This window comes from Canis lupus, chromosome 10 (assembly GCF_048164855.1).
Source record: "Canis lupus baileyi chromosome 10, mCanLup2.hap1, whole genome shotgun sequence".
Lineage (NCBI taxonomy): Eukaryota > Metazoa > Chordata > Mammalia > Carnivora > Canidae > Canis > Canis lupus.
In genome coordinates, this window is record NC_132847.1 from 68,010,757 (window position 1) to 68,294,992 (window position 284,236).

At 39.1% G+C, this 284,236-nt stretch overlaps 5 protein-coding genes and 1 long non-coding RNA gene across 13 annotated transcripts; 4 read left to right on the forward strand and 2 right to left on the reverse strand.

Moving 5' to 3' along the window:
* The first annotated feature begins 15,295 nt into the window (after positions 1-15,295).
* ZNF483 (zinc finger protein 483) lies at positions 15,296-36,248 on the forward strand. Of its 4 annotated transcripts, none has more exons than XM_072842335.1 (6): positions 15,296-15,429; positions 17,050-17,594; positions 19,307-19,395; positions 20,494-20,620; positions 20,993-21,088; positions 24,190-36,248. In XM_072842335.1, exons 2-6 carry the CDS (start codon positions 17,207-17,209, stop codon positions 25,740-25,742), a joined length of 2,253 nt encoding a protein of 750 aa, XP_072698436.1. In that variant the 5' UTR covers positions 15,296-15,429; positions 17,050-17,206; the 3' UTR covers positions 25,743-36,248. The 4 variants fall into 4 exon arrangements, with proteins under 4 accessions (XP_072698436.1, XP_072698438.1, XP_072698437.1 ...); XM_072842337.1 differs by having other exon boundaries at positions 15,359-15,417; XM_072842336.1 differs by lacking the exon at positions 15,296-15,429 and adding an exon at positions 15,583-15,921.
* Positions 36,249-40,678: 4,430 nt separating this feature from the next.
* Positions 40,679-61,706, reverse strand: PTGR1 (prostaglandin reductase 1). Of its 2 annotated transcripts, XM_072842340.1 has the most exons (11): positions 61,377-61,706; positions 59,943-60,022; positions 58,564-58,679; positions 56,986-57,031; positions 55,894-55,950; positions 55,148-55,315; positions 52,302-52,419; positions 51,436-51,591; positions 48,598-48,706; positions 45,245-45,363; positions 40,679-40,876 (listed from the first exon to the last, which is right to left on the reverse strand). In XM_072842340.1, exons 3-11 carry the CDS (start codon positions 58,667-58,669, stop codon positions 40,766-40,768), a joined length of 990 nt encoding a protein of 329 aa, XP_072698441.1. In that variant the 5' UTR covers positions 58,670-58,679; positions 59,943-60,022; positions 61,377-61,706; the 3' UTR covers positions 40,679-40,765. The 2 variants fall into 2 exon arrangements, with proteins under 2 accessions (XP_072698441.1, XP_072698442.1); XM_072842341.1 differs by lacking the exons at positions 59,943-60,022; positions 61,377-61,706 and adding an exon at positions 60,052-60,291.
* Positions 61,707-84,151: 22,445 nt separating this feature from the next.
* On the forward strand, positions 84,152-110,862 carry DNAJC25 (DnaJ heat shock protein family (Hsp40) member C25). The gene is made up of 4 exons (XM_072842342.1): positions 84,152-84,490; positions 104,861-105,013; positions 107,314-107,784; positions 109,644-110,862. The coding sequence occupies exons 1-4, from the start codon at positions 84,158-84,160 to the stop codon at positions 109,764-109,766; spliced, it is 1,080 nt and encodes a 359-aa protein (XP_072698443.1). The 5' UTR covers positions 84,152-84,157; the 3' UTR covers positions 109,767-110,862.
* A 9,129-nt stretch (positions 110,863-119,991) lies between these two features.
* On the forward strand, positions 119,992-126,760 carry GNG10 (G protein subunit gamma 10). Its single transcript, XM_072842343.1, has 3 exons — positions 119,992-120,160; positions 124,729-124,860; positions 125,776-126,760. Exons 1-2 carry the CDS (start codon positions 120,080-120,082, stop codon positions 124,852-124,854), a joined length of 207 nt encoding a protein of 68 aa, XP_072698444.1. The 5' UTR covers positions 119,992-120,079; the 3' UTR covers positions 124,855-124,860; positions 125,776-126,760.
* A 5,441-nt stretch (positions 126,761-132,201) lies between these two features.
* SHOC1 (shortage in chiasmata 1) lies at positions 132,202-213,511 on the reverse strand. 3 transcript variants are annotated; one of them, XM_072842344.1, is made up of 28 exons: positions 212,904-213,510; positions 209,135-209,215; positions 206,500-206,623; positions 201,114-201,201; positions 193,064-193,248; positions 186,220-186,382; positions 185,886-185,982; positions 184,368-184,515; positions 183,284-183,385; positions 181,295-181,403; positions 177,272-177,366; positions 176,116-176,358; positions 171,805-172,221; positions 169,644-169,772; positions 168,508-168,684; positions 165,362-165,466; positions 162,317-162,495; positions 161,200-161,272; positions 156,363-156,432; positions 154,752-154,930; positions 153,154-153,271; positions 152,227-152,338; positions 150,367-150,488; positions 145,917-146,010; positions 140,715-140,846; positions 138,916-139,065; positions 137,252-138,215; positions 132,202-133,041 (listed from the first exon to the last, which is right to left on the reverse strand). In XM_072842344.1, exons 2-28 carry the CDS (start codon positions 209,177-209,179, stop codon positions 132,941-132,943), a joined length of 4,521 nt encoding a protein of 1,506 aa, XP_072698445.1. In that variant the 5' UTR covers positions 209,180-209,215; positions 212,904-213,510; the 3' UTR covers positions 132,202-132,940. The 3 variants fall into 3 exon arrangements, with proteins under 3 accessions (XP_072698445.1, XP_072698446.1, XP_072698447.1); XM_072842345.1 differs by lacking the exon at positions 176,116-176,358 and having other exon boundaries at positions 212,904-213,511; XM_072842346.1 differs by lacking the exons at positions 193,064-193,248; positions 206,500-206,623; positions 209,135-209,215; positions 212,904-213,510.
* LOC140641874 (uncharacterized) lies at positions 135,355-156,711 on the forward strand. Of its 2 annotated transcripts, XR_012038481.1 has the most exons (4): positions 135,355-139,507; positions 147,241-147,409; positions 153,165-153,264; positions 154,683-156,711. It is a non-coding gene; the product is annotated as an uncharacterized lncRNA (long non-coding RNA). The 2 variants fall into 2 exon arrangements; XR_012038480.1 differs by lacking the exon at positions 135,355-139,507 and having other exon boundaries at positions 145,634-147,409.
* Positions 213,512-284,236: the final 70,725 nt, after the last annotated feature.

Genomic DNA, 284,236 nt, shown 5'->3' on the forward strand with positions numbered 1-284,236 from the left:
CCCGGAGGCCCGGCCTCGCTGGCGGCCGCGGCCCAGCCTGGTCCCCGCGCTCGCCCGAGCGGGCCTGCCGGGCGCCCAGAGCCCCGAAGCCCTCCCGAAGAGTTGCAGGAACCCAGAGACCCAAAGTTCAAATTCAAGTATTTATGCACATCTATGTGTATGTCCTCGAATTTCAATATATTTGAATATATACACACATATGTGTATGCTTACGTGGGCTTTTTTATTATTTTTATTGTAATACCCACGTTCTTTTCGGTCATACCGATTTTAACTTTACGGCTTAAGTTTGTCCATGAGGTCGCGTCCCTGAGAAGCCCTTGCAAAATGGGATTCAAATTAAGGGGTTGCATCATGCTGTACTTCTAAGGGATGGCACCGTCACAGCAAATTAGATAGATCAGATGCCTTTTTTGTTTTTTCTGTTTTTTGTTTTTTGTTTTTGTTTTTTGGGGGTTTTGTTTTGTTTTTGTTGTTGTTTTTGTTTTTTGTTTTTTTGGTATAAGCAAGAAATCAAGGCCCTACCTATATGGATTGAAACTGCATTTATTCCTAAAAGAGCTCGGTAAAGCCCTGGTTAATGTCTCACAAAATGAATATATTGTTATTCCAGATGTAACTTAGACGGACGCGGTACTTGCATTTTCCTCTTATTGCTTTAATATGGAAATTATACGTGATTTTTGGGAAATTTTTCGAATGATTCAGGATATCGCAGAATTAAAAGCGAAAGGCCTTCCACTCTCACCACCCCACTCCCCAGAGACAAATGTGGTGCACAGGTACTGCTGAGTGTGTATTCTCTGAGGCCTTGTCCATACACACCTACACCCACCCACCCACCCCCAGAAGTGACTAGGATGGAGAGAGGCTCCTACAATAAAGTTCTGTATCCCTGTTTTCCCCTACAAACATTCTCCCGCATTAATTCAAAAAGGTCTACACCGCCAGTCTTTTTATTAATGACCTTGTACCACATTAGGTCAACCAATTCCTATTTTGAGGATATTTTGACTCTAGTTTGATATTGACATAAACTCCGTGCATGACAAACTATTGGCAAAGACTACAGTACGGAAGTGTATAAAAGTAAAGGTTGTCCCCCTCCTCCCTGCCCACCATCCCCTCATCTTCTTACTCCCTGGAAATAATCCTGTTAACAATTTGGTGCATCCACCCTTTCCTGACTGTGAATTTATAAGGTAGCTGCACCAAGGATTGGTTTGAGGAAGCCTTGACTTCCCACAACCTCAAATAGATCCTTCTAAAGCTACCCAAAAAAAAATGTAGAGAGAATATAGTTTATAAAAAAAAAAAAAGTTTGTTAGGCAATATTAACTTCCAGACAAGACTAGTTAGCATCTCTTAAATTCATCCTACTAGAAATTTCAGAGTCCATGCATATGCAAATCATGGATATATGGGTATGCACAGATTTGTGTTTGCTTTAACAAAAATGGAATCCTACTACACATATTATTATGTAACTATCTTTTCACCAAACAATATATCAGAGGTGTTTTTCCATACCAGTAATGATAGTAACAACTAATACTAATTGTGCCAGGCTGCGTTTAAAGTGTCCTATATGGGCAGCCCGGGTGGCTCAGCGGTTAAGCGCCGCCTTCAGCCCAGGGTGTGATCCTGGGGACCCGGGATCGAGTCCCACGTCGGGCTCCCTGCATGGAGCCTGCTTCTCCCTCTACCTGTGTCTCTGCCTCTCTCTCTCTCTCTCTGTGTCTCTCATGAATAAATAAATAAAAATCTTTAAAAAATAAAAATAAAAAAAATAAAGTGCCCTATATGGAGGAATTCATTTAGTCCTCACAACAATCTTATAAAGTAGGGATTTCCTTTTTTTAAAAGATTTTATTTATTTATTCATGAGAGACACAGAAAGGCAGAGACATAGGCAGAGGAAGAAACAGGCTCCCTACAGGGAGCCCAATCCATGACTCTATGCCAGGACCCCGACACCTTGACCTGAGCCAAAGGCAGATGCTCAATCACTGAGCCACCCAGGCTCCCCAAAGAAGGGATTTCTATGACACCAGAGCATGGAGGGAAAAATATCTAAAATGCCACAAACTAGAAAGCAGTGGAGCGGGGATTTAAACCAAAACAGTGTGGATCATTCTTCACCACTATGATCTATATGTACAAAACTACCTCATTCTTTCAAATGGCTGCATGATAAGCACATGACGAAGTTTATTTAATCATTGCCCTACTAATGAACATTTAGGTTATCAACAATTTTTTCTACTAGCAGAAGCAAATGCTACTGTAAACTCATATCAACCGAGTTACATACTGCATATACAGAGAGAAATAGGTAGAGGTGGTATTGTTAGGTTAAAAAAAAAGAAGCCTTTAGGGGTACCTGGGTGGTGCGGTCAGTTAAGGGCCCAATCTTGGTTTTGGCTCAGTTCCTGATTTCAAGGTCCTGGGATCAAGCCCCACATCGTGGGCTTGCTGAGGCTCTGCACTCAGCAGGGAGTCTGCTTGAGATTCTCTCTCTCTCTCCCTCTGCCCCTCCTGCATATGCTCTCTCTCTCAAATAAATAAATAAATTTTTAAGATTTTATTTATTCATGAGAGACACAGAGATACAGGCAGAGGAAGAAGCAGGCTCCATGCAGGAAGCCCTATGCAGGACTCGATCCCAGGACTCCAGGATCACACCCTGAGTCAAAGGCAGATGCTCAACCGCTGAGCCACCCAGGTGTCCCAATAAAGGCTTTTTTTTTTTAAAGATGTCTTTAACATCTCATCATATACAGCAGCTCATAGCAGTTTCCAGTGCTGCTTCTAATCACTAATGTTTAAAGCTCTAATGTTTTTTATACTTGCTTCTTCCTTCAAACTACTTGTAGTTTATTTTCCCACTAAATAGCTTTATAGTCTTACTAGACAATTTGGTTTTTAATAGTGGCCTGGAGATACTTTCTTTTTTTTTAATATGTTATTTATTTATTTATGAGAGACAGAGAGAGAGAGAGAGAGAGAGAGAGAGGCAGAGACACAGGCAGAGGGAGAAGCAGGCTCCATGCAGGGAACCTGATGCGGGACTTGATCCCGGGTCTCCAGGATCCCACCCCGGGCTGAAGGCAGGCGGCGCTAAACTCCTGAGCCACTGGGGCTGCCCCTGGAGATACTTTCTATCTAGAATTTACTTCGATTTCCGAAAACAGACAAGAAGAAATTGTGGGCAGGGATGAACAGGGGACAAAAAAGAGGCCACCGAGAAGCCAAAATAATGTATCACAAAATCTAAAAACTTACATCTTTTACTCTTTCAAAGTCCCCTCTCCCATCTCATAGGCCCTAATCACACTAACTGTATGTACAGTTCTGACAAAGTAGTCTTGTTTCCACAGTAAAAGCAAATTAGAAGCAAATATTAGAGAGCACTCTCCTGGGCAGGTGCTTGGATGACAGAGGAGCTAATGGACACCCTAAAAATGAAGGAAGAAGCAGAAACACTAGGATAAGAAGCTGTAAGAACTCAAACAGCAAAACATTCTAGGGTTATTTATAAAGTACAAAAAGCACTACCCAACCAAGAGTCCCTGAAGTCATTTCATTTGAATGACTGATGTCCATGGTGATAATCCTGACATCAAGAAATAGCACAAGGATGCCTGGGTGGCTCAGTCAGTTAAGCATTTGCCTTTAGCTCAGGTCATGATCCTGGGGTCCTGAGATCGAGCCCCACATTGGGCTCCCTACTTAGAGGGGAGTCCACTTCTCCCCCTCCCTCTGTTCTTCCCCCTGTTAGTGCTCTTTGTCTCTCAAATAAATAGATTTTTTAAATCTTTTAAGAGAAAAAGAAAACACAGTATGATGATGTTTACTATATCAGCATCAAAAATCAAGGAAACAAAATATTTTATCAAGCTTTTAACTCAAAATGATAACTATTTTATTTTATTTATTTATTTTATTTTATTTTTAGAGAGAGAGAGCAGCAGGGGAGGGTCAGAGGGAGAGAGAACGAATCTTAAGCTGGCTCCACATCCAGCATGGAACCTGTCAGGGGGCTAGACCCCACAACACTGGGACCAGAACTCTGAGATCACAACCTGAGCCAAAATCAAGAATCTGGCTCTTAACTGACCAAGCCACCCAGGCATCCCTCTAATAGGCAATGTTAGATGCCTAAAAGGACTCATTCTAAACTATCTAGAAAATCCAACTATCCCAAATGATTCAATTATCCATTCCCAAGGAGCTCCAGACAAGCCAAATTCTATAGAAATAAGTCTCATACAGTACTTATTGTGGTTGCTGAAGAAGTCAGAACTGGATCCCGGGTGCCAACAGAGTCCACAGCACTCATGGTCTTCATCTCTGCTCTTTTCACTAAGTTATTAATTAAAAACATGTTTCACTACACATAAAACCATGTCATGACTCAAAACATTCCACTTCTAGAAATGAAACCCAGAAACATCAGTCAGTCTCTAACCACCATATACAATCCTTCCACTCTTACTCCCTAATTCCTGTAGACTTAGAGTACATTTGGATTGTCCTCATCCCCTGGAACATGTCCACTGCCTTCTGGTCTGTGTTTCCTCTAAGTACCACGTGCTCTGTTCTTAGCAAAACCAAATGGCAATGAAGTCAAGCCTTTCCTTCCTCGGTTTCTATCTTAAGACAGTGCCAATCAATTCCCAACTTTTGGCAAAACCTATCAGTCACTTTATTTTTCCCTCCCAAATATCATTGGGAAAAGGCAGAAAGCTGACCTGGTCCAATACAATACACTGGCCTGCATCTTAGAGGATAAGGCAAGATTTCCTCTATGGATGAAATCTACCTCTATACCAGAAGAGATATCTCCTCTGATTTCCTTTAGACAGTGGCTTCAGAGTTCTTGGTTTACATTCTTCCCACCACCACCACCCAAATTTTTGAAAACCAATGTAATCCATTCACACATTTTTAGATTGGCATCTAAAATTTTCCCTTATAAATAATTGAAAGAGGGGGACCCCTGGGTGGCTCAGCGTTTGAGCATCTGCCTTCAGCTCAGGGCGTGATCCCAGTCCAGGGATCGAGTCCCGCATCAGGCTCCTTGCGAGGAGCCTGCTTCTCCCTCTGCCTATGTCTCTGCCTCTCTCTCTCTCTCTCTCTGTGTCTCTCGTGAATAAGTAAATAAATAAAATCCTTTAAAAAAATAAATAAATACATAAATAAATAAATGATTGAAAGAGGGAAATTTTGACAATAAATTCTATCATAAACATTAGCATTTTAAAATAAAAACGGAGAAACCTGGGTGGCGCAGTTAAGGATCCAACTCTTGGTTTTGCTCAGATTGTGTTTTCAGGGTCTTGAGATCAAGCCCCCAAGTCAGGCTCCCTGCTCAGGGTGGAGTCGGCCTAAGATTCTCTGTCCTTCCCCCTCCACCCACCCCTCCAGCTCATGCTCTCTCTCTCTAAAATAAATAAATAAATAAATTTGTAAAAAAATATATAATAATAATAAAATAAAATGAAAACCCTTCTGTTATTTCTTTATATATATAGCACTAAATTCTATCCCTGAAACTAATAATACAGTATATGTTAACAAAATTGAATTTAAGTAAAAAATTTGGGACACTTGGGTGACTCAGTGGTTGAGGTCTGCCTTTGACTCAGGTCCTGATCCCTGAGTCCAGGGATAAAGTCCCACATCGGGTTGCCTGTGGGGAGACTGCTTCTCCCTCTGCTTTTATGTCTCTGTCTCATTCTCTGTGTGTTTCATGAATAAACAAAATCTTTAAAAAAAAAAAAGAATTTAAGTAAAAATTTTAAAAACATGTGTATATATCTAAGTAAGATTTTTTTTAAGAGTTAATTTATTTATTCATGAGAGATACAGAAAGAGAGAGGCAGAGACACAGGCAGAGGGAAAAGCAGGCTCCATGTAGGGAGCCCGATGTGGGACTCAATCCTGGGTCTCAAGGATCACACTCTGGGCTGAAGGCGGTGCTGCACCGCTGAGCCACCAGGGCTGCCCCTAAGTAAGAGATTTTTTTTAAGTTTGTTTTTTTTTTAATAAATTTATTTTTTATTGGTGTTCAATTTACCAACATACAGAATAACACCCAGTGCTCATCCCGTCAAGTGCCCCCCTCAGTGCCGGTCACCCACCCCCATCCCCCGCCCTCCTCCCCTTCCCCCACCCCTAGTTCATTTCCCAGAGTTAGGAGTCTCTATGTTCTGTCTCCCTTTCTGATATTTCCCACACATTTCTTCTCCCTTCCCTTATATTCCCTTTCTTTTTTTTTTTTTTTTTTTCTCTTTTTTTTTTTTTTTATTGGTGTTCAATTAACTAACATACAGAATAATACCCAGTGCCCGTCACCCATTCACTCCCACCCCCCGCCCTCCTCCCCTTCTACCACCCCTAGTTCGTTTCCCAGAGTTCCCTTTCACTATTATTTATATTCCCCAAATGAATGAGAACATATTAAATGAGATACTGATTTGATGCCTACTATCATCTATTTAAAAATAGAGGCAGCCCAGGTGGCTCAGCTGTTTAGCTCTGCCTTCCGCCCAGGGCCTGATCCTGGAGACCTGGGATCAAGTCCCAGGTCAGGCTCCCTGTATGGAGCCTGCTTCTCCCTCTGCCTGTGTCTCTGCCTCTTTCTCTGTGTGTCTTTCATGAATAAATAAATAAAATCTTAAAAAAAAATACATGAACAATTTCTTTAAAAATCAGAAATTTCATATAATTGCATTTTCTCCTCAAACTCGTATGTCAATTTTACTTCCCCCTCAATAATTTATAATAATGCAATATAGTTTTAAACTTGAAAGCCTTATTGTTCACTTTATCAATCTTTTCTTCAACAAAAAAATATATATAAATTAAAATATTTAAAAGTTTTCTGTGGCCTTTTAAAAAATTATTGTGATGAATCATAATTAGCAGTAGTGCCAACTTATCAGAACAACATAAGTATATTACAACTTTTTTAAAGGTTTCAATTATTAGTTATTAGCATATTTTTGTTACAACTTTTGAGAGAGTTGAAATAAATATATCTCTTAATGAATTAGACAGGGGCTTTATGGGGAAAAAAAAGAGAGAGAGAGAGATCCAGGTGTTGTTATTCACTTCCTCTCGTTATCTAATTTGGTATATCACATTGTCCCTTCAAAGTCACTTGAAGTTCTCCCCTGAGGGTAATCAACCATAGTTAGACTTGAGGTGGCTAAGAGGTGTGGCTTGCTTATGTAAGGTGAGAGAAGGGCCATTGTGAGATAGGACACCTTGACTTTATTTCTTTTTTTAAGGTTTTATTTTTAAGTAACCTCTATACCCAACGTGAGGCTCAAACTCACAACCCGGAGATCAAGAGTCGCATGCTCTACTGACTGAGCCAGCCAGGCGTTCCATGGACACCTTGAACCTAGAGTGTTCTTAGGCAAAGCAATTTAAAGGAAGAAGGGGGGCACCTGGGTGGCTTAGTCCATTAAGCATGGACTCTTGGGGCACCTGGGCAGCTCACTGGTTGAGTGTCTGCCTTCAGCTTAAGTCATGATCCCAGGGTTCTGGAATTGAGTCCCATATCAGGCCCCCTGCAGGGAGCCTGCTTCTCCCTTTGCCTATATCTCTGCCTCTGTGTGTGTCTCTCATGAGTAAATAAATAAAATCTTTAAAAAAAGAAATAGACTCTTGAATTTGACTGAGGTTGTGATCTCAGGGTCTTAAGATCAAGCCCCACATTGTCAGGCTTTGTGCTGAGCATGCAACCTCCTTAAGATTTTCTCTCTCAAAAAAAAAAAAAAAAAAAAGTCTCTCTCTCAAAAATAAATAAACAAATAAGTAAATAAAATAAAGGAAGAATGTATATGACCTAGGGATTGGTTCTCTTAACACTACCTAAGAGTTCTTTAGTTTCTTTGTATCCTAAGAAATCCTTCACTACTCCCAGAGGTCCCTAGCTTCAGGATAGGGCATCTTGAGTGTTTTGTTCTTATCCTATTCTATCCCTAGTCTCTCTTAAAAAAAAAAAAAAATATATATATATATATATATATGTGTATATATATATATATATATGTGTATATATATATATAGAACCTACCCTATCCTTCTCTTTCCATTCTCATATTCAAGCCACACCTTTACTCTTTCCTCAACCCACTGGACCCCCCTGAAACCAATCACATGAAGATTAATCAACAGCACACTCTGATGGACGCTTTCCTCTTGATCTCATTTGAACTACGGACTCCATTCTCCCTTTCAAAACTCCTCTACCAGGTCTTCCCTACACAATTTTCTCCTGATTCTTTTCTACTTATCAGTTACCTTTACTGTCTTCTCATTCTCTGCCAACCCTTTGAAGTCAGCGCTTCATTGGCTTTTAGTCCCAGACCACTTGTCACTCTACGTGCTCTTTCTTTGCATTCCCCACTCATTCATCTTCAATTACTAAATAACTAATTTCTCTCTCTGGTTAAGTTCTCTTGGACATTTCCACCTAAATGTCCTACATGTACTTCATAGTTGATACACCTCCAACTGAATGTATTTTCCCTCTCAAACTACCTCCCATACCCCTCAGAGTGTGTGGAACCAGCATCCAGTTGACCAAAACAGAGAATGGTAGCCCACCATTCTCAGTTTTACTCACTATCTGCAGATTGTCACTGAGTAGTATCAGTTATGGGTTTTCTGGTTCCCAGCGGAGAAACCACTCGTCTAAATACAACAATATTTGAAGAAGAGGACTGCAGTAGTTCACAGAAACAAAGAAAAATGAAAGAACTAGACTTCAAAAGGATAAGAAGTAGGTACAACTAGGATCTCTGCGACAGGAACTGGAAGATCGTCCCTGAGGGGATTACAACCAGATGACCCAGCAACAACACAGCCTTTCGTTTCTAGATGTTGTGGAATAAGAATTATAAGCCCCAAACCTTTAAGTGAACTTTTTTTTTTTAAGATTTTATTTATGTATTCATGAGACACACACACACACACACAGAGGCAGAGACACAGGCAGAGGGAGAAGCAGGCTCCATGCAGGAAGCTCGATGTGGGACTCGATCCCGGGTCTCAAGGATCAGGGCTGGGCTGAAGGCGGCGCTAAACCACTGAGCCACCCAGGCTGCCCCCTTTAAGTGAACTTGATTAAAAATAAAAGAAACCATAGGTGCAAATGCTAATAGATGAAAGGTAGACAACCCTTGACTCTAATTCTTCGGGAACCCAAAGTATTCTGTTGGTCTAACATTTCTCAACAAGAAAAAGAGTTGTTTTTTTAAAAATTTGCATTCTGATGACAAAAGGAGTACGATAAATAAGAGACCAACTCATAAATGGCAAAGGTCACGTTTAAATTTCAAATCTAGGGGAGCCTGGCTATTCTCAGTTGGTAGAACCTGGGACTTTTGATCTCGGGGTCGTAGGTTTGAGCCCCATGTTGGGTGTAGAGATTACTTAAAAATAAGATATTTTTTAAAAATTCAAATTTAAATGTGTTTTACATCTTGTTATTATGGTTATAGCTTCTTTAATGTTTAATAAGGAACAAGACACTATGCTTACGTAATTGAATTATCTCATTCATGCTATAAATGAATTCACTGGTCTTAGGTGTACTACACACACTGCGTGGGTCCTTCTGTCAAATCAGGAGTATTTTGAATGACTTTCTCCCAGACCCATAAGAATTAAAGTCACCTCTCAAATAACTGATCCAAATACAAACGAAGTCTGATTTCTCCAACAGTGTCAAGTTTAAAATCCTGGGATGGGAAAGTTGATTGATCTGGTTTGGATCACTTGTCCACGTTGGTGGGGATTTGGGACTATTAATAGAAGGGGAATGGGAACGTTGAATAGTTAGACAAACAAGAGCAAGCACTTCCCACTAGTCTAAATAGCAAATATTCATTCTCCTTAAAATGGCTCCACTCTGCCACTTCCTCTCTATACCTTGGCTTAATCCACTTTCTTGGGATGCCCAGGTGACTCACTGGTTTAATATTTTTAATATTTTCTTTTTTTTTTTAATTTATTTATTCATGATAGTCACACGGAGAGAGAGAGAGAGGCAGAGACACAGGCAGAGGGAGAAGCAGGCTCCAAGCACCGGGAGCCCGATGTGGGATTCGATCCCGAGTCTCCAGGATCACACCCCGGGCCAAAGGCAGGCGCCAAACCGCTGTGCCACCCAGGGATCCCAACTGGTTTAGCACCTGCCTGCGGCCCAGGGTGTAATCCTGGAGCTCCCAGTTCGAGTCCTGCATTCAGGCTCCTCGCATGGAGCCTGCTTCTCCCTCTGCCTGTGCCTGTGCCTGTGCCTCTCTCTGTGTCTCTCATGAATAAATAAATAAATCTTTTTTTTAATCTTCTTTCTTTTTCAAAGATTTTATTATTTATTTATTCATGAGAGACACAGAAGAGAGGCAGAGACATAGCTGGAGGGAGAAGCAGGCTCCCCCCAGGGAGCCTGATGCAGGACTTGATCCCAGGACCCCAGGATCACACCTTGAGCCAAAGGCAAATGCTCAACCACTGAGCCAAGTGCCCCAATCTACTTTCTTTAAGCCATCTTTTGGTAAAAAGAAGTACTCCATCTTTAATCCTTTGCATTCTAGCTTCTAGCTTCTTCACTTTACCTTGATAAAGATCATCACTGTTACTCTGAAAGTGTACCATGATTTCTCTATTTTTTTTTTAAGATTTTACTTATTTATTCATGAGAGTCATAGAGAGAGAGAGAGAGGCAGAGACACAGGTAGAAGGAGAAGCAGGCTTCATGCAGGGAGCCTGTTGTGGGACTCGATCCCGGGACTCCAGGATCACGCCCTGGGCTGAAGGTGGCACTAAACCGCTGAGCCACCCAGGGATCCCGATTTCTCTATGTTTTAATGTAATTTTAAAGATATATACATATATGCTTTACGCATATGTTTTTATATCTTGTATATTTTATTATAAACAAAAAATGTAATTTATAAAACAAAACATACATATGTATTTTTAAAATTTAAAAATTAACTACAATTGACATATGACATTGTATTCTTTCTAGGTGTACAACGCAATTTACCATATGTATGTATTATTAAATGATCACTACAATAAATGTAGTTAATATCCATCACCACACATAGTTTAAGAGTTTTCTTGTGATGAGAATTTTTAAGATCATCTCTCTTAGCAACTTCTAAACCGTAAGATTTTGTTAACTAGAGTCACCGTGCTGTACATTATATCCCTAGGACTTTATTATCTTGTCACTGGAAGTTTGTACCTTTTCCCCATCTTCACTCATTTTGCACACCCCCATATTATATTATATTTAGTGGTTTTTCAAGACAGCTTAGGCTCCCTGACATCTCTCAAACATCAAACATTTCTTGTAACTCCATCCTCTCTTGTCACCCTTGACTCATTTTTCTTCTACCTTTTTTTTAAAAAAAAGAATTTATTTATTTATTTGAGAGAGTGCACATGAGCATGAAGGGGAAGGGCAGAGGGAAGGGCAGAGGAAGGACAGACCCTCTGCCCAGTGTGGAGCCTAAGAAAGAGCCTGAGGGTGGGCTCTATCTCAGGACACCCTCCCCACCCCAATCACAACTCCGGACCCAGTCAGATGCTCACTTAACTGTTAGGCACCCAGGCACCCTCTTCCACCTTTCTAAAGTTCCCCTGATTGTATTATCATCTCCCCTCCCTTCTCCTTTATGTATCTCATCAGCAAACCTTTTCTATAAGGGCTAGCTAGTATACAGTTTAGGCTTTGTGGGCCACACAGTTTCTGTCACAACTACTTAACTCTGTCATTGTAACAGGAGAGCAGTCATGAATACTACAGAAACAAAGGAGCATGATCATGTTCCAATAAAACTTTATTTACAAAAACAGTGGGCTGATTTGGACTAAGGACCATGGTCTGCTGATCTCTCATCTAGGAGCTTCCTGAGAGATGAATGTTGGGGACTTGTATGTCTCAAAATGTCTCCAATCTCCACCTGAAATACCCAGGATGCCTGGGATAGAATTCTAGGTTGGAAATAAGGACTCCTCAGAATTTTGAAGGTACTGTCAATTTCTTCTACCCTCCCCAAGGCCTTGTTTGCTTTAGCTCAGTTAGCTCCACTAGCCTGCAGAGGTAGAGCTCTGCCTTAAGATTTTACTCAGGCTCACTGAGCTATCTTACGTCATTAATAACTTTTTTTTTACATTTCTAAAAAATAAAATCAATTTGAAGAAGTTACTATGTTTTCCAGTTTCCTGTATCCAAGGAATAGCTTTTCCTAGAAATTTGGTACTAGGGAAATGTTTGAATTTCACGGAAACTTCTATGCTGTCTTTTATGAGACAATAGGCATTAAGTAATCCATTGTGAGTCACTTTTTGTCTTGATTGTTAGTGTCCAATTGCATTAAACTCCCATACCATATTCAATTCATTTGTATCCTCAGATGTTTAATAAAAGTGAATAAATGTGAAAGAACAGACAATGGGAAGGCAGTTATCTTGTCAGCTGTTTCAGTACTCGGGACTGAAGGGAAAGAAACAGTTATCTCCTTTCATTGGAAGGATATCAATAATATATATCTAGATGGGATATCTACCAGTACAGCCATCTTTACAAAATATAATCTGCCATAGAGTGCATAATTTTGATCATTTCTTTGTTCTCACCCATCAGTATTTACAATAAGTCACCAAATCCTACTACTACTATATCTTGAATCTTTTTTAGCTCATCATCATTTAGACCACCCTCATCGTCCCACCTGGATTATTGCACAACTTCCTATCAAGACTAGTCTTTTTGCCTCCTACCTTATCTTTCTAATCTCTTCTCCATCCTGAAGCCAAAACAGCTAAAAAACAAACAAAAAGCCCACTTATTTGATTAAGTATTCCTTAGCGTGCTTATCCTGACTAGAAATCCCACCAGATTGCTTACAAGTGAAACTAATTTGTGGTTTTCTCTTTCTTTACTGCTGTATAATAACCCACCACTCTTTTTACCATGATGGTTGCATTTAATCAAAAGTTACGGTTTGGTTACCAGTTACAAGAAGGAGTCATTTTTTCCTCTGGAGATTTATTCGTATGTAGCATACCGCTCACGGAATATTTCAACTAGTGTATTTTTTTAAATAATAAATTTATTTTTTATTGGTGTTCAATTTGCCAACATATAGAGTAACACCCATTACTCATTCCGTTGAGTGCCCCCCTCAGTGCCCGTCACCCATTCACCCCCACCCCTCCCCTCCTCCCCTTCCACCACCCCTAGTTCATTTCCCAGAGTTAGGAGTCAACTAGTGTTAATGTTTCTCAAAGTGTAGTCCAAGGATCACCCACCATGGGCTTTGGAGGGGAAAGTCCCACGTTCGTATTCAAATGAAGAATGCCAAAAAAAACCCAAAAAAAACAAAAACAAAAAAAACAAACAAACAAAAACAAATGAAGAATGCCATGTGATTCCAAGGCACATACAGTTTGAGAGTCACTACTTAAAGTTTCTCTGACTTGCCCTGTTAAACCTATGAGTCAATTTTATTTCATGTCTCTCTGTTTTATCCAGCTTCTCCTTGATGTCTAATTTTCAGCCTGACAAGGAGAGGTGGGTAGAGGAGAAGCATATGTACTCAGACCTGGGACTGGGATAGCTTCTTCTTGACTGTGGGCAGTTTCTTCAGCCTACCTCCTGCCTGTGAAATGAACCCAGTGGTTCATCTGGTTGAGCTTGCTCTGTCCTTTTAAACTCTCAGGGCCTTGGGATGCCTGGGTGGCTCAGCAGTTGAGCGTCTGTCTGCCTTTGGCTCAGGGTGTGATCCCAGATTCCTGGGATTGAGTCCCACATCAGGCTCCCTGCATGGAGCCTGCTTCTCCCTCTACCTGTGTCTCTGCCTCTCTTTCTGTGTCTCTCATGAAATAATAAATAAAATATTTTCAAAAAAATTTTTTTAAGTCTCAGGGCCTTGACTCACTGTGGTCTTTCCGTCTAGAATGTTTTTCTTTTTTCTTTTTAAGATTTTATTTATTTATTCATGAGAGACATAGAGACAGAGGCAGAGGGAGAAGCAGGCTCCATGCGGGGAACCTGATGCGGGATTCAATTCCAGGACCCCAGGATCACGACCTGAGCCAAAGGCAGACACTTCACCACTTAGCCACCCAGGTGCCCCTAGAATGTTTTTCTCTCCCAACACCAACTCTCCAAAAGCCATCTAGTTATTAGTACCCTCCAAACAATCCTTCTGGAGTTTCTCAGCCCTTTTTGCTATGCCCCCAGGAATCCAGGCAAGCGTCCATTCATAAATTCAACAAATATACTGAGCTCTACTATGCACCAGGTACTGTTCTAAGGCCTGGAGATTGTGTGTCATGGAACAAACCAGATAAAGATCCTTACTCTTATGGAATCAGTATTCTAGTGATCAAGACAGACAAAAAAAAAAAAAAAACCCAAAACAAGATAGACAGTAAGTAGTAAACAAGAAAATTGTGTGTTAGAAAGGGAAACAGGAGTAGAGAGGGGTGCAGTTCCAATTTAAGCAGTGTGGTGGGAGAGCTTCATGGAGAAGATCCGGAAGGCAGGGAGAGGGAGCCATATGGCTATCCCGGGAGGAGCATGTAGCCAGAAATGCCGGGAGGTCGGAAGGAGAGGGAGAGCAAACAGACCATTGTGACTGAATCAGTTAGGTCCAGGAAGATGCGAGGCAGGTTGCGGATGACCAGATTCTATCAAGCTTTGCCACTGCTTAAATTCGGGTTTTTCTCTGAGGGGAATGGGAAGCCTTTGCAGGGTTTTAAGCAAAAGACGGACATAATTTGTTTTTACGTTTTTAACTGTCTCTCCAGTTGGCAGTGTAAAAAAATAAAAGAAAAAAGTACACTCAATAGGCTATTGCAATATTGCATCCAGGGGAGGCAGGATGGGGTCTTGGACCATGGTGGCAGGTGTAAAAGTTACAAAATTAGTATGTGTTCAAATTCAAAGTGGCGGCATTCGTTATGGCTTGCATAGAATGCATCCCTGGTCTTCTGCAGTGGGGTTTTCCAGGCTGGATTCCAGGAAAGGGCAGGGAGAGGAGGGAGGGGGATGGTTTGAGGTTACCAAGGAAACCCAGCATCGCACATCTGAGAACCTGAGCCGGCTCCGGGCCTCTAGGCCTCTGGCGCAGCAAGAATTCTGCGGCCGAGCCCACCACCCTTCCCCACTGACCATGCGCAGCCGGCCAGGTGGGAGCCTATGGAAAACCCAGGACTCTCGCCGAGCGGGACGAACGCATTCCGGGAGTCGTAGTTCTGCGCCCTTGCGCAGGCGCAGTGCCCCCTCCCCGCCCCCCCCGCCGCCGGCTTGCGCGCGCAGCTCCTGCAGGACCAGTTTCTAGAAGCTCATTGCGGTGGCGTTGGTCCTGACTGCGGGTGCGGATGCAGGTAGCGGTCGTCCGGGGCCCCTGGTGTGGGGGCCTCGGCCAGGTCGCGCGGCCCCGGGGCGCACCCGGGGGGCGGGCGGGGGGGCGCGCAGGAAGCCGGGCGAGCTCACCGTGCACCCGGGGCCGCAGCCTCCGCGGGGAGGTGGGCAGGGTCCTGAATGACGGAGCTTTTCTCCATCCCCTCCCTGCGCCTACGGTCCGGCGAGTTGGGTCCGCGGACGTTTTGGGCGGGAAAATGCCTTGATGTGGGTGCAGGTGGGGGAGCCCCGCGGTGAGTGCAGGGTGTTGAGCAGCATCCCCGGCTGCCCCCACTGGGTAGGTACAGTCGCCCCCTCCTCTCCCGGCGTGATAACCGAAACGTCTTCGGCGCCCCCCTCCCTTGAGAACTCTCCACCTGCGTCACATTTTCCGCGGAGCCTCCCTGGTAGGCTCCCTGGAGACCGGGAGCAGGTCTCAGCTCTCGCGCAGCCCCAGGTGCTCAGCGCGGCGCCAGGTACGTGGTGGGCGCCTAACGTTTGGCGAAGGAATAAGTGACGTCATGCATGCTTGTGTGCCGGGCTGTGTGCTGCTGGGAGGTGGGCAGTTACGGGTATAATAGTCGCAGGAGGTGGAGAGTGTGCTTTCACCTGCCGCACTGTAGCACATCTCAGGTTGTACGGTCCCTTCCTGCGTGCCCTCTGCGGGTGGGGACCCTGCCTCATCGGCCCCCGCGTGTGCCCACAGTGTCCTGATGTTCAGTTATTTGCAGAGTGGAAGAACGCGTGTAACACAGCCTAGGCTCTGTGCAGAAGAGCACTGGGGGATCAGAGGAAGCTTTGTACAAGAGGTGACGGTTGAAAGGAGTCAAGTTCTGAAAGATGAGGGAGAGTTTGGTAGGAGAGGGGAAGAAGGCAGGTTCCAAGGAGAGGGAACCGCTCAGTGCAGAGGATGGAAGGGGTGGAGGGTGTGTGGGATTGGAGAGAGACTTCTTTATGACTGTGGCATCCCTCAGAGGCAGCTAGAGCTCAAGGGGTGAGGTTCCTCTGAGCAGGGTCTCTAGATCATCAAGCATGGCCTTTGCATTTGAATTTTACCTTGGGACTGATGGGGAGTGATAGGACCCAGTTTTGCATGTTAGAAAGAATCCTTAGGCTGCAGTGTGAGACTGGATTGAAGAAACCTGTGCTTAGGTGGATGAAGTGAATGGACAGGTTCTTAGGAAATAAAACTGCCAGAACTTGGTTATTGATTATGTGAGAAATTTGAGGGGCAAATATGAAATCAGGCTTCTGAGTTGGGCACCTGGGTGGGAAATGTGTGGCTCTTCACTGTGGTATGTCAGGAGCAGTTGAATAAATTTGGGACTGGATTCTCTTGGAGCAGTGACCCTTTTCTCATGCCTTTTGCTTATGAGGAGTATTTAGTCTGGAGAAATTTTTCTTGGAGGGTATCTTTAGTTACCCATAAATAACTCCTCAGCTTTTCACCTACAAAAGAAAATTATTCCTTTTAATGTAGAGGTTGGGCAGGGTTGTTCTAGGCCTCTGGGTATGTTGATACATATCTGAACCAAACCAACAACAATGTTTTTAGGAGTAATAATTTGTTTTACTTACCTAACATCTCCTATTTTTTTTGACAGTTTCTGCAAAACCAGAAGCTGAATGAATGCTTGGAGCCTTTGATATTTTGCTGTCTCTAGTGCCTGTTGGTGGACTGTCCTGGTATTCAACTAGAGTCTACGGGGATTGGATTCCTGCTGCTGATACACACTGCAAGCTGTAGTACCCTTGAATAAGATGACCACCATCTCTCCAGATCCTCAGACTCTGGTCTCAAGTGAACCAAATAAGGTCCTAGGGATGGAAACTCCTGGGGATCAAGAAGCTATTCCGAGAGGAGACAGTGCTGACCCAGAGACTTTCAGACAGAGATTCAGGTGGTTCTGTTACTCAGAAGTGGCTGGACCCAGAAAAGCCCTAAATCAGCTCTGGGATCTCTGCATTCAGTGGCTGAGACCAGACATCCACACGAAAGAACAGATTCTAGAGCTTTTGGTGTTTGAGCAGTTCCTGACCATTTTGCCTGGGGAGATCAGGATTTGGGTAAAGTCACAACATCCTGAGAATAGTGAGAAGGTGGTGACCCTAATAGAGGATTTGACCCAAATGCTTGAAGAGAAGGAAGGTGAGATTTATAGATGGCAGGACTAAGGGAGAGATCGCCTCAAGGTGTGAAAGGAAACTCCCCCAAAGAAAGCAGTTGATTGCTGAAAATGAGTCTGAGTTTGGGGTTGGGAATGGCATAGGATAAGCCCCGCCTCTTACTGTGTAATCTAGGGCAAGCTATGTAACTTTTCAGAACCTTTATTTTTTTTTTTAACCTGGTGAAATGGGGTTCCAATCTGCTTAGTTTCTTGTGAGGGTTAAACATGATAAGGTATAATCCTAATTTCTTTCCTTTCTGTCTTGAGTAAGAGGGATTCTTAGAACACAGGAGAGAAGGAGATCATCTGAAATTATTTGGAGTCACAAGCATATCAACCACTCCAGGCCTCAACTTCTGCCTCCAGTGGGCAGGAGCAAGTTTCTAGATTGGGGTGCCCATATTTGTGATGATGGAAATGGTTCTGCACTATTTTGCACTTTGTGACTAGGGCAAATAAGAAATTGAATCTTAAATAGCCATATGTGGTGATCGGCTACCCTATTGAATAGTGCAGTTCCACAGCATTAGAGGAGGAATAGTTCACTTGAATTTTTTTCACTTGTATTTTTTAGATTACATTATTATACATATACAAATGTATAGGATATAAACTGAGTTGTAACATATCATTGAAAAATATTGATAAAAAGACTTGTAGGGTTGATAGCCCTTTAGGGGCATGTGGTCAACTTTGTTAAACTCCCTCTAATATGCTATAGATGTTCCAAATGTGTGTAGCGAGTTACCATAAAGTTCTCAATACATATGTGGGATAGTTTGTATTCTGCAAAAAGTTCCAAGGTGGGGAAATGCATTTACCTCCACAGAGTTAAATTGTGGTCACATAGCTAATCGGTATGTTCAACATTTGGGTTTCCTGACTTCTCTGACTTGTCTGTCCTTGCAACATGGTGCTTCTCCAAAATTAGAGCCTCTCTGTGGAAGGCTTTGCAATAAAGAAGTTCGTGAATTGATTGCTTTAGCATTCGGTAAGAACAATTTCCTTAAGAGTCCCTTCTTTCTCTCTGATTACATAATTTTGCTTCTTAATTTCTGTTGGTTGTCTAATAAGCTTGCCTAGAATTCTTTTCATAAGACAGTAAAGGATGATTTAAAAAGTACTTTATCATTATTGGAAGAAGAGCTGTTGACATCTCAGGGTATGTCATTTATTGGTATGTTCAGATTCCTCATTTTTGTCTTTAGGCAACTGCTGGTGACCTCAGAAGAGAAGTCTGTTCCTGAGACCAGCTTGGTGCTTCCATTCAATAAGCAGTTCTCTGCAAGGCATTATGCTAGGCCTAGGAAGAAAACAAATGAACTCATAAAGCAAATATGCTGTTTTACCTTAGTACATCCTTTGAATATTTTAAAAACCATCCTGTAAATTAAACACATTAAAACTGTAGGTGTGTGGATTGAATGAAATCACTTATGGTGAGCTTAGGAATTGAAAGGGTATTTTATAGAGTAGGGGAGAAGCTTGGATTTTTAAAAAAGTGTATCTGTGGCTTTTATCTCAGTTTTATTTTATTTATTTATTTATTTATTTTTTAAATCTATCTCAGTTTTAGAAAGAGTGGGAACAAATTTTTGTTTCTTCTGTACTTTTTCTCCAGAGAGACATGTATAAGAATTTCTAGTCTGAGGAATGCATTTGAAAGACTAGAGTGTTCTTTTCCCCTTCCCAGATCCAGTGTCTCAAGAGTCTGTTATTTCCCAAGAGGAGAACCCTGAAGAAAATAAAATGGTTTCTGTCCTTCGGAGAACTGAGTCCCCGGTAAGCTTCCTTTCACTGGTTTTCATTCTTAAGCGAATACTTAACTGAGCTCCTACTGAGCTCCTACGGAGTGGTATAAAGATACTAGAATAATGAAGACAGTTTCCTTCACATTCTTCACATTCTTTGAGCTCATTCTTCAGATGGTGTTTTACTTCACTTCCCAGAATTTGTCATACGTCTGATTCTAAGAAAAACAAAAAATTTATTAAAATTCTACAGTTATTCTTGATAAAATTAGTCAAGTGAGAATAGAATTTTATTTCCTTAATATAATAAAAAAATCCCTAGCTGAACGGTATTGGAAAAATAAAAAGCAGCTCTCACAATGCCTGTAAAGATAAAGATGTCTAATCATGCTGCAGTTGATGAGCTTTTGAAAGCCGATGCAGTAAGATGAGAAGGAAATGAGGTAAGTATTGGTATGTAAGAGACAAATGTGTGTTATTTGCAGATAAATGGTCTGTTTGGAAAACCTCTGAGAATCAACTGAACAACTACTAAAACTCACGGTAGTTGAGAAAAGGGGCTGGTTACAAATCAATTAGAATAATTTGTAATCGATGAATTACAAATCAGAAAAAAGTATTTTTATTTTCTTTAAAGATTTTATTTATTTATTCATGAGATACACAGAAGCAGAGACACAGGCAGAGGGAGAAACAGGCTCCCCACAGGGAGCCCGATGTGGGACTCTCTCCAGGGACCCTGGGATCACACCCCAGGCCAAAGGCAGGTGCTCAACCACTGAGCCACCCAGGCGTCCCCCAAAATTCTTTTTTTTTAAGATTTTATTTATTAGTGTGCATATGCATGCATGAGTGGCAAAGGAGAAGGAGAAGCAGGCACCCCACTGAGCAGGGAGCCCAACCCAGAGCTCAGTTCCAGAACCCTGGGATCATGACCTGAGCCAAAAACAGACGCTTTTAACGGACTGAGCCACCTAGGTGCCCCGAAAAAGAAAATCTTGTTCGCGATAGAAATTCATACCTCCCTAGTAGACTGATAATGGCTTCCCAAAATATGTCCAGTTCCTAATCCCTGGAACCTGCGGATGTTCATCCAGTGCTGAAAGACTGTATTTCTTGTGACTGTTAGGAATCTGTGACATTCAAGGATGTGGCAGTGAACTTTTCCAGAGGAGAGTGGAGGAGGCTGGAGCCTTTTCAGAAGGAGCTCTATAAGGAAGTGCTACTGGAGAACTTGAAGAACCTAGAGTTTCTGGGTAAAGCTGTCTCTTAATGATCTAATGTATAAACTGTGTATCTTTTCATCCACTATTACTGAAAGATGAGTGCTATTAACTGTATTGACTAGGTATGCAGGGATAATATGACTAATCCTAAAAGTGGGTTCTGAAAATGTACTTTTCTGCAGTGTTTTCTCCAAAAAAGAGTTTCTGCTTCATTAAGCTGGAAGTGTTGAGTATCGCTGTGCTGTCATGCAGGGCACACCTTCCCCAGTTCCTCCTCATATACCAGGATTGATGTCTATATTTGATAGCATCTTCTCTTGGGGAGCCGGAGGCTGTGTGTGAATGCTGGACCACCTTTGCCCTGTGCAGAAACAGTTATTTTTTATTCTTTTCTCTGAGCAGGCTTTCCAGTTTCCAAATTAGATTTGATTTCCCAGTTTAAGTGGGTTGAACTGCCGTGGCTGCTGGAAAAAGAAGTTTCAAAAGGCCCCAGATCAGGTGAGTTGGTGAAAAGCAGACAAATTAAAATAGTTGCTTCACCAAAATTGTTTATGAGAAGCTTTTGAAATGCCGGGTGGGCTAGATGCTAAAACAGGAAGGTGATTAGGATATACCCCCTTGCTTCCTGGAATATTCATTTTAGTGGAGAGACCATTAGTTTAGTCCTCTGAGAAGTAGATGCCAAGGCATGATTAGCTCTACCAGGGACTTCTGGGGGAGACTTGCCATGAATGAAATGGGGAGGGCTCTCAGAATATAATGTGGGTATAACACACCTGTGAATGAGATAGGAAAGGAAGGAAGGTTGGGGAGGAAGCATCTTAGACTGATGCGCGGTTTAAGAAAATTTTGGCAAGGCCAAAGAAAAGTTCCCCAGCCGGAGTGGCCCATGAGGAGTGGCCCATCAGGAGTTCTGTGTCTCACAGAAATGGGCCTGCCCAAGGGTTCCTACTCTACTTGCCATTGACTGGGAGCAGCCTGTGGGAAAGTGGCCTTGGCGTGAATCCTGGGGTGGGCATCAGAGAGCAGCTCCTGGGGCCGTTATGTGAGCACCCCAGAGTTGGAGACCTGAGAAGCGTGTTTCTGTGGATGCCAGCATACAGATACTAAAACACAAGGTGTTCGTGGGATGTGTGCTATACTAACACCTGTATGTGGGGCAGTGGGAAATGCAGGAGCGATGGCTTAATTAACACATAAGTTGAATCTTGAAGGATAAGTGGCAATTTGTCCAGCAGACAGCATGGAGAGTGTGATCTCATTTTTGTTAAAAGGAAAACAATTTATATATGCATGTATATATCTCAATATACATAGAGATTGTTTTTTTAATGTCTCAACATTAATGTTAACCCTGGTTATCTTTGAAGGATTATATTTTTTCTTCATCTTTTATCTTAAAATTTAACAATAAGCATATTAAAATTTATGTTTAAAAAATAAATTATTGCTTATATATCAATACCTTACTATTTTTTTTAATTTTAAAGAAAAAAATCAGTAATTTCACTTCACTCTATTCCATCTTAACCAAAGTCAACCTGTTGGCTGTTTTCAGTATAAATATGTGCCCCTCTTTCCTAGAAGCATCATGTAGATGTACAACTTGTTTAAAAAATTATTTACAGGGACATCTGGGTGGCTCAGCAGTTGAGCACCTGCCTTCGTTAGGCTCAGGTTGTGACCCAGGGTCCTGGTATCAAGTCCCACATCGGGCTCCCTACAAGGAGCCTACTTCTCCTTCTGCCTGTGTCTCTGCCTCTCTCTCCGTGTCTCTCATGAATAAATAAATAAAATCTTAAAAAATAAGTAAATCTTTAAAATAAATAAATAAATACAGAATTATTTACAGCAGACTGGAGAAGAAGCTCTTGACAGACAAAGCAGAATCGGTAGCTATAATTTATAAAATACTTAAGCAAAACGGTAAGGAGCGCAGTCTATTAAAAAAATGGGTGAAGACCTTGAGCAGATAGCTGACAAAAATAACTGACAAAACTAAAATTGCTGTAATCTTGAAATAAAAGTTCTAAGTCACTGGTCAACAACGAAATACACATTTAAAGCAACTGTACTGAGGTCATGATCTCGAGGTCAGGAGATTGAGCCCTTTATTGGGCTCCACACTCAAAGTCTGCTTGAGGACTTCTCTGTCTGCCCCTCCCCTCTGCTCATGCATGCGCATGTTCTTTCTCAAATAAATAAATCTTTTAAAAATGCACCGAATTTTTAATAATGGTTAATTTCTGGGGAATTGAATTTTGGGTTTCATAGTTAACTCTTTAAAAAATAGTTTTGTGACAGTGATGGTGTGATCTCATGATGAAGAGCCAAGATGAATGATGTGGTTGTTAAGTGAGTTCAGAGTTCTGAGAAGAGTGTAAATAGAGTATGGTAGTAGAGAAGGTTAGGATTTGAACCTGAGGCCCTAGGTGTTTGTGTTTGTGAAGGTGCTATGGGATTGCATTTGAGGTAGAGCAGACACTGAAAGAATAGGATTAAAAACACTGTAGTGTGGTAGGGACAGTGAATGGATGCTTGAATAGAGTGTATCCATAAGGTTGATAGGGCCAGACCGTGGTAACCTTTGAAAGTCTAGTGTATGCAATGCTATATGTCTGTGAGGTGAGGAACATCTTCTGTAAACTTGGTGCTGTTAGGCTGCTTTGAAAAGCAGTGTGGTATAGCGATCAAAAGTAGGGGCTTTGTTGTCAGACTAGATTAAAAATCTGGCTCTGTCGCTTACAATACATGTGACTTTGGACAAGCTATTTACACTCTGTGTGCCTGGTTGTCACATCCACAAAACAGGGATGATATCAGGACCTACTTTATAGGGTTGTTAGGAAGATTTTTTTTTTTTTAATTTTTATTTAGATAGTTACAGAGAGAGAGAGAGAGGCAGAGACACAGGCAGAGGGAGAAGCAGGCTCCATGCACCGGGAGCCCGATGTGGGACTCGATCCCGGGTCTCCAGGATCACGCCCTGGGCCAAAGGCAGGCGCCAAACCGCTGCGCCACCCAAGGATCCCCTGTTAGGAAGATTAAGGGAAAATACAAATACAGTGGTTGATATGGGGCCTGGATTCAATAAACATTTGCACTGTCATTTTTATTTGGAAAGAGAATAGATTGGATCTAGAGAGAGCAAGAATGAACCTATTGCAGAAATTTGAAAGGAAGGTGAGAACTTGCATTTTAATCTAACTGTAAGGCATTAACTTTTCGTTTTCCCCAATATTTTTCTTTTAAGATTATTATTAATGAGAGAGACAGAGGCAGAGACATAGGCAGAGAGAGAGAAGCAGGCTTCCCACAAGAAGCCTAATGTGGGATTTGACCCCAGGATTAAAACCTGAGCCAAAGGCAGACACTCAACCACTGAACCACCCAGGCGCCTCTCCCCAATATTTTTCTTAACCACTATACCTCGTTTCTCTGTATTACTTTTTCTTTCTCTGTTTCATAAGATTCTGAAAACCACCCAAGCCATATTCATATAATTCATAGTCCTTGCTATCTCTCTTCCTGTCTGAGTCCCAAATAGGACAGCTTCCTTTATTGCAAACAGAACACATTCTATTTGTTATTTCTTTTAGAGTGTGAACCTACAGGTGAATTGAAGGAATCCTTTCGAAATCAAGATGTTCTTCTGGATGAATCGACTTTAGATAAAATAATAGAAAGATGCTTAATGAGTGGTAATTATGGCTCCATGGGAGAGTCCCGGAAGCATGGTAGTAAGGAATATTCACAACTCGCAGTCACACAAAAGAAATCTCATGGGAGAGGCAGTAAGGGTGAGGAATTTGACCCAGAAAAGAGCCCCTTTGGAAGTAATTTCAGGCAAACCTCGGACATAATTAAACATCTGAGAGTCTACTTAAGGAAGAAATCTCGGAGGTATAATGAAGGCAAGAAGCCCTTTAGTTTTCACTCAGACCTTATTCTGAACCGCAAAGAACACACTGGAGAAAAGCCACGGAAATGTAATGAAGGCAGGAAAGTCTTAGGTCACTCTTCATCCCTCACCGAACATCAGAAACATCAGAAACATCAGAAAGTACATTTTGCAGGGAAGGCCCGGAAGTGCACTAACTGTGGGATAGCCTTTACACACAGCTCATCCTTTAAGAAAAAAAAGTCCTCTATGTGTGAAAAATGTTGGAAAATTTTAAATCGAGAAACAACCTCAGATAAAGATGAGGGAGCTGAGATGGGAGAGAAAACCCATAAATGCAGTAAATGCGGAAAAGCCTTCGGCTATAGTGCCTCACTGACCAAACACCGGAGAATTCACACAGGGGAGAAACCCTACATGTGCAATGAGTGTGGAAAAGCTTTCAGTGACAGTTCATCCCTCACGCCACATCACAGAACTCATAGTGGAGAGAAACCCTACAAATGTGATGACTGTGGAAAAGCTTTCACCCTGAGTGCCCACCTCATCAAACACCAGAGAGTTCATACTGGAGAAAAACCCTATAAATGTAAAGAATGTGGGAGACCCTTCAGTGACAGTTCATCTCTTATCCAACATCAGCGAATTCATACTGGAGAAAAACCCTACACGTGTAACAACTGTGGGAAATCCTTCAGTCACAGCTCGTCCCTTTCCAAACACCAGAGGATTCATACTGGAGAGAAACCCTATAAATGTGGGGAGTGTGGAAAAGCCTTCAGACAGAATTCTTGCCTTACTCGACATCAGAGGATCCACACTGGAGAAAAACCCTACTTGTGTAACGACTGCGGGATGACCTTTAGCCATTTTACATCCGTCATTTATCACCAGAGACTTCATTCGGGAGAAAAGCCCTACAAGTGTAACCAGTGTGAGAAAGCCTTCCCTACGCACTCACTCCTCAGTCGGCATCAGAGAATTCATACTGGCGTAAAACCTTACAAATGTAAAGAATGTGGGAAATCCTTCAGTCAGAGTTCATCGCTTAATGAGCACCACCGTATTCACACCGGAGAGAAGCCCTATGAATGTAGCTACTGTGGAGCAAGCTTCAGCCGGAGCTCGATCCTTGTAGAACACCTCAAAATCCACACTGGGAGGAGAGAGTATGAATGTAATGAATGTGAAAAGACATTTAAGAGTAACTCAGGCCTCATCAGACATCGGGGATTTCATTCTGGAGAGTAATTCTAGAAATACAGGAAAGTGGGGGGTGGGGTGGGGGTGGAATCTCATCAAATGGTCCCTTATTAAAACCCTGGGGTGCAAACTACCACAGCGTCGATTAGTAGCTACAACTTTGATGGGTTGGCAGCTGGTGAAAAACACTTTCTGCCATTCACCACTCTTCAGCAGATCATAATTAAGGTTGGTAAAGTCATGTGGAAAATGAAGAAAGCAGGATGAGATGTGCAATGATTCTGAAAGGCCAAATGCAAATTTAAAAAGCAAGAGGAGGCTCACAGGACCCACCCAAGAACCTCTACTTCTGGAGAAGGGGTCTTCTTCATATAATCCTTGCTTCTAGCAAGAACTGGGCCCGAGTCCTAACCTGGGTTCTGGGTTCTGTCCCCAGTCTGCCAGCCAACTCACTATATAACCTTGGGCACATCATTTGACGTTTCTAAGTTTGAGTTTCTTTACTGGTGGAATGAAGGGGGTGGGGCTCACGATTTCTAAGTTTACCTCTGATCCCCTATGAAGCTGTGGGAATAAGCTAAACACGTTTGGTTCATTGGAAGTTTCAAGTTTCTCTAGTAGGAAAGTACTCATTTAAGATTCTGGACTTCTAGCTTAGTGAGAATGCAGTATACTCTGAATGCCTGATGCTGGAATCCCAGAATATCAACAGGAAGGAGTCGGAGGAGCTCACACGGGTGTGTCTTCAGGGAATGTTCTCACTGGACAAAGTCCCCCAACCTGTTTTTCCCTCTGGGCTGTGACTGAGGGGATTAGGAATCTAGAGGACACATATTGGAGCCATCTCAGCCATGAGGGTACCAGTCCTGGGAAAGTAGGTTGGGGGCTGGGGAGGGGGGCGGGTGGGAGGAAACGGGTGCTGAAAACAGAGCTATTCTGGATGGATTATCTTTTACAAAATAGAATTCTATTTTTTTAAGAGTTTGCGTATCCCAAGCACAGCCCCCCCGTAATCGGAGTGGAAACGTGTATGGTGACAAAGCTCACAAGTTAAGACTGGGCCGTTGGATATGTGTTGGTTGGTCTGCATGGTAAGGGGTGTGTGTGTGTGCGTAACTAGTTGTCACTACTTAAAAATTAGGAGATTTCATACCAAAAAAAAAAGGCTTGCCTTGAAAAATTATAAGGGCTGACACCCCTGGCCCATATTTTTAGTGGAGTAGTCAGCTGGTTTGGGGTAGCAGCTGCTACCTTTACACAGGGAATCTAATCCACTCTTCTACTGGCCTAGTTCTCTAATTTATAGGACCTGACTTGCCCCATTTCGGAAACCTGATACTATGATCTCCTGCCATCTGGAGAGTATGCAGTCTAAGGTCTAAGGAGACTCCATTGATAGTAAAAATCAGAAGACTGTACAAATCCCACAAAATTACTTTGTCAGTTAAATGTTTTGTTGTGAAAGTAGACCTGAAAAAGAGAGTGAGCAGATATTTGTGGATTATTTCTTCTGAATCCCATTGGTCGGGTGTGAATACTTTTTCTGACTGAAAAAGGAATGAAAACCCTGAGTCAGGTTTAGATCTCAAGTCTTTGGGTTCTGGAGGCACCATACAATATGGTACCAAAAAGTTCCTAAAGTTGAAACTTGAGGGCGCTCCTAGATAAATGAGAAGGAAAACAGAGAACTTGGGGCTTATGGAAGGGAAGAGATCCTTAATGCTGATCGGAGACTCAGCAATATTTGCTGTGATTTAATAGGTTTGTGATGCTACCTCTGGATAATGCTTTTGGTTTCTTCCCAATACCCCAACTCCCCAACCCTCACCCCCCATCCAAAAGCTTGTGGTTCAGACACTGCTGTGTGGTAAACAGATCTGCGTAGTTACTGCTAAACGGACCAACCAGAGACATTCTAGCCATGAAAGGAATGTGGCTTATGAGAATCCTTCATCCTGGTCTATGTTTTTTTCTGAGCGTATATAAACCCTGGTGGGTTTTTTCCCAAAAAGATACAATTTATAGAGAGAAATGTGTAAAATTCTTGAGGCATGTTCCATGATGTTTACTGATTACATCCTCCAGCATTCATAAGAGGATGTTTTATACCAGTATCAGTTGGGTATCTGGAACATAGGGGTTTTCCTTAACAAGTTTATCTGGGTGTAAATTACCTATAAAAGTCATTTCAAGTGTACAATTCAGTGACTGTTGGCAGATCCACTGAGTTATACAGTCATCACCATAATCCATTTTCGGAACATTTTACCACCTCAGTAAGATCCCCATTCCCACACCTAGTCTCAGGCAACCACTCACCAGTTTACACTCTTGTCTCTGTAGAGTTGCCTTTTCTGGACATTTTATACAAATGGGATCGTATGTGGTCTTTTGTTTTTCGTTTATGTATTTTCTAAATGTGTGTTGTAGCAAATCAGTCCTTTATTTTTATTATTAAATGATACCCTATTTTAGGGGTACACCATATCTTGTCCATTCACCAGTTGAAGGACATTTGGGTTGTTTACAGTTTTTGGCTGTTAAAAATAATGCTGCTTTGAACATTGACGTGTAAGTCTTTCTGTAGACACATCTTCATTTTTCTTAGGTAGACGCCTGAGTGGCTGGCTCTTATGGTAAGTTTTTGTTTAACTTTTTAAGAAATTGCCAAATTGTTTTCCAAGTGAGTACATCGTTTTTCATTCTGAACAGCGCTGTATGATCCCCTATAATCTGGGAAATACATATCTTGAAATCTAAAGAGACTCCGTTGATAATAAGTAAAATTCAGGAGAAGAACGTTAAAAAATCCTACAGAGTGACTTTTCAGTTAAGTTTTCTTTGTGAAATTAGACCTCAGAGGAATACAGTGTGCAGACATTAGAGGATTATTTCTTGAGAATTTCATTGGCAGAGTCTGAATGATTTCTAAATGAAAAGGGTACTAAAGCCCTGAGTCCAGTTTCTCTGCATCCTTACCAGCCCTTGTTATATTGTCTTTCTCATTAGTGTCCCAAGGGTTGAAATGGTATCTCTTTCTGGTTTTAATTTGCATTTCCCTGATGGCTAATAATGTGGAGAATCTTTTCGTGTCGTATTTTTTTTATTCTATGTAAAAGTCCTTTCTCCAGTAAACTCTCTAAGTACTAGCCACAGGAGAGCATCCTCAAACCCGGCTTCACGATATTTATCAAAAGCTCAATAACTGCTTATGTATGCTTGCCAAAAGGATATTTGATGTGGGCCATCACCTAAGTACTTAAATTCATTTTTTATATCCTATCAGATCATCAAGAGATTCTAAACTTCTTTTGATCCCTTACAGAATTGTTTGTATTAACCAGTATTTGACTTAATACCGTGTATGTACATTGACAGATGTTAAAATCAGCCCTTTAGCACATTCTACTTTAAAATGAAGACCTTGCTTTTAAAAATGTTTCTTCTTAATGAGTTTCTACTGAAGAAACTTCTTTCAGGTCACAGGACAAGATAAAGCTTCTCCTGTCAGTGAATCTACTTTTATTTTACTTATTTATGAATTCATTTTTAATGTGGTAAAACATACATAAAATGTACATTTTAACTCTTTTGGGATTCCAACTCTGTGGCCTGAAGTATATTCATGTTGTGTGATCATCCCTACTGTGTATCTCCAGAACTTTCTGTCATCCCAAACTAAAACTCATTAAACACTAAGCCCTCATGCTGTCCTGCCCCCCACCCCTGGAGACGACTATTCTTTCTCTTTCTCTGAACTTGAATATTCTAGGTACCTCATATGAATGGAATCATTGAATATATTTGTCCTTTTTGCGTCTGGCTTCTTTCACTTAAAGTCAGAATTTCATTCCCTTTTTAAGGCTGAATAGTATTCATTGTATGCATATACCATCATTCATTCATTCATCCATCAGCAGACATTTGGGTTATTTCCACCATCTCGGCTACTCTTAGTGGTATAAAATAGCAAGAGTCCCTGTTTTCACTTCTTCACAGATGTTACTGGCATCTAAAATGGAGACTCTTTTCCAGAAGGTTTTCCGCTTACTTCCCCTAGATCCCGTAGACGAATCACTGTCTATGGCAGCTATAGCCTTACAAAATGTATTTCTTAGACGACGTAGAAGTTGAAATCAGTCCTTGATGCAGGGGCTGCAGAGTTGGATACCAGTGACGAAAACCAGTCTCGTTCATCTTCATCAGAGCCCTTGGGTGACCAGGTAAATTACTGTGAGCAGTAATATTTTGAAAGGAATTTTTTTTTTTTTTTTTGAGCAGTAGGTCTCAATAGCGGGCTCATGAAATTTAGTAAAAACCATGTTGTAAACAGATGTGTTGTCATCCAGGTTTTGCTCCAAGTGTAGAGCACAAGCAGAGAAGATTTGGCACAAGCCTTGAGGGCCCGGGGGTTTTCAGAGTGGTAAGTTAGCTTTGGTTGCAACTTCAAAGTCACCAAGCGCATTAGTCCCCAGCAAGAGCCTTTCCTTTGAGGCCAGGCGCTGGCGTCTCTCTGGTTAGGAAAGTCCTAGATGACGTTTTCTTATAAGGCTCTTCTGTCTACACTGAAAATCTGTTGTTTGGTGCAGCCACCTTCGCTAAGTAACTAGATCTGCTGGGTAATTTGCAGCTTCTACATCAGCACTGGTTGCTTTAGTGTTTTACGTTACGAAGGTGCCTTCTTTCCTTAAATTTCAACGAACCAACCCCTGCAATCTTCGAATTTTTCTTCACAGCTTCCTCACATCTCTCCGCCTTCACAGAATTCAGGAGAGTTAGGGCCTCACTCTGGATGAGGCTTTGGCATAAAGGGACTGTAATGATCGGTTTGATCTTCTCTCCAGACTTTCTCCCTATCACCAGCAGGGGTGTCTTGCTTTCTTAGCATTCGTGTGTTCATTGGAGCAGCACTTTTAATTTTCTTCGGAAACGTTTCGTTTTGCGTTCACGACTTGGCTGGCTGACTCGAGAAGCCTAGCCTTTGGCCCGTCAGCTTTTGACCTGCCTTCCTTCCGAAGACGGATCGATTTGGGTTTTGGATTTAAAGTGAGACATGTGTGACTCTTCCTTTCACTTGAACTTGAACACTGGGGGGGCCATTGTCGGGTTAGGAACTGGCCTCCTTTCAGTATTGTTGTTTCTCCGGGAATAAGGACGCCCGAGGGGCGGGAGCGAGACCTGGAGGCGGGGTGGGGGTGTCGGTGGAGAGTCAGAACGTGCACATTTATCAGTTAAGCTCACTGTCTTCCACGAGTGTGCTTGGTGGTGCCCCAAAGCGCTAGTCGTAGCGTCAAGGCTCCCAGATCACAGGACACCGTGGCAGGTGGAGTGGTGGCTGAAAAGCTTGAAATACTGTGAGAATTCCCAAAACGTGACCCATAAAGGGAGCAGATGCTGTTGGGGAAAATGATGCCAACGGACTTGCCCAACACAAGGTTGCCACAAACCTTCAACTTGTGCGTTTGAAAAAAAAAAAACAAAACACCACACGCACAGTAGCTGAAGCACAATGACGCCAGATCTGCCTCGCTCCGTTTTTGCAAATGCCCCCCCCCGCCGCATTAACGCTTGGTGGTGCAGGACGGCGGGCCACGCTGTAGACGCGCAGGCTGGGCGTGAGGCCGGCGTGTGGAGCGCGGGCGGGCTGCGAGTCCCGGGGGGGTGGCAGCTAGTCCCCCCCCCACACCCCCCGGACCTGGTCGGTGCTGCCGGGAGGGGAAACCTCGTGGAGCGCCCGGGCACAGCCTGAAGCCTGGGGGTAGGGGTCCGCTGCCCGCCTTCCCGCCGCTGGTCGGGTCCCCCGGGCCGGCCCTTCTGACGAGTGTGTGTGTGTGATTCCCCGGGCGGCGGAGAGCCGCTGGAGGTTGTGTGTGCACGCGCTACCTGAGAGGGACGCTGCCTGTGAGCACGCGTGCGTGTGTGCATGTGCTGCCAGAGAGGGACGCTACCTGTGAGCGCGTGCGCGAGCATATGTGTACGCGGTACCTGAGAGGGACGCTGAGACACGACCTGTGAGCGCGCATGCGTGGGTGCGTGTGTGCACACGCTACCTGAGAGGGACGCTACCTGAGACGCTACCCGTGAGCGCGTGTGCGAGCATATGTGTACGCGCTACCTGAGAGGGACGCTATCTGTGAGGGACGCTACCTGTGAGGGACGCTACCTGTGAGGGACGCTACCTGAGAGACCTCTGCTTTCGTTGTTTTTGTTCCGTGTCTTCCTCCGAGCTGTTCCTCTGACGTGGAGGAGCCGCTTGATGAAACATTTGAAGGTCTTGAAAATTCGCCGTCAGAAACCTGTGGTCCGCCGTGCGGCGCGCTGAGGGGTCTCCTTCAGGTGGCGGCGTGGACGTCCCCAAAGGCCTGCCCCAAGGAAGCTTCCCCCAAACCCGGGCCCTCGCGGGGCGCCCCCGCCCCGCCCCCCCCTCCCCGAGTCGGTCTGCCGCGCAGGAAGTCGGGAACCCCTAGCGAAGTATTTTCCACGCTGAGAAGGTGCGTGGGATCTGCCTGCCGGACTCGCTCGGTCCTAGGGTCGGCGCTGCGGGTTGGAGAGCGCCGGTGCCTCTCCTCGGGGCCTGCGGCCGGCGGTGCCCGAGACGTGCTAGTCTGTGAGGCCCGCCAAGAAGAGCCGCCGCTCTGCAGCCGCGATGAGCGGGCGCGTGGCCCCTGGTTTCTTCTGCTTCCAAGTATCTTCATTTTCTCACTTGATCCGCCCGCCTCACCAGAAGCTTCCTTTCGCTCTCGAAGCCTCTCCAAGACCCTTGGTTTGAAGGTTTTGTTGAGCACGTGTGACCCCTGGGCTTCCCCAGCTGCATTCTCGCTTGGTTGGCTTTATTCCTTTGGCTGGGCCTTAACTTTTCTGTTTCTTCGTACGCCTTGTGATTCTCTTCATTGAAAACTTGACATTTGAATCTTCTAGTTTGGTAGCTCTGGAGATGAGGCTTTCCCTCTATTCAGAGTTTATGGTCTTTTTGATTTCTAGGGTGCCTCTGTGCTGGGGAGCAGTCTGTGGCGAATGCTTAAATTTTTCCAGCTCGATTTCCCTGGGCAGAGGCTGTGGTTTTCTAAATTCTCCCATACGTGATTTTTTTTTTTTTTTTTTATCATTGTCCAAAAAACCAGGTGCTGTCCCTTAAATCCTCTGGAAGCTATTTCAGCGGGTGGGGGTGGGAAGAGTGGCGGCTGCCTTCTGTGTCTGCTCTTCCTTCATGATCCGAAGCAGCCACCCCCAGTCAGAACCCAGAACTCCAGCGCTTAGAGGCAAACGTTTTATTTTATTTTATTTTATTTTATTTTATTTTATTTTATTTTATTTTATTTTATTTATGAAAGACACAGAGAGAGAGGCAGAGACACAGGCAGAGGGAGAAGCAGGCTCCATGCAGGGATCCCGACGTGGGACTCGATCCCGGGTTTCCAGGATCAAGCCCTGGGCTGAAGGTGGCGCTAAACCACTGAGCCACCCAGGGATCCCGAGGCAAAGGCTTTAAATCCTACCCTAAGCTCCAGCAAGTAAACTAGGGCCGTGGGCTTCATCTGGGCGCCAGTAGAGGCTGGGTGGCTCCTGGCGTCCTGGAGGCTGACCTCTACCGCTGATCAGTCAGGGTCTCCGCTGGGATCTAGAACTCTGACTCCAGAGTAATCACTAGATAGACACCTGCTTCCAGTACAACTGTTGTCTAGCTGGAGAGATGGATTCCTGGCGCTACTTACTCCCCCATCTTCCCCGACATCACTTCCTCCATGTCTTTGGAATTTATCTTGCTTTCTGGAAAATCTTTTCAGTTTTATCCCCTGACTCTACTACTAAATGTTTTATTGTTGTTGTCACAGTAATTCTAAGTGTATTTTCTGATTCTCTGTTCTCTTTTTATAATCTCTTTTATTTCATGGGTGATTTTTTTTTTCCTCTTCATGGGTGATTTTTTTTTCCCTCTGTGGATGCTAATATAGTGTCTTTCCATGTTTTTCTGCTCCCTGCATTATCTGTCTTTCCTTTGAGTTGTTTTTCACCTGTTTTCTCTCTTTCACATTGGAGGCTTTCCTCAAATTTCTGGCAATCTTCGTTCTCTTTTAAGAAGACGGCTCTAAAAAGCTGACTGGAAGGTGTTTAGGTGTTTTCATTACTGCAGCACTATCCAAGGAGCATACTGTGAGCCACATACGTAATTTCAGATTTTCTAGTAGCTACTTTTAAAAAGCAAAGCAGATGAAGTTAACAATACATTTTATTTTACCCAAGAGAGACAAAATATTATTTCAACATATTTTAACCAGTGTAAAAATTATTGTGAAATAATTATCATTATTATTTCATGAGGCATTTTATGTTATGTTTTGCATTGTCTTCAAAACCCAGTGTGTTTTATAAAAGTTGTAGCAGTTCATACACTGAATTACTTGATCCATATTTAGATTTATAAAACTTAGTGTTTAAAAGTAGGTTCACATGGTTCTTCCAAACATATCTTGTTATTCTAAATATGCTTAAAGTTTTCCAGTAACTGGACCAAATTACCAAAGTAATTCAAAGGAATTACTTTACTCTGATACTTGCATCCACATTGACAAAACAGTTCATCTTTCTTATTAGAAGAATTGATTTTGAAGCAAAAGCATATCATTTAGAAAACTGTTTGTTCAAGTAAATTCACTAACTCTTATATCATCTCAGTATTATTAACAGCAAATTTAGCATAAAGTAGTGCATAAAATGGAAACAAAACTAAATTTATCCATATCAACAAACCAGTACTTTCATTTGTCTTATTTTATTTTTTGTAGCTAACTTATGTAAGATGCTGCTGATTACATTTAAAATTTGTATATTGACCCAATGTTAGAAAAATATGTACAATTGTCATTTTTTATTTGTATCATGAAATATTTGTTTTAACTAAAGTATTTCACCTAAGTAGGTACAAGTTTTTCCTGTTCTAAGGAGCTTCAAAATTAGCATATTCATATGCAGTGTTATGTTAAGGAGAATTCTTGCTCTGCCACTTTTTGTCTTTGGTTTTTGAATATATGGCAGGCATTCCTTTGTTTTAAGAAAACCTTGAATTGGAATTTTTTTTTTTTGAATTGGAATTTCTAGTACAGGGAATCTTTGTAAAAATTCTTTTATAACTCAACCAAGGAACATTAGTAAAAACACAAGATCACTAAAAAATATTCTCTTCACCAGTTCCCTAACCTGGCAATGAATATTTTATAGCATTTGCACATACATACTGAAGAATTTTAACATCTGTATTCATGACTCTTTCTAGAGTCTGCTTTAGAAAACCGAACACAAATATTTTCAATAGTTACCAGACAGTGAAACAAAAGAATGAGGGAAACATCATTCTCTTGCTTTAAAATTCCAGTACTTTTGGTCTTTTGACAACATAGTTGGAGTCTCATCATAGAAACTAATTTTTCTATGTCTAGCTGAAATTCTTCCAACAGATGAGAAAATGTCAAAAACACCTGTCATGAGTTTGAGTTTTTAGGCAATGAATTGACATTTCTTCATAAATTTGGATGTTCTTTGAGACAGAATGTACCAAAATTTTCAATGGGAACTGTCTTATGTGACTCATCTAAAAGTAAATACTTGCAACTTTTCAATTTGTGAGTCAATTAATCTTTATTAGTATTAGAAATTTCTTGTATTCTGTGAACAACATTGTTTAGAGGGTTAATTGAAAAGTTCGATTTTTGTAAATGTCTTCAAGTCTTATAATTTTCTAACGAAATTACCATAACTAAAATGATAATTTCATCATCTCTCCGCCTAAGATTCTTTGTATGTGTGTGTTCAAGAATTCAAGTATTGTAGAGTTGGCCAAATTTACAAGCTCAGCAATGCTGTTAAACTTTTTTTTTTTATGGAAATTACTCATTTCATGTGACCGTTTTGTGGGTTTTTTTGACTGTTAGAATACTTATCGAACTAACTAGATCGTTGCTGAAAATGACAAATACTAGCTGTTGTCTTAAATATTGTCTACAGTATTGAACACTTTTGTATACAACAAACAGCTTTTTCATTTTGCTGTGCCTGCAGTAAGTTGCAATCGCCATTCATCATCGAATGTGCACTCTACCCCCACCCCCTTTTCTCTTGATTGTACTAGTTGTAGTACTGGCTTCTGTAGTGAACTGAATTCTGCCTCAGTAATATGCCTTCGTTTAAAATTTAAATATTTTCCCGTATTTTTTTAATCTAGAAAATAATTATAATTAAAATAGCATCTCAGTTGATGATTATGATTTGCATAGGTATCACTGTAACTTGTGCTGTCTACCTTGGTATACTTGAACTTGTGCTAACCACATAAAATATCCAAGTAAACACATCGTGATGTTATCTCAGTGCATAGAAGAAAATCATCTGAACCAAATCAATCTGTTGATAGTGCCTAGATTGGTGAAGTGTTTATCTGTAATACTAGAACTAATGCACGTTCCTGTACAAGCATTACAGTACAGCAACATCCTATGCGATGCAACAGTTAAAGTGAATTGTAGTTCTATGAAAACAATAAAGTTGTGTTGAATGGGAAAATGTTGACTCTGCTTCTGTTTTTTATATCTCAAAATGCGGCACCCTTCATGCCTGCGGTTCTCAGCAGCCTTATGTAGCTGCCACATTGGACAACACAGAGTCAGAGTAAGCTGTGCTGCTAGCCAGGGAGCCCAACAGATCAAAGGGGGCTTAACTGAGTAACAGTTAATTTCCCAGACAGGCTTCCTGCATTTTGTTGCATTCCTGCATTTTGTTGCATTCCAACATTTTTGTAGGTATGCCATCTGGAGGCCTCAGAGGCAAAGAAAGAAGAACGATAGCATTTTACAATGTAAATTTTACTTAAACACTAACCTGGAAACAGCTTAGAACCGTGGGTCCCCACTGGGTGCCAACGTGTCCCAGGTTACTGTAGAGAGTTTTCCTAGGACATTTTAAATTTTAGGAAAACACAGCTATCGCTAATGGGCAAAGCCCCAACTCCTATCGTTTGGGCCTATTTAGCAAATGGGACAATTAGGTATTTCTTAGCTAACTGTGCCTAGAGGCACTGTGAAAAGATGATTATGGTGCTAAGAATGCTCTAACCAAGAAACTGGGAACGTGGCTTAGAAATCCCTTTTCTCTTCTTCCACTGGCCAGAATTGGGTTCCCCCTCATTGTGAGCATGGATTGCTCCAGCCACAACTTCTAATCACTCTGTCCTTTCCTTCCACCACCCCCTCCCCTCCACCCCACATACCTTCTATTCCTAAGGGAGGCAATCCAAAGTCTGTTGATCAGTGTTTCCACCTGGAAGTCCAGGGTCTCTGGGTTAGAAGCCTGAGAACATGGGAGCAGCAGGTTAACTTGTGGGCTTCACAGGATGATTGGGTGTTCACTGAGTTCACTTTGAGGACCCCAAAGGTCAGTGTCTGTCATTTATCCTTGGAGCAGTGTAATTTCTCCAGAAGGATCTGTAGTTTTCCAGAGAGGGAGCTCATCTGCCAGGGCCTATATACGTGGCTGTCGTGGATGAGGTGGAAGAAAGCGTCATGGCAGGATGGGAGTTGGAGTTCACCCCACCTTATACAGACTTCCACTTAACCTGTTTTCAACCTGACACCTCATTTCCGCCTTCCTCCAGGCCAAGGGGACCCAAGTTAACCTCTCAGGTTCCACTTGGTGAAAGACTATTTCAGTTTTCTGTGGGGGGTAATGGAGGGAAGGGTAGGAGTGCCATTGTGAGCCAAACTGTTTTTTACACATATTTTCAAGCGCTGTCTTTTTAGCTCCGCAATTTTTTCCCCACTTGCAGAGTATCTGATGCCTCCACCTCCCAAATCTTTGTAGGTGTCCTTGGTACCCTTTGAAGGAAAGCAGTTGTGCTTTTTTCCCCCTGTGCTGTCAATAAAAGTTCCTTTAAATGATAGGTGCCTTCATACAATGTTCTTTGCGGTTACATGTATTTCTTAATTTTTTTTTTTTATTCATGATAGTCACAGAGAGAGAGGGGCAGAGACACAGGCAGAGGGAGAAGCAGGCTCCATGCAGGGCGCCCGATGTGGGATTCGATCCCGGGTCTCCAGGATCGCGCCCTGGGCCAAAGGCAGGCGCCAAACCACTGCGCCACCCAGGGATCCCGTATTTCTTAATTTTTTATAACAGATTTACTGAGATATAGTTCACATCACAAAATTTCACCTCTTTTTTTTCAGCTTTATAGAGGTAAAATCGACAAAATTGTAAGACATTTAAAGCATACAAAGTGATGATTCGATATACATTGTGAAATGATCCCCCCTCCATAGAGTTAAGTCACACATCCTAAACTTTACATACTTACCTTTTTTTGATGGGAATACTTAAGTTCTACTAGCAAACTTTAATTATACAATACGGTGTTATCAACTATATTCATCATGTTATACACTGGGTCCTCAGAACTTTTTTTTTTAAGGATTTTATTTATTTATTCATGAGAGACACAGAGCGAGGCAGAGACATAGGTAGAGGGAGAAGCAGGCTCCCTGTGGGGGGCCCAATGATGCAGGACTCGATCCCAGGACCCCGGGATCACCACCTGAGCCAAAGGCAGATGCTCAATCACTGAGCCCCCTCAACTTACTCATCTTATAACTGAGTTTGTATCCTTTTACCAACCTCTCCCTATTTTCCCCACCCCCAAGCCCTGGCAACTAGTTTTCTACTCTCTGTTTCTATGAATTTGACTTTTTTCTTTCTTTTTAGATTCCACATATAAATGATACCACACCACACAGTATTTGTCTTTTTCTAACTGACTTAGTTCACTTAGCATAATGTCCTTGTTTCATCCATGTTGCAAATGGCAATTTCCTTTCCTAAGGCTGAAAGATATTTGTGTGTGTTTTCTTTATCCGTTCATCCACTGATGGATGCTTAGGTTGTTTTCATACCTTGACTATCCATGAATAATGCTGCAAAACTTCATTTATTTCAATTGTACAATTTAGTGGTTTTAGCATCGTCACAAAGATGTGCAACTATCACCACTATATTTCAAGAATATTTTTCTCTCCCCAAAATAAATTCCATACCTACTAGCCATCACTTCCTACTCCTCCCTGCCCCATCCATACAACCACTAATCTACTTTCTATGTCTAAATTTGCCAGTTTGTTCTGGACATTGCACATAAATAGAATCATACAGGGGCAGCTGGGTGGCTCAGTGGTTAAGCATCTGCCTTTGGCTCAGGTTGTGATCCCGGGGTGCTGGGATTGAGTCCCACATCAGGTTCGCTGCAGGGAGCCTGTGTCTCTGCCTCTCTGTGTGTCTCTCATGAATAAATAAATAAAATCTTAAAAACAAACAAAAACAGCAGAGGCACACATCTTGGGTGGGGGCACTCTCATACTTGCCTGAGTTTTATCTCACACGTTTTACTTTCCCCATATGGAATGGGGATTCAGGAGGGCAGGAGCTTTTATTTTTTTAATTGTATTTTTTAATAGCAGATAAATAATTTGTAAGATTTAGAATTCAAAAGGTACAAAAGGTTATATAGTATAAAGTGTCTTTCTTATCCTTGCCCTTCAGGCATTTCCCAGTTCTTCGCCCTGGAGACAAATCATATTATCAGTAGTTTATTACATCCTTCCAGAGGGTTCTCTCTCTCTCTCTCACACACACACACACACACACACACACTCACATACTCACATACTTCTCCCATTTTTTCACTGTAGTCTGATTTAACCCCTACTCTATTTGGAGGCAGAAATGATCAACGGAATTGACAGCTAAAATTCTGAATCTTCCTGTCCAAAAGCATGGTACCCTCCCAAATGTGCCAAGTCTTTTGTGTTCCTCAGTAATGTTTTAGTGTTTGTGGGAGAGGCTCCTGAGTGGCTCAGTGGTTGAGCTTCTGCCTTAGGCTCAGGGCATGATCCCGGGGTCCTGGGATCGAGTCCCACATTGGGCTCCCCAAGGGAGCCTGCTTCTCTCTCTGCCTGTGTCTCTGCCTCTCTCAAGAATAAATAATAAGTCTCACACATTTTTATAGGCTTATAATCCCATGTGCTACCTTTTTGTAGCTTTTGTGTCCCTTCCTTGGTCTGTCATGTTAGACTCCACTGCGGAGGAGCAATGTGGGCTGCCCTGAGACCCCCACACATTAGCAATGTTTATTTCTTCTCCTGTAATAAGCAATTGGGTGGTAACCTGATGGCTTCAAATTCAGTGATTTCTGCAGGGAGGTGGCTAATACTGTGTACCTAATACAGGCCAGGCATTATGCTGGTGTTTTGTTTTGTCTTGAAGATTTATTATTTATTTTATTATTTATTATTTTTTTATTTTTTAAAACCTATTTTTAAATTTTATTTATTTATTCATGACAGAGAGAGAAAGAGAGAGAGGCAGAGGGAGAAGCAGGCTCCATGCAGGGAGCCCAACGTGGGACTCGATCCCGGGTCTCCAGGATCACACCCGGGGCTAAAGGCAGCGCCAAACCACTGGGCCACCAGGGCTGCCCATTTTTTTTATTTTTTATTTTTTTGAGAGCTTGTGCAGTGAGGTGGAAAGGGCAGAGGGAGAGAGAATCCTCAAGCAGACTCCCTGCTGAGCGTGGACCCTGACATGGGGCTCCTACAACCCTGAGATCATGACCTCAGTGGGAGTCAAGAGTTGGACACTTAATGTCAGTCCCCCAGGCACACCCATGCTGGTATTTGAAGTAAATTATAATACGTATATAGAGCAGATGTTACTATCCTCACTTTACAGATCAGAAAAAGAAAAAAAAATCAGAACTCTAAAGTCACAGAAGCAGTTAACTTTTTACGCTAAACCATTATTTTGTACCATAACCCACAAGGAGCATAGCAGGGAGTGAGGTGACTGGCTGTTGCTCACTACGTAATTTTCACCCCTGTTCTAATTACATTCCACTTAAATGTGTTTCATAAGGTAGATCAAACTCATTACAATGACTATTTCTTAGATAATGAAGGTAGTATACATTTTTTATTAAATGGTTAAAAAGAAATTAAGTCATCATCCAAATGATTTCTAGATTCCATGTGTCATTTTTTTCATGCTTTCACTATTGTTTTTCCCAAATTATCTCCTTTCAGCATTCCCATAAATGCAGCCGGCATGTTTTCAAATCCTTCAATGATGTATTCGTGGTACTGGATTTTACCCTGTATCAAAACAACAACAAATATCACAGATTAATTTCATATTCTAACTGATACACTCTTCCCATCATAGCAACACACTTACTGGTTTACACCGCAGGCAGGTTGGAAATCTAAGATGGAGGCCCTGTCCTCCGTGACCTTAGAGTCAGTCTGGGGGCGTGATCCACAGAGTACACCGAACAATTTAATAATAGGCGTTAGGTCACAGTATAATAAGAATGTCCCAGGAAATGATTAAGCAATTTCTAAGTAAATTACATGGAAAATTTTAATAATGCAGTGATCTCAGAAGATGTGGAAGATGGAGAAAGGGGCCCCCATTCCAGGGGATTATCTGCTTTAATTCTTCCAGTAGCTTCAGGACATAGCATCCTTACCTCTTTGACCCCTGAAGAGGAAGAGCCTGTTCAGCAAATGTAAATACCATGGCAGTCTAATAATCTGTCCTCCCGTCAAGCCCAGATTCTTTCAATATATGTTGAACATTCACTTTGGAGTGTGGGAGGGAAGGGTTCATTTAGTGACGGTTTTTCATTTTCCTTTCTACTACAAGACAGTCTACTAAGTGGGACTAATTTATGTTTTCAAGGGTTTTTGTTTTGTTTTTTAAGGGATCTTATGTGGAGACTGGAGTTAGCCGATATCACTTACTTTCCTAATGTATTCCAGTGATGGCCTACCCCTCGTGATGGATTTATGGAGGTGCTATTGGCCTGGGGTCACTCCACTAATTAATATGTATGGAGGGCAGGGATTTGAACTCTTGACTAGAAAGCGCCAGCTCATTCCTGTTCTAAAGAGGCAAAGAGGGGCCTTGGGTGGCTCAGTGGTTGAGCATCTGCCTTTGCCTCAGGTCATGATCCTTGGGTCCCGGGACAGAGTCCCACATGGGGCTCCCTGCATGGAGCCTGCTTCTCCCTCTGCCTGTGTCTCTGCCTCTCTCTCTGTGCCTCTCATGAATATATAAATAAAATCTTAAAAAAAGTAAAATAAAGGAGGCAAAGAACCTGGAAAGGAGTTAAAAGCTATAACTGAAAGTTTAAAAGTTAAAAGTAGAGCGTTAATAATACAGTAGATTAAGGTACAGAACACAGGGCATGTGGAAAGTCTTTGTACTAATTTTGTTATTTTTTTCCTTAAAACTGTTCTAAAAGAAAAGTATATTTTTCAGAAGGGGAGGAGATGAGAAAAAAAAATAAGTAGATGGGAGAGAAATTAGGCCAAGTCACTAGTTACTGAAAACAAAACTACCATTGGCCCACTCTGTTAGGAGGCATTAGGAACACCAGCACGGTGGCTTCTTGTCATCAGCTGTGATCATGGGAGGGCTAGATCAGATTTCACCAAGAGGGACAAAGAGGCTCCACACTGGGGACTTAAAAATCATTCAGCTCTTCTCAGCTTCCTGGAAAGAGCCCAGCTCAGCACTCCAAGCATTAGCCTGGGAAAAACACCAATCTCCAGTGGCTGCCGGGGGAGCAATCTATTTCTGTGAATTGGGAAACGATGACACAGCCAGGAGTTTAGAGGTGTAATACCACCTTTCCCCTCTAAAACTAGAGTAATGCCCCTTGGTTATTCAGAGTTCTGGGAGAGTATATCACAGCACAGGACAAGGGGATGGGCGTCTTCCTGTGGCTCTGAAGCCATGGCTACAAGAAGACACCGATCTTGGACCTGGAAGAGCTGCGGCACAAAGATGCTCCTCCAACATTTATTCAACAATACTCGTCTAGTGTTTTTTTTTTTTTTAATTTTTATTTATTTATGATAGTCACAGAGAGAGAGAGAGAGAGGCAGAGACATAGGCAGAGGGAGAAGCAGGCTCCATGCACCGGGAGCCCGATGTGGGATTCGATCCCGGGTCTCCAGGATCGCGCCCTGGGCCAAAGGCAGGCGCCAAACCGCTGCGCCACCCAGGGATCCCTCGTCTAGTGTTGACACCTGAACCAGACACTATTCTGGATGCTGCGGTACGTCAGAAAACAAAATGCACGAGGGAGATCCCTGGGTGGCTCAGCGGTTTAGCACCTGCCTTTGGCCCAGGGTGTGATCCTGGAGTCCTGGGATCGAGTCCCACTTCAGGCTCCCTGCGTGGAGCCTGCTTCTCCCTCTGCCTGTGTCTCTGCCTCTCTCTCTGTGTCTCTCATGAGTAAATGAATAAAATCTTAAAAAAAAAAAGAAAAAAAAGAAAACAAAATGCACGAGTGTTACTGCCTTCGTGGAGGTTACATTCTCACAAGAGGGAGATGGGCAATAAATATAAGTGAATTATAGTATGTGTCATGCTAAAAGACGATAATTGCTAAGGGTAAAAGTAAGCTAAGGAGGATCAAGAATGAAGGGAGATTGCAGGGATGCCCGGGGGGCGCAGCTGGTTAAGCATCTGACTCTTGGTTTCCACTCAGGTCATGATCTTGGGGTTGTGATCTTAGGATCCTGGGATCCTGTCCCTCAATGGGCTCCTGCCTGAGCGGGAGTCTGCTTGTCCCTCCCCCTCTGCCTCTCCCGGCTCGCATGCACGCACACTCACACGCACACACACTCATGTGCGCGTGCTCTCAAAAAAATAAAATTTTAAATCTTAAAAAAAAAAATGAGAGAGGATTTCAATTTAAAATAGGGCCATAAATAAATAAATAAATAAATAAATAAATAAATAAATAAATAAATAAATGCCATTTTTCAGCACGGGTGGTTCAGTGCTTAGTGCCTGCCTTCAGCCCAGGGCCTGATCCTGGGGACCCAGGATCGAGTCCCACGTCAGGCTCTCTGCATGGAGCCTGCTTCTCCCTCTGCCTGTGTCTCTGCCTCTCTCTCTCTCTCTCTGTGTCTCTCATGAATAAATAGGTAAAATCTTTTAAAAAACAAATAAATAAAATAAAATCGGACCATTTTAAAAGTTGCCTCATTAAGAAGGTAGTTTTTAGCAAAGACCTGAGGGAAATGATCAAATTAAGGAAGCAGTTAGAGGGACAGAGGGCAGTGGGGAGGGGTTGGGCAGAGCGAGCGAGGGGATGAACACTAAGAAATGAAATCAGAGAGGTAACAGAGGTCACATCCTGTACAGCCCTGTAGGTTTGATTCTAAGTGAAATGGAGCACTTTTCAGGGTTTGGAGCCTAAGAATGACAGGGCTTGATTTATGCTTTAAAAGATCACCCTGGCAGCTGCTGGGGCAGAGTCGGGAGGTCAGACAGAGGCTCTTGTAACATCCAGGCCAGAGCAGATGGCGGCCTGGGCCAGGGCAGCAGCAGGGGACGTGGGAGAGCTGGTCAAATCCTGCGGGTAGCTTGAAGGTTGAGCCACCCAGAATTTCCCAACAGATGAGATGTGGGCATGAGAGAAAGAAAAGAATCAAAGATGATTTCAAGGTTTTTGGATTGAGCAACTAGGAGGATAGAATTGCCGTAACTGAGATGGTGAGGTCTGTATATGGAATGGCTCTGGCAGGAAAGATCAAGACATATTTAGTTTTTGACGTATTGAGTGGAAGATGTGTCTTACACATTCAAGTGCAGCTGTTGAGCGGCTGATAGCCCAGGGGAGAGATCCAGGCTGGAGACAGACATTTAGAAGCTGTCAGCACACTGATGATATTTAAAGCCAAGAGCCTGGCTGAGCTAAGTGAGGGATGGGCAGACTGTGGGTAGAGAAGAAAAGAAGCCCAGTCCCAGCCCTTGGGACACTCTACTATTAATTTGGAGAGAAGAAAAGAAGCTAACAGAGGAGGAGGTCCTCTGGGGAGGACGAATCTATGAGGAAAACCAAGAGCCAGGGGAAGAAAGTGCCCAAGGAGAGCGGGATCACCTCTGTCAAGCAGTCCCCACAGCCAAGTGATGCTAAGAACTGACCGCTGCAGTTCACAGTGTGAGGACACCGTCAATGTTGACAAAAGCAATTTTGGTGGAATGGCAAGAGTGTAAAAGCCTGATTATGTGGGTTTAAGAAAGAATGGAAAGAGAGGAACTGCAGACAGTGAGTGTGAACAACACTCTGGGATTTTGTTCTAAAGGGGGAAACCAGGAAGCCCGGGTGGCTCAGTGGTTTAGCGCTGCCTTCAGCCCAGGGCGTGATCCTGGAGACCTGGGATCGAGTCCCACGTCGGGCTCCCTGCATGGAGCCTGCTTCTCCCTCTGCCTGTGTCTCTGCCTCTCTCTCTCTGAGCATGTCTCTCATGAATAAATAAATAAAATCTTTTAAAAAAAATAATCTTAGAAAAAAAAATAAAGGGGGAAACCGAGAGACTTGTGTCCGCGGTGGAGATGGAACCTATTGTGTAGAAAGGGAATGAGAGAGAAAAAAAAAAAAAAAAGAAAGGGAATGAGATCTAGTGTACAACCAAGACAGTGGCTCTGGAGCCCGTTACCTCTATGACCCATGTCAGCAAGTCTTTCAGAGCCTTCTGGCGGACATCTCCTTGCCAGCGATTAACGATGAACCCTTCCATGCGGAGCTGCTGATAGATAATATTCTCCGGGGGTGGGCCTGTGAACAGGAGGACACATTTAGATGACAGGGTCCAGGAAGGTGGCCCTGGTGAAAACACAAGCAGTACAAATCACGTCACTGTTCTCCTAGATTTCTCCACTCTTTTCTGATCCCTGTGGATCAGACACAGGGGCCTCTGTGGTAGGCAAAGTAATGGTCCCCAAAGACGGCCGTATCCTCGCTCCAGAACCTGTGAATGCCTTTCCTTACATGGCAAAAGGGACTTTGCAGGTATGATCAAGTCAAGAGCCTGTAGATGAAGAGACGATTTTGTATTATCCAGAGGAGCACAATATAATCACAAGGGTCCTTGTAAGGGATGCAGAAAAGTCAGAAGTAGGAAAAAATACGGATGATGGAAACACAGATCAGAGTGAAAGAGAGAGAGACACTGGAAGATTCTGTGTTGCTGGTTTTGAAGATGGAGGAAGGGACCATGACCCAGGAAATAAAGGCAACCTCTGGAAGCTGGAAAAAGCAAGGAAACAGCTTCTCCTCTGAGCCTTCAGAAAGAATTCAGCCCTGCTGACCATTTTAGACTTTTGATCTCCAGAACTATAGGACAATAAATCTGTGTTGTTGTAGAGCCGTAAAGCTGAGCTAACTTGTGACTGACACACACTCAGAGTCCTTACACGGGGAACGTCCAGCCTTCACATGCCAGGAGCAAGGCCCACCGAAAACTTCCCAAACAGTTCTGCAGGACAGAAGGAGGCCCCAAAGGAGAACCTGTGAAAATGTGTGACTCAAGCCTAAATACCCTGATATTCCCGATGCTCAGTGTGTTCTTCTTTTATGGCTTACTGTTGTCCTATGGCATAGACCTATCTCCTGTTCTCTTCTCAAAGCAGATATAAAAAAAATCTAGTGTCCACTGTGGCCTAAGAGCCAAGAAAGAAGAGGTGAAGGGGCTCAGCAATTCTAACCACCCGTGCCCTAGCCGTTCTGAGATACCAAGAGTAGAGCAAACAGGAGGCTCACAACGTGGTGTGCATGGGAATCACACAGAGGGCTTCTGGAAAGAGGTCTCTGGCCCTCCCCTGAAATTTCTGATTGTGGATATGGAGTAGATCCCAAGAATCTGTATTTCTAACAAGTTTTCAGGAGATGGTGACGTTGCTGGTCCTGGGCCCACACTTTGGGAACCACCAGCCTGGAAGAAGCACCAGGCTACCCTGTGAGTGAGTCGTGAGGGCGACACAAGAGAGCGGCACGTCCAAATGCTAGGTTGCTCTTGCAGAAGGAGTGCTTCTTCAGAAGATCCACGCCAACCGTACTTCTTCTGGGGCTAAGGACTGGAAGCCTCATTTCCTCATCTTGGAAGAGGATGAAATACTATTTCTGGGCTTATCCATCCTGATGGGAATATGGTTTCTTTATTGGGAGCAACGAGAAAGTGACATTTTAGCAGAGAGGAAGGGAGGGAAAAAGTAAAACAAGACAAAATCAGAGAGAGAGAGACAAACCATGAGAGACTCTTAATCATAGGAAACACATTGAGGGGTGCTGGGGAGGAGGAGGCTGGGTGGATGGGCTGGGTGATGAGCTTTAGGGAGAGCACATGATGGAATGAGCCCTGGGTGTTATATAAGACCGATGAATCACTGAACTCCACCTCTGAAACTAATAATATACTATATGTTAATTAACTGAATTTAAATATTAAAAAAGGCTAAAACCCATCAATCAAAGAGAAAAAAAGAATGTGGCCTTTTAATGTGGCATTAAAGCCAGGGAAATAATTAATTACCCCCTGGGCTATCCTAACAATGTAATATGTTAGAATTTCTGGAGATCAGAGGCAGCGCAGGATCTCATCTAAAACGGATGGACAAGGCCAGCTGATGCCCCAAAGACCTATCTGAGCAGCTGAACTTCCAAACTCTAATTGCTAAAAAGACTAGATCAAGTTACTGGACCCAAAATATTTGGCTGTACCTAATTGGACTATGGTCAAGAAAATGCATCCTGGAGCTTTGCTCAAGTGGGCAGGCAGCAGATTTCCCATGATTCTAGCTTAGCATCAGTTAGAAAAATATAGGGGAAAAAAAAGTCCCTAACAATAAGACTGCCAACTGCACCTGGAGTCTTCTTCTTAGAGAAGTTAGTGTCTTTGATTTTTCACAACCAAGAGGGAATCCACAAGCTGTCCTTTCCCAGCTCCTTCCACTCTTGCTCACTTGTCTGAATGCAGTTGTGGGTCGTTAACTAGCAGGGCTGTAGGGTTTCATTCGCATGAGTGAAGCCTATCACAGAACGAATACCCAATTTATTTATGGTTATCATCCCAGATCCCGATGACACGCTCCAAAATTCCTTTTTGCTCTGTTTTCCTCCTTTTTTTGGACCACAGGTAAATCTGTATCTCATCAACAGCACAGAATTGTGGAGGGGTGCCTGGGTGCCTCAGTGGATTGAGTGACCCACTCTTGGTTGCCACTCAGGTCTTGATCTCAGGGTCGTGGGATTGGACCCCAAGCACTTGGCACTGAGTTTGCTGGAGATTCTCTAGCCTGGCCACTGCCCTCCCCCTTGCCACACCAGCTCCCTCCCTCCCTCTCTCTCTCTCAAATAAAATAAAATAAAAATCTTTTAAAAAATTGTAGTAATAGAGAAGGACTCAGTATGAAGAGTTCAGAAGACCTGACTTTGAGACTCTGGTGAATAGGACTTAAAGAGCCCCTGGTCCTCTTGGCCATTCATCTCCCATCCATATAATAAGAGACCTGTACAACATCTCTCAGAGAACTAGGACTCAAGGAATATAGCTCTTTAGCTGACACTGCTTTTGGACCTCTGTGGAGATGGGAGAGAGGAGAGGGCAGTCTGAAGGCAGCACTAAACCGCTGAGCCACCCGGGCTGCCCTGTCTTCAATATCTTAAAGAACCCTAATATTGCACCAGCCAGACCAAGGTGTTCTGTTTCTACATCAGATCATGACTGTCTTTTCACACCTTCACCCAAAACAACAGGTAAAAAATGAAAACTTTTAAAATTATCAACATTTGTCTGTTTTCAGATTGTTATTTTTATATATCAAAAAATGTAATATAAGCTATTTAGTACAAATATATGAAACTACATATTTTTAGTTTAATAAAGACGATTTCATCAAGAATTATCAGGAAGTCTTAACATTTTGATAGTCACTGGCCTATGCCATGTCTGTAAATCTTCTCCTTGTCTAGTCTTTCTACATCTGTGAAAGCTCATGTGCATGAGCTCATTACCTGGGGGAAGTGGGCGAGTACTATTATATGTCGAGATGGCCCCACAAATAGCAATTCTTCCAAACTTCTTCATCTGGGGAATAACAATGTTTGAAAACTCTCCACCTACCTAAACAGAGAGGAAGAAAAAAAAATCACTGACTTTAAGTAATCTAAGCACTAGAAGATTCAGAAGTATCAGTAAGTCACAACCATCATTTCATAAAATTTATTTTAGAAGTAAAAAAACACCTAATTGAATTAGCACAGCAGTGCAGAAAATTGCAGTTGGAAAAAGATAGGAGAGGCTGGGATTTCTCTTTGACGGTAGGAACATACTCTGATCAATTCAATAATCTCATTGCTCCTACCTAAAAGCATGGAATAAATACTCAAAAGCCACATCAAGAACAAAGTTGGAAGACTCACATTTTCCAATTTCAAAACTTACTACAAAGCTGTATTAAGAAAGTGTGGGAATAGAAATATAGATCCGTAGAACTGAGTTGAGAGTCCAGAAATAAACTGTTACTTTATGGTCAATTGATTTTTGACAAGAGTGCCAAAACAATGCAATAAGAGGAAAAAATAGTCTTTCAACAAATGGTGCAGAATAACTGAATATGGAAAAGAATGAAATTGGACCCCTTCGTACACAATACACAAAAATTAAAATAAATGCATCATGGGCCTACGTTTAAGAGTTAAAACCATACAACTCTTAGAAGAAAACATAGGAGTAAATCTTTGTGACCTTGGAGAAGGCAAGGCCTTCTTAGACAGGACACCAAAAGCCTAAGCAACAACAGGAGAAAAAAACTGGGCTTCATTAAAATTTAAAGCTTTTGTGCTTCAAAGGATACTTTTCTTTCACTATCTAGAAAATGAAAGAAAAAAAAAGAAAGTGAAAGGCAACTCACAAAAGAATTGCAAACCACATAGAGTCAATCCTCCTTATTAGTGTATTCCATATTTGAGAATGGGACTACTTACTTGCTAACATTTATTTATAACCCCAAAATCAACACAAGCTTGCCTGTCCATTTGGAGACATGCCTAGAGGCAGTGAAAGAGACACAAAGTTCCCAGCTAAGGTCAAAAAAAGGCCAATGCTCTGTTTTCTTTTTTCAGCTCTCGGGAGGGATTACCAGGGAGGGAAGGCAATAGGGGGCAGTGCAGAGTAGTTCAAAAAGCTCCAGCTCTGGGGCTGGTTGGATGGGGTGTGAATCCCAACTCTGGAAGAATGGGTTTCTGGGTAAGCCTCGGGCAAGCTTCTTTCCACTTCTGAACTCCTTTCTCTTTTGAAAAATGAAGAAAATAGAAGCTGTAGGAAGAGTTGTTTTTAGGATTTAAGATTGTAATCAAGGTGAAACATGTATGTATTTGTACATACTTTCCCTAGAAGCAATGGCTCCGGGTTTGTGGGACTTGATAAAAAACAAACAAACAAACAAACAAAACAAAACAAAACAAAAAAACAAAAAAAAACTACCAGGAATATTGAGAATTGAGTATATGTGATAAGGGACTTCTCAGAACCTTTACGAAGAACTCTTTTTTTTTTTTTAAGATTTTTTTTTAAATTTTTATTTATTTATGATAGTCACAGAGAGAGAGAGAGAGAGAGAGAGAGGCAGAGACATAGGCAGAGGGAGAAGCAGGCTCCATGCACCAGGAGCCCGACGTGGGATTCGATCCTGGGTCTCCAAGATTGCGCCCTGGGCCAAAGGCAGGCGCCAAACCGCTGCACCACCCAGGGATCCCACGAAGAACTCTTAAAACTCAATAAGCCAATTGAAAAAATGGGCAAAAGATTTGAAGACATTTCTCAAAAAATATACAAATGGCCATAAGTACACAAAAAGATGTCCAATATCTTGAACAATTAGGGAAATAAAGATCAAAACCACAGTGAAATACTACCTCAAACCTACGAGGATAGCCACAATAAAAATGAGAGATAGTAAGTGTTGGTGAGGATGTAGGGACATTGGAACCATCATATATTGCTGGTGAGAATGTAAAATAGTGCAACCATTTTGCAAAAATTTTTGTCAGTTCCTCAAAATGTTAAATATGGAGTTACCACGTGACCCAACAATTCCACTTACAGGTTTATACCTAAGAAAAATGAAAACATACGTTCACACAAAAACTTGATCGTGCATGCTCATCGTAACATTATGTATAAGAGCCAAAAAGTGAAAATTACTCAGATGCTCATCAATTCATGGGTGGATAAACAAAACGTAGTATATCCATACAATGGAATATATCCTGGCCACAAAAAGGAATGAAGCACTGATACACATTACCACACGGATGAACCTGAAAACATGTATAGTGTAAGAAGCCAGTCACAAAAGACCACTCTTTGGGGGAAATGAGGAGTCACTATAATGAGTACAGGATTTTTCAGGGGGGAATAATGAAAATATCCTAAAATTGATTGAGGTGATGGTTGTATAATTCTATGAATATACTAAAAAACCACTAAATTCAAACCTTTAAAAATGGGCGAGTTATATCTCAATAAAGCTGTTTTTTTTTAAAGACACCCATACTTTTGGGATCCCTGGGTGGCGCAGCGGTTTGGCGCCTGCCTTTGGCCCAGGGCGCGATCCTGGAGACCCGGGATCGAATCCCACGTCGGGCTCCTGGTGCATGGAGCCTGCTTCTCCCTCTGCCTGTGTCTCTGCCTCTCTCTCTCTCTGTATGTGACTATCATAAATAAATAAAAATTAAAAAAAAAAAGACACCCATACTTTCTTCATATATTTTAGGTGGAAACTCTAGAACCATATTCTCTTGTATAGTACTTTGTTAGTAAATAAGATATTAAGCCCAATTTGCACTCACATTATCAAAGTAACAATCATAACCATCAGGAGAGGCTTTTTTCAAAGTTTCTTCCAAAGACTTTATGGTTTTGTAGTTAAAGGCAACATCATATCCAAGCTTTTTAAGGTAGGCAACCTTTTCGTCAGACCCTGCTGCTCCAACAACTTTGCAGCCCTAAATGGGGAGGAAAAAATGGAAACCATTTATAAGCCAAAAGCATGGACCAACCTCCCCCCTTCCCAGTCTAGTATGGTCAGCTTCCCCAGGAACACCCTCTTACGTGCTGAGCCACATCTATGAAGATATCATAATGGGCCAATAGGCCCTTAGGTGAAATTAGTCCCTGAATCAGCTTATACCCAACTGTAGCTTCAGCTCGCCTCTGACCAACCAATAGATCCCAGTCTATGGTTATGTGCTTTGCTGTTCGTTTTAACTTGTTGGCTTGACAATCTATTTATTTGACTCTCTTGTTTATTTTGGGGCTTCTCTTGCAGTGACTTGCATGCTATCTTTTGGGACAGTGGTCCTTTAGACTATAATTTGGTCCCAGCTCTGGGAATCTCAGCCCTCTTGTCAGCTCTCCCGGTGACTGTCCCCTTATTATTCGATTTGGGCTAAAGTATTGGACTTGGTCCTGTCTAATCAGGAACTAGAGAGCATTCCGAAAATCACTTTCAGGATGAGACTAGAGACTGTATTGGTACAATGAGAGTGACTCTTCAGAAATCTCTCTTATATTGTCAATGTATCTTTGACTTCTAAACAAGACCCACCAAACTAAACTCCCTGACACTAGGGAAGGTCTGCTGTGCTCACTGTTGTATTCCCCGTGCACACCCTGGGTATTGAGTCAATGTTTGGTACCAGAAGAAGACACTTACCTTGAGCTTAGCAATCTGCCCCACCACAGAGCCCACTGCCCCTGCTGCTGCATTAACCATCACTGTTTCTCCACCCTTCACACCACAGATGTCAAGGAGGCCAAAGTAGGCTGTTAGTCTGAGGGAAGAGAATTGAAGATACGTGGATAGATTTGTTGCTTTCCCCTATAACTCATTAACTGAGGCTCTGTTTTACTACACAAGCCAAGGTGCAGCCTTGAGATAGGATGAGTAGTAGAAAAATGTTAAGTTATGTCTTTGCACCCCGAGTCTGAGTCAGTGAAATCTATATCCACTATGGCAATTGCCAAGCCGCTTGCAAAATTTCAGACAAGTTCATGTAAAATTATTTCTATATGAGACAGAAACTATACATCTGCTTTTGAGTATGTCTGGGGACCCATTAGAGTTGGACATTGAAGGTGAGGCAGCGAAAGGCACAGAAATGTGCACTTTTTTCTGAGGACCCCAAAGCTAATATTCCCACAGTGTTTTTCGAAAGTTGGATGGAGCACCACCTGCCTCAGAATCACTTGGAGTTTTATTAAAATTTAAATTCCCAGGCCCCACCTCAGACCCACTGATTCAGAAATTCTGGGACGTGAAGACCTGAACGTTATATGATGAGGTGATTCTTATGAATGTAAGCAACTGAGAACCATTGCCTTAATGAATGCTGAAGCCAGACGGTGCCAGGCAAGTTTGCATAACCTCAGACGAGAAGGAGAAGGCGGATTTCTGATTGTGACATTCCACCCATGACGGCCCTCCCAACCCCAATCTCTGTCCTAGAACATTCTAAAACCAGCCTTTAATTAGACATGTTGACCTAGGATACACAAGGCCTTTCCGAAATATCACATCCTTCTAAAAATGGAAAGGAGGTAAGGTGGAAAAGCCAACAGTAAAGAAATCTTAGAGGAAAAAGTAAAGGCACACTTTGGTCTGAGGGGGACTTATTATTATTATTATTATTATTATTATTATTATTGATTTTATTTATTTATTCATGAGAGACAGAGAGAGAGAGGCAGAGACACAAGCAGAGGGAGGAGCAGGCTCCCTGCCGGGAGCCCGATGTGGGATTCGATCCCGGGACTCCAGGATCACACCCTGGGCCAAAGGCAGGCGCTTAACTGCTGAGCCATCCAGGGATCCCTGAGGGGGGTTTAAATAACAAAATTGCTTTGTTGGAGAGCAAAACACATGAACCCCTCCAGCTTCACAGGGGTCCAATGAAGGAAATAATGTAACCTTCGGGGGGAATGTTAAATCTCTGGAACCCGGACAGCTATAAGACATCCTAGGTTTCAGAGTTCAATTTCTTTTATAGTCTACAGCAGAAGTTCCAGTGTTCTTGAGGCGTTGACTCATCCCACTGGTAAGTAGTCCATAATGGCAGGCATGCTCAAGAAATGGGCGGTGTGTCATAGGAGGTGAGAAACAAGGCATAACTCCTCCTCCCCCATCAGTGAGAACCGCCGGAATAAAGGTGATTGTTTGGAGTAAAAGTGCAGTCCTCAGGGGCTTGGAACAGGTGAATGAGACACACACGCAAAGGAATAAATTATGCTCTGTTTAGGATTCAAACCTCCTACTACTTTACAGATTACTCTCTCCCCAACGAAGTCATGGGAGACTGGCTTCAAGGTTTTCTCATGTCTCCCTTCACCCCTGCATTCCTCCACCTGGCCCACTTTATTTTTTTTATTTTATTTTTTATTTTATTTTTACTGGCCCACTTTAGAGAGAAAGACGGATGGGATAATACGGTGGGAGGAAGAGCTCACTAGTAGAGGGTACAAGGCAGGCAGGCAGGACCCAGAACCACTATAATTCTGTTGAAGACCCGCTTATTAAAGTAAGAAGTATTGAGCATCCTCCAATCTCACAATATTGTCTCTTGGCCACAGCAGTTCTGAGGAAATCATATTCTGAGTGCAATATGAATTTGGGGTGTCAGGGACTGGTTTGGCTAGAGGCTGATCGTTTGGGGTATGAATTTCCATTTCATTCTTTAGAAGTCCTCTGAAGGTTGAAAAAGGAAGGGAGGGAGGGAGGGAATGAGGGAAACAGTGAGAGAGGGAAGAAGGGAAGAAGGAAGGAAAAGATCATACAACTTAGAGAAAGAAAGGAAATTCATGAATTCCAGGCTAAAAACGTTTTTTTGGGGGGAAACTCCAACAAAAAGAATTCAATTGACCTTGCTTCTCCAGGCCATAAGAGGAAACTTGAGGTCCTAAGTGCAGCTGTGACAGGATGAACTGATCAGGAGTCTTCTTGAGGGATAAGGCCAAGGAACTCCTGAGTAGTTCAAGTCTGTGTCAAGCTAAGTGACTGTTCAAAACCATATTTATGACTCGTTTCAGTTATTTAAACTTCAGATCCCTTTATACCTCAGGAAATTCAGATGTGCGTAAGGAAATGTGGGGAATGAGACAGTATAGAAAAGCCAAGCCAGAATGAATTCCTTTCCCCTCTTTAAACTCTGAAATGGAGGCAGAGATGAGTGAAGAATGAAGCCAAGATGCTTCCAGGGACAGAAGGAGTTGGTTCCCCTGTGTTACCATTTGCCAGCTGCTAGAGAAGGATCATGCCCCTTGCTGCTCCTCACTGCTCCTCTCTGGACCAGAGGGTCTCTAGCCTCATTTTCCTTCTCTCTCCTTCAGTCCAAGGCTAACTCTAGCCCATCTTCTTCCCTTCTTGGTCCTATCATCTACTCTAACCAGTCCCTGAGCCTAGAATGACTCAAGTCTCTTCTTGTTGACCATATTCTGGACAAACTATTTTGGAAAACCAGAATGTCAGGTATTTAAACAAATGAAATATACACCCATGAAACTCACCCTGTCATGCCAATTGTTCCCAAAGCCAAAGACACTGGTACGGTGTCTGGCCACTCTGCAGGCAGCTTTTCCAGATCTTTCCCATCAGAAATAGAGTGCGATGTCCAGCCTGAAGAAGCCACTACCACAGTTCCTGCTGGGAAGGCTGAGTTTTTACTTTCCACAACTCTGAAAGATAAAGCACATTAAGACATGGGAAACCTCTTTCAAGGGATGTGATGCTACATGGTTGGTGTTCCTAAAAGGGACTGAAGTGAACCCCATGGGCTGAAGAAACTATAGGGGTCTGGGAAGCCTGAGTGGCTCAGTGGTTGAGCATCTGCCTTCAGTTCAGGGTGTGATCCCAGAGTCCTGGGATCGAGTCCCGTATCGGACTCCCCGCGGGAATCCTGCTTCTCCCTCTGCCTGTGTCTCTCTGTGTATCTCATGAATAAATAAATAAATAAATAAATTTAAAGATGTTATTTATTTATTCATGAGAGACACAGTGAGAGAGAGAGGCAGAGATACAGGCAGAGGGAGAAGCAGGCTCCATGCAGGGAGCCCGATGCAGGACTCCATCCTGGGTCTCCAGGATCATGCCCTGGGCTGAAGGGAAACACTCAACCGCTGAGCCACCCGGGCTGTCTAAATAAAATCTTTAAAAAAGAAAAAAAGAAAGAAAGAAACTGTAGGAGTCATAGACAGAGACCCCAGCAGGAGATAGAGGACAGACATATTTTTCAAGCACTGAGACACACAAATACCTGGCCACTTGCTGCCCCATCATCATGTCACCCTCCTTCAATCTTTTGGCTGCCACTCTGCAAAAAAAAAAAAAAAAATTCTTAATACATAGAGCATCTGGGGAGGGGCGACTGGGTGGTTCAGACGGTTGCGTGTCCCACTTGATTCTGGCTGGGGTCAGGATCTGGGGGTCGTGAGATCGAGCATGGCCTAGGGCTCCATGCTGACTGTGGAGCCTGCTTTGGATTCTCTCCTTCTCCCTCTGCTCCCTCCCCACCTCCCACTCTTGCGCGTGTTCTCTCTCTCTTTAAAAAAATAAAAGAGCATCTGGAGAAAACCATCTTGAGTTCAGGCCACATGAAAAATCAACAAGAAAGTGTGTGCTGAGACGTGAAGGCAATAAAACCTGGTGAAATGCAGGAGGAGAGCTGTTAGTGGTAGTTCTGCTCTGTCACCCCAAAGCGGCATTCTGAGAGCATTTTCCAGTGAAAGGAACATGAGAATCTTACCATCATGCTCCACTATGGATGAGTTTCTACCAATAACTTTTAAAACATAACCCAGGGCAGCCTGGGTGGCTCAGCGGTTTAGCGCCGCCTTCAGCCCAGGGCGTGATCCTGGAGATACTGTGATTTAGAATAAGAATTAATATAGTCTGTCTATATCTTATTTTTGGCAGAAAGCTCCTAAAACTCCTGGGATTTCCTAAGTGATGAGGTTGATAAAGTTATCTTTTTTTATGTTAACGAGGTGACTTTTGCGAAGCCCCTAAGGAGGGGGGCTGGTTGCCAGAAGCCAACTCGAACTCCGGATTAGAGGGGCTGTAATTCTCACTGCCCCCTCCCCAGACCTCCGGGAAGTAGGGAAGGGCTGGAGGCTTACTCAGTTGCCAATGGTCAATGATTTAACCAACCATGCCTATGTGATGAGCCTCCATAAAATCCCAAAAAGACATCTTTTTGCTGGCAAAGATGAGCATCCATGAATCTTATCGTTGAATCATACTGGGGCAACAGGGGGAAATGACAATCAGTTGGATATTTTAAAAGATGGACTATTTCAAAACAGGGTCCAAAACACAACACATGAATTTTTAGGAGGAAAAATCATACCTCATGTAAGGATCCACGGTAAGGAACAAAGCTTCCAGCAGGACCTCTATAAAATAAAGCATTCCACAGGCAATTAGCAACTCAAGGCTCAGGGCACCTGGGTGGCTCAGTGGTTGAGCGTCTGCCTTTGGCTCGGGTCGTGGTCCTGGGATCAAGTCCCACATGGGGCTCCTTGTGGGGAGCCTGCTTCTCCCTCTGCCTGTGTCTCTGTCTCTCTGTGTGTGTCTCTCATGAATAAATAAATAAAATCTTAAAAAAAAAAAGAGAGAGAGAGAGAGACTCAAGGCTTGATGCCTTCCTTGACTTTGGCATTCTAAATAAACACAGATCATCCTTCCGCTGCAGGGTTGCCCTTCTTCCATCTGTGCTTGCTGTTGAAGAGACGAGAGGGTGCCAGCCCAGATCATTATCATCATCCTATTATTTACTTAGCACTCACTCCATGCTTTACATGGGTTATTTTCCAGGAGATTCCCAGCTATTATAGTTTTGTTTTATTCAGGCTTAGGTTAAGGAACCTGCATGCTTACACAGTAAGCATGTAGTCAACTGCCATGACGTGACTGGATTATTATGACTTCCTAGCCTCGGCCTTGAAGCCAGATGGCAGGGTCTACTCATCATGAACTTCTCTTCATTATCATTTGCACTAGGTTGCAGCGCTCCTATGAGGTTTCACTGACAGCCCCCATTAGGATTAAAGAATATACATTTTGCTGGAGTGACCCTCATGCACATTCTCTGGAATTCTGAATCTGAGTCCTGGCCATCTATCCCAACTTAGATGGGACTGAACTTTGGCGTGCTATTTGATTGTGTGCGCCTTCCTCAAAGCCTGCCTACCTGCCTGCAAACACCCCTTGCTGTCTCTCTACAAGGCTAATCTCCAAACACGTTACAGAGTGTGCTGCTGTTTCTCTCCCCTTTGCCTTGTCCTTCCACTTCCCCCAATGGGATGGGAGACTCCTCAATGAAGGAGGAGAGTTTTTCTCTCCTGTCTGTGCATAGGATAAGTCTGAGCTCTGCACATGGCTGCTAGGCCCTGCTTACCCCACTCGCTCACCCAATCATCAGGCTTGCCAGGACCGAGAGGAAATCCTCCCCAAGGTCTGCTCAAAGTCATGAACAATGTACCTTTTCATTGATGAAGGAAATCAGAGGGATCCTCCCACATGACCTCAAGGCTTCACCCAGAAAACCTTGAAAAGTCTCTGTGATAGAGTGCAAAATTGCTCCAATCGCTGTGTGGGGCCTCCTCGCCACTCCTCCCATCAAGAAGTCTATGTGTCACTCCTTGAATCGGGACTTGGCTGTGCGACGTGCTTCGCGTATTAGCGAACATGGTATAAGGAGAGGCTTGAAAGGTACTTGCCAACACTGTGAAGACAAAGAGCTCACAGCCTACTAGAAACTAGCAGGACTGAGGCCCGCATCTCTACAGAAAGCTTGCTAAGCACCAGACAGAGAAGTGAGGTCCATCCTGAGATTAGATATCCTGATGTCACTAAATTTTGAGGTAGTTTGTTATGCAGCAAAGGCTAACTGAAAGTCTTTTCCAGCTCAAATCTTATGACTTACCTCCATTTTTTAAGGACGGGAGTTCAACCGTCTTTAACTCAAAGTTACTATGAGTAGGGCTGCCTTCAAAGTGCTTCTTCAGAGTCCAGCTCTTAGCATGAACCATCTTGAAGTTCCTGGAACACAGTAAGCATGTAGTCAACTGCCACGATGTGACTGCATTTTTTTTTAAGACTTTATTTATTTATTCATGAGAGACACAGAGGGTAGAGAGAGAGAGAGAGAGAGAGGCAAAGGGAGAAGCAGGCTCCATGCAGGGAGCCTGACATGGGACTCGATCCTGGGTCTCCAGGATCATGCCCTGGGCCGAAGGCGGTGCTAAACTGCTGAGTCACTTGGGCTGCCTGATGTGACTGGATTATTAGGACTTCCTAGCCACGGCCTTGAAGCCAGATGGCAGGGTCTACTCATCATCTACTTCTCTTCATTATCACTTAACACCAACCACATTTATTAAGTATTTATTGCATTTCTATTCCTGTGCTAAGCTTCACAGTCATCATCTCATTTTATCTTCATAAACTCCCTTTAAGATAGGCATTCTTATCATTGCCAGGGTACAAATGAGGAAACCGAGGCTTCCCCAGAAATTTCCAAGGAAAAATGTTAACCAACACAGAAATTCTTCCCAGCCAGGATGCCTGATGGCTCAGTGGTTGAGCCTCTGTCTTTGGCTCAGGTGGTGATCCCAGGGTCCTGGGGTCAGGTCCCACCCACATCAGGCTCTCCACAGGGAGCCTGCTTCTCCCTCTGCCTGTGTCTCTGCCTCTCTCTCTCTCTCTGTGTCTCTCATGAAGAAAGAAAGAAAAAGAAAGAAAGAAGAAAAGAAAAGAAAAGAAAAAAGAAAAGAAAAGAAAAGTTCTTCCCAGCCACCTCTTGGGTTTCACGAGGGCCCTGGACAACTACCTGGTGTGCAAATGTTCTGTTCCTCACCTCACATAAAACAAATCCTGAGACTCAAACACAAAGAACCTAAGAGAGGTCCATGCTCCCCCGTGAGATGGATGGAGCAAGTTTCTAAGGCCGCCAGACAGTCTGATCCTCCCGAACACCACCGCGGGGCGCTGCTGCTCCGCCCGGGGGCGAGTTTACTTTGGCACCAAAAAGGAAATCCAGGGTTTAAACTTGCCTCCGCAGGAAACCAAAAGATGATTCAGGCCGCCCTGAGCTGGGCGAGCAGGACACTTTGCTGGGACCCACCTGCCCCGCAGCACCTGCGCCTCCCCGCCCCCCCAGGCCTGCTCGCTGGCAGTGTAAGCAGCAAAGAGGGAGGGGGGTCCCCGGAAAAGGAAACCGGACACAGCTTTCCCGCCACAGGAGAGAAGTTCATTCTAGGCCTTCGGCTATGCTTGGCACCTTGCCCTGCTGCCTCTACTTACCCAGCCCTCCGCCGCAAGAGCTTCCTAGGAGGTGTTAGATTTACAAGGGAATGCAAGAAACCTCCGTCGTTCAGGATTTTCTGGAAAGAAAGGGAATGCAAGAACTCACGTCTTTGCCTGGCCTGGGCACAGCCCAAGCAAATCAGAGGCCACGAATCGGTGATCGGACTCCTTTGCTTCCCAACCTCGCTGTTTCAAAGCGAAGGCTGACCTCCGCCGCTCGCGGGCGGGCACCGGGGCCCTGGACCCCCGCAGACTGGTCACCCCGAGGCCTCCATCCCCCAGGACCCGGGCTCCGCCCACCTAGGGCGCCTTCGCCCCCGCCCCACACGGAACTTTCTTTCTTTCTTTTTTTTTTTTTTCTAAGATTTTATTTATTTATTCATGAGAAACAGAGAGAGAGCAAGAGGCGGAGACACAGGCCGAGGGAGGAGCAGGCCCCCTGCAGGGAGCCCGACGCGGGACTCGATGCCCAGACCCTGGGGTCACGCCCTGGGCCACCTGAGCCCCCCGGGCGTCCCCGGAACTTTCTTTTTCGCCCAGTCCCCGCATGAATACGCAGGCACCCTTGGCTTAGAACCTCCCCAACTTTGTTTTTCGGGGTGACACGACTTGGCGAAGTAGCCCTGCTGTTCTCCTTTACTCTTGCAAGTGAAACTTCCTTTTCCTATTCGTTGGCTTGGTTGTGTCTTTGGGTCCGACACGCACCGAGGCGCGACCCCCGTGGGGGCGGGGGCGGCGCCCGGGCCTTTGTGTTGCGGGGCGGTCGCGGGGGGGGGGCGCGGGGCCGCAGCCCGGCTCTTCCACTTGCCTCCTTTCCCGCAGAGGCAGCCCCCGCGGACGGGTGGCCTCGCTGCGGGTCTGGGAGCCCCCGGAGCGGACCAAGTTCGGGGAGAGCCCCACCCGCCAGCCCAGGGGGTCGGGGCGCAGGGCCCCCGGGACCACCCCCGCACCCGTCCGTGCCCGCCCCCGGGCCCCCCCCACCCCGCACCCACCCCTGCCCTCCCCCCGGGTACCCCCCGCCCCGCCCCCGTCCGTGCGCGCCCCCCGCCCCGCACCCACCCGTGCCCGTTCCCCGGGGTCCCCCCACCCCGCACCCACCCCTGCCCTCCCCCCGGGCACCCCCCGCCCCGCCCCCGTCCGTGCGCGCCCCCCGCCCCGCACCCATCCGTGCCCGTCCCCCGGGCCTCCCCACCCCGCACGCGTCCATGCCCCCCCGGGTCCCCTGCCTTGCACCCACCCGTGCCCTCCCCCCCGCCCCGCCCTGCCCCCATCGTGCCCGCTAACCGAATTCCGACCCCACCCTCCTCCTTCCTCGCGTCCCCGCTCCGCAGGCGCCGAGGTTCCCGGGCCGCCGCCGCCCCCGGCTCGCAGGCAGGCCCGTCGGTCCGTCCGTCCGTCCGTCCGTCCGTCCGTCGGTGCAGCGCGTCTCACCTCTCCGGGAACACGCAGGGCCTCGCTCCACTCTGCTCGCAGCGCAGGACTCGCCAGTCACTAGCGGAAGCAGCGGCGGAGCGACGCGCGAACCGTCCGCAGCTCTGGAAACGGCGAGAAAAATAGCGGGGCGGGGCCGTGTACCCCGGAGTCCGCAGCTCCGCGTCCGAGACCCGGCAGGAGGTCGGGGCTCTGCAGCCCGGCGCCCACCGCCTGGACTTGTGGCCGCCCCGGGGGTGGGGCCTCCCGGGGGCGGTGCTGCTCCTCCCGGGCGGGTAAATCGCTGTGTGTGTGTGTGTGTGTGTGTGTGTGTGTGTGTGTGTGTGTGTGGAGGGGGTGCGTCCCAGAGCACAGGCCTCCACCGGAGCCCCACCCGGTGGAGCTGTACCTGCACCAGCTTCCTAACTGGGACCCCGGGGCAAAGCTGCTGTGCGGGAGAACCAGCCACGACTTCCCTGCTCAGGCCGGGAGGAGAAAACACAGGGTCACAGTGCGGAGCTTTCTACTTTTTATTAATTTGTTAGAGAGAGAGAGAGAGAGAGAGAGAGAGATGAAGGGCAGAGGGAGGGAGAGAAAGAATCTCAAGGCGACTTTGCACTGAGCTCCATTCCAGCCTGGGGCTAATAAGCCTAGTATATTACCACATTGTTTTCCAAAAATATAGCAGCAATTTACATTCCTGCCATTAATCTCTGTGCGTTTCTGTTACCCAAAGCCAACATCAGAACTTGTTATTGTCGTATTCACTTTTTGCTCCTCTGATCAGTGCAAATGAATGTATGCCCCCCAAGGGATGAGATCCGACTTTATTCATATTTGCACCCTTGCACCTGCCTGAATTATTTAGAAAATTTGTTATTGTTGTTTTGCAAGTTACAGATGACTCCTATTGGCTTAAAAAATAAGAGACCTGCAAGTGGTCTGAGGTTGGTTTAGAGACATTTCAACCAATGAGAGGAAGAAGACTCTTGCTAGGAATTTTGTAACATGGTTATTTTTCTTTCCCTTAGGTTAGTAGAGCTTCTGCAGCCATTGCCTCACCAGGAGGGAAGCAAGCCTTAGGATTCTGCTGATACCACAGAAAGTAGTGTGTAAGGATGAAATATGCCAAATCATGATTCAGGCACACCCTGAAGCCCATCCTACTTCTGGACTTTCCAGTCACATGAGCCACTCACTTATCTCAAATGGAAGGTACAGGATAAGATGTGACCACTCCAGGGGCACCGGGGTGGCTCAGTAGGTTAAGTGTCTGCCTTCCACTCAGGTCATGATCTCAGGGTCCTGGGACTCCCTGCAAGGTGGGGAGCCTGCTTTTCTCTCCCCCTCTACCCCTCGCCTCTGCTCATGCTCTCTCTTTCTCTCTCTTCTCTGCCCATGCACTCTCTCTCTAATAAATAAACAAAACCTTAAAAAAAAAAAAAAGCTAACCACTCTGGGTCAACCAGGATCTCTTTCCCAGGCATCACTGTGACTCAGCTTAATGACTAAAATGAGCAGTCATGGTGATAAAGCTCAATCTTGACTATTGCATCATCACACAGAGTTGGTTAGAATATGAATTAAAGGATCAAGGAAGAAAGAAGATTTTCCTTTGCTTTGCTCTAAGACGAAATCTTACTCGATTCAGTGCTCCGACCTTAGGTTTCAAAGAGCTCTGGTCTAGCGAGCTAAGGGAACACTTCACTTGACGCAGTACAATCATGCAAGTAGTAAGGGAATGTATCTCGTCAAATATTCAGGTAATACAGATGTGTATGGTGTAAAAAGCAAAAGTCACTATTATCTGTTTGGTGGAAATTACCTCTGAAACTTTTGTATGGCAATGCACTTTATTATTTTTGTTTTGTTTTTTTTGGCAATGCACTTTAAAAGTAGACAGATCTGTCTTCCGTTTCTTTTCTACAGCTTCCATTGCATTGGTCTGGCGAGATAATGCTTGTGAAAGAATTATAAAACTGGATAGTAATATTACTCTCATAATTGAAAAAAATCCTTTCCTACCTGTAAGACACTACATTTGGAGAGAGAATGATTATGCCTCTTCCCACAGCGCAATGAAATGTGGCCGATACAGCACCAAGTAGGAGCCCTTGGTATCTAATTTCTAAGCCTCACAACAGTCCAGGGAAGAAAATATTATCATTATCTTCCTCAGAGCCTCAGGGGCCTGAAATTCAAGAGGTGAAATCCATTAGACAAGATCACAGAGTTAGTCAGAAGGAGGGTTGGGATTTGAATCCCAGTTAACCTGCTCCAAAGCCCTGCACTTTGCACTATTCCATTTGATCTCCTGGTATAGGTGAGATGGATTCCCCTTGTAGGGAAGGACAAATTTAGGAAAGGCTACACTTACGGGATTTCTGTAAACACCTATTAGTAATGCTATTTTGGACATACAAATATACTGAATGTCTTAGAATGTCACTCTCTCATCCTGGTTTCCCTCTTAGCCCCTCTTTCCACCCTCCCAGCCACGTGGTTGGTGTTTGACAGAATTCTGTGGCAGCACTTCTCTCTGTCTCGTGATGGCTGTGGCTGGGACTGGGGCAGAGAAAATATCAGATGAACCCGAAATAACTTTTTGTACCACCAGTAAGGAAGAAAACACATAAAATATAACGGGACAAAAAATGACAAGGGACATGTCCAAAGGACCCAGAAGCCATTTTAAATGAGCTTCCATTGGTCAAATCTAAGACAACTCCAGCAGAAAAATAAGTAATGAAATTAACAGATCAGTACCCATGTGAGTAACGATAGCAGCTAATACATTAACGGAATTAATATATTTTATCACCCATAAAGTAAGTTATCATGAGTTTATAAACATAAAGATAAAGATCTTCCTTATAGTAGAATGCCAATTAATCAATGTGGATGGAAGAACAGAATTAGAATGTCACCATTCTCTCACCATTGCATTAACAATCGGTTCAGGCAAAAATCATGGAAGCTAAAATAAATAGGGGAAAGTCTGATGCAGAACCGTATACATCTAAAAGCATCTTCACACGTTATTTATGAAATAATAGACGGAAAAACCTGGCAGACAAGTGACCAAAGGCCACATTACCAATAATGGGACAATCTGATGTTATCTTCTGCTTTCTGATATTATGCATGGAGGATGAGAAATGCATACTTGGATTTAATGATGAGGAAACATCAGAAAACTCAAATGGGAAGACTTTCTACAAAATAATTAGCTTGTAATCTTCAAAAGTGTCCAGGTCACGGAAGTCAAGGAAAGCCTAAGATTCCTTTTTTAGATTAAAGTAGATTAAGAGACAGGACCATTAAATGCAGTGCAGGAAATTGGGCAGGATTGGTGATGAGAGGACAGCCGTGTACTTGCATGACTGAAACAGCTGGTGAGATTGGATATGGACTGTAGGTTGGACCAGGAGTTGGCGAACTGTGTATGACCCTCTTGTCAAATCCAGCCTGCAATTTTACCTGGCAAGCTAAGAAGGGGTTTTACCTTTTTAAAAAATTGTGGTAAAAGCCACAAAACATAATAAACTTTATCATCTTAACCATTTTTTAAAAGATTCGGAGCCAGACGTGGGGCTCTATTCCAGGACCCTGGGATCACAACCTCAGCTGAAGGCAGACACAACCCACTGAGCCACCCAGGAAGCCCCTCGTCTTAACCACTTTTAAGTGTACTGTTCCACAGTATTAACTGTATTCACATTATCGTGCAACAGATCTCTGGAACATTTTTTGGAAAACCAAAACTCTATACCCATCAAACATCACCACCCCATTCGCATTTCCGCCTGGCCCCTGGTAATCACAATCCTATTTTTTTATTTCTATGAATTTGACTTCTTTCGATGTCTTATATAAGTGAATCATACAGGATTTGTCTTTTTGTGACTAGTTTATTTCACTTAGCATAATTTTCTCAAGGTTTTTCTGTGCTGTAGCGTGTAACAGAATTTCCTTCTTTTTAAAGGATGAATAATAAATCATTTATATGAATATACTACCTTTTCTTTATCCATTCATCTATCTATTGACTTCTGCTGTCCTTCCATCTGTTGGTTATTGTAAATAATGCTCCAGTGGACAGGAGTGTACAAATATCTCTTTGGGATCCTGCCTTCAATTCTTTTGGATACATACCTAAAAGTGGGATTACTGGATCATGTGGTAATTCTATTTTTAATTTTTTGAGGAAACTACACACTGATTTCCATAGTGGCTGCATCATTTTATACTCTCTTGGTGCACAAGGATTCCAATATCCCCGTGCCCTCACCAACACTTACTTATTTTATTTTATTTTATTTTATTTTATTTTATTTTATTTTATTTTATTTTATTTTATTTTATTTTATTTTTATAGAAGCCTTCCTAAAGGATGTGAGCTGATATCTCTTTGTAGTTTTGATTTGCATTTCCCCAGTGATAGAGATATTGAGCATTCATACATTTGATGGCCATTTGTATTTTTTTTTTTTTTTAGAGAAATGTCTATTCAAGTCCTTTGCCCATTTGTTAATTGGGTTTCTGTTTCTTTAAAATTTGTTATCGGAGTTCTTATATATTCTAGATATTAACCCTTTATCATATGTATGATTTGCAAGTGTTTCTCCCATCCCATAGGTTGCTTTGTCACTGTGTTGATTATTTCCTTTTTCGTGATTTTTATATTTGTAATGATTGAAAAAAAATCAAAAGAATAATGTTTCATGGGCAGCCCCGATGGCCCAGCGGTTTGGCACTGCCTTCAGCCCGGGGTATGATCCTGGAGACCTGGGATGGAGTCCCACATCAGGCTCCCTGCATGGAGCCTGCTTCTCCCTCTGCCTGGGTCTCTGCCTCTCTCTCCCTCTCTCTCTCTCTCCTCTCTCTCTCTGTCATGAATAAATAAATAAAATCTTTAAAAAAAGAATAATGTTTCATGACACATGATAATTGTACTAAATTCAAATTTCCATTAAGTTTAAGTTTAATTGAAATAGTTACATTTTTTCATCTACATCTTGTCTCTGCCTGCTTTAGAACTAAAATGGCAAAATTAAGTAGTTGAGCCAGAGACCACCTGGCAAAGCCTAAAATGTTTACTCTTTGATTCTTCAGAGAAACATTTGCTGACTCCTCAATCAGAAAATAGCATAAAAAAAAAAAGAAAATAGCATAATGTCTGTGTTAAACATTCTGATTCTGTTAATCGTGTCATGGTTATTAGAATATTAGTGGTTATTAGAGAGAATATTAGTAAATATTGAGGTATGGGGATGGGGTGATTGCAACTTACTTTTAAGTGACCCAGAGGTAAAAAAAAAAATGTCTGTATACATGCATACACGCACACACACACAAAGAAAGAAGAGAAACGATAAGCAAAGGATAAAATATTAATAACTGGGGAATCTAAGTAAAATGTGTATGAGTTCTTTGTACTATTCTTGTAACTTCTGAAAGTTCACGATTATATCACAGTTAAAAATTATAAAAAATAATGGCAAGTGTTAAAACCCATTTACAGAGGACTGATAATGAAATCTTCCAATCGATGGACTTTTATGGAGCTTTCATAAGATCTTAACTGAAAATGATGTCCTCCCAAGCGGTGCATTTTTTATTTGGCTCCATCAAAGTTTGTCTCTGCAAAGTTATCTGTTGTTCGTTTTTCTTTTAGGGGGGAGATGGGTGGATAAGAAAATGAAAAACAAAAACAAAAACAATATATATATGGTTACATATTTGCATATAAAACCTGGCAAAATTTCCTGCTTTATATTATAGCTGAGAAACTGAAAGATCGAAGTACTCAGCCCAACAAATGTCCAGTCACATTTTTTCTTCTTCCTATATGTCTCTTTCTCTCTTTTTAAACATTATCGATTGTTCACACTGTGTTTAGTTGATATGTTTCAAATCCTTTTTTTAGGGCAGCCCCTGTGGCGCAGTGGTTTAGCGCCGCCTGCAACCCAGGGCGTGATCCTGGAGACCCTGGATCGAGTCCCACGTCAGGCTCTCTGTATGATGCCTGCTTCTCCCTCTGCCTGTGTCTCTGCCTCTCTCTCTCTCTGTATCTATGAATAAATAAATAAAATTTAAAAAAAAATCCTTTTTTAGAACAGGTAGTACTTTGAGTTTGAAATTTTAAAAATTCTTCCTATAGGGACACCTGGGTGGCTCAGCGGTTTAGTGCTTGCTTTCGGCTCAGGGCGTGATCCTGGGGTCCTAGGATTGAGTCCCACATCCAGCTCCCTGCATGGAGCCTGCTTCTCCCTCTGCCTGTGTCTCTGCCTCTCTCTCTCTCTCTGTGTCTCTCTTGAGTAAATAAATAAAATCTTTTAAAAATATTATGAGAGCAGCAGGACAATAGCAAAACCAAGTTTCAAATTTTCATTCAAGTAGAAAATACATGTTCTAGATTATTACTACTATATAGATCACTATGGACACTTTTTAATGAGAACTTTCGAAGTATGCACCGGGCTTGTAGGAGAACTTGTGTCCCCCTCAGGGTTATTATAAAAAAAGAAGGAAGGAACTGAAGAAAGGGAGGAAGTCAAGAAGTCAAAAAAGAGGAAAGAAAAAAGAAAATAAATTACATTTTGGAAGGTAAGGAGGCAGGATTGAGACACATCTCTCTCTCTCTTTTTTTTTTATATATTTTATTTATTTATTTGAGGGAGAGAGAGACTACACATGAGCAGGGGGAGGGCCAGAAGGAGAGGGAGAAGCAGGCTCCTGGCTGGACCTAGGGCTCCATCCCAGGACCCCTGGATCATGACCTGAGCAGAAGGCAGAGACTTAACCGACCGAGCCACCCAGCCACCCCTGGGGGTGGAGTCAGAGACATTTCGAGTCTGTTTTAAGTTCTCATTATCCTAGAATAAAATCTGACTCCAAGCTTCTTCAGTTTGCTTTAAACCAAAAGAATGTTGGGCGAGGGCAAATCATTTTTTACAATGTTGTTGCTATTCAAGTCAAAGTTACTGGTGATATAGAACTCATGAGTTATGTGGGGACAATTTGGGTTTTTTTTCTTATCACAACACTGAAAATAATATGAACAGGTGCAGTATTTTTGTGACGAGGCGTTTGCAGAATGGAAGGAAGGTAGGTTCACCTTGGGAGGCACCTGCTGTTGCCTTCATGTTGGTGGGGGGGGGGGCCTGGTGCTCTCTGACACAGCCTCTCTGACTTGGCAATTTTCTGTGAAAGAAAAACTCATGTAGGAGAGTGAATCAGGAATTTGTTGGTTATTATTTGGTTAACCCCAACCAGAGGTTTTTTTTTTTTTTTTTTTTTTTTCAAACACCTCGCCTTCTTCATTTGCTTATGTTAAATTGCTCCATTTGTATCACAGGATGATGCATGTTTATGTGCCTGACATAGGGACCTTGAGAACAATCTCCAGCCTCAGATGACCCTACAGGTAAGGGTTACAATCACTACTACGGGGGCCAATGTGCTCTGTGATAGGAACAAGCAATTGAAAACACCAACTTCTAAAGAGAGACAGGAGCAACTCTCTTTGGGTTTTTTCCCCTTGCCTTCCAGACCCACTCTTCACTCTGCTTCTACAAATCCAGCCCCTTTCCTCAAATTTCTGCTTGGTTTCCGTGGGTCTGCTGTTGAGTCTCCCTGTTGGGTTACTTTGGATTGGCGATTTGATAAAAGAAGTGTCTTCCCAGGCACCACTGATTTCCTTTTCCCCTGCACACTGCCCTTTGGGTGGGTATGCCCTCTTGTCTCTTGCCAGGAGACTGCTCAGTCTAGTTAACCTATGTAATCACTGTTAAAAAAAAAAAAAAGATACAAAAGTAAACAACTTTGAAAGAGAAAATAAGTTTAAAAGGAATCTTAGACAAATGGATTAAATTAATAAAAATTAGAAAAAGGACACACACACTCCTTGTGTCATTGGGAGCAAATGATACCTTGCCCTGTCACCACTGCGGGTCACACATGCATATCAAACCTCTTAGTCATGTAGAGAAAGCTTTGCACTCTAAAATGTAAACAAAAAGAAAAAAAAAGAGAAAAAAAAGAACACGGCCATCACTCTACATACTTTTTTTTAACCCTGCATGCTTCTAGTCCCCCAAATGAATGAAACTTGAATTTTTTCCTGTAAGTCACTTACTTACCAACATAATTCCAACCCTAATATTTTCAATGCTGATCTTTTGTGAATTAGCAACATTTATGGCTATGGCAATCATGTGAGAAAATAGGCTTTTCCACTAAGAACTTGGAAATGTTGGCAATTTTGTGATTTTCTTTTCTTTTAAAATAGATGTTGTATTTTAAATTTATGAGCAAGTCTTTTTATTTTATTTTATTTTATTTTATTTATTTATTCATGGAAGAGAGAGACAGAGACACAGGCTCCATGCAGGGAGCCTGATGTGGGACTCGATCCCAGGACTCCAGGATCACGCCCTGAGCTGAAGGCAGACAGTAAACCGCTGAGCCACCCAGAGATCCCCTGAGCAAATCTTTTTAAAGTCTATGCTTTCTCTAAACATCTTCATTGGAAATTGGTTTCCTTTCTTTCAGACAGGTGTGATGCTTATGCTTTAAATTGGTGATTCTCTGGGGATCCCTGGGTGGCTCAGTGGTTTGGCGCCTGCTCTCGGCCCAGGGCATGATCCTGAGGTCCTGGGATCAAGTTCCGCATCAGGCTCCCCATGAAGGGCCTGCTTCTCCCTCTGCCTGTGTCTCTGCCCCTCTTTTTCTCTCTGTGTCTCTCATGAATAAATAAAATCTTAAAAAACAACAACAACAACAAAAAAAATGAAACATCATGTTGGGGCCACCTGGGTGGCTCAGTCTCTTGTTCTCAGCACATGTCCCAGTGTCAGGGCCATGAGTTCAAGCTCCACACTGGAGGGGGAGCCTACTTTATAAACTAAAAAATAGCCCTTTCAGACCTTAGGAGGTCAGAGTCTCCAGTGATCTAAATCATTATAGATACTCTATCATTCTGCATTATTATAAAATTCCATTTTCTCATTTGTGAAGTAAGGATAACCTCATAGAACTATTGTGAGGATTAAGTGGCATAATGTGTATAAAGCACCAAGGCACTTAGAACCATTCCTGATGCACAGTAAGCACTACATGAGTGAGGCTATATTTCTTTTGTCAGGAGATAATTCTGCTTGTTTCTTCATGCTTGTGAGCAAGAACACTGACCACTGGTGTCCTGGACTATTTTCTTCAGGGCATTTGCACAGCAAACAGCCTGGGAAGACATAGGGTCTCCCTCCAGAGCGGAGGGCGGGTTTGTTTTCTGTCTAGTGTAATAATGTAAAAATGCCCCCTTTGGTGTAAGTGTCTATTATAAAAGATTTGGGTTCCCTAAGCTCAGAGTTCCTCAGCTGTAATGTAAATCCACTTCATGCACAACATTCACCTGGGCTCCCCTATGTTGTCTCCTGTGGGCTGGGGGGTGTAGGTGGGGAGCCAAAGTGGACATGAACCTCATGCTGCTTGCTGTGCCATAAATAATAAACTCCTGCGTCTCTGACCCAGGAGTCTGTGTTTTCTGCTAGCATCTGTGAAACTGTGGCAGGCTAACTTGCTAGCTTGCAAAGGAAGGTAAAAACCTCTGCCCCTTCACAGTTCTTGACGATTATAAAGTACAAAAGCATGTAGTCATGGGGCACTTGGATGGCTCAGTGGTTGAGGGTCTCAAAGGCTCAGGGCGTGATCCCGGAGTCCTGGGATCGAGTCCTGCATCGGGCTCCCTGTGGGGAGCCTGCCTCTCCCTCGGCCTATGTCTCTGCCTCTATCTCTGTGTCTCTTATGAATACACAAATAAAATCTTAAAAAAAAAAAAAAAAAGAGGACTGACTTTCAAAACCCACCTCCTCATTTTATGAGGTTACTAATACTGATTCCAAAACCAGATAAGAGCAATACAAGAACATAATAACAGCGCATTGACCCCGACCGGGTATGTGAACAGTTTTGCATCTTGATCCAGCAGGGATGGATGTACTCCTAACTGCAGCTGCAGGGCTATGTCATTTATAATAGTCTCCTCATAATCCTTGCCCTCAGAGCAGAACTTCTTCCTTCCTGGTGTTCTTTCCCTAGGCTGTAAGAGAAGGAGTAGGTGGGAGCTTATCTATCATTCATTGGTTTATTTCATGCAGGAACCCAGGGGTGGGGGTTGAGGCTGTTACCACCTATGGCTCAACTGCTTAGGTCTGTCTATGTCTCTGCCCCTCTCTCTGTATCTCTCATGAATAAGTAAAAATAAAAATATTTATAAACAAAAACAAACAAAAAAGCATGCAGTCATGCATAAAGAAGCACAATTTGGTAACCAGAAGTGATTCAGAAACAATTTCATTTTTCACTTCTATCTTTAAATGAATATTTAAAGGATTCAATTCATCATTACCTTATTGCACAACCATGGCACCATCTAGGCCCTCTCACACAGTTATGGTCCCCATCTTATCTCCTGGTCTGAAGGATACTATTAATGACCTTTGGAATCTAAATCTATCTGGCCACTGTCCAAAACCACTGATCATTGGCCAAGAGGTAGAGCTGCAGTGGGTTGGCATTTCTGAATTCCCTCCAATATCTCAATTGACCCCTCCCTCCGCGTCCTAGCATGTGATGCACAGTTCCCAGCATTTTCTACCTAAACACCCAATTTCATAGCAACCACACAGCTTTGTCCCTGTCACTTCCTTAGTCCACTTAGTACCACTGACATCCTGATAGCTGACCCATTCCCAATAGAAATACAGGCCACCAAGAATGACATCCAGGAAACTCAATTTTTCTAACCTATAGACCTTTTATTGATGTGCTCTTCTTTCCCTGCTTTCATTTCATTATCATAGTGGGTATGAATTTTAGTCCAATTTAGTTTATATAAAATTCCAAAGAGCTTCATTGTAATTACTGCCTGGCAAATGCCTTCATCTTCCTTGCTTCTCTCTTCCTTTATCAGTCAACTTGGTGTAATACTAACCCCGAATAAAACCAACTATTTCCTTTTCCCTGCCTTCCTGTGAGCAGCTGAACATTACTGGAGAAAATCATGCAACCAGACTGACTGGTTTTACTTGAATGATCACAAACAGCACATTGGCATGCTCAACCCCACCCAGCAATCCCAGTCATTCTCCAACAAATTTGCTTTCTCACACAGTGTGATAACAATTTTGTACTTTTACTTCTGGTCTCAAACCTCAGCTCTTGGGCACGTGGGTGGCTCAGTGGTTGAACATCTGACTCTGGCTCAAGTCATGGTCCTGGGATCCTGGGACTGAGTCCCACATCGGGCTCCCTGCAGGGAGCCTGCTTCTCCCTCTGCCTGTGTCTCTGCCTCTCTCTGTGTCTCTCATGAACGAATATATAAATAAATAAATCTTTAAAAAATCCCAAAAAACAAAAAACCTCAGCTCTCAAGAGATAATCTTACCTTAGGCTTCATTGAGAAAATAGAAACCATTAGGTCAGAGACCTTGTCTTTTCATGGTGAAAGTTACAAACTTCTCTGCCTCTGTACCCATCTTCCCTTTTCTCCCCCTGATGATGGAGGGAAGGTCTCTCCTACTCAAGGTTAATGAACACAGAGTGTATCTCTTCTTTCTTAGGCTACTTGGGTTATTTCTTTTCTCCTGCATAATCAGCCTCTTCTGTATCAACTAGAATGCTTTCCATTACAAATAAAAAGACAAAAGCCACTTATAGACTAAAGGTTCTCAAATTTATATCCTCCACCCACACTCAGGAGCCAGACAGATCTGAGTGGGCATTATGCTAATTAGTAGATGCACATGTCCTTAAACTTCTCATGTAAAACCTTATCGTAGGGAATATTTCTGAAATGACTGTTTACCTAATTACACACATTATTTAGGCAAAAAAGATCTATGTTTGCATATTAGAGATTTTTCTTTGTAAATGTCTTTCCTCCCTTTATTTTTTAAAGATTTTATTTATTTATTTATTTGAGAGAGAGAGTGAGAGGGAGATCACAAGCAGGGGGAAGGGTAGAGGGAGAAGCAGGCTCCCCACAGAGCAGGGAGCCCAACACAGGACTCCATTCCAGGACCCCGGGATCATGACCTGAGCCGAAGGCAGACACTTGACCGACTGAGCCTCCCAGGTGCCCCTCTTCCTCCCTTTAAAAACAGAGCCAAATGCCACTGTTTAAATTACATGGCTGTTGAAAAATCCTTGTAACTACCATCCTGTTATGAGTGGGAGTGGGCATTGGAGCTATGTTTAGCTTTCCTCTTTTGTCTATGCAATCAATCAGGTTTATTTTCCCTTCTTAGATCCTTGGTTTTAAAAAGTGCTTCATTCAAGAATTCTGAGGGGAGGCTAAGAAAAAGTGAAGCCGTTGTAAATTGTGAAATTTAGCGGTCAGACATCTGTAACCGACTGTGCAGGAATGGGTATACCCTCTGGTGGACAATTTGGAACGGGCATAGTCTCTGGCCCGCCTGCTGGAACCAGTTAGAGGTACAGGGCCGGGATGGGTTGTCTCCAGAATTTCTGCTCAACAAGATTTTACCTGTGGCTTTTTAGTGGCCAGCAAGTAAACAACTGGTTTCTGTCTCCCTGACGACCTAATGGGTCCAGAATATAAACCCAGGAGGAAACCCAGGAGGAAGAGGGTATGTGAGTTGTGATTTTTCTTCTTGCCTTAAAAAAGAATGCCAGATGAGAAGAGAATTGCAAAATGAGTTTCTCGGGCAGAAGTGACTGAGTGGGCCAAACAGTTAAAAGGCAAATGGATGTGAAAAACAACAAGAACAAATATAGTCAGAAACTTCCTCTCCCCCATTCTTCAAATGGATGGCTGTTAGAAGAGATAGGCAAGAAACAGATATTACTTCCTCTAAAAAAGTAGACATATATGAAAAAGCAGAAGAGAAGTTACAATCTTAGAAGTCTAACAAAATTTAAAAATGAGTTTGGCAGGGGTGCCTGGGTGGCTTAGTTAAGTGTCTCACTCTTGATGTGGGCTCAGGTCAGGATCTCAGGGTTGTGAGATGGAGCCCCACATGTCAGGCTCTGCATAGGTATGGAGACTGCTTAAGATTCTCTCTCTCCCTCTTTCCTCCTAAAAAGAACCTGTTTGGCAATGACATTGGTGGTGTTCCAATTCCACAAACCATCTCATTCACACTAGGAGACCTCTGTGCTAGTAGATTTGACCAAAAGAAAGAACAAAAGCAATGCTGGTTTTGAATTAGCTTTTTTTTCCTTCCTAGTTGTATAATATCCTTCAATTAAAAAAAAATCTCATAGTACTGATTCCTTGCCTTATAAGTATAGAGAACTTTAAAATACCGTAATACCCCACGTTGTATATGGAATGTTGGTTTTTCAACCATTTTTCAAAAAAGATTTTTATTTATTTATTTATGAAAGACACACACACACACAGACACAGGCAGAGGGAGAAGCAGGTTCCCTGCGGGGAGCCTGATGTGGGACTCCATCCTGGGTCCTGGGATCACACCCTGAACTGAAGGCAGACGCTCAACCGCTGAGCCACCCAGGCCTCCCTCAACTATTTATTGATTTGTGGGTATGTAGGTGTAACTTTTGTTCACTTAATTCAAATCAACTTTCGAGCCCAGCAAGCCAATGTAAGTAGGAAAAAAGTATGTTCAATTTGAATAGAAACAACCTTTTGAAAGTCTTATACCCAGAGTGGGCGCCTGGGTGGTTCAGTCCACTAAGCGGCTGTCTATAGCTCAGGTCATGATCCCAGAGTTCTGGGATGAACCTGAGTTGGGCTCCCTGGTCAGTGGCAAGTCCACTTCTCCCTCTCCCTCTGTTCCTCTGCCACTGTGCTCTCTCTCTCTCTCTCTTAAATAAATAAAATAATGGGATGCCTGGGTGGCTCAGTGGTTGAGCATCTGCCTTTGGCTCAGGGCATGATTCCGGGGTCCTGGGATCAAGTCCCACATCAGGTTCCCCATGAGGAGCCTGCTTCTCCCTCTGCCTATGTCTCTGCCTCTCTCTCTCTCTCTCTGTGTGTGTCTCTCGTGAATAAATAAATAAAATCTTAAAATAAAATCTTTTTTTAAGCCTTATACTCAGAAATTATAATGAGGTTTTCTCTAGTTTCAGGTAAATGGAGATTGTAGGTACTTTCGGTCAGACTGATCAGTAGGCATCCAGCATTGTGGTATGAATGCCAGCCTTCTGGGAGTATGAAATTATGACACCCACTGCTCTAGTTGGACAGTGTAGATCCACTAGGCTAAAATCCACGGTTAGCATAGTTTCTTATCTTTACTGTTTCACCATCGCATATGTAGTAAAAGCCAACGAACTCCAAATTGTTTTACCCAGATTATTCATCTGGTAGATGAGTCAATTTGTTCATCAGTTGGAAAATACTGAATGCTAATTACATAAAGACACTCTAAGAAAACAAAGAGTTACAAAGTATGGCCTTAGTGTTTTGTTTTGTTGTTGTTTATATACAGACTTTTTCAAGAGCAGTTTTACGTTCACAGCAAGACTGAGGGGAAGGTACAGAGATTTCCCATATGCCCCTTGCCGCACACATGCACAACCTCCCCTATTATCAATATTATATCAATTCGCTACATTTGCTACAATTAATGAACCTACATTGACACATCATAATCACTCCAAATCCATAGTTTATATTAGTGTCATTCTTGGTGTTGTACATTGCATTCCTTTGGACAAAGGTATAGTGACATGTGTCATGTGTCACATGTCATACAGAGTATTTTTACCGCCCTAAAAATTCTCTGTTCTGTCTTTTCATCCCTTCCTCTAATCCCTGGCAACCGCTGCTATTTTTACTGTCTCCATAGTTTTGCCTTTTCCAGAACGTCATATAGTTGGAGTCATACAGTATGCAGCCTTTTCAGATTGGCTTTTTTCACTTAGTGACATGCATTTAAGCTTCCTCTAGTCTTTTAATGGCTTGATAGCTCATTTCTTTATAGTGCTGAGTGATACACCATCATCTGGACGTACCACAGTTTATCCATTCATCTGCTGAAGGACAGCTTGGTGCTTCCAGGTTTTGGCAAGTATGAATCAAGCTGCTATCCACATTTACGTGCAGATTTTTGTGTGGACATAAATTTCCAACTCCTTTGGGTAAATACCAAGGAGTTCAATTACTGGATCATATGGTAAGAGTTTTTTTCTTTTCCATATATTTTTTAAAGATTTTATTTATTTATTCATGAGAGAGAGAGAGAGAGAGAAAGAGAGGCAGAGACACAGGCAGAGGGAGAAGCAGGCTCCACGCAGGGAGCCCGACGTGGGACTCGATCCCGGGACTCCAGTCAGGCCCTGGGCTGAAGGTGGTGCTAAACCGCTGAGCCACCCGGGCTGCCCAGTTTTTTTCTTTTTTAAGTAATCTCTACACCCAATGTGGGGCTTGAACTCATGAGATCAAGGGTCGCACACCCTACCTACTACCAGCCAGACGCCCCAGAGTATGTTAAGTTTTATAAGAAAATGCAAAATGTCTTCCAAAGTGACTGTACCATTTTTTATTTCCAGCAACAATGATTGAGAGCTCCTGTTGCTCCATATCTCTGCTAACATTTGGTGTTGGCAGTGTTCCAGATTTTTGGTATTCTAATAGGTACGTGGTGATATTTCATTGTTGTTTTAATTTGCATTTCCCTGCTGACATACTGTGTGGAGCATCTTTTCATGTGCGAAGTTTCCATCTATACACCTTCTCTGGCAAAGTGTCAAGATCTTTGGCCCACCTTTTAATTAGGTTATCTGTTTTTTCACTGTTGAGTTTTAAGAGTTCTTTGTATATTTTGGATAATGTCCTTGATCAGATGTGTCTTGTGCAAATATTTTCTCTCAGTTTGTGTCTTGTCTGTCCATTCTCTTAATGTGGTTTTTCACAGAGCAGAAGGATTTAATATTTTTTTAAAGATTTTTAATTTTCTTTTTTTTTTTTTTTTTTTTTTTTTTATAAAGGTTTTTTTTTTTTTTTAATTTTTATTTATTTATGATAGTCACAGAGAGAGAGAGAGAGAGAGAGGCAGAGACATAGGCAGAGGGAGAAGCAGGCTCCATGCACCAGGAGCCCGACGTGGGATTCGATCCCGGGTCTCCAGGATCGCGCCCTGGGCCAAAGGCAGGCGCCAAACCGCTGCGCCACCCAGGGATCCCGATTTTTAATTTTCTTAATGTAATCTTTACATCCAACATGAAGCTCAAACTCACAAGTCCAAGACAAGGGTCACATGCTCTACTGACTGAGGCAGCCAAGTGTCCCAAGTTTTTTTTTTTTTTTTATTAATTTTAATTTTTTAATTAAAAAAAAAGATTTATTTATTCATGAGAGAGAGAGAGAGAGATTGAGAGAGGCAAAGACATTGGCAGAGGGAGAAACAGGATCTTCGCAGGAGCCCAATGTGGGACTCAATCCTGGATCCCGGGATCATGACCTGAGCTGAAGGCAGACGCTCAACCGCTGAGCCACCCAGGCGTCCCCCAAGTTTTTTTTTTTTTTTTTAATGAAGTCTACTTTATCAATTATGTCTTTCATGGATTGTGCCTTTGGTATTGTATCTTTAAAGTCACCACCATATTCCAGTTGAATTAACCTTTTAAACTGTAATTTCAGGGTGCCTGGATGGCTCAGTTGGTTAAACATCTATCTCTAGCTCAAGATTATCTAATCTTGAACTTCAGACTAAAAGAAATGGAATCAAGGGCAGCTGGGTGGCCCTCTCAGTTGAGTGTCTGACTCTTGGTTTTGGCTGCGGTGGTGATCTCGGGGTCATGGGATTGAATCCCACATCAGGCTCTGTGCTTAGTGCAGAGCCTGCCTGAGACTCTCTCCCTCTCCCTCTGCCCCTCCCCCACCTCAAATAGATAAATAAATCTTTAAAAACAGTAATAGAAGAAATAGAATCAAAGACCAGAGTTTAAGTAACAAGGATGTTTTGGCTTAAGATGTTATTACTCAAAAAAAAAAAAGATGTTATTACTCAGATAATTTATACTGGTCAACACAACCTACTCAGAAGATTGTTCTGATTTATTGAACATGTTTTTACCTAAGCCGTTGAGCCATAGGTGGCAACAGCCTCAAGGAGGGGGTTTCTAGCATGAGATAAACCAGTGAATGATAGATAAGCTCCCACCTACTCCTTCTCTTACAGCCTAGGGAAAGAGCACCAGGAAGGAAGAAGTTCTGCTCTGAGGGCAAGGATTATGAGGAGACTATTATAAATGACATAGCCCTGCAGCTGCAGTTAGGAGTACATCCATCCCTGCTGGATCAAGATGCAAAACTGTTCACATACCCGGTCGGGGTCAACGCGCTGTTATTATGTTCTTGTATTGCTCTTATCTGGTTTTGGAATCAGTATTAGTAACCTCATAAAATGAGGAGGTGGGTTTTGAAAGTCAGTTCTCTTTTTTTTTTTTTTTAAGATTTTATTTATGTATTCATAAGAGACACAGAGATAGAGGCAGAGACATAGGCCGAGGGAGAGGCAGGCTCCCCACAGGGAGCCCGATGCAGGACTCGATCCCAGGACCCCAGGATCACGCCCTGAGCTGAAGGCAGATGCTCAACTGCTGAGCCCCCCAGGTGTCCAAAAGTCAGTCTTCTATCATTTTGTAACAACTTGTTCTTTTCAGGAGAGACAGTCTGATGACTTTTTGCCTCCCTAATACTTACACAATCGCCAATATTGGCATTTTCTATATTTCTAGGATGTTTGCATCTCATCCAAATTTTCCAATTTACTATCCATAGAGTAGTTTTCCTAATATTTTATTCCAGATTCTGTTTCATGGAGTTGCCCACAATGAGAGAGGGGAAGTGGGTCCACACTGTTCAAGCACCTTGTCCACCTCCCTGAGCTGGGTAATTCTTCCCAGGATGCAGCGTCCTGTGACTAGTCTAGCACTGACCCTGGCCTGGCCTTTCGTGGTCCTCCGTGGCGGCCCTGTAGTTTGTCTTATCTTCCCTTGGAGTTCTACCCTTGGGTTAGGCATGCTCCTTCATGGTGCTGGCTACAGTTAGCGACTGAGAGGGGCAAAAGAGAGCTCTAAGGGGTACAGAGCAAAAAGGAGTAGTAAATGCCTGCTTAACCAATACAACAGTTCTTTTTAGGGTGATGAAAAGTTCTGGAACTAGATCGTGGAAATGGCTGCATGACATTTCAAACGTACTTAACACCATCGAACTCTACACTTTAAAAATGGTTTAGATGGTAAATTTTACATGTATTTTACCACAATAAAAAAAAATTAATCTTGGGACCCCTGGGTGGCTCGGCGGTTGAATGTCTGCCTTTGGCTCAGGACGCAATCCTCGGGTCCTAGGATCGAGTCCCACATTGGGCTCCCCGCAGGGAGCCTGCTTCTCCCTCTGCCTGTGTCTCTGCCTCTCTCTCTGTCTCTCATAAATAAATAAATAAAATCTTTAAAATAAATTAATCTGAGACTTAGGGCAAGAGCCTCCTCTGCGTTTCTAAGTTCCTTGTTTACTTTTCCCTCAGCCTTACGGGTAGTAGCTGCCCTTTGCATTTTTTTAAAATAAAATCAGGCATCTTAGCCATTTTGCACAACCACTACCATGATCTAGTTCCAGAATTTTTTATCGCCCCCAAATCCTGTACTCATACGCATGCCTTGACTGTATATTAATTCTTTTGCTCTGAGGAGAGAGTGTGGTCGTCACCGAAGCATGCTGCCTGCTGCTGTGAAGAAATTGGCTTCTGCTGAAAGCTAACACCTGGCACTCCTGTGGTGACAAAGGTCTTGACCGGAGATGTATGAGTTTCCTAGGGCTGGCTGGCTGAAAACCACATTTATTGTCTCACAGTTCTTGAAGTTGTAATTCTGAAAGCAAGATATTGGCAGGGTTGGTTCCTTCTGGGGCCCCTGAGAATCTATCCTTGTCTTTCTCTCAGCTTCTGGCAGTTGTTGGCAATCCTTGGCATTCTCTGGTCGTTAAGGGTGTTAAGTACCTTCACCGTGTCATGCAGTCATTTCCACGATCTAGTTCCAGAACTTTTTATCACCCCAAAAAGAAATGCTGTGGCACACCTTCAAGTTCTGCCTCTGCCTTTCCATGGTCATTTCCCCTGTGTGTATGGCTGTTTTCTCTTCTTAGAAGGGCATGAGTCATTGGATTAGAACTCATCTGTATCCTGTGCAATTTCATTTTTTAAAAATATTTTATTTATTTATTCATGAGAAACAGAGAGAGAGAGAGAGAGAGAGAGGCAGAGACACAGGCAGAGGGAGAAGCAGGCTCCATGCAGGGAGCCCGAAGTGGGACTCGATCCCAGGTCTCCAGGATCAGGCCCTGGGCTGAAGGCAGCGCTAAACCGCTGAGTCATCTGGGCTGCCCTGCAATTTCATTTTAACTAATTATATCTGTAAAGCCTTTAAAAAAAAAAAAAAAAAAAAAGCCACATTCACAGGTCCCAGAGGTTAGGACTTGAATGTGTCTTTTTGGGGAGGCACAATTCAACCGCAATAGGAGCCATCACCAATGTGGCGACATGGAAACCAGCACTGAACAGGGAACACTGTCTATTCATCTGTTTGAGAGGGAAAAACAAAACAAGAAACAAAACAAGCCCGTTTTCTTTTCCAGCCTTGCAGTGTGCCTCAAGCACCCTCTACAGGCAGAGTTTAAGTCAGCCAGCTGGCAATGGGGGACGTGCAGTCTGCAGAGTACTGCTCCCCAGGGCAAAGAATGCTAAGTGTGGAGCTCAGAGACAGTATATTAATAATGGCCACAGGTCAAGGTGCTGTCTGCTTCGAAGTGAGCCAAACTCACTTTGAACTCACTTCAAACTGCGCTAGTTCAATCTTGACCACCAAGCTCTAAACCAGCTGTGGGTCTATGACCTGACAAGGGAAGAGGCCAAATAGAAGAGAACTTAGGCCAAGTCCTGCAGGATATTGGGGGTTGCAGGGTATTGCAGTGGGCGAGGAACGATGTTTTAGGCAGAGAGACCAGTATGAGCAAAAGCAAAGCATATGAGACCCTGGACTGTCAGAATCCTGAAAGCCTGCTGAAGTATCTCAACTCTAATCTGAGGGTCAGGTTGGGGGAGAGTAACATGATCAGATTTGTAGTGTAGAAAATTTCCTTTAACTCAAGATAGCATGGGAACTTCTTCCACCGGGGAAGGAGAGCCCTGAACAGGTACCAGTGAGCTCCTCTAAGAAGAGCTTGCGTGGAGGAAGTGGATTGGGAAACCTGTATATCTGAAGAGCCCCATGGGAGGCAAGGTTCAATAAGAATCAGTAAATGTTTCAAATACGTACATGACATACGCTGACGTGGACATGGCCATGATTTCAAACACAACATGTCTCAAATGGATGCATCATCTTACACCATAAGCCGACTTTCCTTCTGTGATCCTTATTTTAGAGATGGCACCTGGTTGCCCAATCCAGAAACCTGGGTATTATCATGACGTATTCCTCTCCTTCACTCCTCCAGAACCAATGACCCCAAACTTCCCATTTTGCTTCATAAATGTGTCTCAGCTTTTCACTGGTCTTTTCTCCATTCTCAGTGCTACTGTCTTGAAATGGGTAATATCTCTTACTTGGACCCTTAAAACTGTCTCATAATGGTGGTCCTGACATCGCCCAACTCATTTTCTCAGCAGAGTAATTGTTCTGAAATGCAAAATTGAAGGTGTCACTTTACTACTTAAAATTCCACACTGGCTCTCCATTGCTCTTAGGGTAAAGAGCAACTTCTTCAACATGGCTTCCTCCAGTTTCATGGCCTCCACCCCTCATCCCCATTCCTAGGCATATGGCTGTCTTTTCTTTTCTTTTTTTTTTTTTTTTAAGATTTACTTATTTATTCATTATATATATAATATATATAATATATAGAATATATATATATATATATATAGAGAGAGAGAGAGAGAGAGAGAGAGGCAGAGACACAGGCAGAGGGAGAAGCAGGCTCCAAGCAGGGAGCCTGATGTGGGACTTGATCTGGGGACTGCAGGATCACATCCTGAGCCAAAGGCAGACACTCAACCGCTGAGCCACTCGGCGTCCCTCTTTTCCCTTCTCTTATCCCAAAACTCCTAACACTCATCCTTCAAGTCATCTTCTATTTGCCCTTCGAGTCCATTTAGATGTCCTGGAATGGACTCTAATGATTGTACCTGACTCTATTAACTTCAGCATGGGTGATTCTCCTATGTGTTTGCATTAATTCTCTCTCTCTCCCTCTCTCTCTCTATACATAGAAAGTATGCTCTATGTCATGTATATCTTTATCTTGTTTCCTTTTCTTAAGAGAATTTATTATATCTTGAAGTTTATTTGCTTGTTTATTGTCTGTCATCCACCAGAATATATGTCCCCTGAGGTCAAGAATCTTGTCTACCGGGATCCCTGGGTGGCGCAGCGGTTTGGCGCCTGCCTTTGGCCCAGGGCGGGATCCTGGAGACGCGGGATCGAATCCCACGTCAGGCTCCCGGTGCATGGAGCCTGCTTCTCCCTCTGCCTGTGTCTCTGCCTCTCTCTCTCTCTCTGTGACTATCATAAATAAATAAAATCTTTAAAAAAAAAAAAAAAAAAGAATCTTGTCTACCTTACTCACCACTATGTCCCCAGAGCCTACATCAGTGCCCAGCTCATATTAGCGACTTAATACATACTGAGTGAATGATAGAAACACATTTTTTTTTTAGAAACATATTTTTTTTTTTGAGGCAAGATCCTTCACGCTGTTGCAGAGTCCTATGCAATATCTGGGGCATAATTACATTAAGAAATAACTTATTGGTGCCAGAAATTCAAATTTAGGTGCGTGACCTGTGTTTGCCCCGGTGACCCTGCACCCGAACACCTTTAGCGCCATCTGGAGACGTCCTGCATGGTCAGGACTGGAGCGTGACCCAGTGCGCAGAGGCCTGAGACGCTGCTAACCACCCTACAATGCACAGGACAGTCCTTCCTTGGCAAATGATCACCGGGTCAGGATGTCAACAGTGCGGAGGTTGAGAATCGCTCAACTAGATGGCTGTGGACTTCCAGGGTCCCTTGCAGACAGACAGCTCCCGGAATCTCTAAATTCATCTTCCTTTTTTTTTTTTTTTTTTAATTCATCTTCCTTTTGGAAAGAAGGCATGGGGTCAGTGAAAGGAAGGCGTCCGGGGCGGGGGCCTCGGCTTTAAAATTCTGTGCACACATCTTCACGTGGATCATCCGACGGCAAGAGGGCCAGACTACGCATTGCCGCGGGCCAAGGAACCGCGTAGAAGAGAGCGCTCGGGGCGCCGGGGGCTCAGGGGTGGAGCGTCTGCCTGCAGCCCTGGGCGTGACCCCGGCGTCCCGGGATCGAGTCCCGCGTCGGGCTCCCTGCACGGAGCCTGCTGCTCCCTCTGCCTGTCTCTCTCTCTCTCTCTCTCTCTGTGTCTCTCATGCATAAATAAATGAAATCCTAAAAAAAAGAAAGAAAGGCAAGCCCGCTTGCGGAGGCCGCGGCGGACGGGACACGGCGGCCCGCGCGCCTGCGCCCTGAGCTCCCCTCCGGACCCGCGGGAGAACAGACCCCGGCCGCCGCGGCCGGAAGGCAGGCAGCCCCACGCCGGAAGCGGCCGGCGGCGGGGGCGTCCGCTCCCCTAGCAACGGTCGTGAAGGAAGTGGCTGCGGTGCGCCTGCGCGGAGGCGCCGCCTGCTGACGTGGAGCTGGGTCGGGGCGGCCGAGGCCGGCGCGCCGCGGACTGCGGGAGGGCGGCTGGGCCGGCGGAGCCGGAGCCGCGGCCGAGGCCGGGATGGCGGCGCCGCTCGCTCGGCGCGGGGCCGCCGGCGCTGCGGGCCGCTGCTGGTTGGCGCTGCTGCCGCCGCTGCTGCTGGCGCTGCTGCTGGCGCGGCCCGCGGGCGCCCTGGTGGAGGGGCTGTACTGCGGCCCGCGGGACTGCTACGAGGTGCTGGGCGTGAGCCGCGCGGCGGGCAAGGCGGAGATCGCGCGGGCCTACCGCCAGCTGGCCCGGCGCTACCACCCCGACCGCTACCGGCCTGAGCCCGGCGACCAGGGCCCCGGGCGGACGCCGCAGAGCGCCGAGGAGGCCTTCCTGCTGGTGGCGACCGCCTACGAGACTCTGAAGGTGAGGTCCGGGGACGCGGGAGGGCGGCGGGGACAGGTTCTCGGAGACCCGGCTCCGGGCGCGGCCGCCGCCGCCCCCGCCGCCGCCCCTGGGATGTTCGCGACGTCCCGCGTGGCTCTGCGAAGGAACCACGGTGGGAGCCCCCTCCGGGCGTGGAGGACCCCACCGCCCTCTCCTTTTTGCGGCACTTTTTGTTACGCAAAGCTTTGGGCATCGTACAATTTCGCGAAAACAGCGTAAGAAACGTGCAGCTCACACTTGGAAAGCAGGGTGATTGGAAAGGCCTCCGATCCCGAATGACGGCGGTGGCGCCAACCTGACATGACAAGAACTTGATTTCTGGGGATGGTATTAGATGTGACATTTAGGGGCGTCCGGGTGGCCCCGTGGGGGCGTGGGGGGCGTCGGACTCGTGATTTTGGCCTGGGGCTCAGTGTCAGTGTGGGGAGACCGGCTGGTGCTCAGCGGGGAGTCTACTTGGGATTCTCTCTCTCCCCTCACCCTGTTTCTCTCTCTCTCTAAATAAATAAGTTAAATCTTTTTAAAAAGTAAAAATAAATGTGGCATTTAGCTCGGGTTTAAGGACCTGGAAAAACACTAAGAAGAACAATGAACAAGCAGTCAGAAGACCGGATGTTTGACTCTTGGCTCCTACACCCCAGTGTGACCTTGGATAGTGACTTAATATGTCACAGTAGCGGTTTCTTCATATGCAGAATTAAAGCCCTGATACCTCCTCACAGGGTTATCATGAGAATTGAATACATGTGAGAAATCCCCCATATAAGACCTGGAAATAGGTGCTTAATGACTTGGGGTTCAAGGCTCAGACTTTCTGCCAGGAAGAAATGTTGTGAATATAGGTGTAGTCATTTGACAAAAGTTTTATCGAGCCCTTTGGGGATGGGGAGACGTAGCCTGTTCCGTTTTCTTGGGCTACTGCAAAAATCAAGCCGTATAAGTTGATGTGTTACTGCTTGAAGGGCCCCATCATGCTAATGTGACAGCGATTGTCACATTTTTTTTTTTTTCCAGGCAAAGTTTTCCATGTTGCTGTGTGATCTGTTTTTAAGGACTACCTTGAATGGGTATACTATAATTTAACCATGGATTGTTTGTCCAGATTAGTTTTCCAGAGCTGAAAATACTGAATTAAAAGAGTTAAAGGCTCTTCACCCATGCTTTCCAGAGCACTTTATATAACATGGAGTCCTATTAATGGATATGCCAAGTTCACTGTATTCTCCCTATTGTTGGTGAGACTGTATTTCTTCTTGGCAGCTGACTGAAGAATGGGTGGGGGCTGGGCTGCCAGAGGGTTTAGTTGCTTATTATTTAGGATACAGAGTGATTGAGGAAAGACTTCAGAAAAATGAGAAAGAACTCCATCCAGGGCAACTCAGCATTTAAAGTCCCAACCTTTGTTCTTCTGCAGTAGGGAAATGTAGTGGACCAGACAAGCAGCCAGAAGGCTCTGGTGGCACATAAGGAAGCCCTGGGAGGCTGGAGAACTTCCAGAAGAGAGGGCAGAAGAAACCTTGGCAACTGTTGCCTTCTCCTGGGGCTGGAGATGGGTAGGTTTGGCAGACAGTGGTGAGTGTGTTAGTAAGACATGAAACAAGAAATTCTCGGTGGGAGGAACCCTAAGACTCTATTCTTGCCATTTTCTTGAAGAGACCAATTTGGAGGCTGATTTGATGAATGGTTGCCTCTAAAAGTTTCTGCCCCTAAAGTTTTAGTGCTGATTTGTCAGCTAATAAAAGCTCGGTAAAATCATTTGTCCACTTTTGGGCAGTTAACAACTGGGACGCCTGGAGAAAGTAATTTTTTAATTTTGATTCCAGCAAGAGGTTTGTGGTACTACAAATGTCTCCAAACAGGAAACAAGAATTGGAGTTACACCGATGGAGGAGGGAGCAAGAGAATGTGCTTGTGGTTTCCTCACCCCATGCGGTGTAACTGTCAAAGCAAAGGAATGTCTGGGGATGGTTTGGACCCTTGAAAATCAGACCTAGCTGAGCTCCATGAAAGCTATTTAAAAGTTACAGAGATGGATTTCTAGGTGGTGGAACACTTCCAGAAACTCCTTTTTGGACTTCATTGCATTCTCCTGGAATAAGGAAAAGGACTTTGATTTGCTATATGTGGAAGTTATTAAAAACAAACAGGGTGGTCAGATTTTATTTCTGTCATAATGGAAAACTGGGAGTAAGCTTCCAGAGATTTCATTTCTGGGTAATGCAAAGATTTAATGAACTGGGGTCATCCAATTTGGACAGCCTCAGCCTTCCAAATTATCCCCTTGAGGCAATGAGAATGTAACCACTGCTTTACTTGAATTATATCTGCAGGCTGGAATGAGGGCAAGAGGCCCACATGGCCTTGGCTGAGAGCAGGTCACATAGAATAGTGGGAGAGGTTGATGAGCTCCAGTGGCTCTGGAATAAAGAGGAGATGCAGAAGCCTATATAGAATTCCACATACCGTCTCATGGAGGTAGCAGATGCCTACATAGGTCCACTTCATTTGTTTGCTATTTTTGTTACACACTATATTTTTCTCCATAAAGAATAGCAGTAAACCCTATGAAAGGTGTACTTCTCTCTCTCTCTCTCTCTTTTTTAAGGTTCCAGGTTTTATTTATTTATTCATGAGACACACAGAGAGAGAGAGAGAGGCAGAGACACAGGCAGAGGGAGAAGTAGGCTTCCTGCAAGGACCCCGACGTGGGACTCGATCCCAGATCCTGGGATCACGCCCTGGGCTGAAGGCAGACGCTCCACCGCTGAGCCACCCAGGCGTCCCAGAAAGGTGTACTTCTCTACAGAGCCTGCCGAAAAGGAGGGATGGACTTGGGAAGACTGTCTTCCTTATTCCTGGCATATGGAAGAAGCAGCTGATTTTCTGTTTGTTTCCTAAAATGCACAGGTTCCATCTCTGAAACAGTGTATCTAACAGAAATTGTTCCTGTTTTGAAATCTGAAATAATTGAGCTGTAAGTGCACCTGAGCTAGGAGTCTTTTTTTTCCTTCCCTCATTAATTTTTTAAAAAGATTTATTTATTTATTTTAGAGACGGAGATAACAGAGAGTGTGCCCGTGCCCACGTGTGGGGTAGGGAGGGACAGAGGGACAGGGAGAGAAAGAATCTCCAGCACTCTACCCTGAGCACAGATCCTGAGCCCCAACACGGGGCTCGATCTCACCACCCTGAGATCACAACCTGAGCCAAAACCAAGAGTAGAGGCTCTACCGACTGTGCCACCGAGGTCCCCCCTCCCCCCATAATTTTTTGATGACCTTTTAATTTCTCTTATTAGTTTAAGTCTCAATATTTTTAATGTATGTGATTAAGAATCTGTATTAACCTTATAGTGGTGTTCATGAAAACTTCTAATAACCAAGGAGCTCTGAATGTTGGTAATATGTACATCACCAAAATGGGAATTTATATTTGTAAAATATAGTAGATTTATGAGTCTGAGGTTGTCTTGGTCAAATAAATGCCTCTTTGGGGGGGGGGGGTTGATGGTGGTTGTTAAGAAATAAGTACCCTAATGACTTAAATACAGTTGGTAAGACTAGAAGATACTGTCACAGATCCTACCTGTCTACCTGCATCGAGAGATTGAGGAAAACTAGAGGAAGAAGGATGGGTAATAATGGAAGGCGAAGGCCATGGTCGGATGCTTTCATCAAGTCATGCTTAGTTTATATTCTCAACTTAAAATTACAGTTCTCAGCAGGACTTCAGACTATTATGATTTCACACACTTACATTGGCTTCATAATACAAGCAAAGTTAAGACAATGAAATAGTATTTACTATATTTGACTACTGGGGATTCAGGGAATTCATGGACTTTGGAAGTTAAATAAATGGACTCACTTGCTGTGTCAACATTGGATCTTTTTATGTGGATATAGCACTTATCACACTGCACTGTAAATACTGAGTGGCCTCCCCTCTCCACTAAACCATCTCCTTGCCTTCTTGTTTGTATATCCATGGCACCTAGCCCAGTGTCTGGCACATCAGATAATGAATGTTTGTTAAATGAAAACTGGTATCTGGAGATAGATTCAGTGGATTTCTGACATTTTGACATTGTTATGGGAAGCCTATTTGGGCATTTTACCCTACATTAGTTGTAGGTTTAAAGAGTGGCACAGATAAAGTAGATTGGATGGCTATCAATGAAAAATTCCCACATGAGAGAAAAGTTGCGCTTCTATTTTTTAAGGAGAAATTCTGTTTTTTAAGTGAGAACACTAATATAGATAAGAGTTGCATGAAGTAGATGAAATAAGGATGGCATAGAAATAAACAGATGAGGGAACAGATGCGGGAGCAGGTGGAAAGAATGCACTTTGAACATTTGAGCATGGGAAAATAGAATTTGACAGCATTTTGCAAAATCACAAAAGGAGAACACAAAAGGTCTTGCAGTATTACTGGCATCAAGGTTATCTGATAGGGTAAGAGATACGTGGCAAGAGCCTTTTACTACTCTAGCCTTGTCTTGGCAGGGGAAGTCAGCCACAAGAACACTTCAGTTTCTTTTTATCAGTCTGATTGATGTGTAGCAGGGCTTTAGGACTTAACGAAGAATTTGGCATAAGGGGGCATTCTGAATAACCTGCCCTTTTATGTTACTGTTCATTATTCTTTTCTAGTTTATTCTATTCAATTCAGTCCTTTTTGTAACTGGTACTGAGGTAGGTGCTGGGGAGGAAGCCGTAACAATGAAGAAGGCACAGTTCTTGCCTTTAACATAAACAAGGAGACAGATACTTACTGTTTGGTTATTATTTATTTAAGTTATACAATAAAGATATGTGTAGATTATATTACAGCACTGAGAGGATACAATTATTTCTTCTCTGGGGATTGGAGAAGAATATACTCTTTGATCTGGATTTAGAACAGTTGCCAAAATGTTGACAATGAAGGGACATTTCTGGTAGAGGGAAAAGTTGATCAACAAAAACATGGAGTCGTGAATAGGCACGACTTGTTCTGGGAACGAGATGTAGTTTTGTTAGGTATTATAATAGTGAGTGTTTTTTCCACCAGTGATCACTTTTATTATGTTTCTCTGAAGGACTCTTTGTCTTGGAGAAAAACAATTAACTGTGGCTTCTTAGTATTATTGTTTTTCTTTTTCAGCATCTATTCAGATTAATCAGTCGTTCATAATAATTGGGCATTTATAAAAAGAATAAAAAACGTAAATTTCTATTACAGATGGGATGCCAATAAACAGTGAAACTAAGTAAGCTTCATGGCAGATAGTTTTCATTTCACTGTCAACTCTGATTGTCATGACTCCCTGGAACACTTGTAAAGGTTTTGAGGTCTTGTCTGAGTTTAGTGGGAAAGATGAGGTGTTTGATAGTGATTTCTCCCACAGGCCCAGAATAAGGGTGTGGTACTTTATATACCACATTCACTATTTCTGCTGTGAATCCACAAGTGTTACTTATTTTTTTACCTTAATTTCAGCTGTTATTCCCCACTTAAGGCAAAGGTTGGCTGTACACCAAATGTGTTCAATTTTAATTCTGTGACGTCCTGACACATGATGTTATTAACAACCAATCAGAGCTTCTGATTAACATAGAAACTACTGAGTTGATATAATTCTGGCCAGAAACGGAGCACTTGAGATTTTAATTTAGCTTGTGTGGATTTATCACAGATAAAAGAAAATTTTGAGATATTCACAGCACAAACACCCTATTACATTCTTCACAGATATTAACCTAATCTACTACTAGGTTAGAAGCCTGTCAGATGCATGGTAGGGAGAATGTTTCAGGAGACTAGAACATAGTTTGGGATTTGATGATGAACAACCCTTTAATCTGTGTTCAGGAATTTGAACTTTATGTATTGAATAGTGACCAGATGTTTTTTTTTTTTTTTTTTTTGACCAGATGTTTTAAAATGGAGAAATAATGCAATCAGATGTTTCTTTCAGAAGGAAAATTCTGGGAACAATATTGAGAATGTTTTGGGGAAGGCAGGGAGGTTCTTGACTGAATTCATTTCCTTCTGCCATTTTTTGGAATCCCATCATTCCTCTTTGGTAACTTGAAAACCTCTTAGTTGGTATATTTTACAGTATAGTTCGCTTAATTTTGCTTCTTTTAAGGCTATAGTCAAAATTTTCTTCCTTTTTTTTTTTTTTTTTTTTTTTTTAACTGTTGGCTGTCTTCGCCTGATCTCCTTTTCTTTCAAGCTGTTGTAGTCTGACAGGTCAGATTTAATTGCTGCTCTTTATTTCTCCCTCCTGGCACTATTTGTGGCATTTGATGTTGTTGATCATGTAGCTGTTTAAGCTGCTCTCCCTTAACTCCCTCAGTGTTATTCTCTCCTTTTTCTCGAATCTTTCTACTCATTTCCTTTCAGTCTTTATAATCTTCTTTTCTTCTGCCTACACCTTAAACATTCCTTTTCCTTAGAGTTCTCTCCTTTGGGTGGGTACTCTTTTCTTTTTGTTTTTTAAGCTCTTCCTGATGAAATTCCTATCTGTGACAACTCTAAAATCTGTGTGGTTCCCTAGGTTCATATTTTCAGTTGTGTTTCATTTGTAGCACAGTTACCCTAAATTAAACATTTTGCAAATCAATCTTGCTATGTTTATTAAAGCATACTTTTTTTTTTAACGTTTATGTATTTACTTGAGAGAAAGTGTGCACCCATGGAGTGGGGAAGGGGCAGAGAGTGAGGAAGGAGAGAAGCAGATTCCATGTTGTGCACAGAGCATGGTGTGGGGCTGACCTCACCACTCTTAGGTCATGACCTGAGCCAAAATCAAGAGTAGGACGCTTAATGAACAGAGCCACCCAGGTACCCCAAAGCATATGTTTTGAAAAAGGATATAATGATGACTCTTACACAAACACAAAATGAACATCTGTTAGGTTTTATTTAATTAATTAATGAAGGAACCAGTAAGATATTAAAACCAATTCAAAAGAGAAAAAGTGTCACACATTCATAGTCCAACAGGGAACACTAACGTGCCTGTAAAACTGGCTAATATGATAAGGCAATAATCAGTTGTATTCCAACGGACACGATTTGTCTTTCTGTAAACAAGAATTATTTGTATTCTAGTTTTCTACAAATTACTTCAATCTCTAGAGAGGCACACCCCTCCTACAGGAATAGATAATCTTAGAGGCTCCAGGAATTAAGAAGATTCCAGTAATTTTGTTCACCCTATTTCAGAATTTTCCACCATGTTCCCAGCATCTTCTCAAAACTTGATGCCCTGTTCCTTAATTCTTTATGTCAGAGTACATGGTCCACACAGGGACTGTAATTAGAAACTTCACTGTTAATCCTCAACGTGATTGGTTCTTAAACTCCTAATTATTCTACTTCTTAGTCTCTAAAATCTTTCTCCGTCATTCCATTCTTTACAATATTATCAGAGTTAACTTTCAAAAATAAACACATTTACTCAGTGTTATTGTTCTCATACTTTAAAACATTTCGTTTTTGAGTAGCACAGACAATAACACTATCACTTTAGCAGGCTTATAAGATCCTCTCTATAGTTCTTATCCAAACCAGTCTTCCTGGCCACACTTACTACACCTTTCTTCTTAAATTTCCCTAGTGCTCAAGTTCCAATGAATCCATCCTATTCGTTGATGCTTCTGTATCTTAACACTTGCTGTTACCTTTGCTTGGAATAAGTTTTACTACATCGTACTTTTTAAGATCCAGTACTCCCGTCTTCTCTGCTCTGGATCCCATTACCTTGATCTCAGGCAGAGTTAGTCCTTTTTCCTCAGCACATCAAATTCCATTTTCTTGCTTGCTAGATTCATCTAGAAGGGAGAGTTCTTGAGACCAGAACATTATCTTATTCATCTTTTTATCCTCCTTTGAGTCCAGCAGAAGGCATTAATGCCCTGCATAATTATTCGCTGAATTGGAAATAACTAAGGTTTCTAAAAACTCAAGTAACCGAGTAGACGGTGATACTATACTATTAACTGAGATACAGACGGATAGATTTGGGTTTTGAGCATGTTTATTCTGGGATATTTATGTAACATTTAGGAAATGATTAGGAGATATTTGAAAATAGGAGGACACAGGAAAAGCAAATCTGTGTGTTTAGGTGACACTGCAAATCATGGAAGTTGTTGAGGCCACATGTAGACAGAAGACATATGAGAAGACAATTGTACTAGTGACTAGGGGGAAAGGAACAAGAAGAGAAATAAAACTGATAGTTAATTTTCTTCCTCTTTTAGTAGGATGTAGTGGCCTAGAAAAAAATTTAGGGAAACAGATGTTATTTTATGTTTTTTTTTTTTTTTTTTAATTTTTATTTATTTATGATAGTCACAGAGAGAGAGAGAGAGAGAGGCAGAGACATAGGCAGAGGGAGAAGCAGGCTCCATGCACCGGCAGCCCGACGTGGGATTCGATCCCGGGTCTCCAGGATCGCGCCCTGGGCCAAAGGCAGGCGCCAAACCACTGTGCCACCCAGGGATCCCCTTTTTTTTTTTTTTTTTTAATTTTTATTTATTTATGATAGTCACAGAGAGAGAGAGAGAGAGTATGTTTTTTTTTTTTAAGATTTTATTTATTTATTCATAGACACAGAGAGAGAGAGGCAGAGACACAGACAGAGGGATAAGCAGACTCCGCGCAGGGAGCCTGATGTGGGACTCGATCCCGGGTCTCCAGGATCATACCCCAGGCTGCAGGCAGCGCCAAACTGCTGCACCACCGGGGCTGCCCTACGTTTTTTTTTTTTTTTTAAAGGATTATTTGTATATGTATATTTCTTTTAAAATAGGATATATATAAAAAAGATAAAGATTTTTTTTTTTTTTGATGGAGAGAGGGAAAGAGAGTCCCAAGCAGACTCTGTACTGAGCCCGACATGGGACCTGATCCCACAATCCTAAGATCATGAACTGAGCCAAAACCACTCAACTGGCTGTGCCACCCAGGTGCCCCAATGGGATTAATACATATTTTTAAGAATGAACAAAATAGAATTAGAGCAGAGGATTAGGGGGCCCCAAGTTTGTCTACTCCCTCAAATATAGCTAGATATCAAATCATCCTGAACGTCTGCAAAATCAGTTGGGAGATCTGAGAAAAGAAATGCTGCAATTCTGCAAATAGAAAAGCAACCACTTTTTGGAAGGTAGGAGGTGAGGATACTTGAATCTGGGGTATATCACGGGATACAGTGGAGGGGAGGGAGCCTGCTTAAGGAGGTCACCACAAAGTATTATAAGCAGCAGAGCACAAAATCAGAACTTCTAGAAGTCTGCTACAGTGGGATACATCTCTGGCTTAAAGGTGCACAGGCGGCGAAGTGGGCCGGAATCCCAGATGGGACAGCTTGGTATCGGGATCCCTGGGATCATAAGAGGAACAGGGATGCCCAAGTGTGGCAGACTTCCCAGGCACAAGAGTGGAGAAGCTGGCTGAAAACAGTGAGTCTAGGCACCAGCTTTGTGCTCTGGGTTGCCATAAACTAGGAACTGCTGCAGAGTCACATGACTGCTCCTCTGGCAGGGTCTAGCAAAAGGCAGAAGCGTGGAGGGAGGAAAGCACAGGCCTATTCAGCAGGAGTCTGTAAAATTTGAGTTCTGAAACTCAGTGGTGTGCCTGAGATAAAAACGCTTGGTCACAGCCTGGGTGAACACAGAGTTTAGACAGAAGCAAGGGAGAAAAGAGTGATTAAACTGCTTTTCTGTGAGAGCTCACTGGTGTGAACTTTAAACTCCAGGGCTAGAGAGAGGGCACTGCCAGTTTCTTTCCACTGATTGGTGCTGAAATCCTTCAGGGAGCAAAACACCACCACATCGTGGGACGCAGAGTGAGCGTCCACTTTCCACTGAGCCCTTCCCCCGGCAACAGATGCATTTCCACTATGGAAGAGTACTTGAGAATCAGTGCAACAGGCCCCTCCCCCAGAAGACCAGCACGAGCAAGTGGCTTGCACCCAGTTTACTGATCATAGAGGGCTACAAAGCTTCAGCTCTTGGGGAAAACAGTATATAGCATTCATGGTTTTTTTCTTTTTTTTTTTTTTATTCTTTAGTCTTTTCCAGTATTATTTTTTCAGTTTTTTTTCTATTCTTTTTTAATTCATTTTTTATATGCATTATATATATATTTCTTTTCATTGTATTTTTTTGTATGTGTGTGTGTGTGTGTGTATATGTTTTCTTTCTCTCTTATATCGGGATCTAGTTTCTTTTAACAAGCAGACCAAAACACACCTAGGATCTAGTGTTTTGTTTCTTGTTTTGTTTTTGTTTTTTTTTCTGGTGTACTTTTTTTTTTTTTTCCTGTTGTTATTGTTTTTTCTCTTTCTTTTCTTTTCTGGACAAAAATGATAAAATGGAGAAATTCACCCCAAAAGAAAGGACAGGAGGTAGTACTCACTGCTAGGGATTTAATCAATATGGATATAAGTAAGATGTCTGAACTAGAATTTAAAACAACGATTATAAAGATACTAGTGGGCTTGGAAAAAGCATAGAAGACACTAGAGAATCCCTTACTATAGAAATAAAAGAACTAAAGTCTAGTCAGGCTGCAATGAAAAATGCTATTACTGAGATGCAGTCCCAAATGGAGGCTATAAAAAGGATGAATGAAGCAGAAGAGAAAGTGAGTGATATAGAAGGTAAAATGATGGAAAATAAGGAAGCTAAAAAGAAAGACAACTACTGGATCATGAAGGGAGACTTAGAGAACTCACCGATTCTGTAAAGCAAAGCAATATCTGGATAATAGGGTCTCAGAATTTGAAGAGTGGAAGAGAAGGGCAAAGGTTTATTTGAACAAATTATAGCAGAGACTTCCCTAATCTGGGTAAGGAAACACACTTAAGTCCAGGAGGCACAGAGAACCTCCCCCCCCCCCAAGTCAATAAAAATAGGTCAACACCTCAACATAAAATAGTAAGTTTGCAAATTTCAAAGATAAAGAGAAAATTCTGAAAGTACCTCAGGACAAGAGGTTGTTACCCTGCAAGGATAGAAACATAAGGCTGGCAGCAGACCTGTCCACAGAGACATGGCAGGCCAGAAAGGACTGGCATGATCTGTTCAACAGGCTAAATGGGAAAAATGTGCAGCCAAGAATACTTTATCCAGCAAGGCTGTCATTCAGAATAGGAGAGATAAAGAGTTTCCAAGACAAAAACTTAAAGGAATTTGTGAACACTAAACCAGCCCCACAAGAAATATTAAAGGGGATCTTTTAAGTGAAGAGAGACCCCGAAAGTAACAAAGACCAGAAAGGAATGGAGACAGTATACAGGAACATCAACTTTACGGGGAATACAATGGCACTAAATTCATATCTTTCAATATTTATCTTGAAGGTAAATAGACTAAATGCTCCAATCAAAAGACATAGGGTATCAGAAGGGATTAAAAAACAAGACCCATTGATAAGCTGTTTACAAGAGACACATTTTATACCCTAAAGACACCTCCAGATTGAAAAAAAGTGAAGAAGTGAAGAACCATTTATCATGCCAGTGGACATCAAAAGAAAGCTGGAGTAATCATCATTATCTCAGACAAACTAGATTTTAAACCAAAGACTATAATGAGAGATGAAGAAGGGCACTGTATTAAAATAAAGGGGTCTACCAGACAAGAAGATTAACAGTTGTACATATGTATGCCCCTAACTTGGGAGCAGCCAAATATATAAACCAGTTAATAGCAAAATTAAAGGAACTTGTTGATAATAACAGGGTTTTGAATGACACACTGGACCAGATATATTCAGAATATCCCATCCTAAAGCAACAGAATACACATTCCTTTTAAGTACATATGGAACATTTTCTAGAATAGATCACATACTGGGCCATACATCAGGTCTCAACTAGTACAAAAAGATAGAGATTATACCATGCATATTTTCAGACCACAATGCTTTAAAACTAGAAGTCAACCACAAGAAAAAAATTTGAAAGGACTACAAATACATGGAGGTTAAGGAGCATCCTACTTAATGAATGGGTCAACCAGGAAATTAAGGAATTTAAAAAATACATGGAAGCAGATTAAAGTGAAAACACTTTCAGAAAACAGTTTAGAACCTTTGAGATGCAGCAAAAGTGGTCCAAGAAGGAAATATATAACAGTAAAGGCCTTTCTTAAGAAACAAGAAAAGTCTCAAATACACCACCTGAAAAAGGAGCTGAAAAAAGAACAGTAAATAGGGCAGTGGGTGGCTCAATCAGCTAAGCAGCTGATTCTTGATCTCAGCTTAGGTCATGATCTGGGTCCTGGGGTCAAACATCAGGCTTACCACTCAGGGATGAATCTGCTACTCTCCCCCTTCTTCTTTCTATGCCCCTCCCCCTGCTCACACGGTTGTTCTCTTTCTGTCTAAAATAAAAAACCTTAAAGGAAAAAGAACAGCAAATAAAGCCTAAATCCAACAGAAGAGAAATAATAAAGATTAGAGCAGAAATCAATAGAAATAGAAACCAAAAGAACAGTAGAACAGATCAACAAAACTAGGACCTGGTTCTCTGAAAGAATAAGATTGATAAACCGCTAGCCAGACTTACCAAAAAGAAAAGAAAAAGGGCCCAAATAAATAAAATCATAAATGAAAGAGGAGATATCATAACCAACACCTAAGAAATACAATTATCAGAGAATATTATGAGCAAGTTGGCATATAGTATGCTAACAAAGTAGGCAATCTGGAAAAAATGGATGCATTCCTAAGAAACATAAAAACTATCAAAACCGAATCAGGAAGAAATAGAAAATCTGAACATACCCATAACCAGCAAAGAAATTGAAGTAGTAATCAGAAATCTCCCAACAAGTAAGAGTCCAGGGCTGGATGGTCTTCCAGCAGAATTCTATCAAACATTTAAAGAAAAATTTAATAGCTGTTCTTCTGAAACTCTTTCAAAAAATAGAAATGGAATGAAAACCTCCAAACTCATTCTGTGAGGCCAGCATTATTTTAATCCCAAAACAACACAAGGACCCCACTGAAAAGGAGAATAACAGACCAATATCCCTGGTGAACATGGATGCAAAAATTCTCACCCTGGTATCAGCTAATAGGATCCAATAGTACATTATTATTATTATTATTTTCCAACAGTACATTAAAAGGATTATTTGGGATGCCTGGGTGGCTCAGTGTTTGAGTGTCTACCTGCAGCTCAGGTCATGATCCCAGGGTCCTGGGATTGAGTCCCATATCAAGCTTCTCCCAGGCAGCCTGTTTCTCCCTCTGCCTATCTCACTGCCTCTCTCTAAGTCTCTCTTATGAATAAATAAATAAAATCTTTAAGAAAAAAAAGGATTATTCAATATGACCAGGTGGGATTTATTCCTGAAGTGCAATGGTAGTTCAATGTTCACAAATCAATCAGTGTGATAACACCACATCACTAAAATAAAGAACAAGAACTGTATGATCTTCTCAATAGATGCAGAAGAAGCATTTGACAAAATACAGCATCCTTTCTTGTTAAAAACTCTCCACTGTGTAGGGATAGAGGGAACATATCTCAGTATCATAAAATCCGTATACAAAAAACTAACAGCAAATATCATCCTTAACAGAGAAAAACTGAGAGCTTCTCCCATAAGGTCACAGGAACATGACAAGGATGTCCGCTCTCGCCACTGGTGTTCAACATTGTACTGGAAATCTGTTTTTTTTGTACAGAAAACAAAAAGAAATAAAAGGCATCCAAATCAGCAAAGAGGAAGTCAAACAGTCACTCTTCATAGATGACATGGTATTCTATGTGGAAAACCCAAGACTCCACCCAAAAATTACTAGAACTCATACAGGAATTCATCAACATTGCAGGATATAAAATCAATGTACAGAAATCAGTTGCATTTCTATACACTGAGGCAGAAAAAAAAGAGAAATCAAGGAATCAGTCCCATTTACAATTGTACCAAAACGCATAAGATACCTAGGGATTAGCCTAACCAAAGAGGCAAAGGATCTATACTCAGAAAACTATAGAATACTCATGAAAGAGGGATCCCTGGGTGGCTCAGTGGTTTAGTGCCTGCCTTCAGCCCAGGGCGTGATCCTGGAGTCCCGGGATTGAGTCCCACATCAGGCTCCCTGCCTGGAGCCTGCTTCTTCTCCCTCTGCCTGTGTATCTGCCTCTCTCTCTCTCTGTGTCTCTCATGAATAAATGGATAAAGTCTTTAAAAAAAAATACTCATGAAAGAAATTGAAGAGAACACAGAGAAATGGAAAACCTTTCCACACTCATGGATTGGAAAGACAAATATTGTTAAAATGTCTATGCTACCTAGATCAGTCTATACATTCAGTGCAATCCCTATCAAAACACCATCAACATTTTTCACAACTGGAACAAACAATCCTAAAATTTGTAGGGAACCAGAAAAGACCCCAAATAGCCAAAGTAATACTGAAAAAGAAAAGAAAAGCAGGAGGCATCACATTCTGGACTTCAAGGTGTATTACAAAGCTGTAATCATCAAGACAGTATGGTACTGGCATAAAAACAGATACATAGATCAATAGCATAGAGAACCCTCAGCTCTATGGTCAACTAATCTTTGACAAAGCAGGAAAAAATATCCAATGGAAAAAAGTTTAACAAATGGTTTTGGGACAAATGGACCATTTTCTTAACACAAAAATAGACTCGAAATGGATGAAAGACCTAAATATGAGATAGGAATCCATTAGAATCCTAGAGGAGAATGCAGGCAGTGACCTCTTTGACCTTGGCCACAGCAGCTTATTACTAGACACATCTCCAAAGGCAAGAGAAACAAAAGGAAAATGAACTATTGAGACTTTATCAAGATAAAAAGCTTTTGTACAGCAAAGGAATTTGTCAACAGAACTAAAAGGCAACCTATGGAATGGGAGAAGATACTTGCAAATGTCTTATCCGATAAAGGGCTAGGATCCAAAATCTATAAAGAACTTGTCAAACTCAACACCCCAAAAAAACAAAAAAATCCAGTCAAGAAATGGGCAGAAGAGATGAGCAGACATTTTTCCAAAGGAAACATACAAATGGACTATAGACACATGAAAAACATGCTCAACATCACTCAGCATCTGAGAAATACAAATCAAAACCACAATGAGATACCACCTCATACCAGTCAGCATGGCTAAAATTAACAACTCAGGAAACAACAGATGTTGGTGAGGATGCAGACAAAGGGGTACAACCCTCATGCTATTGGTGGAAATGCAAACTGGTCTAACCACTTTGGAAAACAGTACATAGGTTCTTCAAAAAGTTCAATATAGAGCTACGTTACAGCCCAGCCATTGCACTACTAGGTATTTATCCAAAGGATACAGTGATTTGAAGGGGCACCTGCACCTCAATGTTTATAGCAGCAATTGTCCACAATAGCCAAAATATGGAAAAAGCCCAGATGTTCATCAACAAATGAATGGATAAAGAAAACGTATGTGTACACACACATACAAACACACATACACACACAATGGAATATTACTTAACCATCAAAAAGAATGAAATCTTGCCATTCGCAGTGATGGAACTCGAGGGTATTGTGCTAAGTGAAATAAGTCCGAGAAAGACAAATATGTGATTTCACTTGTATGTAGAATTAGAAAAACAAAACAGAGGAACATAGGGGAAGGGAAGGAAAAATAAAATAATATAAAAACAGAGAGGGAGGCAAACCATAAGAGACTCTTAAGTATAGGAAACAAACCCTCTAGGGTTGCTAAAGGAGAGGTGGGTGGGGGGGATGAGGTAATTGGATGATGGGCATTAAGGAAGGCACTAGATATAATGAGCACTGGGTGTTATATGCAACTGATGAATCACTAAATTCTACCCCTGAAACTAATAATACAGTATATGCTAACTAAATTGAATTTAAATAAAGAATTTAAAAAAGAAAATGAACAAAATATTATTACGTTTTCATATATTATTGATTCCTGGCTTTTAACATCCTAAAACCGTTGGTTTCTACTATCTGTGTAACTAAAAATTTTTAATGTAAAAGTGGCTGCAATATCAAATTATTGCAACTTATGTATATTGAGATCAAACAATTCATTATTTCTTTCAAGGGCAAGAACAGAATATATTTTTGCCTCTGGGGAGGGGGGAGAATGATCATTTTCATAAGAGAAGGAAGGATTCAGTGCTTTCTTTGCTTGTGGGTTTCCTCTTGTTCACTTTTGATCTAGATATTGGTGGTTATGTTCCAGTCCTCCTGCATGTGCCCAAGAGGATTGGGAATGGAATGGACACCAGCAGAAGCACCATTTTTTCCTGTAGAGATTAGAAACAAGGAGCTTATTGCCCTGCTTGTCGAGGCTCAGGACAGAGAGGAGGAAGAAACAAGTATAAAGGTTTTGGTTTTGGAAAGAAGTTGGAATCTCCTGACCCTGGGACCTTAAGATCCACAAAATTGCTGAAAGAAAAAGTACTACCTTATTGAAAGGTAAGACATTAAACTGTTTTAAGGTTTAAGCCGTTTTAGCCACAGTAGCATGTTTTCATAAGCCATGAAATCAAACAGTCATTTCTGCTAAACCAAAGGTTTTGTAAAATAATCACCCATCCAGCGTTCCTGATGAGATTAGAGACCCGTAGGGCACAAGGGATGTTTATATCGAGGGAGAACCGTTACAAAATTTTACTCATTTTTAAAATGACATTTACTGAATGCCAGGCACTGTGGTAGGCCTTGGATATACAGAGATTAATATGTCAGTTACCCTACCTACTTCCAGAAGTTCTCATTCAAGGAAATGAAAAAACATGATTACAATGTGATAAGTGCTATAATAAATAGGTACATGTGTAATAAGAGTGGTCTAACTCTGGAGCAGTAATATTTGTATCCTAAAGGATGAATTGTGGGTTTGGAAGAAAGGGATGGGTATTTGAGGTAGAGAAAATTAATTATATGTTCAGACATAGGTATGAAAGAGTGTGCTGTACCAGAAGAACACACCAAATTGCAAAAATTACTATCTGATGTTTGCTATGGGGCAAAAGAGGGGCAAGTAATGAGGTGTTGCTAGTTAAGAGTGGACTAGTTATGAAGGTCTTGTTTCATGCCAAAGAAATTTTAACTTTCTGTATTAGCCATGGGGAAGCATTGAAGATGAAGAAAAAATTCTGGGAGTACCTGAGTTCAAGATGGGTAGAAGAAAAAATAAGTATAATGGTTTTCAAATAAGTATATACCTGTAGCTCTCAATTGGGTCCAGTTCTCTGGTCTTTTCTTTTTTGCTAATATTCCTAGTATCCTTGTGTTCTTACTAGGTTAATTCTTAACTTTGTATGTTACCAGAGAGTAAGATTTTGATTTAGACTGTTGAGAACTAACTCTCCAATTTGTGCCAACCCTGAACACCTTCCAAAGAGTATTATGCATGCCTCAACTTAAAATAATTTTCTTCATTCTATAGAGAAAGCTGTATACCCGAGTAAAGATTAAATGCTATAACAGGAGGTGGCCATACTTTCTTGTCTTTCTTTTCTTTTCTTTTCTTTTCTTTTCTTTTCTTTTCTTTCTTTTCTTTTCTTTTCTTTTCTTTTCTTTTCTTTTCTTTTCTTTTCTTTTCTTTCCTCTCTCTCTCTCTCTCTTTCTTTCTTTCTTTCTTGATTTTTTATTTATTCATAGAGACACAGAGAGAGAATGAGAGGCAGAGACACAGGCAGAGGGAGAAGCAGGCTCCATGCAGAGAGCCTGACGTGGGACTTGATCCATGGTCTCCAGGATCACGCCCTGAGCTGCCGGCGGCGCTAAACCGCTGCGCCACCGGGGCTGCCCACTTTCTTGTCTTTAATCATGACAGGAACATAAATTTATTGTGACCCCAAGGAAAAGAAAACCACCCTAAGAGAAGTCAGACTTGATCCTGAAACCTTCTGTGAGAATTATTTAGTTTGAGGACTCCTTAGAGGACCCTGGTTGCAGTAGAGAGGCCAGACACAAGGTACAGATTTTGGAGTGGCTGGTTGCTGGAACATTAGTTGACCATCCTGTTAGAGGAGCTTAAGACTCAATGAAGTAAGTCACACGTGTAGGAACCAGTGAGAAGATGGTGACCCTGGTGGAAGATCTGGGTGAAATGTTTGAATAGGGATATCTGGATTCTATGGATTGTGACTTAGAGAAGAGAAAAAGAAGGAAGGATAATAGCTATTGGATCCATGACATTCACGTAGCAGATTTCAATGACACTCAAAATCTTGCTGTATACTTTAACCAGGAGTACAGTCAGGCTGGCACAGGGCTCTGTATAGATAATGATGCTGGAGGTTTTAGGAATCTGATCTCAGTATGGCAGTTAGCTTCAAAATTACCTGTAATCTAGTTGGAGCAAGGAGAAGAATCATATTTGAAGAAATACATTTCAAAGGGCATCTGCCAAGATTGGGAGGCCAAATTAAAAGTCAAAGATTTCAGGCCAAAGGCAGAACATTTCTATAAAATTAGTCCAGGGCAGCCGGTGGCTCAGTGGTTTAGCGCTGCCTTAGGTCCAGGGCGTGATCCTGGAGATCCAGGATCGAGTCCCACGTCAGGCTCCCTGCATCCCTGCATGGAGCCTGCTTCTCCCTCTGCCTGTGTCTCTGCCTCTCTCTCTGTGTGTGTCTCTCATGAATAAATAAATAAAATCTTAAAAAAATAAAATAAAATTAGTCCAAAAGGCAAAAACTGGAGGGGGAATAGAAAAAAAACTTAAAAGATGTCTTGAAGTACCCAAAATGAGATACAGCAAAAGATGGAGCTTTAGTCTTCAAGTCTTCAGAACTCTGTATGACCTATAAAGTTTTACCATCTTTAGGTTAGAGCTCTAAAATATGATAATGGCTTATAGAAAGAATAAGGGATTGGCAATTGAGGTGTGTGGCAATTGCCCCAAGAAAATTTTTTTTGACAGAAAAAGACATTCAGGGAGTAAATTTGAAAATGATGAGAGCCTGAACTCGGCCCTCCTTTATAACAGTTCTCATAGTGGCCCTCCATATAGTGCTATGGAATAGACTTTAAATATATTTACATCTAATTCTACTAGATACTAGTTTATCTAGTTTCAAATTCTAGTCAGAGTTTAAAAATATTTTGAATGTACTAAATCTAAGAGAATTGTCACTGAGAGTGTGCTCAGATTCAGAATTATTTTTTTTTAAGATTATTTATTTATGAGAGAGAGAGTGAGCACGCAGGGGAAGGAACAGAAAGAGAGGAACAAGCGGACTCCATGCTGAGTGCGGAGCTCCATATTAGGTCCCTGAGGGCTCCATATTAGGTCCCTGAGATCATGACTTGAGCCAAAACCAGGAGTCAGGTGCTTAACTGACTGCGCCACCCCACAAATTCAGATTTCTTAATAGAAAATATATGATTTAATGGGTACAGAGGAAATTTTGTCATTAACAAACCTATTTTAAATCTAAGAAACTGCATATTGGAGGACTCCAGGGGTCTCCTTGTGCAGTAGGAAAGCACTAGCTAAGATTTTGAAATGCTTTTAGTTAAGAATTTGCAACTTTAGACTCAGAGCAGCTTTTCAAAATGCCGAGATTTTTCTTCAACATGTTTGTATGCTTAAGAAAGATGTATGTTACGTTATTTATGAACTGGGCTGTAACAGTATGTTATAATAGTTTTATAATATGTATTATATATTTGTAATGTGTTTTTGTATAATGTCATTTGATAGTCAAAACACTGTAAAATTAGAGCAGATATTATCTCGTTTTACAAATGAGGAAGAATGAGGCTCAGAGAGGCTAAAAATATCACTTGAAGTCACAGAGTTAAACTTTCATCGTTATACTGCATCAGTAGTTTTTTGAGAGGAGCATAATTCTTTTTTATAGACACAGACTGGCTTCGTCTGCTTTTTATTGTCTTAATCATTGCTTTCAACAGAAAACTTTCTGCACAAGGCTGGAAAATGATTGTGAATATCTGTAATAGAGATAAACATTTGTTCTTTCAACAATTATCGAGAGTAGGTATAACATGTTCTGAAGTTACAAGAACACAGTATCCTCATTAGCACCATAACACTGGCTAAAATGGCCTGGTTGTTATTAAAATGTTTTTCTTTTTCCAGGAGGACTAACACACTTAAGAATTTGGGGAGATTACTTTTATTATGCTTATACCTTATATTAAAGTTCTAGAAACAAATTTATGTGTGCTTTTGAAGAGTGGTGGGGAATTTTTTGATTTTGATAGTTTCTTTTATTCACATTAATCTTACATGGTTATAAAATTGTTTGACTTAAGTTATAAACTAAGGCCATTTTATGAACTATCCTATGAAATTGGGTATCTTATTTTACAGGATGAAGAAACACGAAAAGATTATGACTACATGCTGGATCACCCAGAAGAGTACTATAGCCATTACTACCACTACTACAGCAGGCGCTTAGCCCCTAAAGTGGATGTTAGAATTGTGATTTTGGTCAGTGTATGTGCTATTTCAGTGTTTCAGGTGTGTATTGATGGAGGTGTGTGTCTGTCTACATGTGTGTGCTTAAGTGCACATTGCCTAGTGCTGGTCACTAAAACTGAATTAGAAGTACCTTTTTATAAAATTTTACCTGTAGTTGAGACTAATTTTTTTAGAGTAGAAAAATATTCAACCAACTTCATTAATAATGAATCTTAGTGGGAAATCCAAGAAATTGATGATAAATGTCATTATATAATAAGAAAACCCAACAACAGATATTTTTCTCATTGCTCCTATTAGAGTATTTCTCTTCTAACCTGATATTATCATTACTTTTGCAGGACTTTTCAATGATTTCCCATTAAATTTGGGGAAAACCTGAACTTTTTTTTTAAGATTTTATTTATTCATTAATGAGACACACACACACACACACACACACACACACACAGAGCGTGGCAGAGACACAGAGAGAGAGAGAGCGTGGCAGAGACACAGGCAAGGGAGAAGCAGGCTCCATGCAGGGAGCCCGATGTGGGACTCGATCCCGGGTCTCTAGGATCACACCCTGGGCTGACGGCAGCGCTAAACCGCTGAGCCACCGGGGCGGCCCTCATGTCTTTTTTTAGAGGAAAAGAACATGTCAAGTGACTAGAATGAAGCAATTTGCTAGAATGAAAAGTGCTTCTTCAGTTTAATTCCCAGAAATGACATTTACTTTATAAGGCCAAAAAAATTATTATTGAAAAGTAAGGTTGTGGACTTTAAAGGAATCTGCTTTTGCAGAAGTATTTTCCTTTCAAAGGGGAAAGCAAGGATAATTTTACCTTTCTATTTTATTTTATTTTATTTTATTTTATTTTATTTTAAATTTTATTTTATTTATTTATGATAGCCACACAGTGAGAGAGAGAATGAGAGAGGCAGAGACATAGGCAGAGGGAGAAGCAGGCTCCATGCACCAGGAGCCTGACGTGGGATTCGATCCTGGGTCTCCAGGATCGCGCCCTGGGCCAAAGGCAGGCACTAAACTGCTGAGCCACCCAGGGATCCCTACCTTTCTGTTTTAGATAATGTAATACCCTGGTAACATTCTCTCCCCTAGTTGTAATAGATTGCTACTATAATATTTCATAATATTATTGTGTAACTGCAATATTCATTCAGTAAAATAGCAAATGAAATGTGTGGAAATGTAAGGAATAGGACTTTTTTCTGACAACTAGCAAAACTGTATATTTGTGAAATAAGTTATGTGTTTTCTAGTCAAATAAGAGTCAAATATATTGGAATCTTTTACTTCAGAAGATGATTGAGCATTACTGTGATATATTGAGACTGTTTAAGAAAGAGATGGAATGAATATAATTGCCTGAGTCTGTATCTTGTGATTTTTTTTTTTTTAAGATTTTATTTATTTATTCATGAAAGACACAGAGAGAGAGAGAGAGAGGCAGAGACACAGGCAGAGGGAGAAGCAGGCCCCATGCAGGGAGCCTGATGTGGGACTCAATCCCGGGTCTCCAGGATCAGGCCCTGGGCCAAAGGCAGCGCTAAATGGCTGAGCCACCCAGGCTGCCCGATTTTTCTTTTTTCTTTTTTTTTTTTTTTAAGATTTTATTTATTTATTCATGAGAGACACACAGAGAGAGGCAGAGACACACACAGGCAGAGGGAGAAGCAGGCCCCATGCAGGGAGCCCTTTGTGGGACCCGATCCTGGGACTCCAAGATCACACCTGGGCTGAAGGCAGGCGCTAAACTGTTGAGCCACCCAGGGATCCCCAGATTTTTCTTTTTTTAAACAAGTTTCTCACTGGCTAGTTTTGCCATTTAGCTCTTCCCCCAGAATGTAGATCACAGTCTCACAGTCTTAAAAAAAAAAGAGAGAGGAAGAGATTTCTTAATAGTGATCTAGGGAAAGCCAAATGGTAGCTGTGAATTCACAGGTATGGTATGATTCCATTTATCCCCTAATCTTGGGTATCTCCTGTCTGAATTAATGGCTTTCTGAAGCAGCTCAGAGCTTACCTGATTTATCCATCCAGCCTTAGGTCCCATGTACATGTGGGCATTGTTTAATTTTATCTTTTATTTACAGAGAATTATTGAGGTACCTATTTTATTTATTTATTTTTTTAAGTAAGCTCTATGCTGAATATGGCACTTAAATTCATGACCCAAGATCAAGAGTTGCATGCTCTACTAACTGAGCCAGCCAGGTACCCCTGAGGTCCCTATTTTTAATCAGCATGATTTTGGGTGCGGTGGGGGGATGCTGTTCATCAAGATGCATTTTGATAGTAAAAATGATCTATTTTTCTTTGTTAAATATTTCAGTTTTTCAGCTGGTGGAACAGCTATGACAAGGCAATCAGCTACCTAGCCACAGTGCCCAAATACCGCATCCAAGCCATGGAGATTGCCAAGCAGCAGGGGTTACTCAGAAAAGCCAAAGAGAAGGGCAGAAACAAAAAGTCCAAAGAGGAAATTCGTGACGAGGAGGAGAACATCATAAAAAACATTATAAAAAGTAAAATAGATATAAAAGGAGGCTATCAGAAACCCCAGATATGTGATCTTCTCCTATTTCAAATTCTCTTAGCACCTTTTCACCTGTGCTCATATATAGTCTGGTATTGCCGGTGGATTTATAATTTTAACATCAAAGGCAAAGAATATGGGGAAGAAGAAAGACTATATATCATACGTAAATCCATGAAGATGTCGAAGTCTCAGTTTGATAGTCTAGAAGACCATCAAAAAGAAACTTTTCTTAAACGAGAGCTCTGGATAAAGGAGAATTATGAGGTGAGTAATTACTGGGATTTTTGTGTCATTTTACCCAAGAAGTTAAAATTTGGTGTATGAGAAGGGATCAGATCACAGAAGTGCACTCCAGTTTCTGAAATCCAAGATTTAAGTAATGAATAAAGATACTATTTTTAATGAAAGTGTGACTGTATTTGGTAGTGGGACAGTGGGTTTTTAACCTGCAATTTTTCTTAAAAGATAAACTTCAAATACGTTGACTCATGTTGAAAATCTTAAGATTGGTCTAATTTGTTGTGTTAAACTGCAGTGGGATAGTATGTATGTTTGCAGGGGTGTCAACAACTTTCTGTTAATTGCTTTAAGTAAAATTTGTTCTTCTCCAAATTTTCTTTCAGTCATGTAAACTTAGCTACAGAGATTAAAAAAACAAAAACAAAACAGGGAGGGAATAAGACATGGAAATTTTGTTGAAATAAGTTCATTTCAAAATATATGAGGATAGAATCTTCTGTATAATAACATATGTATGAAAAGTTACTTTTTTTTAATGTCTCTAAACTTTGGGCAATTTAATAAATGTTATATTCTATAATTGTCAGCTACACTAGTTACCTTGAGGTGATCAGCTGCTTAGCTAACTTAAAGGAACTATTAATCTCATCATAATAGTATTATTTCAGGTTTGAGGTAAAATTAATAGGCTAATATATTAAATATAAGAATAAAATACAGTGATGGGGTCGGTAGAGCATGTGACTCTCGGCTGGCTCAGTCGGTAGAGCATGTGACTCTTGATCTTGCGGGTCATGAGTTTGAGCCCCACGTCCGGGTAGAGTTTATTTTAAAGAAACAAAACAAAAAATATAGCACAGTAAAATCTTAAGGAATCTTAATATATTTATTTTTTTAGTTTCATAGACATTCCTTTTTATATATGGTGGTATATATAGGTTTATATATTTAGGATACCTAAATAGATTTTACTGAAAGTAGAGTTCCAGTCTGAATTATATTTAAGTAACTTACTATGAATTGCAAGAATATTTTTACAAGTAGATATAGTTAGCCTGCTTGTAAATAACATAAAAATTTAAGGTAACATACTATTTTGCTTCTAAATTACTTGAAAAGTTTTCTTTTTAAAGTAGGGTAAGCAGCCCAGCTCACAAAACTGTATCTTTCATGGGCTAACCTGGGCTGAATTGTCTGTTATTATATGAGGTGATCTTTGTCGTTACTTCCTAAAATTTGGAAGTAAGGTCATTTCTGCCTAAAACTTGATGAAACTGGTTATGAAAACTTGTCAATTTAGCTTCACCTGAAATTTTAAGATGTTACAGAGAGAATTTTCTTTGTCCTTCACCTACATTGTTTAACTCTCTTCAGGAACCTTGATGAAATATTTTGAAAAACCTATAATTATCTTTGAATTTGGAGACAGATTATATATAAGGTCATTTTGTTCCTTGGTTAGGATCAACAAATACTGCAAGTCATCAGTTAAATTTTCAGAGTACCATATTAAAGAAATGAAGTGTGATTCTTTAAGATTGGACATTAGTTGTAGAGAGAGAGAATGTTAAAACCCTTGAAACTTAGCTGATATATGATTTCAGTGAGGAAAAGAATGTATTCCCAAGTATAGAAATCAGTGACAAAAATTAACTAAATTCTTGTACATGATTTTTTGGTTTTTGTTTTTTTAATTTAACACCAAGTGTTAAAGTGCTTAACTGCTTAGTATCCTTAGATGTATGGTCTTCAGAGGACAAACCACTACATTCATAGGAAACTTTTACTAAAGTTATATTTGAAAAATGTAAATATGCCATAAAGGTAATAACAAATATTTCCTTTTGGGTGATAAAGTCATTTAATGTGATTTATACTTACAGGTTTATAAACAGGAACAAGAGGAAGAACTAAAGAAAAAATTGGCAAATGATCCCAGATGGAAGAGATACAGGAGATGGATGAAGAACGAAGGGCCTGGACGGTTAACATTTGTGGATGATTGAGGATTGCGGAATGCTACTATGCCAAACTTTAATTGTGATATTTTCATAACTGAATTATTTTAGAAATATATCAACTGCTTCTCAGCAGGACTTAAAATTCCTCAAATATTTGATTAAACAAAATAATGTAGAAATTTAAACTTTCCCTTAAAACTTTATACATAAGACATTTATGATTGTTCAATTTTTATAATCTATTTGTGGATTTTGTTAAATGATCTGACATGAAGATTTATTCATTGCCATTTAAAATTTTTATATGTTTAGTTAAAAGATTTGACATGAAAATTTATTAGATACCATTTAAAATTTTTACGTGTTAAGTGTTTATTCTTTATAAGTGTTTCCTTATTCTTTGTTATAGTACTACATTTTTCTGCTTCCATGGCCTCTAATATTTTCACAAAACATAAAAAATTATAACAGCATTTAATTACATTGTGTCTTCAGACACAAGCTTCTTTAGCAAAATGATTTCAATTGTCATGTCATCTTCATTACAGTCATTCTAGGATTGAAATATGTTCAAAATATCTCTCTAGGAGAGTCTGCTGCCAGGATGTGTTTATACTATTTTTTCCCCTTGTGATATTCTTAATAAGATCAGAAACTCTCCAGGAGAGTGAATCTACCTTCATGTCCTTGTAGGATGATCTTGATTACAGTCATTATAGGACTAAAATTGTATTCTCAAACATTTTTCCAGAAGAGACCTTGCAAAAAGGTCTTTTCTACCACAGTATGGCTTTCCCCACCCCGTTCAGTTAAAAAAAAAGAAAAAAAGAAATGACGGAGCAGAAATAGTGTACTGAAAAGTTGTTCATGTATTATGAAGTCCTTGAGCCATGAAAATTCCAACGTACATGAAGGTATTTACATGCATTTAAACCAGAAAGAGGAGGTGCATGGCTGTGTGCTGTTCTTTCAAACAGTGAAATATATGTTTTATACATGTGGAAGTGAAAGTAATTCACACATAATTTCAAGCAAGTCTGATACTGCATCAAAGTATCAATCCACAATCATGGTAGTCAATCAGTATTCCTGTTAAAGGATTTATCTCGTTGCTTCATATTAATAAAATGGTTGCAATATATCATAAGTTTGTTGGTATGACATTTTAAATCAAGGATTAACATAATTGTTTTTGTATTACACACTTTTAAAAGATTAGTGTAGATAATAGATATGCAGAGTCTTTTTCTAGCTAAAACAAATGAGTTCTTTCAGGAGCTCAGCCCAAATATGTGATATATACAAAGAGGCTTGAGGAAAGTTTTGTCCTTGTGAGTCATTTAGTCTGTGAGTGAAGGCCTCAGTTGCCTCATTAGATAGAAAACTGGGGAAGGACTTTAACTAGATTATCAGTAGGACCCCTCTGCTGTTCTAAAATTCTGAAATAGTTATATTTTTCTTTTTTTTTCTTTTTTTTTTTTAAATATTTTTTAAATATTTTATTTATTTATTTAGGATAGTCACAGAGAGAGAGAGAGAGAGGCAGAGACACAGGCAGAGGGAGAAGCAGGCTCGATGCACCGGGAGCCCGACGTGGGATTCGATCCGGGGTCTCCAGGATCGCGCCCTGGGCCAAAGGCAGGCGCCAAACTGCTGCGCCACCCAGGGATCCCTAGTTACACTTTTCTAAGGCACTTGCCCATCTGTTAAAATTTCAAACTTTTGGTATTCTAGGTTTTTTTTTAATCTAGTAATATGGAATAATAAAAGGACTGGGGTATGTTAGCATTCATGAAGATTGGCTGATAAAAACAAAGTAAAAGTAAAGTTGGATATTATTTTGCATATCTGCTAGATTGTTGTATATTTTCCTGGCTGTATAGAAACCTCATTTCTGGAATCACCCCCAGCAGCCTGCTCACTTGGTAAATGTTTGGTCATTCTTTTAGAATCAGGGTCATTGCATGGGTCAAGATAAATGGACTCTCCTTAACTGAATGACTATGATTCTTCTCTTTCCTTCCCTCAACAAAATATGCTTCAAAATCCTAGAATGAAGGAAGAGCAATTAGTTGTTACAAGTGTAATCTTTATTGTCTCCATACTCTGCCCATCCCCCACCAAAAAACCCAAAAGTTTCTCAATTTTAGAACCATCTGGAGAAGAATCTTGGCCAGAGGATCCGACAACCTCACTAGTTAGACATTTTTTCTTGTGCTTTTTTTTAAAAGGCTATCCTATCACCATTTCCTTTTGCTTGACATCTAAATGGTTTATGGTTTATGGTGCATAGCTGTTCATTGCTATCATCACTCCATATAATTATGTGCTAAAATTACTCTTAGGATCATATTCATGTCAAATGTCTTCAGAACAGATTCCACTACTAACCCTTTCCTCAGTCTTATTTCTTTACAAATTCTCCAAGTTCTACAAATCAGGTTGGTGTTTCATAGCACGTCTATTAGGTAGGAACCATGCGGATAATCTTTAAAACTACAATTAGTAGACAGGATTTAAATGTTAGGTGAAAAAATAGTTGAGATTAGAGAATTAAATATTTTAGTACTATTGAATTTGTTTAGAAAATCCTAGTTCGTTTTCTTTGAGGGTTTGTTTGTTTGTTTGTTTTTGTGGACTTTGACCAGGGCAATAAACTTTGACGCCAAACCTTGGAGATACTTTGAGTGAAGGCCATTGCTAAGCTAAGCTAACATTCAGCTAGTATTATGAATCAGTCTGCTGGCCCCAAACTGAAAGTTTTGTGGACAGTAAAGAGAAATGGCTTTTATTAGGCGTTATAAATATAAGTTACTTAAATATAAGTAGCTACTTTAAGACATTAAGTCAGACATGACCTCTGTTGAGTTCTAATTGTGCATTTGAGGGAGATAAATAGAACGGTAGGAAGATGGCGGAAGAGTAGGGGTCCTCGACTCCTCCGGTCCCACAAACTGACCCAGATAACTTTCAGAACATCATGGACACCTACGAATTTGACCTGAGATGTAAAGAGAGAACAGCTGGAATGTTACCGAGAGAGAAGCGTTCGCTTCTAACCAGGTAGGAAGGTGGAGAAAACAAGTGGGGGAGGGGAACTGCCACCAGCCGGGCGAAAGCGGAGCCAGGAAAGCCTCCCGGGCAGGAAAGCCGGGCCCTGGACAAGCGGGAACCTTAAAAATCCAAGCCGGAGTGTTCCCTGACGGGAAGCGCTTGGCAGGGAAATCGGGCAGAACCACAGGAGGGGCCGAGGAGCCTCAAGGTTCCCGCAGACACTGGGAGAGGAGCAGCGCCCCGGAGAAGGCTCGCGGCAAACCGCAGTCCCGCCTCCCGCCTCCCGCCTCCCGCCTCGGTGAAGGGCGGGAGCGCCGCCGCCCTCGGGGCATCTGGGAGAAGCCAGCGCCCAGGGCCGGGCGACAGGTGCAGGCGGCCGCCCTCCGTTCCCTCCGTTCCCTCCGGGAGAGGGGGTCCCCGGGAGCGCAGGCCCAGCGGTGCAGGGCCCCCATCCGGGGACACTGAGACGGACAAAACTGGCTGTCCTCCGCTCCCCCTGCGGCGGGCACAGGCGGGGAGGCACACGGCGGGGAGCCCCGGGCTGTGCGGATCAGCGCACCCCAGCCCACCCCCAGGGGCATCCGGGCCTGCGGACTGGGAGACTACTCCCTCTCGGGAGCCCGACTCCAGAGCTGGAAATCTGACCATTTTTTTCCCCTCTTCTTTTCATCTTGGACCTGGCAGAGGTGGGGCCACTAGGGAGCAAAGGCCTCACCCGATCAACAGCTCGAGCTGAGCCCCGCACCTGGCAAGGGGCGCGGCATCTCCGCCCAGGTACAGACACCTGAGAATCAGTGCAGCAGGCCCCCCCCCACCCCAACTGCTGGAAGAACAGGGGAAAAGCAAGTTTACTGAACAAGCAGCACTGGAAAGCTCCAGGATTGAGGGAAAATATGTAGAGCTAGAGGCCTTTTTTTTTTTTTTTCATTTCTTTCTTTTTTTCATTATGACTTGTTTTTATATAAAAATTTCCAATGTTTTCTTTTTTCCCGCCTTAACTACACTTTTACCAACTCATTTTTAAACTTTTTCCTTTTTGACTTTCATATTTCTGCAATTACATGTCTTAGATATATTTTTCACTTCTGGATTTCCTTCAATGTACTCAATTTAACTTTGGTAGATACATGAAATATGGGTTTTTGTTTTTTGTCTCATCTTGTTTTACAACGGTGAAAGTACCTTCTAACACACGAAGGTTGGTTCATTCTGTGAGACTATATTCTCTCTTCCCTCCCATTCTGCCCCCCTTTTATCTTGTTTATGTTTTTTTGTGGTTGATGTTGGGTCTTTATATAAGTATTGCTGGTTTATATAAATCTGGGATTGAGCATCTTCTAACATACAGAACAAAATATACTCAGAACTGAGAGGATCCCCCTCTATCAGGGAGACTATATTCTCTCTCCACCACCACTTCCACACTATCAGGATCCCCCTCCTTTTTCTTTCTTCTTGTTTTTGGTTTTTTATTTTTACTATTTTGTTTTAAAATTTGTTTTTCACTTTAGTGGTCCTTTTGTTTTCTTTTGTTCTGTTCTTTTTCTTTTATTTTCTAGTCTCCGATCTCTTCAGAATCATCTATGGTGTATTTTACTTAGGTCGTGGTTGATATTTTTGACTCAGCTCACTCATACAGCCACTGTGCACGGACAAAATGACTAGAAGGAAGAATTCACCACAAAAGAAAGAACCGGAAGCAATACACTGCCAGAATTACTGAATGTGGATTTAAACACGATGTCAGAAATTCAACTCAGAAATACAATTATAAAGTTCCTAGTGGCTCTGGAAGAAAGTATAGAGGACTCTAGAGGCTCTGTTACTGCAGAATTGAGATCTAATCAGGCCAAAATTAAAAATACTTTAACTGAGATGCAATCCAAACTGGATGCTCTAACTGCTAGGGTTAATGAGGTGGAAGAGAGAGTGAGTGACATAGAAGACAAGTTGGTGGAAAGGAAGGAAGCTGAGGAAAAAAAGAAAAAAGCCCACAAGGAAATGTTTAGGGAAATAAATAATAGCTTGAGAAGGAAGAATATATGTCTAATTGGGATTCCAGAAGAGGCTGAGAGAGGACCACGAAGTATATTTGAACAAATCATAGCGGAAAACTTCCCTCATCTGGGGAAGGAAACAGGCATTCAGATCCAAGAGATACAGAGAGGACCCCCCACCCCCTAAAAAAAAGGCCAATGAGGGAGATAAATATTGGTACTGACACACACGAGTGTATGGATGAAACATGATTAATCTTATTTGAAAAACATGATACTCTTCACATTTAAGTATGGGTTAAGGCCAAATCTAGAACCTAATAATGAAATCAAATTTGCTAAACAATAAGCAATTCCAGAGTGCATCAGTTTGCACTCCCACCAGCAGTGTAAGAGAGTCCCTCTTTCTCTGTATCCTCACCAACATCTGTTGTTTCCAGAGTTGTTAATTTTAGCCATTCTGACAGGTGTCAGGTGGTATCTCATTGTGGTTTGGATCTGTATTATAAGTTCTTATTTTAACCATGAAAAAATGTAACAAATTTCTAAGATAATATATTGGTAATCTGTACCTTTTAGCTGAGGTAAGGAGGAAAGGATTCTTTGTCCATGGGCCTCACCTACTTTTAGAGCTCTAGAAATAACTACATCTGTGGGAACAGACTGTACTCAAGATGAGCAGTGACATCTCTTGGAAGCTAAAATGAAAGTTCTTTTCCCTACTCCTACTTTGTGAGGTACTCTGTAAGTCACTTTCCTCAGTAGCTATTAGTTTCCTCATCTCTAAAACTGGGATGGACTACATTATATAAAGGTCTCCTCACTCTGAAGTTCCATGATGCAAAAACTTGATGAGAAGACATTTTGGTAAAGTATAAAGCAAAACACAGATGGTCAGTGGCACCAGGCTTGCTTGTCCATGGATCACTGTGGAAGGCTCTATGCAGAACCTTGCTGTTTCTTTCCAAGCCAGATGACTCCTCTCCAAGAGTAGCACAATCAGTTATACAGAGGTGGGCAGAAGTGGTGGGTGTATACAGCATGAAAGAGGAGATGGGAGACACCTCCAAGCATTTTCTGCTACTTATGGCCGACACACAAGTACATTATGTGTCTCCTCAGAGCCCCAAAGTGGCCTCTTCTAATTAGAGATAATCTCCGTTTCAGCTACCATTGTGCTGAGCAGAGGTCTCCCATATCAACATCTTGCCACTTAACATCTCCAACAGCTTAGAGGCACATAGCATTATAGCTGAAGACCTGGTTTCTCCTAAGCCAAACTCATCTTTGTCCTTTACTCCTCCCTTCAAACCTAGGCCTGTTTCCTAACATCTGTTACAGGTACCAGTTCTAGCCAGGTCTCTGCTCAGATCCTTTTGTCCCACCCCCCACCCCCTTCCTTTACATTTTATTTATTTTAAGATTTTATTTATTTATTCATCAGAGACAGAGTGAGTGAGAGAGGCAGAGACACAGGCAGAAGGAGAAGCAGACTCCACGCAAGGAGCCCAACGTGGGACTCGATCCCGGGACTCTGGGATCATACCGTGAGCCCAAGGCAGACGTTCAACTGCTGAGCCACACAGGCATCCCTTCCTTTACATTTTATAACCACCATGGAGTATGCCTGACTTAGTCCTTTGGATTTGTTCTCCATCCCATTTTCACAGTCCAATCTAGGGCCTCATTCAGCCACCCTCTCCACCAAGAAGACAAAAAGCTATCACTGAAGTCATTTTGTTTCCTCACTTTCAGTTCGTTTCGTATCCTCATCCCAGATTAATATTCCTAAAATGTGTTACCATGTGGCTACGCCATTACTTGCCACAAACTTTTCCTTTTCTTTTGAGGTTTTCTGTAACTTTTTGAGTCTTAACAACTTTGTATCTTTATTGCTCACTAGAGCCTTCTCCATCCATCCATTCATCCATCCATCCACTCCTGTGTGCATGGCCTGCTCTCTCCTCGTTGGAATGCTTTCGCCCTTCCTCTGTGCCATGTGCAGGACTCATATTTTCAAAATCTCAGATCTGCCATTTTTGAGGAGCTTTCCACAGCCCTTCCAGTCTGTACCGTTGCTTGGAGTTCTCTGCCACGCCTTTTTGACATGTGACCATTCTATTCTGTCTTCTCAGCAATCTAGTAATGTTTCCAACATGTATTTTCATCCTTTGACTAGGATATGATTGAAGTTCTTTGTGGTGAGGGAACTTGTTACTAGTGAGGGCTTTAACATTTGCAAATCTGCTCTTGTCATAAGAAAAACTTTAACACACCAAAGACTGAACACATAGCTCACAAAATAAAAAGGAAATGTTCAGTGTCAAGATACTTAAAAGATCTGAGATGCGATATTTCATCTATTAGGTTGATAAAGAACCCAATCTAGAATGGTGAGGGTGCAGAGAAATAAGTAGTCTTTTGGTAGGACTAGCAATTGCTACCACCTTCTGGAGGATAAAGTAGGGAAAAGTTCAAGAAATTTTATCTTTTTAGTGCATCAATTCCACTTTTAGGAATGCATGCATGCACCCACCCACCCACCCCCGCCCCAAGCTCAGACATGCACAAAGCTGTATGTTAAGGTGATCCTCCTAGTGTTAAGTAAGAGGGCAGCAGGTAGATTATGATCCGGTTGTACAATGGAGTATCATGCAGTCATTAAAAGTAACAGATGTAGGGTATATCTTTTCTGACTGCTCCTGGCCCCCTTCTGGTTTCAGCACCCCGGTTTCCCTTTGGGGAACCACTCTTCCCCTACCCTCCTCAGTCCATGTAGTTTGCATGTCTTAGCTTGGTTCCTCAGAGATAAAGACTGTAAGATAGAGATTTTCATGCAGAAAGTTTACTGGGGAGTGTCAAAATCAACACCTGTGGGAGAGTCTAGGGAGTGTGGATTGTGCAGAAGGACCTGAACTGTGAAATAGCTGCCATAAAGGCCTCAGATGATCCCAGCAAAGAACTGTGGAGCTGGGACCATCTTTCAGTGTTGTTCCAACCTGAGGCAAAGGGTTTGGGGTTCAGGTCTTACATATCCCACATCAATCTGGATAGGTGCTGACACTGGGAGGGATGGCTATCAGCTAAGGGCAGTTCCCAGAGAGGGACTTAGTTGAGACATCAGTTGTGGCTACTCCCATCAGCCGGGGGAATGAGTGCCTCAGTCCCAAAAAGGGGAAGCTGGTGTTGCATCCCTTCTCCTGCTGTCCAGGCACACCTAACCTGGACATTCCAATTCTACATACTCTATATACCGCTTGCTTTCAAATAATGATGGGTTCAAGGTGGGCACAGGACTGAATAAGGTTGGTGAGATCCAGTATGGGAGTTTTTGTTGGGACAATGAGAAAGGAAAGAAATACTAGGCTGGGACAGTGAAAGCATGGAATGAACATTCTTTCATAGCACCTCTTAGAGTCTATTTACCACTGAAGAAAATGAGGTCAACCTAGAAAAAGCAGAGCCAAAAGAGAGCCCTGAAGCTATTATTTGGGCAATGAAATCCATTACTCTAAAGTTCCTGGGCTTTTCAGTTATATAAGCCAATATGTTACCTTTTTGCATTACTCAAAACGAGTTCTGACAAATACAGTTGACCCTTGAACAACATGGGGGTTAGGGACACTGACCTCATGCAGTAAAAAATCCACATACTGACTCCCTCAAAACTTAACTACTAATAGTCTACCGTTGGCTGGAAGCATTACCAATAACAGTTGACTGACACTTATCTTGTATGCTGTATGTAATATCTACTGTATTCTTCCAATAAAGCTAGAGAATAGAAAATATTAAGAATATCAAAAGGAAGGGGCTCCTCAGTAGCTCAGTCAGTTGAGCTACTGATTCTTGGTTTTGGCTCTCATCATGATCTCAGGGTGCTGGGATCCAGCCCGGAGTCCAGCCCGGAGATGCGGGGACTCCATGTTCCATAGGGAGTCTGCTTCTCTCCTTCGCCTTCTCCCTCTGCCCCTCCACTCTCTCTCTCAAATCAATCAATCTTAAAAAAAAAGAAAAGAAAATCATAAGAGAAAATATTTTCAGTACTGTACTGAAAAAAAAAAAAAAACAACCCACATAAGTGGACCCACACAGTTCAAACCTGTGTTGCTCAAGGATCTACTACCTACAATGGTGACCAATACTAAAGGCAATATTTATGATACATAAGTGAAAAAAATTAACACAAAACATACATTTTACATACAGTAATAATGATGCCAGCTTTGTAAAACGAATGCACCCAATTAAAACAAATAATGCAGGGGCGCCTGTGTGGCTCAGTCGGTTGAGGCTCAGATACTTGGTTTCCACTGAGGTCATGATCTCAGGGATCCGGGATCCAACCTCTGTCCCAGGGAAGAGAATCTCCCCTTTGCCCCTCACCCTGCTCTGCCTCTTTCTACAGTAAAATAAATACAATCTTTTTTTTTTTTAATAACTTTTATTTATTTATTCATGAAAGACACAGAAAGACGTAGAGACACAGGCTCCATGCGGGGAGCCCGATGCGGGGACTCGATCCCGGGACCCGGGGTCAGGACCTGAGCCAAATGCAGACAGACGCTCAACCGCTGGGCCACCCAGACGCCCCCAAATAAATCTTTAAAAAAAAAAAAAAAAAGAATGCAGCATCACAGAAACAATGGTTAGAGTTAAACGGTGAGGTGGGAGGGGGCGGGGGAGGCTGAATGGAAGTTTCTTCTCTTGCCTGCGCCTTGGGCCCTGCTTACCTTACCTGCCGACTCACCTGGCGACCCCAGGAAGCAGCAACAGGGGACTCACAGCCCCGCCACGGATTCCCGGGGCTCCTGCCGTCCGTCCTTCCTCTCCCCAGACCCTGGCGAGGCACCCGAGCCCTCAGGAGCTCACGGCGACGCCTTCGCCCCCGGCTCGGGCCACACGGCGTCACGGTTCGGATCCCTCAGGAGGGCGTCTCCGCCCGCCCGGCCCCGGAGCCCCGGAGCCCCGGAGCCCCGGAGCCCCGGCCCCGCAGGTGGCGCCCGCTCCTCCTCAAGCCCCGCGGCGCTGAGGAGACGCGCGGCCCGCGTCCAGGCGCAGGGGCGGGCATCTCCGCGCTCGGGGAGCAGACACTTCCGGGCCCGGCCACTCGGGGCCCCGCGCGGTGGCTCACCTGCGGCTCGGGTGGCGCGAGGGGCGGCCGCGGTGGGGGCGGGGCGGGATTGGGGGCGGGGCGGGCGCAGAGGCGGGCGCAGAGGCCTCCCCGCCCCCGGGGCGGCGCTCCGGCTCCCGGCCTCGCGGCTCCCGCACGTCGCTCCGCCGCCCTCGGAGCCCTGCGCCGCCGCCATGTCTTCCGGCGCCAGCGTGAACGCCCTGCAGCGCCTGGTGGAGCAGCTCAAGCTGGAGGCCGGCGTGGAGAGGATCAAGGTGAGGCGGCCGGCGGCGCCCGGTCCTCGGGGCGCGGTGAGACGTGGGAGGCGAGGCCGGCTGCCCCGCGCCGCCGCTGGGTCTCTCGGTGGGCGGCGCTCGCCGGCCGGCCTCGGCGGGGACGCGGGCCCGTGTGGAGGAGGCCGGGCCCGGCGGGGCGGGGGAGGGCGAGACCCCCGGAGCGCGGCCCGGGCCGAGCGCCTGGGGGCGTGTCCGGGCCGGGGTGGGGGCGGGGCGGGGCGCACGCGCAGACCGGGGCCGCGGGGCCGCTGAGGATGCGCTGAGGATGCGCTGGGGGCGCGCGGCGGCGACGAGCACTCGCCTTGGCGAAGGGTCGGGGGCGCGAGCGGGACGGAGACGGGGCGCAGGGCGAGGAGGGAGCGCGGTGTGGGGGACGTGGGGGACGCGGGCCCCGCCGCCACACCCGGTGTCTGGCCGCGCGGCTGCAGGCTCAGGGAACAAGGCTGAGGGGGTCAGTGGGAGGGAAAAGTGTTGACGAAAGGACCAGAGTGTGGCCGCCGGGAGCAACCGAAAGATGGCTGAGGCGAGGAGAAGCGGGCGAAGGCGGGGGAGGAGCGGCTTTCGTTACGTGGGGCTTAGTCAGTGTCCGACGTGCAGTCGCTTGACTGAAAAGCGTGTTGTGTAGTGTGTTGAGCAGCTAGGGTAGCGTTCTGTGTAGACGGATGTTCGTGGTGTTCCAGGGCCTCCACGGCGCCTTCTCCCGCCGTTGGCGCCCGTCTAGGTGCTGAGACTACGGCGATGACGGTGGCGAAGGCCACCGGTAAGTAAAGTAACTTCACCCTCAGTGAGGATCGTAAGACAAGGGAGGGAGCGTCCGTGGGACGCAGAAGGGGTTCCAGTAAGGTATGTGGAAGTAGGAGCAGAATCTGGGCTGTGATAGGGTACGTAGGCTTTTTTATTTATTTTTATTTTTTAATTTAATTTTATTTTTATTTTTTTTTTAGAAAGCGAAAAGCCTTATTTCGAGGTTGAGGGAAAGGAACAAACTAGTTTTAGGTTGAGGGGGAACAAATAGAGGAGAATTGAAGGTAGAGGAGACACTGCATGGGGACGTGGGATTGGAGGGGCACCTTCTGAGATAGGAAGAAAGGAGAGCAGAAGGTGTGTGAAGATAGGTGTTTCGGGACGTATGGACTTAAGGACTTGTATGACGACAGTTTTCTTTGTGACAAAGAAGGCCAAGTTTTCTTTTTATTTATTTATTTTTTAAGATTTTATTTATTTATTCATGAGAGAGAGAGGGAGGCAGAGACAGGCAGAGGAAGAAGCAGGCTCCATGCAGGGAGCCAGATGCAGGACTCCATCCCTGGACTCCAGGATCACACCCTTAGCCAAAGCCAGATGCTCAACCACTGAGCCACCCGGGTGTCCCAGAAGGCCAGGTTTTCTTCTAGGGCAGAGGAAAGTCCCAAGAGTGAGGGTGGAGGACAGTGCTGTTGGGAATGGGAGAGGAGCCCCTAATCCATAGACACCTGTGACTCGGAAGACCCAGCTACTTTGAGATTGGAGACTGATTGTCCTACTTGTGGATTTTTTTTTTCTTCTCCAGTAGCATTTGGCCACCCAGAAATCTGAGTGTCCAAGGTGAATGGTGGTTGATCCAAGTAGTGGGTGAGCAGAGGAAATACAGGAGAAAGATGGAAGGAGGGGGCAAAGGGCAAGGCAATTGAGGGGTTAGCCAGAAGGGCTAAAACACTGGCTGGATAGAGAAGGAACTGCATCAGCCTCCTGGTGATAAGACGCGGCAAAAGGGGAGGAGGTGTTCTCCCAGAGGTCAAAGAACGGACATAGTGTGATAAGAAGCAGCGTTCGGAATGGGTGGGAGAGATTGTGATCAGAAAGTAGGAAGTTGAAGCGAAAAATTTCAGATGTGGAGCAGTTACAGGTGTTGGCTGTAACTGTTGCAATGGAGAAAGCTATTGGAGGAAAGAGGTCAGGGAACTGAAACTAGGGTTGTTGAAACTGTTTGGGATGATGTTGGCATCTGAGGGGGAAAGGAGAGCTGTGGGCCAGATGCCTGCCTACCCTGTGGAGTAGCTAGGCAAGATAGTTTCTACATTTAAGAATAAATTATGGGTGATGCGACAGACCCAGAGAATTCAAGTAAACTGCCCAAGGTCACACAGATAATACCTTGTTCTAACCGTAGTATGGTTTCAAGTGTTTGGTAGGCTTCTCTCAGGCAGCACCTTAGGGTGTCACGACTTTTCAGGGTCTAGTTTGCCTCATTTTGGGGCTCAGTGATGAATGGATGCTCTCAGCAGACTTGCTGACCAGTAAATACGCCAGGACACTGGTTTCCTAGCATTTAGTGAAGAGCATCCCTTCCCAGGGATTGTAGTGCTTGATATCCTTCCAAGGGCCCCTTCTCTGTTTTGGAGAAGTCTCTGCGAAGTTGCTGGGTGAGCATGGACTCAAACCAAGGCAATGGCAAATGTTCTATGTGTTTGGGCTTGTACACTACTCCACCCCTGGCCCCCAAAGTCTTTTTCCTGTAAAAGTGCTAGAGAAATGCTGACCACTTTTATTCTTCTCTTATTTTCTCAGCATATCCATTCAGCTTTTTTTTTTAAGTTTTTTTTTTTTTAAGATTTTATTTATTTATTCATGAGACACACACACACACACACACACACACACACACACAGAGACAGAAAGAGAGAGACAGGCAGAGGGAGAAGCAGGCTCCATGCAAGGAGCCCGATGTGGGACTCGATCCTGGATCTCCAGGATCACACCCCAGGCTGCAGGCGGCGCTAAACCGCTGCGCCACCGGGGCTGCCCCAGCTTAACTTTTTGACCATGTTCTTTAGGGTAGGGTCTAGTTAGTCCCATTTTTCCAGGGGCCCTAGAAGATAGTCTCCTTCTATCCATCATGTGTGGAATTCATCTGTTCCTCTGATGGAGAAATAGTAAGCATTAGTATAGTTGGTTCTAAAATTCCTTGTGAATTACTGTTGAATATAACCAGTAATTCCAATTATAATTAATATGAAAATGTCAGAACTACTTTTGAGGGAAAAGAAAGCTTAACCATTAGCTTGATAATATTATGTTTTTATATTTATATAATAAATACTGTTCTTACATGAATGAATAAATGAATGAATGAAACCAAAATCCCTAAAGCATTCTAGAAACTAGGTGGTAAACATAACGAGTTCACTTTGCAGTTATTTAGAAGCTTGGAAAAGTAACACAAACTAGTAGTAATACTTGAACAGCAATTGGAACCATTTTTGTACAATAGGAGTGAGATTTTATACAAAACACCTTCTCAGTGCACATAAAATGGAATGTGAGGAAAGCCTCGATGTATATAAAAAGGCATCAAATGGAGGCTAAGAAGAAAGGTAGAATAATATTTATCAGCGCTGCCTACTAAACTTTTCCAGAACTTTGTGATTTAAAGCAGCATTTGCTAACTTGCAATTCTTAGGTCAACAATTTGAGCTGAGCTCGCCTGTTTGATCAGTTCTCCTGATCTTTGCTGGGCTCTTCCATGCATCTGCAGTCAGATGGAGGGTGGGTTGGTAGCTGAATGATCTAGGATGGCTTCACTTACACGTCTGGAGGTTAGTAGGCAGGTAGTGGGAGCTGGATCACTGATTCTTCTCCACAAGACCTCCAGTAGGCTAGCCTGGGCTCATTGGGTGGTGGTCTTACAGTTCTAACCACAGCAAGAGAGGCAGCTGCAAAGGCTCTTGAGGCCTGGGCCTTAGAACTTGCCCATTATTTCTGCCACATTTTCCTGGTCAAAGCAAGTCACAAGGCCAACCCAGATTCAAGGGGTGGGTAAAGACTCTACTTCTTGGTGAGAGGAGCTGCAAAATATTGTGACTGTTTCTGCAGTCTGCCACAGATGTATTGCTGTTATGTCAGCACTATTCCAAGTGTTTTACATGCATGTAACTCATTTGATTGTCTCATCAACTCACCGAGTCAGGTACTATTGCAAAATACGTTTCACAGATGAGAAAACAAAAACTGAGAAATTAAGCTAACTTTACCCAAGATCATACAGGTAATGATGGAGCTGAACCTGAGTCTAGGCATCCTGGTTCCAGAAGCTGCACTCTTAACCAATAAGATATCCTGCCTTAAAAGCTTGGTAGAGAAAACTTGTCGCTTGTTTTGGGCAGATTGGTAAGGCTCCAGCCTCGTAAACATTAAAACAGTTTGTTCACATGGCAAACCTGACTGTATCAATGCACACTTTTTAAGTGAAAATGTGTAAAGGAAGCACTAGAATGTGCTATTTCTTTAGCAATTCAGTCTCAAGACCAGGATTCTAAATGGATCAAAGATACAGCTTTATTTTTCCTTTATTTAAGAAGCAACTAAATAAAAATATACCCTGAATCATGGAAATTGTAACATTTTTTCTTTGACTTCAGTTATTAGAACTTTCAGCAAAAAAGAGACTTTTGGCAATCACAAGATGTGGGACCTTTATCAGGCTGTAGCATCATTTTTCAGAGTATCAGATGGCTGCTGGGTGGCTCTGGCTGTGCGCAGCAGGTCAAGCTGTTGTCCCTTTGTTTCAGGTCTCGCAGGCAGCTGCAGAGCTTCAACAGTACTGCATGCAGAATGCCTGCAAGGATGCCCTGCTGGTAGGTGTTCCAGCTGGAAGCAACCCCTTCCGGGAGCCCAGATCCTGTGCTTTATTCTAAAGGCGGGTGAGTAATGATACACCATGCTAAACTGGGGCCATGCCATTATCACAGGTCTTCCCAAGGGGTTGGGCAACTGGGTTTTGAATATCTACTATTGTTCGGGAAATTAAGAAACAGCAAAATGTATCTGAAGAAACAGCAGAACGCATGCCTGTGGAATACATCTCATTGAGAGAATCTCAATCCTCTTGGGCACTAACTCATAAGATGTTAATATCCTTATGTACTTGAGCTCTTTAAATGAGTTGGCTAATAGTTATTTCATGACCTTAATCCCACCGTCTTCTGTCCTAACACCATCCCAGAGTTGTGATCTGCTGCTTGGCGCTATCAGCACGCTTGCTGTTCTTGGGACTACGGACTCTCCAGAGGACAGTTGTTCCTACCACCAGCTGTGATTTCTTTTCTTGGAGGCTTTCAGACTATATCTGTTTTAATAGATGAAGAAATGTAGCTATTAGGGGATAACGTGGATAATTAAAAGAGGTTTAAAAATTGATTACTGAAATGAAAATACCTTTTTAGCGGTATATTAAAAATTTCATGAGTCCTAATGTGTTTGATCCACATTCTCACTTTTTTCCTTTTCTGGGAAGAAATCAGGGCATAGATTACTGGAATCTTTTTCATAGATTTGCAAAAGAAAATTATTCATATTAGAAGGAAGTAATCATGCTGTCAGGTATTGTACCTTTTAATGGAAAATGTCTACATCTATGGTATTAAAATAATAGTCTTACGCTGGCATAGCATTTTCCTTTTTATGAAGCAGTTTAATGGGTACTCATTCAGTGATGTAGCTTGGATGTTTTTTATATTGTTACTTTCTACTTTGAGAACACTAAAGTGACCTGAAATGATGACTAATTTTATGTATAAATCTTACTAATGTGAAAATCTACCTAATTCTCTTTGCAGTAAGGAAGGAGCTCACTGAGGAATGCTTTCAGGCGCAAAGTGATGAATAACTAACTGCCTCCAAGTCTCAAGAAAACACTTTTCTCCAGCCAAACAACTTTTACATATTTCAGACCTTTCCTTACCTATTTCAGATCCTTCAGATCCTTTTCTTTCCCAGAATTTCAGCCAAAATTCTATAGAAATTGGTGAGTTTCTACTCAGATAAGGAAACGGAGTGAGGGGAAGACTTTAGATAATAATGGCCAGACTTTTGGTAAAATGCTTTTATATTTAAGACAAAAATGTTACCACCAAATACACCTCTTTCATAAGTGAATTACTGGTGTTTCTATACCTGGAATATTATGTTTGTTTTATTTACTGGATGTTTACATTTTGGGAAGGCAAACATTTTTGTTTGTTAAAAAATTATTTGTAATTTGTTGTTCCTAAGATTTTTATACCATAACAAAACTTGTTCTTTTCTCATGAATTTGCAGTTTCTAAATAAGACAAGCAAGTATAAAACTGGGGGAGAACAGACTTTATTAATTAAATTATGTCTTGATTTTTCTAAACGAGAGGACTATTTGTAACACTAAATATGGGAGCTATTTCTTAACAAACTTGTTTGGAAAGATTCATGTTATGTTGTGTATTAGATTGCTCCATCTTGTGTATGAAGCAGATTTGGTCTTTGTCTTAAGTTCCTCTACTTTATAGTTGTGGATGTACTTTGTTAAAAAAAACCAACAACACACACACAGAAACCTACATTTCATGTCTTTAAAAAATGTTTAAATGTTATCTTCGGAACATTGCAAATGATTAAAAACAAAATAATGTGAAAATACTACGGCCTAACTGAATTCTTAATGTCACAAGTATTTTACTTTGGTAATGTGCCTTTGATTTAATTTGGGATACTTTTAAAAGGATACTTTATTTGTGTTTGTAATAATCTTGGATGAGCTTGGAAATAAAATTTCTGCTTGATTCATCATTTTCTTTTTTTTTTTAAAGATTTTATTTATTTATTCATGAGAGACACACAGAGAGGGGCAGAGAAATACTTAGAGGGAGAAACAGGCTCCCTGCAGGGAGCCTGATGTGGGACTCAATCCCAGGACCCCGGGATCATGCCCTGAGCCGAAGGCAGACGCTCAACCACTGAGCCACCCAAGCATTCCAATTCATCATTTTCTAGGGAGCAACATTTTGTATCTGATTTTGTTGTAAGGCTTCATGAATTTTTGTTTCCTTGTGAAATTGAGTGTTGGAAGTGGGAAATGAAATTTTTGCTTATGAGTCCTCGTAGAACTTTGAAAAAAAAATATAATTTGCAGAAACAGCTCAATTTCTGGTGACATCTGCACTTTGAAATAGTTATGTATAAACCCATAAATAAATGAATATATCTTTTAGCATAATTAGTGTTACTATTTAGAAAAAATAAGCCATCATAGGGAAACTCCCTTAACTTCTGGCCACTAAACTTCCAAGTCTAAGGGATCTGAATCTCTTCCATTCAGTCAGAATTCAGGTGTCTCTTTTCTGCTATTTGTTCTCTGGATCTTTTTTATCTTCTCTGAAATTACACTATCAATTTTCCTTCCTCCTTTATCTTCAACTATTGGATCCCTTCTGTCAACATTGAAACATGTTCCATTCTCCATTTTGACCATAATAAGCATTTTTAAAAATCTCCATTAAAAAACACATTTTCACTTATACAAGTCCTAGAGATCTACTCCACAGCATAGTGGCCGTGGTTAGCATATTGTATTATATACTGAAAAATTTACTAAGAAGGTAGATTTTATGTTAGGTGTTCTTACCACAGAGAATAATAAGAGGATGGAAGGAAGATTTTGAACATGATGGATAAGTTTATGGCATAGATTGTTATAATGGTTTCAGAGGAATATTCTTCAAACTCATTAAGTTGTATACATTATTATGTACAGACTTGTATATAAAAAATCTTTTCTTGATTCTAATTTCTTCTTTGGCAAAAACTTGGTAAGACAGTACACAAAACTATAGATGTCTCACTTAAAATAGATATGTGTCCTAAATATAAACAAATTCACTAGTATATCAAGAGAACATACAACATGACCAAGCTAGTCTGATAAAAGGAAATCTGCCAGTGTAATTCATTACATGGATGGTTTAAAGAGAATCTATGCCAAGTCATTGACAAAATTGAACCGTTCTGAATAAGAACTAAGTGGCTAAGTGAAATTGGAAGAGAACGATAATTATCAAAAGCAACAGATTTCATACTACGTGGTGAAATGTGGACGCATTCAGCATGTTAGGAACAAAACAGGCATACTTTTTATCACTATTGTTCAGCATTGCTTCCTTTTTTTTTTAAATTTTTATTTATTTATGATAGTCACAAAGAGAGAGAGAGGCAGAGACATAGGCAGAGGGAGAAGCAGGCTCCATGCACCGGGAGCCCGACGTGGGATTCGATCCCAGGTCTCCAGGATCGCGCCCTGGGCCAAAGGCAGGCGCTAAACCGCTGTGCCACCCAGGGATCCCTGCTTCCTTTTTTTTAAAAAAAGATTTATTTTATTTATTTATTTATTTATTTATTTATTTATTTATTTATTTATTTATTTATTTTATATTGAATGTGAGCTGGGGGAGGGGAAGAAGGAGAGAAGCAAAAAAAAAAAAAACAAAAAAACAAAAAAAGAGAAGCAGACTCCCTGCTGAGTGCAGAACCTGACAAGGTGCTCAATCCCAGGACCCTGAGATCATGACCTGAACAGAAATCAAGTCAGATGTTTAGCCAACTGCACCACCCAGGCGCCCCAATACAGCATTGCTTTGGAGGTGCTAACTAATGCAGTAAGATGAAAAAAAATGAAAGGGGGCAAACATTTTAGAAGCAATGTCTATTTATAGATTATATAATTGTACACTTTGAAAACTGATGAAAAGAAATACTCAAAGTTGTAATAGATTTTGAGGGGCTCACTGGATACAAAGTATGTAGAAAAATGCTGGCAAGAGCTAATTAAAAATGGAAATGGAAATTATATGCCATTTTTACTTTAGTGACAATTAAAAAATTCTTAAGATATGTTTAGGTGCCCCTCCCCCCAAAAATAGTTTTTAAAACTCTGTGTGTGTGTGTATAAAACATGCAAGAGTGAAACATGCCTTACTGGATATTAAAACTTACTTTGAATATGGGGCACCTGGGTGGCTTAGTCAGTTAATGTCTGACTCTCGGTTTCAGTTTAGGCTGATCTCAGGGTCATAAGATCGAGCTCCATGGGCTCCATGCCCAGCACAGAGTCTCCTTGAGATTCCCTATCCCTCTCTTTCTGCCCCTCCCTGCCCTTCACATGCACTCTCTCTAAAATAAATAAATAAAATCTTAAAAAAAAAAACCACCTTACTTTGAAGATGCTGAATCAAAACTATGATTTAAAAAAAAATTAACAAAATTATTGTGATCTAGGAATAGACAAATGATTGGATCATAACAGTTCAGAAATAGACTTAACTTTTCCTATTCAGTAGGAAAATACAGTTTACTAACAAACGGTGCTGGCATTACTGGCCATCCATTTGAAAGGAAGTAAATTGGGCTTGAATTATGTAAAAAAAAAAAAAAAAAAAAAAAAATAGCATGGGTTGAAGAAAGGTAATACAAAAGCATTAGAAGAAAAACTAGGGGAACAGTTGTATAACTAAGTTAAAAAAATTAAAAGGTCTTCCTAAGCAAGGCAGGAAATCCAGAAATCAAAAAAGAAAAGATGTGTATACTGGACTATATAAAATCTAATTTAAATAATTCTATTTAAGTATTGTTAAAAACTTGTATGATTATGGGCAGCCCGGGTGGTTCAGCGGTTTAGTGCTGCCTTCAGCCCAGGGTGTGATCCTGGAGTCCCAGGATCCAGTCCCACATCTGGCTATCTGCATGGAGCCTGTTTCTCCCTCTGCCTGTATCTCCCTCTGCCTCTCTCTCTCTCTCTCTCTCTGTGTGTCTCTCATGAATAAATAAAATCTTTAAAAAAAACCAACAACCTTGTATGATTAAATCATAAACTAGATAAAAAGACAGGAAAATGTACTTTTTCAGTTCTCATTTTGGATTGCTCTTTGCATTCCCCACCTCCTCTAACCCAGGCTGCTCTATTTATTAAAATTATTGGATCCCTTGTTTCAGGGCAGGCTTATTATGTCGGGGAGCATAACCAAGCTATTAGTGTCGGAGGCAAGGAGTGGGACTCCTGGTGTTGATTCCCATTTGTGCCCTGAGTCTCAGTGGCAAGGGAAGGAGAATCTATGTCGATCCACAGTTGGAAGAGACTGCTGATGTTCTGGTGAGGCCTACAAACTTAGGGCTGGACCTAGAAACTTAGAGTAAGATCTCTAAAAAGGCCTCAAAGTGAGCAGCACTATCACCAACAATGGATCTAAAGGCAAGTAACTCTTTTTTTGTTTGTTTTTGTTTAAGATTTCATTTATTTGAGGGCGATCCCTGGGTGTCTCAGCAGTTTAGCACCTGCCTTCGGCCCAGGACATGATCCAGAAGTCCCGGGATCGAGTCCCACATCAGGCTCCCTGCATGGAGCCTGCTTCTCTCTCTGCCTCTCTCTCTCTCATGAATAAATAAATAAAATCTAAAAAAAACAAAAAAAAGATTTCATTTATTTGACAGAGGGCTAGCAAGAGCGCAAGCAGGTGGGAGGGGCAAAAGAAGAAGGAGAAGCAGACTCCCCACTGAGCAGGGTGCCCCATGCTGGACTCAATTCCAGGGCTCTGGGATCATGAGCTGAAGGAAGACACTAATCACCCAGGAGCCCCTACAAGTAACTCTTTGGAACATGAAAAACTTCACAGGGAAATGCTCTCGGGGGGTGGGGGGAGTGGGGGGAGGGGGGGAAGGTTGCATTGCAAGAGGCAACCTGAGAAGTTGGGGCTGTTTCAAACAATTCCTTGTGATTGGGTTGTGATGGGGTGTTTGGGAGAGGATCTTGGAGGCTAGATCCACCCTTTTGGACCCCTTTAACAAGGGCCCAACTAGGCCCTTCGGACTTCTATGGATCAACCAACCTCATGAGACAATGACTCCATGGGAGTGCTCTGTTAAAGCAGAACTCTTACTATACTCTTACTATAATCCACTGTTCCCAGACTCCTAACATAAGACTTGCTTCCCAATACCTCTGACAGAGACTGTTCCAGTTTCAGGCAGAATGTGTCCTTAAACAGCAGGTGCCATTGAGAGGACTCAGATACTTCTACTCCATTTGGTGAGGAAGCAGGGCCATGAGTGTTGATAGCCTAGCCTCAAGGCTTGCTGCAGTCTATGGTCTATGAAGAAACTCCTCTCCTCTGGAAGCTGATTAAAGGCAGGATAAAGGAGATCTGCAAGCTGAGAAGCCTTAGCCTTACCTTAGTTTAGAAGCAAGCCTGCCACAACTTTAAGAGACTAGAACAGAAATTGCAATTAGATTTCCAGAAATAGTTTCTCTTTAAAGTCTCCACCCCCAGGCAGCCCCGGTGGCTCAGCGGTTTAGCGCCGCCTGCAACCCAGGGCATGATCCTGGAGTCGTGGGATCGAGTCCCACGTCAGGCTCTCTGCATGGAGCCTGCTTCTCCCTCTGCCTGTGCCTCTGCCTCTCTCTCTCTCTCTGCATCTCTATGAATAAATAAAGTCTTAAAAAAATATATATATATATAAAAGTCTCCACCCCCTACATAATCAAGCAAAACCAAACATTCTATAAATAAAAGTATAATAGCAAGAAGACAGTAGGAGGAGGAAGGTAAGAGGTGGTGTTGAGCCCTTTTCAAAAAGGAGGACACGATTAACAGTATCAAACACCGAAGAGATGTCAATTAAGGTGATATCTGAGTGTCTCTAGGATCTAAGAAGGAAGAGGTCAATTTTGGTAGTAATAGGGTGATAATTTCAGAAGCCAGGAAAAAGAGTGTGCTTGTGATCTTTAAACATTTTTGGTGGTGTACCACCTATAATAATGTCAAAAACCCATTACCTACATTGTAGAGATGACATTATAAAAGTTTTGTTAATAACCAAATAGTTGCAAAGAATATAACTTTATTAAAAATTATGACATTTTAAAATAAAATTATTACATCTTTTTAAAAAATGTACTCAATGGAATATAAATACCATAGTAATAGAAACCTACAATCAGCCATTAAAAAAATATACAAACTATCCTCTAAAAATGTTGTACCAAGAGTATAGGAAACTGTTCTTTCTCCAATATGCGGACATTAAATACAATTAATTTTTAAAAATTTTGCCCATCTGATAGGTGATTTGTTTTCCTTTGCATTTGTCTGATAAGTAATGAAGGTACAGATAAATGTTTATTGGCTATTTTTGTTTCTTCAGTGTAATATCTATTCATATATTTTGTTCATTCTTCTATTAAGTTATCTTTTTCCTATCAATTTGTAGGATTCTTTGTATATTTGGAATATAAATCTTTTTTTATTACATAGGTTGCAAATATTTTTAGTGACTTGTTTTAAATTTTTATTTAGGAAGGCAACACTTTATTTTTTTAAGCATTTATTTGTTTATTTATGTAAGTAGTCTGTACACCCAATGTGGGGCTCCAGCTAATAATGTTCCAAAGATCAAGAGTTGCACAGTCCTCTGACTGAGCCAGTCAGGTGCACCCCTGGAGGGAACACTTTAAACAGGAAGTTCTCCAACTTTGCCTAGATTTTAACTTTCTTAGTAATGGAGGGTTGACTCTGGTGATCTTCACTTCTTGACTTAAAGGGTCAGACTGAGATGGAGGCTCATTTCTAAAAAGGCTTGCTGGAGGGAAGGTGGGAAGCAGTGAGCTCTTCAGAAGACAACTAGACAATATATATTGCTATTGCTCTAAATGTATATATCATATCAACTGCTCTAAAAAAAGGTTTACAATGTTCAGGTGAATCTGGAAGATATTTGGATCTTATGACATTTATGCCAATTTGAATATTTTACTTACAAAGATGCAACCTATAGGACAGAATGTAGATTCTGAAAATTTAATATAAAAACACTGAGAACATCTAACAACTGCATTTTCTTTAATGAATGAGCAAATCTAAATCATTTTGTTACTAGATTTTCATCAAAAACAAAGAAATGTGGCACAGGACACTATCCTTTCTTTCAAAAAAACCTCAGACGAGTTTGTCCATCAGCTCTACCAGGGACTTTTTCATACACTAGCCGCCGTTTTTTGAATTGTGGTAGTTGTGAGCACATGAAATCTGTCAAAAGGAGAAAAAGGAAAACCATTTTATTCCTGATGATAAAAAAGTGTAGCTATTTTTTCCAGCTATTCTGGTGCATCCTATTTCTTCATCTATCTACAAAGCGTTAAAATTTCCAAACTGAGATGACGATAATAATTACATTTTTAGCATAAATGCACCTGTACCTAATGGCCCAATACTAATTAATGTCATCTACACATATTTGCATGCTCATGCTTTGCACAAATAATTAAATCTCCCTGAATTTAAGACTCTTTAAGTTTTCCCTCATTAAACCTGTTCCTTATCTCCTATCTGTAAAGTTGTGGAATTTATCCTGAGCTCTGATATTTGATAGGTGGTAATGGATGGACTCACTTTCTATGACTGTATTATCTATGACACATTAGCCTGAAATGTCCTAGATTTGAATTCTTTTAGAGGTTGGTTAATTAAATCAGTAAAAAAGGAGGATAAAATATTTTAAATTGTTTTAGTAATTATTCCTGGGAATATAATCTCATAATTATAAAAGCTGGATGCCATTATAAACAAATTTAAAAATCAGTGCAGTAGGTAATTTCATCATAGAGATCACAAATACACATCTATAAGACAAATGGAAAATTATTTTGAGATTATGCCAATAATCTTTGGAATAAACTGTCTAGGGCTGCATTAATATGAATTTTAAAATTCTTGTATCTTAAGCAATGTATTTGAAGGTAATAAAGTGCTACAGGGAAACCACAGTAAAAAAGTAGAAAATTTCCATAGTGATAATGAATCTAGTATCAAAGATTCAAGTGAACTATTTGAATAAAATTATTTATTTATTTATTTATAAATATTTATTAATGAGAGGCACAGACTGAGACAGAGACACAGAGACAGGTTTGGCACCTGCCTTTGCCCCAGGGCGTGATCCTGGAGTCCTGGGATTGAGTCCCACATTGAGCTCTCTGCATGGAGCTTCCTTCTCCCTCTGCCTGTGTCTCTGCTCTGTCTCTCTTTCTCTGTGTCTCTCATAAATAAATACATTAATTAAATATTTAAAAAAATATTTATAACTAAGTTAATGATTAAATGTAAGTAGACATTTGAGTAATCCATCTATATCCCCAAAAGCTTAAATATTAAAATTTATTAGAAATAATTTCTGAGAACTTCTCATTGAGAAAATGGGAGGATTATCTTATATATTGGGATGTTCTGCTCAAGAACATACAGCAATTCATATGCTTGATTTGGTTCATGCTGGAGAAAAAAATGGAATTTTCATTCAGTTCATTTATGAAGCTGTGATAAACTTCATGACAAAATGTGACAAAGCACAAATAAAGGATACAATAGATTAATTGCATTATGAAAATAGATATCAAAATCATAAATAAATATTAGTTACCATATTCAACAGCATACTAAAAGAATCACTCTTCAAAAGCCAATTATTACAGAATGATAAGGATGATTTAAATATTAGTAAACCTGTTAATATAACCTTGACATTAATGAGTCAATGGAGAAAACATGTTTAATTTTCCCAACAGGTTGCAAAAAAAGTTTGGGTAAAATTCAGCATCTATTTTTTTTTAAAGATCTTATTTATTTATTCATGAGAGACACACAGAGAGAGGCAGAGACACAGGCAGAGGGAGAAGGAGGCTTCATTCAGGAAGCCCGATGTGGGACTCAATCCCAGAAGCCTGAGATCACACCCTGAACCAAAGGCAGATGCTCAGCTGAGCCACCCAGGCATCCCTTCAGTGTTTATTCCTCACAAAAGTTCCTACAAAACTAGGGATAGAATACTTCCCATTAAAATTATGAACAAAACAAATTGTGACTATTAAATTAAACAGGACAAATACAAGTTTTGTGAGTTCTGGGGGGTTTATACAGTTGATCCTTGAATAATGTGGGTGTTAGGAATGCTGACTCTCTATTCAAACATCTATGTATAACATACATACATACATATATATATATATATGTATGTATGTGTGTGTGTGTGTATATATATATATATATATATATATATATATATATATATCTTTTTAAAAAATAATCTCTGTGCCCAACATGGGGCTTAAACTCCTGACCCTGAGATTAAGAGTCACATGCTCAGGCAGCCCCGGTGGCTCAGTGGTTTAGCACCACCTTTGGCCTAGGGCGGGATCCTGGAGTCTCAGAATCAAGTCCCATGTAGGGCTCCCTGCATGGAGCCTGCTTCTCCTTCTGCCTGTGTCTCTGCCTCTCTCTCTATGTCTTTTGTGAATAAATAAATAAAATCTTAAAAAAAAAAGTCACATGCTCTACTGACTGAGCTAGCCAGGCACCCCAAAAATCTATATATAACTTTTGATTTCTCCAAAACTTAACAACTAAGAGCTTACTATTGACTGGAAGCCTTACTGATAACGTAAATAGTCAGCTAACACGTATTTTGTATGTTGTATGTGCTATATACTGTATTCTTACAAGGAAGTAAGCTAGAGGAAAGAAATGCTATTAAGAAATCATAAGGAAGAGAAAATAAATTTATAGTACAATATTGTATTTAGCAAAAAAAAAATCCATGTATAAGTGGACCCATGCAGTTCAAACCTCTGTTGTTCAAGGGTCAATTGTACAGGTTGGAGGCCGTATTTTATTATTTATTTTTATTATTATTTTTTAATCCCAGTATAGTTTACAGTGTTATATTAGTTTCAGGTGTACGATATAGTGATTCAACAAATCTATATATTACTTAGTGCTCATCACTACCAGTGAATTCTCTAATCCTTTTCCCTATTTAATCCATTCCTTGACCCATCATCCTTCTGTGATCATCAATTTGTTCTCTATAGTTGAGTCTGTTTTTTGGTTTGTCTCTTTTTTTCTTTGTTCATTTGTTTTGTTTCTTAAATTCCACTTATGGGTGAGATCATATGGTATTAGGGGAAGTCTTCTTTTAACAAAACAAAGAACACGAGATTTTCTGGGCCTCTCTTAATCCTCACAAAAGGGCCTATGCATAAAAGAAGCTTTGAAGCTTAAGCTTCTCTCTTTATTTATTATTATTATTATTTTTTTTCCCTATCATGGTAAGGCCACATCTGTAGGGCCATTAGAACTTAATATTTTATTCTAGATGTTTAGGCCAATGTAATAAGAAATGATACAGAAAATAAAGGTTTAAGAGGTATATCATTACAAGAAAGGAGAAAATAAAATTGTCCTTTTAAAAATTAGTATGATTAAATGTTCAGAAACATCAATTGTAAAGAAGAGCTAACTAATAGTGATATCTACTTAGTAGGATTGTCAGAATTCAATAATCCACATAAAAGGGCTGGAAGGGCACCTGGCCCATCATAAGCTCTCAATAAATGTTAGCCTATTAAATATTCCTGCCTGATAAAGAAGCTAATTTTCTAATTCACTGACTTCTCTGTTTAGCCTTCGGCTTTAGACTTGTTCTGTTTAGTCTTCGGCTTTAGACTTGTTCTGATTTTTTTTTTAAAGATTTTATTTATTTATTCATGACAGAGAGAGAGAGAGGCAGAGACACAGGCAGAGGGAGAGGGAGAGAAGCAGGCTCCATGCAGGGTGCCCGATGTGGGACACGATCCCCGGTCTCCAGGATCACACCCCGGGGCTGAAGGCGGTGCCAAACCGCTGGGTCATCGGGCTGCCCTGTTCTGAGTTATATTTAACTTAAGTTGAACACTTAGTTCATCTAAAGCTACAAGAATTTTTTTTAAAGATTTTATTTATTTATTCATGAGAGACACACAGAGAGAGGCAGAGACCTAGGCAGAGTGAGAAGCAGGCTTCCTGCAGGGAGCCCGATGTGGGACTTGATCCCAGAACCTTGGGATGACAACCTGATCTGAAGGCAGACGCTCAACCACTGAGCCACCCAGGTGCCCCCAAAGCTACAAGAATTTGACATATTTTGTTTGCATTTATTTTCTTAGATGTCTATAATTAGAATTTTGATTTTTTGACCCCACAGCTATTGAAAATTCTTTAAGTATAGTAATGAATGCAAACAATTTTTTAAAATTTAGAAATGGTTCTTTTAAAATTACATATCTGCAAGAGGTGGCTGGCTCATGTTGGAAGGGCATGTGACTTGATCTTGGGGTCGTGAGTCTGAGCCCCACACAAGATGTAGAGACTACTAAAATAATAAAAAAAATTACATCTGTGAGTAGTTTTAATAAGATAGTGTTACCTGGTAATGATTTCTTGTCTCCTGAGTTAGATGAGGATTCAGAGTGCCTTTTCTGTCCTAAACATTTTCCAGCTCCTTGGTGGAAATAAAGACTGCTGAATTCTTTTTGATTTACATTAGGATCAGCAGCACAAAAGAAATCCAAACTAGGGACAGATGGTAATTCTTTCCAGAAAGTCTTTTTAGTCTCATCATTTGAACTTTCATATATGAGGCCTTCTAACTCATCCGATGGATATTTTTGCTGATTAGTGAATAAATTATCTTTCTGAGAGAACCATTTGTCACATGTAGTCTGATCTGCACCATACTCTAAGTTGAATGAGTGATTCTGTTGTTTCCATACATTTTTCTTAAAGTTCCAGGGAAGAGGAGATTGAGCGCCTTCTAGAGAAAAGTTAGAGGCATATGCTCCTTTTTTTATAGGCCCTTTTGCATCATGTGTTCCCTTTTCCTGATAACTTATAAAATTAGGGGCAACTCTCTTCTGAGTGTCAATTGGTGATGTTATGTTTTCACAGCTCATTTGTGTTAGATCCAAATAAAAGACATCTGACTCTGAATCATTCTGGTTTTGAAAGGAGTTACCAGTCACAGTTCTTGATTCTGTATTAATCAGGAAAGGATTATGTACTATGTTAGCATTACAACTGGAATCTTTCCAGTAACTGGCTTGACTGTAAGAAGTCATAGGTGGTAAAACGCATGGCATTTCTCTTAGTTCCATAAGTGAAGACTTAGAGTTTGAAGTACTGTTTGTATCTTCGTACACTGTCTCTCCTATGTCTGAATAGTGGTAAAATTCATTATGTTCTTGAAAGACAGAGTTTGAAGAGCCAGAAGCTGAACTCTGGGAGGTAAAGGTATTAGTCTGATTCCCATTTTCCTGAGGTGATGGACTTTGAGGTGAGTTTGTTATGGATGAAGAACTAATCTTGAATAAGGAAGTGATGCTGCAAAAATGCTAAAAATTTTTAAAAGTTAATTAATATAATACACATATAATATAAACATCAGTCAAGTAATATAAACAGATACAATATAAACATCACTCAAGTAAATATAAATAACAATGCTTATCTATATGTAAAGAAAGCAAAATATAAATAAGTAGGGTATTATAGAGCTCCATGTCATAGGAACATAACATAATTGGCTCCATTACAAAAAAAAACTTATTATAATTAGAAAATACATTTTCTAATCACTTGTAATAGAATTTTTAGTTGCAGGTTATACATGATTACCATCTGCTTGATAAAAATTTAAAATTTTAACAGTAAGGCTAAAGTTCTCTTTACTACTATAATGAAGGGCTCCAGGATTGTAAGCACATATGTATAGTGTGTGTGATCACATACTTGTAGGTGTAATAACATTTCAAAATAATCTAAAGTGATAAACTGGCTGTACTGAATTATTTATATAAGATAGCTTTAAAATGTATAATGAGAATTCAATATGAATTTAATTGAATTCAATATGAAATTGAGCCAATGAGAATTCAATATGAAATTTAGTTCAAGTAAATTATTTCTTTGTTACGTGAAGTCCAAAACAATTAAACTTGGATACCTTCATTTTGAAAACTGTTATGGTAAAAATCAGTACCCAAATGGAAAGGAAACAAACTCATATAAGGCTATGGAATTCAAGTAGCTAACCTTTAACACTTTTTCTGGAACTTCAGGTAAAAGCTCCTGAAGTTGACCCAGAGTTGCTAATAATATCCAGTGCAGTGAAGGTCCTTTATTTAACATGAGCTGAGCCACCAGTGGGTTAATAGATGGAAAATCAAGTAAATACATTTCCTCCTAGAAAAGAGTTTAAAGGAATAATCAGCCAATACTCGCTCAACCTAGCAGATTAAAATTGTTGTCATTGCACTTATTGCTCAATTTGAGATGCCTGGAAAAAAGTATGGCTAGTAGGGAAAGAAACTTTGGCAGTTAAGATTCATATGCTCTCAGAATTGAGAAAAATCTTAAAGTTCATTCATTTTAATCACTTATCCAAAAAAATTTGTTACAGTTCATCTCCTTCAAACAACAATTGTTTTACCTAATGGTAGATTCTCTAATGAGAAAATCTAGGGGACTTTTATACCTCAAGATTTCTTTAGCTCTCCCTTTGTAGGCCATGTACTACTATCATTGTTTAACATGAACCATGTTTATGATACTTTCAGGAAAGCCTTGCTGTGAAGAGGAGAGGAAGAACTTCTATCAACCAGAACTGACCTTGATGGTCTAAAATGTGTGTTTTCAGAGATATCTCATAACAGTCTAGAAATACAGCAACCATGTTTTACTATTACCATATTCCCTTTTCTTTCTGGATTGTGCTGGTTTTTTGCACCCTCTTTGATTTATTAAATGACAGACATGTGAGTAGATTAGACATGCCTTGGTAAGAGGGAAACTGCACAGACATACATACATCCCATAATTAATTATCCCCATACTTGCCAATAGTACTATGTTCTGTTTAGGCACATATAAAATCTGTGATTAAATATATACAAATATATGAATGTTTGATCAATGTATATGAATACATTAATATTTTATTTATTTGTTGTATAATTTTATTTTTTGAATAGGTAAAATAGTCACATGGTTCAAAATTCAAAAAGGTACTAAAAGGTGTGCAGTAAAAACTCTTATCCTTACCCCATTATCCCAGTTCTCCCCTCTGCAGATAACTAATGTTATTATTTCTTGGTATCCTTCCAGAGATATTTTCTTCATTTACAAACACATATAAACATTAATTTCCCCTTGTTTTACACAAGTGGTAGTATACAATCTCTATACTGCAACTTCATTTTTCATGTAATATATCTTAAGTATCATTCCATGTTAGTATATAAAAAGCTTCATTATTCTTTTTTTATGGTTTCATGATTTGAATATATTAAAAAAATAAAGGTAACAGATACTAGGTTGGTATGAGAACTTGAAAATATGCTTAAACAAAAGAAATTTCTAAAATTTAACTACTCAAACTTATATTTTACAACTCTAACTCTATTTCAGTCTTAATTATGTAACCGAATTACTGACAAATGGAATGCTAGAATTTTGCTATTCCTATACTTACTACTCTTAAATATTTAAATTTAGGAATTAGAAAAAGTTACATTTTATTTTATTTTATTTTATTTTATTTATTTTATTTTTTTTTACATTTTAAAAATATTAGGCATTGAAGTCATTAGATCACCCTATAATATGCTTGTTTTGGAAGTTTATTATAAAAGATCACATTAAAATACTTCTGTGAAGTTGAAAAATACCCATGATTCTGGAAAATTATCTAAGTAAATGCTGTATATTATGGTTACTGCTAAATATGCTCATGCAAACATTATAGGACAAAAATATGCTACCAAAAAGAGAATTCAAATACATGTATTTATATTTGCTTTGCAAATATCTAATTTACATATTGGGAGATGAACCTTTGATGGTGAGACTTCAACCCAGGATTTATCCAACCATTCTTGAGGATCTCTCTTCGAGGTCATTAAATTGTGATCAGCAATTTGTCGAATTATCAGTGCAGCCTCTTCCACTCCTGGGGCAATTATAAGCTAAAATATATTTTTTATATATTAGGTTATGGGAAACATTAAGGAAGCAAAATATATGATTCAAAAATTGTTTGTAATTAGAAGAAAAAAAGATATGATTATTTAGGGCAGTGTTCCCTAACCATATTAACCTGCTAACCCATGGACTGGGTTACCTGGGTGGCACAGTTGGTTGAGCCACTGATTCTTGGTTTTGGCTCAGTCCTGATCTCAGGGAATTGAGACTGAGCCCCCTGTCGGGATCCTCACTTAGCACAGAGTCTGCTTAGGACTCTCTCTCCATCTCCCCTTTTCCTACCCCTTTCTCTCTCTAAAATCAATCAATCAATCAATCAATCAATCTTTAAAAAAACCACAACTCTGCTAACCCATGGACCATATTTCCTTCAAATGAATCTAAAAGATGAAGAAGATAAAAACAGAACTGAAAGCAGAAGAAAAAGCCTGGCATTTCAAAAGAGCCAGAAGAGCATGGAGGAAAACACAAGTGACAGGAAGTAAGAGATATTAAGAAACATTTTTTTTTAAGAAACATTTTTTGGAGTTAAGTTTAATACATACACATACAGAACTTAGCATCAAATAAGCCAGTATTGGATTAACAATTCCCAAAATACTCTAAATCAAAACTTTTCTTCTGGGCAGCCCGGGTGGCTCAGCCGTTCAGCGCCGCCTTCAGCCCAGGGTGTGATCCTGGAGACCCGGGATCAAGTACCACGTTGGGCTCCCTGCAGGGAGCCTGCCTCTCCCTCTGCCTATGTCTCTGCCTCTCTCTTTCTCTCTCTCTCTCTGTGTATCTCATGAATAAATAAAATCTTAAAACAAAACAAAACAAAAAACAAAACTTTTCTTCTTTTTGAATATAGCATCAAATTCATCTGTAAAAATTCTTTATCTTTTAATGTCATTTTGAAAAATCTTGCACTATATTTTTAAAATTCTTATTTTTGAAAATTATTAGATTTAACTTGAAAAAGCAAAATATTAAATATTATTGACATCTAAATTGCAAATAAATTTATTAATAAATGCAGAATGGAAGTGAAGAAATTTAGTTCTAAAAATTGGAAAACTATAAGGATATCATATTATTTTTTTTAAAGATTTTATTTACTTATTCATGAGAGACATTGAGAGAGAGAGAGAGAGGCAGAGACACAGGCAGAGGGAGAAGCAGGCTCCATGCAGGGAGCCCGATGCGGGACTTGATCCCAGGACTCTAGGATCATGCCCTGAGCTGAAGGCAGGTGCTAAACCGCTAAGCTACCCAGGTATAAGGATATCTTATTAAAAGAAGGAAAGAAAATTGCTTATCCTTATAAAATAGCTAGATTTCACATAGACATTTTAATAAATTATATCTAAAATATATTTTATTTAATATTTATTTAATATTTTATTTAATATTAATATTAAGTTTAAAATATTTTAATATTTTATAAATATTAATAATTCAATATAAAATATTTTATTTTATTTAAATTTAATAAAATTAAATTTGATTTTAATACAAATCAAATATTATACTCAAATATTAAAATCTGCCGCCCCAAGATCATGACTGGAGCCAAAACCAAGAGTCAGTGGTTCAACCCAGCTGTACACTCAGGCACCCCAGTCCATGGGTTAGCAGTTTAATATGTATAGGGAACACTGCCCGAAATAATCATATCTTAGAAATATAAATGTCCTGTCCTGTAGTGAAAATTCAGGAAACAAAGATTGTACAAACCTCATAAAATAAATATGGCAATTTTTTTCTTTCATAAGATAACAAATACAAAACTGTTAGCACATATCTGGGGAGTACATGTATCCTAAAGAAGGACTTTCTTTAAATTATATTAAATATGTATAGATATTTTTTTGAGAGAACAAGCATGTGAGCAGTGTGGGGAGCGGCAAAGTGAGAGGGAGAGAGAGAAAGAATCTTAAGCAGACTCCACCCCCAGTGGAGTGGAAAGCCTGGCTGGGGCTCAACTCAGGCTCAATCTCATGACCCTGAGATCATGATCTGAGACAAAATCAAGAGTCGGTCACGTAACTGGCTGAGTCACCCAAGCACCCCAAATATGTATGGAGAGCACAGAAGTAACACTGATTTCTAATTAATTTTATTGCAGTTTTGGATGTTTTGAGAAGATTTGACACTTTTATTTAAATATAAAAAGGCACAATTTTATGGTGATGGTAATGAATATTACCTTAATTTATTAGGGCAAGGATTCTGGAGCTCATGGCTAGACTTTGGGAGATTCAGGACCCCCCTAACATTGTTTTCAAAATTTTGCATATATGTTTATCTGAATTCTGCAAAAAGAGTTCATAACAATTTATAGGACTTTTTTTGACATTAGAATAAAATATAGCATAACACTACAAGCGGTATTTTCTTTTAGTTTAAGAAAATGTACTTAAGCTTCCTAATGCTTCCTTGATGACTAGACACTTCAGATGCCTGAAAAAAATTTTTTTACATCCATACTGATGTGCTCTAAAAGGCCAAAAGCCATATTACTAAATACAGTAAAGTAAAGCAACAATATATGCTAAAATAATGAGGGGCAGCCCCGGTGGCTCGGCAGTTTAGTGCCACCATCAGTCTAGGGCGTGATCCTGGAGACCCAGGATCGAGTCCCACGTCAGGCTCCCTGCATGGAGCCTGCTTCTCCCTCTGCCTCTGTCTCTGCCTCTCTCTCTCTCTCTCTCTCTGTGTCTCTCATGAATAATTAACTAAAATCTTTAAAAATAAAATAAAATAATGAGTCTAGGGAACTCCCTTTAATGTGGTAGTGTCATCAAGTCAGAAGAATAGGAGGCTTGAGTATTGGTATATTGATAATAGAGAAAGTTGATAGTTGTTTCTCAAATTCAATGAAAAACTGACCTCCTTTAAGATTATTATGTAAAACTTGAAAAGCTTTTGGAATAGTTTGATCGAGGTGGGAAGCCGACTTTTGTTTGGAATGAATTGTGCCTCGGCAGTACTTCCTGTTCCATCCCAGAATGCCTTCCTTGGAACATGTCCTCTATGGGCCATGTCACTGTACCTGAATATAGTATCACTCACTGTATCATATAAGCCAGGGATAAAGGAGTAAAATGATTCTCTGAAGTATATTTTGCATCAAACAGCTTACCATTAGCTGAAAAGAAGCTGTTTAAGAGGTGAAACCACACTTGAATGGATAAATGAGACAAACTTACATTTGTCATTCAGTGATAACTTTTCTTTTTTTTTTCTTTTTTTTTCTTTTTTATTTTTTTTACAGTGATAACTTTTCTAAGAATTTTCTTTCAATATTTAATATGCATCATATGATCAAAATGATTGGGATTCTATTTCAAATAAATCATTTGCTAATTTTCCTAACAGATTGTGCTCTGATTTAATTCTATTCAGTAGATATTTGTTGAACATTTTCATTGTGTACAAAGCACCATGTTGGATGCTATACATTTTACAAAAAAGGGTCTGGTTCTTACCCTCCGGGGTGGATGGTATAAGAGTGAATATCTCATGCTATAATAAAGGTATAAAGTGCTTTTGGGAGACTGGGAGGAGAGATTTATCCTGAGAGGATATACCTGGGGAACATTTCTTAGAGATAGTATTTGAGCTGGGCAACAAAAGACAACTCTGAAGGCTGGCAGTAAGGGGAAGTGGGAGACAGGCTGGGATGACATGTTTGTCCATTAGCTGTTTGGTGATAGTGTGGACATATTCAGGAAATGGTGAGTAGAATTATGCTAAAGGAAGGATAACTAGGGGCCAAATCATGAAGTGTGAATCCAGCTGAGTTTGATCTCTATTTTGAATGAAGTAGGAAGCTATGGAAGATCTTTTGAGCAAGAAAATTCAATTTAACAACATATTTATGAAGAGTCTACTACATATTAGACACTGTGCTGGGTGCGAGGGACCGGGAAAACAAATACACATTTTCCTTTCCTTTAGGAGCTTACAGTTGAGGAAGTGAAATGTTCGCAGCTGTATTTCAGAAATGTAATTGGTGTCAATCTATATGATGTACCAGAGGAGAATAACTAGAAATAAAGAGATTAGTCAGGAAGTTGCTTTGAAACTCCAAGTGAGAGGCGAAGGTCTGAACTTGAGAAAAAGCAGGGAGAGTAGGATGAAGAGACATACTCTAGACACACTGCAGCTACTGATTAGATTACAGTAGTAATGTCATTAATTAAGTTTGAGGAGGATGAGAAGTTGTGTTTTGCACAAGTAGGGTTTGCGGCACCTGTGGGATAATCATGTGGAGACTTCCAGTAGAATGCTAGAATATAGGTGTAGATCTTAAGAAAAGTCAAGAAAATTTTAAGGATTATACTCAGAAATGAAAGCTAAGTTTGTGGGAATGTCTGAATTTATTAAGGAAAGGGTATAAGGTGATAACAGAAGAGGACTGAGCCTTGCATTTGGGGGAGTGTCTAAATTTCAGTGGGACATTGAAAAAAGAACCAAGAAAGGATACTGGTTAGAGATCACTACAGCAGATACAAAGAGTATGTTTCACAAGTCAACATTTTTAATCAATGCATATTTATTTATTCATATCCTGCCAAGTAATAATTAAGAGATAAAATATGACTTTAAATTCATTAAAAGCTTTTAATTTTTCTTAAATTTTATTTATTTTTGAAAGAGCACAAGCAGGGGGAGCAGCAAAGGGAGAGTGAGAAGCAGTCTCCCTACTGAGCAGCAAGCCCGACATGGGGCTCAGTCCCAGGACTCTGGGATTTTTTTTTTTTTTTGAAAATGCATAATCTTTTAATTTTTTTGAAGGTTCTGCTCTGGAAAAAATGACTCTGGGATCTTAACCTGAACCAAAGGCAGATGCTTAACTGACTGAGCCACCCAACCCCCTCATTAAAAGCTTTTAGACCAGAAGTTTAAGTGGAAAGAATATTTATTAACTTGAAAACTATTCTTTAAAGAGCTTTAAGGCATTTTTTTTAGTTTACTAATTTAATGTTTCTTTGCACTGGGCACTTGAGTTTGAGTATAGTTTTGGTTTATGAAAAATACTTATAAACAAACATTTAAGAAAAGAATACCTTTACATCCAGTTCTTCTGATTTTAGCCCATATGATACCAAAGCTGCATAAATCAGTGCTAGATGATGAAGTGTTTTTTCTGTTAGATGGTACCTAAAAAAAATTTAATACTATACTTATACTCATTCGATGTGTGATTGTACCTATTAGTTCATTTCATTTCCACATTTCAGGTTATGAGAATAATCTGGCTAAGATAATGCTGTGTGGCAGATTCAGCACTCTGTTGAGAAGATGGTTCCACCTCCATTCTTTAAGAATCCAGTTAAGGGGATCCCTGGGTGGCGCAGCGGTTTGGCGCCTGCCTTTGGCCCAGGACGCGATCCTGGAGACCCGGGATCGAATCCCACATCAGGCTCCCGGTGCATGGAGCCTGCTTCTCCCTCTGCCTGTGTCTCTGCCTCTCTCTCTCTCTCTCTGTGACTATCATAAATAAATAAAAAAAAATTAAAAAAAAGAATCCAGTTAAATCTAGGGGATACTGAGAATATATATTTGAGGGGAGAAGTTTAACTCATACCTTTAGTGGCTCCAGGGATGGCTATCTGACTGGTGCCAACTAAAATACTCTATCCCCCTGGCCAAAGTAACAGGTTCAGATATGAACAAACACATGACCAAAGTCAGGATAACTAGAATCCTCCCTGGGTCTTTTTCTTGAGCTGTTAGAAAAAACACTTTTAAAAATAATCGTTATGTAATGTGATGGAGGTGTTAGCTAACCCTACAGTGGTAATCATATTGCGATATACAAACAATCAGCATGTTGTAGACCTTAAACATACACTATCTGGTATGCCAATTATATTTCAATTAAAAGAACATTCTTTTTTCTTCTATGGTTATTAAGCAGTTCAGATGTGAGTCTTGAGCTATCACCAGATATTTCTATTATCTTTATCCACTTTAAGCACCAAAAAGGAAATTTATTGCTTTATATTACTAAGAAGTCCAGGATAAGGCATCATTGGGTTCAGGTACTGAAGCCATTTCATTGAGACAAGGGCTCTCTCAATTTCTTGGTTTTTCTTTCTTGGCCTTGCTAGTTTTTTTCTCAGGCAAACTCTTTCCATAAAAGTGGCTGAAAAGAGTGGCTTGCTGTGCCTAAATTGTACAAACAAGGTGGTTTCTGCTGAACCCTGCTTTTCTTCTTGAGAGTGTAGAATTTTGATATGTGCTAGGTAGAGGGGCCTACACGACCAATCTTTAGTGAGAGCCTTGGGCACTGAGTCTCTAGTGAGTTTTCCTGGTACACAACATTTTACAAGTGTTGTCACAACTCTTTCCTGTGGAAATTAAACACATTCTGTGTGATTCTATTAGGAGAAGACTCCTGCCATCGAAAGATGAATGGATAAAGCCATCGAAAGAAGAATGGATAAAGAAGATGTGGTTTATGTATACAATGGAATATTACTCAGCCATTAGAAACGACAAATACCCACCATTTGCTACAACGTGGATGGAACTGGAAGGTATTATGCTGAGTGAAGTAAGTCAATCGGAGAAGGACAGTGTATGTTCTCATTCATTTGGGGAATATAAATAATAGTGAAAGGGAATAAAGGGGAAAGGGAGAGACAATGAGTGGGAAATATCAGAGAGGGAGACAGAACATGAGAGACTCTTAACTCTGGGAAATGAACAAGGGGTGGTGGAAAGGGAGGTAGGCGGGGGGATAGTTTTTCTTTTCATGAAAATCTGGGTGATAAATGTGAGTCTCCTCTTTTCTTTTGCTGTACATCGATTACACCTCTGAAACATAGGCGAATAGCAATCTAAAAAACAACTTAAATTTTTTTCCAAAACAGTTTTATCTATAGGATACTTCCAAGATCTTAAAGCTTAAATGCTTTACAAGCAAGTTCCAAGCTTAAAATGCTGTACAGCCTTTACTAATACTCAAAATGAAGATTTTAGACCTAAATTATGATTTTTATTGCTCAATTTTGGAAGAAAGGAAAAACAAGGTTAAATGACTTGCTGGAGTTTAATGGAAAAAGAAACAAGAGCCAAGGTGTTTGGACTCTTACATTTTAACTTATACTTATCCTCACATAATAACAATTGTATACAAAGAACTTAGTATAGTACATAAACAAAAATGGAATCAAACAGGGAAGTCAGTAAAGAAAAAAAATCACATATGCAATGTCAAGTATGGAAAGACCTCTATACCTTCTCTAATAACTAACTAAATAATATATTTCTAAGGTTTTTATTTGTTTATTTGAGAGAGAGAGACAGCCCATGAGTGGGAGGAGGGGCAGAGGGAGAGGGACAAGGAGACTCCGAGCTGAGCAGGGAGCCTGACACAGTTCAAAGGATGGAGAGGTCACAATTAACTATATGTGTGCATGAGTTAAAGGATATTAAGGAAAGATTGAAAAGAAAAAGTGATATTTGGGGATAGGATTTGAAAAATGGGCACAATTTCACCAGATCAAATAGTTGGAGGAAGTAGGGAATATTGTAGGAAGAGAGAAATGTATCAGCAAAAGTAGTAGTGGGAAAGTAAGGACCATGTTTTGCCAACCAATAAGCAATCCTTCTGGCTAAAATGGAAGGCAGTGAAAATTAAGCCTGAAAATATAGGTTGGGATTATATCCTGAAGACTTTAAGTATTAGGGTGAATAGTATGAATGTATTCAGTAGATAATAGGGAAGTCAGTGAAGGCTTTTTATCAGAGAGAAACAGTAAGAGACTGGTTTTTGGTTTACTAATTGAATGTATGATAGATGATAGAAAGTACCATGGAGACCATCTGGAGGTGGGAAAACAGTTGGTAGTCTATTTTAGCAGTCCACATAAAATAGTAAGATCTGAACTAAAATGCTGGTAATATAAATGGAGACAGGCGATAGATAAAAAAGAGACTAGTGGTTAAATCCATAAGATTTGTTTTCTAATTTCAGTGACTAAAAGAAAGGCAGTGGTCATAAATAGCTAAATGGCAGAAGAGAGGAGATACTTTTGGAGGGGATAGAGAATATAGTGAATTCACCCTGGAACATGTTAAATTTGAGACACTATAAAATATCAGGGTGGAAAAATTTAACACAACATTAGAGATGCATGTCAGGAATTTCAAAGTGACTGCACTTGTGGATATAAATAAAATAATTATATACCAGAAAGATGATGATTGATGCTATGGCAGGGGGTAAGGTTTCTAATGGAAACAGAAGAAAGTAGAGAATTCAGATGTATCTGGAGACTGGGACAAGACAGAAGAAGAGGTAAAGACAGAGAAAGAGCAGTTAGAGAGACAGAAGATCAGAACTATGAAGTGTCATGGGACTGAAGAGCTTCCAGTAAGGAAGCACTGGCAACGGTTTCAAAACTTTAGAGCAATCGGAGAAGGACAAACATTATATGTTCTCATTCATTTGGGGAATATAAATAATAGTGAAAGGGAATAGAAGGGAAGGGAGAAGAAATGGGTAGGAAATATCAGAAAGGGAGACAGAACATAAAGACTCCTAACTCTGGGAAATGAACTAGGGGTGGTGGAAGGGGAGGAGGGGGGGTGGGGAGGACTGGGTGGGGGGCACTTGACGGGATAAGCACTGGGTGTTATTCTGTATGTTGGCAAACTGAACACCAATAAAAAATAAATTTATTATTAAAAAAAAAACTTTAGAGCAGTGGGGATCCTTGGGTGGCTCAGCGGTTTAGCGCCTGCCTTTGGCCCAGGGCGCGATCCTGGAGTCCCGGGATCGAGTCCCACGTCAGGCTACCGGCATGGAGCCTGCTTCTCCCTCCTCCTGTGTCTCTGCCTCTCTCTCTCTCTATGTCTATCATAAATAAATAAATCTTTAAAAATAAATTAATTAATTAAAAAAAAAAACTTTAGAGCAGTGAAAGATAAAAATACTTTTGGAGGTTGGAAGTGATTCTGAGAGACAGGGATCAGTACAGATGTAGGAAGAGAAGCCAGACTGCAGAGAATAAAAAAAGGAGGTGGCAGCTTCCTTTTATGTGGGTTCATAAAATTTTGAGATGAAGGAAAGGAAGGACATATAATGATACCTTGAGCCGTAGCATGGATTTTTTATAATTTTTAAGTTAACCATATCAGTGGAACAAAGTAGAACAAGATGCTATTTAGTTGGTAAATTTAATAAGCTTTTAGAGAGAAGTGATTGAAAGATGGCATCTTTTAACAGACAAGTCCAGAAACTAAAAAGTAGTAAAAGTGAAGCATTTGAAGCAGCATTTCTTAGTGAAGTAGAGGATGATTTGCATAGAATATCCAGTGGAAATATAGCATCTCCCAAATTCAGACTTGTTTTCTTATGGGCATGCCTCCCCCTTGAGGATCCGTGGGCTCAAAGCAAACTAGATGAGCAAATGGAAAATTTGCATAGCTACTTTTACTCAAAGAAGAGGACCAAATAACTTAATAAATATAAACGTGACTTTGGATGAAGAAATGCTTACTTACTCTGAGTTTAATGTTTTTTTGGTATATAAGATTATCCAACAATAGCTGTACTGGAATGATAATGCCAACAGTCTCATAATGATATTGTCTGATGCCTTCTCACAATTCAATTCTTCTAGGTCCTACCAGAAAATAGATAAAATAAAATAAAAAGATTTACTAGGTTGAACAGTTGTTATGAAATTATTGTTATCATATGTCAAGAATCTATGACATATATAAATTATAATGTGAGAAGAGGCATAGGTATGGGCTTCCATTTTGTGGAAAATTTAAAATCTCACTGGAAGTAGTTGGGGAAAAACTATAGATGTCAACCAGCGAATGATAGCTTCAGCAAGGAGGGCTCATGAATCTCTTCAACTGTAGATATAAAGAAAGCAGCCTACAGAGTGCCCCTATTTGGGCAAAATCCTTTATCGATAGGGATCTGGCTCTCCTAAGGGCAATACAAAATATGTTCAAAAACCTATGGGATAATCTGCACTGAATGCTGATTTAAGGAAGATGACATAGAAGCCATCAATGGATTTCCAGGAATCGCTCTCAAATGGTCTAGAATTATATTTTTCCTCTAATGCAATTAATTTCTGATAGAGTGAATGATTCAGGAAGTGTTTCACTCTAAGTTATATAACTATGAATTAAGATTAAAACAGTTCCCTAAATGGTATTTCCCCCTAAAAAATGTTTTTAAACTTTAAATATGTAAGACATAGTAGCTCTTAAGAACCCCTCTAACAGAGCTTTGTGTTTTCATCACATAATTCTTACACTGCTAATATTTGCTCATCAGATTAGATTTCTACTTTACCATAATATCTGCCATTAATTTATACTACATATCAAACCTGGTTTCCCCTTCTTATTTCCACTCTCCCGAATTATTTTCTTTGTAATTTGTACTTCAACCAAGCAAACATATCAGGGAAATTCAGTCAAGAATTTGTACATCTTAAATTCCAAACTATAGGGATTTTTTTTAAGAGAAATTTTCTTTTTTTAAATTTTTTTTTTATTTATTTATGATAGGCACACAGTGAGAGAGAGAGAGGCAGAGACACAGGCAGAGGGAGAAGCAGGCTCCATGCACCGGGAGCCCGATGTGGGATTCGATCCCGGGTCTCCAGGATCGCGCCCTGGGCCAAAGGCAGGCGCCAAACCGCTGCGCCACCCAGGGATCCCCCTTCTTTTTTTTTAATATCGGCTTACTTAAAGGCAGTCCCCACTTACCTTAGAGGAAATCCATGTTACTAACCATGGATTAATATACTACCCCCTCTTTTTTTTTTTTTTTTAAGATTTTACCTATTTACCAGAGAGAGAGAGAGAGAGAGAGAGAGAGAGAGAGAGAGAAAGCACAAACAGCGGGGAGGAGGCAGAAAGAAAGGCAGACTCCCCCTGAGCAGGGAGCCCCATGCAGGGCTTGATTCCAGGACCCCAAAATCACAACCTGAGCAGAAGGCAGATGCTTAAGCAACTGAGCCACCCATGCACCCCTAATATACTACCACCTTTCGAGAAACATGGTGGCTACTATTTTATTTTTAAGGTTTTCAACAAAGTAATTATTCTGTAAATATATTTTGAAATAGGTCAATATATAACATTAGAGATTCCATATATGCTTTGTCTTCTTAAAGTATGTTAAAAGTTAGAAGGCATTGAAGAAGCTTGGTAATAGTCATTTTCCATAGTGGTAATTTTGATACTTATTGTCCATTTGCAAAGTTTCGGAAGATATCACTAACGGATTATAGTTAAGCTCTCTGAGGTAAAGCTAATAATAAATTACATGGTTATACATATATTTTAATATATTTGATTTATATGATTTATATTTTTACTATACAGTTTTACCTGCAACATTACGGCAGTGTGTTCATCAATTGTCACCACCACATAACACTCTGTACCTCCAAAGAGTTTCAATGACTCACTGCAGCATCTTTCCACTAGTGTGATATTATATCTGTAAAATATCATATTTTGGGGTGATGAAATGGCCAAGAAAAAAATTTTAAGAAAAGCTGTATTGTTCTCCTGCATATGAAATTATTTGAACTACCATGCTTTTTCTTTCATACATCAATTTATTTTACTTTATAAATTTGAGGAATGAAATTATGATTTATTCAGTATATATGACTAATTAGTTGAGATGTGCATTGCCTTAGGTATTTCTTTTTTAAAAAAAGATTTATTTATTTATTCACGAGAGACCCAGAGAGTCAGAGACATAAGCAGAGGGAGAAGCAGGCTCCCTGCAGAAATCCTGATGGCAGGACTTGATCTGGGAATCCCTGAGCTGAAGGCAGAGGCTCAACCACTGAGCCACCCAGATGTCTCATTTAGAACTTAGGTATTTCATTTAGAACTTCACAGTCCTGTTTTCCATGCTGTATTTAAAGCCCTCTAAGAACACTCATTCTCAATATTATCAATGACCCAAAGATATGACCATAAAATTCACAGTAAAAAAGATACATAAAGTGCTCATATTTCCAGATAACAAAAGAAATGAAAGTAAAATATAAATATAAACAATAATAAAATATGTTTTCTCCATAAGACTGATATGTCTTACCAAAAAAGATAGTATTCAGTAATTATTATGGTGTACTACAGGGAGAGACGTGTAACTTGACATAAACTCTCTGGAAAACTATTCCTATGTGATATAATTGCATGCTTGAATCAGAGAGAAATAGTGCCACATATATAGCATAATGTTTAGCCATTTAGGATATATATACCTCTGCTAAAGTTATGAAATCAATAACTTACTTGGATTCTAGCAACTGAAGTATTTCTGGAGTATTAAGAAGTCCTTCAGATGCAAAAAACACATATGGAACCTGAATTTCCAGAAGAAAACCACCAAAACTATCCAGCAAGGTACTTCCTAAATAAGAGAAAGTTTATAAATATTTCTCTTTTTTCTCATCCTTCAGTTCTTTCTCTTTTTTTTTTTACTAACTATGAGAATAGCAATTGTATGTTCAAAGAGTAGTATAAAAATAAAACATATCCATTATAAAAAATCAGAAGTCAGAAAAAGAAAGGTCTGAAGAATAAAATAAAAACTATGTTATCCTACTACCTAAAAATAAAACAGCATTAACAGAATTTACTAAAAGTACTATATGATACATTATTAGGAAAATAGTAAATACCTCAATAGATAAATGGACAAAGAACATTAATAGGCAATTTACGAAAGAATGGCTATACAAGATCAATTCACATCTGAAAAGATACATATAATCAAATATATTATCTGTAATTAATTAACTATAACTATAAAATATTTTCTGCCTGTAATTCTGCCAAATATTTAAGGGAATAATAACACCTACTACAGTAAAGATATTGGGGAAGGGATTCTCATACTTTCTGCACAAATATTGAGATAGCATTTCTGGAAGGATATTGGCAATATATAAATGTGTGTATACCTTTGACCCAGGAATTCATTTTAATTCTTAGAACAAGTATATAAAAATAAAAAAGATACATAAGGTACTAGAAATCTTATAGTACAATAGTGTAAAATTGAAGCATTGTAAATGCTCCAAATAAGGAATTGGCTCAGTCAATTAAGTTCATCTTCAAAAGAATGGAAGAAGACTCTACATATCAACTAGGATGCTTATCTTTTATGTTTTTTTTTTTGGGGGGGGGCCCATGTTTCAATTATTTAATCAATTTAACATTTAATTCTCTATATTAAAGATTCCAAAGTAATAGTTATGGTGACTGTATTTTTTAGAATTGAATTGGAATGTCTCAGAATTCAAACTTCCCACTCAGATTAGAGGTGGACAGAAAGTAACTTATAGCAAGTATTGAAAGGGATGCACTGGGACTAGAAATGTATGGGCTTTTTAATTTAATGGATGTGAGAATTCACAACTTGAGTCACATGCAGTGTTGCTGAGAAATACAAAGAAACCAAAATGATATACAAAGTGGTTTTATTAGACTCTTTCGGAAGGGTTTGTGTGTATTTTTTTGTTGCACATTAAGTTTTCTGAATCAGTTAATATACTACAATAGAATTTTCCCCTAAAATTCAATAAAAAATACTATTGCTGAAGTATCCGGTGAAGATTAGATATAATTATAATAAATTGTCCTATTATAAGTAAAAATTAGAAGGTAAAGGGATAAAGACAAATATAGCCAGTAAAGCTTACTTTACAAATGAGGAATATGAGATAAGGGATAAAGAATCTGCCCAAGGTCACCCAGAGCACTGAGGTTCAAGCTTGAATGCAAGTCCTCTAATGCCATTGCTCATTCTCTTTCCACAGATCAGATGCAGAAAACAGACAATTTCCATTCTACCACAACCACAGAAGGATTTTAGTTTATATTCTTACTCTTTAAAACTGTGTCTGGAAGAATCACTTTGAAGGCCCTGTGAGGAATATTCAATTTCTTGCAGTGTTCGGTCCAACAGGAGTTCTCTACAAAATTGTATTCCACCACAAATGAGAAGTTAGTCCATGGGAAATCTGCTCCAATATGTTGATTATGTACAATTATGCAGGAACTTGTACTGAAGACAAAAGAAAACCAAGAAAATGGAATTATATTTGTGTCATTATTTACTTGGAAGGCCAAAGTAAATCATGACTGTTTTTGGCTATTTTATTCTTCTCTAATTTGTGCCTGCTTATCTTGGAAACGCACTGTTGTATTTTCTGTTGACTTATTCTCCAATTGTGCTAATTCCTTTTTATCTTTCTTTTTGATGGTCATACATTTTTAAAAAATGTTTAAGATTTTTAAAAAAGATTTTATTTATTTGAGAGAGAGCGAGCCAGCACAAGTGAGGGGAGGGGCAGAGGGAGAAGCAGGCTCCCCAGTGAGCATGGAGCCTAGTGAACACTTGGGGCTGGATCCCAGGATCATGACCTGAGCCAAAGGCAGACATTTAACCTACTGAGCCACCCAAGTGCCCCTTAAATTTTTAAGTAATCTCTACACTCAATGTGGGGTTCAAACTCACGACCCTGAGAAGAGTACTGTGTTCTTTTGACTGAGCCAGCCAGGTGAGCTGATGGTCATACATTTTTCTAAAAAACAAAATCTAAAAAACTGGACTACTTCACATCCTCAAATGCAAGGGATCCTAATTTTATTAACTGAGTCCTATCAATAACAGACAAGTCACCATGAGAATTCAATCTCATTTTCTTACACATGTGAGGTTTTCATCTTTGAGGATCTACACAACAGATTATCTGACAACTTTGAAATGATTTTTCTTTTTCTCAATGAACTTCATAGATGATTTAGCAACAATAAAAATCAGGGATACTTAAATATCATAAATTTATCATTTCCATCTTCAAATTCCATATAATAGCACTTATTATACTGAAAATTCTCTACTGCTTTCTCTCTAGAGCAATCTAGATAGATAATAGACATAAGTTAAATGCTTTGTGGGATTCTATTTGATTTACAACTTTTTATTATTTGGATCTCAATATTAGAAATAAAAATTTCTACATAAAATAAGGCAAAATAAAAACATTTTTAGACAAGTCAACACCAATTTTATTATTAGCATGCTCTCATCAAAAGAATTTCTAAGGGATACTTCAGAAAGAATGAGAACTCAAAAGAAAGAAGATACAAGAAACAATAAAACCCCCAAAACTGGTATAAACAAGGATAAGTCTAAATGGGCACTTCCTCTGCTACAATAACAATGATCATGATAATTTGGGAATATTAAAAAGCAATATTGAATGAAAATTTTGGACAACAATTATATAGAATATATGACCTGAGTTAAGTATTCTTTTTTTTTTTTGAGTTAAGTATTCTAATGTAAAACACTTTTCAGAAAGAGGAGAGTGACATTGATTCATCTCAGTATTTACTAAACCTTTTTTAAAAATCAAATTCCAGGAGAAATTATGCTTTTCCTGTGAAACTAGTAGCTTATTCCTCCCAGGTGAAGAAATACATATTTTTACCCATTTAAAACACCTTCAGATTCCAGAACATCTTTCCTTTTGTTTGAATGTATGACAGTCAATGTTAAACCTGTTGGGAAAAAAAGAATAATACAAAAAAATGTTTCCAGTGTTTTCCTCATATATAATTTTTAGGTGTTCATATATTTCACTACCATAAAAATGAATTAAAGATCTGTGAACAAGGTAACTGTTTAAAATACAGTTTGCTGGATTATTTTTCTGTCTGTGGGTATCAGAAAGTTTGAAGCATGGGTAATATTTCTGGTGTGTGAGTATATATGTTTTGTATGTATAAGCATGGAAATTCTGAATTTATCTAAAATAATAAAATGGATCAAAATCTTAATTTTAAAAAAAGATTTTATTTATTTATTCATGAGGGATAGAGAGAGAGAGAGAGAGAGAGAGGCAGAGACACAGGCAGAGGGAGGGAGAAGCAGGCTCCATGCAGGGAGCCTGATGTGGGACTTGATCCCGGGACTCCAGGATCACGACCTGAGCCAAAGGCAGGCGCTAAACCGCTGAGTCACCCAGGGATCCCAAAATCTTAATTTGGAAGTAGCTAAATTAAACGCTCATCAATTCTGTGCATTTAGTTTTTTAAAAAAATATTTTTATTTATTTATTCATGAGAGACACAGAGAGAGAGGCAGAGACATAGGCAGAGGGAGAAGCAGGCTCCCTACGGGGAGCCCGATGTGGGACTCGATCCCAGGACCCCAGGATCATGACCTGAGCCAAAGGCAGACGCTCAACCACTGAGCCACTCAGGTGCCCCTGTGCATTTAATTTTGCTTTGCTAAAAATCATGGCTGATTTTACCTTTTTTCTTTAGTCAAAAACGTAAGTACATAACTAAATAACTAGAGACTACATTTTGATGTCGTTTTTTCCTTTCTATTGACTGTATACGAAGTGGACCTATTGGGTGCCATCTACTTCTTAATTCACTTCTGCTTCCTAATCATAATTTAAGTTTCTTATGTTACTGATATTTTAACAAAATAAAATAAATTTCAAAAATTCTGTAGCCACACATAGTTTATTTTTGGTAGGCACTATTGGTTTAAGAATAGCTATCTAGTCAAAATAAATTTTACACTTTATTAGTGTACTTTTGTCAGTTGTTAAGTTCACAAAGGCATGATGTGATAATGAGTAATGCTTAATAATTCAATGTTTACTTGGCTTGATATGACAATAGTTTGGGTACCAATAAGAAGAGAATAAGCAGTATTTCTCTTCTTATATAAATTTATAAGGTCATATTATTATTTTAAAAAGTTTTATTTTGGGCACCTGGGTGGCTCAGTGGTTGAGCCTTTGGCTCAGGTTGTGATCTCAGGGTCCTGGGATTTAGTCCTGCATCAGGTTCCTGCAGGGAGCCTGCTTCTCCCTCTGCCTGTGTCTCTTCCTCTCTGTGTGTCTCACATGAATAAATAAATAAAATATTTTTTAAAAAGGTTTTATTTTGAAGTAATCTCTACACCAAAAGTGGGACTCAACTCACAATGCTGAGATCAAGAGTCACATGATCTACTGACTGAGCCCACCAGGCACCCCAGGGTCATACTATTTAAAACCTAATCTCTTTAGCTGTTCTGCCTTAACTGTGGTTTCAAAGCAGATTACTTGCTAAGTGCATTACGAGGATCTTGCAAGCCCAGAGATGATGAAATCACAATTCCTACTTTCTAATACTAGACAGGAAAAAAAAAAAAAAGAGACTTCACTCCTAGACACAGAGGAGAGCTGCTAGTTAGAGAGGAAAAACATTTTCTCAACTTAGAGAGTCAAATATTTTGTGTCAGTAGATCTTATTGAAATGAAATAGAGTAATGATGATATAATCCCCAAAACTAAAAGAAACAGAATGTTCAGCATGAAGCCTAGAAAACAAGTGATATATACAATAATAATTTGCCTGTGTATCTTAAGTACATCAAAGGAAAAGTTGCCCCATTAAGTGGGTTTAAGTATTCTTCTCTGTGGCGCAGAAATATTTCCTAAACCTCTTCATAAAAGTATTACACCAGTTACCAAATCCTTTTGTTTCATAATATTACATTGCTCAGCACTTTCCTAATTTAAAAAAATGTTTTCAGTTACCCTAAATCCAGACAGATGTGGCAGTGGTTCAGGCTCACAATTGTTAACTACTGCTTTTACATTTTGGTACTAGTAATAGCTTGTGAATTTGGTGGATAAGACCTCATCTTCCCAAGACTGGAAAACTGGATGAAATAATAAGATCCAAGCTTGCAAATTTGGATTCTAAATACATGATAATGTCTAGAAATAGCACCTTATAAAGTTCTGCTTGAAAGAGTCTTCCATTCTCATATTACTATAATTTAACAGTTAATTTTGCTAACTGCACTGATACGCAGACATTTCCAATATTTGTACATAGTTCAATTTAATCTTTTTCACTAGTCTCAGTCCACTAGGTAAGTAGAGAGGCATCCACTAGTTCAGTTATTCAGTTCGTTTTTATTAAGTCCCTTCTATATTCCAGGCATTTTAGGGGGTGCTGGGAATACAAATTACGGCATGGTCCTTACCCTCCAGAAGGTGATATGCTAGTGACGAAAACAAACAAGAGAATCAGTTGTTACAGCCTAAGATGGTAAGTACTGCCTTAGAAGTATGCGCATAATACACTGAGAGTACAAGCGAAAGCCTTTAAATCAAAGCTTCCTGAACAAACGTTTTAACTGATTTTTAAAGGATGTATAGAAGTTAGCTGCTAAAGAAGGGGAGAAGAGTACCATGATAGCAGGAACAGGAGGTGTAAGGGCATGGAGATAGGACACAGCATGATAAATAACTGGGTAGGGTTACAGCAAAGAAATATATTTGGAGGTGGCCAAAGATGCAATTTATGGAAGGAAGAGAAATAGTAAACAAAGGGTAACATAGGTTGAGGGTGGTATTTTATTTTTTAAGACTGAAAGACTTAAAGATTAAGGGAGAGTCATTAGAGAGGAAGGTTGGGTGAGGAGATAACTGATGGGAACACACTGATGTAGGAAGAGATGGGATCCAAAGCAGAAGTGAAAAGTTGGTTTTTGAAGGGAAGAGGTTCACCTCCTTTATAAAGAAAGGATGAAAAGATAAAAGAATAGAAAAGTGAAGGTAAGTTTGCAGATGATAAGGTTGTAAGATGAAAGGTTGTGAAGAGGTATAGAGCCCATATAAGGTCAGAGAAGGTAAGTTTGTAGTGGTACCAAACTATCTGATTTTCTTTAATAATGCTCAGGAGCTCAGGTAGAGGAACAGAGGGATTAAATGTCTTGATGGATTTAGAGCTGGGGTTTAAATGTAAGGTACAGCAGAAGGACAAGACTGATTTTTTTATATCTTTTTTTAAAGATTTTATTCATTTATGCACGAGAGAGAGAGAGAGAGGCAGAGAGACACAGGCAGAGGGAGAAGCAGGCTCCATGCAGGGGGTCTCCAGGATCATGCCCTGGGCTGAAGGCGACGCTAAACCGCTGAGCCACCGGGGCTGCCTGACAAGACTGTTTAAAGTCATGGGCACATCACCAACTCTGGAAAGAGAAAAATGTGAAACAAATAAGGAGTTGACTGATTACAGACCTCTAAGATGCTGAACATCATGGAGGAGGTCAGATGGCTGTGGACAGAGAACAATGTAATAGAATTTAAAGTTCATAAGGAGCACAGTTATGCATTATTACAAGGTCAATGGCATATCCAAGAAGTGAATATCATTTCTGCTGTGGAAGCTAATGAGACTGTAGGATCCGGGTGTTGAATGAGTTGTTCACATTAATGACACCTAGGATAATTGCAGGACTAGGAGTGAAAAGAATACCATGAAGCAGGTGCACAAATATCCATGGATGATGGGGAATGCTTGGGGGGTTACTAAATGATGGCAATACAGAGTGGTAGAGAAGGGTGTGGCAATATGGCAAAGCCTCAGAGGATAGAGGAATAATGTTTTAGTAAGGATAATGGAAAGCAAGAAATGGCCCTTTCAACCCTATGAAATAAATATATCACATATATATATGAGAGAGAATTATCAGCTTCCCTATGAAAGGGATACAGGGGAGCTGTATCATCAGGGGAAAGCTGGGTTCACTTAACACCAGAAGATAAAAAAGGAGAAGAGTTTCCATATAAGCAACAGGTTCCATGGCACAAGGTGGAAAGGGTTGGCAGAGGGGGCAACAGTAGGTAGAAGAATTGAAGAATGACACTAGAACAAGACAGACCTTGGTTCAAATCCTGATTTCCTCATTTACTACCTGTGAGATATGGCATGTTATACCCTTATGAACCCTAGTTTACTTATTTGTAAAACTGATTTATAGAGTTATTGTAAGTATACAGAATCATTTAGCAACTAGTAGACAATAAAAGGTGTCAACTTAATACACACAAAGGTACATATAATGTACACATAAGTACCTTATAATATTTATATTGCAGACTTAGTCAAGATTTATTTAAAAACTGGCTAGATCCCACTGAGTTATGTACTTTTATTTATTTATTTTTTTAAAGATTTTATTTATTTATTCATGAGAGACACAGAGAGAGAGGCAGAGACACAGGCAGAGAAAGAAGCAGGCTCTTTGCAGGGAGCCCGATGTAGGACTCGATCCCCAGACTCCAGGACCACGCCCTGGGCTGAAGGCAGGCACTAAACCGCTGAGCCACCTAGGATCCCCAGTTATGTACTTTTAAAGAATGAATTTTATAGTATGTTATTATATCTTAATTTAAAAACTTAGATCGCTACATTTTTATATGTTCCAAATATTTGCTACCAAAAGAAGTGTAATTTAAAACTCCCTACCTTCCATTTTGTTAAGAATTTTGATGAGTAAATGCTTTTCACCATCTGAGTCCATTCTTATTATAATCAGCACCTGATCAAAAATAAGAATTTCATAGATCTCTGAATAATTATTTTTTCATAGTTTTGCTACTGTGACAAAATAACAAGCTTAATTGGTTACATGAAACTATTGACAAATAAGATTACCAACTAGATATTTGTGCTGTAAAAGATGTCAGTGCTTAAACACAAAGGAATAAATTCTGGTAAGATCAAACATCAATGAGGAAAATATTTTGGAGTAAAGCATTTTTAGCATCCATGTACTCTCATATAGGTAAGTGTATACATAAATTGCCTCTATCTGCACTGTTAGTGCTAAATTCAACCCAGATAAGTTTGAATTGGTTGGAGAAAACCAATATTTGTTGCTATATTTTCCTAGTTATTATTACAGCTTTTTCTTGTGATGGTGGGGGACAACAAATGAATTTCAATTTCTTACTGATTATTTTACTTTAATGACAAGTAAGTTATCTAAGTAACCAGAGTTGGAGATAGAGACAGGAGGGGCAAAGAAAAAAAGAAGAAGAAAAAGGCCACATTTGTATCCAGATTTAGCATAAAGCATTTGAAATGTTTTTCAGCTTGAAAACATTTAAGAAAGTATTTCCTCTTAAGTCTTTATCAATGCAACCTTCATATGCTTGAGGCAGGGGTGGGCAAAAATTTCCAATGTAATCCAATGTTAAATGCTTTTTTTTTTTTTTTATGGAATCATGTAAGATGAGATTCTGGCTCAAAATCTAAAAATAAATTATTCTGGTTCTGTTATTTGGTATATGTTCATGAACATAAAGTGCCAGACAATAATTCTGAGCTTTGGAAAGCCAATCCATAGAAAACTGTATATAATAAAAATTAAAGTTTTAAAAAATTCAATATATATGAACAATGGCGCAACTCACCCTTTCTCTCAGTCTGATTCTTTTTGTTAACTTACTCAAGAAGAAAACTATCAAGGAACCAAATAGTCTAGCCTATTTCAAAATTTCAGTGTTAAATGCAAAAATTGATCTTACATCCAATTCTTATTTAAACTGATTACCGTTATCTGCTTTATTCCAGCACTTACCTTAATCTGTTGTTCACTTTGCATCCAATTTAGTATCTGACATTGTAGTTCTTGTATCTTGTAGTTGGTTTCAGGATTTTTTTCCCTAATAAACTGTATGATCTCCAATTGTCTCCAAATGTCATCCAAATAGGAGCCTAAAATGTTTCTGTAGATATCTTTTGCAGTTGACAAATATCCTGTTAAAAACAAAAGTGGAGGGGTGGGGGAGGCATGCCTTTTTGTTCTTTGAGAAATTCCATGGGAAAAACTTGAAAGAAAACAAGAGTCATAAATTTCCTTTAATCCTTTTCTGATTTTGATCAAAGATATTGACTAATGAAAACCTCAAAACTGAATGAAGCTGAAAAATATGTATCAAATGTCTCCTTTTTCAGGAACGCCTGGCTCAGTGATTGAGCATCTGCCTTCCCCTCAGGTTGTGATCCCAGGGTCCTGGGATCGAGTCCCGCATTGGACTCCCCACAGGGAGCCGGCTTCTGCTTCTGCCTGTGTCTCTGCCTCTCTCTGTGTGTGTCTCTCATGAATAAATAAATAAATAAAAATCTTTTTTAAAAAAATGTCTCCTTTTAAGTTACATAACAACATAGTCTATATATCCTCTGAATATATCCCATCGTTTCCTGCCTCCTGCCTTGGTCTACACTTATAGCAAGTCCTATGGAAATACCACTTCATTGGAATTTTCTTGGCTTTTATACTTGATTTCTTATTCATGTATATAACAATCTCATTAGTCTATAAGCTCTTGGTAAATAATCCATGATATTTATGCATAATTTATTTGTATAGCTGCTAAAACAGCAGAGCCTAAATTCAGACTCACTAAAGCAGTTTCTAAACACAGAATCCTGAGACCCATCTTTGAAAGTTCATAGTAAATCCAGACTCTCCCAGGAATTTCTCTTAAAAGCTCTTCCTGATTCTCTAACCTTCTGAAAGAGAAGCCTAATCCAGTAGCATCCCTGTTTCAATGGGCTCCCTATCATCTACAGAAAAAGATCTGAACTCTTTTGTGCAGCTTAAAAGGCTATTCATGATTTGGTTGTTATGTCTTCAGGCTTAGTTCCTACTCCTTTCTACCTTATACTTCTTCAGTTTAGCTACATAGAACCATATGCAGCATACCCACTGGGTCATTCTTCTGGGCTCTTAATGCTGCCTATAATACCCTTTCATACTTTACTTACTTGGCAAGCTCCTACTTATTTTTAAACAAATGTTCAGCTTTAAGGGTAACAGTCTCCATCCTTTATGCCATTAGTACATATCACTGCCATAATACGCATTACACAATACTGAATTTATTTCTGGGTTAAAGCCCAGAAGTGAAACTCTATACTTTAATCTTGAAACTCATTAGCTTCCTAGCTTGGGAAAGGTAGCAAACTGGAAACTGGTAGAAAAATACAGAATTCTGGAAGGCACCAAAACAGACTGCCAGATCCCCATGGACCAAATTTCTTTCTCAGCCACTATGCAGAGAAAAAGAAAATTGAACAATCTAATTCACTCTTTGATTTTTAGAGGTTTAGAGGAGTGAGAGATCTCTCCACTAAAAATGTTGGTGGTTAAAAGCTTGGTACAGAGCTTAAGTTTGTTTTCCAATAAGTATTTTACTTTCATAGTATGCCTCAAGGTAACCAAATAGCAATGCCCAACTTTGATTTAGTAAAAGTATTTCTTCGAGGAGCAAAAATAATTCAGCCCAAGTATACAGTATATAGTTCTTCATGGTCACACTTAATCCTAGCGTAGATTTTAAGAGTACTTAAAGGTGAACATACCTCAAGCAATCCTCCATAAATATTTCTCTAAAACTATTAAGTATCGAGCAGCAGAGTCACAAGACTCTCTACAGCACTGGGGGCTCAGATATTCTAGATTCTGACATTCTGCCTTACGTTATGCTTTTGGTAGAACTGATGATCTTTTATGGAAAAAGCAAAGTATAATGAAGACAGATGACTAAATAGAAGAACATGTGATACTATATCCTTATACCAGTTTCAGGTACTGTAAACTAGGGCTAGAGCCCCCAGTCCATATTTGTTTGGGGATGGAAGGAAAACAACCCAATCCAGCATCAATACCCAAGTGGTTTAACTGGAGAGGAAAGGAAAAGGACCATGTTGGGCTTTCTAAATGTAGCTGTAACTTAGTTATAATACTTTGCCAGATAATACTAATATAGTACTTGGCAAATATTAACTCCCAGTGCTGTAGAGGGAGTATAGTTGTAATTCAATGCTGCTCAGTACTTATCAAACCTTGGATTAGAGAAATACTTGTCTGGGTCAGATAAAACAAAACCTTTGGGTCATAGAGCAGAGAAAAATTATTTTCATTTTATATTTTAAATGGGTTTCAGACATTCTAAATTATAAAACAATTCTATAAGCATACCATTACTAAACAAGTCTACATAACCTTGCAATAAGGAGCCTAGAACAGTAATGTATTGAGACAAATATTTTAATGAATTTGATAGTTTAGAAAAAATTTCTAAAATCTTTAAAATTTTCCAATGTATTCAAAATATCTTGATTTTTATTCCTCTAGTAATTCATACCCTAATTCACAGGCAAAACTAAAAAAGAAATTGTACAATATCCTACTACTATTAATTTGGTTATATTAATTATATATATTCAGCTAGCAAAGATTCAAAGCCACATTCAATGAAGACCTATAATGTACATGGCAAAATATCATCTTACATTAAAAAGTAGTGCATGACAATGATTATACAATCAAATCTGCCTAAGTCCATTATGACTCTGTAATTCAGGCCTAGATTAAAGAATCTTAAACCTAGTTTTCTAAGTGATGATATTTGTTACAAATGATTTCTTTTAAAGGATACAGGCAGATTAAAAATATATATTCTATTATAATTATGCCAAAATGTATATATCATTTAATGTGGAAGTAAAAGAGGTTACATAATTTCTCATAAGGTGCCTCTTTTTCAAAAAAGTAAGTTATTTCAGATAAAATATTTTAATAGGAACAAAAGGAGAAGTAAAAATTTCTCTCACTAACCCAATGCTGTGTCCAAGCCGCACGTTAAAAGGACATCTCTAATTGTTACCAGAAGATGTAAGAGAGCAGCATGTTTAAACGTCATTTCTTTTTCATGGTTTGTACCTAAGCAAGAAGAAACATATTTAAAAACATAAGATACACATAAGAATTTTGGAACATGTATCAGAATGCTTAACAACACTAGGTAACATTCATTATCAGGTGCTTACTATGTGCCAGGCTGTTTATAAGTTGGTTATTTCACTGAATCTATAATGATAACCCTGTCAGACAAGTTTATTATGATCCTCATTTTTTGGATGAGGAAACAGTCTGAATAAGGTTAAGTAACTGTCCAAGGTCAATTTGTGAATAAATGGTGGACCTGGCATTCAAACCCAGACAGCTATCCTTAGTGTTCCTACTCTTGAGTGATTCTCAGCTATAAAACAAGAAGAAAATTAAACTTATAGCTTGCTACCTGGTGAAGACAAAGATGAGTGATTATAAAATAAAGCAATACCTTGAAATGGAGGTAGAGACACCTGGGAATATTTGACCAAAGATATGACTCAAACCAGAGATATATTTACAAGGACAGACCAACTGTCTACTTAATGTTTTCCATGTAGTTCCAGAGCTTTTTGAAGATGATAGATTGGATTTTTGCACTGTGTGCAAAAATGATATCAAGAAGATAGGAATCTAGGGCTGCTGCCCCAATTCAACCAGAAAAGCTCTAATTTTCTCCATTTTATATAATGGGAGCCCATGAAATATTTATTTGTACCAAAAGTTCTGCTAAAAACTTTGAAAACTGCTCATCAAATCAATCAATAAAGATCAAGGCAAATATGAAGTCGTCACTGGAAAACAAGAAGCAACAGGAGAATCATTTATGGGTAGTATATCCAGCCCCTATAAGGACTTGTGGAAACAAGTCAGTCATGGCCTGGAAGGGATGAGAACAGGGCAGAGAAACTAGATTTGGTACCATTTTTCTTCTTTCTTTAGAGGAACATCTCTTAAAGTGCAGGTCTGCAGCTGACAAATTCTTTCAGCTTTTGTATGTATGAAAATATCTTTATTTCACCTTTGCTCTCATAGTATACTTTTGCCTAGTATAGAAAACTAGGATTTTTTTCAGTATTTCATTTTATTTTTAAAATATTTATTTGGGAGAGAGGGAGAGGAAGGGGGTTAAAGGGAGGGGAGTTTATTCTCAAGTAGACTCCCAGCTCAATCCCAGGACCCTGAGATTATGACCTGAGCCCAAATCAAGAGTCAGTCGCTCAACCTACTGAGCCACCCAGGCACCCCTTCTTTCAGTATTTTATTTATTTTATTATTTTTTAAAGATTTTATTTATTCATAGACACAGAGAGAGAGAGAGAGAGAGAGAGAGAGGCAGAGACACAGGCAGAGGGAGAAGCAGGCTCCATGCAGGGAGCCCGATGTGGGACTTGATCCAGGGTCTCCAGGATCACGCCCTGGGCTGCAGGCAGGGCCAAACTGCTGCGCCACCGGGGCTGCCCTTCTTTCAGTATTTTAAAGATTTTACTCCACTGTCTTTTTACTTGTACTACTTCTGATAAGAAATTATGTCATCTTTATCTTTGCTTTCCTTATGCAACTTTTTTTTTTTTAATTCTCTGGCTGCTCCTACAATTTTCTGTACTACTAGTTTTGAGCAATTTGATAATGATATGCCTTGATGTAGCTTCATTATGCTTCTTGTGCTTGGGGTTCACTGAGTTTCTTGGACCTCTGGGTTTGTAGTTCTTAACTAAGTTTGGAAAGCTTCCAGTCATTATCTCTTCAAATACTTTTTCTATTTACCCCCTTTGCCTCTCCTTTGAGGACTTCAGTTACTATTATGTCAGGCTATTTGAAATTATTTCACAGCACACTGATGCTCTTTTTTTTCTTTTTAAAGATTCTTTTATCTACCTGTGTTTTATTTTGTTAATAGTTTCCATTGCTATGTCTTCAAATTTACTAATCTTTTCTTCTGCAATATTTACCCTGCCATTAATCCAGTACATTTTTTCATTTCATACATTGTATTTTCATTTCTAGAAGCCTGATTTGTGTCCTTTTTACATCTCCAACTTATTAAACATATGGAACACAGTTATAAGAAGTTTCAGTGTCCTTCCCTAATAATGCTAACATCTTTGTCAGTTTTGAGCTTGCTTTGATGGATTATTCTCATTATGGATTGTGGTTTCCTATCTCTTGTTATGCCTGGTAATCTTTGATAGGATGCCAGACGTGAATTTTACCATGTTGGGTGCCCAACAAATTATGAGTTTTTCTCACCTAGCTGATGGGAGCAGGCATTACTCCCTGCCCTGCGTGAGTGCAGAGTACTACTTACTGTAATCCTTTCAGATGGTTTGTTTCCCCAAACTCAGGTGGTTTCCTCACATACACTCTTTGATCAGTATTCTGTTCAATCCTCTGTATGAAGCTCTCCACTCTCTCATATCCTATCTTCTGAACTCTAGCTGCCTTGGTCTCCCTGGACTCTCAGTTCTGTTTCCTCAACACGGATTCTCCACTGGGCTCTGCCTAGTATCTCTCCCTGTGGTGTGGCCTGGTGACTCTTTCAATGCAGTAAGCTAGGGCAATGATAGGGCTCACCTTACTTGTTTCTCATCTCTCGGGTATCACTGTGCTTCACTGCCTCATGTCTAGGGTCTTAAAAACTGGTTTCGTGTATTTTGTCTTTGTCTTTTCTTTTTCTTTTTTTCCTGAATGGAGGGTAAACTCATCCCTGTTACTCCATCTTGACCAGAAGAAAAGTCCCAGGATTGACTTTAATTAATCTATTTTTCAACCTCCCCCCATCTTGGGAGGCAATTAGGTGGTTCAGATGTTAACAATAATAGGGTTAACTTGATTTTTGCAATAGGAATCTGTCAAGTAATATATGTCAATTAGGAGCATCACTGAGAAGCAATGCCAGATGATATTTGTTACCTTTTTCTCCTTACTTAGCTCACCCTCCAGTATTAGCTTATGGGTGTCATATTCTGAATTAAAGTTATGCCTTCATTCATGACTCATTTCTATACCTTCTATATTCAATTTTTACTCATTTGATACCATAATACATAAATTGTTATCCTTTTAAATAATTGACTTTTATTTGTCTTCACCTTGCTGAATAGCATCACGTATTACTTTTTCTTGCTCCTTTAAGAAGAACCTTGTTTGGTCAAAAATGACAGTGGCAAATGTCCAATCAGCAGCAGGGAGAGTACAGAGGCATTCAAGCTTTTTAAAGATAGGAGTAGCTGCTGCTTCTAGGAGACAGAATGCTTGGCACTGGCTATCTGTGAAAATAAAAGCATTAAAGATAGTGTTTTATAAGGATGGTATGCTCTTTTTGACAAACCAATTAAATATGTCACTTCACGGAAAACTGAACTACATCCAAATTCTTTCCTGAGTTAAAAATCATGAGTTAATGTAGAGGTTCATTTTAGGATATTTGTTCTAAGTAAACTAATTAACAATGAAACAAACAAACAAAGACCCCTCTATGGAATTAGTATAATTTTATGGTATTTATTCAGTAACTAATTTGGCATGACAAGTGTGAAGAGCCATATAAAGAGAATCACATAATTATTTTCTTTTCCCTCCGCAATCAGCTTACAACCTTAAGCTGAACGAATTTACAACAATGACAAATTGTTTCTAGTTTTCACTTAGAGTATCAATACTTTAAGATGAGCGTTACCACCTTAAGGTCATAAATAATAACTGAACCAAAACAATGAAAAGATATTAAAAGCTAGTGTCATACTTCCTTATTGATTCTAATAATGAGCATGATGTTCTTAAGCAGGCTATTCTTTAGGAGTCAAACAGTATTCTTCATAGCAGAAGCAAAAATTTTAGTCAGTATTGGAAACAATAATAGCTTTTTAAAATATCACCCTGACAGTGGGTAAGAGAACACAGGGAATAAGCTTCAGATTTTTCATTTTTCCTGATTGGGCAGAAGAGCCTGAGCAGCTGCAGTGTGCTGTTGTCTAATGAATGTAGGGAAGCAGCTGTTTAAATGAAGGAAGACATAATACTGAGTGCCCTGGAGTAGAGCAATGGAACAGGGCGGAGGCAGTGAATAGGGTGTTCCAGGTGTGGGAATATCTTGAAAGTAGGAATGGGATGAAGAAACATCTGAAACAAGTGAAGAAAATTGCATGGAAAATCAGGTATGTCTTACTCAGGAAAGTACATTCAAATTTACTTAATTTGAATGTATTTTAAAAAGCATACATCATACCTGATGCTTGAATTTCAATGACATTATCTGCTCTCCTTTCCTGATTCATTTTCTCTAGAGCTTTATGAGTACAAACAATAGGACTTGCTTCCTGAAGAGTCAAAGAAGGTTCTTCTTTATCTTGAAATTCTAATAAAAAAATATTATTTTGCATTACTCAGGAAAACTTAATGCTGCTTTACTTAAAATGCTTTCATGTAATATGGTCACAGTTGTTAAAGTTCTTCCTTGAAACATGTCAGTATTAAATTGAACAACTATTCAGGTTAATGGATGTGACACAGTGCTGAATTGCAGTAGCATAAAGAATCTTGGCATCAACAGATCACTGTTTTGATCTCAGTTCTGATCTAGGTTCAGTATCCTCATATATAAAATATAGATAAATATACCTATTTTGAATATTGTTATAAAGATTAAACATCAAATACAGTTCCTGACACCTAAAAGGCACATATAGCTCAACTGCATTTCTCTGTGGCTTTTCATATACTCTTCCTTCTGCTACTAATTCTCTCCTATGCCCCAAGTCCTCCCCGTCTCCATCCTTTATGTCTTTATTTAAGATTTTATTTACTTATTCATGAGAGACACAGAGAGAGAGGCAGAGACATAGGCAGAGGGAGAAGCAGGCTCCTCACAGGGAGCTCAATGTGGGACTCGATCCCAGGACCCTGAAGGCAGACACTCAACTACTGAGCCACCCAGGCATCCCTCCATCCTTTCTTAATTAGGACAATTCTTACCATCACCCCCCTTCAGCTCTCAGGCATTTTCTTTTTCTTCTTCTTTTTTTTTTTTTTTTTAATTTTCATGAGTTTTTTTTTTATATTTATTTATTCATAGAGATGCAGAGGGAGAGAGAGAGAGGCAGAGACACAGGCAGAGGGAGAAGCAGGCTCCATGCAGAGAGCCCGACGTGGGACTCGATCCCGGGACTCCAGGATCACGTCTCAGGCATTTTCTATAAGCCTTACTCTACTATATGGTTAGCTTCTCAGGGTGAGCAATAATATCGTATTTATCTCCAACATGTAATTTAGTGCTGGCATTCAATGTTCAAAAATGTCAGTTTCCTTTCTTCTTTCCCAAGCATTGTAGAGGATTACAAATATACATATAACTAATTAACTTATTTATAGTTACTTATGTTAATTAGATAGCAATGTTATCTATTAATAATATGATTACAAGATAATTTTGGAAATGTAATACCATTTTAACAAATTAGCTTTAAATGCATGTGAAAAATCATGGAGTAAAATATCCTAAAATAGATTGTAAGTACACTTTTAATTAACTATAAATAATTGGAATAACTAGGATTAAATAATACCAATTACTAGAATTTTTGAGGGGGCCTAATAAGTTGTACCATTCTTTCTTGCTCTTGAATTAACTATAAAATAAGGCAAGAAGTAAAATATACACCAAAATATTACCTCTGTTACTAATCAAGTCTAACTTGGAGAAAGGAGCTTAGTTTGAGAGTCAAATGGGCTTACTAACTAAACAGTGGAATTATATGTTAATACGAGACTATAATACCTAAGTATACTGTAATTCTCACACAAAAATATTTTTGTACTTAATTCTTCTGGGTAATTTATGTCAAACATATTCTAGAATACCTATTGTTTCTTTACCAGAAGTGAAATGACATGACACACACTCCCTTTGATATAGTTATAAGCAGTGAATGTAAAACAGTTACAACTAACACAGAAACTCTTTAGCAAAGTTAAAAAGAGTAGAACAACCAAATGGGCAAAGTATTCTTAAGTATACATTAAAATATAAGTCATAATACTGAGGACTGTCAGCTAAAGGAGAAAAAAGAATGGTAGAATGATCAATACAAGTTAGAAATACTATGACCCTGTATAGCCAAGTTGCAGAAAGAAAGTTTTACAAATAGTGGCTTTTTACAAGTTGAAATGCACTTTTAAATTTTTTGGAAAATATGTATCTGTATCTATATTTTAAATAGCCACATCTATCTCCATAGGCAGTATCATCATGAATGAATGCCATTTCCTTTGACTTTGAAAAAGAATATATTCTATTTGAAAGAGCTATATTTCCTTACTTTCTGTAATGAATTATACATTTAGCCCTTAAAGCTATCATATCTGTGCCAAAATATTACTAAATTACCCACCATCGTTTTCTTTATTGCCTGTGACTTCAGTCTTGGAGGTACAAGTCTTATATTTATTTCTCAGCATAATAAAGTCACTCAAAAGATCCAAATCATTCTCCCATTTTTTACCATGTTTAAAAGATGCTTTTTCAATTTTTGGAGAGGAAGATAATTCATCAGATGGTACTGCACAGTCAAGTTCCAAGTAATCTTCATTTTCTTTATTTTCGCTTATTCTGTAAACTGGTTCTAGATCATTCTTTGGGTTTTCTTCTTTTGTTGGTTGCTTAACAGATAAATTATCATCAGAAAAACACAAGTCTGATACTTCTTTTGCTGGAGATGAAATATTTTGTGAAAGTAATAAATGATCATTTGTAGATTTCTCATCAATAAGTTCAATAGGTGAGGAACAACTTTTATGTTCTAGCGATGCTGAAAACAGAAAATAAAAATATCCAAATGACTTCCAAGCATAAATGAGTGTACTACTTGGGTATTAGGATAATTTTTGTAAGTTCTTATTACTATAATTTGATCCTAAGAAGTACTTTATTTACTACTTTGAAAATCAATTTTGGGGGCACCTGGGTGGCTCAGTGGTTGAGCGTTTGCCTTTGGCTCAGGTCGTGATCGTGGGGTCCTGGGATCAAGTTCCACATGAAACTCCCTGCAGGGAGCCTGATTCTCCCTCTGCCTATGTCTCTGCCTCTTTCTGTGTCTCTCATGATTAAATAAATAAATAAGTAAAATCAATTTTGGCCTGAATAAAATAAATTTCTAAAAAGGGCAATAATTCAGCACCTCTTTTTCTTATTTCTGGAGCTAGGTTACCAGGCAAAGAATTTCAGAAAAGTCCTATTGCCAATAGGCTTGCAATTAAGTCTGAAGGTCAAAACCTTAGGTATCAAGCAATCCACGGACCAGAAGAATATATCTGCAATACATATACTTGAAAAAGGATAATATCCAAAATATACAAAGAACTCTTATAGCTTAATATTTAAAATGAAAGCCAATTTATATTGGACAGGGTATTTGAACAATACTTCATATATGTATGCTACAGCAAGGATTAATTGTGAAAGTACGCTAAATGAAAGAAGCCAATCACGAAAAAACACATATTGTATAATTCCATTTATATGAAACAACCAGGGTCAACAAATCTATACAGAGAATAAATTAGTAGTTCCACAGCTGGGAAAATGGGAAGTGACTGCTAAGGGGTATGAGATTTCTTTTAGGTGATGAGAAAAATGTTCTAGAATTACTGGCGATTACAACTCCATGGATATAGTAAAAACCACTGAATGGTTTTTATACTTTAAATGGATGAGTTGCATGGTATGTGAATTATATTTCTTTTTTTAAAAGATTTTATTTATTTATTCATAAATGTGAGCCCAATGTGGGACTTGATGCGGGGACTCCAGGATCACACCCTGGGCCAAAGGTGCTTAACCGCTGAGCCACCCATGCATACCAATGAATTATATTTCAATAAATCCATTATATATATATTTTTAAGGTTTATTTATTTATTTGAGAGAATACAAGTAGAGGGAGGGGGAGAGGGAGAGAATCTTCAGGCAGACTCCCCACTGAGCACGGAGCCTGCCCCAGGGCTCCATCTCATTACCAATGAGATCTTGACCTGAGCTAAACCAAGAGTCAGACACTTAAACAACTGAGCCACCCAGGCTCCCTTCTAATATATTTTTAAAGGAAGGTATACAAATGGCCAGTGACCATGTAAAGTGATGTTCATCATCATTAGTCATCAGGAAATACAAATTAAAACCACAGTGAGATACCACAACACACCCATAAGAATGGCTAAAATCAAAGACTGTCAATACTAATTGTTGACAAAGATATAGAGTAACTGGAACTCTCACACGTTGCTAGTATGAATACATAATGATACAATGACTTTGGTAAACAATTTAGTAGTTTCTTATGAAGTTAAATATATACCTACTGTAAGACTGAGTAATTATAGATATTCACTTAAATGATAACATATATTCACTTAAAAGAAATGATAACATATGTCCACAAAAAGATTTCTTTAATAACACTATAGAAGTTTTTTCCTAATAGTAAAAATCTGGCAATAAATCCAGGAGAGTTTCATATATCCATATGAAAAATTCCTCAGTAATAAGAAATGAACTAGTCATACACATAACATCATAAATAATCTCAAAAATGTTATGCTGAGTGGAAGAAGCCAGACACAAAAGAATTACTATATAATTCCATAAATGAAATTCTAGAAAAAGGGAAACTACTACCTAGTGGCAGAAAGTAGATCAGAGGTTACCTGGGGTCAGTAGTGAAGTTTGTAAGAAGAGAGGGATGGAAATGACTACAGAATGCAAAGGGGCTCAGGGAACTTTTCTAGTGATAGAAATATTCTATATCTTAGTTATGATGAGTAGTTTCATTGGTATGCACATTTGTCAAAATACATAAAACTGTACAGTTAGAATGGGTACATTTTATTATTATAAATTGTACCTTACAAAGTTTATTTGAGAAAAACTTAAATGTCTATAGGGCCAGATAAATAAGCTATGTAAATGAATGAAGTATATGGCCCGTGCTTAAATCATAATCTTTAGGAAGATAAATTTTGAGTTTTTTTCTTCCAAAAGTAGTCTATATTTTTTTGTTTTTGCTTTTATTAGAGATAATGGTATAAGAAACATTTTATTTTCCTCTTAACTATATTAAATGTAAGACAAAAGTGCAAGAGTAATGCTAAATGCCAACTAACACCTGGTCTCATTTATGAGTGCTGGGAACTGTGGGGAATTGGAGGTGGGTGAGCTATTACTGGCGTGTCTAAAGTGATGAGCTGCTAGTGGCTCCAACCAATTGTTGCTATATAAGAATATAGGTCTGGTATTTGGAATTTTTAAGGACAAAATACAGATCATTTATCTGTAACTCTTGAAACTGTACATACTGGTAGTTAATTAAAACATTAATATGGGTCAATAATATGTGGGCTAAGACCAGAGTGTCACCAATTTGCAACTTCTGAGATATTTTCTAGAGATATCCTGGTATGTTTAGCAGGCAAATATGACCTGTCATTACTTCCTTCTCTGATTATTTTCTTCTACTTCTCTCTGTTTGATCACCGCTATCTTGACAACTTGACAATGCGCCAGCACTAATACAGTTATTGCTATTTATTTATTTTTATTACTTTTTTGGTTGTAGTTTTTTAAACTTTAGAATTAAACTATCATAATTCTGTTGATGTAAAGGTGAATTACATGTTTTATTTTAACCTCAAAATAGTTACATATACTAGTAGAGATTTTACATAGTCTTATAGATTTAATACATTATTTTGGATATTTGAAGACCCCATAAAATCTTCCTCTCTCTTTTCGTTGTCTGTCAATCGACTTAATCTCTTTTAAAATTCTTTTTCCACCCTGAGTAACCATCTAGGCCTTAGGATAGGTGTACATTTCCTTGACATAGTCTATTTTCCTTTTTACCAAAGCCCTCTGTCTTCTGTCTTTGAAACATCTCTTGCTGATACCCATTCTTGCCCTAGTTTCTATCTCCTTGAGCAGTCTCCAACATACACATAAAATTGTATTAAAAATATATAAATATTTATATAAATATAATAAACTAAAAGTGAACTTTCCCAATTTCTTAAGATTTGAATTTACTATTGCACAAACTAATTTAAAAACAATCCATATACTTCAAAAAGGTATAATTCAGGCAAAGCATGTTATATTTATAATAGCGGCATATATAACAAAATAACTCGAAAGATAGATACTCAAAAGACATTTTTGCTGCCTTAAATTGTATAAGTAAAGAATGTTAGTTAAGTGAGTAAATACTTTGGATACAAAGATAGATTATCTATTGTTAAAGAGAAGTTACTAGATATTATTATTGAACACCCAGAGTTCACCTGTCAGATTTAAAAATAACAGTGCTGGTTTGAGTCTAGTCTGATGTAAAATAAACACTAGACTAGCAATTAATCATTTATAAAAAGAAACAAAGTCACTTTAATTGAAAATGGCTAGAAATTTAAAAACAGACTATAGAATTTTAGGACAACAAAGGATTTTAGGAGGAGCTAGCCAAACTTCCTCATTTTTTTCAAGGAAGAAAATGGGGCTTAATGGAACTCAAAGTTATAAATTCTGGCAGAGCCAGAGGTAATACTGAATGCTGGAATTTAGTTTTATTTTCCCAATCACCTAGTGGAAAGCCAACATCTAACATTTTCTCATTCTGAAAAATTCACACAAGTAATATTTACTATTATGTACTCACATTCTAATTGAAGTAGTTTTGTTGGCAAAAATATCTCCATTGTAGTATCACTAGAAGATAAATCATTACCAGACAAATATGTATTCAGAAGTTCCAAAGTTTCTGTTTCTATCAGATTTAGTCCTCCTTCTTTCCACCACTCTGTGCTTATAGGATTAACTACAAGGCTTTCTTCTTCAATAGAAAATATCTTTTTCAAATCTGTAACTGAACATTGGCTGCGGGGCTCTTCAGTTCTTGGCACTTAAAAAACAATAACAAACCAAAAACAAATAGAAACAGTTCACAGGGCAAAAGAGATGAAAAATACAATAAATAAAATTATACTGAACATTCCTTATGAAATAGCTTTTCACACATTGGGAAAAAAGTGAAATGTGAAGTTATATAACTAGCATCTTCAAGATGCTAATACTTATAAAAGTCCAGAGTATTATAGCAATAGAAGTCATTTAGGGATTTATTTCAATCTGTGGAAGTATCATGAAGTTAAAATTATTCTAGTATTTACTAGGAGATAGACCCATTATTTTGTTTGACCATTTTAGCAATTACTAAATTAATACATTTGATAGCACTTTGAAGAATTAAAGTAAGATTTCCTAAATTTGAAATTCTATTTTATTGTAATGAACCTAAACTAGAAGATATATTTGATCAGATTTTATGATGACTATCATCTTACATATTGTGGCATAGTTTTCTACCTTATTACTTCTAACCTAAATAATGACAAATCACAATATAAGGAGGAACTGAAGCAGCACAACTACTTAAATCATTATCTACATTATAAGCATCAACACAAAATTATGATGAAAAAATTTGAAATCCTAATTTTGGAACTGTGGTTTTTTTTTTTTTTAAGATTTTATTTATTTATTCATGAGAGACACACACAGACACACACACAGAGGCAGAGACACAGGCTGAGGGAGAAGCAGGCTCCCAATGAGGGACTCGATCCCAGAACCCCAGGATCATGTCTTGAGCCAAAGGCTCAACCGCTGACCCACCCAGGTGTCCTTGGAACTGTGTTTTTTATAACGACAGTAACAGTAATAAAAAATAAGAAGAATACTGACAATACATTTCTACTAATTATACCTTTCACATTTACTTTTTGTTTAGCATTCAAAAATCAATTAATCTTTACCTGTAAACAAAAATGGGTTCAAAGAGCTTCTGCAGCTTTCTAACTGCCACATCATCCAGTACTTGTGAGCTGATTCTTCAGCAGAAAGCAAATTACTGAGAATGAAGAGTTAAAGCTTAATGTATTAATAATATTGAGCCTTTTTACATACTAAAATTTTAAGAAAATTATTGTTCTAAGTATTTTTTATTTTTACATTCAAAAGCAAGTAAAAAATTTACTCTATAAATGTGTGGACTGAAGTAGCGTGTTCTATAGACCAAATTTCAAATACTTACTTTTCCTCCCCTTGGAAGGTTTGGGAATTTGTTAGCCTCTGAATTGCTCCTGTTTTGCCTATATCTCAACTCCTACCTCTACCTCCCTCAAGGGAACCTGGAGCCAGAGGAGGCTGACTTAGGAGGGTTTTAGCACTTCCTTCTATGAAGTGTGCCGGCACCAACCCTACAAGCCACGCAAAATAAAAATATAATTTATGTAAAATTACTGTGCTTTCTATATAAGACAATAGCTTTAATACAAATTTTTATGAAATTGCTGTCCCCAAGTCCGTTCTAAACAAATTCTGGAGCCACTCCTGGTTGAGGGTCATTGTGAAAAAGTTGTCCCCTCTAACTTCTTAGGAAGGTAAAAGTTTAGTGCTAAAGTTTATTTCAGGTTCTTCAATCTCAGTGGGTGTGTGAGTGATGTATGTCTGTTTGCATGTCTTAGGGTCCCAGGAAGAGAAAGGAAGAAAGACGCATGACAATTAGTGTAAATCACAGTTTATCAGTAGCTATGAAGTTATGGCGTTGGTAGGGAAAATAACACTAATCCATAAACCCTTTGATCTATGCCCCCAAACCTCTCACTCCAAGGCAAGAATTTTTAAAAAAGATTTTATTTATTTATTTGACAGAGAGAGAGAGTGAGCACAAGCAGGGGAAGCAGCAGAGGGAGAGGAAGAAGCAGGCTCCCCATGGGGCAGGGAGCCCAATGCAGAGCTCAATGTGGGGCTTGATCCCAGGACCCTGGGATCATGACCTGAGCCAAAGGTGGACACTTAACCCACTGAACCACCCAGGTGTCCCAACCCCCTGCAAAGAAAGAATTGATTGTATTCTGTTTCTTTGTTCATATGGGACATATATGGGCACGCTAATTATAAGTACTGCTAGTTAAGTTGACAGTCTCAGGTAGTAGAAAGCTAGCTAGGTTTTATGTCTAAGCTATCCAGTTTACCAACATAATCCAAAATCTATCATGAGGTGGCAAAATGTGAGATTCTAGATAATTCTTGAACTTTACACCAAGATCTCTTTGACAAGCAGACTCCTCAGATTATAGGTAATTACTTTAAAGCAAAAGGAAGGCAAGCCAAGGCCAACAGGAGACCATAAAATAAACAAATATTCTTACTTTTAATATAACTTTCTGAAGACATGTCTGAATTTGATATATTGTTTAGTCATACATAAAAATAAGTTCATAATTCAGTAATCAGCATGGAAATAAAGTCTGATGCTACACAGACTTTTCAGCTTCAGAAAGTCTAGCATAGAGTTTGACATGTGGTAAGCACTCAAAATATTTGTTAATTGGTTATATTTCCAGCAAAAATCTTGTGTAATGAAATAGAAGTAACTGGGGACATAAAATCAAGTTAAAGGTATAGTAACACTACATTTTATTTTTCCCTTCTTTTTTTTAAATTTTAACACTTTTTTCTTTGTTTTTAGGTACACAGTTGAGGTGAAAATCCATTTTTTTAAACAGGAATTTTAAGGTTTTTATATTCATTAACCGAATTGAAGTGATTTACCTCTTGCTAATGAATGTAGCATGATGAGATGACCTCTTTAAGTTGTTTCCAATGGCCCTAGAACCTATGGCTAATTTTAAAAAGCCTTTTTTGTTCTAACTTATGCAAATAATAATACATAGAAAAGACTTAAGTTTTGTAAGTTCTAATTAGTTGAGTTATAACAGTAAGTAGATATATAGCTTGTGTGATTAAAAGTTTATGATAATTAAGTAAATACTTTTAATATCCTATTGAAATTCAAGATTGTACTAATCTCTGCTAGTTTCTGTTTTTGATTATCAATCTGCCCTAATAGATGGATTAGGGTATGTGAAGTAAAAGAGCACTAAAAAAGATAGTACATGCCCTGCAAATAAACATCTGCACCTTAGCCAAGGAACTAAAAGTATTTAAACAAATTATAAGTAGTTTCTGTACTTGTTCTGTGAGATTATTTTTAGAGTTAGAATCTGATAGGGGCAGTTCTGATTCATGGTAGATTCTATATATCATAGGTTTATTCCCCAAATGACACAATCCTTTGCCAGATGAAGGTAGTTGGGGCCCTCAATACCAGACTCCTTCATTGTGTGCTGTGACACCTTCCTGAGACCATTAAATAGAAACCTGAGCAGCTAGTGATAAGTTGCTCCAGTTGCTCCCAAAAATCCAACAGAATTCTCCTCTGACAGATTAGCCAATCAGAGCTAAGAACTCAAAACTCAATACTCAGCTCCCACAGCATCCATTCTGGGAATAATTCGTCAGACACTTGTAGACTTTCCTGTAATTTTCCAGAAAATGTATTATTTTAGGACTCATTAAGTTTCAAGGTTACAGTGGGGATAAAAGGGGATGGACTGGTTATGCTCCTAGTTTTGTAACGGGCATAAGAGAAAGGAAATGCAGAGACAATTCCGGATAGCAGACTGATCTAATTTAGAAAACATTAAGATACACGATGCCACATGGTAGAAGATAGCAACAAAAGCTATCTCAGACTCCACTGGAGGGCAAATTCATATATTGAAGCTCTAATTCTCAGTACCTCAGAATGTGACTGTATTTGGAGACAAGGCCTTTAAAGAGATAATTAAGTTAAAATGGGGTGGTTAAGATAGAAGCTAATCCAATATGAATAGGAATTTAGGACATAGACATGCATGGAGGAAAGATTGTAAGAAGAGAAAGCTAGACAGGGCACCTGGGTGGTTGAGTTGGTTAAGTGGCTGATTCAGCTCAGGATATGATCTTGGGATTCAGGGGCCCAGTGTCAGCCCTCACATGATGCTCCATGCTCAGCGGGGAGTCTGCTTCTCTCTCTCCCTGTGCCCCTTCCCCTGCTCATGCTTTCTCTCTCTCAAATAAATATATAAATAAAATCTTTTTTTAAAAAAAAAAGAAGATAGAAGACAGTTACCTAAGATGAAGCCAAGGAAAGACATCTCATAATGAATCCAGTCCTGCTTAATCTTAGACTTCTATCCTCCAAACTAAATAAATTTAAATTAATTTAACATAGTCTGGGTGTTTAAGCCATTCATCTATTGTATTTGTTAAGGCAGCCTGAGCAAATAAATATACAACTACACTGTCTTTCATAGCAGTGAGTGCCAATAGTGGGAGCTCCATTGGCAGGTATCCAGTGGCAATATCCTAAGCAAATTGTTCTAGTGCCAGAATCTTTAAAATTTTTCAAGTTATTTATTTTAAATGGTAATATGTTCACGTTCAAAATACTAAAAATATGAAAGAACCTGGCTCTATCACTTACTAGCTCCCATATTGCCAGGCTACCCAGTTCCCTCCCAGACATAACCAAAGTTACTTGATTCTTGCATCTTTTTAAAGATATTCTATACATATAAAAATAAGTATATACATATATATTCATATATTCTATTTGCTTACTATAAACACTGTTTTTGTTTACATTCTTTCACAGAGGTATCTTGGAAATTGCTTTTATATGGAGGGATTTAATTAAAGACTGGTTATTTTTTTTTAAAGATTTTATTTTATTTATCCATGACAGACACAGAGAGATGCAGAGAGAGAGGCAGAGACACGAGCAGAGGGAGAAGCAGGTTCCATGCAGGGAGCCCAACGTGGGACCTGATCCTGGGTCTCCAGGATCACGCCCTGGGCTGAAGGCAGCACTAAACCGCTGAACCACCCAGGCTGCCTAAGACTGGTTATTTTGAATTGTAATTTGAGTTCTAGCTATAATCTTTACTTACATTTTACAAACAGGAGAAAATGGAAATGTCTGAAGTCTTGTACATAATGAAGTCACGGAAGAAGGTTGGTTTGTTAGATGTAGATGAGTTAATGGCATTTCTAACTCCACTAGAATACAAAAAGTTTAAAAAATAATTAATTACATAAACATTGAATAAAATTTAGTTTAGAACTCTTTGTAAGTGACTATTATATTGATCATTCTGCTACAACACAAAGTTTTATTTTACTTATTTTTTTAAAGATTTTTATTTATTTATTCATGAGAGACACAGAGAGAGAGGCAGAGACACAGGCACAGGGAGAAACAGGCCCCCTGCAGGGAGCCTGACGTGGGACTCGATCCCTGGACTCCAGGAACACACCCTGGACCAAACGCAGGTGCTTAACCGCTGAGCCACCCAGGCATCCCCAACACAAAGTTTTAATAAAAAGACATTTGGGCTACTTGAAATACAAAATAATAGTTTTAAATTTCCATCTATAAGAAATTACACATATATCACATGCTGTCTCAACAGTGATAGTAGTGATTTAAAAAATACACTGACAACTAAACTTTATTGAGTTTACTGTATGAGAGAAATTCTAAGAGTCTTATGTATAATTATGCTTTCAATTCTGACAACTTAAGTTGTCAGTACTTAGCAGACAGTACTATTTTTGTCTTCATACTAAATATTGGTGATGTTAAGTAAATAGTATTAATGGAGACTAATTCTTTGCCTTAATAAGTCTGGAGTCTGGGTGGCCCAGCACAGAATTACCTATTTATGGGGTGGGCTTCAGAAACTGAAACTCATTTTTTCATAAGCAGTCAGTGTGTTTCTAACACTTTCATAAATAAAGCAGTAAACTTCCAAATAGATGATTAATATGATTTAATTATAAATGTAACTACAGGAGCACCTGGGTGGCTCAGTCAGTTAAGTATCTGACTTGATTTTGGCTCACATCATGATCTCAGGGTTGTAATATTAGGCTCCACACTGGGCATAGAGCCTGTGTAAGATTCTCTCTCTTCCCCTACCTCTGCCTACCTCCCTCCACCCTCGCTAAAATAAATAAATAAATAAATAAATAAAATGTAACTAAATAATAGTATCATCAAAATAGCTACTCAATTTTTAAAATATTTTATTTATTTATGAGAGAGAGAGAGAAAGAGAGTACATGAGCAGAGGGAAGGGCAGAGGGAGAGGGAGAAGCAGACCAGGGAGCCCCATGCAGGGCTTGAGCCCAGGCCCCTGGGATCATGACCTAAGCCAAAGGCAGATGCTTAATCAACTGAACCACCCAGGTGCCCCTCATCAACATAGTTAAGAAGCAACACAACTTGATATTACAGTGGAACAAAAGAAGATTCAGAGTCCAAATCTGGTATGATAATAATAGTAACAATAATGATAGGATTGTTTTAAATTTTTAAAAGATTTTATTTATTTATTCATGAGACACACACACAGAGAGAGAGGCAGAGACACAGGCAGAGGGAGAAGCAGGCTCCATGCAGGGAGCCTGATGTGGGACTCAATCCTGGGTGCCCAGGATCAGGCCCTGGGCTGAAGGTGGTGCTAAACCACTGAGCCACCCGGGCTGCCCAGGATTGTTTTAATTGATTAAAAAGTTAAATTTACAAAAGCACAAAGGTCAGCAAGATTACTAATAATGAGGTAAAATATAAAATTTTATTTAATGAACTATAATAAGATTTCTGATTTAAATATTAATGCTATTTCCTCTGTTCTTCTTCCTCAGTCTTTGTAACTCTGTATCTTATGCAGTTTTGATGTTAGAAGGATAATCGGTTAATGATAGTAACAAATGCAAATGGACAGATAAGAGAAAAAATGACAACTTGGATTGCAATAATAAAATTTTAAACATGAAAACTGTCTCATAGTAGACCTTACATGTGAGTGTATTATACTTTTATATCACATATAGCTAACCGCTGATAAACTCAATGATTCATCCAAAATTTCTACCTGGTTCACTATACTCTGGTTCACAATGGCTTTGAATGGCCAAAATTTCTGTGGAGCTGCATTTTATATCCTCAATGTCACTTCCATGCTTGGCAGTAAGATCTGAAAAGAAAAGTAAGAAAGACTACTATCAGCATAAGTACTACCACATCAGGTTTTTTTGTAATGTTGTTTGTTCCTCTGTGGCAATGACACCGTTTAACTTAGTATACTATCAGAACCAACTGAAGGCTGGGAGTGGAACCCAACAGTCAGTCAGTAAAGTCACTTGTCCTTTACGTGAGCACTCATGGATTTGTGTCCTGCTAATAAGCCAATGGGCCACCCTGCAGTTTTAAGCCCTGCTAAATTTTCAAGTTCTGGTATGAATTTGATTAACTTACTCAGGTTGATTTTTCATTCCCTTGCTTTGATTTGTAGGCTGATACTTGATCTAGTCTTATCTGTAAGAATTCCTTCAAGTCTGTGGTCTAGTAATGGGAAGCATCCCTGTTCTCAATGGATATCATAAATCTCCCTTCACTCCTCCCTAATATTATATATCTTTAATGATTTCAATTGGAATTTATAAAAGAGTAGTTAAATATCTGGGCTTAAATTGTCATCAGAAAAATTCAACAATATTGACTAAGTCTAACTGGGATAAAAAAAATCTACATTTTAGGTTATGATTCTCCCAGTTACCTGATTCCATGAATCACGACCTTACTCTGAGCTTCTCCATATCTAACTAAAGTCAGCATAGAAGTTGTTAGTACTTTGTCATTGTTTATTAGAAAACAACTTTAAAAAATTAGTATAGTCATAGGTGATTTAGATTTACTTGTATAATTATATTGAAATGGTTAATTTGAGAGATGTTTTAAGTTTGCAAGTGTATAAAGAGAAAGACAATGAGAAAAGAGTCTCACCAACAATAATTCTAAGATTTACCTGCAGAACACTTTTTAAAAATCTGGGAGTTCAAAATAAATAAATAAAAATCTGGAGGTTTTTTAAACAGAAAACAGTTTAGTCAAGTACTTTTATAACAAACACTATTAAATAGTTTTTACAAGTAATGGATTTTTAAATTTATTCTCACCTCTTTTGAAAAGTTCATTTTCATCTGCATAATTTATTATTTCTGGAACTAAGTTTAATGATTCCTTCAGTTCGGAGAGTGATGGAATATCAGCTTCTTGTTTGGAGCTTGTAGATATTAAGAATTCACACTCAGACAAAATTGATGGCTGAAATAGTATAAGTAAAACAAGCTTTTAGGGAGCTTTTCCAGGTAAGTATTTCTGGACTCACAAACAGATATAATTTGTTTAATTGGTGTATCAAATTTTAGACTAAATATTTAAAAATTTTAATGTTATTAAAACATTTTTTAAAAAATAGAGGTATAGTAGCCAAAAATATACTACAAGCAATGTTCTGAATAATGTCTTTTATGGCCACTGATTATACTAGTGATGTACAGTATTCTAGATGCAGAAATATCTTCTTTTGGCCTAATAACAAATTTCTAAACTTCTGAATTAAAAATAATCACTGTAGTAGATGAGAAATAGTGAATGGAGAGAAGTTAAAAGGGTAGATGAAATGGAATGGATCTTTGCTACATGTCATTAAATACACTTCTTTTTCATTCCTACAGAACGGGATTCTATGTGCACAATTCTCAGAGCTAATAGGTGAGGGATGGGGGGACTAGAAAAGAAGCTAATAGGTAAATTAATATTTTCACCATGTATATTAACATTTTTAATTGTAAGGAAACCCTTTAAATGCCTTATGATATCTGTATCTGTATCTATATTTACATTTCTATCTATATTCTTTGAATGTCTTAAGAAAAGCCCCAAATATGAAACATTTTCAGTTGTTTCAAAAAAATGTTTAAAGTAATTTATAAATGCATTGAATCTATATGGGCCTAGTTTTCCGAGTTTGTTAAATTGTAAAAAATTCTTTGCACTCTCAACTGCTAAAATTCTTTACATAATAATATCATAGTAACAATTTTGTGTCTATCGGAACTGTATGCTAAAAAAGAAGGGATGCCTTTGAGGAATTTGATCTTTAATATGTAATGATGCTATCTTCCTTATTAACCACAGGCAGCACCTAAAATGAAGTCTCAGACCATCTTTATTCTTACTACTTCAATGAGAAACTTCTCTGACATAGTGCTGTTTTGTGTGTAACTCACAAATCAAAATCAACATTTCTAGCTCTGGTTTCCAATTTTTTAATTAGAGTATGACCACTTAATGTTCTATACCAGGTAGATTTATTAAAATCACTAAGAAATATTTTTAAATTCACTATACCTCGGCTGCACAATATCAACCAAAATACATCTGAGTAGGACCCAGGCTCCAGGATTTTATTAAAACTCTCCAAGTAATTCCAATGTGCAACCACAGTTTAGAACCACTGTCTTAAAGTAAATTTGACTCCGTTACTGGTATATTTAACCTATTACCAAGTCTTTTTTAACTTGACAATAGTAGATAGTCAATGCATATTACTGAAATTTATAAAAGTGTGCTTTACCAACTTTTATAAAAACATTACTGAAAGCAAGTATTACAGTTTCATTTAAACCTACTGTATCTTCTAGCTTTTCCTGACAAAAGTTCTCTTTATGCATGTAAAAATCTTCTTTCACAAGACTTTTCAAATCTCCTTGAAATGAGAAATGTTCCCTTAACAAAAAATAAAACATTAAATTAGTGTCTACTAAAAAAAAGCAAGGTACATACTAAATGTAGCCAACCAAATTAAATAATAATTTAACACAATGATTAAAACTGGAATTGAAAAAAAAGAGAAAAACCTGGAATTGAGATAAATGATAAATATTATTATTGATAACATCTAGACTTGTGAGCATACAAAGATATTTTCTCCCTTAAAAATATTTGCATCAGACAATTAAGTACCTGAAGAAATTAGCTTCTGTGAAGATCTGTTCTTTGAAATCTAAAATGGGGTCCTTTATCAAAAATGGTTTTAGCCTACTCAACAGAGTATGCACAGTTGGTAGCTGACTTTTATATGTCATCAAGTTATTTACAAAAAGTATTTCTTCATCAATATATAAATCTGAAAAAAAGAAATGTAAAGGAATAAGAAAAAATCTAAAAGTTACACAAAGGGATTTAGTTAGTTACTGCAATTAGCCATTTAAACATCCTTTAAATTCTTTAATTCTTTATTGTATTGTGCATATAAAGCATGCAGCATAGGATTGGCATATAGGCAAAAGCTCAGTAAATTTTAGCATTACTTAGTACACTGACTAGTAACCAAACATCCTGAAAGAGTTGTAATGGCTTTTCTTTTCAACAAAGATTAATAATTGGTGGAAAATATCTTGCAGCCATATCCTCCAAAATAACCAGGGGTAGCCTAATCAGAGTTGTAAAGAAATAAAAGCATTTGACTTTTGTGGAACCTAGTCTTTTCTCTGCATCATTTTAGCTCTTAAAGTCTTGAATTCATCCCTAGAGGTTCAGAGATGTAGGGAAAGGAGATGGTCTACAAAACCTACAAATGAGATCAATTCAGATTCTATCACTGTAATGATTTAAAAAATTGTTTCTAGTATAAAATAGAAATAAAATTTTCATTGGCAAGTTGATTATAATGAAAGTAATATGGCAAAGTACTTGACAAGTGTGATACATCATATATTAGGAAACACTAATGCTAACAGTTAATTACTGGAATAAATTTCTCCCGTCGATCTCCACCCTATTATGTTCAGGTTACTTTAGAATCTTAGCCAACTATGTCAGTGCTTTAACACTTTCTGAGCCAAAGGAAGGAATGTAAAACCTGTTCCCATTCTACTATAAGCTCCTGAGTGGAAGGAAGAAAGGGAAAATATAAGTTTAGATGAAGAGCTATTCAGAAAGCCAAACTCCCCAAAGCCAAAGCTACAAGGAAGCAGGAGCAACAATCTCTTGTTCTGGGTAGTAACCTTTCAGTTAAGTAAATTTAAAATGTCATGAGCGAGGAATAGCATGGAGTGATGACTCCCATGACCAACTACATCATTGGCATGCATGTGTCTAATAAATATGTGGTGTTAAGCAGGCAGCCAGGAAACATCCCTTTGCCTGGTGTTACCTTGAAGTGCCAAAAGAGAATTTGTTCCATAAACTAGCCTCTTAAGAGATTACTTATCTGAACCTGCCAAGTTTCTGATAATTTCATGGCCAAGAGCTTCCCATAACAAATTTGGCATAGTTCTTTTATATACCAAAGAGAGCTAGCCAATCAATTCCGTATCTAAACAGGGCTTATGTTTGACAATTACACATAGTTCATTTGTATATCCATTCTGATTACTGAAGTCGTATTAGTAGTAAAAATCCAAACAGCATTTGTTTATATCTCCAACAGGTCCTCTAGCCATTTTCTCTTTCTAGATGAGTAGGCTCATCCTACTATTTCTGCAAGTCTATGGAAAGAAACATCTACCAGTTATGAGGTCTTATTTTCCAACCATCCATTTTTGATAGAGCCACTTGAGGGCAGCAACACACTACAACCAATGTTCTTTGTAACCACACAAAAGTTCTACGAAGGGTGCTACTTCCGTATATTCTTAAGGTTATACAACACTTCCTGGAGTCCTTACTTTATTATAGCTCTTCTATACAGATATGAGGATACTGTTTTCCTCTATTGTAAAGAAGTGTTGAATTGTTACAAAGAAGCAAATATTTTGCTAGTTAACTATGAAAAGAAACAGTAGAGATCTACTTGACAGGACAGACAAGTTTATTCTTGCAGAAGATTCCTTTATCTACCTAGAAAACCCAAGATTACTAAATGAAAACAAATAAAGGAGTTCACTAGGTGCCTGATTAAAAATAAATTAGAAAATCTCCGGTTTTCAAACGTATATAACCCTCCCCCCAATTAATGGAAAATTCATTCATAATGATGACAAGTATACAAACATCAAGAAATCAACATAACAAACATGTGCAGAAAGTATATGAAAGAAACTATAAAAGTTTAATGAGGACCATTTAAAAAATTGAATAAAAGGCAAGATAAATCATTTTCCTGGTTAGTAAGACTAATGGTAAAAAAAAAAAGTAAAAAATTTCAATGACATTACAATTTCTCAAGAGATCTCTTTTGGAAATTAAAAAACTGATTTACTGAAAGTAAATCTAGAAGAATACATGAGAGTAGGAAAAAAATTTAATAACAAAAATAAGATATTAATACATGTTATTATTATATATTAAATAGTTAAAACTGTATGGTACAATAATAGACAAATTAATAGAACGTAATATCCAGAAACACTCTAATGTGGGCAAGGATTTAGCATATTTTGTAAGTGGCATATCTAATCAGTAAAGAAAGTAAAGACTATGCCATAAATGATACCAAAATCTTAAGGAAAATCTTAAAGAAAACATGAATACATATTTTTCTAATTTTAGGAAGAATTTTCTAAGTAAAAAAGCAATGAAAGAAACCTTAAAGGAAAACATTGATAGCCTGGTTAGTTTTAAATTAAATATACATTAAATATATCTTTGACATATACAGATAAAATGTAAGAAGAGAAAAATAGATAAGCAAATCATTTCACAAAATAAAAATATGCAAATGTCCAGTAAAATGAAAAATTTTTGTAGATTTTATTTATTTATTATTTAGAGAGAAAATGAGACAGTGAGTGTGTGGGTGCATATGAGCTCAAGTAGGGGGAGTGGCAGAGGGAGAGGAGTGGGAGAGAATCTTGCAGACTCCCTGTCCAGCATGGAGCCCCATGCGGGGCTTGGTCTCAGGACTCTGAGATCATGACCCTAGCGAAAATCAAGAATTGCGCTCTCAACCTACTGAGCCACCTAGGTACCCCAAACAAATAATTTTTTAAATCCAAGTAAAATATAATTCTGCCCATCACATTGATTAAAATGTATTAACACAATATCAGTAGTAAATATACCCAATGATGATAAGGCTAGTATGAATAGGATATTCTCATATCATGCTAGTGAATGTATAGTTTAAAAAATACTTATATTAAATAATTCCATTTCCATGAATTTACTCTACAGAAAGAATTGGAAATGGAAGCATACATTTATGTACATATTTGAAATTAAAAACAACATTAGTCTTCTCAAATTGGGGAATGTATGATACATAAGATTTAGAACTGCAGTCATTAAAAGAACAAAGAATGCTTTTGAAGACAAGTGCATTGTGAAATGTTCTCAAGATAATGTTAACAATTAAAAATAATATAATGCAGACACAATATGATCCCAATAGAAAAACGATTTATGTTTAGATTAAAGGTTTGGAAGTTTTTAATAAGGGACATTCTTCATATTTAGGATGTAGCTATCTTAACAGATGTAGGAAACATTAATAAAATTCAGTCCTCTTTCATGATCAAAAACTCTTAGCAAACTCAATACAGAAAGAGCTTCTTCAACCCAATAAAGTAAATTCTTCCAACATTTAACCATTGAAACTGACATAGGCATTGTAAATGATTCACCACTGAAATGATATTTACATCATTTTTAATGATGAAACTTTAAAGTATTTCCTTTACTGTCAAGAACGAGATGAGGATGGTAACATCACTGTTTCTATTAAACAATGTCCTGGAGGTCCTAGTCAGCACAATAAGACAAAAAAAAAAAAAGATAAATGTTGTAAAGGAAGACACAGATGGGCAACAAAATCACTGTCTTAGAGGTGTCTGTACTCCCACTGCAGCATTATTCCACAGCCAAGGTGTGGAAACCATATGAGTGTCTGTCCACAGATAAGTGGATAAAGAAAATGTGTTTTAAAGAAAACAATTGATAAAGAAAATATTGTTTTCTTTAAAATGTGTTTTATACACACAGATTTAAGAAAATACTGTTCAATCTTAAAAAGGAAGGAAATCCTGAAATTTGCATTATGGATGAACATGGAGGATATTTTGCTAAGTGGAATAAGCCAGGCAGAGAATAGCAAATACTGCATGATATCACTTGTATGTGGAATAAAAAAGAAAAGTAGAACTCATGAAAACAGAGTAGAATTGTGGTTGCCAAGGCCTGGGACTCGGCTGTGGGGAAATAGGAAAGGTTAGTAAAACAGTACAAACTTCTAGTTATAAGATGAATAAAGTGTGAGGATCTGATGTATAAAACAGTAACTATAGTTGATACTATGCAGTGTATAACTGAAATTTGCTAAGAAAATAGAACTTAAAAAAAAATTAAAAAACAAAACAAAACAAAAAAAATAAATAAAAAAAAAGAAAATAGAACTTAAGTGTTCTTACCAAAAAAAAAAAAAAAAAAAAAAAAAGAAAGTAAATATGTGAAGTGATGGATGTATTAATTCAATGATGGGAATCTTTTATGATGTATATATATATATATATATATATTAAATTATCACATTCTACACTTTAAATACATTTAAAAAAAGGAAAAAAACATGTGGGTAGTTGATGAAGTCAGAAGACTGCTGCTTTTTATTACAAATTTTGAGTAACTATTTGATTCTCTAAATTGTCTGCATGTACAATTTTTTTTTAATCAAAAATAGAGATGCCTGGGTGGTGCAGTCAGTTAAGGATCTGATTCTTGGTTTCAGCTTAAGTTATGATCTCAGGGTGGTGGGATTGAGCCTTGCAACAGGCTCCACGCTAAGCCCAGAATCTGCCTGATTCTCTCTGCCCCTCTCCTCTTTCTCTCTCAATCTCTCTGTTAAATAAATAAGGAAATCTTTAAAAAAATAATAAAAATAAAATTAAATTTAAAATAAAGCTACATTTGCATTTGCTTATATATTGCTAGGACATCTGAAATGATATTCATAAAATAATTACATTTATTAACAAATAATATGTGAGTGTTGTAGGAATATTAGTATATATCAACAAACCAATAAAAGAAAATTACCCACTGTTTTTGTCTTAAAGAAACGTTTTGACATTAACGTATAATTTGGTAATTAACTACATTTAAGACAAAATTTACAGTATCAGTTGAATTTCAAAACATAATGCATTCCTTTTGATTTAAACATTGAGACCAAAATATCTATAAATCTGGCAGCAATCAATATAGCTGCAAAGATAATAAACGAAATTGGCAAATCTAAATTTATAAAATGATGTCTAATGACACAGGACCCCTAAGGCAATATAGGATATGGATAATTTATATGTATTTGGAAACCCAAGCATATTTTCATTCACTGAATAGTAGTTTAGGAAGTTTCTGACTCTGGTTCATGACAGATATCATGAAGTTTACTAATAATGGTTTCTAGTTTTCCACATTAATAATAATAGCTATGTTTGATATCTGTCATGTTTTTTACAAACTATCTCATTACGTGTACAAATATACTAGTTGATCCCCACAAACATTTTTATAAGAAATTAGAATAAGTTAAAAGATATTATAGAAGAAATTTGAAAACCATACAATTTTTTTAAAGATTTTATTTATTTATTCATGTGAGACACTGAGAGAGAGGTAGAGACACAGACAGAAGGAGAAGGAGGCTCACTGCAGGGAGCCCCAAGGTGGGACTCCATCCCACAATTCTGGGATCATGCCCTGAGCCGAAGGCAGACACTCAACTGCTGAGCCACCCAGGCGTCCCCAAAACCATAAAATTTTTAATAGCTGTCTTCAAATTACACCACTTTTAAAGTGGAGATTTAGACTATGATAAAATCTTTTGACTCCAAATTCAGATTATTCCTAAAATATCATGTTCTAAAGTTTAGTCTTTATTCTTTTTGAAAGATTTTGTTAATTTGGAGAGAGAGAGAGAGACTGTGTGCATGAATGAGTGGGAGGGAGCTGGGGGAGGAGGGGAGCAAGGGAAGAGGAAGAGGAAGAGGGAGAGAAGCAAACTCCCTGTTGACCACAGAGCCAGACCTAGGGCTCCATCCCACAACCTCAAGATCAAGAGTTGGATGCTCAACCAACTGAGCTACCTGGGTGCCCCTCAAGTTTAGTCTTGAATGCAAATCTCTCACACTCTTTCATCTTTAACTAACAGGGATCTAACTAAATCATCACATACCTATTTGCCAACAGTAAAAATTTTATACACAACTTATGTATTTACAAAAAACAGCAGTAAAAGAACCGTTATTATATATATCATCTATTAATTTATTGTAGCTCACGCTATAGCATATCTTAAACTTTAAGTCTTAAAGGTAGTTCTCGCAAGTTTTACACTAGTGGAAGAATTTAGCACCCTCAAGGAAGATGAAAATTTGGAATATAGTTTGGATAAAATGTACTTTAATTATTAATTATGGTAAACTTGTGAAAACGAAGTAAATTTCCTGATCTAATACTGCAACTAATGCATCTCTACTTTGAATTATGGTTTCATATTAGATGAGACTGAAAATCTTGAGCATATTTTAGAAAATAAAATATAGCCATCATTTAATAATCTACTATTTTAATGTTATAACAGATTGCTGTCATCAGATCTGGTTATAATAATATGGTGTGAGCACAATATGATCAAATATCTGAGGCTATTTTGATGTCCAGGACACAGAAACTCCAAAAACAATCAAATTCACACACACAAAAATATTTTCCTAATGTGGCAAAGCTTAGAATTATAATTTTGCAGGTGGATACCCTTAAAAAATAGAAAAATTAAAAATCCAATAAAACAAAAACACTCATCAAAATGAAAATCTGTATGTTAGTAAGAAATGTTTTATAACAATAGAAATAACAAATGTCTCACCTTTGTTCTGTGTTTGAAGTGTTGAACATTTTTCTAAACCGCCAATAGGTGTAAAGACTTCATTATAGTCTGTATCAGTATATAAACTGGCTTCCTCTATTTCGATTGGAGAGTTTGGGTTTGAACTTGGAACAATTTCCTCAAACCCATAGTCAATCTCGGTCATCATTCCTGTAACTGTTTTTCTATGACATTATAAAATTACTGATTATATGATGTCCCATTTTAAAATATCTTTATTAACAAATAGTATATGTTCATTGTAGAAAAATTACAATATTCCAACAGATACAGAGAAAAGTTAGCCCCAACACTTGAGACAAATTAAAAAAATATGCACTTTCTCAATTAGTTTTGGATATTTTAAAACAAAAATGGATTCATGTACATAGTATTATAAAACCTGCCATTTCTGGTAAACAATAAAACATGAGTACATTTATATGTTAATCAATGTACATTCACTTCATTTTTGATGGATGAACAAGATCCCACTGTATCGCTAAGCCATAATTCACTCAAACAGTTCCCTATTGTTGGCAATTTAAATTTGTTGTAATTGCTTGCCATTATACTGCAAGGGATATCTTTGTGCCTTTGCCTGTTTTCTCAAAATATGTTTCCTAAAAACAGAAATGAAGAGGTTAAAGGTATACAGATTTTTAGACTTTGCCATGCATTGTCAAGTTTTCCTTATGTTGGATTTTCAATGTTTGCTTTTCCACATCATTATCCAACCTTTTATATTCTGTTCTTCAACCTGGGAACGTCATCTTCATGCCTGAACTAAGCTCCCTTGCTCTCTGCTTCTGGTTGGGTTCAGCTGATAGGAAGCATTGGCAGGAGATCAAAGGTGGGAAGAGAGACAAGTTGGGATATTATTGTTCCCAAATCCTTTTCTCCTGGGCCACAATTTGGAAGTGGCTGCATTCTTGTACCAACAATTACATCTCATGTCAGATAGCCCCTCTCCTACAGCTAGCCATAGTTCTTACTGAGTTGATTACTGCTCAGTCCCCTTGCTCCTTCAAGCTTAGTGTTAACAACATCCTGGTGTTGCTGATCATGGGCAATTTTTTGGCTCCCTTGACCTTGCCCATTCCTTGCCTGTTTCCTGATTCATCCAGGTATATCTGCACTTTTAAATGAATTTTCTAACAAATAAATATATTACTTGCAATTTAACTACACATTCTAGTATGCCTTTTTCCTCCTGATATCCTAGAATATTTTAGCCTCAATAATTCCCTACACAGACTGAAAGAACCAAAATCAATGCAATTCCCCAATGTAACTGGAGAAAAGTATGTTGTATCTTCAAATTACTGATAGAAAAAAATCTCTAAATTTCTCCTTTACTCTTTAACACAATATAAGGAACAAGCTCACCCAGGTCCATATTATTCATAAGACCATTGATTCCTGTGTGAATATTTATAGACTTTTAAATTGTAGCATTTAGATTGCAATTATCTTTTTTTTGTTTTAAATGCTACTAATAGGATCAGTAATTTGTAATAATCATTGATACTACATTTTTAAGAAAATCCAGTCAGTTCTCTCCTCTTAGATATAAATGTTCTATAAAGAAAAGTTATTTCCTGGATTTCCTCCTACCTCCATGTCCAATATCATCTGTTCTTTGTTCACTGACATCTCCTCCTCTGCCTACACTGTAGATACTGATATTTCACCAGCTTCTAATCTAAATGATGTTTGCTTTCTTTCCATATCATTCTATTTGGGTAAATTCATCCACTCCAATTCACTAATTCCTTAACTTAAAAGAAATATTAACTGAGTATCCACAGTGTGCTAATACCATTTTAGGCACTGAGAATGGAGTAGTAGAACTCCAAATAAAATTCTTACCCTCATGAAGCTAACCTGTTAATGGGATGAGAGACAAACAAACAAATAACATAATGTCAGGTGGTAAACACTGTTATGAATAAAATAAAATATTATGGCATCAAGTAAGAACCAGATTGTTGGTAAGAGGTCTATTAGAGGGTAGTTAGTGAATGGGCAGCTGAGGAGCTGATAATTCCACAGCTACCTGAATAATGGCAGGGAATGAGCTATACAAAGGCCTAAAGTGGAGTAATAAGGTTGGCATAGTCTAAGAAAAGCAGAAAGGTCAGGGTGACTGAAACAGAGTAAATTTAGATAGGTAGGCAGGGACTACATCATGTTGGGCATTATAATACTGGTAAGAACTTTAGATTTTATTCAATGTGCAATGGGATACTTTCAGTAGGTTATAACAGAGACAGTTCATGATCTGTGTCTAAAAAAAAAAAATTCCAGGTAAACTCTTAAAAGAAAATAGAGGAATAAATCCTCGTGACTTAGGCAAAGCCTCTTAGATATGATGCTAAAAGCTGAAGTGACAAAAGAAAAAACAGATAAATTGGAATTCATCAAAATTTTTTAAAAATTGTGCTTCAAAAAAAATTGTGCTTCAAAGGATACTAAGTGAAAAGACAATCCACAGAAGAAAATATTTGTAAATCATGTATCTAATAAGGGACTTGTATCTAGACTATATAATAAACTCTTAAAATTCAATTATAAAAAGACACATAAGCCAATTGGAAAATGGGCAAAGGATTTGAATAAACATTTTCTTGAAGAAGATAAACTAAAAGTCAATAATTACATAAAAAGATGCTAAACATCATTAGCCAGGAGGGAAATGCAAATCAAAACTATAATGACATATAATGAGCCACCCATTAGGATGGCTATAATAAAAAAGACAGAAAATAACAAGTGTTGGCAAGGATGTAAATAAATTATAACCTTCATACACTGCCTGTGGAAATGCAAGATGGTACAGCTTCTTAGAAAATAATTTGGCAATTCCTCAAACAGTTAAATACTGAGTTACCAATATGATCTAGTAATTCTACTACTAGAGAAATGAAATCATATGTATGCACAAAAACTTACCCACAAATATTTATAGCAGCATTACTCATACTACCCAAAAACTGAAAACAACCTAAATGTCCATCAACTAATGAATGGATAAATAAAATATGCTATGTCCACACAATGGAATATTATTTGGCCATTAAAAAAACCCAAAGTGGGGATCCCTGGGTGGCACAGCGGTTTAGTGCCTGCCTTTGGCCCAGGGCGCGATCCTGGAGACCCAGGATCGAATCCCACGTCGGGCTCCCAGTGCATGGAGCCTGCTTCTCCCTCTGCCTGTGTCTCTGCCTCTCTCTCTCTCTGTGTGACTATCATAAATAAATAAAAATTAAAAAAAAAACCAAAGCGTTGATACATGCTATAACACAGATGAACCTTGAAAACATTATGCTATGTGAAAGAAACCAGTCAAAAGAGATCTCACATTGTAAGCGTCATGTTGTGTTTTATAATAAGAAATATATATATGGTCTTCATCCCAATTTCTGGCAAGGAACTCCTAAAGCCCTTGGAATTTCCTAAAGGTGTATTTGGTTATGTTAATGAGGTGACTTTTGGAAAACCTCTCTGTTGCCCAGAGAACCAACCATGTGATCAGAGGGCTGGAATTTCAGCCCCATTCCTCTGACTTCCAGAGAGGAGAGAAAGGCTGGAGCCTGAATCAACTGTCAATGGCCTATGACTGAATCAATCATGTGCATGTAATGAAGCCTTCATTAGAACACAAAGGGATGGGGTTCAGAGAGCTTCTGGGTTGGTGAACATAGGGAAATGCTGAGAGAGTGGTGTGAAGACAAAGGGTATAGAAACTCCATGCCTCTTTCCCATACCTTGCCCTATGTATCTCTTCCATCTGGTTGTTCCTGAGTTATATACTTTTAAAATCATCTGGCAATTCAGTAAATAAAATATTTCTGTGAATTCTGTGAGTCTGTCTAGCAAATTGATCAAATCTAAGGAGTTATTACTGGAACCTCCAATCTATAGCAGGTGGGTCATAACCTGCTTGCAAGTGGATTCTAAAGTAGGGTGAAAGGGGAGGCAGTCTTGTAGGACTGAGACCTTAACAGATGGTATCTGATGGTATCTCTGGGTAGATAGTGTCAGAATTGGGTTAACTGTAGGATACCCAGTCGACGTCAGAGCATTGCTTGTTGTTTGGGGAAACTACACTCCCTCCCTATGCTAGAACTGGTGTATGATTTTAATTCAATTCCATTTATATGAAATGTCCAGAATAGGCAAATCTAGAGAAGCAGAAAGTAGACTGGTAGTTGCCTGTCTGGAGGAGGAGAAAAAAATGGTGAGTGGATGTTAAGAAGTATAAGATTTCTTTTTGTGTTGATGAAAATGCACTAAAATTGATTGTGGTGATAATTGCACAACTCTGTCAATAAACTAAAAACCACTGAATTGGACATTTTAAATGGGTGAATTATATGGTTATGAATCATATTTCAATAAATCTGAAACATAAACCAAACATAGAGTAAGTATAGGGTTTGAAGCCAGACAGACTAGGATTCGAGTATTTTTTGGGGGGGGGTTTGAGTTTTTAAAGAGCTCCAACTATTGATTGTGGGCAAGTTATTTAATGAGTCTCAGTTTCTCATATTTCTCATATTACTATTGGGATAGTAATATCCACCTCACATAATAGTTACAAGGTGTACAGAAAATAAATATATGTACAATTTTCTGCATTCAGTTGCATTCATCTGAATACAACAAGACAAGGAATAGGGAATATTGTTACACAGTTTTCCTCTTACTCTACTTGGCTATGTGCTCTCTCCTGGAAGCTAGGAAGTTTATTGCATGGTTCTCCCTGTTTTTGCATTTTGCCCTTGTCTCCATAGTTTGATAGCCTCAACCCCTTCTTTATCCTGTCCATCAAGCTAAAAAGGGTACTATATTTATTCTAATATGTATTTATTAGGAATTTAACATGTCTTTAAACTATGCTGGTGAAGGTTTTTTTGTTTATTTTTCCTTTGCTGGTGCCTTTTAAAAAATTAGAATAGTTATTTTCATTGGTGCTCTGTTGCAAGTTTTGCAACTTTGACTACAGCAGCTAATTTTCTTGTATGTCCTGTTATTTTTAGTGTGTAATTTTGCAGAACATAAGCTTTCTTAGGAAGAAATGGCAGTAAATGCCCATATATGTTAAAACATAGTACACCAACAAATTAACAAAAGAATTGAGGCCTTCTAATCAATATTAAGTAACAAAAATAGAAACAAGGAACGAAGAGAGGTGAGAATGAGAGGAAAAGCAAGATTTAGGAACTCTAGTTAGTGTTAATAATCAGAATGTTTATTCCTAAAATCCATTAGGTAACAAAACTGCAGTAGCAAAATTATTTCAAATTAAATTTTAACATGAGGAATCTCTGTATTTTCTGCTCAATTTTGCTGTGAACCAAAACTTCTTTAAAAATAAAGTCTATTAAAAATTAAATCTTACTGTATGAGACAAAATTTAAATTAATAATAGCTTAAACATACAAAGTGGAGTTGAGAAGTCCATGGCTAGTAAAGCAGTTTTCAGTGTGTTAGAGACTAAAACTCCTTTGTCCCATTCTTTGACTCCTACATTTAGTTCTTGTTAGTATAGTCCAAGCTGATTGCTGGAGTCAGTCATCTCTAGTCCAGTGTTGGGAAGGAGAAAAGTGAAGGAGAAAAACATGCTGTTTCCTTTAAGGACGTTCCCCAGAAATTGCATAAGCCTCTTTTGCTTAATATCCCGTTGGGAAGAATTTAGTTGCATGGCTATGCTGAGTTATAGGGAAGCTGAGAAATGTAAATGTGATCTAGGTGGTGCCACAGGTCCACCTTCTTTGCCAGGGGCTCTATCTTGGTACTGCAAAATGAAGGGAAGGTCAGATAAGATCAGGTGTCCATTCTTTCAAGACCTCCCATTTCTCCTATACATGAATCTTGTATCATGTATACAAGATACTCTACTTGGCTATGTGCTCTCTCCTGGAAGCTAGGAAGTTTATTGCATGGTTCTCCCTGATGTTTTTGCATTTTGCCCTTGTCTCCATAGTTTGATAGCCTCAACCCCTTCTTTATCCTGTCCATCAAGCTAAAAAGAGTACTATATTTATTCTAATATGTATTTATTAGGAATTTAACATGTCTTTAAACTATGCTGGTGAAGGTTTTCTTTGTTTATTTTTCCTTTGCTGGTGCCTTTTAAAAAATTAGAATATTTTCATTGCCTTCTTGAGGACTTACTGCGTATTCTTGCTCTATGCCTTCAGACATGCTGTTTCCTATGCCTAAAATATTTTCTTTCAAGCTAGTTTCTCCTTCAATGTCCAATTTGATTGAAAAGTTCAATTTCTACCTTTTTAAAAAATATTTTATTTATTTTTTTTTGAGAGAAAGAGAGGGAGAGAGAGATACAACACAACACAAATGCATAGAGAGAGAAACCAGAGGGAGGGGTAGAGGGAGAAGCAGACTCCTCACTGGGCAAGAAGCCCAGGCTCGGGGCTCAATCCCAGGACCCTGGAATCATGACCTGAGCCAAAGGCAGATGCTTAACCTTTTACTGAGCCACCCAGGGGCCCCTCAATTCCTACTTCATGATAAAGCTGATCTTTCCTGCTTATAAATGCACAGTCCTACCAATCTAATTCATGGGGTAAAGAGATCTTAGAAATCATCTTTTTTCTTGTTTATTTAGGTAGGTTCCTGGGCCAGCAGTATCAGCACATCTAGGAGCACACAGCAAGAGCAGATTCTGGGGTGCCTGGTTGGCTTAGCCAGTTAAGCATCTAACTCTTGATCTCAGCTCAGGTTATGATCTCAAGCCCTGTGTTGGGTTCCATGCTGGTCATGAAGACTACTTAATTAAAAAAAAAAAAAAGTACACAATCTCAGGCCCCAACACAGGCCAACTGAATCAGGATCTCCATTTTTAATATCATCAGGTGATTCATATGCCCATTAAAGTTTGAGGAACACTGATCCAGTATCATTATACTGATAGAGTGAAGTTAGAGAAAATTACTTGTCAAGTAGATACTACTTGATATTTCAAATCAAGACCTGAAATCCACATTTTTTAATTAATGGAGCAGAACTCTTTTCAGTATGCCTTCCTGCTTCCTCATCGCTCAGTTTAGTTACGCAATAAATACTTTGTGTTGGCCTGATGCCTTGTGATTAGACTTTATGATAGTAATCTTATCATTTAATTCTTAAATGGTTAATTTTTTATGTCTATATATTATCTTCCTAACCTGACCTTTAAATTCCTAGGTGTTGGAAATGGTATATTAGGCTTCTTTGTATTTTGAATTGGGACACATTTAAATTGGTTATTTGTTTCTTTCCAGCACAACTAAGGACAGCTTAAATTACTAAAACCTGGAAACGTGAATAATACCTAAATCCTTCTTGGGTCTCATCGACACTCTTTATACAAAGTGAAGCAACAGAGTAAATTACCTTTGCACTGAAATCTCTAATTTATATCTATATTAACAATGTAGACTGGGTTAGATATTCTTCCTTATATTATGCTGTGTTCCTATCTCTGTCATTGTATTTTCTTGTAATTATTTATTTATAAATCTCTACTCCCTATTTTCTTCTGTTCTTTGAGAGTAGAGACTGTGTCTTATTTATTTGTGTATCCTGATCCAGCATACAGGATTGTATATAATAAATATTTGGTGAATGACTGAACTAATAATAATCTTCTGACAAAGTATGTTAGCAAATAGCCTTGAAATTGCACTTATACTCAGGAAAAAAGACTGATTTTAGTATGAAGTATCCTATAGACACATTCTACAAGAAGTATAATAACATATTTGCTTTGTTTCTCTGTGTGTTTTATAACACAAATGCATAGAGAACAGTTAATATGTGATAAATGAGGGAAAAATAAAAAGGGTATAAATCACTTATATTAACCTGTTTTTTGTATTCAGATTAGGGCTTTTTCTTCAGCTGAAAGAATAAAATAAAAAAAATTAAAGAATAAAATCTGTGAGGATACAAAGGAAAGGATCTTCTCTCTTTAGATGTCTGGAGAACTTACTGTTTCCCTCCTAAATGTAAAGAGGAAATTGAGGTTAAGGACACATACTTCTCTAGAAACTCCTCCACAAAGAGACTTGCTTTCCATTGATCCAAGACTGAGGTATCTGTCATTCCCCACACTGAAACAGCTGAAACTAGAAAGAAGAATGGTAAACATTAGCTTCTAGAATTTTCTTTTGCACTTAATACCAGGAAGCCAAACATGAACCTTTTACATTATCTTTATTTGCTCACAAATGTAACTTTTCCCAAAATTATACCAGATTCCAAATATTTAAATAATCTCTCTCATTATCACAATTCACCCTTGTCAAAACTCCTTAACTATAGTCAGAACAATATTACCTGAACATATCATCCTCATTTTTACAGCCTCTCTTTTGCTTATACAGCACTACCATCTAGATAGTCCTGTTCAACAGCTCATATTATTCCTGATAAAGCTTTTATTATTAACCATTTCATCTTGTTCTGATATATTTTCCTTTAAGGGCCATAATTATCAGGAGCACTCACTCTGGTGCATAATCATACAAAGCACATTTTTAAATTTATCTATAGTTTCTCTCTCAAGTTAGACCTTTGGTTCCTTAAGAGAGAGAGATCATGTCATATATTAACATCAGAAGAAGCAACTGAGTGAAGCTAAGAGTCAAAGGATATGTATTCAACCACCGATGTTACTTCTTACTAGTTTTGTAATCTTGAACAAATCACTTAACATCTGAGTCTGTGTGTCATTGAAAAAAAAATACATTAGTTTAATGGTTATTAGTACAGGTTCTGGAGTCACCCTGACTACATTTTAATACTTGTATTGCTACTTATTAAGTGTTTGATCTTGAGTAAACCTCTTAACCCCTTTGTACCTCAGTTTCCTTATCTACAAATTAGGAATAATACTAATGGCCTTTTTCTAGTATTGCAAAGATTAAATGTGATGAGACATATAAATTGCTTAGAACAGGGCCTTGTATATTAAAAATAAATTTTGGCTCTTAATACTATTATTGTTTTTAAAAAGAGAAAAAGAAATAGGACAAAATGATAAACTCATTTTTCTTTCTGTTTATTTATTTTTCCTTCTGTAGTTTTAGCTAAGAGTTTGATGAAAGCTATTCTTTATCTTTTTTCCAATCTAATTAAGATTCATTCCATTTTTACAATATTCATTGTAAAATGAAGATATTCGTCCCTCATGTCCGTCCTTCCTTCCTTCCTCTCTCTCTCTTACAGTTTAGTTTCCATAGCCAGTCCCATAATCATGCCCTTACAAAGATACTTGATTCCCTTGCCTCTCTTTCCCTTGCACTAACTTAGGAAAACTCCGACTCTCTACTTGTGTACATACACTAGAACAGCTGAAAATTATGGGGAGAAAGATCATCCAGTCATGCTGAATGAACCAATTTCATATTATGACCATAAATTTCAAATGGGCACCAAACATTGATAGATGATAATAGTACACCTTCCCAACCAAACTGGCTTTCTCCTTTTTTTTTCTCCAAAGATTTTATTTACTTACGTTGAGGAAGAGAGAAAGAGTACACAGGCAGGGGAAGGTGCAGAGGGAGAAGCAGACTCTGTGCTGAGTGTAGGGCTCCATCCCAGTACCCTGAAATCATGACCTGAGCTGAAATCAAGAGTCTGATGTTTGACTGAGCCACCCAGGTGCCCCCTGGCTTTCTCATTCTTTAAGACAATGATATAACACTTTCACCTCTCAAATTTTCAATACTCCTCCCCCTACCCATTCTCAGTCCAGGGCCTTGACTTCACATAGAAAATTGATACAGAGAGTTACCTCATCTTCTACCATCAATTTTACCATTTCACTGGCCTAATTACCTACAAACCCTGCCTTCCTATCTATTGTAATGGAAAAAATATTCTGGCTTTTGTTTATACCAAGGCCTCCAGTTGTGCTCTTGATACTATCTCCTTTTACTGTTATCCTTTTTCTTTCCTACATCATCGTTTTCTCTCTTTATATCAAGATGATTTCCACTGGCAAACATTTTATACTCTCTTTCCTTATCACACATTTTTTTAAATCACACATCTGAAAAAAGAAAACTTTTATTGCATTTCTCTCTTCAGCTAGTACCTCATTTTCTATTTTCATAGCAAAATCTCTCAAAAGAGTTGTCTATATTCACCATCTCACACCTGACATCTCATTTTTTTTAGCTCAACAGATTCCAATTAGGCCTCCATACCAAATATTCCAGTGAAACGTCTCCTACCAAGGTCATTAATGACCTACATTTAGTCAAGCTAATTAATGGTCAACTCACTATTCTCATCTTACTTGATATTTTAACAGGGACTAATGCTTTTGACCATTTTTTCTTTGCAACACTTTTTTCTTTAGAATTCTACAATACTACACTCATCTGTTTTTTCTGTCTCACTTGTCTTCTTATCTGGAGTGTTCTAGGGCTCTGTCCTAGGCTCTCTGCCCTATACATACTCATGCTCTTAGTGACTTCATCCACTTCCATAAGTTTATGTGCAATCTATATATGATTACTCCAATTTGAAACTCCAGTTGTGCTCAAGATTTATATAGTAAATTGCCTCCTTGATGTCTTCATTCAGATGCCTAAATAAGCATTTTGACTTGGCCAAAGCAGAGCTATTGACTCTAGCCACAAATTGGCTTTCCATGAGTCTTTCCTTACCTTAGAAAATAGGACTGAGGGCAGCCCGGGTGGCTCAGTGGTTTAGCGCCGCCTTGGGCCCAGGGTGTGATCCTGGAGACCTGGGATCAAGTCCCACGTGGGGCTCCCTGCATGGAGCCTGCTTCTCCCTCTGCCTGTGTCTCTGCCCCTCTCTCTCTCCCTCTGTCTCTCATGAATAAATAAATAAAATCTTTAAAAAAAAATAAAGAAAGAAAATAGCACTGCCATCCACCCAGTTGCTCAGGTCCAAAACCTAGAAGAAATTCTTTATTGTTCTATTTTTTAACTCTCTCACTGTTGGCTGGACCTCTAAAATAATCGCAATTCAACCACTCCTTACGCCTCCATTAATATAAACCTAATTCAAGCTACTATCATCTTTTATGTAAAGTGTAGATTCACTTAGCAATCTAGATTCTGAATCAATACATAGCTTTCTGATTGATTTTACCATCTCTACTCTTGTCTCCCAATTCCACCCCTTCTATACTCCCAGACAACCGGAATGATTTTTCCAAAGCATATATCAGGTTATGTCACTCCCCCTCTAAAAACTGTCCAATGATTTGTCACATTAGCTATAATATAGACAAACAAACTCCATATTATGGCATTCAGTACCTCATATCTTTCAGAAGCTGCCTACCTCTTAGATATCCTGTTTTCATTAATCTGTCTGATGGCCTAATTTTCTGGTCTTTACACTCATCAAGTTTATTCCTGAGTCAGAAACTTTGCATTTGCTTAAAAGGCTTTACCCCCATATTGTTTTATGGTTGTTGCCTTCTCCTCATTCAGATCTTAACTTAAATGTCCACCTCCTTCCCTAAGCATCTTAGGAATCAGTGCTCCTTACTAAATTTCGTATCACAACCCTACTGTCTTTTCTACACATTTATTAATACCAGACATTAACTTCTATATTTAATGGTTTTATTGCTATATCCTTCTTTCAATCTGAAAACCCACTGAGGGAAGGAACTACTTCTGTCTTTTTAGTAACTGTCCTTAGCACCTATAACATGCCTGGTACAAAATACGTGCTAAATAAATGTTGCTAACTAACTTGACTCCTCTACGGAAGCTACTTCTTTCTTAAATCCAGCATAAGAGCAAAACATATATTTTGTACATACGCATTTAAAAATAGTTTTATGTGCAGTGTATCATAACATTTTAAAGTAGCTCTCCTACAGTTGAGTAAGATCCTATAATACCATAAATGTTTACAATGCTAGAATATTTTAAGACTTCATCATCTACATATATTTTATTTGTTCTATTCATATCTAGTATAAAAGCTTCTCAATTCCCTACTTTGTCACCTACATTCTGTCATAAAAATATTAATTTGTAACCTTCTTAGAGTTCTGATATGAATAAACACAACACAATTTATTAAGAAAAAAATCACACTTTCTTAATAATTTACTGTGCTAAACTCTGACATCACTTTAAACAAATTTTTTTAACTTATTCATAGAGACACAGAGAGAGAGAGAGAGAGAGAGAGAGAGAGGCAGGCAGAGACACAGGCAGAGGGAGAAGCAGGCTCCATGCAGGGAGCCCGACATGGGACTCGATCCCGGGTCTCCAGGATCACGCCCTGGACCGAAGGCAGCACTAAACCGCTGAGCCACCCAGGCTACTCTGACATCACTTTTAAAAAGCTTCTGCACAGCAAAAGAAACAGTCAACAAAACTAAAAGACAACCTACAGAATGGGAGAAGATATTTGCAAATGACATATCAGATAAAGGGCTAGTATCCAAGATCTATAAAGAACTTATTAAACTCAACAGCAAAGAAACAAACAATCCAATCATGAAATGGGCAAAAGACATGAACAGAAATTTCACCAAAGAAGACACAGACATGGCCAACAAGCACATGAGAAAATGCTCTGCGTCACTGGCCATCAGGGAAATACAAATCAAAACCACAATGAGAAGCCACCTCGCACCAGTGAGAATGGGGAAAATAAACAAGACAGGAAACAACAAATGTTGGAGAGGATGTGGAGAAAGGGGAACCCTCTTGCACTGTTGGTGGGAATGTAAACTGGTGCAGCCACTCTGGAAAACTGTGTGGAGGTTCCTCAAAGAGTTAAAAATAGAGCTACCCTATGACCCAGCAATTGCACTGCTGGGGATTTACCCCAAAGATACACATGCAGTGAAATGCCGGGACACCTGTACCCCAATGTTTATAGCAGCAATGTCCACAATAGCCAAACTGTGGAAGGAGCCTCGGTGTCCATCGAAACATGGATGGATAAAGAAGATGTGGTCTATGTATACAATGGAGTATCACTCAGCCATTAGAGACGACAAATACCCACCATTTGCTTCAACATGGATGGAACTGGAGGGTATTATGCTGAGTGAAGTAAGTCAGTCGGAGAAGGACAAACATTATATGGTCTCTCTCATATGGGGAATATAAAAAATAGTAAAAGAGATTAAAGGGGAAAGGAGAGAAAATGAGTGGGAAATATCAGAGAGGGGACAGAATATGAGAGACACCTAACTCTGGGAAACGAACAAGTGGTGGTGGAAGGGGTGATGGGTGGGGAGACAGGGTGACTGGGTGATGGGCACAGAGGGGGACGCTTGATGGGATGGGCACTGGGTGTTGTACTATATGTTGGCAAACTGAACTCCAATAAAAAAGTATACAAAAAAATAAAAATATTTGAAAAATTAAATTAAATACATTTTTTGAGAAATAAAAAATAAAACTTACCTCTCATCCATGGCCTCCTAAACTTGTCATCAATAACTTCTCCATAATAATTTCCGTCTTGATATAAACATGAAGGGATTCGAAGCAGTAAGGCATCTCTGTGAAACTTCTTTCTAACTACAGTCTGTGTAAGAAAGTAAGATTATAAAGTCTTTTAATATATTCATCAGCTTTAACTATCAATATTCAGAATATTAAAATTCTGTTCTTTTAAATTTATATTATTTGTATCTGAAGGTAATACCTGCTTATTACAAAATATAAAATAACACAGAATATGTAACTGAGAAAGTCAAGGTCCCTAGTAATATCGGTAATAGTTTGGCATATTTTCCACCGGCTTTTTTTTCTAGGCTAGGCTAAAGTGTGTGTGTGTGTGTGTGTGTGTGTGTGCGTTTGACGAAAGTGAGATCACACCATTTATATAGTATGCCATTTAGCAATATGCTTTTTTTCACTTAACAGTATAATACAGCTATCTTAATTTTGTTTTCTATGTCTTTGCATTATTAAACTTGTGACAACCAGCAAATCATTTTCTAACTTAAAAAAAATCAACAAATAGAACTATTTCTTCAAGCTCATCATCTATGGTGTGCCTCTGAAAAATGCCCTGCTATTCTTCTCAGATTATCAAAACCTTATTTATCAAGAAAAAAAATCCTATTTAATCTTTCAAGGTCCATCTTAAGCAATATCTCCTCTATGAAGCTTTTCCTCAGTGACTCTCAACTTCCCATAAAATTCGTTATTCTATATATTTTGACAAATGATAGTTTCTTGGGAAGCTAGTTTATGTTTGCTGAAGGTGATATACATATTAAATAAGAGGTCTTAACTATCCAAGAATAAATTGTACAAAGAAAGAAAAGTTAAAGTAATTTATATAAAATGAGGACCAAAGATTCATAGCAAAAAGAGAAAAAAAGTTTGATTAATACTTTATCTAGGGCAGCCCTGGTGGCGCAGCGGTTTGGCGCCTCCTGCAGTCCAGGGCGTGATCCTGGAGACCAGGGATCGAGTCCTGCATCGGGCTCCCTGCGTGGTGCCTGCTTCTCCCTCTACCTGTGTCTCTGCCTCTCTCTCTCTAGCTGTGTCTCTATGAATAAATAAATAAAATCTTTTTTAAGAAAATACTTTATCTAAAAAAATGAAGTAGTTATAAGAATTAAGTTTTATATCTAACAAAATTTTGTTTATAATTGGCTTGTAACCATACTGTTTTTTTTCATACTGTTTTTTAATCAAAATTTTCCTACAAACTGTATTATATAATGATATGCATGATAAGAGTTATTACTTCACCTTTGATTATAAAGAAGATATTTTATTTTATTTATTTAATTTAATATTTTATTTATTTATTCATGAGAGACACAGAGAGAGAGGCAGAGACACAGGCAGAGGGAGAAGCAGGCTCCATGCAGGAAGCCCGACGTGGGACTTGATCCCGGGTCTCCAGGATCACGCCCTGAGCCAAAGGCAGATGCTCAACCACTGAGCCACCCAGGGAAGATATTTTAAAAATCTATTTAACCGAAATATTCCCAAGGCATTTATAACTCCTTTAATATTCAAACCATTCTCTTCCTCTTACCTGTAATTAATCTAATATTGCAAGGTCTTCATTTGACAATAGCTTTACCTGTTATTTGAGTGGTTCCTCAACATTTTCATGAACCTTACAAAATTCTACAACTTTTACAAGATTTGCCATCAACTAGTATCACATTTGTACTATATCATGGGGTGTGATCTATGAACAAGAAACTAAGATACCATGGACAAGGATAAAAGTTTAAGGATGTTTGAATTTTGAAGTGGCCAATATATTCATAAGTATATTTGTTTAACAATGACATCTGATTCCCTACCATGTATATGTTATAATAACACATTTACCTCCCACAGTTGGGAAGAAATAATAAAACCTGAAGATATATAAATGTCTTTCTTATTTTCTATAAAATGTAACAGAGTTTTAGTTACATTGGAGAAACTTTTCTTCCCAGTAATGAGGTCAAGATTATAAAGAAAATCAAAATTTAACCTGTCAATTAAGATCATAAGAACAATGAATTGTTGTATGACGATTACCCCAATTAGTTTCGTAACAATGTACTGGAGTCTCAACTTTGTATAAGCTGTTTAAGTTCTCTAGACAGGAGTTTCCTAACCTGTAAAACTGTAAGACTTGTGTAACAACGGCATCTTACTCTTGCAGTAGTTATGATGATCAAGTGACACAATCCATCAAAAGAGTAATCAATGTATCTCACTCATAGTAAGTGGTCAATATATGCTGTTACTGTTATTTCCTCATGAAGATCCCTCCCTCCCCACACTTTTCAAGGAGGATCACTCAAGAATGTTCATAAAAGCAGCCCAAATATGCCAAGAATTTCCTTTTTTTCCGCTGACAACTTCAAATGCATGTTGCATTATCAATAATTTCCTTCTAAAAATGGCATTTTTAAGGTATAGCAGAAGTGGGAAGAAAGTTTAAATAAATGTCAAAGTAATTAATTAAACTAAGGATTAATCTAAGAACTACTGCAATTATCATAATCTTATAGTGAATGCAGATATTTTCATATCATAATTCTTAGTAGTTAGCGATCCAGTAACACTCTACCTCATATAAATAGTCTATTGCACAATATTTGAATGCTGAAAACATGTCTTCTTTCTTTGAAAGCGGTACAAATTTCAGTATCTGGAAATATAAAAAATAAAATTAAATGTTGGCAAAATAGCAAAGCAAGGAGTAGAAAACCATTCTTAATCACAAAACTTTGGTTCATTTATTTTTAAAAAGGCACTAAATGATAAAAAAGTTAACTTTAAAAAATAACATTAGTTACTATGATTTAAATCTAATATGAAAATAATGTATGTTGATATAAAATTGCTAATCTATTTTTGATATATGTTCATATATTGTTTAATCCATTTAACTTCTGGTTGGTGGATTGAAATATATACATACTGTGATCATTTTGTTGCAAAAGAGACAGGAATTTGCAAGACTGATACAGTGGTTTTCTCAGGACAACCATATTTCTTAAGGGGTCTTTAAATAGCATGACCATAGATAAAACTGTGCTGAAGCAGGAGAGAAGAATTTGGGAAATTCTAGTCTTTTACTTAAAAAATAAAAAGCCCAGGGGATCCCTGGGTGGCGCAGCGGTTTGGCGCCTGCCTTTGGCCGAGGGCGCGATCCTGGAGCCCTGGGATCGAGTCCCACGTTGGGCTCCCGGTGCATGGAGCCTGCTTCTCCCTCTGCCTGTCTCTCTGCCTCTCTCTCTCTCTCTCTGTGTGACTATCATAAATTAAAAAAAAAAAAAAAAAAAAAAAAAAAAAGCCCAGGAGTGGCTAAGTAGGAAGAACATGTGATTCTTGATTTTGGGGTCATGAGTTCAAATGCCATGTTGGGAGTAGAGATTACTAAAAAATAAAATAATAAAAACTTTAAAAAAGTAATATTAAAAATAATTCAGTAATATTAAAAAAAGAAAAAAGGCTGAAGTTAGAATTCCCTAATACTTAGCTCAGAAAGCCACGACATATTATTCTTAGATAAATGGGTAACTATTGTAAATAAACAATTTTTTTAATTTAGCAATAAGTAAAATTTAAAATGCTGAAAGAGTCCAAGATGGTTCTCATTTATGTGAGAACTGGAGCAATTACAGCTTATAAGAGTCACTGTAGGACAGAGTCCAGTGTATCAGATAGTTCTTAGTATTCTGATCAGTTATTTAAAATGTTTTGGGGGATTCAGAAGTAAACCAGAAGTCTTCACATAGTAGTTTGTCAGTAAGTTCTTAGCGAGTGAAACAAACATTTTAATCCAAATGTTTTGCCTTAGTTCCATTATTATTTTATTATTTAAAAAAAATTTTTTAAAAGATTTTATTTATTTATTCATGAGAGACACAGAGAGAGGCAGAGACGCATGCAGAGGGAGAAGCAGGCTTTTTGGAAGGAGCCTGATGTGGGACTCGATCCCAGGACCCGGGATCATGCCCTGAGCCAAAGGCAGATGCTCAATCGCTGAGCCACCCAGGGGTCCCTCTTGATTTTAAATTTGTTCGAAGTTTACTTGTTCCCTTGTCTATGGTGAAGGTACTGCACCAGAAGACCTTAAGAGCTCATCTACATTAATTAGCTATGAATCTATTCCTATTTTCAGTCATCATCGACTGAACATTCTTAACTACTCAACTACTGTCTTAAAATACTAAGAGCAAAATGGTTATGGAATACGGTTACTTTATTTGATTAATGAATCAGAAGACATTTTGGATATTACATAAGTTTCCAATGAAAAACCCAATAAGCTATCTGAATTATTTTTAATATTACTAGGTTCTGTGGTATCAACAGATGTGGGGAATACACCAACATAGTGTTGGTGACCTCGTTCAATCTTAATTAAAGATTAACATAGCATTTTCTTACTGGTGATTACTTCTCTGGAAATATTTTATTTTTTTACATCTTTTTTTTAAGATTGCATTTATTTATCCATGAGAGACACACAGATAGAGAGGCAGAGACAGAGGCAGAGGGAGAAGCAGGCTCCAGGCAGGGAGCCCAACGTGGGACTTGATCCCAAGACCCCGGGATCACGCCTTGGGCTGAAGGCAGATGTCCAACCGCTGAGCCACCCAGGGATCCCACTGGAAATATTTCCTAATCACTGTACCTCCATACCTTCTCCATACGGTGTATCAATAATCTTTGAGGAAAAAAAAAATCTTTGAGGTAAATATTAATTTAGAATTTCCATTTTTTGATACTGTGCTCTCCTAAAACATCATCTGATTGTGCCTCATTCTAAAAGTCATTTCAAAAAGTTTAAAACAACTCTATTTAATCCATTCGGTTATTGTCAGCAGTGTTTATCTTAAATTTTCCTTTCTTGGGAAGCCTAATATTTCCATTCACTTCAGATTTGTCACTCTCATCAACTACTTTGAACAATAATTACTGTTGTGTTGAAGTTAATCATTTAAATTCATGCTGAACCTATAATAGTAAAATAAGATATTATACATCATATATATTCATAGAATTCCTTTCACCTATCAGGTTTACTTCATTGATTACAGGTATTTGAACCATCTTATAATAGTGGATGGACAGGAAGAGAGATAAGTCAGCCTTATTTCTAAAATCAAAGGGAGTGGACAAGCAAAATCATGGCTAAAGAGAAAAGTCTTTTAAAAATAATCAACTTAAAAAAAAAAAGAAAATAAATAAATAAAAAAAATAAATAAAAATAATCAACTTTTGAATTGCAGCAATTCCTGAAATATTTTTCCTTATCTGTTTCTAGAGATTTTGTTTCTCCTGTGCTACCTCCTGATCAGGGTCAAAATGGAAATGCATATAAATAATTAGGTTAGAGGGCAGCCCGGGTGGCTCAGTGGTTGAGCGTCTGCCTTTGGCCCAGGGTGTGACCCCGGGGTCCCGGGATCGAGTCCCACGTCGGGCTCCCCTCAGGGAGCCTGCTTCTGCCTGTGTCTCTGTCCCTCTCTGTGTGTCTCTCATGAATGAATAAATAAAATCTTAACAAGAAAGAAAGAAAGAAAGAAAGAAAGAAAGAAAGAAAGAAAGAAAGAAAGAAAGAAAGAAAGAAAGAAAGAGAAAGAAAGAAACAAACTTGGGAGGTAACTTCTAGAAGAAACCACTAAAATAATTCAAAGTAGTTGCCCCTTGGGAGTAGCCCTTTTGAGTGAAGTAGGGGACTGCCTCTCTCTCTGTGTGTCTCTCATGAATAAATAAATAAAGTCTTTTAAAAATAAAATTTTTTTAAAAAAATAATTAGGTTAGGCCCTTATGCAGAAGGCCAGAGAAGTTAAGGTACAGATTTTTTTTCCACCCAGTTTTACTGACACATAATTGAGATAAAAACTTTTACATATTTAAAGCGTACGTATCTATAATGGAACATTATTTCCAAGATTATTTAAGACACATAGGAGTGAATGAATTTTGGGGGCTGGCTTCCCTAAGGAGATTTCTCCCCTTCCTTACTCCTTTGCCTAAAAACCACACTTGAGCCATGTAAACACCGCAGAGGAGGCAAGGCTCACACATTTCCTCACATCGTTTGGTCCATACAACTCGGTGTTAGTGGGTTGAGACCCCCGGGCCATTCTGCGCCCCGCACTCTCCCTATTCCCGCCTCATCAGGTTACGGGGACCCGGGCGCTGGGGTCTCAGCCCCACAGAGCCACATAAGCCGCCCTCACAAATCTGTTTTCCAGAAATTCTGGAGCTGCCATCCTCTACCCCAGCCTGAGCTCTTCTTCGCGTCTGCTCATAGAACACCCCCCTCCCCTCATCCCCTCAGCCCCTCAGGGCGGCTCCCCGGGGATCAAATCACCACCTACCCTTCGGCGCCTGAGAAAATTCCCGCCTACTGCTCACGTGATCTCCGGCGCAGGGGGGGGCGGGCTCAGCGCTCCCATTGGCCACGCAGGCCAGGCCCCGCCCCTCGAGCTCCCGGCATTCCCGCCTGCGGTGGCTCAGCGCCGGGGGTGTTCGGCGTCCTCGTGTGGCCGACGCACGAAGCCTCGGTGGCCCCGAGGGGACAGTGACAGTGGGGACGGTGGCGGGAAGCCAGAAGGAACCGGTATGAAAGGCTGGGCCGGCGGGGCAAGGGGGCCTGGGCTTCTAATGTTGGTTATTAGCTTAATCCTGGCCGAACCGGACGGGGCCAGCGGGGAAGCAGGGGCGGAAGCGTTCCGGGAGGCAAACGGGGGAACCCGCCCCCAGGTTGCAGGGACTCGGAGAAGCGAGAGGGAGGGGGAGGCCGGATTCAGGTGTTGGTCTTGCCGCCGGAAGGGCGTTAGAGGAGGGCGGCAAGATAGCTGGAGTTGGGACATGCGTACTGTACACTTTGACCGATGGCCGCCCCTTCGCAAACACGCTCGTGTGAGAATCCGGAAGAAGGGTTGTCTCTTGTGTTTCTTCACTGCCGCCTTCCTTTCCGTGACGTAACTCGGCATCGAATTTCTTCCCACGATCTTGCAAGAAGTAACATGCATTTATTTATTTTACCAGCATATGGGTGTCTTTCCAGTTAATTATTAACAAAATACTAATTATGAAACATCAGCGGAGGCTCAGCGGTTTAGCGCCTGCCTGTGGCCCAGGGTGTGATCCTGGAGACCTGGGATCGAGTCCCGTGTCAGGCTCCCTGCATGGAGCCTGCTTCTCCCTCTGCATGTGTGTATGTGTGTGTCTCTCTCTCTGTGTCTCTCATAAATTAATTAATTAATTAATTAATTAATTCTTAAAAAAAAAGATAGAAAGAAACATCAGTGGATGAGCCATAGTATTCTCCCAAGTTACTGACTTCATTCTATTTTTTTTTTTTCTGACTTCATTCTATTTTGTACAGGTTTGTGCAGTTGGCTGCATTTAATGTTTGGTAGTAATCAATAGGATGATGTTCGTCTGGCCTTGAGGTACCTGACTGCGTGTTCTTGGATTAAAACTAATTCGAAATTAAATGATTTTGTAAAAATTAACAGAAGTTAACACATTTAGACTCCCTGTAACCAGTAAAACCATTCCTAAAATGAACGCAGGAAACGTAATCTCTATTACTAAGCTTATTCCCAGATAACCAGTGTTAACAATCTGGGGTGTGTCTTTGTAAAATTTAATTTAATTTTTAAAATTTAGGATCAATTAATTAACATATTGTGGTGTTAGTTTCAGAGGTAGAGCTTAGTGATTCTTCAGTTGCATGTAATACCCGGTGTTCATTACATTAAGTGCCCTCCTTGATGCCCATCATCCAGTTACCCCGTCCCCCACCCAAGGGTATTGTCTTTTCATACCTCCTTATATGTTCATACAAATTTATATGGACATGCACATACAAAAGGGTTTGGCCAGTTACATAAAAATGAGTGATTTATTTTCTACAGTAAACAATACATCATGAACAACCTTCCAGATAAACATATATAGATTTAACTCATTTTTAACAGCCGCATAATATTTCATAGTAAAGATACGCCTTAACTTACTCAAAAAATTCTGCTACTGATAGATTTAATAGATTGTTTTCAGGTTTTTTTTTTTTTTACTTTGACAAATAATATGGCACCAAGAATTCTCATAGAGTTTTGAATATTATTGCTGTTATTCCTATGGTATAAATGTGTTGCTTTGCTGCCTTAAATAGTAAGAGCTTTTCAAATTTAATAGCGCCAATTTACCTTCCAAAAATTTATAGCAAGTTATGTTAAAAATGCCTGAGAGATCATTTTCCAGAATACTCGACAGAAATGAATGTTTTGCTCTTTAAAAATGTTTGCTAGTCTGACAAGAAAAATGCTCTCATTATTGTTTTCAATTGCATTTTTCTGATTACTGCTGAGATTAAACACTTTTTAGATGTTCATAAGCCCTTTGGATTTCTTCTTCTGTGAATCCTATTAATTGCCTAATTTGTGTGTGTGTGTGTGTACAAGATCAGGGGATTTTTCCATTCATTAGGTTGTCTTGTGGAGATCTTGTGTATAGGTACGTTAGTTAATATCAGATTTGACTATTTAAATAACAGAAAATTTCCAAGCATATAAAGTTTATTTCTCTGTCACACAAATGAGGTACAGAACCAAAAGGCTCAGGTCTGATATGGCAGCTGTGCCCAACAAAATCCTCAGGGACTTAACTATCCAGTTCATTGCTCTCATATTCGTGTATTGTGGCCCTCTGTCTCATGGTCCTCCGTCTCATGGTCTCAGTATTTATGTTTCAGGCAGTAAGATAGAGCAAGGAATGAAAAAGAGGAGAGGTCAAGGGCACAATGCTTCTTTATATATCTGAAATTAAAATTATGAAATATAATGTTCATATAGAAAAATGCGTAAGACAATTTATAGCTTAAAAAATGACTTTAAAGAAACATCCAGGCAACCTCCACTCAAGTAAAGAAAGCAGCATTGCAAGAATTTCAGAAGCTGTGTTCCCTTTTCTAATCACAACTCTCCCTTGAGGAATTCTCCCCCTAGACCTAGAGATTACTATAATCCTGACTTTATGGTAATCACTGCTTTACTTTTCTTTAGTTTCACCCAAGTATGCATTTCTAAATGACACAGTTTTGCTTATTTTTAAATGTTGCTGTTTGTGTTAGTTTGGTTTTTGTTTCTATTCAGTGGATGCCAGTTGTATGTATGTTAATTTCATTGCTGAATATACCATCATATAAATATATCTCAATTGATTTATCCATTTTATTGTTGATGGACCTTTGGATTATTCCAAATGATAAATAATGCTGCTTTCAATATCCTTGTACATATGTCCTACTTATTCATATACACTTTTCTGCAATATAATTTTAGGAATGAATTTCTAGATTATTGAGTATGCATATCATCACACTTATTCAATAATAGCAAACTGTTTTCCAAAGTGATTATACCAATTTACACTCCTACCAGCAGTTTGAGAGTTCCTGTTGCTTTGTGTCCTTACCAACCATTAGCAGCTTCATTATTAATTAATTTTGAATATCTGGTAAGTATCTAGTTGACTCTCAAGGAAGATTCCCTTAAACTGCCACATGACACTTCTGCTTGCTTATATCTTGTTGGTTATGCCGTTATAACCTGGTCACTCTTAGCTGTAGTAAAGGCTAGAAGATTCATTGTTTATTCAGAATAGTCATGTGCATAGTTACAACTTGGATATTCTGTTATTAAAATAAGAAGGAAAGAACAGATTTTGAGACATATATAATAGTTTCTTCCATGTAAGAATAATAATTTAAAAATAGCTAACTTTTATTCAGCACTTACTATGTGCCAAGCACTATTCTAAACACTTTACAACTACTTATAAACTGGATACTATATTACAGGTAAGAAAACTGGAACATTGAGAACTTAAGTGTCTTGCCCAAGATTAAACAACTAGAAAGTATGGGACAGAATTGTAGACCCAGGTAGTCTGGCTCAGAGTCCATGCTTTTAGGGTGGCCATAGATTCTTTAAAAGGAACATTTACTCTTAGCCATATATTTAACAAAGATTTTCCTCCTGCTTGTCTTTGGAAATTTCTAAAAGTAGCTTTCTTTATACGTCTATAAATTTTAATTCACCATTACTTACATTATTATTATTTTGTATCTAGGTGGAAGTCAGTTTAAACACACTTGAATATAAAGATTTTATTTATTTATTTTAGAGAATGAGAGAGAGAGGGAAAGAGAGCACACACGGGGAGCAGCAGAGGGAGAAAGACAATCCCACGCAGACTCCACACTGAGTGTAGAGCCTGGTGTGAGCCTCCATCTTACAACACAGATCATGAGCAAGCCGAAATCAAGAATCAGACACTTAACTGCCTGAGCTGAGCCACCCAGGTCCCCTTAACACACTTGAATATAAACAAAGCTGAAGAGCCATAAAGGAAACTGGAAAAACCCTCTGCTATCCAGATCAATTCCATACATTTATGGAAATCTCTTCTAATAATAAGCTTCATTATTGTATTTACATGCTGTGCTGTAGAGGACAGAGTAATAATGCTTAATATTTACTGAGAACATACTTTGTGCCAAACACAATATAAGGCATTGAAAATGCAAAAATAATGAAAACAGATCTTAACCTTTGAGAAGCTCATGAATTCTTGTCTGATGTTGTTCTGATTTTTTTTTTCTTTTCTTCAAACAATTCTGTATACTGATGCCAGGATGATATTTCCAAAACAACTAATTGAGAATATCACTCCCCTGCTCAAACTTTGTAATTTATCACATACAGGATAAAATCTGAAATTCTTAGCATGTAGCAATTATTCCACCCCATTTACTTTGGAACCCTGCACCATTAGCCATTCTTTGAACATCTCCCAGATTCTTCGACTTGCAAGTCTTTGTTCCTGCTGTTTTATGTATATCCTGATCACATGTTCAGAACCTGTTTATGCTACAGAGTTCAGTTCAAATGTTTACTCCTCCCACTGATAATCTTAGAATTAGTTGTTACCTGTTTGGCACTCTTACAGCTTTTCTCAGTGTCCCACTTTGGACAGTTTTCATGCTTTATAATTGTTTTATTCATGCCTGCTTCTACCAGATTGCTGTCTTATTAAGAAGGTGGGCTATGCACCATGTCTTAATTATCTTTATATGCTTTGTATACACTAGCACAATGTTTTATCTCTAAACATTTAGAGTAATCTCTCAAATAGATATTTAATTCACTACTTGAAATTTGGCACTAGGTCATTCTGAAATAATCAAATATTTTTTTGCATCTTCTATTAAATGTAGATGTTCAGTGTTTTTGCAGGATCATTAATGTGTATAAAACATTACACACACCAACACACATCAGCCAAAGCGAACATGGCATAAATACGGCTTATAGTCAATTCTAGATGGAGTTGCAGATTAGTCTGAACCAGATTATGCAGAAAATCTGGATATATGGAATGAAATAATATTGCAAAAATGTGTTGCATAAGTAACTTGTGTTGTGGTTGTTAATTTATGGGTGTAGTCACATACTATCTTTTGATCAGTAAGGAATGATTTTACATCAGTAGATTGAGAGCAAACATTTTGGCACAACATAATTAATCTAATTAAACTAGGTAATAACACTAGAAACAAGCTGTGGTAGCATCAGCATGTAAAGAAATTTTCACCAGGATACAAGGAAAACCTAATATTTCATATTCATGTAATTTACCTTTTCTTCAAATACAGAAGCCAAATGTTTCGTAGCCTATTTTTGCAACATTTGTCCCTAAAAACACTATCAGTTTTCTCTTTTCCACATGTTGAACCCCTAAACATTTTTCTGATTATGAGTCATCTCATACCTTAAATGTTTATTGTATCTTATACACACGTTAAAAAAATGTACCTAAGCTAAGCTTCTAGCTAGGATAAAAACATTATCCGTGTTTGGACTTGACTCTGTTCCCCTAAAGAAGCCTTAGGCTGGAACGAACAGCTGTACTTGAGTGTCCATTTCCTTCTGAAAAATGGAAGGGCTAATTACACTTTAATAAAAAATTTCTCTGAGTAACATTCACTCTAAAGCTTCTCATATTTTATGGTCCAGTGAAATTAAGGCATTTCCCAAAAATTACATAGGTGAGATAGGAATATAGGTCTTTCGACTTCCACCTAGTGAGGTGTAATTGTTCACTCATTGGTTTAATCTATCAGTTTTTTAGCAAGGAAGGAGCAGAGGGAGAGAGAATTTTAAGCAGGCTCCACACTCAGCGCAAAGCGCAGCACCCAGGGCTCGATCTCATGACTCAGATCATGACCTAGGCTGAAATCAAGAGTTGGATGCTTAATCAGCTAATCCTGCAGTTGCCCCTATCTATCAATTATTTTTAGCACATATTATGTGCAAGGAACTACACTAGTTGGGGAGAGCATATGATTCTGTCAATGTGGCAGGAGAAATAAGACATTTATATAAAAAACTAGTTGTTCCCTGAGGAAATTGATGTCATAAGAGTTACAGGAGCTTAAAAAGGAAATAATTCTTTATTGTTTTAACAAATAAATTGTAGAGATACAGAATAATTGAATAGATATCTCATTTAGTTATTTCACCAGTTAACCACACCTATGGGAAATCTAGCTGTTTGAATCACAAAAGCATAACAGAACCACTGTGTACCTAATGGAAAATGAACCAACATATAAAATAAATAACTTCCTAAGGTCTAAACTGCAAATTGAAGCTATAGTAAGTTATAACAAATCACAAATATCCATGGTAGCCAATATCATCCTTATACAAGACGGGAAAACAATTTCTTTTTCTCTCCAAAAGAAGTCTTAATGTTGCTTTATAAACAGCAATTCTCACAACTTCATATTTTGAATTTGGACCCAATCTTGTACCTCACAATGTAAACTAATTTAACAAATAACTTTTGAACACCTACTACGTGTTTGGTATGTACAAACATAGTAGGTTAGCAACTTGTATTGTTTCTTACAGGAAAAAAAAAAAAAGAAAGTAGCCAGAAGCAATAATATCTAACACTATTGAACACCTTCCTTCTCTTTTATGTTTTTTTTTTAATTTTTTAAAATTTATTTATGATAGTCACAGAGAGAGAGAGAGAGAGGCAGAGACACAGGCAGAGGGAGAAGCAGGCTCCATGCACTGGAAGCCCGATGTGGAATTCGATCCCGGGTCTCCAGGATCGCGCCCTGGGCCAAAGGCAGGCGCCAAACCGCTGCGCCACCCAGGGATCCCTCCTTCTCTTTTAAATATCTTTTTCTTTAGCTTCTAGCTTTCTGATCTCTCCCACCTGTTCTACACCTAGATTCTCTGTAATTTGGGGGGAAAATAATAAAACCATAAAATCAGGTTTTTTGGTTCTACTACAAATATATGCTCTGCAGCTTCAGCTGGTCCTTCAATGCTAATTATCTCTATATATTTCATATGTATATGAATATACATACGTATATACATATGAAATATATATATATGAATGAGAGAGTCTGTATGTGCCAGCAATGTTCTGAATGTTAGAAATAAGAGTCTCGGGAAGCCCGGGTGGCTCAGCGGTTTAGCACCACCTTCACCACAGGGTGTGATCCTGGAGACCTGGGATCGAGTCCCATGTCTGGCTCCCTGCATGGAGCCTGCTTCTCCCTCTGCCTCTTTCTGCCTCTCTCTCTCTCTCTCTCCCCCCCTGTGTCTCTCATGAATAAATAAGTAAAATCTTTAAAAAAAAAAAGAAATAAGAGTCTCAAGACAATGTCCATATCTTTAGGCCCTTTGTCATATTCCAACATCTTGACTAGTGGTTCTCATTTGAAGTGTTTTGCCTCCCAGAGGGCATTTGGGATATCTGGAGACATTTTTGGTTGTCATAATTAGGGGAAGGGTTGCTACTGGCATCTAATTAGCAGAAGCTAGGATCCTGGTATGAACATCCTAAAATTAAGAGGAAAGTCTACCACCACCCTTAAATAAGAATTATCAGCCCAAAATATCAATAGTACCAAGGTTGAGAAATCTTGATCTTAAGGTTAAAGACTAAACTATATCCACACTCTGCTAGTCATACATATATAACTTACCCCATTCCCTGGACATAACTTCACTTTCTTGAGTGAGAAGTTGTGTTCCCTCACTTTTCTCTTTTTATATCAAAATGTCCATATAGTCTTATTTGGCATTTTTTTCTTCTTTTTGTGGAAAAATCTTCTTTCTTTCCAAGACTGACCTCTTCCAATATTTATGCCCTACCCTATTTTCCAAACTATTTAAGATGCTGACAATAATGCATTCTGTATCACAGAATAACACAGATAAGAAATTAAGCAAAGGGTACTGTTCTCTCTGGATTTTTTATCTCATCCCCACTTACCACCTCCAGAATTTAGTTCACAGGTTATTTCCTCCCATGGATCTTCATTCTATCCCCTACAACAGGTTCTCTCTATGTCTAAAAGGCACTTAATTATATTGTCTTAAAATATTCTTTAAAAGGATGCCTGGGTGGCTCAGCAGTTGAGCATTTGCCTTTGGCTCAGGGTGTGATCCAGCAGTCCCAGGATGGAGTCTTACATCATACTCCCTGCAAGGAGCCTGCTTCTCCCTCTGCCTATGTCTCTACCTCTCTCTGTCACTCGTGAATAAATAAAATATTTTAAAAATAAATAAATAAAATATTCTTTAAAACTCTTATTATTTTGATCCTTCTGTTTTTTTAACTTATCTGTATCCCCTAGGACTCCTATAATTTTCTCCTAACTAATCTCCCAGCCTCTAATCTAGTCTGCATTGTGCTGTAGAATTTAGGTTATGTCAACTACTCTCATCAAAGTTCTTTAGTAATCAGCCATTGCCTATACATAATAACTATGCCACATCAAGCATCTTTTGTTTACAAGATACTATGCTTGGAACTTGACTTAGGTTAGTATTAGTATCTCCATCATATAGATGAGAAACTCAGGCTTACAGAGGTTAAGTGTGTTGCTCAAAACTATAGCTAGGATGTGAGGAGCAGATTCAAATCCAGGTCAGTCTTATGCCAAAGTTTTGGCATACATTTTGCACAACTCTTCATTCCTTAAGGTGTCAAGTCCAGACAGACGAGTTTGGCCTTTAGGTCTCTTTGTGATCTGGCTCCAGACTTTTTCCAGCTCCTGCCGACCTTCATCTACTCTATACTCCTGTTAAAGTACTACTGTTCTTTGCATACTCTCTTTTCTTCTCTTTGCTCCCATTCATATCATACCCACTGTCTATGTACCCTTCTCATACATTTCTAGAGGTCCAAATACCCACCCACTTTCAAGCCCAACTCAAGCTTCCCAGCCAAGTTCCTTAATCTCTGATCTTTTCCTTTTTTTTTATGATGAAATTTTTCTCACAAATTTTAATATTATAAACTATGTATATGCTTTTTTGCCCTTTCTCTATCTTTACCTCCTTTATTTTTAAAAAAGATTTTATTAAAAAAAATAAATAAAATAAAAAAAATAAATAAAAAAGATTTTATTAATTCATGAGAGACACACACACAGAGGCAGAGATATAGGGAGAAGGAGAAGCAGGCTCCCTGAGAGGAGCCTGATGCAGGACTCGATCCCAGGACCTCAGGATCACGACCTGAGCCAAAGGCAGCTGCTCAAACACTGAGCCACCCAGGTGCCCCATATTTTTACCTCCTTTAGAACAGGGAACTCATTATGTGATAGTAACATATTTTTGTGTAGAATTTTATAAACTCCTTCAAATATGTTAAGAACTTGGCAAAGAGCAAGAGCTCAATAAATGTTTCTTTGCTTGTTTGGTTCTAATCTTCATCATAACAATTCTCTGAGGTATTATTATACTTTAATAACAGATAGGAAAACTCAGGCTCAGAGAGATCAAGTGACCTGCCACAGGGCAGAAATATTCCACTATGACCCAAGCTCTAACTCAAGAGATCTCTCTCTAATTGAGAGTTCTTTCTACTATATTACGTAGGGCTTCAGAATTTTGGTCCCCAGTATATCCTAGCCCTATACCTTGGTCACAGTAGTTATCAAATATGACCTGAATGAGTGAGTAAATGTCTGTTAAGAACATTCTTTGAGGTCGAAAGTCATGAGAGGTTTATTGGCCACCAAGAATAACAACACTTTAGGATGTGACTCATCCTCACACATAGCATTTAGGCAGAAGGAAAACAAACCCTCCCATTCTGATAAAATATCTTAGGCAACATTAGGCTCGAGTCTGTATTATTATCCACCTAAGAACACCCATGCCACACACCTTTAACAAACAAGTTTTTGTGTTATTTAAAATCAGTGGGTAGGAAGAAAATTGAGAGTAATTTTTCAATTTTTGTTTTTCATTTTTCTGCAGCCAAATTTGTCATTCTGTCTCCTTATTGTCTGCTTTTTGGGGCATGTTTAGAAAGGTCACCTCTATTGCAAAAATTATACAGATATTCAAATATATTTTCTTTACTGTTTTTATCATGCTATCCTTTACATTTAGAAACTCTGGGATTGTGTGTCCATGCATGTGTGTTTCTGTGCATGTATGTAAGGCATTAAATAGGTTTATAATTTAATATTTCTATCTCAAATAAATAAAATATTTTTTAAAACTAAAAAAGGGGGAAAGGGGGGGGCACTTGGGTTGCTCATTCAGTTAAGTGTCTGCCTTCAGCTCAGGTCATTATCCCAGGGTCCTGCTCATTCAGTTAAGTGTCTGCCTTCAGCTCAGGTCATTATCCCAGGGTCCTGGGATTGAGTCCCGGGCTCCCTGCTGAGCAGGGAGCCTGCTCCTCCCTCTTCCTTTGCCTGCCACTCCCCTGCTTGGTCTCTCTCTCTCTCTCTTTCTCTGTCTCAAATAAATATATATTTTTTAAATTTTAAAATAATATTCTTATATAGTTTAATGAATTATTTATTGATTTCCCTTCTAATTTAAATTACATCTGTATCATATATTTCCATATACAAATTATTATACATGTAAACTAAACTTTCCAGATTTTAAATTTATTTCTATTGATGATTTACTGCTGAGCTCTTTTTATTTATGTATTTACACTGTTTTAACTATTAAAGTTTTAATTTCTGGGCAGCAATCTCATATGCTATTTTTTTTTTTAAGATTTACTTATGTATTTATTTATTTATTTATTTGAGAGAGAGAACAAGTAGGAGGAGGGGCAGAGAGAAACAAGCAGACTCCACACTGAGCATGGAGCCTGTCCTGGAGCTTGATCTCATGCCCCTGAGATCATGACCTAAGCCAAAATCAAGAGTTGGATGCTTAACCAACTGAGCCACCCAGTAGTGCTCCCACTACTGTTCTTAAAAAAAAAAAAATTTCTGGCTACCATTTAAGGCTTATTTTTTTAAGTTTTATTTATTTATATATTTATTTAATTTCTACACCCAATAATGGGCTTGAACTCATGACTTAAGGACCAAGAGCTGCATGCTCCTCTGACTGAGCCAGCCAGGCACCCTTCTAAGGTTTATTCTTTTAAAAAAATATATTTTATTTATTTACTTGAGAGACAGAGACAGAGAAAGCATGAGCAGGGGAATGGGGTAGAGGAAGAAGCAGACTCCATACCAAGCAGGGAGCCCAGTGGAGGGCTCCATCCCAGGACCCTGAGATCTTGACCTGAGCTGAAGGCTGACACTTAACTGACTGAGCCATCCAGGCATCCTTTAAGGGTTTATTCTTAAAAAAATAAAAAGCATAAGAAATATTTTGTCAAGATCCTATATTTTCTTTTGCTGAGATTCTGATTAAGATGAAATAAAAGTGATAGATTAATTTGGAGAATTGAATCATTTTAGTATACAGTCTTCAGAATCAGAGAATCTAATATGGTTTTCTACTTACTCAAGTCTTCTGTCATTTTTCCCAATGATTTTATAATTTTACAATTTCTATGTATTTGTGTATGCGTGTGTGTGCGCGCGCCACTTTAATAAAGCATAGTGCTTTATGTCATATATTCAAGAATCAACTACTTGGTTTCCAAACTCAGCTATGCCATTTACTAGCCATGTAACCTATTCTTTCACCTTTGTGTACTTGTTCCTTATTTCTTCCTCCTGTAATATGGGCGATAATAATAATAGTGCATCCTAGATTTATCATGAATATTAAATGGGTTAATATATCTAAAGTGCTTAAAACAATACCTAGCACACAGTAAGTACCCTATAAATACTATGATTACATGATTATGTAGTATATATTCACATTTCATGTTTCTTGTTAAATGTATTTGTTTTATGTACTATTGTTAAAAATGAAATTTTTTTCTCTTCTCTTATGGATGGCCATTTTATTAATTTCGATTATGGAGTGCAATCTCAATAAACACTAAGCTTTGAAATTTCAGCCTCCAGAGGGCTCCCCTTTCCTGTGAATTGCTATCATTTCCCATAACTTTTTTTTAATAATAAATTTATTTTTTATTGGTGTTCAATTTGCCAACATACAGAATAACACCCAGTGCTCATCCCGCCAAGTGCCCCCCTCAGTGCCCGCCACCCAGTCACCCCCCACCCCCCCTGCCCTCCTCCCCTTCCACCACCCCTAGTTCGTTTCCCAGAGTTAGGAGTCTTCCATGTTCTCCAAGACAATTACTCTTAAACAAGTTCCTTGCTTAGTGCCTTGCACACAGTAGGTAATCAGTAAATACTTGTTAAGTGAATCATCTTAGAAATCACTGCCTCACAGAAATGTTAGAAATAATAGTTGATTTTCTAGGCACCCACCCCATAAAAGCTTACTTATTTCAAGGATGTAATAATTTATCCATGATTCGCGGATTAGCAGCTTGAGTTATGGGTTCTATGGGTTCATAGAAGGGGCTATGAAGTGGGATTCAGGAAAAGAAGGAATAATTTGCTCTTATTTCTTACAGATCTAGCTGTAGGCAAAGTATGAAACTGAGATGTTTGTTTTCAGCATTTCCCATAACTTTTTAAAGATTTTTAGGTCACTTAGAGCCAAGTGATGAAAAGGAAAATGTGTCTGATCCATTTGAAAAGTCAAGTAAGATAAATAAGATCAACAGCTAGCCCATTGAAAGTATTAACAGGACAAGCAATCCTCTTGTAAAACTGAAAAAAGAGAAAACAACTGAAAATGAAAAAAAAAATAGAATTAACAACCACATATAAATATCCAAGAAATTTTTAAAAAATTACAAGAATACTCAAGGTTTAACTATCAATAAAGTGAAATTTTTGACAACATAGGATATTATGTATGAAATATAAATTATGAAAATTGATACAAGGAGAGGCAGAAAACTTGAATTGATCAACAACAGAAGAAAAAATGGAAAATATTACCAATCTTCTACCTCTGAAAAAGGAACTAGGTCAAGATTTTTTATTTTATTTTTATTTTTAAAGATTTATTTGTTCATTTATGATAGACAGAGGGTGGGGGCAGAGACACAGGAGGAGGGAGAAGCAGGCTCCATGCAGGAAGCCCAACACGGGACTCGATCCTCGGACTCCAGGATCACGCCCTGGGCCAAAGGCAGGCACTAAACTGCTGAGCCACCCAGGGATCCCCAAGATTTTTTTAAAATATTTTATTTATTTGTTTGAAAGAGAGTGAGTGAACAGCAGGAGGGGCAGAGGGAAAGGGAAAGAGAAGATCTTGAGCAGACTCTACACTGAACGTGGAACCCAGTGCAGGGCTCAATCTCATGACCTTGAGCATGACCTAAGTGGAAATCCAGAGACTGACGCTTAACCTACTGAGCTCCCCAGGCACCCCCAAAATTTTAGGAACAGTGTTATTTACAGAACATTGAAAAAGATGGAAAACTTTATAAACAAATTAAGAAGGCAAAAAGTTTATAAAACAAATTAAGAAGCCAAATTAGTGAGGAATAGCAGATGAAAAGAAAAAGCAATAGGCCAATTAATAATGAAATAAATGCAGAAATTCTAAATAAAACATTAACAAATTGAATACAACAACATATTAAAAGTTGAACATACCATGATCCAAATAGATTTTATTTCAGGAATGTAAAGTTAGTTCAACATATTAAGACATGAACTTTTGATTTATAGTTAAATAATAAGTAAATCTAAATATTTGGCATTTTTCTCCTAATATCCTACTTTGCTACTTTGTTTGGTCATCCCTTCCTAGAACATTTTCTTCTCCATCCCGGAAACTCTTAACTTCTCTTTAGACTCAGCTCGGGTCACCTCTGGTTTTTCTTCTCTCACTCCTCCCTATCTGAGCTAAGAAACTGCTGCTCTTGTATACTTCCACAATATCTTGTATTTACCGCTGTTACAGACTTATCAAACAGCTTTGTAAATGCTAGTTAACTTATTTGTCTCCCCCACCAAACTGTGAACTCTTGAGAGTCAATTTATTTCTAAATAAATTTATATATATATATACAAATATGTATATTATAGATTATATATTTATATATTATATATATGTGTATCAGGAAGGCTGATATATAAAAATTTGGCAGACTCCACTGAGAAATATATACAGATCAAAACTGGAAATCAAAAGTGTTCACTAGTTACTGTAAAAACTATATTGGAGGACAAGATTTTGATGTCTAGACTGGACTTCTTGATACTTCACCTTAAAATCAAACTTCCTTATCCTGTTATAGGCAAAGTTTGGCAACCTCAGGCCTATCTGGAAGGCACTAGTTATTTACTACATGGCAAGAACTGACTAGTGTTAACCTTCTCTGTATGGAGCCTTGTAGATGCTAATATGTTTATTAATGTCAGTTGTTCTTTCTATGGTTAAGTGAGAGGTGAAGAGAAAGGCCAGAAGTATTATTCTAGCTGAAATACTGCATGGGGACATGAAGCCAGAGAAATAGAGGATACCTCCCTGTAATGGCTACCTAACTTAGAATATTTTCCTTTAGGATTTAGCTGCCTACAATTTCAGAGAAAAAATGTCAATTGCAGTAACTATATTTAGCCTGAGTGCTCTCATTTAACTTAACAGGACTTTTTTTCTTTAATTTATAATTTGATTTGTATGCTTCCTCAAATTTCCATCAGAATAGGTGGGTAAAAAAAAGTAACCAAGACATGTAAAATTTCCTCATAAATCTATGCATTCTCTTACGTTCTCTGTACTTTTTTTCTGGTATCCTGGATCTATTCAACCTCATAAATAGCATGCTCTGCTAACACTGTCAGATGAGGAGAGGGCCAGCAAAAGTCAGAGAGTGAGGACAATCTTAGAATAGGAGTCCAGGGCAGCCCTGGTGGCTCAGTGGTTTAGCACCACCTTCAGCCCAGGTTGTGATCCTGGAGACCCAGGATCGAGTCCCACGTTGGGCTTCTTGCATGGAGCCTGCTTCTCCCTCTGCCTGTGTCTCTGCCTCTCATTCTCTCTCTCTGTCTCTCATGAATAAATAAATAAAATCTTTAAAAAAAAATCTTAAAAGAATATGAGTCCATTCACTTAGCATTTATTTCACTAGCTTTTTTCCTCTGCTACCAATATAACTAGTAGATAAATTCTGGAGATCTAATGCACAGCATAGTGATTATAGTCAACAATACTGTATTATATACTTTAGAATTGCTAACAGACTAGATCTTAAATGTTCTCACCACAAAAAAGAAATGGTAATTATGTGATGTGATGGAGGTATTAGCTAAAGCTATGGTGGTAATCATGTTGCAATTTAGACATATCAAATCAACACATTGTACAGCTTAAACTTACACAATATTACATGTCAATTATATCAATAAGAAATAAAAGATATATCATAATTTGTTCTTACCTGTTGATGGACACTTAGGTCATTTAGCAACTATCCCAAGTAAAGCTTCTGTGAATGTTTGTGTACAAGTCTTGGTGTGGATGTGTTTTCATTTCTCTTGGATAAACATCTAGGAGTGAATGGCTGGGTATTATGGTTTGTGTATGTATAATTTTTTATTGTGCTATAAATGACATGTAACAAATTAGTTTCAGGTATATAGCATAATGATTCAATATTTGTATTTATTATGAAATAATCACCTCAATAAGTCTAGTTAGCATCGGACACAACACAAATTTTTTTGTGTGTGGTGAAAACTTTTTTTTAAAAGATTTTATTTACTTTTTTGAATGAGAGAGTGAGCGAGCATGCATGGGGGGAGGGGCAGAGGGAGAAGCAGGCTCCCTGCTGAGCAGAGAGCCTGACTTGGGGCTTGATCCCAGGACCCTGGAGCATGACCTAAGTAGAAGGCAGGCACCAGGCACTTAACTGACTGAGCCACCCAGGTGCCCCATTGTGATGAGAACTTTTAAAATTTATTCTCTTAACTTTCAAATACACAGTACAGTATTATTAACTGTGGTCAACATGCTATATATTATATCTCTTAAGACTTCTATAACTGGAAGTTTGTTCCTTTTGACTACCTTTACCCATTTCACTCACCCCACAATCCCTGCTCTGTCAACAGTCTATTCTTTGTATCTGGGAGTTTGTTTTTGTTTGTTTTGTTTTTTAGATTCCACATATAAGTGAGTCATACATTCATACCTACATATATATGATTTTGTATTTGTCTTTCTCTGTCAAACCTATTTCATTTAGCATAATGCCCTCAAAGTCCATTCATGTTATTGTAAATGGCAAGATTTCCTTCTTTTTTTTTAATTTCCTTCTTTTTAATGGCTGAATAATATTCCTGTGTGTATATGTGTATATGTGTGTGTGTGTGTGTATGAGAGAGAGAGAGAGAGAGAGAGAGAGAGAGAAATCACATTTTCTTAGACACTTAGGTAGTTTCTATGTCTTGGCTATTATAAATAATGCTGAAATGAACATGGAGGTGTAGATATCTTTGTGATTTAGTGTTTTTGTTTCCTTCAGATAAATACCCAGAAGTGGAATTGCTGGATCATATGGTAATTCTATTTTTTTTCATCTTTTGAGGAACCTCCACACTGTTTCCCATAGTGGCTGCACCAATTTCCATTCTCACCAACAGAGCACAAGGGTTTACTTTTTCCCACATCAACACTTGCTATTTCCTATGTTTTTGACAGTCACCATTCTAACAGGTATGAGGTGATATCTCATTGTGGATTTTGATGTGCATTTCCCTGATGATGATTGATGTTGAGCACTTTTTCATGTACCTGTTGACCGTCTATGTTTTTTTGGAAAAATGTCTATTCAGATGCTCTGCCCATTTTTTAATTGGATTGTTTCTTTTTTTGGTATTGAGTTGTATGAGTTCTTTATTTATTGGATATTAACCTGTTATCAGATAGATGATTTACAAATATTTTCTATTTGGCAAGGTTATCTCTTCATTTGTTATGCAGGAGCTTTTTGGTTTGATGTAGTCCCACTTGTTGATTTTTGATTTTGTTGTTTGTTTTTGTTTTAAATCCAAAAAAATAACTGCTAATACTAATGTCAAGGAATCTACCCCCTGTGTTTTTTTCTTCTAGGAGTTTATGGTTTCAGGTATTATGCTCAGGTCTTTAATCCATTTTGAGTTTATTTTTGTGTGTAGTGTAAGAAAGTGATCAGTTTCATTCTTCTGTATATGGCCGTCCAGTTTTCCCAGCATCATTTATTGAAGAAACTATTTTTTCACATTGTATATTCTTGGCTCCTTTGTCATAAATTATTTAACCATATATGTGTGAGTTTATTTCTAGGCTCTTTATTCTGTTCTATTGATCTATGTGTCTGTTTTTTTTTATTTTATTTTTTATGTGTCTGTTTTTATGCCAATATCATACTGTTTTGATTCGTATAGCTTTGTAATATAGTTTGAAATCAGGAAGTGTGATGCTTCAGCTTTGTTCTTCCTTCTTAAGATTGCTCTGATTATTTGAGAGCAACTTTCTTAATCCCTCATATCATATTGAGGACAGGCTCTTATTTCCCATCTTTCTTCTTGCATCTTTCTTCCCCGTTTTCTTTTCTTATTCCTCTTCTGAAAAAAAACTTTTTCTTTTTTTAATTGAAATTCAACTTGCCAACACATAGTATAACACCCAGTGCTCATCCCATCAAGTGCCTTCCTTAGTGCCTGTCATCCAGTCACTCCATCCCCCCATTCCCCCCGCCCCGCAACCCTTTATTTCACAGAGTTAGGAGTGTCTCATGGTTTGTCTTCCTCTCTAATTTTTCCCCACTCAGTTTCCCTCCTTTCCCAAATAGTCCCTTTCACTATTTCTTATATTCTGCATATGAGTGAAACTATATGATGATTGTCCTTCTCCGTAAAAACTTTTTTTTCTACTTCTGTTCCTTATCTTCCTTCTTTTGACTTTCCCTTTCATATTCATTTCTTTTTTACATTTATTTAATACAAATTATGGGTTGCTTCTAATTTAAGTGGCAAAGAGAGAGTATTGCCCCTGAGGGAAATTATCAATGGTACCAGGGTACAGAGTGTAGGGAGAGTATTGAAAAATGCAACAGAAAAATCAATTGGATTGTCAGCACATATAATGGTGCCTGAGGTAAGAGGAAGTTGGGAAAAGTCTAGCTCTCCTCAAAGGTAATATATATTAAATATATGTGCAAAATATCACAGAAAGAATGAAGCTGTGATATTATGATTTATAATAAGAAATAAATATTTGGTCTTCATTCTGGTTCTACGCATAGGGCTCCTTTTTTTGTTTTTGTTTTCTAAAGATTTTACTTACTTATTTTAGAGAGAGAGCACAAGCAGGGAGGAGTGGCAGAGGGAGAGAGAGAAGCAGACGATTCATTGAGCAGGGAGCCTGAGGGTAGGACTCAATCCCAGGACCCCGAGATCATGACCTGAGTTGAAAGCAGACACTTAACCTACTGAGCCACCCAGGTGCCCATGGCATAGGGCTCCATAAACCGTTGGAATTAACTGTAGAGAAAGAGATCTTTTATTATGTTAATGATGCAACTTTTGGAAAGCACCTAAGGCTAAGGCTGGTTGCCTGTGCTGGTTGCCAACCTGATTTGAGGGTTGGAGCTTTTAGACTAGTCCTTCCCCACCTATGCGGAAGGGAGAGGAGCTGGCAGTGAAGTTCAGTCACTAGCAGCTGGTGATTTAATCAATCATGGCTATGTAATGAAGCCTCCAAGGACAGGGTTCAGATAGCTTCCAAGTGGGTGAACACATGGAGATTGTGGGAGAGTGGTGTGTTTGGAGAGAGGATGGAAACTTAGCATCCTTTTCCCCGTACCTTGCCCTATGCATCTCTTCAGTTTGGCTGTTGCGGGCTTATATATATTTATAACACACTGGTAATGTAGGAAGTAAAATGTTTCCCTGACTTCTGTGAGCCACTCTAGTAAATTAATGGAAACTAAGGACAGGTCTTTGGAATCTCCAATCTATACCCTGTTGGTCAGAAACATGGATGACTACCTGTACTTGAGATTGGTATCTGAAATGTGTATGTGGTGGGGGATGAGGGCAAGGTGGGGTATAGTCTTGTAGGACTGAGCCCTTAACTTGTGGAATCTGATGCTATCTTTGGGTAGATAGAGTCAGATTTGGGTTAGAATTGAGTTAAGTTGTAGGACACCCAGCTAGTGTCAGAAAATTTGCTAGGTGTGGGGGAAAAACCCACACATTAGAATTCAGTGTAGAATCTTAGCAGCATACTCACCCTTTGAGTATTCTGAGAAAATAATCCAAAACCCTGGTTAGAAAGAGAACAATGCTTCTATAGATGTAGGTGGCCTGTTACTGGTTTACTATAATTATGGAGACTTCCACTAAATCCAGAATTGAGGGAATTTAAAGGACATTGTAATATAATCACCCCCTGATTTTTGATATGTGCTGAGATTCCTATTAGCCAACAGTAATTTGATCTGGCTATTTTTTTTTTTTAAGATTTTATTATTTTTTCATGAGAGACACAGAGAGAGAAAGAGAGACAAAGACACACACAGGCAGAGGGAGAAGCAGACCTCCTGCAAGGAGCCCGATGTGGGACTTGATCCCAGATCCCAGGATCACACCCTGAGCTGAAAGCAGATGCTCAACCGATGAGCCACCCAGGCATCGGTAAGAATCTGATCTGGCTATTTGGTAAGAATACCTTGGATTAAAGTATGAATGCTGAAAGATTTAGCTAATTGCTTTGTGAGGACCACCTAACAGTAAGAGGGTGATACCAGGCCAGGCAGATGGGCTTTGTCCAATAAGGATTGCCAAACCAGTCTGTCTACTACTACTCAGGCTTTTTTGTTGCTGAGCTATCGTGTGGTTGAGCTCTGACCCAGTACGACTTTATTCTAAAAAAATACATCTATTTTTACAGAATAGGACTACTTATTCTCAACTCTTACACCATCCTATCTCAACCAGTCAGATGTGACACTTTAGAGAATGATAGAAGGAAATTAATACCATGGCAAAAGGAACAAACTGAGGCTATCTCAGGCAAACCAGGGAATATAGTTACCCTAATTATAAATGACATTTTGTGTAAACATATTCAGGATTTTGCAAGTAAAGGATGGAGTTCTGGAGAATTTCTCTCTCTGAATCTACTTTCTCACTTTCCTTCCTCAACCCACTTTCTCTAAGGTTTTCTAGTGTTTCCTTCAATATCCCAGCCACTTTTTCTCATTCTTATATACAAGAATCTGAAGTGAATAAAACATTAAAACTAGTATCATACATACTTGAACTTCAGCTGCTCTCTATACTTAGCAAAACAGATGTAGTTTTGTGGGAACTTCAGAATCGCTACCAGTATGGCTGCTGCAGGTACAGCATTTATGTCAAAGGTTAGTCCGTATTTCCTATTTTCCTTTAGAGAAGGAACTTTATGCCCCTTGTCTGATGTGTAAAAAATAAACAGTATTAGAATGTTAATCTGAAATCGCATGAAGTTTTATGTGGAATAGCTTGTGGATTAATAAAGTATTCTTGTTTCTTTTTTATTGAGATATAGTTGACATAGTATGTTTAAGGTGAACAACATGCTGATTTGATATATTTCTGTACTGCAGTATGATTAACAATGAAGCATTAGCTAATACCTCCCTCACGTCACATAATTACCATTACTTTTTTGTGGTGAAAGTACTCTTGATTCTGTCCTATGTGGCACTCACATGGCTTTTCATATCTCCCCCAAGCAAAGCGAGAACAATTCTGCCTTATTCATAAATTTGTGTATCCATGCTGAATGCTTTATTTTTTTTTTCCATGCTGAATGCTTTAGATGTATGCACCGTGCATGTCACAAGACATAATCATGTCTTCATAAGGTTGAAGAAAGAGGTAAACCTATGACAGCCAGCCTAACTCTGGGACTTCAAAAAATGTCATTGACATCACAACTGACAGAAAGGTCAGAGGGAGGGCAAATGATGGGAGGCAGATGTACTTCCAAACAACTTTTGAAAACTGGCTTTTTAAGTGGTAAACAGGGTGTCCTCACCTACAAATTGGACAAATACTTGCTCTTAAGTTCCTGGCATGAATGGAATCTGGGAATTCAAGGGAGGCAGAATGTGCCACAAAATAATCAAAACATGGATTATTTTGAGCTGAAGTCAATTATGACCCAGAAGACTCAAGAAAAACTTTTACCTCTCTCCTTACATACCTAAAAGAATTTAGTTAAGGGACCTGGCCCAGAAAAAGAACTATTATCAGAGATAACTTTTTCCCCCTTTTTTAAATTGAAGTATATTTGATATGATATGTTACATTAGTTTTAAGTGTACATGGTGATTCAACAACTATATACATTATGCTTGCAAGTATAGCTACTCTCTGTCCCCACACAACACTATTACAATACCATCAACCATATTCCCTATTGCTGTACCTTCCATATCTGTGACTTACTCATTCTGAAACTGGAAGCTTGTATCTCTCACTTCCCTTTAACGCATTTTGCCCATCCCCCCACCCCTCTGGCAAACACGAGTTTGTTTTTTGTATTTATGGGCTGCCTTTTTGTTTGTTTATTAATTTGTTGGTTTTTTAGATTCCACCTATAACTGAAAAGCGGTATTTGTCTTTCTTTGTCTGACTTATTTCACTTAACATAATACCCTCTTTGTCCATCCATGTTGTTGCAAATAGTAAGATCTCATTCTCCCCCACATCTTCTTTATCCATTCATCTGTCCATAGACCCTTAGGTTACTCCCATATCTTGGCTATTGTAAATAATGCTTCAATAAACATAGGGTACATATATTTTTTGAATTAGTATTTTCATTTTCTTTGAGTAAATAGTGGAATTATTGGGTTATATGGTATTTCTATTTTTAATTTTTCAAAAATCTTGTATAGGGTCCATGCCCAAAATGAGGCTTGAACCCATGAACCTGAAATTGAGAGTTGCATAATCTACTGACTGAGCCAGTCAGGCATGAAGATCTTATTTTTAAGTAATGTCTACACCCAACATGGGGCTCAAACCCACAACCCTAAGAACAAGAGTTGCAGCCACTGACTTAGCCAGGTACCCCTATTCTTTTAATTTAAATTTATTTAAATTCCATTAGTCAACATATAATGTATTATTGGTTTCAGAGATAGAGGTCAGGAGTCTTATATAAAACCAGTGCTCATTACATCACATGCCCTCCTTGCTGTCCATCATCCAGTTACCCTATCCCTTACCCTCTCCTCTCTGGCAACCCTCTGTTATCTGTGATTAAAGGTCTTTTATGGTTTGTCTCCCTCTTTGATTTCATCCTGTTTTATTTTTTTCCCCTTCTATAAGTCTCTGTTTTGTTTCTTAAATTCCACATATGAGTGAGATCATATGATAATTGTCTTTCTCTAATTGACTTATTTCACTTAGTGTAATAAGTCATTGCAAATGGCAAGATTTCGTTTTTTTGATGGCTGAGTAGTATTCCATGGTATATATACCACATCTTTATCCATTCATCCACCGATATACATCTGGGCTCTTTCCATAGTTTGGCTATAGTGACATTGCTGCTATAAACATTGGGGTGCAGGTGCCCCTTTGAATCATTCCATTTGTATCTTTGGGGTAAATACGTAGTAGTGCAATTGCTGGGTTATAGGTAGCTCTATGTTCAACTTTTTGAGGAACCTCCAAACTGTTTTCCAGAGTAGCTGCACTGGCTTGCATTCTCACTAACAGTATTCGAGGGTTCCCCTCTCTCCACATCCTCATCAACATCTGTCATTTCCTGACTTAATTTCAGCCATTCTGACCGGGGTGAGGTGGCATCTCATTGTGGTTTTGATTTGTATTTCCCTAATGATGAGTGATGTTGAGCATTTGTTTTATGTGTCTCTTGGCCATGTGTATGTCTTCTTTGGAGGAATGTCTGTTCATATCTTCTGCCCATTTCTTGATTGGATTATTTTTCTTTTAGGATTATTTGTTCCAACTCTGTAAAAAACATTGATGGTATTTTGATAGGGATTGTGTTGAATGTATAGATTGCTCCAGGTAGCATCGACATTTTAACGATATTCTTCCAATTCATGAGCATGGAACATTTTTCCATTTCTTTTATTTTTTAAAGATTTTATTTATTTATTCATGAGAGACACAGAGAGAAGGCAGAGACATGGGCAGAAGGAGAAGTAGGCTCCATACAGAGAGTCTGATATGGGACTCGATCCCGAAACTCCAGGATCATGCCCTGAGCCAAAGGCAGATGCTCAACCACTGAGCCACCCAGGCATCCCCATTTTTCCATTTCTTTGTGTCTTCCTCAGTTTCTTTCATGAGTACAGATTCCTTGCCTCTCTGGTTAGGTTTATCCTAGGTATCTTATGGTTTGGGGTGCAACTGTAAATGATACTCCTTAATTTCTTTCTTCTGTCTCATTGTTAGTGTATAGAAATGCAACCGATTTCTGTGCATTGATTTTATATCCTGCCACTTTGGTGAATTCCCGTATGAGTTCTAGCAATTTTGGGGTAGAGTCTTTTGGGTTTTCTATATAGAATCATGTCATCTGCAAAGAGTGACAGTGTGACTTTTTCTTTGCTGATTCAGATGCCTTTTATTTCTTTTTGTTGTCTGATTACTGAGGCTAGAACTTCTAGTACTATGTTGAACATCAGTGATAATAGTGGACATCCCTGCTATGTTCCTGACCTTAGGGGAAAAGCTCTCAGTTTTTCCCCATTGAGAATGATATTCACTGTGGGCTTTTCATACATGGCTTTTTTGATTTAAGGTATCTCTCTTTTCCTACACTGTGAAGAGTTTTAACCAAGAAAGAATGGTATGCTTTGTCAGATGCCTTTTCTGCATCTATTAAAAGAATCATAGGGTACTTGTCCTTTTATTAATGGAGTATATCACATTGATTTGTGGATGTTGAACCACCCTTGCAGCCCAAGAATAAATCCCACTTGGTTGTGGTGAATAATCCATCCATCCATCCATCCATCCTTCCTTCCTTCCTTCCTTCCTTCCTTCCTTCCTTCCTTCTTTCTTTCTTTCTTTCTTTCTTTCTTTCTTTCTTTCTTTCTTTCTTTTTCTTTCTTTCTTTCTTTCTTTCTTTTGTAAATAATCTTTTTAATGTACTTTTGGATCCCATTGGCTAGTGTTTGGGTCATTATTTCCACATCCATGTTCATCAGAGATATGGTCTGTAATTCTTTTTGGTGGGAACTTTGGTTTTGGAATCAAGGTAATGTTGGCCTCACAGAAAGAGTTTGGAAGTTTTCCTTCTATTTATATATTTTAAAATAGCTTCAGAAGAATAGGTATTAATTCTTCTTTAAATGTTTGATAGAATCCCCTGGGAAGCCATTGGGCCCTGAACCTTGTTTGTTGGGAGATTTTTGGCTACTGCTTCAATTTCCTTGCTGATTATGGTTTGTTCAGGCTTTCTATTTCTTCCTGTTTCAGTTTTGGTAGTTTATACATCTCTAGGAATGCATCCATTTCTTCCAGATTGCCTCATTTATTGGCATATGGTTGCTCATAATATGTTCTTGTAATTGTTTATATTTCTCCAATGTTGGTTGTGATCTCTCCTTTTTCATTCATGATTTTATTTATTTGGGTCCTTTCTCTTTTATTTTTGATAAATCTGGTCAGGGGTTTTATCAATCTTATTAATTCTTTCAACAATCCAGTTAGCTATTAGTTTCATTGATATGTTGCACTGTTCTTTTGTTTTCTATTTCATTGATTTCTGCTCTCATCTTTATTATTTCTCTTCTCCTGCTGGGTTTAGGTTTATTTGCTGTTCTTTCTCTAGCCCCTTTAGGTGTAAGGTTAGATTTGTATTTGAGACCTTTCTTGTTTCTTGAGAAAGGCTTGTATTGCTATATACTTCCCTCTTAAGACTGCCTTTGCTGCATACCAAAGGTTTTGTACAGTTGTGTTTTCATTTTCATTTGTTTCCATGAATTAAAAAAATTTTTTCTTTACTTTTCTGCTTGACCCATTCATTTTTTAGTAAGATGCTCTTTAGCCTCTATGTATTTGATTGAGTTCTTTCCAAATTTTCTCTTGTGATTGAATTACAGTTTCAAAACATTGTGATCCAAAAATATGCAGGGAATGATGCCAGTCTTTGGTACCAGTTGAGACCTGATTTGTGACCTATTATATGATCTATTCTGGAGAATATTCCATGTGCACTCGAGAAGAATGATGGAAGGATGGAAAATCCTGAATATATCTGTGATGAAAAAAAAAATATATATATATATATCTGTGATGTCCATCTAGTCCAATGTGTCATTTAACACCCCTGTTTCCTTGTTGATCTGCTTAGATGATTTGTCCATTGCAGTGATTGGGGTAGTAAAGTCCCCTACATTGTTATGTTATTATCGATGTGTTTCTTTGTTATTAATTGGCTTATATAATTGCCATATTAGTGGCATAAATATTTATAATTGTTAGATCTTCTTGTTGGATACCCTTTGATTATGATATAGTATCGTTCCTCGTTTTTTTATTGTAGTCTTTGTTTTAAAATCTAATTTGCCTGATATAAGGATTGCCATCCCAGCTTTCTTTTGATGTCCATTAGTATAGTTTTCCACTCCCTCGCTTTAAATTTGAAGGTGTCTTTGGTCTAAAAAGTCTCTTGCAGATAGCATATTGATAGATCTTGCTTTTTTATTCAATCTGATACCCTGTATCTTTTGATTGGGGCACTTAGCCCATTTACATTCAGAGTAACTATTGAAAGGTATTAATTTAGTGTCATTGTATTACCTGTAAAGTCACTGTTTCTGTATATTGTTTCTATTTCTTTCTGATCTATATTACTTTTGGGCTCTCTCTTTTCTTAAAGGATCCCTTTTAATATTTCTTTTGGGGCTGGTTTGGTGATCACAAATTCTTTTAGTTTCTGTTTGTCCTGGAAGTTTTTTTATCTCTCCTTCTATTTTGAATGACATTCTAACTGGATAAAGTATTGTTGGCTGCATATTTTTCTCATTTAGTACCTCAAATATATTATGCCTGTCCTTTCTGGCCTGCCAGGTCTCTGTGGGTAGAACTGCTGCCAGTCTAATGTTTCTACTCTTGTAGGCTACAGACCTCTTGTCCTGAGCTACTTTCAGGATTTTCTATTTGTCTTTGAGATTTGCAAGTTTCACTGATATATGCTGGGATGTTGACCTATTTTTATTGATTTTGAGAGGGGTTCTATGGTTCTCGTGGACTTGGATGCCTGTTTCCTTCCCCAGATTAGGAAAGTTCTCTGCTCTAATTTGCTCCAGTATACCTTTTGCCCCACTCTCTTTTCTCTTCTGGGATCCCAGTTATTCTAATATTTGTTTCACTTTATATTATCACTTACCTCTCAAATTCTCCCCTCGTGATCTAGTAGTTTATCTCTCCTTTTCTCAGCTTTATTCTCCATCATTTTGTCTTTTAGATCACTAATTTTCTCTTTTGCTTCATTTATCCTAGTGGTTAGAGCCTGCATTTTTTTATTGTATCTTATTAATACCCTTTTTTATTTTGACTTGATTAGATTTTCATTCTCTTATTTCTCTAGTAGATTCTCTAGTGACTTCTGTGCTTTTTTTCAAGCCCAGCTAGTATCGTTATTATGAACTCTAGTTCTGACATCTTCCTTAGGTCTATACTGAGTAGATACCTGGCAGATAGTACTGCCTCTTGTTCTCTTTTTTTGAGGTGAGTTTTTTCATCTTGTCATTCTGTCAAGAGAGGGATAGATGAATGAGAGAACAGAATACTAAAATGGCAACAATGACCCCAGATAAATATATGTTAAATCAGAAGAGACTCAGAACTGAATCTTTTTTTAAAAGAGAATATAATCAGACAGGTGAACAAATAGAGCAGTACACTGGATCCTGTGTATATTTTGGTCTGCTTATTAGAAAACTATATCCCAAAATTGTAATGAAAGAAAAACTTATATATGTGCAAAAATAAATTAAATACAATGAAAAGATAGATATAACTGTAACAATGAAAATTAAAAGACAAAAAAAAAAAAAAGAATACAGACAGACAGATGAACAGAACAGAGAAATATACCATATCCTGAATGCATTTTGGTCAGTTTGTTAGAAGAAACTACATCTCAAAATTGTAAAGAAAGAAAAACATGTATATACAAAAATAAAATTAAATACATTGAAAGGATAGAATATAACATAAAGATGAAAACTTAAAAAGACTTTAACAAAGCAGAAAAAAACCCCAAAAGACCAGAAGAAGAGAAAAAGGGGCAAGAGGAGTGAATATAGTCAGACAGATGAAGAGAACAGAGCTGTACACTAGATTCTGGGTGTATTTTGGTCTGTTTGTGATTTTTTTTCTTTTTTTTTTAAGATTTTATTTATTCATGAAAGAGAGAGAGAGAGGGAGGCAGAGACACAGGCAGAGGGAGAAGCAGGCTCCATGCCGGCCCAACACGGGACTCGATCCTGGACTCCAGGATCACACCCTGGGCCAAAGGCAGGTGCCGAACCGCTGAGCCATCCAGGGATCCCCGGTCTGTTTTTAATTTTTTGAAGAACCTCCATACCGTCTTCCATAGTGGCTATACCAATTTACATTCCCACTGACAGTGTATGAGGGTTCCTTTTTATCATATGTAACTTTTTATCTAAAAGACCTCTCTGTAGGGTAGGGCAAACATCTAATTACCAAACATCTCTTCTTATAGTCCTGTGAATTACCCACATTCCCTTTGTAGCCCCGGGCCCGTATCCCATTCCTTAGCTCAGGACAGCATATAAGCCTTAACTTCTCTACTATATCTTTGGGGCTTCTGTATATACAAAATTATATTTTTCTCCTATTAATCTGTATTATATCAGTTTAATTATTAGACCATCCAAAGAACCTAGAAAGGAAGAAGGAAAAATCTTTCTTCTCCTACAGAATGAAGTCATCTTCAAATAGTGTCTCCACATTTGTCCCAGGCCATGGGAATCATTGTCAGAAGAAAGAGGGTGCACTCTTGAGAAACACTGTAATGTATAATAATGATTTAAAGAATATCAAACATTTATATGGGACTTTCTATATAAATTAGAGACTGTTATGAATACTTTTCACTTGTTACCTTGGGAAAAACCTAGACTTGGAGTCATACAGGTTCTAAATGTTGGTTTTGTCGTTTTATAGTTGTGTGGTCATAGGAAGAAAGTTCTTAAACTCTAATATTAAATTTCTTCAAGTGCAAAATATTCCTAGAGTTGTGGAAATAAATGAGATCAGGCATGTACAAGCTCTAGTAGCATGCTGGCACATAATCATCCTTTCCCTCTGTGTTCGTTACCCTGCGAGCCTTCAGATGACCAAAAATTGATGCAAAGTGAACACTGTCTGAAGGCCAGGGAGTAGTTAACCATTCTGATATCACATGATATGGAGCATTCACATGAGTGCCCATTAACTTTTAAAAGGTTATGTGTTTCCATCTGCTTGGGAAAAATCCTGTTTCTATGACATATTTTCACAAACATGGAGAAGTTTGGAAACAAAGAGCCTGGTAGGATTCCCCCAAACCATAGGAGACATCACAAGAATGGCAAAGACTAAAATTATGAAGGTGATGAACTTAATTTGCATTTCCTTTTAGGGTCCTGAGAGTTAAGATTTTTATTTTTCCAAAAGGGCATTCATGGAGAGATATCTAAGTGTCTGCAATATACCAACAGAAACATATTATTTCTTGTGAACTGGCACTTGTTGAAGGAGGGTGACCCTCACATGGTTTCTTTCTGTCAAAATCTTCAGCTTTGTGCTATTTGCATCCCCACCCATACAATTACTAGTAAAGAATATAGATGATTCATATTGATAATTCTTAGTACCAAAAGACTTGCTAATTAAAATAGTCAACAACCACAAACCACTTTGGTAGTGAGCTGGCTGGTCTAAATAATTAACCTCATTTTGCAAGCAAAGGAACATAAGCACTGAAACAATGTAACCAAGCCAAAGCCACAACAAGTGAACAGCAAGGATAAAGACTAGAATTCAATAAACCCCGAAAATCAAATCACAATTGCCTTGTACAATCAACCTTTGTTAACCTTCAGCAATTTGATGGTTTTTTTCTGTGGTTGTGCTTGTGGGATTCAGAATTGGGCTTAATTGGACTGTATTGTTCCTTGGTATGTATCATAGATAAGCAAAGCAAATTGTGCCTAGAATCAATCTCTCTCTCTCTCTCTCACACACACACACACAAATATATACACAATCTATTGAGAAAATTCCTTCCTAAATAGTGATCTCCTAATTAATAAATACTTTTAAATAATCAGAGAATAAATGCTGAGTCCCTTTAGGGGGACTTTCAGGCTAAAATGTTATAGACAGAGGTACCAGGGACACTTTAGGATATAAGGTAGTTCACTTCCATGCTGTGTGTTACCCTATTTCTGGCTCTTGTGATTTAGCCAACCTATAGAGAGAGTATGTCAAAGTCAGTCGCCAGTACCAGCTCTCAATGCCCAGGGTATTTACCTAGGATCCTGGAATTTACCTAGCTAAGATTACCATCCCAGGATGCATGAATATCCTATTATTCTGAGTTTTCAGGTTTCAGAGCTCTCTGATGTTCTGTTGTATGCTGGTTTTGAGAAACTGTCTCAGGCTCTTCTCTGGCTAACTGGTTTCATACTCCTAGTAACTATGTAAGACACTTTGTATCCATGATCTGTGGTGCAGCCAAGGGAACAGCTGGAAAATATTTTGAGATATTGAAGATTGTTTTCTTTTTGACCCTTGTGCTTTCTTGAACAAGCTATCCTCTTCCTAGCTTTCTTAAACAAGCTATTGGGTGGAAGCAATAGCTTCTAAAGATACTGATCTGGAGGGGTGGGCCTATACAGTCAAGAACAAAAAGTCAAATTCTTGGCTTTGAATTCTAAAGTAGGCTGTTGAAATTGATAGCAGAGAAAACAGGCTTACAAGCACAGACTTTTAAATTGCAATAGTTGGGCTGTTTGAGAGTGAAAGTATTTTTTAAGTTCAGAAGCTTGTCTTTGAAAACCAAGAGCCCAAATCCAAATATAAAGTTTATACCATAATTATCAGATTTTGGAACAATATAGGATGCTGGAAGAGCAGTTTTCCTAGCCAAAAGAAAGTAAGATTTCTAGGAGTTGGCAGGAGAAACAGAATTGGAGAGGACATGAAAGGAACTTGTCTTTATGGGTGAAGTTTCTATCCTTAACAGTTTTTAGGCTGAGTCTCAAGAGGAATATTGAAGAAACTCATCAGCTAGCTATTCCGTTGAGGTTTAGGGGGCTGTCAGAGCAGAACCATCATCAAACTCCCCAGAATATTGCCTGACCAGATAGCACACCTTACAATGAAGGCTTACTTTCTAGGAGAGAATCTGAACTGAGGAGGGGCAGTTGCTAAATGAGGTCACCGGATAGCTGGGCCTAAGGCAGCTTCTTGGTGTTCTGCACACCTTGCATGGTGTGAGAGAACCTTCAAAAGTTCCTATGCCACAGTATGATAGTTCCCCAAAAAATCAAACACAGGGGATCCCTGGGTGGCACAGCAGTTTAGCGCCTGCCTTTGGCCCAGGGCGCGATCCTGGAGACCTGGGATCAAATCCCACGTCGGGCTCCCGGTGCATGGAGCCTGATTCTCCCTCTGCCTGTGTCTCTGCCTCTCTCTCTCTCTCTCTCTCTGTGTGACTATCATAAATAAATAAAAATTAAAAAAAAACCAAACACAATTATCATATGATCCAGCAATTTCATTTGTAGCTATATACTGAAAACAGTTAAAAGCAGAAACTCAAACGTACATTTTTGTAATTATGTTCACAGCAGCATTATTCACAGCAGCCAGAAGATAGAAACAACTCAAATATCCATTGCCAAGTGACCAGATAAGTGAAATGTGTTATATATATACACACACAATAAAAAGGAATGAAATTCTGGTGGACGCTATAATAGGATTGAACCTATAAAACATTATGCTAAGTGAAATAAGACAGATGCAAAAGGACAAATACTGTATGATTCCATTTATATGCCATATATTTAGAATAGGCAAATTCAGAGACAGTGGAATAATGGTGACTAGGGACTTGAGGGAGAGAGAATGGAAAGTTGTATAGGTATTGGGTTTTAGTTGAGATGATGAAAAAGTTGTCAAAATGAGTAGTGGTGATAGTTGCACAAAATGAGAATATGAGGGGCATCTGGGTGGCTCAGTTGGTTAAGCATCCAACCTTGATTTCAGCTCAGGTCATGATCTCAGGGTCCTGAGATTGCGCCCCATGTCAGGCTCTGCACTCAGTGTAGAATCTGCTTGAGATTCTCTGTCTCCCTCTCCCTCTGCCCCTCCTCCCCCTCACACACACGCTAAACAAACAAACAAACAAATAAATAAATAAATAAATAAATAAATTCTCTTAAAAAATAAGAATATGAACAATAATGCCAATGAACTGTACACTTAAAATGGAAAAAAATGGTTAAAATAGAAGTATTTATGTGATGTATATTTTACCACAATTTTTAAAAATTGGGGAAAAAGTTCCCATGCCCCCAGTAGGAAGATAGAAATGACTAGAATGTAAAGACAGGGGGTGTGGAGTGACTTGTGAAGCCCTGATGACTGATATGCTAAGAGGACACACAATTTGTCATGGTTAGAGTGGCAATTGACAGCCATTACACAGGAAATTAATTTTTCCTTTCAGCAGAAGCCACGGGGTGATTTGCTAATGACCGCAAAACATATTTCTCTCCCCTAAAGTCAAGGTGATAGACTACCCAGGACACGGATCATCCAGATCTTAGGTGACTACTAAAAAGTGACAGAAAAAGGTGAAGGGAAAAAAATTTCAATTTGACCATTTCTCCAAAAAGGATTGAATTTAAAATAGAAGTTACCAAGATTACTTTGGATTACAGGGTTAGGTTTTCCATTATCAATGAAATAAGGACTCCAGAGGTAAAAGTTAAATTATAGGTAACTCATTTCCATTTTGCATGTATGAATGTGTATGACAGTGAAACGTATTCCCATGACATGGCTGTATACCTTTTCCAAACTTAAAACTAAGGAGCTTCTCAAATCTATGGCAATTTTGGAGCTTTTCTGTGAGGAACAGGGAATTCCTTCTGGTGCAAGATGAGTTCAGCTTATCATTGGAGATGGCTATGCAGTGTCACTGATGGCCAACCTTGAGACCAACCCCAGAACATGGGTGTTCACGAAGCTGGATCATTGGAGATGGCTATGCAGTGTCACTGATGGCCAACCTTGAGACCAACCCCAGAACATGGGTGTTCACGAAGCTGGATCTTTGCGGTACTTAAAGTTAAAGCAGTGAACAGACCTGGCTCTTCAGGTCCTGTGATACGCGTTGGCCTTTGAGAACACTCTTATTATTATTGAGATTATTGGATAACCTTCCTGCCATCACCTTCCAGTGGTTAGTGATGAGAATACAGAAGGGCCTCCTAAAGCAATAGCTATTGATAACTGCTAATCTGTGTTATATACGTATTCTGTGCTGGCATTATGCAGGGTACTTTATGGTTATCCCATTTAGGCCTAACCATACATCTGTAGGATTAAGTACTAGTTTTGATCACATTTTGCAGAAAAGGAAACTGAAGTTTAATAATGGCCCATCACTTGTTCTAGGTCACCTAGGTTACTTACTACCTAGGTGAGAGGAAGGAAGAGAGAGGAAGGAAGGACCCAGAAACCTAACTTGATAGCCCAAGTGCTAACCGTGACAGTACACTGCTTATTGTTTGGGGACATCCTCCTACTCTGAAAAATCTAGCTTGACATGGATATTCCTGGCTATGGTATAGTAAACAATGGCTTAAGTGTTAGATTTGTGTTTAAGGACTCACAGGTTAATTACTGGTCCACATAAACAAAGGCTTCCATGTGATACCTAATAATTTAACAATGGCTTTGAAATAGGACTTTTTCAAAAGTATTTAGCATATCTTGGGGTTTACTAGTTTTATGAGGAATTCATCACCCCAATTTTATCCAAACCACCTCAGAAAAAAGAACATGCTGTATCGTTAAGTGGTGGAAAACTCCATTGTCCCAAGCCTACCCTGCCTCCATACTGTTGGAAGCTTTACTTTTATCCGTGGTACAGGGTTATCATATTCATAGAGGCACAGATAACTGACTGCCACAACTACTTCCTGTGGGAGTGAGAACAAATGGTTTTAAATGATCACAAATCAGGTCTTAACCAATACCAAAAGATTGAGATTGTCCCCGCATATTGTCAGACCATAATGCTTTAAAACTAGAACTAAATCACATGAAGAAATTTGGAAGGAATTCAAACACGTGGAAGTTAAAGACCATCCTGCTAAAAGATGAAAGGGTCAAGTGGGAAATTAGAGAAGAATTTTAAAAATTAATGGAAACTAATGAGAATGAAGATACAACCGTTCAAAATCTTTGGGATACAGCAAAAGCAGTCCTGAGGGGTAAATACATCACAATACAAGCATCCATCAAAAAACTGGAAAGAACCCAAATACAAAAGCTAACCTTGCACCTAAAGGAGCTGGAGAAAGAACAGCTAATAAAACCTACACCCAGCAGAAGAAGAGAGTTAATAAAGATTCAAGCAGAACTCAATGAAATAGAGACCAGAAGAACTGTGGAACAGATAAACAAAACCAGGAGTTGGTTCTTTGAAAGAATTAATAAGATAAACCTTTAGCCAGCTTTATTAAAAAGAAGAGAGAAAAGACTCAAATTAATAAAATCAAGAATGAAAAAGGAGAGATCACCACCAATACCAAGGAGATACAAACGATTTTAAAAACTTATTATGAGGGTAGCCCCGGTGGCCCAGTGGTTTAACGCTGCCTGCAGCCCAGGGTGTGAACCTGGAGACCCTGGATCGAGCCCCACGTTGGCTCTCTGCATGGAGCCTGCTTTTCCCTCTGCCTGTGTCTCTGCCTCTTTCTCTCTCTGTGTGTCTCTATGAATAAATAAATAAAATCTTTAAAACAATAAAATAAAAACTTATGAGCAGCTATATGCCAATAAATTAGGCAATCCAGAAGAAATGGACGCATTTCTTGAAAACCACAAACTACCAAAACTGGAACAGGAAGAAATAGAAAACCTGAACAGGCCAATAATCAGGGAGGAAATTGAAGCAGTCATCAGAAACCTCCCAAGACACAAAAGTCCAGGGCCAGATGGCTTCCCAGGGGAATTCTATCAACCGTCTAAAGAAGAAACAATACCTATTCTATTAAAGCTGTTCGGAAAGATAGATGGAATACTTCCAAACTCATTCTGTGAGGCCAGCATCACCCTAACTCCAGAACCAGACAAAGACCCCACCAAAAAGGAGAATTGTAGACCAATATCCCTGATGAACCCAGATACAAAAATTCTCAACAAGATACTAGCCAATAGGATCCAACAGCACATTAAGAAGATTATTCACCATGACCAAGTGGGATTTATCCCCAGGATGCAAGGCTGGTTCAACACTCCTAAAGCAATCAGTGTGATTGATCATATCAGCAAGAGAAAAAACAAGAACCATATGATCCTCTCAATAGATGCAGAGAAAGCATTTGACAAAATACAGCATCCATTCCTGATCAAAACTCTTCAGAGTGTAGGGATAGAGGGAACATTCCTCAGCATCTTAAAAGCCATCTACCAAAAGCCCACAGCAAATATCATTCTCAATGGGGAAACACTGGGAGCCTTTCCCCTAAGATCAGGAACACAACAAGGATGTTCACTTTCACCACTGCTATTCAACATAGTACTAGAAGTCCTTGCCTCAGCAATCAGGCAACAAAAAGGCATTCAAATTGGCAAAGAAGAAGTCAAACTCTCCCTCTTTGCAGATGACATGATACTGTACATAGAAAACCCAAAAGACTCCACCCCAAGATTGCTAGAACTCATACAGCAATTCGGCAGTGCAGCAGGATACAAAATCAATGCCCCGAAATCAGTGGCATTTCTATACACTAACAATGAGACTGAAGAAAGAGAAATAAAGGAGTCAATCCCATTTACAATTGCACCCAAAAGCATAAGATACCTAGGAATAAACCTAACCAAAGAGGTAAAGGATCTATACCCTAAAAACTACAGACCACTTCTGAAAGAAACTGAGGAAGACACAAAGAGATGGAAAAATATTCCATGCTCCTGGATTAGAAGAATTAATATTGTGAAAATGTCAATGTTACCCAGGGCAATTTACACATTTAATGCAATCCCTATCAAAATACCATGGACTTTCTTCAGAGAGTTAGAACAAATCATTTTAAGATTTGTGTGGAATCAGGAAAGACCCCGAATAGGGAAATATTAAAAAAGAAAACCATAGCTGGGGGCATCACAATGCCAGATTTCAGGTTGTACTACAAAGCTATGGTTATCAAGACAATGTGGTACTGGTACAAAAACAGACACATAGATCAATGGAACAGAATAGAGAATCCAGAAGCGGACCCTCAACTCTATGGTCAACTAATATTCGACAAAGCAGGAAAGACTATCCACTGGAAAAAAGACAGTCTCTTCAATAAATGGTGCTGGGAAAATTGGACAGCTACATGCAGAAGAATGAAACTAGACCATTCTCTTACACCATACACACACAAAGATAAACTCAAAATGGGTGAAAGATCTAAATGTGAGACAAGAATCCATCAGAATCCTAGAGGAGCACACAGGCAACACCCTTTTTGAACTTGGCCACAGCAACTTTTTGCAAGATACATCCATAAAGGCAAGGGAAACAAAAGCAAAAATGAATTATTCGGACTTCATCAAGATAAGAAGCTTCTGCACAGCAAAAGAAACAGTCAACAAAACTAAAAGACAACCTAAAGAATGGGAGAAGATATTTGCAAATGACGTACCAGATAAAGGGCTAGTATCCAAGATCTGTAAAGAGCTTATTAAACTCAGTAGCAAAGAAACAAACAATCCAATTATGAAATGGGAAAAAGACATGAACAGAAATTTCACAGAGGAAGACATAGACATAGCCAACAAGCAGATGAGAAAATGCCCCGCATCACTGGCCATCAGGGAAATACAAATCAAAACCACAATGAGATGCCACCTCACACCAGTGAAAATGGTGAAAATTAACAAGACAGGAAACAACAAATGTTGGAGAGGATGTGGAGAAGGGGGAACCCTCTTGCACTGTTGGTGGGAATATGAACTGGTGCAGCCACTCTGGAAAACTGTGTGGAGGTTCCTCAAAGAGTTAAAAATAGAACTGTCCTATGACCCAGCAATTGCACTGCTGGGGATTTACCCCAAAGATACAGATGCAGTGAAATGCCGGGACACCTGCACCCCGATGTTTATAGCAGCAATGTCCACAATAGCCAAACTGTGGAAGGAGCCTCGGTGTCCATCAAAAGATGGATGGATAAAGATGTGGTCTATGTATACAGTGGGATATTACTCCGCCATTAGAGACGACAAATACCCACCATTTGCTTCAATGTGGATGGAACTGGAGGATATTATGCTGAGTGAGGTAAGTCAATTGGAGAAGGACAAACATTATATGGTCTCATTCATTTGGGGAATATAAAAATTAGTGAAAGGGAATAAAGGGGGAAGGAGAGAAAATGAGTGAAAATATCAGTGAGGAAGACAAAACATGAGAGACACCTAACTCTGGGAAACGAACAAGGGGTAGTGGAAAGGGAGGTGGGCCGGGGGTTGGGGTGACTGGGTGATGGGCACTGAGGGGGGCACTTGGCGAGATGAGCACTGGGTGTTATGCTATATGTTGGCAAATTGAACTCCAATTAAAAAATAAATAAATAAATAAATAAATAAATAAATAAATAAATAAATAAATAAAGTCTGCCTTAGAAGCATGAGGGGTAATCTCAGGGAGTAGGCTTGAAGCAACTGAGATAGACCTAGAGGCTTACCTCATGCCCTACAGGATGGTCTTGTATGCACTGGGCAGGCAGGTAGATAATGCCTTATCTTACAAACCAGGGAAATAATAGTATAAACATTTCTCCACTTCTCATTCCTTCTGTCCTGTGATATCTCAGCAATCCAGCCCCAGTGATGACTGGGCACTGTTTGGTACAGGAAGCATGCAGATGCTCTGTACCTGAGCTTGATTATGACCACCCAACCATCCAGAGCTTGCCTGTGGAAATGAAGAATTCAGGGGGGGAGCTGCTCTGACCAGGAACAGTTAAGAATGAAATAAAATTCAGACCAGAGAAGCCCATTTCTCGGTGTTTTATCTTTGTCCTAAAAAGAATTTAGCTAACCTCCAGATTATCCAAAGTCCTTAATATGCCCTACAGAGACATCTGATAGCTTGATATATACCCATTTCTAATGTCCTCACACTTAAAGCACCTTAACCAGTTGTAAAGACAGACTTCCAGAGGCTGAAGGGATTGCTTACCTATTTCTGATTATTAATGTCCCTGAGACAACTTCCATAATGTGTCTCTCCATATACAGTCCTTCCAGAATTTTACAGTTCTAAGGAAAGATTATTTTCAAAATATAATCCAACACTAAAACTATTAATCAGAAAACATATCTTTTCATCTCTTTTTGTGTGAAAAGAGCTAAAGCTAAAATTTTACCTTCCAAGTAACCCCAGCAAATTTAGAGAACAGACCAAGAAAGATGAGATATGAAATCCAGAAAACAGTGCACAAATCTAACTCAAGCACAGAGAAAGGAAATTCCTGGACAAAGCTAATCAGTAGGTCTATAGAGCAGATATTCCAGATTGAAACTGGAAGGTTAAGGGCTTTCGGACAAAATTTACATAAATAAAGGGAACTCAGTATTTAAAAAAATATTTTTGACAACTTGGAAACGTTAGGAAACCATAAATACAAATAAATCAAGAAGAAAGAAAAGCCATTAGAAATACAGAGGAAAAGTAATCTAGAAAAAAGTCATGACTCAAATGTGAAGCAAAAGACTTTCAGATCAAGATAATACAGTGGATTTATATCATGAGATCCCATTTTGCTCCATAGACATAGCAAAAATAAAAATATAAAGAAAAAAACCCAAAAGGTATAAGTAGGTTCAAATATCAGATAAATGCAAAAATCCAAAATGGAACAGAAACTCAAACCAGTAAAAAGAACTAAAGCTGGGGCAGCTCAAAGTTTGCCTTTTATAAAGTGAAAGGGATTAAAAATGTGCCTGTGAGACAGGAGACTGGAGCCAGAAACATAGCTCAGAACCTTGAACAGTAGTGGGCATTCTCAACACTGTGAAAATGGAGTGAAAATTAGCTACTGCTAACTGCTGCCTGGGACCATAACTTCTGATGAACTGCAGACCAAAGAAGGCCAAGGCCAAGATCATAGCCTTGCAACCAGGATATAAGCCAAGACACCCAATGGTACATGACTAGATCTGTCTTATCCTTAATATCGCCTCTGATCCACGATTATGAAATCTCTGAATTAGGGACCAAGAGGGCCGAGTGGAGATAAAAAACTGATAGGCAAGGAAGAGTAAGGAGAGAGGTTGAGAGAGAGAGCGCGCCATAAAATAAACGACAAATTCTCACTAAGACAAAACAAAATTTCAAGACACAAATTTATTGCTGATAAAGATGGCTACTAAGCAGAGGGTGGATTGGAGGATGTGGAGTGTTGGTGGGGTGCAAAAAAATGGTGGCTCCTAAAATACAAGGGAGACTTACTTTTCTTAGTCTACACTTTGGTACCTTTCAAATTTGGGGAATGAATTTTCTTTTTTATCTAGCGTCTATGGAAACCTACCTGCTTCAGTTTATAAATCTTAAATTGATAATATTACCTATTTTTAAGGGTCTCTGGAAGGTTTTTTTTTTTTTTTTAAGAGAAGTTCTCTTAGAACCTTTGCCCAAAGATCCTATTGACAGTTGTACAGAAAAAGCACCCAATAAATATTTGTTGATGTTGGTATTGTTGACAATGATTATGATAGTGCCAGTGATGAGATGAACAAGAGCTCATTTCATCACTACCCAAACCAGAGCACCAGAGCTTTGTGAAGAGTCAACATCGTGATGTCCCCAGAAGGGCATGTCAACAATGTCATTGACCATTTTCTTCAGGGCTGGGTACTGCCCTTAACACGATTTCTACTCGCTATAAGGAGTCTCTCCTCTGTACTCTCTTAGCATATCATTCTGCCCCCAAAATAGGTTTTTGGATATCTTATCATAAGATCTGGTAGCCCTGACTCTCATAATTCCCTCCATTCAGTGGATGATGCTGTGGTTGAGAGTGACCTGTCCATTGGGGAGGAACCCACATTTCAGGAAGCTGAGCATGCTCACTAGCCAAGTGAAGAATCTCAGAAAGCATATTATTAAGGGATGGGTTCTTATCTCTCAAGAGCCAAACACACCCACTTCAGCATTGTCTAGCAATTACAGACAAACAGACGAGGGGTAGGGGGAAAGACATGGAGTCATTACCACATAGCAGACCATTTAGCCCAATTAATTCTGCATCAGCTCTGAATAGAGCGTGGCCCAAGGCATCTCCTGGAATTTTATATTCTTCATCACAGAGACATGATCTTTGTCATGGAGGATTCTCCATCCTTGCTCCTCCCCTCACACCTTCCTCTTTACTTTTTTCCTTCCTTTACTCACTAGGCATGCTTTCAGCTTTGTGTGTCAGACACTACAATAAGAAGGTGGTAAGAATCACATGGCAACTTTTTTTTTTTTAAGATTTTATTTACTATTTTCTTAGAGTGAGGGAGAGAGTACAGAGGGAGAGGGAGAAGCAGACTCCCCGCTGAGCAGTGACCCCCCCCCCCCCCCCCCCCCCCCCCCCCCCCCCCCCCCCCCCCCCCGCTCGCCTGCTCGCCTGCTCGCCTGTCCTGTCCACACAGGGCTCTATCCCAGGAGCCTGAGATCACAACCTGAGCCATAGCTAACAGGCACCCCACATGCCAACTTTAAATTAGGAGAGTCTTTTAGAGCCCAGCATCAGGAGCTGAAGTGGGTTTTATCAGACTCTAAAGAATAAGTGGAGCAAAGTCCAATTAAAACTGAGCAGTTCCCATCAAAGTTGTGTATGCATGAGTAACGCCCTTTCCTATACCCACACCTGATTTGGTTAATCAGATTCTGTGGGCAGTTGTAGGTAGGATGGTTAGAAAGATTCCTGAGTTATCTGGGCTCTTTGAAGGAGGAACAGAAAGAGCCACTGCCCAGTATTGTTGTGTAAATTGCTATGCAAAGGAGTGCCTAAAGGGGGAGAGTTGGGGCAGAAATCAGGCCTGTGCTCTGCGCCCTAACCTGTGAGGTGAGGGGTGCAGAGCATGGGCACATTTTTCTCATTCCCACAAAAGTAGTGTATATTGTAGGAAGCAGATCTATGTATGTTCTCTGATTGTAATTCTCTGATGGGACGGTCAAGGAGTTGTAAATCAGAGCAGGAATACTGGCTGTGTGGAGAGGCACAGGCTTTACAAGGCAAGGTGCAGCATGGATATCCCTATCCACATCAGGTCTGCTTTGAAACAGCTTAGAGCCAGGGTTTTTCTGAAGATCCACTTCTGACTTAGAATTCAGACTAATGGATCTTCTGGTTTCTAGCCAGTCATTCCTCACATTAGCCTATTGTTATTTATCTTCCTGGAATGTGAATGTGTGCACTTTATCCTCACTGGCATCCTTGTATAGGGAATTTCTAGAGAATCCCCAAGAAGATGCATCTGAACTTGAACACTAAGCTTTTGAGGAGCTATGTCATAGAACTGCTGGTTTCCCAGGGCTAGCCTTGTTGTCACCTAAAAAACCTGCCTGGAAAACACTAGATTACAGTTGTGGTTTTGATCCTGAATTCTGTGCCTGCTCTTAAATAAGACCTTTCCTCTCTTGGGCTTCAGTTTCTTGGTCTATACAGTAAGAGGATTTGGTCTTTATTGTTCTGTCAGGCTGTGGTCATACCCTGCCTGGCTTTCAGAGGTTGGAAGCGTAAAAGTGACTTGGCTGCAAGGGCTGGTTTGTAGTCCCGCGGAGCCCACATCTAGGACAAAAGGAATGATATGGTTGGAAAGCACAGAGCCCTGTGCTTCTCTCCCTATTCAGTTCATGCCAAGTGAATCAAGGATATAATTGCCCTCAGCATACCAAACATTACTATACTTCAGTTCAGCTTCTCCTTTCATTCGTTAAGCCCTTGTGGAAGTTGCCATCGCTCCCACCTGTACATGAGTATGCAAGTTGCTACAGTAAAAACCCAGGAGCTTTGAAGTCCTGGTTTCACTCCTTAATAATTAGGTGACTGATTCCCAGTTTCCTAATCTGTAAAGTGGAGATAATAATGTTTATGTCATGGAGTTGCTGTGAGGATTAAATGAGATTCTGTCTAAAAAGCATATGGCAAAAAAAAAAAAAAAAAAAAGCATATGGCACAGGGCCTGGCTGATACATGATAATTTCCTTTCCTCTCTCACCTATGCACTCCCCTCACCCTGCCCCACCGCCAGTGTGCACATGTCAGTAAGGACTTAAAATTTTGTACCCTGGAGCGGTGAATTGACTGTCTAATGACACAAGTTCAGGCGTGAAACAAGTATGCACTTGGCTATTTGCAGCTTGAAATCTCACTCCTGCCATTTTTTCACTACAGTTTCATCTGAAGAGACATCTCAAAAAAAAAAAAAAAAAAAAAGAGACATCTCATTAGAATGATTTTTTTTTAATGTATGTTTTTCCCTCTGAAGTGATAGTTTCCTCCAGTTGTGCTGGACTGATAATTTTGTGTATGTATGGAAGAGGTTAGCATCCAATAGGTCCACTTAAATGGCATTGGGAAGTCCCCTTAAATTTCATCCTCAACGCTCCCTGGTAAGTTGACTGTCTCCCAACATCTATCTTTGATTTTAACCCCCATTGTGTTGTTACTGATACCCAGAATTGAAGAATTCTTCAGGAATTTCACTCCCTCCATTAGTCAGCCCATTCCAATCTATGAAGTACTATTTGCAGCAATCACACACTGTTCCTATCTGTGTAAAACAAGCAAGTTAGTATAATGTACTAGTGAAGAGCAAGGTCTCCATATCCAGACTGTTTGATTTTTTTTAAGATTTTATTTATTTATTTGAGAGAGAGAGAGAGCACAAATCAGAGGGAGATGTAGAGGGACAAGCCAACTCTCCACCAAGCAGGGAGCCTGACATGAAACTCAATCCCAGGACCCTGGGACCATGACCTGAGCCGCTGAAGGCAGATGCCCAAGCGACTGAGCCACCCAGGTGCCCCCCAGACTATTTGATTTCGAAGACTAACTTTGCTACTTTCTAGCTTTGTGACTTCGGGTATAGTTAATTTCTTAATTTCCTTATCTAAAAAAAAAAAAAAAGCCAACCTGATAAGATTGTTGGGAAGATTAAAAGAGGGTACGTGGGTGGTCAGTCAGGTAAGCAGCTGCCTTTGAGGATGGAGCCCCAAGTCAGCCTCTTGCTCAGCAAGGAATTTGCTTCTCCCTCTCCCTCCGTGTTCTCTCTCTCACTCTCTCTCAAGTAAATAAAATCTTTAAAAAAGAACAAAATATGAAATGAGTCAATATATATAAAGTGTCTGATACATAAAACGTTTTCGTAAATGTCTATTGTTGATAATAATAGCAAAGATCTCTTCTCCACATCAAAAGTTGTCATATCCTAGAATGCAGCTGAGAATGGCCCAGTTAACTGCACTAGAACTGGGTGAGAGGAGCTGGTACCTAGAACCTGAACCATCTGTTTCAGAGATACGCCCAGCTGCAGGTCTTAGAAACCTTGAGACAGACCATTGTAACTGGAAGGAAAGACAATAGATAGCAGATGGTCGATTGCAATGTTTAGAGCAGTTTTCTGCTTGATCTCCTGCCTGATCATAAAAGAGAGCTCAAGTCCCTCTCTCTACCAGGTGGGACATCTGAGCATAGTATCAGAAAGGCTGTGAATTCCTGATCATCAGCCATCTTTGCATTGTTGGTTTGATGGCCATGAACTTCGAGGCCGTGTCCTTGACCTCAGTCTGCTCCTAGGAACAGTATATGCAATTTGTGTGAGTTACCAAATGGCTGCACCAGGACTTGGCATATCTGATTAAGAGAATTTCTTGGGAGAAAAGGAAAAGGAGGTGCCCCTGGCTCTGACTTCATGCCTAAATCCTAAGCGCATGCTTGCTTTGGGTGCTGAAGGCCTGAGTTTTTATTAGAAAGAACACAAAGCATCTCTTGGTAAAGGTTTATATGCCTTTTGGTTTACCCTGCAATGTAAAAAAAGGGAGGCGGGCAGGAATCAGGATATGCTAGGATTACTAAGGCTTCTTGGTAGTCAGAGCATGCAATAACCACCCACACCTGATCATTCTCAACTTGCTGGACCAGTTGAGGAAAGCTGCAATAGTCACAAAGTCTTAACTCAGGTGTGTAACATCAGAATCTAGGAGGATGCCTGGAAGGCAGCATTCTACAATGACTCAGGCAGTCTGAATACTGGGGATGCCCTTCAGTTTCTGCACTTGAAGACATTAATTTTTAGAAGTGCAGAGAATAAAGGATAAATAACTGGATTGGTGGGGGAAAGCTCCCTATGGGAAGTGATCCACCTTCTTCAATTCACTTCCAAAATCAGCTTCCCCACTTACCCCTCACTTCCATCCCAGATCATGGTCCTCTACCCTTCCTCTTGACCTAACAGACACAGGTTCTCCCCACAGGAGACCACTTCCCCTACTGCCCTTTCCATACTGTGTCTACCAGAAGGACCAAAAGAAGGAGCATCATTCTTACATCCCAGTGTCATTTGTAGGCTATTACTCCTGTACCCTCAAGTAGAACATTTTCCTATGTTGAATTTCAGGCCACTAGGTTATTCCACAGTTCCCTTCCTTGACTCAAACTACCATCTTTCTAGTCCTTCCCCCACTTTTACTTCTGGCCCCTGATCATGTCCAGTACCTTAATAACCATGGGTGACCACAATGTCTGTGGGGATGATCTATCCAATAACTTTTTGACCTTCTCAATGTCATGATCTCCATGTAATTTTAGTCACACACACCCCCGCAACCCCCCCCCCGCCCCCCGCCCAGTCACAGACAAATCTTGGATCTTATCAGTTGCCCCAAACTACACCTAACTCTAGTACCCTCTGGCTTCAGTATTCCACTTCTCTTACTCCTTGCTCTTTCTAAACCTACTCTTTGATCTTAACAAGACCTCCAGTATTTGATTCTTCTATTTTCTTCCAGTCTATTTGTCTTCCCCTATCTAACCTAAATTCTTAACTCCTCAGATTATTACTGATTAGCAAAAACTTTCTGTTCTTTTGTCTCCTTAAAATTTTATCTAACCCACCTGGAAAAACAGCTGGACCTTCCACGATGCATCGCTGATAAACTGTTCTATTCCTCATCAAAGTGTGAATTATTTTTAATTATTCTCTGCAAACTCTGCCCCTTACGTGTCCCACCCTACCTCATCACTCTTACAAGATGTCCACAGAAAATAAAAAGTGTTAAAAAGCAATTACCTTAAGTCTCTGTCCCTCATCTCCAGTATGCTGAATTACCTTCATCTCCCTCCTCTGGTCTAAAGCTAATCCTCTAACATAAAGCTAATTTAAAGACAAAGCTACCTGTGGTCTGAATTTTATCCCTCTCTACTTCATGGACCTTACTGCATCAGTTAACTCTCTGGTATCATTAGTGTCTCCCTTTTGACTTGCATCTCAGAAGCTTCTATAACAGGTAGGTCTCTATTCCCTAGGCTTTTGACTCATCTGGGAAATATCCACTCAGAGCCTCACTTAAGGGCTGCCATTAACAGAAATAAGAAAGTCAGAAAGGGGGAAATATTTTTAGGAGCAGGAATTAGGAATTGGGACTTTAGGGTTTTTTGTTTTGTTTTGTTTAAGACTTTATTTATGTGAGAGAGAGAGAGAGAGCAGGAGCCAGGGGGAGGAGCAGAGGAGGAGGGAGAAGGACAAGCAGACTCCCTGTTGAACATGGAGCCCAATACAGAGCTCGATCCCAGGACCCCAAGATCATGACCTGAGCTGAAGTCAGACGCTTAACAGACTGAGTGACCCAGGTGCCCCTGGGACTTTAGTTTTTTAAGTACAGAGTTTGATGGGCTATTCCAGTAGAAATGTAAAGTAGGAGGTTTGCAGATGCACACAGGTATCTTTAGGAGACAGAGCAATCCTAGATGTTCAACTTTCTTCCTTGCTCTGACACATCAAGGGCATATATAACACTATCCATTAACTTGGATAGGACAGGGTTGGAGCTTATCCCTAAGTATTTTTTTCCCTAGATAGGTCCTTGGTGTTGAAAACCCAGATATTACAGCTTTGAATTTCATCTCAATCTCTAGATGTGGAATCCAGAAAAATTTCTCTAGTCTTAAAGCAGAAAGTGACAGTATAATTCTGGATCCTTATTAGGAATTCTTTTATTTTTGTATAATTGAGGAAACAGTCAATGTGTAGCCATATTTATTAAAAGAAGGGCTCCTCCAACTCTTGTTAGAGAATGACTTTACTAGGGCACCTACCTAGCTCAGTCTATAGAACATGCAACTCTTGATCTCAGGGTTGTGAATTTAAGCCGCACATTGAGCGTGGAGTATACTTAAAGAATAATAATAAAGCAGGGTTTCTTTTATTTATTTAGGGCTTGCATTATTTTTTTAAGATTTAAGCGTTTTTTATAGTTTTTTAAAATTAAATTCAATTAACATGTAATGTATTATTGGTTTCAGAGGTAGAGAAGAGTGACTCATCTGTCTTATATAATACCCAGTGCTCATTATATCACGTGTAGTAGGGCTTGCTTTAACAAAAAGAAAGAAAAAGAAAATGACTTACTGTTTCTCTGAGAGTCAAGGTGCATTATTCTCCAGATGCTTCAGCTCTCTGCCCCTGCAGGGTACCACCTCCTAACAGAATTTCTACTACATTTAGATTAGAAACAGGCGGAAGCTGAGAAATGCTGATGAACTTTTGGGTAGCGTGTCTTTAGCCTTTGGTGGAACTACTCCTCAGAAGTTTACCATAGTCCAAATTCCCTTTGATAAAGTTGAGCTTTATTTCTCTGATGGATAATTAATTGCTGGTTGTCTTAATTACCTCATTACATATTTCAAAATTATCCTATGTTGCTTTGAACTGCTATAATCAACAGACTTTTTTGATAATAACTAGTTATAAATATCACAAAGTGTACTTGAACATTCATCAGAAACAAGGATTTCTGTGCACTAACAGGATGACATTTATCAGTGTGCTTGAATATCTGCAGTGAAGCTCTGCTAAATGGTCATTTGTCTTCTTTTTGAATCATAGGTCATTATACAGGATTTGGATAGATGAAAACTTAGAAACAAAAAAGATTGGAATTATAAGACTAGAATTATAAGACTATAAGAGTCTTTTAAAGGTCACCTACTGTTTGCAGCTACTGGACCGGACTGTAAGATTTTATATATATTCTTTTTTAAATTAAAAGTAAATAAATAAAATTCTTAAATCCCAGTATAATTAACATACAGTGTTATCTTAGTCTCAGGTATACAATATAGGTGATTCAACAATTCCCTACATTACTCAGTGCTCATCGCGATAAGTGTACTCTTTAATCGCCATCACTTATTTCACCCATTCTCCCCACCCACCTCGCCTAAGTGTATGTTTCTTGGTTTGTCTCTCCTTATTTTTCCCCTTTGTTCATATGTTTTGTTTCTTAAATTCCACATATGAGTGAAATCATATGGAATTTGTCTTTCTCTGACTTATTTCACTTAGCATACTCTCAAGTTCCATCCATGTTATTACAGATGGCAAGATTTCATTTTTTATGGCCAAAAAATGTTTGGCCAAATTTTTATGGCCAAATATTCCTTATACATTTCAGGGGAATATTGCACACACACACATACACACACACACGCCACATCTTTATCTTTCATCAGTCGATGAACACTTGGGCTCCTTCCATAACTTAGCTATTGTAAAAATGCTGCTATAAACATAGAGATACATATATCCCTTTGAATTACTATTCTTGTATTCTTTGGGTAAATACCCAGGAGCGCGATTGCTGGATCTGAGGGTAGTTCTATTTTTAACTTTTTGAAGAACCTCCATACTGTTTTGCCAGTTTGCACTTCTACCAACGGTGCACAAGTGTTTTTCTCCATATCCTCTCCAACACTTGTTGTCCCTTGTGTTTTGGTCTTAACCATTCTAACACGTATAAGGTGATATCTCATTGTAGTTTTGATTTGTATTTCCCTGATGTTGAGTGATACTGAGTATCTTTTCATAGGTCTGTTGGCCATCTGTAAATATTCTTACCTCCTTCCCTTTCTTCCTTTCTTTCCTGTCTTCTTCCTTATCCTCCTCTTTACACAAACATTTACTGAGCACTTACAACATGCCAGGTCCTATGTTAAGTATGATTAGTATTTAATATTGATTTAGTGATGAACAATAATCAGTTCCTATCTTTAATACTACCTAGTAGGAAAAAGAGAGAATATGTTACTACATCCAGGAGACTAGGCAGGACTTCTATAATTCCGTAACTCAAATAAGTAAAGGAAATATTTCTAGGGAGGTTATACTTGATACTCACCCTTTAAAGGGTGAGTATCAAGTAGCCAAACAGGTAAAGGGGAACAGGGATTCCCAACAGAAGAGAGATGATGAGCAACATCATGGAAGAGTGAGAGCACATGGTGAAATGTAAATGAGCATATTGTGCGAATGTGGATAAAGGAGAATCTGGTCACCTATTCTGATGATATTTCATTAAAAATAAAAATTAGGCCTTAATTTTAACTCTTTTCTTTAGCAGAATTCTTTAAAAATTGACAAGAATAAAACCTGATTCTATATTATTTAATTAGAAGTGCCTTAGTATCAAATATAGGAGGAAGAAACTCAAAGGACATTTTTCATCTCTTCAACTTTTAAGAGTTACTATTTGCTGAGGGCATGATTATTAATAGGAATAGTTAAGGGAATAATTTCTCAGTTATTCTCAGCCAGTCTTCCTAGCAGTATTTTATTCAAATCAGAAGGATGTTAATTCTATTTTTCATTAGATAGAGGGGTACATCCAGTTGTAGCAAATAGACTCCTAACCTCAAAGAGTTAGTTGGATTAGCCTCAGGAAATCCTGGTTTTTATTCCAGTGTGGCCCATATACTCAATTATTATATTCATGAGAGAAGTTCTTTAAGGACTGGCTATTAGCTTCGTTTTGCATGCAAAGGCAGGAAGTGATAAACCCTAAAACAGGGTCACATGGCTTTTAGAGTTGATGTCACTGAGGTCTCTTCTCTTCTTTCTCTCTTGAGCTCTGTCCTTTTATCCTCATCCTTCCTCTTCGCCTATTCTCTTTTTCTTTTGTCTAAATTTTTTTTAAGATTTTATTTATTTATTCATGAGAGACACACAGAGAGAGAGAGGCAGAGACACAGGCAGAGGGAGAAGCAGGCTCCATTCAGGGAGCCCAACGTGGGACTCAGTCCCGGGTCTCCAGGATCACGACCTAGGCCAAACGTGGCGCTAAGCCGTTGAGCCACCCGGGCTGCCCTCTTTTGTCTAAATTTCTTATTAATTTATGTCTAATACCTACCAGTATCTCTTTGGGCATTTACATTTTTCTGCTAGTGATTTGGGCTTCTAACACTGTACCTGAAAAAAGATTTCAAGCTACCCTTCAGACTGCTCACTTCTCAAGGAATGTCCAAGTTCCTCCTACGATCCCTCACATATTCCCACACTTGACAGAACCACCCTAGAAGAGTGGGATCATTATTGTCTCTGTGTCACTCAGGAGCAAGTCTCTTGTGGAGGATCCTATCTGTCCTTGGCCCTGCCCTGTTAGGCACTTTTAACAGGGATGTGTACAAAGGCATAGATGACAGATTCAGTTTCCAAAATGATCTCAATTGGCTGGAATGCTGGCGTGAAATCAGCAAGCTGAAATTTAAATCAGATGTAAAGTCCAATGTGTTAAATGTAAAGAGAAACGGCAAAAACTCAAGTCCTGACTAGGATTAGTTAATGTGGACTAGATTGAAGGTTTTAATTGAAAATTAGTTTAATATAAGCCCAAAGCATGAAGCAGCTGTTGAAAAGGTTAACATATTATTAGACTGTGAATTAAAAGTAGGGTCCAGATCAAAGGAATGAATTATCATACCATACTGTGTGTTATCATATCTGAAACATGAGTTTCTATGGGGAGGCAAACAGGTAAGGTGGATGGAGGGAGAAGGACATTGAGAGGTCAGCAAACTAGAAGAGGGTCTAGACACCATGTCAGATGAAAGTGGTGAAAAAAACTTGGAAAATAACAACTAGGAAGAGTCTTGCTATCCCAAGGTCAGTATGAGCCAGACAAGAACTCAAGAGGAATGTAGCAATAGCTAGTCAATCCCCATCTCTGTCCTCCCTATGCTCCCTATCTCTGCACAGTTTATTTTTATCCCTGTGAGTTCTTCTTTTTTTTTTTTTTAAGCTTTCTTTTTTTTTTTTTTTTAAGATTTTATTTCTTTATTCATGAGAGACACAGAGAGGCAGAGACACAGGTAGAGGGAGAAGCAGGCTCCATGCAGGGAGCCCAACATAGGACTTGATCCCAGGTCTCCAGGATCACACCCCGGGCCAAAGGTGGTGCTAAACCACTGGGCCACTGGGGCTGCCCTATCCCTGTGAATTCTAAAATGAGTTCAGATTTCTTACATCCCAGACCTTTGCTCCACTACACAGATTTTATCTTTCTATTGTAACTAAGGTATGGAAGGGGTTGACTTCATGGGTATATATAGGGCCCTGCCCTTAGGTGGACCTATACTTGGTTTAATGTTTCCTTGAAATTCATAACAAGTTTTCTTTTTTTTTCCTTTTTTTTTTCATAAGTTTTAAATAAGGGGCCTGGCATTTCCATTTTCTACTGAGACCCACAAATTATGTAGCTCATCCTGGGTATAGAAAACATCCTTTTCTTCTTAGACCAGTTGGAGTTTTCTAAAAGGAAGATTTGCTGTGAAAATGAGCTAGCAAACAATGTCACTATATTGATAGCTAGAAAAAAAGAATAAAATTTCAGATTACAGGTGAATCCCAAAGTGAACTAGAACTCAGCCCAAAAATGTGATAGGACAATTAAGGGGGTCTATAGCTTCTGGTTCCCTTCCACCTCATTTTTAGCTGCCCCAAATGTTAAGATATGTACATGATCTGAAATGGATTTTGGTTTGACAATAAAACAAGTTGTGTGATCTATAATATGGGCTCCATGCCAGGAATGGGCCTTAGGGTCACTGGCTTTAGCTTCATTGCCACTTGTCACTCCCCTGTGTCTTACCTCCTCCTGTTTCTTTCTATTCAATGGAGATTGAGGCTCTGGGTTCTTCAGTTTGACTCCATTTACTTCCTGTTTACTAGTGAATCGAAAAGACAAGTTGCACAAATTGGAGAACCTTGTCTTCCTCACCTCTTATTGGCATCATGTAAAGTTGCCAGATTTAGAAATAAAAGATGCCCAGTTAAATTAGAATTTTATTTTATTTTATTTTTTAATTTAATTTAATTTAATTTAATTTTATTTTATTTTATTTTATTTTATTTTATTATTTTTAAGATTTATTTATTTATGATAGACAGAGAGAGAGAGAGAGAGAGGCAGAGACACAAGAGGAGGGAGAAGCAGGCTCCATGACGGGAGCCTGACATGGGACTCCATCCCGGGACTCCAGGATGGCGCCCTGAGCCAAAGGCAGGCGCTAAACCGCTGAGCCACCCAGGGATCCCCTAAATTAGAATTTTAGATAAACAATGGGTAGTATTTTAGTGTGTGTTCCAATATTGCATGACATACACTAAAAAATTATTTGTTGTCTAGCTGAAATTAAAAGTTATTTGAATATCCTGTATTTTATCTTGGAACCCCACCATCATTGATTGACACCTGTGGACCTTGGGCTGCCCCAGACATTTATGATATGCCTACCATCAATTTCCTTGGAATCCATTGGCGTGTCTTAAGGGTTTTTTTGTCTTCTGGTCTTGCCTAATTTCAAATCCTGGCTCCTGCAGTTTCTGTCACTGCTCTAATTCCCATGTCAACAAGAGAGCAGAAATGACTAACAGATGTATCCTGAGTTTATTAAGCAATCACTTATCTTTCCCAATTCATGTTAGCAATTCTTCCCATTTATTCAAGTTCTCCTTCATTTCCATCTCCAAGTACCCTAGAGAAGTCACAGTTACTAAATTTTGCAATAGAGATTGTGATTGGTTTTCTCACCATTATTTCCCCAGTAGCTACTGGATTGTATGACACCCAGTGGAGTTTACTAGGTATTTGTTGAATCAGTTAAATAAAGAATAAATTTCCTATAGACTGTTAGAATAAAGTGTCCTATTTTATTCTGGGAGAAGGAGTAGGGCCAATAGTATTAATGCTTAGGAAAATAATTTTGGCTTCAACAACTCATCAAATTTTCTACCATCAGAATTGGAGTGGTAGTATGAGAAGTCAAGAGCTGCCCAGCCCTGGCAGTGTTCAGGAGGAGGCTGATTCCCACTTAGTAAGAAGCTGTTGCCACAGACAAAATTCCTGGACTGCAGTGAGAATTGTTAGATTGCTTCTAGCCCTAAGATTTAAGGATGCTAATGACTCTCTCCACACACCTTTTTTTTCTTTTGCAGCTTGAAATTTGCCTATGCTATTGAATGCTGCCCTGCTGAGACCTAGGATGTATAATGGTTGCATGCACATATTAATGATGTGACAACTACTTTTGATTTCAGATCTTGTAGGATATAAAGACAAAGTGATTCCTGTTCATAGAACGTAAAAAGGTCTTAAGTTTTCAGTTTATCTTTGATTTATATGTTTCTGTGTCTGTATGGCTAGACTCTCCTTGGCCTTTTGAAAAAGGAACACGGTGTAACAGTTGAAAATAAGTGACTACATGTCCATGGGGGGAAATGTTCTGAGTGTCACCCAAAAGTACAGTTATTCATGGAAACCCAAACTAGTCCTTCAACATGAAAGAGAATGTTTGTGGGTGTGGTAAACATAACCGTTCCCTGCCAACAACCCTGGAATCCTTATATGTCCCTCCACTCTTTTATGTTGTAGTGTGAGGGAAAGAATGAGATAGGTGGTGGGGAGTAGCAGAATGATAAAGAGGTATAGGAGAGTGGAGGCAAGATGAGTGATGGGGCATCTGGGTAGGGCAGTCAGTTAAACATCAGACTCTTGGTTTTGGCTCAGGTCATGATCTCAGGGTCGTGAGATCAAGGCCCCTACCTCCCCTACAAAGACCTGCATCAGGCTCCACACTGAGCATGAAGTCTGCTTGAGATTCTCTCTCCCTCTCCCTCTGCCCCTGCTCAACACACAGGCCTGTCTCTCTCTCACTCTCTCTCTTTCTCGCAAATAAATAAATAAGTAAATTCTTAAAAAAAAAAAAAAAAAGGATGAGTGATATCCCTGGGGCCAGGATGGGAAGTATGTGATGGCTCCAGATATGTGTGTCAGATGTGAAAGCTGAGTAGAGGCAGTGGGTATATAATTATACACTCAGTAATATTTAATATAATTTATTTCTTTAAATAAAAATTAATGTTTTGGGTGATGAACATGTTTTAAAGTCAGATAATGATGGGGCACCTGAATGGCTCAGTAGGTTGAGCAACTGCCTCTTGGTTTTCACTTGTGTCATGATCTCAGCCTCTTGGGATCATCCCAAGTTGGGCTCTGTGCTTAGCACAGAGTCGGCTGGAGATTATCTCCCTCTCCCTCTGGTCCTCCGCTGCTCATGCTCTCTTACTCTCTCTCTAAAATAGAAGTAAATAAAATCTTTAAGAAAATAAAATAAAATTAGATACTGATGGTAGCACAGCTCTATGAATATAATGAAAACCACTGAATTGTACACTTTAAAAGGATGAATGTTATGCTATGTGAATTATATCTCAATAAGGCTTTTATAAAAATTAATACAAAAAAACCCCACCCAACTTCATGATGAACAAAATACCAAAATATTAATGAAAGTCAGGATCAGGCTGGAACACCCAAACCTAAGGACTACCAGTACTGCCTGAGAGAGATGGGAGAAGGAAAGAAAGGGGCCCACATACAGCAAAGAGGAACAAATACTTTCGGTCTCCCTTTTGTGTTCCAATTTTTCTTTCCTAAGCTACAGACACTAACTTCCCCCCAAATTCCTCTTTGAAAAGTCCTGTCTCCACTTGTTCCTTCCCTTTCCTCTCTCTGCTCCACAGTTCATAGTAGAGTGCAGGGGAGGTCGAGAGAGAAGCAAGCCAGGAGCTAAGTTTATTTTATTTTTTAAAAGATGTTATTGATTTATTCACCAGAGACAGAGAGAGGCAGAGGGAGAAGCAGGCTCCCTGCAAGGAGACCGATGTGGGACTCGATCCCAGGACCCTGGGATCACAACCTGAGCCAAAGGCAGATGCTCAACTGAGCCATCCAGGTGCTCCAGGAGCTAAGTTTAGAAGTAGTAAGGAAAGTAGGTCAGGGCCACCTCTAATTCTGGCAAATGTTTGTAATAAAGTGAGGAAAATACTCATTTAACAACTGGCACACAAATTTCTAAAGGAGGAAGTTTAAGGAGGGAAAAATGCCTTGAAATTTTTTGGGGTAGAAGTTGGGATCATAAGAACATGTGTGTCAGCCTGATGACCAAGCTAATGAGGCCAGCCTTGCTACCTAAATCAAAAAGAGGAATTTGTTTATCAGGAGTTGTGGGCTCAATGGAGGAGTGGGGAGACTCTTGCCAGTACATTCTACTTATATCTAAAAGGGCCTTTAGAAGAAAGAAGAATTGACACCAATATTTTCTCAATAGACTCAGTTTAAATATTTGGGGCCCAATTCTCCACGGCTCATACTTTATTACTTGACACATTTCACAGGGTTATTCACACTCAAAATATTAGAATCTGTATTAAACTCAAGATACCAGCCAGATAGCCACATTTCTTATTTTCTTAACAGATGTTCCAATTTAAGAGCAGTTGTTTACAATATCACAGAAGATTCTCCTTTCCACATTACAGGAGGTTTCCCATTGAAAATGATAGTTTAATGTGAAACATGACAGACCCTATAGTTTCACAGCTCTTAAGAAGCATAAAGATAACTGTCTACTGGCTTTTCTATACTCATTTCTTGTCAATTATCACTTTTCCCAGAACTTTCTGACTGTAGCCCTATTTTGTTTTACCTTGGGCAAGCCTCAAAAAGACTTACTTTGGCCCAAATCAGAAACTCCAGAGTTGGGTCTCCAGGCATCAGTATTTTTTGGAAGCTTTCCAGATTTTTTCCAATATTTTGCCTTGGTTGAGAATTGCAAGAACTGAATCTTTGGAGGCATGTGTATTTTTTTTTTTTTTTGAGGCATGTGTATTTTGAAAAATTTTTATCCCCTCCTGTCAGTTGAGATTGATTTAATTTGATGGATTAAATAATGAATTAATTAAGACTTACTATGTTTTTTCCCTCACTATCACTTGTCAAAAGTGCAACCTAAAGAATTAGAATTTAGAAACCTATATATATATATTTAAAATTTATTTAGAACTTATTAGTGATTTTTAAAAAATTTTTATTTATTTATGATAGCACGCACAGAGAGAGAGAGAGGCAGAGACACAGGCAGAGGGAGAAGCAGGCTCCATGCACCGGGAGCCCGATGTGGGACTCGATCCCGGGTCTCCAGGATCGCGCCCCGGGCCAAAAGCAGGCACCAAACCGCTGCGCCACCCAGGGATCCCTTAGTGATTTTTTTTAAAAGATTTTATTTATTTATTCATGAGAGATGCAGAGAGAGAGAGGCAGAAATACAGGCAGAGGAGAAGCATACTCCATGCAGGGTGCCTGATGTGGGACTCGATCCCAGTACTCTGGGGCCACACCCTAAGCCAAAGGCAGATGTTCAACCACTGAGCCACCCAGGTGTCCCAGAAACCAATATATTAATCCCAAAGTAGCCTCATAATTTAGTTCCTAATAATAATATTTTGAATAACTCCATTGATACTCAGTTGATTAATTCACTAATTTGTTCATTAACTCACGTATTGTTCAGTACCTATTGTGTGCCCATATTCTTCTAAGCACTGCGATATAAAAGTAAACAAGATACAGTCCCTCCCCTTAGGAAAAATTGACAAGTTGACAGGCAATTACAATGTAGTGTGATGCATATTAATAAAAGAGTAAATAAAAAAAAAAAGAGTAAATATGTGGAACCCTGGGCATGCTTTAAAGGGCATTTTAGTGAATCTTGAAGGTTGTAAAGTTTAGAACATATTGACTAAGCTGAGACTCAGTGGATGAAAAGGACTCAATCTGAATGTAAAGACACAAGAGATGAATAGTGTGGAGGCCAGGAGAAAAATAGAATGAACTCAACCAAAGAACTCTCAAAGATCCACAAGTAGTTGAGCTTAAAATTCAGGGAGGATAGTGATTAGACATAAGGCTGGACAGATAAGCAAAAGTTAGATTATGAAGACTCCATCTGTCACATTATGGAGTTTAGATTTTATCTAGGTGGGGTGTCATAGAAAGATTTTTTGGAAAGTCAGAATGAGTAAAATTGAAAATTTGACAATACCAAGAGTTGATAAGGATATGGAGTGACTACAGTTCTCATATACAATCTCTACTAATGTTCTATGACCCAGCAGTTCCACCCTAGGTTATGTAACAACAGAAGTGAGGCATGAGGCATGTGTCAAACAACTTATATACACAAAAATGTTGAAACAGTTTTATTCATAATATCTAAAACCTAAAGATGATCCAGGGCAATTGGTTGGCCCAGTAGTTGAGCATCTGCCTTTGGTTAAGGTCATGATCCTGGGGTCCTGGGATCGAGTCCCACTTTGGGCTCCCGGCATGGAGCCTGCTTCTCCCTATGCCAGTGTCTCTGCCTCTCTCTCTTTTTCTCTCTGTGTGTGTCTCTCATGAATAAATAAATAAAATCTTTAAAAAAAGTCTTAAAAAACAAAAACAAAAACCTACAGATGATCCAAATACCTATCAACAGTAAAGAGGAGTAAACAAATTGAGGTGTATTCATAGGGTGAAATACTACATAGCAATAAAGAAGAATGAATTACTTATATATGCTACATACTGGGTGAATATCACAGACATTGAGTAAAAGGGTCATTCATACACAATAAAGAACCTTTATTGTATGATTCCATTTATATGAATTTTTAAAGTGGGCAAAACTAATCTGTGGTGACAGCAGTCAGAATAGTAGTTACCTTGGAGGTGGAGTATGACCCAGGTGGGGACATGAGTGAGCCTTCTAGCATGCCAGAGTGTTTTACATCTTGATCTGGTATACATGATTGAAAATATATTAAGTCATATATTTAAGATTTGGGCACTTTACTAAGTTACACCTCCGTTTGGGTACTTTTTAACATCTTTTTAAGTAACATCTTTTTAAGTTATATCTCAATAAAAATTAAAAAGGGGAGTGATATAACATGATTTGCATTTTGGAGTGACTACTCTAAGTCATGGAATGGACTGGAAGCAAGAAGAAAAATTAGCAATAATACCAGTGAGAGACTGGTGGCCTGAAATAGGAGATGGATTAATTTTACACCTAAAAGGTAAGGAAGAAGGAGCTTGGTATTTCTTGTATGTGGTGGATGAGAGAGAAAGAAGTGTTAAGAATGGTTCAGAAGGTTCTGGCTTAGGCAACAGGATGGATGGTGATGACATTCACTGAGTGAGAGCAGAGAGGTGGAGCAAACTTGAGGTCATATTTAGTAAATGAGAAAAGGTCTGGGAAGGAAAACTGGGTGTGGCTAAGGCAGGCCATCCACTCTCTTGGGCTGGTTTGATGAGAGGGTCATAATCTCAGTTTGAGTCACCTGCATTTGGTTAGCACTGGAAGGACAGGCTCCAGCCAGTCAGAGTGGTTGGGGGAGATAGTAGGAACCTCTGTCACCTTGTGAATAGGAAACTGTGGTTTGAAAACAAGACCTGTAAAAAATAAAGATGGATTTAGAGCAATGGGCCTCAAGTTTCCAAAATATCAGAAAATTTAAAAAGTAAAGGCAGTATGCCAAAGGAAATAAATATGTAGACCATCTTCAGACATGTGATGAGGAACACAGATCTTGGGCCTTTGAGAATGCATTTCTGTGGTTGGTTGTGTGGAATGAGGAGTCGGGAGGCACAAGGGCTCTGGGGCCCAAAAGACACAGGTTCAAACCCCAACTCCATTATTTATACACACTATGACTGAGGGCAAGCCAAGTAAACATCTATAAGCCTTGATTTCTTTATTTGAAAATGTAGCAAATAATACCCTCTATCCCAGGTGTGAGGTTTAATTAAATTCATGTATGTGGAAGAAGTTAACTCATTATAGGTATTAAATATATATAGATTTCCCTTTCTTCTTATTATGGACAAAGTGTCTCCTGTTAAATATATATAAAAAGTCCAAAGGGTAAAATGGTCCACTCAGACCACTTTATCAGATATTACTGTGCCTTTTGTTAATTGGTTTTCAAAATCCTATTCTGCAACCATTTCTAACTCTGTGAAGTAATCATCTTCTCCCTGTAATGCATGGTATAAAAAAGTAACCCTTAAGCACTACAAGAGGTGTCTTTATTCTTGGCCATTCCTTCTCTGATCTCCCATCTTTCTCCTACTATAATGCTGTTGAAGATTCTTGTACATGACTCAGAGATTGAATAATTGGCCTTATTACTGTAGTTTAAAATATAAATTTAACAAGTGTATTTAATTAGGATTAGTTGGGCAGCATGTAACTAAATGCCCTAAAACAATGATGGCTCAAAAACACACAAATGTATTTCTCCTGCAGAAGAGATCTGGAGGTAAACATTCGTGGGGTTGGCGCAGCGGCAATCTGATAACATATGGGCTTCAAGCTACTGTATTTCTTCTGTCTGCCACATTAGCACATGGCTGCCATCCTTAAGGTATCTCATGATTCAAGATGGCAACTGTAGGCATCTTGTCTTAGCTGCCGGCCTAAGAGGGAGGAGAAAAGGCATAAGGACAATAAAGAGCCACTTGCAGATGGGGCAGTTTTCTTATGTGGGCTTCTTTTTTTAAAGAAAGCTGTGACTAGTTGGCATTGAACACTAGTTGTTCAATCCAGAAACCTGGACATCATTTCTGACTCCACTATTTCACGTCCATATATAATAGTCCTTTTCTTTGAGCCTTCTAAATATTCCTAGAATTTGTCAGCTTATTTCCATGTCCATCGTCACATTTCCAAATTCATGGCATTATCATGTTTCTGTGTAATTCAGTGTCTGTATCAAGCCCTTTTGGGTCCATTCTCCACACTGTAGCCTGGGGATTTAATAACCACAGCTGATCACATTACCCCTTGTTAAAATCCTTCAGTGATTCCACTTTATCCTCAGAATAATGTCCAGACTTCTAACCTGACTTATACAGTCTTTAAATTTCAAAGCAGGCTGAAAGACTGTTGTAGGTTGAGTTCCCCCAGGAAGCTGACTCAGAGATTAGCATGCAGGAGTTTTATTAGGGAGTCCTCTTGCATGTCGTGCCACATCTATGAAGGAGAAGGAGAGAATTAAGATTGGACAGAGGAGGAAGTTAGCCTGTGATGTGGTCACATTAGAGACCTCAGTTACCAGTATGTCTCCATCTAAAGCTGGGATGACCCATCAGAATTGTCCCAAGTTGAAATGAGAGGGGTAGGTCTTTACATCCACATATTGATCATCCATTTGGCTATGGGTTGCCCTGGGAAAGGGGCATGACCTTAGATGAGGCCATCCACACATTCTACATCCTCTTATGCTAACACCAAGCCCTTTTTAGAACGTGGACTCAAACTCAGGACTTCCATGTGCCACACCCTGAAGTATTCAGGACCTCTCACCTAATTTCCTCAGCTTATTAATTAATCATGTTCTCCCTTTCATCCCTTTTACATTTGGCTCCTATGACACTGAAATCTTCTAATTTTCCTCCACTTCATGATTATTCTGTCTCACCTTTCTGTGTTGGATTAATTCAGTTTGCAAACTTCTAAACATCTGAGCCTGAGTGTCTTGGAGTTCAGTTCTTAGACCTCTTCTTTATCAGTGCTGATGACTTTGTCAATCTATTTCAGGATAATTGGCTTCTTTGTAATACTATAGATTTTATATTTTACATCTTAAAAAATTATTTTTGTGGAAGGATCCATAGAAATCTCTAGATTACCAAAGTGTTCTATGGCATACAAAAGGCTAAGAATACCTACATAATAATTGCACTCATGCCCTTAAAGTTTATTTGCATGTAGATAACCCTCATACTTATATTTTTAATCCTTTATCCCAGTTACTTACTGCTGTGTAACAAATTGCCAAAAATCGTAGTGGCATAAAACAACAACTGCTCTATTATATTTCAGTATTTTATAGGTGAGGAATTTGGCATTGACTGGGATGACTCATTAGCATTCAACTGGCAGATGGCCAGGTCTGGAGAGTCAAAACTGCTTCACTTTGGTAGTGAGGGCTAGAAAGCTGAACCTATGTGGGATCATTGACTGAAATACTACTGTGTCTTCTCCAGCATGGTGGTCTAAGTGGTAAGATTTTTTTTTACGTGGAGGATCAGGGCACCCTAGAGTACATTCCAACAGTCCTCACTAGAAATTGCAAGACTTCTTCTCATGGCCTAACCCTGGGTGTTCCAAAATGTCACTTTCACCACTGTTTGTGGGTCAACCAAGTCTCTATTGCAGCCTGGATTCAATAGGAGGGGAATTAGACTGCACTCAAAGGGAAGGGAAGCAGAGAATCCATGGCCATCTTTAATTTACCACAGATGCCTAATAGGTATCTCATTTGTAATACATTCAAACAAGACTCTTAATTTCCTCTCCAAATCTATTCCTTTAGATGATCACTGTCCCAGTAAATTGGACCAGTGTTCACCTACTCAGGCTCCATCTCTTAAAGCTATCTATGACTGCCCTCTTTCTTTCATATTCTGTATCCTATTTATTAACAAATCCTGCTGACACTACCTTCAAAGTTTATTAGTCTCTTCACTTCCATTGTTTCTGTTCTCATGGAATCTATATTTTAATGGAGCAGGCAATAAAATATATACATATTTATATGTACAATCCACATCATCCTTTTCCTACTTTAATAGTCTCCTAACTGGATTATTAGCTTCCACTCTTGTTCTCATGGACTCTTCACTATGCAACAGTCAGAGAGATCCTATTAAAGTCCTATCAAAATCATGCCATCCATGTGCTTGCTCATAATATTCCAGTGGCTTTAAATCTCAAAGTAAAATCCAAAATCTTTACTATGACCATCAGAGCTTTACATTTTCTAGACCCTGGCCCTTACTCTGACCAATTTCCCACTTTTCTTCCTTTTCCTCGCTATACTCCACCCCCTGGCTTATGTGCTCTCCCTCCAAGAAGCCAAATGTGCTCCTCTGGGGGCCTTTGCACTTAAACTTTGCACTAAATAGAACTCTCCCTTCCTACATATTTACATGGCTTCCTCCCCCTCTTTGTTCAACTCTTTACTCAAATGTCATCAGAGAAGACTTTCTACTACTGCAGAGATATTTACTCTGTTCCCTCTATACGATGCATATATTTGTATTGCCTGCATGCTCTATTAGGATTCAGACTCCATGAGAACAGGAACTTAGTTTTGTTCATTGCTATTTCCTCATCACTCAGGACAGTGTCTATTATATAATAGGTGCTCAATAAATATTTGTTAAATGAGTAAATAGATTTGCATAGTCTGCTTGTTGAGTGATCCAACACTTGGAGGCAGAAAAGGATGTTCAGTAAAATCTTGGGAGTAATTTGGCTCAGTGTGGAGCAGCACTTCTAAACTTAATAATGAGGAGATTTCATTTCAAATCTAAGAAAGGTATAAAATTTGTGAATCTGCTTCTCTTCATTCTCTTTAGAGATCTAACAATAGTCCCCATTAGAAGAATTATGAATTGCCGACATTGACACAGTACTTTCCTTTTATTCTTTCTTTAGAATATTAGATTATATCCTGTCTCTTTCCAGCCTATACATTTTATAGTCCTCTGACAAGATTCCTCTTCTACTGATAAATATATGTACCCTAGCTGAGGGTAGTTGCTAATATACACCATGGAACAAATCATCAAGGTCCTGTACAAGATGAGCTGGTCAAGGTGATAGGAAGACATAAACATAAGAAGAGATTGGGAGAGTTATTATAATATAGGAGATTATAAATGCTAGTAAAAATTTCCCTTAAGAGATAATCTAACTTCTATTTTACCATATATGCTAAGTGGTGAAATATCCCAATTAACATAAAAATATTAAATTATATCTTTTTGAAACACTAAAAGCAATGTAAATACTAGCAGAAAGTGTCAAAATTTTTTCAGAACTCCCTAAATTAACCAAAAACCTACAATCATCTGAGGAGACTTTATTTAAGAAAAATGGCTGAATCTGAGTAAGAACAGTTGGTTTTTTGACATTTTCATGTGCCCTATTTGCATACTTTGAAGTGAATGGAAACAAAACTACAGTATCCCAAAACTTATGGGATACAGCTAAGCCACTACAGAGAGCAATTTATAGCAATAAACACCTATATTAAAAAAGAAAGATTGCAAATCAAAAATCTAAACTTCCACCTTAAGAAACTGGAAAAAAAAAAACAACTCAATGTAAACAGAAGTAGGAAAATAATAAACATGAAAGTGGAAATAAATGAAATAGAGAAAAAGAAAACAATAGAGAAAACCCATGGAATGAGAAGTTAGTACTTGGAAAAGATGAATAAAATAGACAACATTTAGCTAGACTGACCGAGAGAAAAGGAAGAGGAGTCAATTACTAAAGTCAGCTGTGAAAGAGGGGATTTTACTACTGAGTTTACAGAAAAAAATAAGGATTACAGGGGAATAACATGAACAACTGTCGACAAAGCAGATAACCTAGATAAAATAGAAAAATTCCTAGAAAGACACAAACTATTGAAACTGATTCAAGAAGAAATAGAATATCTGAATAGACCTATAACAAGTAAAGACGTCAAAATTATAATAATTGAAAAACAAGAACAAAAGAAAAACCCAAGCCCAGATGACTTCACTAGTGATTCTACCAAACATTTAAGGAAGAATTAACACAAATCCCTCAAAAACTTTCCAAAACTTAGAAGGGAATACTTCCCAGCTATTCCATGAGGGCAGTATTATCAACGAAAGGCATTGTAAGAAAATACAGACCAATATCCCTTATGAATATAGGCATAAAAATCTTCAACAGAATACTAGCAAACTGAATCCAGCAATATACAGAAAGGATTATACAACGTGACCAAGTGGGATTTGTACCACGAATACAAGGTTGGTTTAACATCTGAAAATCAGGGAGTGGCTCAGTGGTTGGATGTTCAGTTCAGCCCCTTATCGTGAGCTCCCTGTGGGGAGCCTACTTCTCCCTCTGCCTATGTCTCTGCCTCTCTCTGTGTGTCTCTCATGAATAAATAAAACAAAATCTTAAAAAAACAAAAATATCTGAAAATCAGTGTAGATGCAAACAATATATGTGACAAAATTCAGCACCCTTTTATGATAAAATTATTCAACAATCTGGGAATATAAAGGAGCTTCCTCATTATGATAAAACCCACAGCCAACATCATAATTAGCGGTGAAGTACTGAAAGCTCCCTCCCCCCCATAATCAGGAACAAATAAAGATTTCTGATTTTGCCGTTTCTATTCATATTATACTAGAGGTTCTAACTGGGGCACTTAGGCAAGGAGAAGAAATAAAAGGCACTCAGACTGAAAAGAATTAAGTAAAAATATTTTTCTTTTGAAGTAAAGGTATTTCTATTAGAAGAACATGATCTATCATAAGATAGAAAATCTTATGAACCCATAAAGAAGCCATTAAAACTAATAAGTTCAGTAAGGCTTCAAGATACAAGATCAATATATAAAAATCAACTCTATTTCTGTACACTGGTGATGAGCAATCCACAAATGAAAACAATTCCATCTACAATAGCATCAAAGAGAATAAAATACTTGGGAAATAAATTTCAGAAAGGAAATGTAAGATCTGTGCACTAAAAAGTAGAAAACTAAAAAAAATTAAAAAATAAAATTAAAAGTAGAAAACACTGTTGAATGAAATTAAAGAAGACCTAAGTAAATAGAAAGTCATCCCATATTCATGGATCAGAATACTTACTATTATCAAGATGGCAGTACTACCCAAATTGCTCTATAGAGCCAGTGCAACCCCTATCAATATTTCAGCTGTCTTCTTTGCAGAAATTGACAGGCTGATCCTAAAATTCATATTGAAACTCATGAGCCAAAGCAATCTTGAAAAGGAACAAATTTGGAGAACTCATACATCCCAAATTTAAACTTCCTGCAAATCTACAGTGATGAAGACCATATGGTATTAGCAGTAGAATTGAGAGTCTAAAAATAAATCCACACATTGATGGTCAACTGATTTGCAATATGCATGCCAAGACCATTCAAGGGGGGAAAATCATCTTTTAAATAATTGGTGCCAGGACAACTAGATGTCCACGTACAAAAGAATGAAGTTAGACTTCTATGTCACAACATATAAAAATTAACTTTAAAAAACTAAATAGGGATCCCTGGGTGGCGCAGCGGTTTGGCGCCTGCCTTTGGCCCAGGGCGCGATCCTGGAGACCCGGGATCGAATCCCACATCGGGCTCCCGGTGCATGGAGCCTGATTCTCCCTCTGCCTGTGTCTCTGCCTCTCTCTCTCTCTGTAACTATCATAAATAAATAAAAATTAAAAAAAAATTAAAAAAACTAAATAAAATTATATCAAAGGCCTATAAATAAGAGCTGAAGCTATAAAACTCTTAAAAGAAAATAGGAGTATAAATATTGTGACCTTGAATTAGGAAATGTTATCTTTGATATGATACTAAAGCACAAGTGACAAAAGAAAAAACAGATGAATTGGACCATTAAAATGAAAAACTTTGTGTTTCAAAGGATGTCATCAAGAAAGGAAAGAGACACCTGGGTGGCACAGTGGTTGAGTGTCTGCCTTTGGCTCAGGGCGTGATCCTGGGATCTGGGATTGAGTCCCACATCAGGCTCCTTGCCTGGAGCCTGCTTCTCCCTCTGCCTATGTCTCTGCCTTCTCTCTCTGTGTCTCTTATGAATAAATAAATAAAATCTTTAAAAAAAAGAAAAAAGACAACCCACAAAATGCCATAAATGTTTACAAATCATGTATCTGATAAGGGATTTGTATCCAGAATATATAAAGGATTCTTACAACTCAATAATAAAAAGATACAGACCCAATTAAGAATCACCAAGGGATTTTAATAGATATTCTTCCAAGAAAATATATAAATAGCCAATAAACACATGAAAACATTTTCACCATCTTAGTCCATTCAGGCCGCTAAAAACAAAATACACAGACTGGGTGACTTATACACAACAGAAAATTATTCCTCATCGTTCTGGAGGCTAGGAAGTCCAAGTTCACAATGCCAGCATGGTCTTGTTCTTTTGAGAACCCTCTTTATGGTTCATAGCCAGCATCTTTGGAGTGTGCCCTCACTTGGTGGAAGAGGTTGGGGACCATTGTAGGATCTCTTTAATAAGAGCAGTAATCCTATTCACGAAGGCTTCATCTTCATGCCCTATTCACCTCCCAAAGGCTCCACTTCTTAGTTATGTCATCTTTGGGGACTAGGATTTCAACATGAATTTTAGGGGGTCACATTCAGGTTAAAAGATTTTTTGTGTAGACATTTTTATTTCTCTTGGATACAAACTTAGGAGTACTGAGTTGTGTGGTAACTTTAACTTTTTAAGGAACTGATACTTGTTTCTAAAGTGGCTCTACCATTTTACAATCTCACCAGCAATATATGTGGGTTTCCATTTTCCCAAACCTTCACCAAAACTTGGTATAGACAGCCATATTAGTAAGTGTGAAATGGTATTTCATTATAGTTCTGATTTGCTTTTCCTTAATGGCTAATTGTTTCTATGGTCTGAATGTGTTTTTAGTGTATTCACTAAATTCAGTGATTTTTAGTGTATTCACAGAGTTGTACAACCATCATTACCTAACTTCAGGACATTTTCATCACTGCAAAAAGAAACCCCAGGCTCATTAGAAGTCGCTCCTCCTTTCCTCTCCCTCTAGCACATGGTAACCACTAATTTAATTTCCATCTCCATAGATTTTCCTATTCTGGCTATTTCATTAAAATAAAAGTATGCAGTTTGTGACTACCTTCTTTAACAGCATATTTTCAAGGTTTATCCACGTTGTAGCATTTAAAAGTAATTTGTTCCTTTTTATAGCTTACATAATACTCCATTGTATGGATATACTACATTTTATTTATCCTTTTATCATTTGAGTTGGATTTGGGTTTGAATAATGCTTTTCTTTTTGGCTTATGAATAATGCTATAATCTTTGAAAGTGAATTTTATGGTATGTGACTACATCTCAAAAAGGTATAACAAATAACAAAAGCTGAAAGAGGTTAAATGGAATCTTTCATATTTAGAACTTTCTAGAAATTTTCCATTGTTTTACAAAAACTCAGTATAGTGGATATGGTGGTTATCTGTCCAATTATATTTTCCCCCATTCATTACATAGCTGCTAGGTAGTTTGGGTGTGATTATCCCTACTACCAGCTTCAGTGGGTCCTGATTTGACCGTTCTAGTCTTCCTGCCATAGCCTAAGCCAGTCAACAAGTGGCATCAAGGGGTTTTGTTAGGTGGATACGAATAACTCACACATTTTCTTTCTTCTCTCATATGAAAGGAAAACTATGATGTACAGGTATCCGTTAGCAGCCATCTTAACCATGAGAGAAGTCATCTGGCAGATAAAACTGAGACAATAAGGAGAAAGCCAAGACTATCACAGAAAAATGGAACAAGAGCCCTAATGGAGCCTTGGCTGACTTCTGTGTCTTTTAAATTGTGTGTGGCCACATGACTAATTTGCCTAAAACAGTCTCAGTTTATACCAGTTCTCCTAGCCTGATTGGTAATAGTGCCCCCTTGCTTTCTCAAAAGGGTCCTGATTTAGACATTTATATGGTCACATTCCCTATAACTAGATTTTCAATTGCATATCAATTATTAGTTAACCAAGGTCAGCTGTTTCTCAGATTGTGTCCATTCAAACTGTTTTCTGGCTAACTCTCAGCATGCTCCCTTTGATTATTCAGTTGTTTTAGAAGACTTGGAGTCCCAAAGGAAACACAAGCAAGACATCTTGCTTTCCTCTCACTTACCTGGTACTCTCTTACTCTTTCATTAGGACCCAGGACTTCTCCAGGAAGTCTTTCTAGACTTTACTGAATATAAGAAATCATTCCCAATCCCATACAATTCTCTTCATACCTCTTTATCAACACTTAAAACATTGCATTACAATGATCTGTTTTCATGTTTATCTTCCATAGTCAACTGGGAACTTATGAAAAAAACTGTTAACATCAGTTTTAACTTTGTATCTAAAGCATGAGAACAATGTTCTCCTGGAACCTAGTTTCTTTTGAAATTTGTTGAGGAATAAAGGAAAAGATATAACTGAATAGGAAAGCCATTTGTTTACCTTGTTATCTTAACAGTCTTGTTCATATAATTTTGCTCAATATTTTCCACTGTACAGCGACTGGCCCTTAATGATGTCCCCCAAACCCGAATGATTACAAAATATAATTAATTACAATGGGCAGTTGAATTCTAGGGATGAGCTTAGTGTAGAAAAGGCCCCAATAGTTGTTTCTGTTTCCTTGAATTGCTCAATGGGCTGTTTCATGCTTCTTCACACTTGAGATAACACTTCAAATTTTTGCCCGCAATAAAAATAAAGCTCCAGGGGCACCTGGGTGGCTCAATTGGTTGGGTGTCTGCCTTTGGCTTAGGACATGATCCTGGGTACTGGGATGGAGTCCCGCAGCAGGCTCCCTGCTCAACGGGAGCCCACTTCCTTCCTCTTCCTCTTCTCCCCACCCACCCTGCTTGTGCTCTCTCACTATCTCTCTCTCTCTCTCAAATACATAAATAAAATCTTTTAAAAATAAAATAAAGGTTTAAAAATAATCTGATAGGGTTTTTGAATCATAAGATTGCTAGACTAGATGGAGGGCTCATCTTCTTCACAAATTCATACTTAGTTTGGTGCTATGCAAATATAATCCTTTTTTAAAAATCTCAAATCTAAGAAAAACCCCCAAGTGTATATATTGTCATGCAAAGTAGACTCTGAAGGCTTTGCCTTCAGTTAAACCTGATCGCCTGATGCATTTTATTCTGAGTATTTTTAAGGTATTTATTACCCCAAATAATATTTTTAAAGATTATTTTATTTACTTGAGGCAGAGCGAGAATATGAGGTGGGCGGGGCAAAAGGAGTGGGGAAGGGAGAAGCAGGCTCCCCACTGAGCAGGGAGCCTGATGCGGGCCTGGATGCCAGGACCGTGGGATCATGACCTGAGCTGAAACCAGATGCTTTTTTTTTTTTTTTTTGAGCCTTAAGGGCATCATTTATTTTTTTTTTATGTATTTTCATTAACATTTATATCATTATTTATTTAGAGGCCTCACATTTCTATTGTGATTTCCAATTGACCCCTGTAATATTTTTTTAATTTGTTTTTTATTGGTGTTCAATTTACTAACATACAGAATAACCCCCAGTGCCCGTCACCCATTCATTCCCACCCCCCCCCCGCCCTCCTCCCCTTCTACCACCCCTAGTTCGTTTCCCAGAGTTAGCAGTCTTTACATTCTGTCTCCCTTTCTGATATTTCCCACACATTTCTTCCCCCTTCCCTTATATTCCCTTTCACTATTATTTATATTCCCCAAATGAATGAGAACATATAATGTTTGTCCTTCTCCGACTGGCTTACTTCACTCAGCATAATACCCTCCAGTTCCATCCACGTTGAAGCAAATGGTGGGTATTTGTCATTTCTAATAGCTGAGTAATACTCCATTGTATACATAAACCACATCTTCTTTATCCATTCAACTTTCGTTGGACACCGAGGCTCCTTCCACAGTTTGGCTATCGTGGCCATTGCTGCTATAAACATCGGGGTGCAGGTGTCCCGGCGTTTCATTGCATTTGTATCTTTGGGGTAAATCCCCAACAGTGCAATTGCTGGGTCGTAGGGCAGGTCTATTTTTAACTGTTTGAGGAACCTCCACACAGTTTTCCAGAGTGGCTGCACAAGTTCACATTCCCACCAACAGTGTATGAGGGTTCCCTTTTCTCCGCATCCTCTCCAACATTTGTTGTTTCCTGCCTTGTTAATTTTCCCCATTCTCACTGGTGTGAGGTGGTATCTCATTGTGGTTTTGATTTGTATTTCCCTGATGGCAAGTGATGCAGAGCATTTTCTCATGTGCATGTTGGCCATGTCTATGTCTTTCTCTGTGAGATTTCTGTTCATGTCTTTTGCCCATTTCATGATTGGATTGTGAAACCAGATGCTTAACCAAGGAAGCCACCCAGGTACCCCAGCCCCAAAGAATATTAACACTTATTCAATATCACTGTTTCTTACATGTTAGAAGGCCCCATATATATCTAAATACTTTTTAAATCTTATTCTTTGCTTGGCATAATATTATATTTCAAGGCCTGAAATGAATTTATTCATCAAATAAAAATATCTTTGTTTGCTCTTAACTATTTAATTATATTTTTTCCTATTCCGTACAATTGTCATCTAATTGCCCTTGTTTCTGATCGACTAAACCAGTTATGTTGGCAAGAAAATGAGATTTATAAGATATCCTTATTTGTGTAAAAAGCAAGAATTGTAGAATGTTACATGCTTTTATTATAGATAGACTGATTTTCTAAAAAAAAATCCTTATAAGTATAGTTAATTTTATTTTTTTATAGGTAAAAACAGTAGAGGGAGAAATGGGGAAAGTGATCTAGATGAAATTAGAATGAATGAACTCATTAAGGAATAATACTAAAACTTTCATAGAATTTACATGTGCTTGGAACTGTTCTAAATATTTAAAATGAAAAAAAAATATTTAAAATGTTAACTTTTTTTTTTAAGATTTTATTTATTTATTCATGAGAGAGGCAGAGACATAAGCAGAGGAAGAAGCAAGCTCCACATGGGGAGCCCAATGTGGGACTCAATCCCGGAACCCCAGGATCATGCCCTGAGCCAAAGACAGACGCTCAACTGCTGAGCCACCCAGGCATCCTTAAAATATGTTAACTTTAATCCCCACAACACAGGTCCATATAGCTAGTAAATGGTAGAACTGGGATTCAAACCCAGTCATTTTGACATTCACAGTGGACGTGCTTAATGGATAGTCTACCCTGAATCCTAAAACAAAGCATTCTTAAGATAAAAGGTATTTTATAGAGATCCTAAACTCAGGTGGTACAGCTTCTCTCAACAGCCTTTGCTCCTTAGTAAAAGTTGAATTCACACTTGAATTAAATTTTTAATACTATGAAATAATACCAGAATAAGCAGATTTTATTGGCATTTCCTTGAATTATTTTACAGGAAGAAAGCACTTATGAAAAGGACTGTTCTTTTTAATTCTTCTACTTGTTGTTTACTCTCTTAGATGAATTGTTCTGAAATGACAGCTTTATGAAATTCCTCTTAACTGAAGCAAAAGATGTGTTAAAAGAAAATAGCAAGATTTTTAAATTGCCAGTATATCAGCATAAAATATATGATTTATTCTTAATTTTCCTAACATCTCTGATGGTGAAATTAACCTATATAGAACATTCGTTTCCAAACTAAATAATACTAAACAAAAATCTGCTTTGCAATCTCAACTGTGAGGATTGATCATCTACCATATATTGTTTAAAATAACTTAATATTTTACTTATATGAAGAGTATTGGCTTTGACAATCAGTCTGACAGACTGAGGTCCAAACTCCAGCTCTCTCACTTATCAGGTGTGTCACCTGGATAGCTAACTTAATCTTTTGACTTCTAGTTATACATTTCATGACTTTTGTGAAAATCAAGTTAGTATTTCAAAAACTTGCTGGTATATAACTTATGTTCTTATGTTCAGTAAATATTAAAGTCTCAGCCTCTCTCTTTGTCTCTTTCTTTCAATATACTACCAAGTTTGTTTATACACATACACAGCTTAGGTGAAGTTTTTAATATTGTAAGCTTTAATAAATAAATAGAGTTGAGTCTATCTAAAAAGAAAGCCATTTTCAGGGCACCTGGCTGGCTTAGCCAGTGGAGCATCCAATTCTTGATCTCAGTGTTGTGAGTTCAAGTCTCACATTGGGGGTAGAGATCACTTTAAAAAAAAAAAAGTCTAAGGAAAATAAATAATTTTATAAGATTTTTAAAACTTTTAAAGCAATTTAAAAAATATTTGAAAAAGAAAATAGTTGACATTTACATGAGACATATTTGGAAATAGTTTAAATTTAGCTTCCTTTAAGAATAAACATTAGTATTCCCACTAGCACACTGTGGATTAAAGTGAAACCAAATATGAAATTTGAAAAGAAAAATGAGTATGAAGTAAATCTTTTTAATTAGTTGTTTGGATATGAGCACAACAGCTGTGAATGAAATGAACTCTAGTGAACTCCAGGCACTTCGCTGGACCACACCCACACATACAAACATACTCTACCTGTGGATTGTCAGGATCAGGCCCTGAACTGACAATTTGCCCAGAACCTTTGTGCATTTGGAGGCTATTCACTGTAATATATAGTATCTTAGGATTTATTCCTATCCATTTTATGGGTAACAAAACCAGCGAAAGTTAAGCACCTGAGCTAATAAGTAGATAAGGCATTTTTCTAACTAATTGCAAACATGCTTAGGGGGAAAAAAAAGAGAAGAATTGTTTCTTTTGGCATTAGCACAACAAATTTCAGATCAATTGATTCTTTGTTTTTAAAATTTCAGATTTACCCAGTTTCTGGAGGATCACCTTTAAAAAAAGAAATCTTTCTAGAGGGCTGAAAATTTACAGTATACCTATCTTTTAAAAATAACACATTAACCATAGGGAACTGAATTGTGATTTTTAAAATGTTTATATGAAAGACTCTTTATAATAATGACAAAGATGGAAAATATATCCA

What these genes read in the sequence shown, in the direction of transcription:
- DNAJC25 (XM_072842342.1), top strand. Translation starts at nt 84,158, where the DNA reads ATGGCGGCGCCGCTCGCTCGGCGCGGGGCCGCCGGCGCTGCGGGCCGC. An exon ending in CCGCCTACGAGACTCTGAAG is followed by an intron (nt 84,491 to 104,860) that starts GTGAGGTCCGGG and finishes CTTATTTTACAG; the next exon opens with GATGAAGAAACACGAAAAGA. An exon ending in GTGCTATTTCAGTGTTTCAG is followed by an intron (nt 105,014 to 107,313) that starts GTGTGTATTGAT and finishes TAAATATTTCAG; the next exon opens with TTTTTCAGCTGGTGGAACAG.
- SHOC1 (XM_072842344.1), bottom strand. Translation starts at nt 209,179, where the DNA reads ATGTTTTCAGCATTCAAATATTGTGCAATAGACTATTTATATGAG. An exon ending in GTGGAGGAGTTTCTAGAGAA is followed by an intron (nt 193,249 to 201,113) that starts GTATGTGTCCTT and finishes ATAATGTCATAG; the next exon opens with AAAAACAGTTACAGGAATGA. An exon ending in AAAAAAACATTAAACTCAGA is followed by an intron (nt 146,011 to 150,366) that starts GTAAGTAAGCAT and finishes AATTTTTTTTAG; the next exon opens with GTACCATCTAACAGAAAAAA.
- GNG10 (XM_072842343.1), top strand. Translation starts at nt 120,080, where the DNA reads ATGTCTTCCGGCGCCAGCGTGAACGCCCTGCAGCGCCTGGTGGAGCAG. An exon ending in CCGGCGTGGAGAGGATCAAG is followed by an intron (nt 120,161 to 124,728) that starts GTGAGGCGGCCG and finishes CCTTTGTTTCAG; the next exon opens with GTCTCGCAGGCAGCTGCAGA.
- PTGR1 (XM_072842340.1), bottom strand. Translation starts at nt 58,669, where the DNA reads ATGGTTCATGCTAAGAGCTGGACTCTGAAGAAGCACTTTGAAGGCAGC. An exon ending in CCCGTCCTTAAAAAATGGAG is followed by an intron (nt 57,032 to 58,563) that starts GTAAGTCATAAG and finishes TTTATTTTATAG; the next exon opens with AGGTCCTGCTGGAAGCTTTG. An exon ending in GGAACAATTGGCATGACAGG is followed by an intron (nt 52,420 to 55,147) that starts GTGAGTTTCATG and finishes CTCTTCCCTCAG; the next exon opens with ACTAACAGCCTACTTTGGCC.
- ZNF483 (XM_072842335.1), top strand. Translation starts at nt 17,207, where the DNA reads ATGACCACCATCTCTCCAGATCCTCAGACTCTGGTCTCAAGTGAACCA. An exon ending in TTCGGAGAACTGAGTCCCCG is followed by an intron (nt 19,396 to 20,493) that starts GTAAGCTTCCTT and finishes TGTGACTGTTAG; the next exon opens with GAATCTGTGACATTCAAGGA. An exon ending in GAAGAACCTAGAGTTTCTGG is followed by an intron (nt 20,621 to 20,992) that starts GTAAAGCTGTCT and finishes TTCTCTGAGCAG; the next exon opens with GCTTTCCAGTTTCCAAATTA.